Source organism: Oncorhynchus keta, chromosome 24, assembly GCF_023373465.1.
Source record: "Oncorhynchus keta strain PuntledgeMale-10-30-2019 chromosome 24, Oket_V2, whole genome shotgun sequence".
Classification (NCBI taxonomy): Eukaryota; Metazoa; Chordata; class Actinopteri; order Salmoniformes; family Salmonidae; genus Oncorhynchus; species Oncorhynchus keta.
In genome coordinates this window covers 69,939-315,000 of record NC_068444.1, presented here as the reverse complement: position 1 = coordinate 315,000, position 245,062 = coordinate 69,939, and the positions used below count along the sequence as shown (strand labels likewise).

Genomic DNA, 245,062 nt, shown 5'->3' with positions numbered 1-245,062 from the left:
TAAGACTGTGCTCCTAATCTCAGCTCGTTGCCTGTATAAAACACACCTGGGAGCCAGAAATCTTTCTGATTGAGAGGGTGTCAAATACTTATTCCCCTCATTAAAATGCAAATCAATTTATAACATTTTTGACATGCGTTTTTCTGGATTTTTAAAATGTTATTCTGTCTCTCGCTGTTCAAATAAACCTACCATTTAAACTATAGACTGATTATTTCTTTGTCAGTGGGCAAATGTACAAAATCAACATCAATCAAATACTTTTTTTCCCTCACTGTATATCAACATTTTGGACATATTCAAGGGTTTTTCTTTATTTTTACTATTCTCTACATTGTAGAATAATAGTGAATACATCAAAACTATAAAATAATACATATGGAATCATGTAGTAACCAAAAAAGTGTTAAGCAAATAAAAATATATTTTAGATTTTAGATTAAAAAAACATTAAACATGACTTTTCATCCAGAACGCCGCAGCCCGTCTGGTGTTCAACCTTCCCAAGTTCTCTCACGTCACCCCGCTCCTCCGCTCTCTCCACTGGCTTCCAGTTGAAGCTCGCATCCGCTACAAGACCATGGTGCTTGCCTACGGAGCTGTGAGGGGAACGGCACCTCAGTACCTCCAGGCTCTGATCAGGCCCTACACCCAAACAAGGGCACTGCGTTCATCCACCTCTGGCCTGCTCGCCTCCCTACCACTGAGGAAGTACAGTTCCCGCTCAGCCCAGTCAAAACTGTTTGCTGCTCTGGCCCCCCAATGGTGGAACAAACTCCCTCACGACGCCAGGACAGCGGAGTCAATCACCACCTTCCGGAGACACCTGAAACCCCACCTCTTTAAGGAATACCTAGGATAGGATAAGTAATCCTTCTCACCCCCCCCCCCCTTTAAGATTTAGATGCACTATTGTAAAGTGGCTGTTCCACTGGATGTCATAAGGTGAATGCACCAATTTGTAAGTCGCTCTGGATAAGAGCGTCTGCTAAATGACTTAAATGTAAATGTAAATGTAATGTAAATGTTGCCAAGGTAGCCGGTCGAGGGCGGACGCCTCGGTGGAAATGGAGTCACTAGAGAAAGAAAGATCAAGATGGTGGAAAAAGGAGGAGTTGGTTTGTTAATGAATGAGTCATTGTCTGTTCTTTTGAGTTTTGAAGTTGAGTCTTTACTTGACAAAGAGCAGTATAATATATAAGTTATCCTGTACGAGCGTATGTGCCGAATACATTACGGTGTTACAGGTGTCACGATTATGGGCATGTGGCAGCAGTGTGTAAGAGGGAGGGTGCAAGGTGTGAGAAGTGTGCAGAAGGGCATGAGACAAAGGAATGTGTAGTACTGGGGAAAGTAGTGGAATGTGTGAATTGTAGGGATGCCCATGGAGCTGGTGGATCAGACACGTCCCGTGCGAGAGAGGGTCAGAGTAGACCAGAAGTTGTCATATGCTTAGGCAGTGAAGAAAGTAGAGGAAGATGGGTTATAAGGGAGGAGTGGTGAGAGTAGTAGAGATATACCAGTACAATATATAATAATAAATGCCATTTAGCAGACGCTTTTATCCAAAGCGACTTACAGTCATGTGTGCATACATTCTACGTATGGGTGGTCCTGGGAATTGAACCCACTACCCTGGTGTTACAAGCGCCATGCTCTACCAACTGAGCTACAGAAGGACCACCAGTACAGAGGGATAGGACAAAAAAATGATATAAGTTTCAGTAAAGATTGGATTTTTAGCATTTATAGCAATGGTTTTCAACTGTTATCGACTGAGGTTGTGGTGGCAGCTGCAGAGAGGTGTTTGGGTGTGTGAGACTTGACAGCAGAACACAGGGTGTGTTAAGTGGTGATGTCTCATCCTTTCAGGGTGATGGCATGAGGTAGGAATAAATACTTTTCATTAGTGGAGTAGGGGGGGGTTCATTTGATTTTGTATAATTTTGAAGAGGGTGAGTATAGTATTAGATGGTAGGCTATTTATTTAGGACATCTTTTTTTGTTCTTCAAGTAAAGTATTTAGGGAGTTGTACTCCAGTCTTGTAGGGGGCGGTAATGCAACACATTGGATGCCAAGCACCGTTAAACCTCAGAAGAAGGGCTGAGAGGAGAGTGGATCCAGAGTCCAAGGTAACGTCGGTTAACAAACATACATGTTAGCGCTGATACGCTGAGTTACAGCTGTGATTAATACACACATATAAATATATATATCTGGCTCACCCGTGGAAGTTGGTGATCTCAGTGGTTGAATAGATCTCCCGTTTGGTCGTTAGCTTAGCCACCGTGTGGGTTGCTGTCTATTTAGCCACAAATAAGCTACTTTACAGTTGGACAAAGTTGTATATGCGTTTCCTCTCTAACTAGTTTTTAGTCGCGTTCAATGTTGTCTAAAGTTAGTTATATCCGAACTAAGGGTAATGTTGGCGAACTAGCTGGTTTACGAAGCTTTCTGGCTTCTATTGATACAGAATGAGGTGTTTGCTAAGAGACAACTAGATGTAGGTGAGTTAACTAGAAGTTGTTAGTTAACCAGGAACATTTGCTCAGTTGACTGTTTATTCGTACTGGAGTTACTAAAAGTCGTCAAAATAAGCTGCGTGGACTTTATAAAGATGTGTGAACATTTATTATTCAGATGTGTTTTAAATGTATTATTCCCAATGTGTGGACATTTTTAATCAGTAAAATCAACCTAGTTGGCTGGTTTGCTACTCTAACCAGGTAACGTTAGTTAACATGACCTACTAATGGGCAGGAGGCAGCAGTGTGGGAGGGTCAGGCAGGGTCAGGGAGGGTCAGGCAGGGTCAGGGAGGGTCAGGCAGGGTCAGGGAGGGTCAGGGAGGGTCAAGCAGGGTCAGGCAGGGTCAGGGAGGGTCAGGCAGGGTCAAGCAGGGTCAGGGAGGGTCAGGCAGGGTCAAGCAGGGTCAGGGAGGGTCAAGCAGGGTCAGGCAGGGTCAGGGGGAGGGTCAGGCAGGGTCAGGGAGGGTCAGGCAGGGTCAAGCAGGGTCAGGCAGGGTCAGGGAGGGTCAGGCAGGGTCAGCTAGCAGCACTGGTACAGGATCAATTAGTTAACCAGGTCACTTTCATAGCTAAACAACCATCAATAACCATGGATTTTCTGATTTGAATTAAGAGAAACTTATGTATTTGTTTAAGTCAATTAGACTATGCCAATTGATTGCACAGTTAATTTAAAGGTTAAATAAAAATGTCAGAATATTTAGGCAAGTTAGGTGTCTAACTCATTGATGCTGCTTTGACACAGACTTTTAGCCAGCTAGATTTTGAAACTCAGATCTTAGCTAGCAGCTATCTGGCGAGATCGTATATTTCTCGCTATCATGCTCGCTAGATAGCTGAGGAACCATGTTATTTCCTGAAATCAGTCGGTAGTCGTGCTTTAGCAGGTGACCTGTGGTAGTGGTGTTTCTCCATGAGGTCATCTGGAAATAGAAGGGGGTATGAATCCTCAGAGGGTTTATTTATGAGCGCTGTTTAAGGTTAGAGGTGGTTGGAACAGCAGAGAAACTGGTTGAGAGAGGATCAGAGCTACAGATATGATTCTCCACTACCCTTACAGGATAGGTTCATTTTCAACCGACTTTAACTTAGCAACGCTATCTTCCTTCTAAAATGTCTGTGTCCAGTTTCAGGTTGCTTCTTTGGAATTTAGAAAATATTATTGTTTTTTGCTCCATGAATTAATTCAGAAATGTGTATGCTGCCGCCTTGTCTATATTACATCTTCTCTCAAGACTTTCTATAATAGTGACAAGATACTCGAATGACCATGACGTTTTTTAAAACCAAAAATCGTACAATTCCACATCTATTCACAATGCAGAATAATGATTATGTGATGTATGTTTGACCTCTAGGGTTGGACAATGAAATTACTACCTCAAGCCTTCAGACAGAACGCAGTCACATGTCAATAGTGACATATGACAACTTTCCAGACAATTAAAAACAGTGCTGCATCAGGTCTTTTTCAGACAATTAAAAACAGTGCTGCATCAGGTCTTTTTCAGACAGTATTATGCTCTTCTTATCGTATGATAGCTAGATGTGTTTTATTTCTACTAAATGTCTTGGTAAGTCACAGTATTTAACAAACTTTGAAGTACTTTTTTTAGGAGAGTGGTCTGCGTGTAGTCAAGCAGGCTGCATGCAGCAGCTCAATATTATTTGATTGACAGTTCTGGCTGCCTAGTGATGGACTTTACTTGATGTCAAATGTCAGTTAAATCACTAGAGAATGTTTTTTTTTTTGTCTGCATTTAAAAAACGTAGTGTAGCCAACACTAAGAGACAGACATGCCGTAGCCGAGGCGCTTTCAAGGGGCCACATTCCATTATTATGTCTGAAAAGCGTGAGAGGAAACGTAGGGTATGCTACTCTGGCCTGACGACATCAGTGCCATAAATAGGCTAGGATATTCTACACTCAACAGACCAGACTGAACAGACACGGGCACCATTAGTGAAGAGCACGAGGCCAGTGCGAGGGAGAGGACGGCAGAAGCCTGCTCATGTTTTGGTAATCTGCATCTCGCAATGTTTTGCATGCCTTGCAAATTCACTAAGTAGCCTAAAGTTGGCTTCTTCTTCCTCTCTGGTTTTATTTGAGTTATACAACTTCCCCTAGGCCTTTATACCCTGTCGGCTGTAACTTCCCCTAGGCCTTTATACCCTGTCGGCTGTAACTTCCCCTAGGCCTTTATGCCCTGTCGGCTGTAACTTCCCCTAGGCCTTTATACCCTGTCGGCTGTAACTTCCCCTAGGCCTTTATACCCTGTCGGCTGTAACTTCCCCTAGGCCTTTATACCCTGTCGGCTGTAACTTCCCCTAGGCCTTTATACCCTGTCGGCTGTAACTTCCCCATGGCCTTTATACCCTGTCGGCTGTAATTTCCCCATGGCCTTTATACCCTGTCGGCTGTAACTTCCCCATGGCCTTTATACCCTGTCGGCTGTAACTTCCCCTAGGCCTTTATACCCTGTCGGCTGTAACTTCCCCTAGGCCTTTATACCCTGTCGGCTGTAACTTCCCCATGGCCTTTATACCCTGTCGGCTGTAACTTCCCCTAGGCCTTTATACCCTGTCGGCTGTAACTTCCCATGGCCTTTATACCCTGTCGGCTGTAACTTCCCCTAGGCCTTTATACCCTGTCGGCTGTAACTTCCCCTAGGCCTTTATACCCTGTCGGCTGTAACTTCCCCTAGGCCTTTATACCCTGTCGGCTGTAACTTCCCCTAGGCCTTTAAACCCTGTCGGCTGTAACATCCCCTAGGCCTTTATACCCTGTCGGCTGTAACTTCCCCTAGGCCTTTATACCCTGTCGGCTGTAACTTCCCCTAGGCCTTTATACCCTGTCGGCTGTAACTTCCCCATGGCCTTTATGCCCTGTCGGCTGTAACTTCCCCATGGCCTTTATACCCTGTCGGCTGTAACTTCCCCATGGCCTTTATACCCTGTCGGCTGTAACTTCCCCATGGCCTTTATACCCTGTCGGCTGTAACTTCCCCATGGCCTTTATACCCTGTCGGCTGTAACTTCCCCATGGCCTTTATACCCTGTCGGCTGTAACTTCCCCATGGCCTTTATACTAGAGGTCGACCGATTATGATTTTTCCAACCAAAAAAGCCGATAACGACCAAAAAAGCCGATAACGATTAATCGGTCGATCTCTACTTTATACCCTGTCGGCTATAACTTCCCCTAGGCCTTTATAGACTGTCGGCTAGAACGCTGAAATTATGTTTTGTGATAACTGCCTGAAAAAACGGTTAGGGATTTTTCTTAACGTTAAGGATCCCAACTGCGTTTAAACATTTTAACATTAAAACGTTCACACCCCTAGTAGAAGTCCTCAATGTCCATGTTAAAATGGGTTAAATCCATGATGAGTCCTCTCTCTATAACAGGCACAACATTGATATCAAGTCGGGTTTTTTTTCAGAGTTTTGCTGAAATGCTACCTATCAGTGCCTATTCGTAACAACCTAACAACTTCTATTAGATCAAATAATCCAGCAAGGAGCATATTAGAAATTAAATTATTTTGTTGCCACACTCTCATTGACCTCCATACACAAATTATTCATTTTGTAGGCTTATTTTTCATGGGCAGAGTAAAACCTCTCGCTTTGCGTCTTCCTCTGACTTCTTTCATTGATTGAGACAGGTGATGTCTATCATGACGTGGCACTTTGGGGTGGACCAACCTGTCTCAGATCAAAGATTTGAAATCGACCAAACCGCGTTACTTCATGGAGGGTTTTCAGAGCATTTTCTAAATTCAAACAAACCACCTGCAACTGGACACAGACATTATATATACCCATCGCCTTGGTCTTGAGATGTCTTGAGACATGCAATTGAGACGTCTCAAGATGTCTAACGTCTTAAACATTTTGAAGACATGTCAATGCAATGTCCGGAGACATTTTCTGTGCTTCTTCAAGACATGTCAAATAGTGCTACGTCTTGAGACATTTTAGGAATGTTGGACTTTTTGAAATTCATGGAACTCAGTTGATGCATTAAATGACAATCTGTCAAACCTGGAGGATTTACAAACAGTTTTTTTCTACTTCAGGTAAGCAAGCAAAGCATTTTAATTCTGGTCTTTTCTGTGCAGTTTTATTAAATAGACGTAACATAAAAATAAAAAATAAAATATATACAGTTGCAGTCGGAAGTTTACATACACTTAGGTTGGAGTCATTAAATCTCGTTTTTCAACCAATCCACAAATGTCTTGTTAACAAACTATAATTTTGGCAAGTTGGTTAGGACATCTACTTTGTGCATGACACAAGTAATGTTTCCAACAATTGGTTACAGACAGATTATTTCTCTTATAATTCACTGTATCACAATTCCAGTGGGTCAGAAGTTTACATGCACTAAGTTGACTGTGTCTTTAAACAGCTTGGCAAATTCCAGAAAATGATGTCATGGCTTTAGAAGCTTCTGATAGGCTAATTGACATCATTTGAGTTAATTGGAGGTGAACCTGTGAATGGATTTCAAGGCCTACCTTCAAACTCGGCGCCTCTTTGCTTGACATCATGGGAAAATCAGAAGAAATCAGCCAAGACCTCAGAAAAAAAATTGTCGACCTTCACAAGTCTGGACCAATTTCCAAATGCCTGAAGGTACCACTTTCATCTGTGCAAACAATAGTACCCAAGTATAAACACCATGGGACCACGCAGCCGTCATACCGCTCAGGAAGGAGACGCGTTCTGTCTCCTCGAGATACTTCGATACCTCAAAGTACTTTGGTGCAAATTAATCCCAGAACAGCGGACCTTAATCCCAGAACAGCAGCAACGGACCTTGTGAAGATGCTGTAGGAAACGGGTACAAAAGTCCTTAAAAAGAGTCCTTTTTCGACAACCTGAAAGGCCGCTCAGCAAGGAAGAAGCCACTGTACCAAAACCGACCATTAAAAAAAAGCCAGACCGCGGTTTGCAACTGCACATGGGGACAAAGATTGTACTTTTTGGAGAAATGTCCTTTTGTCTGATGAAATAAAAATAGAACTGTTTGGCCATGATGACCATTGTTATGTGTGGAGGAAAAAGGTGGAGGCTTGCAAGCTGAAGAACACCATCCCAACCGTGAAGCATGGGGGTGGCAGCATCATGTTGTGGGGTTGCTTTGCTGCTGGAGGGACTGGTGCACTTCACGAAATAGATGGCTTCATGAGGGAGGAAAAGTATGTGGATATATTGAAGCAACATCTCAAGACAGTCAGGAAGTTAAAGCTTGGTCACAAATGGGTCTTCCAAATGGACAATTACCCCAAGCATACTTCCAAATTTGTGGCAAAATGGCTTAAGGACAACAAAGTCAAGGTATTGAAGTGGCCATCACAAAGCCCTACCTCAATCCTATAGAAAATTTGTGGGCAGAACTGAAAAAGTGTGTGCAGACATCAGTTCTGTCAGGAGGAATGGGCATAAATTCACCCAACTTATTGTGGGAAGCCCGTCTGTGGAAGGCTACCCGAAACGTTTGACTCAAGTTAAACAATTTAAGGGCAATGCTACCAAATACTAATGAAGTGTATGTAGACTTCTGACCCACTGGAATTGTTATACAGTGTAATTATAAGTGAAATATTCTGTCTAAACAATTAATGGAAAAATTACTTGTCATGCACAAAGTAGATATCCTAACAGACTTGCCAAAACTATAGTTTAACAAGAAATTTGTGGAGTGGTTGAAAAAACTGTGCGTGTGTGTGATTATACAGACAGACCCAGTCAAAAAATGTACATCATTCAAGGGTTTTTGTTTACTTTTCGATTTTCAACATTGTAGAATAATTGTGAAGATATCAGAATTACGAAATTACACACATGGAATCATGTAGTAACCAAAAAAGTGTTTAAACTAAATGTTTGATTCTTCAAAGGAGCTACCCTTTGCCTTGACAGCTTTACACACTCATGGCACTCTCTCAACCAGCTTCACCTGGAATGCTTTTCCAACAGTCTTGAAGGAGTTCCCACATGCTGAGCACTTGTTGGCTGCTTTTCCTTCACTCTGCTGTCCAACTCATCCTGAACCATATCAATTGGGTTGAGGTCGGGGGATTTTGGAGGCCAGGTCATCTGATGCAGCATTCCATCACTCTCCTTCTTGGTCAAATGGCAAATACACAGCCTGGAGGTGTGTTGGGTCATTGTCCTGCTGAAAAACAAATAATAGTCCTACTAAGCACAAACCAGATGGGATGGCGTATCGCTGCAGAATGCTGTGGTAGCCATGCTGGTTAAGTGTGCCTTGTCACCAACAGATCATCGGTTCACCTACTCTGCATCACATAAAGACAGTGGTTGGAACCAAATATCTCTAATTTGGATTCATCAGACCAAAGCACAGATTTACACTGGTCTAATGCCCAGTGCTCGTGTTTCTTCTCTCTTCTTATTGGTGACCGTTAGTAGTGGTTTCTTTGCAGCAATTTGACCACGAAGGCCTGATTCATGCAGTCTCCTCTGTGTACCCTTTTTAGCTTACATGATTCCATGTGTGTTATTTAATAGTTTACAATGTAGGAAATAGTAAGAATAAAGAAAAACCCTGCAATGAGTAGGTGTCAACTTTTGACTTGTAGTGTGTGTGTGTGTGTGTGTGTGTGTGCGCGCGCACCTAAAATAAATTTGATAAATATATTGGTCAGGATGCCAACCTTGTGCTGCAGACTGGACTTATGACTGCTGAACTCCAAACATGGATAGTCTGATGCAAGACTGGATGCTTATCTGCTTCTTCCTTTTACATGTGCTTTGATAGTTATTGTGTAATGAACGTGTCCTATTTGACTTTTGACAGAATACGAGGATGGAAGACATCAGCTGTCACCCAGCAAATACAAGTGAGAGCACATCATTGCAAAAATAAACAAGACCCATACAATGTTCCTTTCTTCCCATGAGGACAGAACAGATTCATGTCAAACAGGACGCCTCGGTCAACAAGGCTTTCTGCTTCAGCTATTCAGAATTAAGGTAAAATAAAATGTCAGGTTAGAGGTGGAATTGTTATTGCTGTGTTTGATACGTACTGACATTGTATTTTCCTGCAGGTTAAGAGCAGCTCTGAGATCGCCCAACAAGATATGACTATCTGTCTCTAAAGACTTGAAGATAGGAGTTGTTTGGTGCTCTGTTCCACCTTCACCAAAAGCTATATTGTTGCATCTGTTATTTTGGTCAATAAATCTTGATTACTTTGATTTGGTGTACAATACAATTTGTGGTATGGATTTGCGTGACTGTTCTCGTGTGATTTTGATTCGTATTTATAACTAATAAAACATGAAAATAGCTTCTTGTCATAATGAAACACACCTCTACTTGGCATTTTCTGTATTGACTGACCTTCATGTCTTGATGGACTGTCGTTTCTCTTTGCTAATTTGAGCTGTTCGTTCCATAATATGGACTTGGTGTTTTACCAAATAGGGCGATGTTCTGTCAAATAGGGCGATGTTCTGTATACCACCTCTACCTTGTCACAACACAACTGATTGGCTCCAAACACTTTAGGAAGAATGTAAAATACATTCCACTAATGAACTTTTAACAAGGCACAGCTGTTAATTGAAATGCATTCCAGGTGACTACCTCATGAAGCTGGTTGAGAAAATGCCAAGACTGTGCAAAGCTGTAATCAAGGCAAAAGGTGGCTACTTTGAAGAATCTCAAATATAAAAATGATGTTGATTTAACACTTTGGTTACTACATGATTCCATATATGTTATTTCATGGTTTTAATATCTTCACTTTTTCTACAATGTAGAGAATATTAAAAATAACCCTGGATTGAGTAGGTGTGTCTATACTTTTGACTGGTACTGTATCTCAGTACCACAGTGCATTTGGAATGTATTCAAACCCCTTCCACATTTTGTTATATTACATTGAAGAAATACGTTCTAAAATGAATTAAATAAATTTACACACGGTACCCCATAATGCATGTGCAGACCAGCTGGCTGGAGTGTTTACGGACATCTTCAATCGTTCCCTATCCCCATCTGCTCTCCCCAGATGCAAGATGACCACCATTGTTCCTGTACCTAAGAAGGCAAAGATCACTGAACTAAATGACTACCGCCTCGTAGCACTCAATTCTGTCGTCATGAAGTTAAGGATCATATCAACTCCACCTTACCGGCAACCCTAGACCCATTTCAGTTTGCATACTGTCCCAACAGGTCCACAGATGATGCCATCACACTGTCCTTTCCCATCTGGACAAGAGGAATACCTATGTAAGAATGCTGTTCATTGACTTTTGCTCAGCATTCAACACCATAGTATTCTCCAAGCTCATCAATTTGGAGGCTCTGGGTCTCAACCCCGCCTTGTGCAATTGGGTTCTGGACTTCCAGACGGGCCCCCCCCAGCTGGTGAAGGTACAAAAACCACTTCTCTGATCCTCAACACAGGTGCCCCACAAGGGTGTGTGCTCAGCCCCCTTTCTGTACTCCCTGTTCACCAACGACTACGTGGCCATGCACACCTCCAACTTAATTAAGTTTGCAAACGACACAACAGTAGTGGGCTTGATTACCAACAATGACGAGACAGCCTGAAGGGAGGAGGTGAGGGCCCTCGGAGTGTGATGTCAGGAAAACAACCTCTCACTCAACGTCAACGAAACACAGGAGACGATCGTGGACTTCAGGAAACAGCAGATATGTGTTTTAAAAAATATACTTGTGTATTGATTTTAAGAAAGGCATTAGTGTTTATGGTGCAACGAATGTGCTTTTTTTGCAAATGCACTTTGGTTAAATCGTCACCCGTTTGGCAAAGTTGAAGTAGGCTGTGATTCAATGATAAATGATCAAGCACCACAACTAGGACAAGCTAGTTAACCTAGTAATATCATCAACCATGTGTAGTTAACTAGTGATTATGTGACGATTGATTGTTTTTTTATAAGAAGTTGCTAGCTAGCATTAAACCTAGCTTGGCTCCTTGCAGCCACAAGGTCCTTTTGACACTGCACTCACGTAACAGGTGGTTCAGCCTGCCACGCAGTTTCCTCATGGATTGCAATGTATCCAAAAAAGCAGATTACTGATTGTTATAATTTGAAATCGGCCATGCAGATTAATTGGTCGACCTCTAGTCTATATAATGTCCAACAGTTGACAGTGCATGTCAGAGCAAAATCCAAGCCATGAGGTCAAAGGAAATGTCCGTAGAGCTCCCAGTCTAGATTCTGTCGAGGCACAGATCTGGGGAAGGGTACCAAAACATTTCTGCAGCATTGAAGGTCCCCAAGAACACAGTGGCCTCCATCATTGGTAAATGGAAAAAGTTTGGAACCACCAAGACTCTTCCTAGATCTGATCTGTCTTCCGGGCCAACCTGAGCAATCGGCGCAGAAGGGACTTGGTTAGGGAGGTGACAAAGAACCCGATGGTGCCTCTGACAGAGCTCCAGAGTTCCTCTGTATTTACAACGACGGCCTAGGAACAGTGAGTTAACTGCCTTGTTCAGCTCGGGGATTCAATCTAGCAACCTTTCGGTTATTGGCCTAACCCTCTAACCTGACTACCTGCCGCCCCGAGAAATACAGGTCTTCCAAGCTTGTAGCGTCATACCCAAGAAGACTCAAGGCTGTAATCTCTGCCTAAGGGTCTTGAATACTCTTGGAAATGTGATATTTCATTATTGTGTGTAGTTTGATGAGGGGGACAAAAACAATTTAATACATTTTAGAATAAGGCTGTAACCTAACAAAATGTGGAAAAGGTCAAGGGGTCTGAATGCACTATAATATATATATTTAATCAGATGGGGGCTCCCTTGTCTCGCGGGGGGTGATTGCTCCGTCACTGCTTATTACTAACTATATGTTAACTATCTAAGATTTGTCAAATAAATTATATTCAGCTCAGGGCTCCAACTATGTATTAGGTTTGCTAACTTGCTCGCTAAGCAGCAAGATGTCAGGGTCAAGCTTCTTGGTTACAGCAGAGACTATCAATCCCCTCTTGGATCGAGATCCATGCTGCCTAAATTGTTTTGTGTGAACCCCCCCCCCCAAATACCGGCCCTTTGTGCACTTCCGTTAATACCGAACACCCCTGTATGGTAGAGAAACGGTATGACTGTATGAAAATATAGATACCGCCCAACCCTAATGACCACCTCCTAAAATACCCTCCAAGTAGGTCCTGAGGAGCTGTCAACATCCGAGTTCCCCTCTGTCTGCATGCTGCCTCCTCCTCAGTGTCCTTTTCTGTTAGAGCCGTTTCCTTACATATCTGATCTCCTATACATCTAATCTCTCCTTCTACTCTGACCTCTCCTTCTACTCTGACCTCTCCTTCTACTCTGACCTCTCCTACTCCTCTGACCTCTCCTACTACTCTGACCTCTCTGATCTCTCCTACTCCTCTGACCTCTCCTACTACTCTGACCTCTCTGATCTCTCCTACTACTCTGACCTCTCTGATCTCTCCTACTCTGACCTCTCTGATCTCTCCTACTCTGACCTCTCTGATCTCTCCTACTCTGACATCTGATCTCTCCTACTCTGACCTCTCTGATCTCTCCTACTCTGACCTCTCCTACTCTGACCTCTCTGATCTCTCCTACTCTGACCTCTCCTACTACTCTGACCTCTCTGATCTCTCCTACTCTGATCTCTCTGACCTCTCCTACTACTCTGACCTCTCTGATCTCTCCTACTACTCTGACCTCTCTGATCTCTCCTACTACTCTGACCTCTCTGATCTCTCCTACTCTGACCTCTCTGATCTCTCCTACTACTCTGACCTCTGTCTGATCTGGCCTACTCCTCTGACCTCTCCTACTACTCTGACCTTTCTCTGATCTCTCCTACTACTCCTCTGATCTCTCCTACTACTCTGACATCTCTCTGATCTCTCCTACTCCTCTGATCTCTCCTACTACTCTGACATCTCTCTGATCTCTCCTACTCCTCTGATCTCTCATACTACTCTGACCTTTCTCTGATCTCTCATACTACTCTGACCTCTCATACTACTCTGACCTTTCTCTGATCTCTCCTACTACTCTGACATCTCTCTGATCTCTCCTACTACTCTGACATCTCTCTGATCTCTCCTACTCCTCTGATCTCTCCTACTACTCTGACCTTTCTCTGATCTCTCCTACTACTCTGACATCTCTCTGATCTCTCCTACTACTCTGACCTTTCTCTGATCTCTCCTACTACTCTGACCTTTCTCTGATCTCTCCTACTCCTCTGATCTCTCCTACTACTCTGACCTTTCTCTGATCTCTCCTACTACTCTGACATCTCTCTGATCTCTCCTACTACTCTGACCTTTCTCTGATCTCTCTTAGTACTCTGACATCTCTCTGATCTCTCCTACTACTCTGACATCTCTCTGATCTCTCCTACTACTCTGACATCTCTCTGATCTCTCCTACTCCTCTGATCTCTCCTACTACTCTGACATCTCTCTGATCTCTCCTACTACTCTGACATCTCTCTGATATCTCTCTGATCTCTCCTACTACTCTGACATCTCTCTGATCTCTCCTACTACTCTGACATCTCTTTGATCTCTCCTACTACTCTGACATCTCTCTGATCTCTCCTACTACTCTGACCTTTCTCTGATCTCTCTTAGTACTCTGACATCTCTCTGATCTCTCCTACTACTCTGACATCTCTCTGATCTCTCCTACTACTCTGACATCTCTCTGATCTCTACTACTACTCTGACATCTCTCTGATCTCTCTTAGTACTCTGACATCTCTCTGATCTCTCCTACTACTCTGACATCTCTCTGATCTCTCCTACTACTCTGACATCTCTCTGATCTCTCCTACTACTCTGACATCTCTCTGATCTCTCCTACTACTCTGACCTTTCTCTGATCTCTCCTACTACTCTGACCTTTCTCTGATCTCTCCTACTACTCTGACATCTCTCTGATCTCTCCTACTACTCTGACCTCTGTCTTTGTGTTTCTTTCTTTCTTTCCCCAGGTCTGTTTGAGGGTGAATGGGGTGACAGCAGAAGAGAGGGTAATGGACTAGTACAGGGTGACAGGCTGCCAGGGAGCCGAGAGGAGGACAGGTGAGGAGTGGTGCTATTGGAGCTTTAGCTGCTAGCGGAACGCTATTAGTGTGGGATGTTACGCTGGACAACCCACCTGGAAGGAGGGCCGCGGAGGGTGAACCATGCTGCTGTCTCCGTGGGACACAAGGTGTTCTCCTTCGGAGGGTACTGCTCTGGAGAGGACTACGAGACGCTGAGACAGATAGATGTACACATCTTTAACACAGGTAGGTTACTGTTGTAGACTTTCTAAAGAACTGGTATGACTGTCTAGGGCTACATCAGTGCAACTGTGGATAATGTGTGCATGGGGACTGAGGAGGACTAGGATACACTGACACAGATAGATGTAAATGTCTTCAACACAGGTAGGTTGACGGAAATGGTACTGTGAAGGAAGTAGTTCAGGAAACAATATTGAAACCAGTTAATCTTCATGTATGATTTCAGACATTTACTGTCTTCTCTTGGTCTAAATCACTAACACACGTTATCCTGAGGTTTTCCTTTACCTGTTGATATGTCTCCTAAATCACTACCACTCTGGTCAGCTTAACGTGTGTATGTGCTATACCTGTTGATATGTCTCCTACCACTCTGGTCAGCTTAACGTGTGTATGTCCTATACCTGTTGATATGTCTCCTACCACTCTGGTCAGTTTAACGTGTGTATGTGCTATACCTGTTGATATGTCTCCTACCACTCTGGTCAGTTTAACGTGTGTATGTCTTATACCTGTTGATATGTCTCCTACCACTCTGGTCAGCTTAACGTGTGTATGTCCTATACCTGTTGATATGTCTCCTACCACTCTGGTCAGCTTAACGTGTGTATGTCCTATACCTGTTGATATGTCTCCTAAATCACTACCACTCTGGTCAGCTTAACGTGTGTATGTCCTATACCTGTTGATATGTCTCCTACCACTCTGGTCAGCTTAACGTGTGTATGTCTTATACCTGTTGATATGTCTCCTACCACTCTGGTCAGTTTAACGTGTGTATGTCCTATATACCTGTTGATATGTCTCCTACCACTCTGGTCAGCTTAACGTGTGTATGTCCTATACCTGTTGATATGTCTCCTACCACTCTGGTCAGCTTAACGTGTGTATGTCCTTTACCTGTTGATATGTCTCCTAAATCACTACCACTCTGGTCAGTTTAATGTGTGTATGTCCTATACCTGTTGATATGTCTCCTAAATCACTACCACTCTGGTCAGCTTAACGTGTGTATGTCCTATACCTGTTGATATGTCTCCTACCACTCTGGTCAGCTTAACGTGTGTATGTCCTATACCTGTTGATATGTCTCCTAAATCACTACCACTCTGGTCAGCTTAACGTGTGTATGTCCTATACCTGTTGATATGTCTCCTAAATCACTACCACTCTGGTCAGCTTAACGTGTGTATGTCTTATACCTGTTGATATGTCTCCTAAATCACTACCACTCTGGTCAGCTTAACGTGTGTATGTGCTATACCTGTTGATATGTCTCCTACCACTCTGGTCAGCTTAACGTGTGTATGTCCTATACCTGTTGATATGTCTCCTACCACTCTGGTCAGTTTAACGTGTGTATGTCTTATACCTGTTGATATGTCTCCTACCACTCTGGTCAGCTTAACGTGTGTATGTCCTATACCTGTTGATATGTCTCCTACCACTCTGGTCAGCTTAACGTGTGTATGTCCTATACCTGTTGATATGTCTCCTAAATCACTACCACTCTGGTCAGCTTAACGTGTGTATGTCCTATACCTGTTGATATGTCTCCTACCACTCTGGTCAGCTTAACGTGTGTATGTCTTATACCTGTTGATATGTCTCCTACCACTCTGGTCAGCTTAACGTGTGTATGTCCTATACCTGTTGATATGTCTCCTACCACTCTGGTCAGCTTAACGTGTGTATGTCCTATACCTGTTGATATGTCTCCTACCACTCTGGTCAGCTTAACGTGTGTATGTCCTTTACCTGTTGATATGTCTCCTAAATCACTACCACTCTGGTCAGTTTAACGTGTGTATGTCCTATACCTGTTGATATGTCTCCTAAATCACTACCACTCTGGTCAGCTTAACGTGTGTATGTCCTATACCTGTTGATATGTCTCCTACCACTCTGGTCAGCTTAACGTGTGTATGTCCTATACCTGTTGATATGTCTCCTAAATCACTACCACTCTGGTCAGCTTAACGTGTGTATGTCCTATACCTGTTGATATGTCTCCTAAATCACTACCACTCTGGTCAGTTTAACGTGTGTATGTCCTATACCTGTTGATATGTCTCCTAAATCACTACCACTCTGGTCAGCTTAACGTGTGTATGTCCTATACCTGTTGATATGTCTCCTACCACTCTGGTCAGTTTAACGTGTGTATGTGCTATACCTGTTGATATGTCTCCTACCACTCTGGTCAGTTTAACGTGTGTATGTCCTATACCTGTTGATATGTCTCCTACCACTGGTCAGCTTAACGTGTGTATGTCCTATACCTGTTGATATGTCTCCTACCACTCTGGTCAGCTTAACGTGTGTATGTCCTATACCTGTTGATATGTCTCCTACCACTCTGGTCAGCTTAACGTGTGTATGTCCTATACCTGTTGATATGTCTCCTAAATCACTACCACTCTGGTCAGCTTAACGTGTGTATGTCCTATACCTGTTGATATGTCTCCTACCACTCTGGTCAGCTTAACGTGTGTATGTCCTATACCTGTTGATATGTCTCCTACCACTCTGGTCAGCTTAACGTGTGTATGTGCTATACCTGTTGATATGTCTCCTACCACTCTGGTCAGCTTAACGTGTGTATGTCCTATACCTGTTGATATGTCTCCTACCACTCTGGTCAGTTTAACGTGTGTATGTGCTATACCTGTTGATATGTCTCCTACCACTCTGGTCAGCTTAACGTGTGTATGTCCTATACCTGTTGATATGTCTCCTACCACTCTGGTCAGCTTAATGTGTGTATGTGCTATACCTGTTGATATGTCTCCTACCACTCTGGTCAGCTTAACGTGTGTATGTCTTATACCTGTTGATATGTCTCCTACCACTCTGGTCAGTTTAACGTGTGTATGTGCTATACCTGTTGATATGTCTCCTAAATCACTACCACTCTGGTCAGCTTAACGTGTGTATGTCCTATACCTGTTGATATGTCTCCTACCACTCTGGTCAGCTTAACGTGTGTATGTTTTATACCTGTTGATATGTCTCTTACCACTCTGGTCAGTTTAACGTGTGTATGTCCTATACCTGTTGATATGTCTCCTAAATCACTACCACTCTGGTCAGCTTAACGTGTGTATGTGCTATACCTGTTGATATGTCTCCTAAATCACTACCACTCTGGTCAGCTTAACGTGTGTATGTGCTATACCTGTTGATATGTCTCCTACCACTCTGGTCAGTTTAACGTGTGTATGTCCTATACCTGTTGATATGTCTCCTAAATCACTACCACTCTGGTCAGCTTAACGTGTGTATGTCCTATACCTGTTGATATGTCTCCTACCACTCTGGTCAGCTTAACGTGTGTATGTCCTATACCTGTTGATATGTCTCCTAAATCACTACCACTCTGGTCAGCTTAACGTGTGTATGTCCTATACCTGTTGATATGTCTCCTAAATCACTACCACTCTGGTCAGCTTAACGTGTGTATGTCCTATACCTGTTGATATGTCTCCTACCACTCTGGTCAGCTTAACGTGTGTATGTCCTATACCTGTTGATATGTCTCCTAAATCACTACCACTCTGGTCAGCTTAACGTGTGTATGTCCTATACCTGTTGATATGTCTCCTACCACTCTGGTCAGTTTAACGTGTGTATGTCCTATACCTGTTGATATGTCTCCTACCACTCTGGTCAGCTTAACGTGTGTATGTCCTATACCTGTTGATATGTCTCCTAAATCACTACCACTCTGGTCAGCTTAACGTGTGTATGTCCTATACCTGTTGATATGTCTCCTAAATCACTACCACTCTGGTCAGCTTAACTTGTGTATGTCCTATACCTGTTGATATGTCTCCTACCACTCTGGTCAGCTTAACGTGTGTATGTCCTATACCTGTTGATATGTCTCCTACCACTCTGGTCAGCTTAACGTGTGTATGTCTTATACCTGTTGATATGTCTCCTACCACTGGTCAGCTTAACGTGTGTATGTCCTATACCTGTTGATATGTCTCCTACCACTCTGGTCAGCTTAACGTGTGTATGTCCTATACCTGTTGATATGTCTCCTACCACTCTGGTCAGCTTAACGTGTGTATGTCCTATACCTGTTGATATGTCTCCTAAATCACTACCACTCTGGTCAGCTTAACGTGTGTATGTCCTATACCTGTTGATATGTCTCCTACCACTCTGGTCAGCTTAACGTGTGTATGTCCTATACCTGTTGATATGTCTCCTACCACTCTGGTCAGCTTAACGTGTGTATGTGCTATACCTGTTGATATGTCTCCTACCACTCTGGTCAGCTTAACGTGTGTATGTCCTATACCTGTTGATATGTCTCCTACCACTCTGGTCAGTTTAACGTGTGTATGTGCTATACCTGTTGATATGTCTCCTACCACTCTGGTCAGCTTAACGTGTGTATGTCTTATACCTGTTGATATGTCTCCTACCACTCTGGTCAGTTTAACGTGTGTATGTGCTATACCTGTTGATATGTCTCCTAAATCACTACCACTCTGGTCAGCTTAACGTGTGTATGTCCTATACCTGTTGATATGTCTCCTACCACTCTGGTCAGCTTAACGTGTGTATGTTTTATACCTGTTGATATGTCTCCTACCACTCTGGTCAGTTTAACGTGTGTATGTGCTATACCTGTTGATATGTCTCCTACCACTCTGGTCAGCTTAACGTGTGTATGTCTTATACCTGTTGATATGTCTCCTACCACTCTGGTCAGTTTAACGTGTGTATGTGCTATACCTGTTGATATGTCTCCTAAATCACTACCACTCTGGTCAGCTTAACGTGTGTATGTGCTATACCTGTTGATATGTCTCCTACCACTCTGGTCAGCTTAACGTGTGTATGTCCTATACCTGTTGATATGTCTCCTAAATCACTACCACTCTGGTCAGCTTAACGTGTGTATGTGCTATACCTGTTGATATGTCTCCTACCACTCTGGTCAGCTTAACGTGTGTATGTCCTATACCTGTTGATATGTCTCCTAAATCACTACCACTCTGGTCAGCTTAACGTGTGTATGTGCTATACCTGTTGATATGTCTCCTAAATCACTACCACTCTGGTCAGCTTAACGTGTGTATGTCCTATACCTGTTGATATGTCTCCTAAATCACTACCACTCTGGTCAGCTTAACGTGTGTATGTCCTATACCTGTTGATATGTCTCCTAAATCACTACCACTCTGGTCAGCTTAACTTGTGTATGTCCTATACCTGTTGATATGTCTCCTACCACTCTGGTCAGCTTAACGTGTGTATGTGCTATACCTGTTGATATGTCTCCTAAATCACTACCACTCTGGTCAGCTTAACGTGTGTATGTCCCCTACCTGTTGATATGTCTCCTACCACTCTGGTCAGCTTAACGTGTGTATGTCCTATACCTGTTGATATGTCTCCTACCACTCTGGTCAGCTTAACGTGTGTATGTGCTATACCTGTTGATATGTCTCCTACCACTCTGGTCAGCTTAACGTGTGTATGTGCTATACCTGTTGATATGTCTCCTACCACTCTGGTCAGCTTAACGTGTGTATGTGCTATACCTGTTGATATGTCTCCTACCACTCTGGTCAGCTTAACGTGTGTATGTGCTATACCTGTTGATATGTCTCCTACCACTCTGGTCAGCTTAACGTGTGTATGTCCTATACCTGTTGATATGTCTCCTACCACTCTGGTCAGCTTAACGTGTGTATGTCCTATACCTGTTGATATGTGTCCTACCACTCTGGTCAGCTTAACGTGTGTATGTCCTATACCTGTTGATATGTCTCCTACCACTCTGGTCAGCTTAACGTGTGTATGTGCTATACCTGTTGATATGTCTCCTACCACTCTGGTCAGTTTAACGTGTGTATGTCCTATACCTGTTGATATGTCTCCTACCACTCTGGTCAGCTTAACGTGTGTATGTCCTATACCTGTTGATATGTCTCCTACCACTCTGGTCAGCTTAACGTGTGTATGTGCTATACCTGTTGATATGTCTCCTAAATCACTACCACTCTGGTCAGCTTAACGTGTGTATGTCCTATACCTGTTGATATGTCTCCTAAATCACTACCACTCTGGTCAGTTTAACGTGTGTATGTCCTATACCTGTTGATATGTCTCCTAAATCACTACCACTCTGGTCAGCTTAACGTGTGTATGTCCTATACCTGTTGATATGTCTCCTACCACTCTGGTCAGCTTAACGTGTGTATGTGCTATACCTGTTGATATGTCTCCTAAATCACTACCACTCTGGTCAGCTTAACGTGTGTATGTCCTATACCTGTTGATATGTCTCCTACCACTCTGGTCAGTTTAACGTGTGTATGTGCTATACCTGTTGATATGTCTCCTAAATCACTACCACTCTGGTCAGCTTAACGTGTGTATGTCCTATACCTGTTGATATGTCTCCTACCACTCTGGTCAGTTTAACGTGTGTATGTGCTATACCTGTTGATATGTCTCCTAAATCACTACCACTCTGGTCAGCTTAACGTGTGTATGTCCTATACCTGTTGATATGTCTCCTAAATCACTACCACTCTGGTCAGCTTAACGTGTGTATGTGCTATACCTGTTGATATGTCTCCTAAATCACTACCACTCTGGTCAGTTTAACGTGTGTATGTCCTATACCTGTTGATATGTCTCCTACCACTCTGGTCAGCTTAACGTGTGTATGTCCTATACCTGTTGATATGTCTCCTACCACTCTGGTCAGCTTAACGTGTGTATGTGCTATACCTGTTGATATGTCTCCTACCACTCTGGTCAGCTTAACGTGTGTATGTGCTATACCTGTTGATATGTCTCCTACCACTCTGGTCAGCTTAACGTGTGTATGTCCTATACCTGTTGATATGTCTCCTACCACTCTGGTCAGCTTAACGTGTGTATGTCCTATACCTGTTGATATGTCTCCTACCACTCTGGTCAGCTTAACGTGTGTATGTGCTATACCTGTTGATATGTCTCCTACCACTCTGGTCAGTTTAATGTGTGTATGTCCTATACCTGTTGATATGTCTCCTAAATCACTACCACTCTGGTCAGCTTAACGTGTGTATGTCCTATACCTGTTGATATGTCTCTAAATCACTACCACTCTGGTCAGCTTAACGTGTGTATGTGCTATACCTGTTGATATGTCTCCTACCACTCTGGTCAGCTTAACGTGTGTATGTCCTATACCTGTTGATATGTCTCCTAAATCACTACCACTCTGGTCAGTTTAACGTGTGTATGTCCTATACCTGTTGATATGTCTCCTAAATCACTACCACTCTGGTCAGCTTAACGTGTGTATGTCCTATACCTGTTGATATGTCTCCTACCACTCTGGTCAGCTTAACGTGTGTATGTCCTATACCTGTTGATATGTCTCCTACCACTCTGGTCAGCTTAACGTGTGTATGTCTTATACCTGTTGATATGTCTCCTACCACTCTGGTCAGCTTAACGTGTGTATGTCTTATACCTGTTGATATGTCTCCTACCACTCTGGTCAGCTTAACGTGTGTATGTCCTATACCTGTTGATATGTCTCCTACCACTCTGGTCAGTTTAACGTGTGTATGTCCTATACCTGTTGATATGTCTCCTACCACTCTGGTCAGCTTAACGTGTGTATGTCCTATACCTGTTGATATGTCTCCTACCACTCTGGTCAGTTTAACGTGTGTATGTCCTATACCTGTTGATATGTCTCCTACCACTCTGGTCAGCTTAACGTGTGTATGTCCTATACCTGTTGATATGTCTCCTACCACTCTGGTCAGCTTAACGTGTGTATGTCCTATACCTGTTGATATGTCTCCTAAATCACTACCACTCTGGTCAGTTTAACGTGTGTATGTGCTATACCTGTTGATATGTCTCCTACCACTCTGGTCAGCTTAACGTGTGTATGTGCTATACCTGTTGATATGTCTCCTACCACTCTGGTCAGCTTAACGTGTGTATGTCTTATACCTGTTGATATGTCTCCTACCACTCTGGTCAGTTTAACGTGTGTATGTGCTATACCTGTTGATATGTCTCCTAAATCACTACCACTCTGGTCAGCTTAACGTGTGTATGTCTTATACCTGTTGATATGTCTCTTACCACTCTGGTCAGTTTAACGTGTGTATGTCCTATACCTGTTGATATGTCTCCTAAATCACTACCACTCTGGTCAGCTTAACGTGTGTATGTGCTATACCTGTTGATATGTCTCCTAAATCACTACCACTCTGGTCAGCTTAACGTGTGTATGTCCTATACCTGTTGATATGTCTCCTACCACTCTGGTCAGCTTAACGTGTGTATGTCCTATACCTGTTGATATGTCTCCTAAATCACTACCACTCTGGTCAGCTTAACGTGTGTATGTGCTATACCTGTTGATATGTCTAAATCACTACCACTCTGGTCAGCTTAACGTGTGTATGTGCTATACCTGTTGATATGTCTCCTACCACTCTGGTCAGCTTAACGTGTGTATGTCCTATACCTGTTGATATGTCTCCTACCACTCTGGTCAGCTTAACGTGTGTATGTCCTATACCTGTTGATATGTCTCCTACCACTCTGGTCAGCTTAACGTGTGTATGTCCTATACCTGTTGATATGTCTCCTACCACTCTGGTCAGCTTAACGTGTGTATGTCCTATACCTGTTGATATGTCTCCTACCACTCTGGTCAGCTTAACGTGTGTATGTGCTATACCTGTTGATATGTCTCCTACCACTCTGGTCAGCTTAACGTGTGTATGTGCTATACCTGTTGATATGTCTCCTACCACTCTGGTCAGCTTAACGTGTGTATGTGCTATACCTGTTGATATGTCTCCTACCACTCTGGTCAGCTTAACGTGTGTATGTGCTATACCTGTTGATATGTCTCCTACCACTCTGGTCAGCTTAACGTGTGTATGTGCTATACCTGTTGATATGTCTCCTAAATCACTACCACTCTGGTCAGCTTAACGTGTGTATGTCCTATACCTGTTGATATGTCTCCTAAATCACTACCACTCTGGTCAGTTTAACGTGTGTATGTCCTATACCTGTTGATATGTCTCCTAAATCACTACCACTCTGGTCAGCTTAACGTGTGTATGTCCTATACCTGTTGATATGTCTCCTACCACTCTGGTCAGCTTAACGTGTGTATGTGCTATACCTGTTGATATGTCTCCTAAATCACTACCACTCTGGTCAGCTTAACGTGTGTATGTCCTATACCTGTTGATATGTCTCCTAAATCACTACCACTCTGGTCAGCTTAACGTGTGTATGTCCTATACCTGTTGATATGTCTCCTACCACTCTGGTCAGCTTAACGTGTGTATGTGCTATACCTGTTGATATGTCTCCTACCACTCTGGTCAGCTTAACGTGTGTATGTCCTATACCTGTTGATATGTCTCCTACCACTCTGGTCAGCTTAACGTGTGTATGTCCTATACCTGTTGATATGTCTCCTACCACTCTGGTCAGCTTAACGTGTGTATGTGCTATACCTGTTGATATGTCTCCTACCACTCTGGTCAGCTTAACGTGTGTATGTGCTATACCTGTTGATATGTCTCCTAAATCACTACCACTCTGGTCAGCTTAACGTGTGTATGTGCTATACCTGTTGATATGTCTCCTACCACTCTGGTCAGCTTAACGTGTGTATGTCCTATACCTGTTGATATGTCTCCTACCACTCTGGTCAGCTTAACGTGTGTATGTCCTATACCTGTTGATATGTCTCCTACCACTCTGGTCAGTTTAACGTGTGTATGTGCTATACCTGTTGATATGTCTCCTAAATCACTACCACTCTGGTCAGCTTAACGTGTGTATGTCCTATACCTGTTGATATGTCTCCTAAATCACTACCACTCTGGTCAGTTTAACGTGTGTATGTCCTATACCTGTTGATATGTCTCCTAAATCACTACCACTCTGGTCAGCTTAACGTGTGTATGTCCTACTATACCTGTTGATATGTCTCCTACCACTCTGGTCAGCTTAACGTGTGTATGTGCTATACCTGTTGATATGTCTCCTAAATCACTACCACTCTGGTCAGCTTAACGTGTGTATGTCCTATACCTGTTGATATGTCTCCTAAATCACTACCACTCTGGTCAGCTTAACGTGTGTATGTCCTATACCTGTTGATATGTCTCCTACCACTCTGGTCAGTTTAACGTGTGTATGTGCTATACCTGTTGATATGTCTCCTACCACTCTGGTCAGCTTAACGTGTGTATGTGCTATACCTGTTGATATGTCTCCTACCACTCTGGTCAGTTTAACGTGTGTATGTCCTATACCTGTTGATATGTCTCCTACCACTCTGGTCAGTTTAACGTGTGTATGTCCTATACCTGTTGATATGTCTCCTAAATCACTACCACTCTGGTCAGCTTAACGTGTGTATGTCCTATACCTGTTGATATGTCTCCTAAATCACTACCACTCTGGTCAGCTTAACGTGTGTATGTGCTATACCTGTTGATATGTCTCCTACCACTCTGGTCAGCTTAACGTGTGTATGTCCTATACCTGTTGATATGTCTCCTAAATCACTACCACTCTGGTCAGCTTAACGTGTGTATGTCCTATACCTGTTGATATGTCTCCTAAATCACTACCACTCTGGTCAGCTTAACGTGTGTATGTCTTATACCTGTTGATATGTCTCCTAAATCACTACCACTCTGGTCAGCTTAACGTGTGTATGTGCTATACCTGTTGATATGTCTCCTACCACTCTGGTCAGTTTAACGTGTGTATGTCCTATACCTGTTGATATGTCTCCTACCACTCTGGTCAGCTTAACGTGTGTATGTCCTATACCTGTTGATATGTCTCCTACCACTCTGGTCAGCTTAACGTGTGTATGTCCTATACCTGTTGATATGTCTCCTACCACTCTGGTCAGCTTAACGTGTGTATGTCCTATACCTGTTGATATGTCTCCTACCACTCTGGTCAGCTTAACGTGTGTATGTCCTATACCTGTTGATATGTCTCCTAAATCACTACCACTCTGGTCAGCTTAACGTGTGTATGTCCTATACCTGTTGATATGTCTCCTACCACTCTGGTCAGTTTAACGTGTGTATGTCCTATACCTGTTGATATGTCTAAATCCTACCACTCTGGTCAGCTTAACGTGTGTATGTCCTATACCTGTTGATATGTCTCCTACCACTCTGGTCAGCTTAACGTGTGTATGTCCTATACCTGTTGATATGTCTCCTACCACTCTGGTCAGCTTAACGTGTGTATGTCCTATACCTGTTGATATGTCTCCTACCACTCTGGTCAGCTTAACGTGTGTATGTCTTATACCTGTTGATATGTCTCCTACCACTCTGGTCAGCTTAACGTGTGTATGTCCTATACCTGTTGATATGTCTCCTACCACTCTGGTCAGCTTAACGTGTGTATGTCCTATACCTGTTGATATGTCTCCTACCACTCTGGTCAGTTTAACGTGTGTATGTCCTATACCTGTTGATATGTCTCCTACCACTCTGGTCAGCTTAACGTGTGTATGTCCTATACCTGTTGATATGTCTCCTAAATCCTACCACTCTGGTCAGTTTAACGTGTGTATGTCCTATACCTGTTGATATGTCTCCTACCACTCTGGTCAGCTTAACGTGTGTATGTCCTATACCTGTTGATATGTCTCCTACCACTCTGGTCAGCTTAACGTGTGTATGTCCTATACCTGTTGATATGTCTCCTAAATCACTACCACTCTGGTCAGTTTAACGTGTGTATGTGCTATACCTGTTGATATGTCTCCTACCACTCTGGTCAGCTTAACGTGTGTATGTCCTATACCTGTTGATATGTCTCCTACCACTCTGGTCAGCTTAACGTGTGTATGTCTTATACCTGTTGATATGTCTCCTACCACTCTGGTCAGCTTAACGTGTGTATGTGCTATACCTGTTGATATGTCTCCTAAATCACTACCACTCTGGTCAGCTTAACGTGTGTATGTCCTATACCTGTTGATATGTCTCCTACCACTCTGGTCAGTTTAACGTGTGTATGTCCTATACCTGTTGATATGTCTCCTAAATCACTACCACTCTGGTCAGCTTAACGTGTGTATGTGCTATACCTGTTGATATGTCTCTAAATCACTACCACTCTGGTCAGCTTAACGTGTGTATGTCCTATACCTGTTGATATGTCTCCTACCACTCTGGTCAGCTTAACGTGTGTATGTCCTATACCTGTTGATATGTCTCCTAAATCACTACCACTCTGGTCAGCTTAACGTGTGTATGTGCTATACCTGTTGATATGTCTCCTAAATCACTACCACTCTGGTCAGCTTAACGTGTGTATGTGCTATACCTGTTGATATGTCTCCTACCACTCTGGTCAGCTTAACGTGTGTATGTCCTATACCTGTTGATATGTCTCCTACCACTCTGGTCAGCTTAACGTGTGTATGTGCTATACCTGTTGATATGTCTCTAAATCACTACCACTCTGGTCAGCTTAACGTGTGTATGTCTTATACCTGTTGATATGTCTCCTAAATCACTACCACTCTGGTCAGTTTAACGTGTGTATGTCCTATACCTGTTGATATGTCTCCTAAATCACTACCACTCTGGTCAGCTTAACGTGTGTATGTCCTATACCTGTTGATATGTCTCCTAAATCACTACCACTCTGGTCAGCTTAACGTGTGTATGTCCTATACCTGTTGATATGTCTCCTACCACTCTGGTCAGCTTAACGTGTGTATGTCCTATACCTGTTGATATGTCTCCTAAATCACTACCACTCTGGTCAGCTTAACGTGTGTATGTGCTATACCTGTTGATATGTCTCCTACCACTCTGGTCAGCTTAACGTGTGTATGTCCTATACCTGTTGATATGTCTCCTACCACTCTGGTCAGCTTAACGTGTGTATGTCCTATACCTGTTGATATGTCTCCTACCACTCTGGTCAGCTTAACGTGTGTATGTCCTATACCTGTTGATATGTCTCCTACCACTCTGGTCAGCTTAACGTGTGTATGTGCTATACCTGTTGATATGTCTCCTACCACTCTGGTCAGTTTAACGTGTGTATGTCCTATACCTGTTGATATGTCTCTAAATCACTACCACTCTGGTCAGCTTAACGTGTGTATGTCCTATACCTGTTGATATGTCTCTAAATCACTACCATTCTGGTCAGCTTAACGTGTGTATGTGCTATACCTGTTGATATGTCTCCTACCACTCTGGTCAGCTTAACGTGTGTATGTCCTATACCTGTTGATATGTCTCTAAATCACTACCACTCTGGTCAGCTTAACGTGTGTATGTCCTATACCTGTTGATATGTCTCTAAATCACTACCACTCTGGTCAGCTTAACGTGTGTATGTGCTATACCTGTTGATATGTCTCCTACCACTCTGGTCAGCTTAACGTGTGTATGTCCTATACCTGTTGATATGTCTCCTAAATCACTACCACTCTGGTCAGTTTAACGTGTGTATGTCCTATACCTGTTGATATGTCTCTAAATCACTACCACTCTGGTCAGTTTAACGTGTGTATGTCCTATACCTGTTGATATGTCTCCTACCACTCTGGTCAGCTTAACGTGTGTATGTCCTATACCTGTTGATATGTCTCCTACCACTCTGGTCAGCTTAACGTGTGTATGTCTTATACCTGTTGATATGTCTCCTACCACCACTCTGGTCAGCTTAACGTCAGCTTGTATGTCCTATACCTGTTGATATGTCTCCTACCACTCTGGTCAGTTTAACGTGTGTATGTCCTATACCTGTTGATATGTCTCCTACCACTCTGGTCAGTTTAACGTGTGTATGTCCTATACCTGTTGATATGTCTCCTACCACTACCACTCTGGTCAGCTTAACGTGTGTATGTCCTATACCTGTTGATATGTCTATCTAAATCACTACCACTCTGGTCAGTTTAACGTGTGTATGTGCTATACCTGTTGATATGTCTCCTACCACTCTGGTCAGCTTAACGTGTGTATGTGCTATACCTGTTGATATGTCTCCTACCACTCTGGTCAGCTTAACGTGTGTATGTCTTATACCTGTTGATATGTCTCCTACCACTCTGGTCAGTTTAACGTGTGTATGTGCTATACCTGTTGATATGTGCTCACTACCACTCTGGTTGCTTAACGTGTGTATGTCTTATACCTGTTGATATGTCTCTTACCACTCTGGTCAGTTTAACGTGTGTATGTCCTATACCTGTTGATATGTCTCCTAAATCACTACCACTCTGGTCAGCTTAACGTGTGTATGTGCTATACCTGTTGATATGTCTCCTAAATCACTACCACTCTGGTCAGCTTAACGTGTGTATGTCCTATACCTGTTGATATGTCTCCTACCACTCTGGTCAGCTTAACGTGTGTATGTCCTATACCTGTTGATATGTCTCCTAAATCACTACCACTCTGGTCAGCTTAACGTGTGTATGTGCTATACCTGTTGATATGTCTCCTAAATCACTACCACTCTGGTCAGCTTAACGTGTGTATGTCCTATACCTGTTGATATGTCTCCTACCACTCTGGTCAGCTTAACGTGTGTATGTGCTATACCTGTTGATATGTCTCCTACCACTCTGGTCAGTTTAACGTGTGTATGTCCTATACCTGTTGATATGTCTCCTACCACTCTGGTCAGCTTAACGTGTGTATGTCCTATACCTGTTGATATGTCTCCTACCACTCTGGTCAGCTTAACGTGTGTATGTCCTATACCTGTTGACCTATGTCTTTATCCCCTACCACTCTGGTCAGCTTAACGTGTGTATGTGCTATACCTGTTGATATGTCTCCTACCACTCTGGTCAGCTTAACGTGTGTATGTGCTATACCTGTTGATATGTCTCCTACCACTCTGGTCAGCTTAACGTGTGTATGTGCTATACCTGTTGATATGTCTCCTACCACTCTGGTCAGCTTAACGTGTGTATGTGCTATACCTGTTGATATGTCTCCTACCACTCTGGTCAGCTTAACGTGTGTATGTGCTATACCTGTTGATATGTCTCCTAAATCACTACCACTCTGGTCAGTTTAACGTGTGTATGTGCTATACCTGTTGATATGTCTCCTACCACTCTGGTCAGCTTAACGTGTGTATGTCCTATACCTGTTGATATGTCTCCTACCACTCTGGTCAGCTTAACGTGTGTATGTCCTATACCTGTTGATATGTCTCCTAAATCACTACCACTCTGGTCAGCTTAACGTGTGTATGTCCTATACCTGTTGATATGTCTCCTACCACTCTGGTCAGTTTAACGTGTGTATGTCCTATACCTGTTGATATGTCTCCTACCACTCTGGTCAGCTTAACGTGTGTATGTCCTATACCTGTTGATATGTCTCCTAAATCACTACCATCTGGTCAGCTTAACGTGTGTATGTCCTATACCTGTTGATATGTCTCTAAATCACTACCACTCTGGTCAGCTTAACGTGTATGTCCTATACCTGTTGATATGTCTCCTACCACTCTGGTCAGCTTAACGTGTGTATGTCCTATACCTGTTGATATGTCTCCTACCACTCTGGTCAGCTTAACGTGTGTATGTCTATACCTGTTGATATGTCTCCTACCACTGGTCAGCTTAACGTGTGTATGTCCTATACCTGTTGATATGTCTCCTACCACTCTGGTCAGCTTAACGTGTGTATGTCCTATACCTGTTGATATGTCTCCTACCACTCTGGTCAGCTTAACGTGTGTATGTCCTATACCTGTTGATATGTCTCTAAATCACTACCACTCTGGTCAGCTTAACGTGTGTATGTCCTATACCTGTTGATATGTCTCCTACCACTCTGGTCAGCTTAACGTGTATGTCCTATACCTGTTGATATGTCTCCTACCACTCTGGTCAGCTTAACGTGTATGTGCTATACCTGTTGATATGTCTCCTACCACTCTGGTCAGCTTAACGTGTGTATGTCCTATACCTGTTGATATGTCTCCTACCACTCTGGTCAGTTTAACGTGTGTATGTGCTATACCTGTTGATATGTCTCCTACCACTCTGGTCAGCTTAACGTGTGTATGTCTTATACCTGTTGATATGTCTCCTACCACTCTGGTCAGTTTAACGTGTGTATGTGCTATACCTGTTGATATGTCTCTAAATCACTACCACTCTGGTCAGCTTAACGTGTGTATGTCCTATACCTGTTGATATGTCTCCTACCACTCTGGTCAGCTTAACGTGTGTATGTTTTATACCTGTTGATATGTCTCCTACCACTCTGGTCAGTTTAACGTGTGTATGTGCTATACCTGTTGATATGTCTCCTACCACTCTGGTCAGCTTAACGTGTGTATGTCTTATACCTGTTGATATGTCTCCTACCACTCTGGTCAGTTTAACGTGTGTATGTGCTATACCTGTTGATATGTCTCCTAAATCACTACCACTCTGGTCAGCTTAACGTGTGTATGTGCTATACCTGTTGATATGTCTCCTACCACTCTGGTCAGTTTAACGTGTGTATGTCCTATACCTGTTGATATATCTCCTAAATCACTACCACTCTGGTCAGCTTAACGTGTGTATGTGCTATACCTGTTGATATGTCTCCTACCACTCTGGTCAGCTTAACGTGTGTATGTGCTATACCTGTTGATATGTCTCCTAAATCACTACCACTCTGGTCAGTTTAACGTGTGTATGTCCTATACCTGTTGATATGTCTCCTACCACTCTGGTCAGCTTAACGTGTGTATGTCCCCTACCTGTTGATATGTCTCCTACCACTCTGGTCAGCTTAACGTGTGTATGTCCTATACCTGTTGATATGTCTCCTACCACTCTGGTCAGCTTAACGTGTGTATGTGCTATACCTGTTGATATGACTCCTACCACTCTGGTCAGCTTAACGTGTGTATGTGCTATACCTGTTGATATGTCTCCTACCACTCTGGTCAGCTTAACGTGTGTATGTGCTATACCTGTTGATATGTCTCCTACCACTCTGGTCAGCTTAACGTGTGTATGTGCTATACCTGTTGATATGTCTAAATCCTACCACTCTGGTCAGCTTAACGTGTGTATGTCCTATACCTGTTGATATGTCTCCTACCACTCTGGTCAGCTTAACGTGTGTATGTCCTATACCTGTTGATATGTGTCCTACCACTCTTGTCAGCTTAACGTGTGTATGTCTTATACCTGTTGATATGTCTCCTACCACTCTGGTCAGCTTAACGTGTGTATGTGCTATACCTGTTGATATGTCTCCTACCACTCTGGTCAGCTTAACGTGTGTATGTCCTATACCTGTTGATATGTCTCCTACCACTCTGGTCAGCTTAACGTGTGTATGTCCTATACCTGTTGATATGTCTCCTACCACTCTGGTCAGCTTAACGTGTGTATGTGCTATACCTGTTGATATGTCTCTAAATCACTACCACTCTGGTCAGCTTAACGTGTGTATGTCCTATACCTGTTGATATGTCTCCTAAATCACTACCACTCTGGTCAGTTTAACGTGTGTATGTCCTATACCTGTTGATATGTCTCTAAATCACTACCACTCTGGTCAGCTTAACGTGTGTATGTCCTATACCTGTTGATATGTCTCCTACCACTCTGGTCAGCTTAACGTGTGTATGTGCTATACCTGTTGATATGTCTCCTAAATCACTACCACTCTGGTCAGCTTAACGTGTGTATGTCCTATACCTGTTGATATGTCTCCTACCACTCTGGTCAGTTTAACGTGTGTATGTGCTATACCTGTTGATATGTCTCCTAAATCACTACCACTCTGGTCAGCTTAACGTGTGTATGTCCTATACCTGTTGATATGTCTCCTACCACTCTGGTCAGTTTAACGTGTGTATGTGCTATACCTGTTGATATGTCTCCTAAATCACTACCACTCTGGTCAGCTTAACGTGTGTATGTCCTATACCTGTTGATATGTCTCTAAATCACTACCACTCTGGTCAGCTTAACGTGTGTATGTGCTATACCTGTTGATATGTCTCTAAATCACTACCACTCTGGTCAGTTTAACGTGTGTATGTCCTATACCTGTTGATATGTCTCCTACCACTCTGGTCAGCTTAACGTGTGTATGTCCTATACCTGTTGATATGTCTCCTACCACTCTGGTCAGCTTAACGTGTGTATGTGCTATACCTGTTGATATGTCTCCTACCACTCTGGTCAGCTTAACGTGTGTATGTGCTATACCTGTTGATATGTCTCCTACCACTCTGGTCAGCTTAACGTGTGTATGTCCTATACCTGTTGATATGTCTCCTACCACTCTGGTCAGCTTAACGTGTGTATGTCCTATACCTGTTGATATGTCTCCTACCACTCTGGTCAGCTTAACGTGTGTATGTGCTATACCTGTTGATATGTCTCCTACCACTCTGGTCAGTTTAACGTGTGTATGTCCTATACCTGTTGATATGTCTCCTAAATCACTACCACTCTGGTCAGCTTAACGTGTGTATGTCCTATACCTGTTGATATGTCTCCTAAATCACTACCACTCTGGTCAGCTTAACGTGTGTATGTCCTATACCTGTTGATATGTCTCCTACCACTCTGGTCAGCTTAACGTGTGTATGTCCTATACCTGTTGATATGTCTCCTAAATCACTACCACTCTGGTCAGCTTAACGTGTGTATGTCTTATACCTGTTGATATGTCTCCTAAATCACTACCACTCTGGTCAGCTTAACGTGTGTATGTGCTATACCTGTTGATATGTCTCCTACCACTCTGGTCAGCTTAACGTGTGTATGTCCTATACCTGTTGATATGTCTCCTAAATCACTACCACTCTGGTCAGTTTAACGTGTGTATGTCCTATACCTGTTGATATGTCTCCTAAATCACTACCACTCTGGTCAGCTTAACGTGTGTATGTCCTATACCTGTTGATATGTCTCCTACCACTCTGGTCAGCTTAACGTGTGTATGTCCTATACCTGTTGATATGTCTCCTACCACTCTGGTCAGCTTAACGTGTGTATGTCTTATACCTGTTGATATGTCTCCTACCACTCTGGTCAGCTTAACGTGTGTATGTCTTATACCTGTTGATATGTCTCCTACCACTCTGGTCAGCTTAACGTGTGTATGTCCTATACCTGTTGATATGTCTCCTACCACTCTGGTCAGTTTAACGTGTGTATGTCCTATACCTGTTGATATGTCTCCTACCACTCTGGTCAGTTTAACGTGTGTATGTCCTATACCTGTTGATATGTCTCCTACCACTCTGGTCAGCTTAACGTGTGTATGTCCTATACCTGTTGATATGTCTCCTACCACTCTGGTCAGCTTAACGTGTGTATGTCCTATACCTGTTGATATGTCTCCTAAATCACTACCACTCTGGTCAGTTTAACGTGTGTATGTGCTATACCTGTTGATATGTCTCCTACCACTCTGGTCAGCTTAACGTGTGTATGTGCTATACCTGTTGATATGTCTCCTACCACTCTGGTCAGCTTAACGTGTGTATGTGCTATACCTGTTGATATGTCTCCTACCACTCTGGTCAGTTTAACGTGTGTATGTGCTATACCTGTTGATATGTCTCCTAAATCACTACCACTCTGGTCAGCTTAACGTGTGTATGTCTTATACCTGTTGATATGTCTCTTACCACTCTGGTCAGTTTAACGTGTGTATGTCCTATACCTGTTGATATGTCTCCTAAATCACTACCACTCTGGTCAGCTTAACGTGTGTATGTGCTATACCTGTTGATATGTCTCCTAAATCACTACCACTCTGGTCAGCTTAACGTGTGTATGTCCTATACCTGTTGATATGTCTCCTACCACTCTGGTCAGCTTAACGTGTGTATGTCCTATACCTGTTGATATGTCTCCTAAATCACTACCACTCTGGTCAGCTTAACGTGTGTATGTGCTATACCTGTTGATATGTCTCCTAAATCACTACCACTCTGGTCAGCTTAACGTGTGTATGTGCTATACCTGTTGATATGTCTCCTACCACTCTGGTCAGCTTAACGTGTGTATGTCCTATACCTGTTGATATGTCTCCTACCACTCTGGTCAGCTTAACGTGTGTATGTCCTATACCTGTTGATATGTCTCCTACCACTCTGGTCAGCTTAACGTGTGTATGTCCTATACCTGTTGATATGTCTCCTACCACTCTGGTCAGCTTAACGTGTGTATGTCCTATACCTGTTGATATGTCTCCTACCACTCTGGTCAGCTTAACGTGTGTATGTGCTATACCTGTTGATATGTCTCCTACCACTCTGGTCAGCTTAACGTGTGTATGTGCTATACCTGTTGATATGTCTCCTACCACTCTGGTCAGCTTAACGTGTGTATGTGCTATACCTGTTGATATGTCTCCTACCACTCTGGTCAGCTTAACGTGTGTATGTGCTATACCTGTTGATATGTCTCCTACCACTCTGGTCAGCTTAACGTGTGTATGTGCTATACCTGTTGATATGTCTCCTAAATCACTACCACTCTGGTCAGCTTAACGTGTGTATGTGCTATACCTGTTGATATGTCTCCTACCACTCTGGTCAGCTTAACGTGTGTATGTCCTATACCTGTTGATATGTCTCCTACCACTCTGGTCAGCTTAACGTGTGTATGTCCTATACCTGTTGATATGTCTCCTACCACTCTGGTCAGTTTAACGTGTGTATGTCCTATACCTGTTGATATGTCTCCTACCACTCTGGTCAGCTTAACGTGTGTATGTCCTATACCTGTTGATATGTCTCCTACCACTCTGGTCAGTTTAACGTGTGTATGTCCTATACCTGTTGATATGTCTCCTAAATCACTACCACTCTGGTCAGCTTAACGTGTGTATGTCCTACTATACCTGTTGATATGTCTCCTACCACTCTGGTCAGCTTAACGTGTGTATGTGCTATACCTGTTGATATGTCTCCTAAATCACTACCACTCTGGTCAGCTTAACGTGTGTATGTCCTATACCTGTTGATATGTCTCCTAAATCACTACCACTCTGGTCAGCTTAACGTGTGTATGTCCTATACCTGTTGATATGTCTCCTACCACTCTGGTCAGTTTAACGTGTGTATGTGCTATACCTGTTGATATGTCTCCTACCACTCTGGTCAGCTTAACGTGTGTATGTGCTATACCTGTTGATATGTCTCCTACCACTCTGGTCAGTTTAACGTGTGTATGTCCTATACCTGTTGATATGTCTCCTACCACTCTGGTCAGTTTAACGTGTGTATGTCCTATACCTGTTGATATGTCTCCTAAATCACTACCACTCTGGTCAGCTTAACGTGTGTATGTCCTATACCTGTTGATATGTCTCCTAAATCACTACCACTCTGGTCAGCTTAACGTGTGTATGTCCTATACCTGTTGATATGTCTCCTACCACTCTGGTCAGCTTAACGTGTGTATGTCCTATACCTGTTGATATGTCTCCTAAATCACTACCACTCTGGTCAGCTTAACGTGTGTATGTCTTATACCTGTTGATATGTCTCCTAAATCACTACCACTCTGGTCAGCTTAACGTGTGTATGTGCTATACCTGTTGATATGTCTCCTACCACTCTGGTCAGTTTAACGTGTGTATGTCCTATACCTGTTGATATGTCTCCTACCACTCTGGTCAGCTTAACGTGTGTATGTCCTATACCTGTTGATATGTCTCCTACCACTCTGGTCAGCTTAACGTGTGTATGTCCTATACCTGTTGATATGTCTCCTACCACTCTGGTCAGCTTAACGTGTGTATGTCCTATACCTGTTGATATGTCTCCTACCACTCTGGTCAGCTTAACGTGTGTATGTCCTATACCTGTTGATATGTCTCCTAAATCACTACCACTCTGGTCAGCTTAACGTGTGTATGTCCTATACCTGTTGATATGTCTCCTACCACTCTGGTCAGCTTAACGTGTGTATGTCCTATACCTGTTGATATGTCTCCTACCACTCTGGTCAGTTTAACGTGTGTATGTCCTATACCTGTTGATATGTCTCCTACCACTCTGGTCAGCTTAACGTGTGTATGTCCTATACCTGTTGATATGTCTCCTACCACTCTGGTCAGCTTAACGTGTGTATGTCTTATACCTGTTGATATGTCTCCTAAATCACTACCACTCTGGTCAGCTTAACGTGTGTATGTCCTATACCTGTTGACATGTCTCCTACCACTCTGGTCAGCTTAACGTGTGTATGTCCTATACCTGTTGATATGTCTCCTAAATCACTACCACTCTGGTCAGCTTAACGTGTGTATGTCCTATACCTGTTGATATGTCTCCTACCACTCTGGTCAGCTTAACGTGTGTATGTCTTATACCTGTTGATATGTCTCCTAAATCACTACCACTCTGGTCAGTTTAACGTGTGTATGTGCTATACCTGTTGATATGTCTCCTACCACTCTGGTCAGCTTAACGTGTGTATGTGCTATACCTGTTGATATGTCTCCTACCACTCTGGTCAGCTTAACGTGTGTATGTCTTATACCTGTTGATATGTCTCCTACCACTCTGGTCAGTTTAACGTGTGTATGTGCTATACCTGTTGATATGTCTCCTAAATCACTACCACTCTGGTCAGCTTAACGTGTGTATGTCTTATACCTGTTGATATGTCTCTTACCACTCTGGTCAGTTTAACGTGTGTATGTCCTATACCTGTTGATATGTCTCCTAAATCACTACCACTCTGGTCAGCTTAACGTGTGTATGTGCTATACCTGTTGATATGTCTCCTAAATCACTACCACTCTGGTCAGCTTAACGTGTGTATGTCCTATACCTGTTGATATGTCTCCTACCACTCTGGTCAGCTTAACGTGTGTATGTCCTATACCTGTTGATATGTCTCCTAAATCACTACCACTCTGGTCAGCTTAACGTGTGTATGTCCTATACCTGTTGATATGTCTCCTACCACTCTGGTCAGCTTAACGTGTGTATGTCCTATACCTGTTGATATGTCTCCTACCACTCTGGTCAGCTTAACGTGTGTATGTCCTATACCTGTTGATATGTCTCCTACCACTCTGGTCAGCTTAACGTGTGTATGTCCTATACCTGTTGATATGTCTCCTACCACTCTGGTCAGCTTAACGTGTGTATGTGCTATACCTGTTGATATGTCTCCTACCACTCTGGTCAGCTTAACGTGTGTATGTGCTATACCTGTTGATATGTCTCCTACCACTCTGGTCAGCTTAACGTGTGTATGTGCTATACCTGTTGATATGTCTCCTACCACTCTGGTCAGCTTAACGTGTGTATGTGCTATACCTGTTGATATGTCTCCTACCACTCTGGTCAGCTTAACGTGTGTATGTGCTATACCTGTTGATATGTCTCGTACCACTCTGGTCAGCTTAACGTGTGTATGTGCTATACCTGTTGATATGTGTCCTAAATCACTACCACTCTTGTCAGCTTAACGTGTGTATGTCTTATACCTGTTGATATGTCTCCTACCACTCTGGTCAGCTTAACGTGTGTATGTGCTATACCTGTTGATATGTCTCCTACCACTCTGGTCAGCTTAACGTGTGTATGTCCTATACCTGTTGATATGTCTCCTACCACTCTGGTCAGCTTAACGTGTGTATGTCCTATACCTGTTGATATGTCTCCTAAATCACTACCACTCTGGTCAGCTTAACGTGTGTATGTCCTATACCTGTTGATATGTCTCCTAAATCACTACCACTCTGGTCAGCTTAACGTGTGTATGTCCTATACCTGTTGATATGTCTCTAAATCACTACCACTCTGGTCAGCTTAACGTGTGTATGTCCTATACCTGTTGATATGTCTCCTACCACTCTGGTCAGCTTAACGTGTGTATGTGCTATACCTGTTGATATGTCTCCTAAATCCACCTCTGGTCAGCTTAACGTGTGTATGTCCTATACCTGTTGATATGTCTCCTAAATCACTACCACTCTGGTCAGCTTAACGTGTGTATGTCCTATACCTGTTGATATGTCTCCTACCACTCTGGTCAGTTTAACGTGTGTATGTGCTATACCTGTTGATATGTCTCCTACCACTCTGGTCAGCTTAACGTGTGTATGTGCTATACCTGTTGATATGTCTCCTACCACTCTGGTCAGTTTAACGTGTGTATGTCCTATTCCTGTTGATATGTCTCCTACCACTCTGGTCAGCTTAACGTGTGTATGTCCTATACCTGTTGATATGTCTCCTAAATCACTACCACTCTGGTCAGCTTAACGTGTGTATGTCCTATACCTGTTGATATGTCTCCTAAATCACTACCACTCTGGTCAGCTTAACGTGTGTATGTGCTATACCTGTTGATATGTCTCCTACCACTCTGGTCAGTTTAACGTGTGTATGTCTTATACCTGTTGATATGTCTCCTACCACTCTGGTCAGCTTAACGTGTGTATGTCCTATACCTGTTGATATGTCTCTAAATCACTACCACTCTGGTCAGCTTAACGTGTGTATGTCCTATACCTGTTGATATGTCTCCTACCACTCTGGTCAGCTTAACGTGTGTATGTCCTATACCTGTTGATATGTCTAAATCACTACCACTCTGGTCAGCTTAACGTGTGTATGTGCTATACCTGTTGATATGTCTCCTACCACTCTGGTCAGCTTAACGTGTGTATGTCCTATACCTGTTGATATGTCTAAATCACTACCACTCTGGTCAGCTTAACGTGTGTATGTCCTATACCTGTTGATATGTCTCTAAATCACTACCACTCTGGTCAGCTTAACGTGTGTATGTCCTATACCTGTTGATATGTCTCCTAAATCACTACCACTCTGGTCAGCTTAACGTGTGTATGTGCTATACCTGTTGATATGTCTCCTACCACTCTGGTCAGCTTAACGTGTGTATGTCCTATACCTGTTGATATGTCTCCTACCACTCTGGTCAGCTTAACGTGTGTATGTCCTATACCTGTTGATATGTCTCCTACCACTCTGGTCAGCTTAACGTGTGTATGTCTTATACCTGTTGATATGTCTCCTACCACTCTGGTCAGCTTAACGTGTGTATGTCCTATACCTGTTGATATGTCTCCTACCACTCTGGTCAGTTTAACGTGTGTATGTCCTATACCTGTTGATATGTCTCCTACCACTCTGGTCAGCTTAACGTGTGTATGTCCTATACCTGTTGATATGTCTCCTACCACTCTGGTCAGTTTAACGTGTGTATGTCCTATACCTGTTGATATGTCTCCTACCACTCTGGTCAGCTTAACGTGTGTATGTCCTATACCTGTTGATATGTCTCCTACCACTCTGGTCAGCTTAACGTGTGTATGTCTTATACCTCCTGATATGTCTCTAAATCACTACCACTCTGGTCAGCTTAACGTGTGTATGTCCTATACCTGTTGATATGTCTCCTACCACTCTGGTCAGCTTAACGTGTGTATGTCCTATACCTGTTGATATGTCTCCTAAATCACTACCACTCTGGTCAGCTTAACGTGTGTATGTCCTATACCTGTTGATATGTCTCCTACCACTCTGGTCAGCTTAACGTGTGTATGTCCTATACCTGTTGATATGTCTCCTAAATCACTACCACTCTGGTCAGCTTAACGTGTGTATGTCCTATACCTGTTGATATGTCTCCTACCACTCTGGTCAGCTTAACGTGTGTATGTCTTATACCTGTTGATATGTCTCCTAAATCACTACCACTCTGGTCAGTTTAACGTGTGTATGTCCTATACCTGTTGATATGTCTCCTAAATCACTACCACTCTGGTCAGCTTAACGTGTGTATGTCCTATACCTGTTGATATGTCTCCTACCACTCTGGTCAGCTTAACGTGTGTATGTGCTATACCTGTTGATATGTCTCCTACCACTCTGGTCAGCTTAACGTGTGTATGTCCTATACCTGTTGATATGTCTCCTAAATCACTACCACTCTGGTCAGCTTAACGTGTGTATGTCCTATACCTGTTGATATGTCTCCTAAATCACTACCACTCTGGTCAGCTTAACGTGTGTATGTCCTATACCTGTTTGATTTTGTTTAATAGATTAAATTGTGAAGCCTAGGTCAATATATTAAATACAGTAGCCTAGTTCAATATATTAAATACAGTAGCCTCGTTCAATATATTAAATACAGTAGCCTAGTTCAATATATTAAATACAGTAGCCTCGTTCGATATATTAAATACAGTAGCCTAGTTCAATAGATTAAATATAGTAGCCTAGTTCAATAGATTAAATACAGTAGCCTAGTTCAATAGATTGACTACAGTAGCCTAGTTCAATAGATTGACTACAGTAGCCTAGTTCAATAGATTGACTACAGTAGCCTAGTTCAATAGATTGACTACAGTAGCCTAGTTCAATAGATTGACTACAGTAGCCTAGTTCAATAGATTGTATAGCGTTGCTGTACTCTGTAGTAATACTAGTCTCTCTGTAGTAATACTTGTGTCTCTCTGTAGTAATACTCGTGTCTCTCTGTAGTAATACTCGTGTCTCTGTAGTAATACGTGTTTGATCTGTAGTAATAGATTGTCTCTGTAGTAATACTAGTGTCTATTAAATACTGTAGTAATACTAGTTCAATAGTGTCTCTTGTAATACTAGTGTCTCAGTAATACCTGTTCAATATATTGTGTCTCTCAGTAATACCTAGTTCAACAGATTGAATACAGTAGCCTAGTTCAACAGATAATACTGTAGCTCTCTGTTAATACTTGTGTCTCTCTGTAGTAATACTAGTGTCTCTGTAGTAATACTCTTGTCTCTGTAGTAATACAGTTGTCTCTAGTAGTAATACTAGTGTCTCTGTAGTAATACTAGTGTCTCTGTAGTAATACTAGTGTCTCTCTGTATTAATATAGTGTCTCTCTGTAGTAATACTAGTGTCTGTCAATAGTAATACTACAGTAGCCTAGTTCAATAGTAATAATACTGTCTCCTAGCCTAGTTTCTCTGCGGTTGATACAGTAGCCTCCAGTTCAACAGGTTGAACATGCCTTGTTCAATCTCTTAAATAGTAATACTCTGTCTCCTCTCTCTAGTTTCTCTGCGGTGGATGAAGTTGCCTCCAGTGAGAACAGGTGGTAGGGAACATGCCTTGTGTCTCTCTGTAGTAATACTCTGTCTCCTCTCTCTAGTTTCTCTGCGGTGGATGAAGTTGCCTCCAGTGAGAACAGGTGGTAGGGAACACGCCAGGGATGTCCCCTACATGCGTTACGGTCACACAGCCGTGCTGCTGGACGATACCATCTACATCTGGGGGGGTCGTAACGACACAGAGGGGGCCTGCAACGTCCTCTATGCCTTTGACATCAGTAAGTACACTTCAACGATTGCTTCGTCTATCAGCCTTCGTTGATGGTGACAACATCGGGATGTCACAAATTATGGTTTGGCGTATTTGAACTTGACTGCACCGCTGGTGTCTGGCAGCACACAGCAGGGCGACATGCCAAGTGGCCTATTCCCTGTTTGCCATAGCAAAAATGTTAAATACATGTGGTAACTAGACTGACAGTGCATTCAGAAACTATTCAAACCCCTTGACTTTTTTCCACATTTTGTTAAGTTACAGCTTTATTCGAAAATGATACAAAAAAATAGAAATCCTCAGCAATCTTCACACAATACCCCATAATGACAAAGTGAAAACAGGTTTTTCAAAATATTAGCTAATTTATACAAAAAAAACAACATACCTTATTTACTTAAGTATTTAGACCGTTTGCTATGAGACTCGAAATGGAGCTCAGGTGCATCCTGTTTCCATTGATCATCCTTTACGATGTTTCTACAACTTGATTGGACTCCACCTGTGGTAAATTCAATTGATTGGACATAATTTGGAAAGACACACACCTGTCTATATTATGATTTTTCGTCGATACCAATACCGATTATTGGAGGACCAAGAATAGCCGATACGATTAATCGGCCGATTTTGCGTGTGTATGTATATATATATATATATATATATATATATATATATATATATATACACTGCTCAAAAAAATAAAGGGAACACTTAAACAACACAATGTAACTCCAAGTCAATCACACTTCTGTGAAATCAAACTGTCCACTTAGGAAGCAACACTGATTGACAATAAATTTCACATGCTGTTGTGCAAATGGAATAGACAACAGGTGGAAATTATAGGCAATTAGCAAGACACCCCCAATAAAGGAGTGGTTCTGCAGGTGGGGACCACAGACAACTTCTCAGTTCCTATGCTTCCTGGCTGATGTTTTGGTCACTTTTGAATGCTGGCGGTGCTTTCACTCTAGTGGTAGCATGAGACGGAGTCTACAACCCACACAAGTGGCTCAGGTAGTGCAGCTCATCCAGGATGACACATCAATGCGAGCTGTGGCAAGAAGGTTTGCTGTGCCTGTCAGCGTAGTGACCAGAGCATGGAGGCGCTACCAGGAAACAGGCCAGTACATCAGGAGACGTGAAGGAGGCCGTAGGAGGGCAACAACCCAGCAGCAGGACCGCTACCTCCGCCTTTGTGCAAGGAGGAGCAGGAGGAGCACTGCCAGAGCCCTGCAAAATGACCTCCAGCAGGCCACAAATGTGCATGTGTCTGCTCAAACGGTCAGAAACAGACTCCATGAGGGTGGTATGAGGGCCCGACGTCCACAGGTGGGGGTTGTGCTTACAGCCCAACACCGTGCAGGACGTTTGGCATTTGCCAGAGAACACCAAGATTGGCAAATTCGCCACTGGCGCGCTGTGCTCTTCACAGATGAAAGCAGGTTCACACTGAGCACGTGACAGAGTCTGGAGACGCCGTGGAGAACGTTCTGCTGCCTGCAACATCCTCCAGCATGACAGGTTTGGCGGTGGGTCAGTCATGGTGTGGGGTGGCATTTCTTTGGGGGGCCGCACAGCCCTCCATGTGCTCGCCAGAGGTAGCCTGACTGCCATTAGGTACCGAGATGAGATCCCCGGTCCGTTGTGAGACCATATGCTGGTGTGGTTGGCCCTGGGTTCCTCCTAATGCAAGACAATGCTAGACCTCATGTGGCTGGAGTGTGTCAGCAGTTCCTGCAAGGTGAAGGCATTGATGCTATGGACTGGCCCGCCCGTTCCCCAGACCTGAATCAATTGAGCACATCTGGGACATCATGTCTCGCTCCATCCACCAACGGCACGTTGCACCACAGACTGTCCAGGCGTTGGCGGATGCTTTAGTCCAGGTCTGGGAGGAGATCCCTCAGGAGACCATCCGCCACCTTATCAGGAGCATGCCCAGGCGTTGTAGGGAGGTCATACAGGCACGTGGAGGCCACACACACCACTGAGCCTCATTTTGACTAGTTTTAAGGACATTACATCAAAGTTGGATCAGCCTGTAGTGTGGTTTTCCACTTTAATTTTGAGTGTGACTCCAAATCCAGACCTCCATGGGTTGATACATTTGAAACTTGTATGGCATCTGTAAGTATGAATACAATTGTTAAATTACAAGTCTAGTTAGTTTAGTGGTCCTTCTGTAGCTCAGTTGGTAGAGCATGGCGCTTGTAACGCCAGGGTAGTGGGTTCGATTCCCGGGACCACCCATACGTAGAATGTATGCACACATGACTGTAAGTCGCTTTGGATAAAAGCGTCTGCTAAATGGCATATATTATTATTATTATATATTATTTAGCCACGGAAAAAGAAATGAATCTTCACGCTAGCCAATCATGGGCTGGACATGCCTCGAGATACGTTTGGATTGGTCTGTCATGTAGCAAGGTTCTGTCTATAACATGAGCTGCTCAGTGTGTGTAGGTAGTTCTGATTGGTCTGTCATGTAGCAAGGTTCTGTCTATAACATGAGCTGCTCAGGGTGTGTAGGTAGTTCTGATTGGTCTGTCATGTAGCAAGGTTCTGTCTATAACATGAGCTGCTCAGGGTGTGTAGGTAGTTCTGATTGGAAGATGCGTGTCATGGAGAACTGTAATAGTGCTCTCAACATCGCTGCCCTGAATTGAACATGTGGACAAAGGTCAGCGGGTTAAAGTCTTTATTGACTGACTCCTTTCTGGAGGACGATCGTGCCTCTTGGACTCTGAAAATGAATCAGATGATGAAATCCAGGATTTAGGTAAAAACATTTTCATTGAACCAGACATTGTAGAGTCTTCTGGTGACCGGGAAAGAGACGGCGATCAACAGTGTTGTTGTCAAGGAAGAAATTGACCGATTTGTTGTTGTTGAAATCAATGGAATGACCGGTGGGAGCAGAGTATGACTTTGGAGCCAGAAAGAGAACATAGAAGGATCATGTATAAAACATTTGTCTCTGCATCTTTAAACGAATGGCATCCATAACAGATAGGGAGAAGCGTTCATCCATTTGTATGGGTAAGTGTCTAGCTACATTTTGAGATGTAATACGTTTCTAATGTTGTCAGAAAGGTGTTTTCATTGTGCGTTAAAGCGTATTGTTAGCTAGCTAGATAACTTTAGCTGGCTTGCTCACTAGCTAATGTTACGTGTGTCACTAGCTAATGTCACTAGCTAATGATCTGTGTAGTAATATTATTTGTTTTCCAGAAATCTGTTTGCATTGCTAGTTGTAGCCTAATGTTAGCTAGCTGGCTAACATTGAACCTAGTTGGCTAACATTGAACCTAGTTGGTTAGCGTAAGCTACCTGCAGATTCATGCCTGGTGGCTAGCTATGACAATCTGTTTGCATTACTAGTTGTAGACAAAGAGCTCTCCAGTAGGTGTACCAAAATATTCAAGGGCCATTTCTCCAAAGTGGGGTTACAAGTTTATTAACTTTCAAAGCAGAATTACTTTCCCAATGCTCCTCAACTGCATGATATACAGTGCATTTGCAAATTATTCAGACCCCTTTACTTTTTACACATGTTGTCACGTTACAGGCTTATTCTAAAATGGATTAAAAAAAATGTTTACCCCTCATCAATCTACGCCCCCATAATTTGTTTATTTTTTATTTTACCTTTATTTAACTAGGCAAGTCAGTTAAGAACAAATTCTTATTTTCAATAACGGCCTAGGAACAGTGGGTTAACTGCCTGTTCAGGGGCAGAACGACAGATTTGTACCTTGTCAGCTTGGGGATTTGAACATGCAACCTACCGGTTACTAGACCAACGTTCTAAACACTAGGCTACCCTGCCGCTCCCACCCTGCCGCCCCATCACAATACCCCATAATGACATCACAATACCCCATAATGACATCACAATACCCCATAATGACATCACAATACCCCATAATGACAAAGGAAAAAGAGTTTTGAATGTTTTTTTCCCAAATGGATAAAAAATAAAAACCTTATCACATTTACATAAGTATTCAGACCCTTTACTCAGTACCGCGGGTGGGGAGCGTTGCTGCACAGCTATTTTCAGGTCTCTCCAGAGATGTTCGATTGGGTTCAAGTCCAGGCCAATCTGGGTTTCATCAGACCAGAGAATGTCTGAGAGTCCTTTAGGTGCCTTTTGGCAAACCGCAAGGGGGCGGTCATGTGCCTTTTTGTTGAGGAGTGGCATCCGTCTGGCATAGGCCTGATTGGTGGAGTGATGCAGAGATGGTTGTCAACTTCTGGAAGGTTCTCCCATCTCCAGAGGAACTCTGTCAAAGTGACCATTGGGTTCTTGGTCACCTCCCTGACCAAGGCCCTTCTCCCCCTGATTGCTTCTGACTTCTTCAATTTAAGAATGATGGAGGCCACTATATTCTTGGGGACCTTGAATGCTGCAGAATCTTTTTGGTTCTCTTCCCCAGATCTGTGCCTCAACACAATCCCGCCTTGGAGCTCTACGTACAATTCCTTTGACTTCATAGCTTGGGTTTTGCTCTGACATGCACTGTCAACATTTACATTTGAGTCATTTAGCAGATGCTTTTATCCAGAGTGACTTGCAGTAGTGAGTGCATACATTTGAATACTTTTTTCGTACTGGTCCCCTGTGGGAATCGAACCCACAACCTTGGTGCTGCAAGCGCCATGCTCTACACCGGATTGTGGGACCTTATATAGACAGGTGTGTGCCTTTCCAAATCATGTCCAATCAATTGAATTTACCACAGGTGGACTCCAATCAAGTTGTAGAAACATCTCAAGGATGATCAATGGAAACAGGATTCACCTGAGCTCCATGTCGAGACTCCTAGCAAAGGGTCTGAATTCTTATGTAAATACGGTATTTCTGTTTTCATTTTTAATAACACTGTAAAACTTGGCTATTGTGTGTAGCTTGAGAAAAACAAATAATTGAATCCATTTTAGAATAATGCTGTTATGTAACAATGTTTAAAACGGTATCTGAATGCTTTCTGAATGCACCATTTTATAGCTCTGAATCTACGGTTTCTGAATGCACCAGTTTATAGCTCTGAATCTACGGTATCTGAATGCTTTCTGAATGCACCAGTTTATAGCTCTGAATCTACGGTATCTGAATGCTTTCTGAATGCACCATTTTATAGCTCTGAATCTACGGTTTCTGAATGCACCAGTTTATAGCTCTGAATCTACGGTATCTGAATGCTTTCTGAATGCACCAGTTTATAGCTCTGAATCTACGGTATCTGAATGCTTTCTGAATGCACCAGTTTATAGCTCTGAATCTACGGTATCTGAATGCTTTCTGAATGCACCAGTTTATAGCTCTGAATCTACGGTATCTGAATGCTTTCTGAATGCACCATTTTATAGCTCTGAATCTACGGTTTCTGAATGCACCAGTTTATAGCTCTGAATCTACGGTATCTGAATGCTTTCTGAATGCACCATTTTATAGCTCTGAATCTACGGTTTCTGAATGCACCAGTTTATAGCTCTGAATCTACGGTATCTGAATGCTTTCTGAATGCAGCATTTTATAGCTCTGAATCTACTTTTCTCCAATGTAAAAAAACACAATTTCCAATGTTGGCCGAATCGAGGTGGTGGTCACATATAAAGTCTATTATGGCCGAGTATACTTTTCACCTACACCACTGATGTTACTACAGTAGGTAGCAGTATAGGCCTCTACCTACACCACTGATGTTACTACAGTAGGTAGCAGTATAGGCCTCTACCTACACCACTGATGTTACTACAGTAGGTAGCAGTATAGACCTCTACCTACACCACTGCTGTTACTACAGTAGGTAGCAGTATAGACCTCTACCTACACCACTGCTGTTACTACAGTAGGTAGCAGTATAGACCTCTACCTACACCACTGCTGTTACTACAGTAGGTAGCAGTATAGACCTCTACCTACACCACTGATGTTACTACAGTAGGTAGCAGTATAGACCTCTACCTACACCACTGCTGTTACTACAGTAGGTAGCAGTATAGACCTCTACCTATACCACTGATGTTACTACAGTAGGTAGCAGTATAGGCCTCTACCTACACCACTGCTGTTACTACAGTAGGTAGCAGTATAGGCCTCTACCTACACCACTGCTGTTACTACAGTAGGTAGCAGTATAGACCTCTACCACTGCTGTTACTACAGTAGGTAGCAGTATAGACCTCTACCTACACCACTGCTGTTACTACAGTAGGTAGCAGTATAGACCTCTACCTACACCACTGCTGTTACTACAGTAGGTAGCAGTATAGGCCTCTACCTACACCACTGATGTTACTACAGTAGGTAGCAGTATAGACCTCTACCTACACCACTGCTGTTACTACAGTAGGTAGCAGTATAGACCTCTACCTATACCACTGCTGTTACTACAGTAGGTAGCAGTATAGACCTCTACCTACACCACTGCTGTTACTACAGTAGGTAGCAGTATAGACCTCTACCTATACCACTGATGTTACTACAGTAGGTAGCAGTATAGACCTCTACCTACACCACTGATGTTACTACAGTAGGTAGCAGTATAGACCTCTACCTACACCACTGCTGTTACTACAGTAGGTAGCAGTATAGACCTCTACCTACACCACTGCTGTTACTACAGTAGGTAGCAGTATAGGCCTCTACCTATACCACTGCTGTTACTACAGTAGGTAGCAGTATAGACCTCTACCTATACCACTGATGTTACTACAGTAGGTAGCAGTATAGGCCTCTACCTACACCACTGATGTTACTACAGTAGGTAGCAGTATAGACCTCTACCTACACCACTGCTGTTACTACAGTAGGTAGCAGTATAGACCTCTACCTACACCACTGCTGTTACTACAGTAGGTAGCAGTATAGACCTCTACCTATACCACTGCTGTTACTACAGTAGGTAGCAGTATAGACCTCTACCTACACCACTGCTGTTACTACAGTAGGTAGCTGTATAGACCTCTACCTACACCACTGATGTTACTACAGTAGGTAGCAGTATAGACCTCTACCTACACCACTGCTGTTACTACAGTAGGTAGCTGTATAGACCTCTACCTACACCACTGATGTTACTACAGTAGGTAGCAGTATAGACCTCTACCTACACCACTGCTGTTACTACAGTAGGTAGCAGTATAGACCTCTACCACTGCTGTTACTACAGTAGGTGGCAGTATAGACCTCTACCTACACCACTGCTGTTACTACAGTAGGTGGCAGTATAGGCCTCTACCTACACCACTGCTGTTACTACAGTAGGTAGCAGTATAGACCTCTACCTACACCACTGCTGTTACTACAGTAGGTAGCAGTATAGACCTCTACCACTGCTGTTACTACAGTAGGTAGCAGTATAGACCTCTACCTACACCACTGCTGTTACTACAGTAGGTAGCAGTATAGACCTCTACCTACACCACTGCTGTTACTACAGTAGGTAGCAGTATAGACCTCTACCTACACCACTGCTGTTACTACAGTAGGTAGCAGTATAGACCTCTACCTATACCACTGCTGTTACTACAGTAGGTAGCAGTATAGACCTCTACCACTGCTGTTACTACAGTAGGTAGCAGTATAGACCTCTACCTACACCACTGCTGTTACTACAGTAGGTAGCAGTATAGACCTCTACCTATACCACTGATGTTACTACAGTAGGTAGCAGTATAGACCTCTACCTACACCACTGCTGTTACTACAGTAGGTAGCAGTATAGACCTCTACCTACACCACTGCTGTTACTACAGTAGGTAGCAGTATAGACCTCTACCTACACCACTGCTGTTACTACAGTAGGTAGCAGTATAGACCTCTACCTACACCACTGCTGTTACTACAGTAGGTAGCAGTATAGACCTCTACCTATACCACTGCTGTTACTACAGTAGGTAGCAGTATAGACCTCTACCTACACCACTGCTGTTACTACAGTAGGTAGCAGTATAGACCTCTACCTATACCACTGCTGTTACTACAGTAGGTAGCAGTATAGACCTCTACCTACACCACTGCTGTTACTACAGTAGGTAGCAGTATAGGCCTCTCCAACCCAGCTCCTCTTTAAATGTTACATGTATCCTTTTTTAAATGTAACTCAGGAAAACCACATCTACTGACAATTCTTCGAAAACCATATGCTTAACCCTAACCCCTAACCCCTAACCCCTAACCCATATGCTTTTTTACCAACATGAAGCCTGTGAACATTCCATGTATTTTGTTGGTCTTTACTTATAAAGTCAGTTAACCTTGTCTCTCCCGTCTATCATCGAAAAACCAGATAACCCTAACCCTACTTGTATAAAGTCAGTTAACCTTGTCTATCATCGAAAAACCAGATAACCCTAACCCTACTTGTATAAAGTCAGTTAACCTTGTCTCTCCCGTCTATCATCGAAAAACCAGATAACATTTTAGCAGAGTGTGGTGGCCATTCCATGGAAAGGGAGAGTCATGGTATGAATACGTAGTTATTGTATTCATCAGATCAAAATGTATTAGTGCCGAATACTTTACAATGAAATGCTTATTTACGTGCCCCTAACCAACAATGCAGTTCAAAAAAAATATGAGTAAGAATAAGAAATAAGAAATAAAATGTAACAAGTAAATAATGAGCAGCAGTAAAATACCAATAGTATATACCGGTACAGAGTCAATGTGGAGGCTATATACAGGGTGGTACCGGTACAGAGTCAATGTGGAGGCTATATACAGGGTGGTACCGGTACAGAGTCAATGTGGAGGCTATATACAGGGGGTACCGGTACAGAGTCAATGTGGAGGCTATATACAGGGGGTACCGGTACAGAGTCAATGTGGAGGCTATATACAGGGGGTACCGGTACAGAGTCAATGTGGAGGCTATATACAGGGGGTACCGGTACAGAGTCAATGTGGAGGCTATATACAGGGGGTACCGGTACAGAGTCAATGTGGAGGCTATATACAGGGGTACCGGTACAGAGTCCATGTGGAGGCTATATACAGGGGGTACCGGTACAGAGTCAATGTGGAGGCTATATACAGGGGGTACCAGTACAGAGTCAATGTGGAGGCTATATACAGGGGGTACCGGTACAGAGTCAATGTGGAGGCTATATACAGGGGGTACCGGTACAGAGTCAATGTGGAGGCTATATACAGGGGGTACTGGTACAGAGTCAATGGGTAGTTGAGGTAATATGTAGGTAGAGTTATTAAAGTGACTATAACAACAGAGAGTAGCAGCAGTATAAAACAGAGGGGGGGCAATGCTAATAGTCTGGGTATATGGTACATGAATAGTCTGGGTATATGGTACATGATTAGTCTGGGTATATGGTACATGATTAGTCTGGGTATATGGTACATGATTAGTCTGGGTATATGGTACATGACTAGTCTGGGTATATGGTACATGATTAGTCTGAGTATATGGTACATGATTAGATGTTCAGGAGTCTTATGGGGGTAGAAGTTGTTTAGAAGCCTCTTGGACCTTGACATGACGCTCCAGTACCTCTTGCGGTAGCAGAGAGAACAGTCTATGACTAGGGTGGCTGAAATGTGACAATTTTTAGGGCCTTCCTCTGACATTGCCTGGTGTAGAGGACCTGGATGGCAGGAAGCATAGCCCCGGTGATGTACTGGACCGTGCGCCTCTGTAGTGCCTTGCCGCCGGAGGCCGAGCAGTTGCCATACAGTGATGCAACCAGTCAGGATGCTCTCGATGGTGCAGCTATAGAACCTTTTGAGGATCTGAGGACACATGCCAAATCTTTTCAGTCTCCTGAGGGGGAATAGGTTATGTCGTGCCCTCTTCACAACTCTCTTGGTGTGTTTGGACCGTTCTAGTTTGTTGGTGATGTGGACGCCAAGGAACTTGAAGCTCTCCACCTCTTCCACTATAGCCTAGTCGATGAGAATGGGGACATGCTCGGTCCTCCTTTTCCTGTAGTCCACAATCATCTCCTTTGTCTTGATCACGTTGAGGGAGAGGTTCTTGTCCTGGCACCACACGGCCAGGTCTCTGACCTCCTCCCTATAGGCTGTCTCATTGTTGTCGATTGTTGTTGTGTCATCGGCAAACTTAATGATGGGGTTAAAGTCGTGCCTGGCCATGCAGTCATGAGTGAACAGGAGGTGCAGGAAAGGATTGAGCATGAACCCTGAGGGACACCCGTGTTGAGGATCAGCGTGGCGGATGTGTTTTTACCAACCCTTACCACCTGGGGGCAGACCGTCAGGAAGTCCAGGATCCAGTTTCAGAGGGAGGTGTTTAGTCCCAGGGTCCTTAGCTTATTGATGTGCTTTGAGGGCACTATGGTGTTGAATGCTGAGCTGTAGTCAATGAACAGCATTCTCACATAGGTGTCCCTTTTGTCAAGGTGGGATAGGAAAGTTTGGAGTGCAGTAGAGATTACATCATCTGTGGATCTGTTGGGGCGGTATGCAAATTGGAGTGGGTCTTGGGTTTCTGGGATAATGGTGTTGATGTGAGCCATGACATGCCGTTCAAAGCACTTTATGGCTACAGACGTGAGTGCTACGGGTCGGTAGACATTTAGGTACGCTACCTTAGTGTTCTTGGGCACAGGGACTATGGTTGTCTGCTTAAAACATGTTGGTATTGCAGACTCGGACATGGAGTGGTTTAAAATGTCAGTGAAGACATTTGCCAGTTGGTCAGCACATATTCTGAGTAGACGTCCTGGTAATCCGTCTGGCCCTGCGGCCTTGTGAATGTTGACCTGTTTAAAGGTCTTACTCACATCGGCTGCAGAGAGAGTGATCACACAGTCTTCCGGAACAGCTGGTGCTCTCATGCATTAGTCTCGAAGCGAGCATAGAAGCCAATGACTGATGTGGTGTACTCCTCAATTCCATCTGTAGAATCCTGGAACCTGTGGCTTAGCATCTGCTTCATCTGACCACTTTTTTATTGATCCAGTCACTAGTGCTCCGTGCTTTAATTTTTGCCGCTGTTGATACAGTGTACCGGCCAGCTGTATGTTGGTAATGTCGTTGTTCAGCCATGACTCCATGAAGTTTAGTAGTTTAATCTTCCGCGTAGGTCATCATTTTATTTTACAAAGATTGCAATTTTTCTCGCGGAATGGAAGGAAGTGGGGGTTTATTCGATCGCCTACGAGTTCTCAGAAGGCAGCCCGCCCTCTGGCCCCTTTTTCTCCACCTCTTCACGCAATTGACGGGGATCTGGGCCTGTTCCTGGGAAGCAGTATATCATTCACATCGGACTCGTTTAAAGCAAAAAAAGGATTCTGCCATTCCGTGGTGGGTAATCGCAGTCTGATGCCCAGAAGTTATTTTCGGTCATAAGAGACAGTAGCAGCAACATTATGTACAAAAAAGTAAAAAAAATATGTTACAAACAATGCAGAGAAACGAACAAAGAACTGTGGTCAGTTTGTATTATTTGTAAATGAAATGTAAGTGTTGTGGATGGTGAGGTTCTACTTGGGGAGAGTGAGTCCACCTAGAGACCGAAGTGAGATGAGTTGAGGCACCACAAGTGTTTATTAATGTCCTTTAATTGTGAAATGAGCGATCAGGCATAAGGTCCTGCAGCAGCACTTTCAATAAGCAGGAACAAAAAATATAATTATAAATGAAGAGTCGATGTCACACAAACAACTTCATTTTGAATAGCTTACGTATTGTGGATTTATAGAAGTCAACAACATTCAGATGAAACAGTGTTATTTAGCGTATAACATTTTATAACACTTGAATGAACATTGACTTAGTCTTAAAACGAATAGGCCTTTTATCCTTAAGCTATGCTTTATCGCTGTCGAACTGTCAGAATCCTAAATGTACAATCAGATAAAACAAATGATTATTTATAACATTCTTTATAACAAGGAATATAACCCCCGGAGTAGTGAACTCAGCAGGATGACAGACCCTATTAACCTTTTTGACCTTTTAACCCTATTAATCTTTTTGACCTTTTAACCCTATTAACCTTTTTGCGGTCGGTATCATTGTTCTAAGAGACTACACCAGATGTACCAAACAGGCTTTATCATTGTTCTAGGAGACTACACCAGATGTACTAAACAGGCTTTATCATTGTTCTAGGAGACTACACCAGATGTACTAAACAGGCTTTATCATTGTTCTAAGAGACTACACCAGATGTATCAAACAGGCCTTATCATTGTTCTAGGAGGCTACACCAGATGTACTAAACAGGCTTTATCATTGTTCTAGGAGGCTACACCAGATGTACTAAACAGGCCTTATCATTGTTCTAGGAGACTACACCAGATGTACTAAACAGGCTTTATCATTGTTCTAGGAGGCTACACTAGATGTACTAAACAGGCTTTATCATTGTTCTAGGAGGCTACACCAGATGTATCAAACAGGCTTTATCATTGTTCTGACTGACTGACTGACGGACTGACGGACTGACGGACGGACGGACGGACGGACGGACGGACGGACGGACGGACGGACGGACGGACGGACGTGTTTCTCTGTGTGAGGTTAACGTGTCTGTTTTGAACTTCAGACAACCACCGGTGGTTCACCCCTAAGATTTCTGGGACGGTTCCGGGGGCGAGAGATGGCCACTCTGCCTGCATCCTGGGGAAGGCCATGTACATCTTTGGAGGATACGAGCAGCTGGTGAGTCCTGACCTCTAACCCTGACCCCTTTGTCCTGCTGAAGGCCATGTACTTCTTTGGAGGGTACGAGCAGCTGGTATTAGTGCTGAGCAATTAACCAACATTTTGGTTATTGTTCCTTTTTTAAACAACTAATTGATCCATGTCAGTTCAATTATTTTAATTCCATTTCATAGAGTTTTTTTCTGTGAGCTTTATGCTGTAGCGATAAATCAGATCAAATCAAATCAAAATCAAATCAAATGTATTTATATAGCCCTTCGTACATCAGCTGATATCTCAAAGTGCTGTACAGAAACCCAGCCTAAAACCCCAAACAGCAAACAATGCAGGTGTAAAAGCACGGTGGCTAGGAAAAACTCCCTAGAAAGGCCAAAACCTAGGAAGAAACCTAGAGAGGAACCGGGCTATGTGGGGTGGCCAGTCCTCTTCTGGCTGTGCCGGGTAGAGATTATAACAGAACATGACCAAGATGTTCAAATGTTCATAAATGACCAGCATGGTCGAATAATAATAAGGCAGAACAGTTGAAACTGGAGCAGCAGCACAGTCAGGTGGACTGGGGACAGCAAGGAGCCTTCATGTCAGGTAGTCCTGGGGCACGGTCCTAGGGCTCAGGTCAGTTGAAACTGGAGCAGGAGCATGGCCAGGTGGACTGGGGACAGCAAGGAGTCCTCATGTCAGGTAGTCCTGGGACATGGTCCTAGGGCTCAGGTCCTCCGAGAGAGAGAAAGAAAGAGAGAAGGAGAGAATTAGAGAACGCACACTTAGATTCACACAGGACACCGAATAGGACAGGAGAAGTACTCCAGATATAACAAACTGACCCTAGCCCCCCGACACATAAACTACTGCAGCATAAATACTGGAGGCTGAGACAGGAGGGGTCAGGAGACACTGTGGCCCCATCCGAGGACACCCCCGGACAGGGCCAAACAGGAAGGATATAACCCCACCCACTTTGCCAAAGCACATCCCCCACACCACTAGAGGGATATCTTCAACCACCAACTTACCATCCTGAGACAAGGCCGAGTATAGCCCACAAAGATCTCCGCCACGGTACAACCCAAGGGGGGCAACCCAGACAGGCCGACCACAACAGTGAATCAACCCACCCAGGTGACGCACCCCCAGGGACGGCACGAGAGAGCCCCAGCAAGCCAGTGACTCAGCCCCCGTAACAGGGTTAGAGGCAGAGAATCCCAGTGGAAAGAGGGGAACCGGCCAGGCAGAGACAGCAAGGGCGGTTCGTTGCTCCAGAGCCTTTCCGTTCACCTTCCCACTCCTGGGCCAGACTACACTCAATCATATGACCCACTGAAGAGATGAGTCTTCAGTAAAGACTTAAAGGTTGAGACCGAGTTTGCGTCTCTGACATGGGTAGGCAGACCGTTCCATAAAAATGGAGCTCTATAGGAGAAAGCCCTGCCTCCAGCTGTTTGCTTAGAAATTCTAGGAACAATTAGGAGGCCTGCGTCTTGTGACCGTAGCGTACGTGTAGGTATGTACGGCAGGACCAAATCAGAGAGGTAGGTAGGAGCAAGCCCATGTAATGCTTTGTAGGTTAGCAGTAAAACCTTGAAATCAGCCCTTGCTTTGACAGGAAGCCAGTGTAGAGAGGCTAGCACTGGAGTAATATGATCAAATTTTTTGGTTCTAGTCAGGATTCTAGCAGCCGTATTTAGCACTAACTGAAGTTTATTTAGTGCTTTATCCGGGTAGCCGGAAAATAGAGCATTGCAGTAGTCTAACCTAGAAGTGACAAAAGCATGGATTAATTTTTCTGCATCATTTTTGGACAGAAAGTTTCTGATTTTTGCAATGTTACGTAGATGGAAAAAAGCTGTCCTCGAAATGGTCTTGATATGTTCTTCAAAAGAGAGATCAGGGTCCAGAGTAACGCCGAGGTCCTTCACAGTTTTATTTGAGACGACTGTACAACCATTAAGATTAATTGTCAGATTCAACAGAAGATCTCTTTGTTTCTTGGGACCTAGAACAAGCATCTCTGTTTTGTCTGAGTTTAATAGTAGAAAGTTTGCAGCCATCCACTTCCTTATGTCTGAAACACATGCTTCTAGCGAGGGCAATTTTGGGGCTTCACCATGTTTCATTGAAATGTACAGCTGTGTGTCATCCGCATAGCAGTGAAAGTTTACATTATGTTTTCGAATAACATCCCCAAGAGGTAAAATATATAGTGAAAACAATAGTGGTCCTAAAACAGAACCTTGAGGAACACCGAAATGTACAGTTGATTTGTCAGAGGACAAACCATTCACAGAGACAAACTGATATCTTTCCGACAGATAAGACCTAAACCAGGCCAGAACATGTCCGTGTAGACCAATTTGGGTTTCCAATCTCTCCAAAAGAATGTGGTGATCGATGGTATCAAAAGCAGCACTAAGGTCTAGGAGCACGAGGACAGATGCAGAGCCTCGGTCCGATGCCATTAAAATGTCATTTACCACCTTCACAAGTGCCGTCTCAGTGCTATGATGGGGTCTAAAACCAGACTGAAGCATGTCGTATACATTGTTTGTCTTCAGGAAGGCAGTTAGTTGCTGCGCAACAGCCTTCTCTAAAATCTTTGAGAGGAATGGAAGATTCGATATAGGCCGATAGTTTTTTATATTTTCTGGGTCAAGGTTTGGCTTTTTCAAGAGAGGCTTTATTACTGCCACTTTTAGTGAGTTTGGTACACATCCAGTGGATAGAGAGCCGTTTATTATGTTCAACATAGGAGGGCCAAGCACAGGAAGCAGCTCTTTCAGTAGTTTAGTTGGAATAGGGTCCAGTATACAGCTTGAAGGTTTAGAGGCCATGATTATTTTCATCATTGTGTCAAGAGATATAGTACTAAAACACTTGAGCGTCTCTCTTGATCCTAGGTCCTGGCAGAGTTGTGCAGACTCAGGACAACTGAGGTTTGGAGGAATACGCAGGTTTAAAGAGGAGTCCGTAATTTGCTTTCTAATAATCATAATCTTTTCCTCAAAGAAGTTCATGAATTTATCACTGCTAAAGTGAAAGTCATCCTCTCTTGGGGAATGCTGCTTTTTAGTTAGCTTTGCCACAGTATCAAAAAGGAATTTCGGATTGTTCTTATTTTCCTCAATTAAGTTAGAAAAGCCTGAACTGTGCGATGTTGTAGTTTTATATAATATTCTACAAACTGTAGTTTAGCGCAGAAAATGTGGGAATGAACTACAATGACCATGATCCATTGTGCGGCCGCTAACTTCTTTCGGATCTTTGGGACGCTAGCGTCCCACCACGACAACATCCGGTGAAATTGCAGAGCGCAAAATTCAAAAAACGAAAGTAGTAATATTAAACATTCATACACCATTCTTTAGCTTAAAATCTTGGTAATCGAACCGCTTTGTCCGATTTACAATAGGCTTTTACGGCGAAAGCATAGCATTTGATTGTCTGAGGACAGCGCCTCACCCACTTCCCACATTAACATGAATTCATAACCTGCACAGGTGTCACAAAACTCAAAAATAGCGAAAATAAATCGCTTACCTTTGAAGATCTTCATCTTTTTGCAATCCAAAGGGTCCCAGTTACACAATGAATGGTCGTTTTATTCGTTCCTAATCAATCCTCAGGTACCCTAATTTGTAAATAAACAATACAATTTAAGATGGAAAATAGTTATGTTCATTCCCGGAGATTAACTTGTTGACGCTACCCATCCCGGTAGTGGGATAATTGTCATCAGCAACGCTGAATAGCATAGCATCACAGTCAAATAATATTACTACAAATGTTAATATTCATGAAATCACAAGTGCAATATAGGAAAACACAGCTTAGCCTTTTGTTAATCCAGCTGTCGTCTCAGATTTTGAAATTATGCTTTACAGCGAAAGCAATCCAAGCGTTTGTGTAAATTTATCGATGGCACAGCATAACATTATGTACACTAAGCATTAAGTAGCTAGGTCACGAAAATCAGAAAAGCAATCAAAACAATAGGTTACCTTTGATCTTCGGAGGTTTTCACTCAGGAGACTCCCAGTTACACAACAAATGTTCCTTTTGTTCCATAAAGATTATTTTTATACCCAAAATACCTCAGTTTGTTTGTCGCGTTATGTTCATAAATCCACAGGAAAGAGTGGTCACGACAACGCAGACATATATTCCAAATAATATCCATAATGTCCACAAACATTTTTTATAATCAATACTCAGGTTGTTTTTAAAATATATATTCGATAATATATCAACCGAGTGTGTAGCTTTTTCAATAGTACCGGGAGGAACAATGGCCGCTTTACTCTATAGCGCAAAACTCACTCTGAGAGCCCCCACCTGTCCACTTACACAATGTGATCTTTCACGCTCATTTTTCAAAATAAAAGCCTGAAACTATGTCTAAAGACTGTTGACACCATAGGGAAGCCATAGAGAAAGGAATCTGGTTGATATCCCTTTAAATGGAGGATAGGCATGCAGAGAGGTTTCAAAATAAGAGGCACTTCCTGATTGGATTTTCCTCAGGCTTTCGCCTGTAATATCAGTTCTGTTATACTCACAGACAATATTTTTACAGTTTTGGAAACTCTAGAGTGTTTTCTATCCTAATCTGACAATTATATGCATATTCTAGTTGCTGGGGCTGAGAAATAGGCAGTTTCAAATGGGTATGTTTTTTTAGCCAAAAATGAAAATACTGCCCCCTACACACAAAAGGTTAATAACCAACCACAAACATTTTCCAATCAAGCAGAGGCATAACGAATGTCAGAAATAGCTGTAAAATGCCTCGCGGGTGGCGCAGTGGTGAAGGGGCGCTGTACTGCAGCGCCAGCTGTGCCATCAGAGACTCTGGGTTCGCGCCCAGGCTGTGTTGTAACCAGGCACGAGGGCTTGGACGGTAGGGATGTCCTTGTCTCATCGCGCACCAGCGACTCCTGTGGCAGTGCGCGCTAACCAAGGTTGCCAGTTGCACGGTGTTTCCTCAGACACATTGGTGCGGCTGGCTTCTGGGTTGGATGCGCGCTGTGTTAAGAAGCAGTGCGGCTTGGTTGGGTTGTGTATCGGAGGACGCATGACTTTCAACCTTCGTCTCTCCTCAGTCCGTACAGGAGTTGTAGCGATGAGACAAGATAGTAGCTACTAAAACAATTGGACACCACGAAATTGGGTAGAAAAAGGGGTAAAATTCAATAAAAAATAAAATAAAATACATTACCTTTGACGATATTCATCTTTGTGCAATTTAATGGGTCCCAGTTAAACAATGAATGGTCGTTTTGTTCGATAAAGTCCTTCTTTATATCCCATAAATGTCAGTTTATTTGGTGCGTTTGATTCAGAAATCAACCTGTTCCAACTCGCCTACAAAGGAATCTAAAAAGTTACCTGTAAACTTCGTCCAAACAATTCAAACAACGTTTCTAATCCAACCTCAGGTACCCTAATATGTAAATAATTGATACAATTTAAGACTAAATAAACTGTGTTCAATAGCGGAGAAAAATAACGAGGAGCACGAGGAACTCATTCACACACACCAAAAGACTAGAGTCCTTGTGAGGGATACTTTGCAAGAATACGAATACTTCTTAATTTCTCAAAAATCAAGCATAAAACAATTTCTAAAGACTCTTGACATCTACTGGGCATAATTCTTGCTCCGCAGACTGGACATGTTTAAGCGGGAGGCAATGGATCATGGTCATTGTAGTTAATTACCACGTTTTCTGCGCTAAACTACAGGATGTAGAATATTGGTATTTTGGAAACTACAACTCCCTACTACATCGCACAGTTCAGGCTTGAGCTGATTTTCCTCTCCAGAAACTGCACATCGAGCTCACAGAAAAAATACAACGAAATGGAATTCAAATAATTGAACTGATGTCGGTCAGTAAGTTATTTTAAAACCGAAAAATAACCAACATTTCGGTTAATCGCTCAGCACTAATACATCACGATGTAGACGGGGTATGAGAGAAGTGCGAACGCGCGATTGCGAAAGATAGAAAGCAGTTGATCTTGATACTTTATGACTGCTGAATACAAACTACCTCTTATTTACGTTGAAGAACTACTAAAATAGTGATTTTGTCAGACAGCAGCAGCTGACTTGGAAGGAAATAATAAAGTCATCAAATAAAACAAATATTTGATTAAAGTGATGTGAATAACTGATGGTTAATGAGTGATCAGCAGTCACTACCATCATGGGACTTGTATTAGTAGTTTTATTCTGCATTACAGCATTCAACCCACAGTGCATTTAATGTCCATTTAAAAAACATTGAAACAGAAAACCTTCATAATTTTTCAATAATTGAACCGACCTCACCAGTAGCTAGTAAGTGTACTAACTGAACCATAGATGCATTTCTCTATTCTCTCTGCACAACATGGCAGTGAATGAGTTACCAACAGAAGCTCTCTGTTTCCTCTGTATGATATTACCATGACATTCTCCTGTCCTCTCGTCTCCTTTTCTCTCTTCTGTTCCAGGCTGACTGCTTCTCCAATGACATCCACAAGCTGGACACCACAACCATGGCCTGGTCACTAATCAATACAAGGGTGAGTTACCTTACATTTGAGTCGTTTAGTAGTAGACGCTCTTATCCAGAACGACTTACAGTGGGGACTGCATACATTAATGTACTTCTTCGTACTCGTCCCCCGTGGGAATTGAACTCAAATCAAATCAAATTTATTTATATAGCCCTTCGTACATCAGCTGATATCTCAAAGTGCTGTACAGAAACCCAGCCTAAAAAAAAACTGCCCTAAAAAACCCACAGCCTTGGCTTTTCAAGCGCCATGCTCTACCAACAGATTTCAATTTTTGGGCATTTCTAGTCCAGTGGTCTTATTGAGCAGCCTTTCACCATCCGTTGGGAGACTAGAAGCACTAAAAGCCTGGGAGAGAAGATTATACACATCTTTAGGAACACCTTTAGCCAATAGAACAGCCTCAATGTGTCGGGGCATGGACTCAAGATGTCGAAAGCGTTCCACAGGGATGCTTAGTTTTTTAGGAAGGAGGTCAGAGATCTGGCAGTGTGATGCCAGGACAGAAACCTCTCTCTCAACGTGAGCAAGACAAAGGAGCTGATAGTGGACTACAGGAAAAGGAGGGACGAACACGCCCACATTCAGATCGATGGGGCTGTAGTGGAGCGGGTTGAGAGCTTCAAGTTCGTTGATGTCCACATCACCAACAAATCATCATGGCCTAACCACACCAAGAAAGTCGTGAAGAGGGCACGACAACACCTTTTCCCCCTCAGGAGACTCAAAAGATTTGGCACCATCGAGAGCAACCTGACCGGTTGCATGTAAGTCGCTCTGGATAAGAGCGTCTGCTAAATGACTTAAATGTAAATGATCACCGCCTGGTATGGCAACTGCTCAGCATCCGACCGTAAGGCGTTAGAGGGTAGTGCGTATGGCCCATTGAATCTCTGGGGCGAAGCTTACTGCCAACCAGGACCTATATACTAGGCGGTGTCCATCTCTCTACCTGGTCAGAGCCCTCCATCTCTCTACCTGGGCAGAGCCCTCCATCTCTCTACCTGGACAGAGCCCTCCATCTCTCTACCTGGTCAGAGCCCTCCATCTCTCTACCTGGGCAGAGCCCTCCATCTCTCTACCTGGGCAGAGCCCTCCATCTCTCTACCTGGGCAGAGCCCTCCATCTCTCTACCTGGGCAGAGCCCTCCATCTCTCTACCTGGTCAGAGCCCTCCATCTCTCTACCTGGGCAGAGCCCTCCATCTCTCCACCTGTTCAGAGCCCTCCATCTCTCTACCTGGGCAGAGCCCTCCATCTCTCTACCTGGGCAGAGCCCTCCATCTCTCTACCTGGGCAGAGCCCTCCATCTCTCTACCTGGACAGAGCCCTCCATCTCTCTACCTGGACAGAGCCCTCCATCTCTCTGCATGGGCAGAGCCCTCCATCTCTCTACCTGGGCAGAGCCCTCCATCTTTCTACCTGGGCAGAGCCCTCCATCTCTCTACCTGGGCAGAGCCCTCCATCTCTCTACCTGGGCAGAGCCCTCCATCTCTCTACCTGGGCAGAGCCCTCCATCTCTCTACCTGGACAGAGCCCTCCATCTCTCTACCTGGGCAGAGCCCTCCATCTCTCTACCTGGGCAGAGCCCTCCATCTCTCTACCTGGTCAGAGCCCTCCATCTCTCTACCTGGGCAGAGCCCTCCATCTCTCTACCTGGACAGAGCCCTCCATCTCTCTACCTGGTCAGAGCCCTCCATCTCTCTGCCTGGGAAGAGCCCTCCATCTCTCTACCTGGGCAGAGCCCTCCATCTCTCTACCTGGGCAGAGCCCTCCATCTCTCTACCTGGACAGAGCCCTCCATCTCTCTACCTGGGCAGAGCCCTCCATCTCTCTACCTGGGCAGAGCCCTCCATCTCTACCTGGTCAGAGCCCTCCATCTCTCTACCTGGGCAGAGCCCTCCATCTCTACCTGGACAGAGCCCTCCATCTCTACCTGGGCAGAGCCCTCCATCTCTACCTGGACAGAGCCCTCCATCTCTCTACCTGGTCAGAGCCAGAGCCCTCCATCTCTCTACCTGGTCAGAGCCCTCCATCTCTCTACCTGGGCAGAGCCCTCCATCTCTCTACCTGGGCAGAGCCCTCCATCTCTCTACCTGGTCAGAGCCCTCCATCTCTCTACCTGGTCAGAGCCCTCCATCTCTCTACCTGGTCAGAGCCCTCCATCTCTCTACCTGGGCAGAGCCCTCCATCTCTCTACCTGGGCAGAGCCCTCCATCTCTTTACCTGGGCAGAGCCCTCCATCTCTCTACCTGGGCAGAGCCCTCCATCTCTCTACCTGGGCAGAGCCCTCCATCTCTCTGCCTGGGAAGAGCCCTCCATCTCTCTACCTGGGCAGAGCCCTCCATCTCTCTACCTGGGCAGAGCCCTCCATCTCTCTACCTGGACAGAGCCCTCCATCTCTCTACCTGGGCAGAGCCCTCCATCTCTCTACCTGGGCAGAGCCCTCCATCTCTCTACCTGGTCAGAGCCCTCCATCTCTCTACCTGGGCAGAGCCCTCCATCTCTCTACCTGGACAGAGCCCTCCATCTCTCTACCTGGGCAGAGCCCTCCATCTCTCTACCTGGACAGAGCCCTCCATCTCTCTACCTGGTCAGAGCCCTCCATCTCTCTACCTGGACAGAGCCCTCCATCTCTCTACCTGGTCAGAGCCCTCCATCTCTCTACCTGGGCAGAGCCCTCCATCTCTCTACCTGGGCAGAGCCCTCCATCTCTCTACCTGGTCAGAGCCCTCCATCTCTCTACCTGGTCAGAGCCCTCCATCTCTCTACCTGGTCAGAGCCCTCCATCTCTCTACCTGGGCAGAGCCCTCCATCTCTCTACCTGGGCAGAGCCCTCCATCTCTCTACCTGGGCAGAGCCCTCCATCTCTCTACCTGGGCAGAGCCCTCCATCTCTCTACCTGGGCAGAGCCCTCCATCTCTCTACCTGGGCAGAGCCCTCCATCTCTCTACCTGGGCAGAGCCCTCCATCTCTCTACCTGGGCAGAGCCCTCCATCTCTCTACCTGGGCAGAGCCCTCCATCTCTACCTGGGCAGAGCCCTCCATCTCTCTACCTGGGCAGAGCCCTCCATCTCTCTACCTGGGCAGAGCCCTCCATCTCTCCACCTGTTCAGAGCCCTCCATCTCTCTACCTGGGCAGAGCCCTCCATCTCTCTACCTGGGCAGAGCCCTCCATCTCTCTACCTGGGCAGAGCCCTCCATCTCTCTACCTGGGCAGAGCCCTCCATCTCTCCACCTGGTCAGAGCCCTCCATCTCTACCTGGACAGAGCCCCCCATCTCTCTACCTGGGCAGAGCCCTCCATCTCTCTACCTGGGCAGAGCCCTCCATCTCTCTACCTGGGCAGAGCCCTCCATCTCTCTACCTGGGCAGAGCCCTCCATCTCTACCTGGGCAGAGCCCTCCATCTCTCTACCTGGGCAGAGCCCTCCATCTCTACCTGGTCAGAGCCCTCCATCTCTACCTGGGCAGAGCCCTCCATCTCTCTACCTGGGCAGAGCCCTCCATCTCTCTACCTGGTCAGAGCCCTCCATCTCTCTACCTGGGCAGAGCCCTCCATCTCTCCACCTGTTCAGAGCCCTCCATCTCTCTACCTGGGCAGAGCCCTCCATCTCTCTACCTGGGCAGAGCCCTCCATCTCTCCACCTGGTCAGAGCCCTCCATCTCTCTACCTGGGCAGAGCCCTCCATCTCTCTACCTGGGCAGAGCCCTCCATCTCTCTACCTGGGCAGAGCCCTCCATCTCTCTACCTGGTCAGAGCCCTCCATCTCTCTACCTGGGCAGAGCCCTCCTTCTCTCTACCTGGGCAGAGCCCTCCATCTCTCTACCTGGGCAGAGCCCTCCATCTCTCCACCTGGTCAGAGCCCTCCATCTCTACCTGGACAGAGCCCTCCATCTCTACCTGGACAGAGCCCTCCATCTCTCTACCTGGGCAGAACCCTCCATCTCTCCACCTGGTCAGAGCCCTCCATCTCTACCTGGACAGAGCCCTCCATCTCTCTACCTGGGCAGAGCCCTCCATCTCTCTACCTGGGCAGAGCCCTCCATCTCTCTACCTGGGCAGAGCCCTCCATCTCTCTTCCTGGGCAGAGCCCTCCATCTCTCTTCCTGGGCAGAGCCCTCCATCTCTACCTGGGCAGAGCCCTCCATCTCTCTACCTGGGCAGAGCCCTCCATCTCTCTACCTGGTCAGAGCCCTCCATCTCTCTACCTGGGCAGAGCCCTCCATCTCTCCACCTGTTCAGAGCCCTCCATCTCTCTACCTGGGCAGAGCCCTCCATCTCTCTACCTGGTCAGAGCCCTCCATCTCTCTACCTGGTCAGAGCCCTCCATCTCTCTACCTGGTCAGAGCCCTCCATCTCTCTACCTGGTCAGAGCCCTCCATCTCTCTACCTGGTCAGAGCCCTCCATCTCTCTACCTGGGCAGAGCCCTCCATCTCTCTACCTGGGCAGAGCCCTCCATCTCTCTACCTGGGCAGAGCCCTCCATCTCTCTACCTGAGCAGAGCCCTCCACCTCTACCTGGTTAGAGCCCTCCATCTCTCTACCTCCAACTCCTCTCCCCAGGGTACTCCTGTCACTATCATCACCAACCCTCTCCCAAGGGTTCTCCTGCCATTGTCATCACCTACCCTCTCCCAACACCTCTCCCCAGGGTACTTCCTGCCACTATCATCACCATCCCTCTCCCAACTCCTCTCCCCAGGGTACTCTTGCCACTATCATCACCATCCGTCTCCCAACTCTTCTCCCCAGGGTTCTCCTGCCACTATCATCACCATCCCTCTCCCAACTCCTCTCCCCAGGGTACTCCTGCCACACTATCATCACCATCCCTCTCCCAACTCCTCTCCCCAGAGTACTCTTGCCACTATCATCACCATCCCTCTCCCAACTCCTCTCTCCAGGGTACTCCTGCCACTATCATCACCATCCCTCTCCCAACTCCTCTCCGAAGGGTACTCCTGCCATTGTCATCACCAACTCCTCTCTCCAGGGTACTCCTGCCACTATCATCACCATCCCTCTCCCAACTCCTCTCTCCAGGGTACTCCTGCCACTATCATCACCATCCCTCTCCCAACTCCTCTCCGAAGGGTACTCCTGCCATTGTCATCACCAACTCCTCTCTCCAGGGTACTCCTGCCACTATCATCACCATCCCTCTCCCAACTCCTCTCCCCAGGGTTCTCCTGCGATCGTCATCACCAACCCTCTCCCAACTCCTCTCCCCAGGGTACTCCTGCCATTGTCATCACCTACCCTCTCCCAACACCTCTCCCCAGGGTACTTCCTGCCACTATCATCACCATCCCTCTCCCAACTCCTCTCCCCAGGGTACTCCTGCCACTCGGCTACCTTCTCCTCTCTGCTTTCCGCTCCCCTCTTCATCTCTCCTCTCCCCTTTTCTCTCTCTCCTCTTTAGGCTCATTAGAGAGACTTCCACTCTGCCCCAATTATTACCACTAAGTCTCTCCTCCCCTCTCTCCTCTTCTTTCTGTTCTCTCTAGGGTACTCCATCACAACTAAGTCTCTCCTCTTCTCTCTGTTCTCTCTAGGGTACTCCATCACAACTAAGTCTCTCCTCTTCTCTCTGTTCTCTCTAGGGTACTCCATCACAACTAAGTCTCTCCTCTTCTCTCTGTTCTCTCTAGGGTACTCCATCACAACTAAGTCTCTCCTCTTCTCTCTGTTCTCTCTAGGGTACTCCATCACAACTAAGTCTCTCCTCTTCTCTCTGTTCTCTCTAGGGTACTCCATCACAACTAAGTCTCTCCTCTTCTTTCTGTTCTCTCTAGGGTACTCCATCACAACTAAGTCTCTCCTCTTCTCTCTGTTCTCTCTAGGGTACTCCATCACCACTAAGTCTCTCCTCTTCTTTCTGTTCTCTCTAGGGTACTCCATCACAACTAAGTCTCTCCTCTTCTTTCTGTTCTCTCTAGGGTACTCCATCACAACTAAGTCTCTCCTCTTCTCTCTGTTCTCTCTAGGGTACTCCATCACAACTAAGTCTCTCCTCTTCTTTCTGTTCTCTCTAGGGTACTCCATCACAACTAAGTCTCTCCTCTCTCTCTGTTCTCTCTAGGGTACTCCATCACAACTAAGTCTCTCCTCTTCTTCTGTTCTCTCTAGGGTACTCCATCACAACTAAGTCTCTCCTCTTCTCTCTGTTCTCTCTAGGGTACTCCATCACAACTAAGTCTCTCCTCTTCTCTCTGTTCTCTCTAGGGTACTCCATCACAACTAAGTCTCTCCTCTTCTCTCTGTTCTCTCTAGGGTACTCCATCACAACTAAGTCTCTCCTCTTCTCTCTGTTCTCTCTAGGGTACTCCATCACAACTAAGTCTCTCCTCTTCTCTCTGTTCTCTCTAGGGTACTCCATCACAACTAAGTCTCTCCTCTTCTCTCTGTTCTCTCTAGGGTACTCCATCACAACTAAGTCTCTCCTTTTCTATCTCTTCTCGCTAGGGTACTCCATCACCACTAAGTCTCTCCTCCCCTCTCTCCTCTTCTCTCTGTTCTCTCTAGGGTACTCCATCACCACTAAGTCTCTCCTCCCCTCTCTCCTCTTCTCTCTGTTCTCTCTACGGTACTCCATCACCACTAAGTCTCTCCTCTTCTCTCTGTTCTCTCTAGGGTACTCCATCACCACTAAGTCTCTCCTCCCCTCTCTCATCTTTTCTCTGTTCTCTCTAGGGTACTCCATCACCACTAAGTCTCTCCTCCCCTCTCTCATCTTTTCTCTGTTCTCTCTAGGGTACTCCATCACCACTAAGTCTCTCCTCCCCTCTCTCCTCTTCTCTCTGTTCTCTCTAGGGTACTCCATCACCACTAAGTCTCTCCTCCCCTCTCTCCTCTTCTCTCTGTTCTCTCTACGGTACTCCATCACCACTAAGTCTCTCCTCCCCTCTCTCATCTTCTCTCTGTTCTCTCTAGGGTACTCCATCACCACTAAGTCTCTCCTCCCCTCTCTCATCTTCTCTCTGTTCTCTCTAGGGTACTCCATCACCACTAAGTCTCTCCTCTTCTCTCTGTTCTCTCAGGGTACTCCATCACCACTAAGTCTCTCCTCTTCTCTCTGTTCTCTCTAGGGTACTCCATCACCACTAAGTCTCTCCTCCCCTCTCTCCTCTTCTCTCTGTTCTCTCTATAGTACTCCATCACCACTAAGTCTCTCCTCCCCTCTCTCCTCTTCTCTCTGTTCTCTCTAGGGTACTCCATCACCACTAAGTCTCTCCTCTTCTCTCTGTTCTCTCAGGGTACTCCATCACCACTAAGTCTCTCCTCTTCTCTCTGTTCTCTCTAGGGTACTCCATCACCACTAAGTCTCTCCTCCCCTCTCTCCTCTTCTCTCTGTTCTCTCTAGGGTACTCCATCACCACTAAGTCTCTCCTCTTCTCTCTGTTCTCTCAGGGTACTCCATCACCACTAAGTCTCTCCTCTTCTCTCTGTTCTCTCTAGGGTACTCCATCACCACTAAGTCTCTCCTCTTCTCTCTGTTCTCTCTAGGGTACTCCATCACCACTAAGTCTCTCCTCTTCTCTCTGTTCTCTCTGTTCTCTCTAGGGTACTCCATCACCACTAAGTCTCTCCTCCCCTCTCTCATCTTCTCTCTGTTCTCTCTAGGGTACTCCATCACCACTAAGTCTCTCCTCTTCTCTCTGTTCTCTCAGGGTACTCCATCACCACTAAGTCTCTCCTCCCCTCTCTCATATTTTCTCTGTTCTCTCTAGGGTACTCCATCACCACTAAGTCTCTCCTCCCCTCTCTCCTCTTCTCTCTGTTCTCTCTTGGGTACTCCATCACCACTAAGTCTCTCCTCTTCTCTCTGTTCTCTCAGGGTACTCCATCACCACTAAGTCTCTCCTCCCCTCTCTCCTCTTCTCTCTGTTCTCTCTACGGTACTCCATCACCACTAAGTCTCTCCTCTTCTCTCTGTTCTCTCTACGGTACTCCATCACCACTAAGTCTCTCCTCCCCTCTCTCCTCTTCTCTCTGTTCTCTCTAGGGTACTCCATCACCACTAAGTCTCTCCTCCCCTCTCTCCTCTTCTCTCTGTTCTCTCTAGGGTACTCCATCACCACTAAGTCTCTCCTCTTCTCTCTGTTCTCTCTAGGGTACTCCATCACCACTAAGTCTCTCCTCCCCTCTCTCATCTTCTCTCTGTTCTCTCTAGGGTACTCCATCACCACTAAGTCTCTCATCTTCTCTCTGTTCTCTCTAGGGTACTCCATCACCACTAAGTCTCTCCTCTTCTCTCTGTTCTCTCAGGGTACTCCATCACCACTAAGTCTCTCATCTTCTCTCTATTCTCTCTAGGGTACTCCATCACCACTAAGTCTCTCATCTTCTCTCTGTTCTCTCTAGGGTACTCCATCACCACTAAGTCTCTCCTCCCCTCTCTCCTCTTCTCTCTGTTCTCTCTAGAGTACTCCATCACCACTAAGTCTCTCCTCCCCTCTCTCCTCTTCTCCCTGTTCTCTCTAGAGTACTCCATCACCACTAAGTCTCTCCTCTTCTCTCTGTTCTCTCTGTTCTCTCTACGGTACTCCATCACCACTAAGTCTCTCCTCTTCTCTCTGTTCTCTCTAGGGTACTCCATCACCACTAAGTCTCTCCTCTTCTCTCTGTTCTCTCTGTTCTCTCTACGGTACTCCATCACCACTAAGTCTCTCCTCTTCTCTCTGTTCTCTCTAGGGTACTCCATCACCACTAAGTCTCTCCTCTTCTCCCTGTTCTCTCAGGGTACTCCATCACCACTAAGTCTCTCCTCTTCTCTCTGTTCTCTCTAGGGTACTCCATCACCACTAAGTCTCTCCTCCCCTCTCTCATCTTCTCTCTGTTCTCTCTAGGGTACTCCATCACCACTAAGTCTCTCCTCTTCTCTCTGTTCTCTCTAGGGTACTCCATCACCACTCAGTCTCTCCTCCCCTCTCTCATCTTCTCTCTGTTCTCTCTAGGGTACTCCATCACCACTAAGTCTCTCATCTTCTCTCTCTCCATCACCACTAAGTCTCTCCTCTTCTCTCTGTTCTCTCAGGGTACTCCATCACCACTAAGTCTCTACTCCCTCTCTCTGTCTCTCTGTTCTTGGGGTACTCCATCACCACTAAGTCTCTACTCCCTCTCCTCTTCTCTGTTCTCTCTACGGTACTCCATCACCACTAAGTCTCTCCTCCCCTATCTCTCTGTTCTCTCTAGGGTACTCCATCACCACTAAGTCTCTCCTCCTCTCTCTGTTCTCTCTAGGGTACTCCATCACCACTAAGTCTCTCCTCCTCTCTCTGTTCTCTTTAGGGTACTCCATCACCACGAAGTCTCTCCTCTCTCTCCTTTCCTGTCATCGCTCTCTTCTCTCAGGGTACTCCATCACCACTAAGTCTCTCCTCTTCTCTCTCCTCTTCTCCTCTATCCCCCCTCCCCTCTCTCTCTTCCCCCCTCCTCTCTCTTCTCTCAGGGTACTCCAGCTCGTTGGAGGGACTTCCACTCTGCCACCATCATTGGCACTAAGATGTTTGTGTTTGGAGGCAGAGCAGATCGCTTCGGTCCGTTCCACTCTAATAATGAGATCTACTGCAACAAGATAAAGGTGTTTGATACAGAGACCAACAGCTGGCTGAACACTGCTACTGCTCAGCTCCCACCAGAGGGACGACGTAGCCACTCAGCCTGTAAGAGACAGACAGACACAGCGTAATGGCACACACAAACACCCGTTGCATTGTAGTTTAATGGCAGTGTTGAATAAAAGGCTCATGTCAATGCATTCATTATAGGAAACGTGTCTGAATTCAAATGTTCCATCTTTCTTTTCTGTAATTATGTTCTGTTGACTGCGGTTCTCTCCTCTGTGACCTTTCAGTCTCCCTGTCACATGGGGGATGTCTTTAGGACCCCCCTGTTCCTGTTGGGGTGTCTTTAGGACCCCACTGTTCCTGTTGGGGTGTCTTTAGGACCCCACTGTTCCTGTTGGGGTGTCTTTAGGACCCCCTGTTCCTGTTGGGGTGTCTTTAGGACCCCCTGTTCCTATTGGGATGTCTTTAGGACCCCCCTGTTCCTGTTGGGGTGTCTTTAGGACCCCCCTGTTCCTGTTGGGGTGTCTTTAGGACCCCCCTGTTCCTGTTGGGGTGTCTTTAGGACCCCCCTGTTCCTATTGGGGTGTCTTTAGGACCCCCCTGTTCCTGTTGGGGTGTCTTTAGGACCCCCTGTTCCTGTTGGGGTGTCTTTAGCACTGTTCCTGTTGGGGTGTCTTTAGGACCCCCTGTTCCTGTTGGGGTGTCTTTAGGACCCCCCTATTCCTGTTGGGGTGTCTTTAGGACCCCCCTGTTCCTGTTGGGGTGTCTTTAGGACCCCCCTGTTCCTGTTGGGGTGTCTTTAGGACCCCCCTGTTCCTGTTGGGGTGTCTTTAGGACCCCACTGTTCCTGTTGGGGTGTCTTTAGCACTGTTCCTGTTGGGGTGTCTTTAGGGCCCCCTGTTCCTGTTGGGGTGTCTTTAGGGCCCCCCTGTTCCTGTTGGGGTGTCTTTAGGACCCCCCTGTTCCTGTTGGGGTGTCTTTAGGACCCCCCTGTTCCTGTTGGGGTGTCTTTAGGACCCCCCTGTTCCTGTTGGGGTGTCTTTAGGACCCCCCTGTTCCTGTTGGGGTGTCTATAGGACCCCCCTGTTCCTGTTGGGGTGTCTTTAGGGCCCCCCTGTTCCTGTTGGGGTGTCTTTAGGACCCCCCTGTTCCTGTTGGGGTGTCTTTAGGGCCCCCTGTTCCTGTTGGGGTGTCTTTAGGGCCCCCTGTTCCTGTTGGGGTGTCTTTAGGGCCCCCCTGTTCCTGTTGGGGTGTCTTTAGGACCCCCCTGTTCCTGTTGGGGTGTCTTTAGGGCCCCCCTGTTCCTGTTGGGGTGTCTTTAGGGCCCCCCTGTTCCTGTTGGGGTGTCTTTAGCACTGTTCCTGTTGGGGTGTCTTTAGGACCCCACTGTTCCTATTGGGGTGTCTTTAGGGCCCCCCTATTCCTGTTGGGGTGTCTTTAGGACCCCACTGTTCCTGTTGGGGTGTCTTTAGGGCCCCCCTGTTCCTGTTGGGGTGTCTTTAGGACCCCCTGTTCCTGTTGGGGTGTCTTTAGCACTGTTCCTATTGGGGTGTCTTTAGGACCCCCCTGTTCCAGTTGGGTTGTCTTTAGGGCCCCACTGTTCCTGTTGGGGTGTCTTTAGGGCCCCACTGTTCCTATTTGGGTGTCTTTAGGACCCCCCTGTTCCAGTTGGGGTGTCTTTAGGGCCCCACTGTTCCTATTGGGGTGTCTTTAGGACCCCCCTGTTCCTATTGGGGTGTCTTTAGGACCCCCCTGTTCCTGTTGGGGTGTCTTTAGGGCCCCCCTATTCCTGTTGGGGTGTCTTTAGGACCCCCTGTTCCTGTTGGGGTGTCTTTAGGGCCCCCCTATTCCTGTTGGGGTGTCTTTAGGGCCCCCCTATTCCTGTTGGGGTGTCTTTAGGGCCCCACTGTTCCTGTTGGGGTGTCTTTAGGGCCCCACTGTTCCTATTTGGGTGTCTTTAGGACCCCCCTGTTCCAGTTGGGGTGTCTTTAGGGCCCCACTGTTCCTATTGGGGTGTCTTTAGGACCCCCTGTTCCTATTGGGGTGTCTTTAGGACCCCACTGTTCCTGTTGGGGTGTCTTTAAGACCCCCCTGTTCCTGTTGGGGTGTCTTTAGGGCCCCCCTATTCATGTTGGGGTGTCTTTAGGACCCCCCTGTTCCTGTTGGGGTGTCTTTAGGACCCCACTGTTCCTATTGGGGTGTCTTTAGGGCCCCACTGTTCCTATTGGGGTGTCTTTAGGGCCCCACTGTTCCTGTTGGGGTGTCTTTAGGGCCCCCCTATTCCTGTTGGGGTGTCTTTAGGGCCCCCTGTTCCTGTTGGGGTGTCTATAGGACCCCCCTGTTCCTGTTGGGGTGTCTATAGGACCCCCCTGTTCCTGTTGGGGTGTCTATAGGACCCCCCTGTTCCTGTTGGGGTGTCTTTAGGACCCCCTGTTCCTGTTGGGGTGTCTTTAGGACCCCCCTGTTCCTGTTGGGGTGTCTTTAGGACCCCCTGTTCCTGTTGGGGTGTCTTTAGGACCCCCCTGTTCCTGTTGGGGTGTCTTTAGGACCCCCCTGTTCCTGTTGGGGTGTCTATATGCTTCTTCCTTTGTTACTCATCATATGATTTATTAGAGACCGATCTCCGAAATGGTCTATTCATTTTCCTTTCTCTCCTCCAGTTTCCTGTAACGGGGAGCTGTATATATTCGGGGGCTACAACGCTCGTCTGGACCGACACTTCAACGACCTTTGGAAGTTCAACCCAGGTGATAAACCGTAAAAATAAAAAATAAAAATATATAGATCCATTTTAAATTGTGAGGTTTGGTAGGACAGACGGGGAGCTAGTGTTGGGTTGGTAGGACAGACAGGGAGCTAGTTTTGGGTTGGTAGGACAGACAGGGAGCTAGTGTTGGGTTGGTAGGACAGACAGGGAGCTAGTGTTGGGTTGGTAGGACAGACAGGGAGCTAGTGTTGGGTTTGACAGGACAGACAGGGAGCTAGTGTTGGGTTGGTAGGACAGACAGACAGGAGCTGTGTTGTGTTGGTAGGACAGACAGGAGCTAGTGTTGGGTTGGTAGGACAGACAGGAGCTAGTGTTGGGTTGGTAGGACAGGGGGAGCTAGTGTTGGGTTGGTAGGACAGACAGGAGCTCGTGTTGGGTTGGTAGGACAGACAGGGAGCTAGTGTTGGGTTGGTAGGACAGACAGGGAGCTCGTGTTGGGTTGACAGGACAGACAGGGGGAGCTAGTGTTGGGTTGGTAGGACAGACAGGGAGCTAGTGTTGGTTTGGTAGGACAGACAGGGAGCTAGTGTTGGGTTGGTAGGGCAGACAGGGATGGAGCTAGTGTTGGGTTGGTAGGACAGACAGACAGGGAGCTGTGTTGTGTTGGTAGGACAGACAGGGAGCTGGAGCTGTGTTGGGTTGGTAGGACAGACAGGAGCTAGTGCTGGGTTGGTAGGACAGACAGGGAGCAAGTTTTGGGTTGGTAGGACAGACAGGGAGCTAGTGTTGGGTTGGTAGGACATACAGGGAGCTAGTGTTGGGTTGGTAGGACAGACAGGGAGCTAGTGTTGGGTTGGTAGGACAGACAGGGAGCTAGTGTTGGGTTGGTAGGACAGACAGGGAGCTAGTGCTGGTTTGACATGACAGGACAGGGATGGAGCTGGTGTTGGTTTGACATGACATGGATGGAGCTGGTGTTAGTTTGACAGGACAGGGATGGAGCTGGTGTTGGTTTGACAGGACAGGACAGGGATGGAGCTGGTGTTGGTTTGACATGACATGGATGGAGCTGGTGTTAGTTTGACAGGACAGGACAGGGATGGAGCTGGTGTTGGTTTGACAGGACAGGACAGGGATGGAGCTGGTGTTGGTTTGACAGGACAGGGATGGAGCTGGTGTTGGTTTGACAGGACAGGGATGGAGCTGGTGTTGGTTTGACAGGACAGGGATGGAGCTGGTGTTGGTTTGACAGGACAGGAATGGAGCTGGTGTTGGTTTGACAGGACAGGGATGGAGCTGGTGTTGGTTTGACAGGACAGGGATGGAGCTGGTGTTAGTTTGACAGGACAGGGATGGAGCTGGTGTTGGTTTGACAGGACAGGAATGGAGCTGGTGTTGGTTTGACAGGACAGGGACGGAGCTTGTTTTGGTTTGACAGGACAGTGATGGAGCTGGTGTTGGTTTGACAGGACAGGACAGGGATGGAGCTGGTGTTGGTTTGACAGGACAGGGATGGAGCTGGTGTTAGTTTGACAGGACAGGGATGGAGCTGGTGTTGGTTTGACAGGACAGGGATGGAGCTGGTGTTGGTTTGACAGGACAGGGATGGAGCTGGTGTTGGTTTGACAGGACAGGACAGGGATGGAGCTGGTGTTAGTTTGACAGGACAGGGATGGAGCTGGTGTTAGTTTCACAGGACAGGGATGGAGCTGGTGTTGGTTTGACAGGACAGGACAGGGATGGAGCTGGTGTTGGTTTGACAGGACAGGGATGGAGCTGGTGTTGCTTTGACAGGACAGGGATGGAGCTGGTGTTGGTTTGACAGGACAGGAATGGAGCTGGTGTTGGTTTGACAGGACAGGGATGGAGCTGGTGTTGGTTTGACAGGACAGGGATGGAGCTGGTGTTGGTTTGACAGGACAGGGATGGAGCTGGTGTTGGTTTGACAGGACAGGACAGGGATGGAGCTGGTGTTGGTTTGACAGGACAGGGATGGAGCTGGTGTTGGTTTGACAGGACAGGGATGGAGCTGGTGTTGGTTTGACAGGACAGGGATGGAGCTGGTGTTGGTTTGACAGGACAGGGATGGAGCTGGTGTTGGTTTGACAGGACAGGGATGGAGCTGGTGTTGGTTTGACAGGACAGGGATGGAGCTGGTGTTGGTTTGACAGGACAGGAATGGAGCTGGTGTTAGTTTGACAGGACAGGGATGGAGCTGGTGTTGGTTTGACAGGACAGGGATGGAGCTGGTGTTGGTTTGACAGGACAGGGATGGAGCTGGTGTTAGTTTGACAGGACAGGGATGGAGCTGGTGTTGGTTTGACAGGACAGGGATGGAGCTGGTGTTGGTTTTGACAGGACAGGGATGGAGCTGGTGTTGGTTTGACAGGACAGGGATGGAGCTGGTGTTAGTTTGACAGGACAGGGATGGAGCTGGTGTTGGTTTGACAGGACAGGGATGGAGCTGGTGTTGGTTTGACAGGACAGGACAGGGATGGAGCTGGTGTTAGTTTGACAGGACAGGGATGGAGCTGGTGTTTGTTTGACAGGACAGGGATGGAGCTGGTGTTGGTTTGACTGGACAGGGACGGAGCTGGTGTTAGTTTGACAGGACAGGGATGGAGCTGGTGTTGGTTTGACAGGACAGGACAGGGATGGAGCTGGTGTTGGTTTGACAGGACAGGGATGGAACTGGTGTTGGTTTGACAGGACAGGACAGGGATGGAGCTGGTGTTGGTTTGACAGGACAGGGATGGAGCTGGTGTTGGTTTGACAGGACAGGGATGGAGCTGGTGTTGGTTTGACAGGACAGGGATGGAGCTGGTGTTGGTTTGACAGGACAGGGATGGAGCTGGTGTTGGTTTGACAGGACAGGGATGGAGCTGGTGTTGGTTTGACAGGACAGGGATGGAGCTGGTGTTGGTTTGACAGGACAGGGATGGAGCTGGTGTTGGTTTGACAGGACAGGGATGGAGCTGGTGTTGGTTTGACAGGACAGGGATGGAGCTGGTGTTGGTTTGACAGGACAGGGATGGAGCTGGTGTTAGTTTGACAGGACAGGGATGGAGCTGGTGTTAGTTTGACAGGACAGGGATGGAGCTGGTGTTGGTTTGACAGGACAGGGATGGAGCTGGTGTTGGTTTGACAGGACAGGGATGGAGCTGGTGTTAGTTTGACAGGACAGGGATGGAGCTGGTGTTGGTTTGACAGGACAGGGATGGAGCTGGTGTTGGTTTGACAGGACAGGGATGGAGCTGGTGTTAGTTTGACAGGACAGGGATGGAGCTGTTGGGTTGGTAGGACAGACAGGGAGGTAGTGTTGGGTTGGTAGGACAGGCAGGGAGCTAGTGTTGGGTTGGTAGGACAGACAGGGAGGTAGTGTTGGTTTGACAGGACAGGGATGGAGCTAGTGTTAGTTTGACAGGGATGGAGCCAGTGTTGGTTTGACAGGACAGACTGGGAGTTTGACAGGGATGGAGCTGGTGTTAGGACAGACAGGAGCAGTGTTGGTTTGACAGGACAGACATGGAGCCAGTGTTGGTTTGACAGGACAGGGATGGAGCCAGTGTTGTTTGACAGGACAGACATGGAGCCAGTGTTGGTTTGACAGGACAGGGATGGAGCTAGTGTTGGTTGGCAGGACAGACAGGGAGGAGTGTTGGGTTGGTAGGACAGACAGGGAGGTAGTGTTGGGTTGGTAGGACAGACAGGAGGTAGTGTTGGGTTGGTAGGACAGACAGGAGCTAGTGTTGGGTTGGTAGGACAGACAGGAGGTAGTGTTGGGTTGGTAGGACAGGCAGGAGCTAGTGTTGGGTTGGTAGGACAGACAGGAGCTAGTGTTGGGTTGGTAGGACAGACAGGAGCTAGTGTTGGGTTGGTAGGACAGACAGGAGCTAGTGTTGGGTTGGTAGGACAGACAGGAGCTAGTGTTGGGTTGGTAGGACAGACAGGGAGCCAGTGTTGGGTTGGTAGGACAGACAGGAGCTAGTGTTGGGTTGGTAGGACAGACAGGGAGCTAGTGTTGGGTTGGTAGGACAGACAGGAGCTAGTGTTGGGTTGGTAGGACAGACAGGAGCTAGTGTTGGGTTGGTAGGACAGACAGGGAGCTAGTGTTGGGTTGGTAGGACAGACAGGGAGCTAGTGTTGGGTTGGTAGGACAGGCAGGAGCTAGTGTTGGGTTGGTAGGACAGACAGGGAGCTAGTGTTGGGTTGGTAGGACAGACAGGGAGCTAGTGTTGGGTTGGTAGGACAGACAGGGAGCTAGTGTTGGGTTGGTAGGACAGACAGGGAGCTAGTGTTGGGTTGGTAGGACAGACAGGGAGCTAGTGTTGGGTTGGTAGGACAGACAGGAGCTAGTGTTGGGTTGGTAGGACAGACAGGAGCTAGTGTTGGGTTGGTAGGACAGACAGGAGCTAGTGTTGGGTTGGTAGGACAGACAGGGAGCTAGTGTTGGGTTGGTAGGACAGACAGGAGCTAGTGTTGGGTTGGTAGGACAGACAGGAGCTAGTGTTGGGTTGGTAGGACAGACAGGGAGCTAGTGTTGGGTTGGTAGGACATACAGGAGAGTGTTGGGTTGGTAGGACAGACAGGAGCTAGTGTTGGGTTGGTAGGACAGACAGGAGCTAGTGTTGGGTTGGTAGGACAGACAGGGAGCTAGTGTTGGGTTGGTAGGACAGACAGGAGCTAGTGTTGGGTTGGTAGGACAGACAGGGAGCTAGTGTTGGGTTGGTAGGACAGGCAGGAGCCAGTGTTGGCAGGACAGACAGGAGGTAGTGCTGGGTTGGTAGGACAGACAGGAGCCACTTGGGTTGGCAGGACAGAGAGGAGCAGTGTTGGGTGGTAGGACAGACAGGGAGCTAGTGCTGGGTTGGTAGGACAGACAGGAGCTAGTGTTGGGTTGGCAGGACAGACAGGAGCCAGTGTTGGGTTGGTAGGACAGACAGGGAGCAGTGCTGGGTTGGTAGGACAGACAGGAGCCAGTGTTGGGTTGGTAGGACAGACAGGGAGCTAGTGTTGGGTTGGTAGGACAGACAGGAGCAGTGTTGGGTTGGTAGGACAGACAGGAGCCAGTGTTGGGTTGGTAGGACAGACAGGAGCTAGTGTTGGGTTGGTAGGACAGACAGGAGCTAGTGTTGGGTTGGTAGGACAGACAGGGAGCTAGTGTTGGGTTGGTAGGACAGACAGGAGCTAGTGTTGGGTTGGTAGGACAGACAGGGAGCTAGTGTTGGGTTGGTAGGACAGACAGGAGCTAGTGTTGGGTTGGTAGGACAGACAGGGAGCTAGTGTTGGGTTGGTAGGACAGACAGGAGCCAGTGTTGGGTTGGTAGGACAGACAGGAGCTAGTGTTGGGTTGGTAGGACAGACAGGAGCCAGTGCTGGGTTGGTAGGACAGACAGGAGCCAGTGTTGGGGTAGGACAGACAGGAGCCAGTGCTGGGCTGGAGGACAGACAGGAGCCAGTGTTGGGTTGGTAGGACAGACAGGAGCCAGTGTTGGGTTGGTAGGACAGGCAGGAGCTAGTGTTGGGTTGGTAGGACAGACAGGAGGTAGTGTTGGGTTGGTAGGACAGGCAGGGAGCCAGTGTTGGGTTGGTAGGACAGACAGGGAGCTAGTGCTGGGTTGGTAGGACAGAGAGGAGCCAGTGTTGGGTTGGTAGGACAGACAGGAGCCAGTGTTGGGTTGGTAGGACAGACAGGAGCCAGTGCTGGGCTGGCAGGACAGACAGGAGCAGTGCTGGGTTGGTAGGACAGACAGGAGCCAGTGTTGGGTTGGTAGGACAGACAGGAGCCAGTGTTGGGTTGGTAGGACAGACAGGAGCCAGTGTTGGGTTGGTAGGACAGACAGGGAGCTAGTGTTGGGCTGGTAGGACAGGCAGGAGCTAGTGCTGGGTTGGTAGGACAGACAGGGAGTAGTGTTGGGTAGGACAGGCAGGGGAGTGTTGGGTTGGTAGGACAGGAGCCAGTGTTGGGTTTAGGACAGAGAGGAGCCAGTGTTGGGTTGGTAGGACAGACAGGGAGCTAGTGTTGGGTTGGTAGGACAGACAGGAGCTAGTGTTGGGTTGGTAGGACAGACAGGAGCTAGTGTTGGGTTGGTAGGACAGACAGGAGCTAGTGTTGGGTTGGTAGGACAGACAGGAGCCAGTGTTGGGTTGGTAGGACAGACAGGAGCCAGTGTTGGGTTGGTAGGACAGACAGAGGTAGTGTTGGGCTGGTAGGACAGGCAGGGAGCTAGTGTTGGGTTGGTAGGACAGACAGGAGCTAGTGTTGGGTTGGTAGGACAGAGAGGGAGCTAGTGTTGGGTTGGTAGGACAGACAGGGAGCTAGTGTTGGGTTGGTAGGACAGACAGGAGCTAGTGTTGGGTTGGTAGGACAGACAGGAGCAGTGTTGGGTTGGTAGGACAGACAGGAGCTAGTGTTGGGTTGGTAGGACAGACAGGAGCCAGTGTTGGGTTGGTAGGACAGACAGGAGCTAGTGTTGGGTTGGTAGGACAGACAGGGAGCCAGTGTTGGGTTGGTAGGACAGGCAGGAGCTAGTGTTGGGTTGGTAGGACAGACAGGGAGCAGTGTTGGGTTGGTAGGACAGGACAGGGGAGCAGTGCTGGGTTGGTAGGACAGACAGGGAGCTAGTGTTGGGTTGGTAGGACAGAGAGGGAGCTAGTGCTGGGTTGGTAGGACAGACAGGAGCCAGTGCTGGGTTGGTAGGACAGACAGGAGCTAGTGTTGGGTTGGTAGGACAGACAGGGAGCCAGTGTTGGGTTGGTAGGACAGACAGGAGCTAGTGTTGGGTTGGTAGGACAGACAGGAGCCAGTGCTGGGTTGGTAGGACAGGCAGGAGCCAGTGTTGGGTTGGTAGGACAGACAGGAGCCAGTGTTGGGTTGGTAGGACAGGCAGGAGCTAGTGTTGGGTTGGCAGGACAGACAGGGAGGTAGTGTTGGGTTGGTAGGACAGGCAGGAGCTAGTGTGGGTTGGTAGGACAGACAGGGAGCTAGTGTTGGGTTGGTAGGACAGACAGGAGCTAGTGTTGGGTTGGTAGGACAGACAGGGAGCTAGTGTTGGGTTGGTAGGACAGACAGGGAGCTAGTGTTGGGTTGGTAGGACAGACAGGAGCTAGTGTTGGGTTGGTAGGACAGACAGGAGCTAGTGTTGGGTTGGTAGGACAGACAGGAGCTAGTGTTGGGTTGGCAGGACAGGCAGGGAGCTAGTGTTGGGTTGGTAGGACAGACAGGGAGTGCAGTGTTGGGTTGGTAGGACAGGCAGGAGCTAGTGTTGGGTTGGTAGGACAGACAGGGAGCTAGTGTTGGGTTGGTAGGACAGAGAGGGAGCTAGTGTTGGGTTGGTAGGACAGACAGGAGCTAGTGTTGGGTTGGTAGGACAGACAGGAGCCAGTGTTGGGTTGGTAGGACAGACAGGAGCTAGTGTTGGGTTGGTAGGACAGACAGGAGCTAGTGTTGGGTTGGTAGGACAGACAGGGAGCTAGTGTTGGGTTGGTAGGACAGAGAGGGAGCTAGTGTTGGGTTGGTAGGACAGACAGGAGAGTGTTGGGCTGGTAGGACAGGCAGGAGCCAGTGTTGGGTTGGTAGGACAGACAGGAGCCAGTGTTGGGTTGGTAGGACAGGCAGGGAGCTAGTGTTGGGTTGGTAGGACAGACAGGGAGCTAGTGTTGGGCTGGTAGGACAGACAGGGAGCCAGTGTTGGGTTGGTAGGACAGACAGGGAGCCAGTGTTGGGTTGGTAGGACAGACAGGAGCTAGTGTTGGGTTGGTAGGACAGACAGGAGCTAGTGTTTGGGTTGGCAGGACAGACAGGGAGCCAGGTGGCAGGACAGTGTTGGCAGAGACAGACAGGAGGCAGTGCTGGGTTGGTAGGACAGGCAGGGAGCCAGTGTGGGGTTGGCAGGACAGACAGGAGGTAGTGTTGGGTTGGTAGGACAGGCAGGAGCCAGTGTTGGGTTGGTAGGACAGACAGGACAGTGACTGGGTTGGTAGGACAGACAGGAGCTAGTGTTGGGTTGGTAGGACAGACAGGAGCCAGTGTTGGGTTGGTAGGACAGACAGGGAGCCAGTGTTGGGTTGGCAGGACAGACAGGGAGCTAGTGTTGGGTTGGTAGGACAGACAGGAGCCAGTGTTGGGTTGGTAGGACAGACAGGAGCTAGTGTTGGGTTGGTAGGACAGACAGGGAGCCAGTGTTGGGTTGGTAGGACAGACAGGGAGCTAGTGTTGGGTTGGTAGGACAGACAGGAGCTAGTGTTGGGCTGGTAGGACAGACAGGGAGCCAGTGTTGGGTTGGTAGGACAGACAGGGGCCAGTGTTGGGACAGGACAGACAGGAGCCAGTGTTGGGTTGGTAGGACAGACAGGAGCCAGTGCTGGGCTGGTAGGACAGGCAGGAGCCAGTGTTGGGTTGGTAGGACAGACAGGGAGTAGTGTTGGGTTGGTAGGACAGACAGGAGCCAGTGTTGGGTTGGCAGGACAGTAGGAGGACAGAGACAGGACAGACAGGAGCTAGTGTTGGGTTGGCAGGACAGACAGACAGACAGAGAGCAGTGCTGGGCTGGCAGGACAGACAGGGAGGTAGTGTTGGGTTGGTAGGACAGACAGGAGCCAGTGTTGGGTTGGTAGGACAGACAGGGAGCCAGTGTTGGGTTGACAGGACAGACAGGGAGCAGGGTTGGCAGGACAGACAGGAGCTAGTGTTGGGTTGGTAGGACAGACAGGGAGCTAGTGTTGGGTTGGTAGGACAGACAGGAGCCAGTGCTGGGTTGGTAGGACAGACAGGAGCCAGTGTTGGGTTGGTAGGACAGACAGGAGCCAGTGTTGGGTTGGTAGGACAGACAGGAGCCAGTGTTGGGTTGGTAGGACAGACAGGAGCCAGTGTTGGGTTGGCAGGACAGACAGGGAGCCAGTGCTGGGCTGGTAGGACAGACAGGAGCCAGTGCTGGGCTGGTAGGACAGACAGGAGCCAGTGCTGGGCTGGTAGGACAGACAGGGAGCTAGTGTTGGGCTGGTAGGACAGACAGGAGCCAGTGCTGGGTTGGCAGGACAGACAGGAGCTAGTGTTGGGTTGGTAGGACAGACAGGAGCCAGTGTTGGGTTGGTAGGACAGACAGGAGCCAGTGTTGGGCTGGTAGGACAGACAGGAGCTAGTGTTGGGTTGGTAGGACAGACAGGAGCCAGTGTTGGGTTGGCAGGACAGACAGGAGCCAGTGTTGGGTTGGCAGGACAGACAGGAGCCAGTGTTGGGTTGGCAGGACAGACAGGAGCCAGGTCAGGACAGGCAGGAGCTAGTGTTGGGTTGGTAGGACAGACAGGGAGGTAGTGTTGGGTTGGTAGGACAGGCAGGGAGCTAGTGTTGGGTTGGTAGGACAGACAGGAGCCAGTGTGGGTTGGTAGGACAGAGAGGAGCTAGTGTTGGGTTGGCAGGACAGACAGGAGCCAGTGTTGGGTTGGTAGGACAGACAGGAGCCAGTGTTGGGCTGTAGGGACAGACAGGGAGCCAGTGTTGGGTTGGTAGGACAGACAGGAGCTAGTGTTGGGTTGGCAGGACAGACAGGAGCCAGTGTTGGGTTGGTAGGACAGGCAGGGAGCCAGTGTTGGGTTGGTAGGACAGACAGGGAGCTAGTGTTGGGTTGGTAGGACAGGCAGGAGCCAGTGTTGGGTTGGTAGGACAGACAGGAGCTAGTGTTGGGTTGGTAGGACAGAGCAGGAGCCAGTGTTGGGTTGGTAGGACAGACAGGAGCCAGTGTTGGGTTGGTAGGACAGACAGGGAGCTAGTGTTGGGTTGGTAGGACAGACAGGAGCAGTGTTGGGTTGGTAGGACAGACAGGAGCCAGTGTGGGTGGTAGGACAGACAGGAGCCAGTGTTGGGTTGGTAGGACAGGCAGGAGCTAGTGTTGGGTTGGTAGGAGGACAGACAGGGAGCCAGTGTTGGGTTGGCAGGACAGGCAGGAGCCAGTGCTGGGTTGGTAGGACAGACAGGAGGTAGTGTTGGGTTGGAGCTAGGACAGACAGGGAGCTAGTGTTGGGTTGGTAGGACAGACAGGGAGCTAGTGTTGGGTTGGTAGGACAGACAGGGAGGCAGTGTTGGGTTGGTAGGACAGACAGGGAGCCAGTGTTGGGTTGGTAGGACAGACAGGAGCTAGTGTTGGGTTGGTAGGACAGACAGGAGCCAGTGCTGGGTTGGCAGGACAGACAGGAGCCAGTGCTGGGTTGGCAGGACAGACAGGGAGCCAGTGTTGGGCTGGCAGGACAGACAGGGAGCCAGTGTTGGGTTGGTAGGACAGGCAGGAGCCAGTGTTGGGTTGGTAGGACAGACAGGGAGGCAGTGTTGGGTTGGTAGGACAGGCAGAGGGAGCTAGTGTTGGGTTGGTAGGACAGACAGGGAGCCACAGTAGGACAGAGAGGGAGCTAGTGTTGGTAGGGGTTGGTTGGTAGGACAGACAGGGAGCTAGTGTTGGGTTGGTAGGACAGACAGGAGCTAGTGTTGGGTTGGTAGGACAGACAGGAGCCAGTGTTGGGTTGGTAGGACAGACAGGAGCCAGTGTTGGGCTGGTAGGACAGGCAGGAGCTAGTGTTGGGTTGGTAGGACAGACAGGGAGCTAGTGCTGGGTTGGTAGGACAGGCAGGAGCTAGTGTTGGGTTGGTAGGACAGACAGGAGCTAGTGTTGGGTTGGTAGGACAGAGAGGGAGCAGTGTTGGGTTGGTAGGACAGACAGGAGCTAGTGTTGGGTTGGTAGGACAGACAGGAGCTAGTGTTGGGTTGGTAGGACAGACAGGAGCTAGTGTTGGGTTGGTAGGACAGACAGGAGCTAGTGTTGGGTTGGTAGGACAGACAGGAGCTAGTGTTGGGTTGGTAGGACAGGCAGGAGCTAGTGTTGGGTTGGTAGGACAGACAGGAGCTAGTGTTGGGTTGGTAGGACAGGCAGGGAGCTAGTGTTGGGTTGGTAGGACAGACAGGAGCTAGTGTTGGGTTGGTAGGACAGACAGGGAGCTAGTGTTGGGTTGGTAGGACAGACAGGGGAGCCAGTGTTGGGTTGGTAGGACAGACAGGAGCCAGTGCTGGGTTGGTAGGACAGACAGGAGCTAGTGTTGGGTTGGTAGGACAGACAGGGAGCTAGTGTTGGGTTGGTAGGACAGACAGGGAGCTAGTGTTGGGTTGGTAGGACAGACAGGAGCCAGTGTTGGGTTGGTAGGACAGACAGGGAGCCAGTGTTGGGTTGGCAGGACAGGCAGGAGCCAGTGCTGGGTTGGTAGGACAGACAGGGAGCTAGTGTTGGGTTGGTAGGACAGGCAGGAGCTAGTGTTGGGTGGTAGGACAGACAGGGAGCTAGTGTTGGGTTGGCAGGACAGAGAGGGAGCTAGTGTTGGGTTGGTAGGACAGACAGGAGCTAGTGTTGGGTTGGTAGGACAGACAGGGAGCTAGTGTTGGGTTGGTAGGACAGACAGGAGCTAGTGTTGGGTTGGTAGGACAGACAGGGAGCTAGTGTTGGGTTAGGACAGACAGGACAGTGTTGGGTTGGTAGGGCAGGAGCTAGTGTTGGGTTGGTAGGACAGACAGGAGCCAGTGTTGGGTTGGTAGGACAGGCAGGGAGCTAGTGTTGGGTTGGTAGGACAGACAGGAGCTAGTGTTGGGTTGGTAGGACAGACAGGAGCTAGTGTTGGGTTGGTAGGACAGACAGGAGCCAGTGTTGGGTTGGTAGGACAGACAGGGAGCTAGTGTTGGGTTGGCAGGACAGACAGGAGCTAGTGTTGGGTTGGCAGGACAGACAGGAGCTAGTGTTGGGTTGGTAGGACAGACAGGAGCTAGTGTTGGGTTGGTAGGACAGACAGGGGAGAGTGTTGGGGTTGGTAGGACAGACAGGGAGCTAGTGTTGGGTTGGTAGGACAGACAGGGAGGTAGTGTTGGGTTGGCAGGACAGACAGGAGCTAGTGTTGGGTTGGTAGGACAGACAGGAGCTAGTGTTGGGTTGGTAGGACAGACAGGAGCTAGTGTTGGGTTGGTAGGACAGACAGGGAGCTAGTGTTGGGTTGGTAGGACAGACAGGAGCTAGTGTTGGGTTGGTAGGACAGACAGGAGCCAGTGTTGGGTTGGTAGGACAGACAGGAGCTAGTGTTGGGTTGGTAGGACAGACAGGAGCTAGTGAGCTAGTGTTGGGTTGGTAGGACAGACAGGGAGCTAGTGTTGGGTTGGTAGGACAGACAGGAGCTAGTGTTGGGTTGGTAGGACAGACAGGGAGCTAGTGTTGGGTTGGTAGGACAGCAGGGAGCTAGTGTTGGGTTGGCAGGACAGACAGGGAGCTAGTGTTGGGTTGGTAGGACAGACAGGAGGCAGTGTTGGGTTGGTAGGACAGACAGGAGCTAGTGTTGGGTTGGTAGGACAGACAGGGAGCCAGTGTTGGGTTGGTAGGACAGACAGGAGCTAGTGTTGGGTTGGTAGACAGACAGAGCAGTGTTGGGCTGGTAGGAGGAGCTAGTGTTGGGTTGGTAGGACAGACAGGAGCTAGTGTTGGGTTGGAGGACAGACAGGAGCTAGTGTTGGGTTGGTAGGACAGACAGGGAGCTAGTGTTGGGTTGGTAGGACAGACAGGGAGCTAGTGTTGGGTTGGTAGGACAGACAGGGAGCTAGTGTTGGGTTGGTAGGACAGACAGGGAGCTAGTGTTGGGTTGGCAGGACAGACAGGAGCCAGTGTTGGGTTGGTAGGACAGACAGGAGCTAGTGTTGGGTTGGTAGGACAGACAGGAGCTAGTGTTGGGTTGGTAGGACAGACAGGGAGCCAGTGGTTGGTAGGACAGACAGGGAGCTAGTGTTGGGTTGGTAGGACAGACAGGAGCTAGTGTTGGGTTGGTAGGACAGACAGGGAGCCAGTGTTGGGTTGGTAGGACAGACAGGGAGCTAGTGTTGGGTTGGTAGGACAGACAGGAGCCAGTGTTGGGTTGGTAGGACAGACAGGAGCTAGTGTTGGGTTGGTAGGACAGGCAGGGAGCTAGTGTTGGGTTGGTAGGACAGACAGGGAGCTAGTGTTGGGTTGGTAGGACAGACAGGAGCTAGTGTTGGGTTGGTAGGACAGACAGGAGCTAGTGTTGGGTTGGTAGGACAGACAGGGAGCTAGTGTTGGGTTGGTAGGACAGACAGGAGCTAGTGTTGGGTTGGTAGGACAGACAGGAGCTAGTGTTGGGTTGGTAGGACAGAGGGAGCTAGTGTTGGGTTGGCAGGACAGACAGGAGCTAGTGTTGGGTTGGTAGGACAGACAGGAGCTAGTGTTGGGTTGGTAGGACAGACAGGGAGCTAGTGTTGGGTTGGTAGGACAGACAGGGAGCTAGTGTTGGGTTGGTAGGACAGACAGGAGCTAGTGTTGGGTTGGTAGGACAGACAGGGAGCTAGTGTTGGGTTGGTAGGACAGACAGGGAGCTAGTGTTGGGTTTAGGACAGACAGGAGCCAGTGTTGGGTTGGTAGGACAGACAGGAGCTAGTGTTGGGTTGGTAGGACAGACAGGGAGCTAGTGTTGGGTTGGTAGGACAGACAGGGAGCTAGTGTTGGGTTGGTAGGACAGACAGGAGCTAGTGTTGGGTTGGTAGGACAGACAGGAGCTAGTGTTGGGTTGGTAGGACAGACAGGGAGCTAGTGTTGGGTTGGTAGGACAGACAGGGAGCTAGTGTTGGGTTGGTAGGACAGACAGGAGCTAGTGTTGGGTTGGTAGGACAGACAGGGAGCTAGTGTTGGGTTGGTAGGACAGACAGGAGCTAGTGTTGGGTTGGTAGGACAGACAGGGAGCTAGTGTTGGGTTGGTAGGACAGACAGGAGCCAGTGTTGGGTTGGTAGGACAGACAGGAGCAGTGTTGGGTTTAGGACAGACAGGAGCCAGTGTTGGGTTGGTAGGACAGACAGGAGCCAGTGTTGGGTTGGTAGGACAGACAGGGAGCTAGTGTTGGGTTGGTAGGACAGACAGGAGCTAGTGTTGGGTTGGTAGGACAGACAGGAGCTAGTGTTGGGTTGGTAGGACAGACAGGAGCTAGTGTTGGGTTGGTAGGACAGACAGGGAGCTAGTGTTGGGTTGGTAGGACAGACAGGGAGCTAGTGTTGGGTTGGTAGGACAGACAGGGAGCTAGTGTTGGGTTGGTAGGACAGACAGGAGGTAGTGTTGGGTTGGTAGGACAGACAGGAGCCAGTGTTGGGTTGGTAGGACAGACAGGAGTAGTGACAGGACAGACAGGAGCTAGTGTTGGGTTGGTAGGACAGACAGGGAGCTAGTGTTGGGTTGGTAGGACAGACAGGGAGCTAGTGTTGGGCTGGCAGGACAGACAGGAGCCAGTGTTGGGTTGGTAGGACAGACAGGAGCCACAGGACAGACAGGAGCCAGTGCTGGGTTGGCAGGACAGACAGGAGCTAGTGTTGGGTTGGTAGGACAGACAGGGAGCTAGTGTTGGGTTGGTAGGACAGACAGGAGCTAGTGTTGGGTTGGTAGGACAGACAGGAGGTAGTGTTGGGTTGGTAGGACAGACAGGAGCTAGTGTTGGGTTGGTAGGACAGACAGGGAGCCAGTGTTGGGTTGGTAGGACAGACAGGAGCCAGTGCTGGGACAGGACAGGCAGGAGCTAGTGTAGGACAGACAGGAGGTAGGTTGGTAGGACAGACAGGAGCCAGTGTTGGGTTGGTAGGACAGACAGGAGCTAGTGTTGGGTTGGTAGGACAGACAGGAGCTAGTGTTGGGTTGGTAGGACAGACAGGAGCTAGTGTTGGGTTGGTAGGACAGACAGGAGCTAGTGTTGGGTTGGTAGGACAGACAGGAGCTAGTGTTGGGCTAGTGTTGGTAGGACAGACAGGAGCTAGTGTTGGGTTGGTAGGACAGACAGGAGCTAGTGTTGGGTTGGTAGGACAGACAGGAGCTAGTGTTGGGTTGGTAGGACAGACAGGGAGCTAGTGTTGGGTTGGTAGGACAGACAGGAGCTAGTGTTGGGGTTGGTAGGACAGACAGGGAGCCAGTGTTGGGTTGGTAGGACAGACAGGGAGCTAGTGTTGGGTTGGTAGGACAGACAGGGAGCTAGTGTTGGGTTGGTAGGACAGAGAGGAGCTAGTGTTGGGTTGGTAGGACAGACAGGAGCTAGTGTTGGGTTGGTAGGACAGACAGGAGCTAGTGTTGGGTTGGTAGGACAGACAGGAGCTAGTGTTGGGTTGGTAGGACAGGCAGGGGAGCTAGTGTTGGGTTGGTAGGACAGACAGGAGGTAGTGTTGGGTTGGTAGGACAGACAGGGAGGTAGTGTTGGGTTGGTAGGACAGGCAGGAGCTAGTGTTGGGTTGGCAGGACAGACAGGAGCCAGTGTTGGGTTGGTAGGACAGAGAGGAGCTAGTGTGGGCTGGTAGGACAGACAGGAGCCAGTGTTGGGCTGGTAGGACAGACAGGAGCTAGTGCTGGGTTGGTAGGACAGACAGGAGCCAGTGTGGGTTGGTAGGACAGACAGGAGCTAGTGTTGGGTTGGTAGGACAGACAGGAGCCAGTGTTGGGTTGGCAGGACAGACAGGAGCCAGTGTTGGGTTGGTAGGACAGACAGGAGCCAGTGTTGGGTTGGTAGGACAGGCAGGAGCTAGTGTTGGGATGGTAGGACAGACAGGAGCCAGTGTTGGGTTGGTAGGACAGACAGGAGCCAGTGTTGGGTTGGTAGGACAGGCAGGAGCCAGTGTTGGGTTGGTAGGACAGACAGGACAGTGCTGGGCTGGTAGGGACAGGAGCAGTGTTGGGGTTGGTAGGACAGACAGGAGCCAGTGTTGGGTTGGTAGGACAGACAGGAGCAGTGTTGGGCTGGTAGGACAGACAGGGAGCTAGTGTTGGGTTGGTAGGACAGACAGGGAGCTAGTGCTGGGTTGGTAGGACAGAGAGGGAGCTAGTGTTGGGCTGGTAGGACAGACAGGAGCCAGTGTTGGGTTGGTAGGACAGACAGGAGCTAGTGTTGGGTTGGTAGGACAGACAGGAGCTAGTGTTGGGTTGGTAGGACAGACAGGAGCTAGTGTTGGGTTGGTAGGACAGGCAGGAGCTAGTGTTGGGATGGTAGGACAGACAGGAGCCAGTGCTGGTAGGACAGACAGGAGCCAGTGTTGGGTTGGTAGGACAGGCAGGGAGCTAGTGTTGGGTTGGTAGGACAGACAGGAGGTAGTGTTGGGTTGGTAGGACAGACAGGAGCTAGTGTTGGGGTTGGTAGGACAGACAGGAGCTAGTGTTGGGTTGGTAGGACAGACAGGAGCTAGTGTTGGGTTGGTAGGACAGACAGGAGCCAGTGTGGTTGGTAGGACAGACAGGAGCCTAGTGTTGGGTTGGCAGGACAGACAGGAGCCAGTGTTGGGTTGGTAGGACAGACAGGGAGCTAGTGTTGGGTTGGTAGGACAGACAGGAGCTAGTGTTGGGTTGGTAGGACAGACAGGAGCTAGTGTGGGTTGGTAGGACAGACAGGAGCCAGTGTTGGGTTGGCAGGACAGACAGGAGCCAGTGTTGGGTTTAGGACAGACAGGAGCTAGTGCTGGGTTGACAGGACAGACAGGAGCCAGTGTTGGGTTAGGACAGACAGGAGCTAGTGACAGGACAGACAGGAGCCAGTGTTGGGTTGGTAGGACAGAGAGGAGCTAGTGTTGGGTTGGTAGGACAGACAGGGAGCTAGTGTTGGGTTGGTAGGACAGGCAGGAGCCAGTGTTGGGTGGCAGGACAGACAGGAGCCAGTGTTGGGTTGGTAGGACAGAGAGGGAGCTAGTGTTGGGATGGTAGGACAGACAGGAGCCAGTGTTGGGTTGGCAGGACAGACAGGAGCCAGTGTTGGGTTGGTAGGACAGGCAGGAGCCAGTGTTGGGTTGGTAGGACAGACAGGAGGTAGTGTTGGGTTGGTAGGACAGACAGGGAGCTAGTGTTGGGTTGGTAGGACAGACAGGAGCTAGTGTTGGGTTGGTAGGACAGACAGGAGCTAGTGTTGGGTTGGTAGGACAGACAGGGAGCTAGTGTTGGGTTGGTAGGACAGACAGGAGCCAGTGCTGGGTTGGTAGGACAGACAGGAGCCAGTGTTGGGTTGGTAGGACAGACAGGAGCTAGTGTTGGGTTGGTAGGACAGACAGGAGCTAGTGTGGGTTGGCAGGACAGACAGGAGCTAGTGTTGGGTTGGTAGGACAGACAGGGAGCCAGTGTTGGGTTGGCAGGACAGACAGGAGCCAGTGTTGGGTTGGTAGGACAGACAGGAGCCAGTGTTGGGTTGGTAGGACAGACAGGAGCTAGTGTTGGGTTGGTAGGACAGACAGGAGCCAGTGCTGGGTTGGTAGGACAGACAGGAGCCAGTGTTGGGTTGGTAGGACAGACAGGGAGCTAGTGTTGGGTTGGTAGGACAGACAGGGAGCTAGTGTTGGGTTGGTAGGACAGACAGGGAGCTAGTGGTTTGACAGGACAGGTGTTTCACTGCACTGACCCTTTTTGCACTTACTCTTTTGACTCATCATATACACTGCTGCTACTGTTTATTATCTATCCTGATTTCCTACGAACTTTATTCTTACCTATATGTCCACATTGTATTGCCTTGTTCCCCTGCAAATCGACTTGGCAGTAGTACCCTGTGTCCTATTTATTGTTACTCATTGTGTATTTATCTCCTTGTGTTATTATCTCTGCATTATTGGGAATGGCCCGTAAGAGAGCAATTCACTGTTAGTCTACACCTGTTGTTTACGAAGCATGTGACAATTTTTGGGGAGGATTGATAATGACAAAGCCATCTGCAGTTCTAAATCTGTCCACTAGACAGCAGTATAACCTGTTCCATCCACGTTCCGTTGTCTGTCTGTCTATGTAATGCACTACATGGCCTGAGCTCCATGTTGCCGTAGTCTAATTGGATGTCCATGGTGCTGTCTTATTAGGGCTGATTGAACACATGGACAGCAGTCACTCTCCTGGCAGCCTCTCTAACCTTCTCCCTGTCTCTCTCTCTCCCTCCATGTCTCTCTGCCTCTCTCTGTCTTTCTTTCTCTCTGTCTTTCTTTCTGTCTCTCTTTCTCTCTGACCTCTTTCTGTCTCTCCCTGTCTCTCTGTCAATTCAATTTCAATTTAAGGGGCTGCATGGGAAACATATGTTTACATTGCCAAAACAAGTGTCTGTCTCTCTCTCTCTCTCTCTCTCTCTCTCTCTCTCTCTCTCTCTCTCTACCTGACTTTATCCAGAGTAGCATTGTAGCTACAGTGGGGCAAAAAAGTATTTAGTCAGCCACCACTTGTGCAAGTTCTCCCTCTTAAAAAGACGAGAGAGGCCTGTAATTTTAATACCTATGATGAAAATTACATCTCTCATCTTTTTAAGTGGGAGAACTTGCACAATTGGTGGCTGACTAAATACTTCTTTGCCCCACTGTATTTATACATTTACATAGAATATAGCTGTTTCATTCAGACCTACCTCCCACTGAAATGGCATGGTGTAGTGGATATACAAGGTTTTACTATACATGCCTACACGTGATTGTGTATGTTTGTCTGAGTGTTTCAATGTATTTGTTTGTGTGTGCGTGTTTTGTGTGTGCGTGTTTTGTGTGTGCGTGTTTTGTGTGTGCGTGTTTTGTGTGTGCGTGTTTTGTGTGTGCCTGTGCGTGAACACATGTCCTCCAGAGACGTTTTCGTGGAAGAAGGTAGAGCCGCAGGGTAAAGGTCCGTGCCCCAGGAGGAGACAGTGCTGTTGCATGGTGGGAGATCGGATCATCCTGTTTGGAGGAACCAGGTAAGAGGGTGTAGTGTTGAGTACACATTGTAGTAGTTGGTAGTAGTAGTTAGTAGTAGTGTTTAGGACACGTAGTAGTAGTGTTTAGGACACATAGTAGCAGTGTTTAGGACACACAGCAGCAGTGTTTAGGACACATAGTAGTAGTGTTTAGGACACGTAGTAGTAGTGTTTAGGACACGTAGCAGCAGTGTTTAGGACATGTAGTAGTAGTGTTTAGGACACGTAGTAGTGTTTAGGACACGATTAGTAGTGTTTACGACATGTAGTATTTAGTACACCTTAGTAGTAGAAGTAGTAGTAGTGTTTAGGACACGTAGTAGAAGTTAGGACACATAGTAGTAGTGTTTAGGACACATAGTAGTAGTGTTTAGGACACATAGTATTAGTGTTTAGGACACATAGTATTAGTGTTTAGGACACGTAGTAGTAGTGTTTAGGACACGTAGTAGTGTTTAGCACACGTAGTAGTAGTAGTGTTTAGGACACATAGTAGTAGTAGTGTTTAGGACACATAGTAGTAGTAGTGTTGTTTAGGACACGTAGTAGTAGTGTTTAGGACACGTAGTAGTAGTGTTTAGGACACGTAGTAGTAGTGTTTAGGACACGTAGTGTTTAGTACACTTAGTAGTAGAAGTAGTAGTAGTGTTTAGTACACTTAGTAGTAGTGTTTAGGACACGTAGTGTTTAGTACACTTAGTAGTAGAAGTAGTAGTAGTGTTTAGTACACATTGTATTAGTGTTTAGGACATGTAGTGTTTAGGACATGTAGTGTTTAGGACATGTTGTAGTCAAATCAAATCAAATCAAATCAAATTTATTTATATAGCCCTTCGTACATCAGCTGATATCTCAAAGTGCTGTACAGAAACCCAGCCTAAAACCCCAAACAGCAAACAATGCAGGTGTAAAAGCACGGTGGCTAGGAAAAACTCCCTAGAAAGGCCAAAACCTAGGAAGAAACCTAGAGAGGAACCGGGCTATGTGGGGTGGCCAGTCCTCTTCTGGCTGTGCCGGGTAGAGATTATAACAGAACATGACCAAGATGTTCAAATGTTCATAAATGACCAGCATGGTCGAATAATAATAAGGCAGAACAGTTGAAACTGGAGCAGCAGCACAGTCAGGTGGACTGGGGACAGCAAGGAGCCTTCATGTCAGGTAGTCCTGGGGCACGGTCCTAGGGCTCAGGTCAGTTGAAACTGGAGCAGGAGCATGGCCAGGTGGACTGGGGACAGCAAGGAGTCCTCATGTCAGGTAGTCCTGGGACATGGTCCTAGGGCTCAGGTCCTCCGAGAGAGAGAAAGAAAGAGAGAAGGAGAGAATTAGAGAACGCACACTTAGATTCACACAGGACACCGAATAGGACAGGAGAAGTACTCCAGATATAACAAACTGACCCTAGCCCCCTGACACATAAACTACTGCAGCATAAATACTGGAGGCTGAGACAGGAGGGGTCAGGAGACACTGTGGCCCCATCCGAGGACACCCCGGACAGGGCCAAACAGGAAGGATATAACCCCACCCACTTTGCCAAAGCACATCCCCCACACCACTAGAGGGATATCTTCAACCACCAACTTACCATCCTGAGACAAGGCCGAGTATAGCCCACAAAGATCTCCGCCACGGTACAACCCAGGGGGCAACCCAGACAGGCCGACCACAACAGTGAATCAACCCACCCAGGTGACGCACCCCCCAGGGACGGCACGAGAGAGCCCCAGCAAGCCAGTGACTCAGCCCCGTAACAGGGTTAGAGGCAGAGAATCCCAGTGGAAAGAGGGGAACCGGCCAGGCAGAGACAGCAAGGGCGGTTCGTTGCTCCAGAGCCTTTCCGTTCACCTTCCCACTCCTGGGCCAGACTACACTCAATCATATGACCCACTGAAGAGATGAGTCTTCAGTAAAGACTTAAAGGTTGAGACCGAGTTTGCGTCTCTGACATGGGTAGGCAGACCGTTCCATAAAAATGGAGCTCTATAGGAGAAAGCCCTGCCTCCAGCTGTTTGCTTAGAAATTCTAGGGACAATTAGAGGCCTGCGTCTTGTGACCGTAGCGTACGTGTAGGTATGTACGGCAGGACCAAATCAGAGAGGTAGGTAGGAGCAAGCCCATGTAATGCTTTGTAGGTTAGCAGTAAAACCTTGAAATCAGCCCTTGCTTTGACAGGAAGCCAGTGTAGAGAGGCTAGCACTGGAGTAATATGATCAAATTTTTTGGTTCTAGTCAGGATTCTAGCAGCCGTATTTAGCACTAACTGAAGTTTATTTAGTGCTTTATCCGGGTAGCTGGAAAATAGAGCATTGCAGTAGTCTAACCTAGAAGTGACAAAAGCATGGATTAATTTTTCTGCATATTTTTGGACAGAAAGTTTCTGATTTTTGCAATGTTACGTAGATGGAAAAAAGCTGTCCTCGAAATGGTCTTGATATGTTCTTCAAAAGAGAGATCAGGGTCCAGAGTAACGCCGAGGTCCTTCACAGTTTTATTTGAGACGACTGTACAACCATTAAGATTAATTGTCAGATTCAACAGAAGATCTCTTTGTTTCTTGGGACCTAGAACAAGCATCTCTGTTTTGTCCGAGTTTAATAGTAGAAAGTTTGCAGCCATCCACTTCCTTATGTCTGAAACACATGCTTCTAGCGAGGGCAATTTTGGGGCTTCACCATGTTTCATTGAAATGTACAGCTGTGTGTCATCCGCATAGCAGTGAAAGTTTACATTATGTTTTCGAATAACATCCCCAAGAGGTAAAATATATAGTGAAAACAATAGTGGTCCTAAAACAGAACCTTGAGGAACACCGAAATGTACAGTTGATTTGTCAGAGGACAAACCATTCACAGAGACAAACTGATATCTTTCCGACAGATAAGATCTAAACCAGGCCAGAACTTGTCCGTGTAGACCAATTTGGGTTTCCAATCTCTCCAAAAGAATGTGGTGATCGATGGTATCAAAAGCAGCACTAAGGTCTAGGAGCACGAGGACAGATGCAGAGCCTCGGTCCGATGCCATTAAAATGTCATTTACCACCTTCACAAGTGCCGTCTCAGTGCTATGATGGGGTCTAAAACCAGACTGAAGCATTTCATATACATTGTTTGTCTTCAGGAAGGCAGTGAGTTGCTGCGCAACAGCCTTCTCTAAAATCTTTGAGAGGAATGGAAGATTCGATATAGGCCGATAGTTTTTATATTTTCTGGGTCAAGGTTTGGCTTTTTCAAGAGAGGCTTTATTACTGCCACTTTTAGTGAGTTTGGTACACATCCAGTGGATAGAGAGCCGTTTATTATGTTCAACATAGGAGGGCCAAGCACAGGAAGCAGCTCTTTCAGTAGTTTAGTTGGAATAGGGTCCAGTATACAGCTTGAAGGTTTAGAGGCCATGATTATTTTCATCATTGTGTCAAGAGATATAGTACTAAAACACTTGAGCGTCTCTCTTGATCCTAGGTCCTGGCAGAGTTGTGCAGACTCAGGACAACTGAGGTTTGGAGGAATACGCAGGTTTAAAGAGGAGTCCGTAATTTGCTTTCTAATAATCATAATCTTTTCCTCAAAGAAGTTCATGAATTTATCACTGCTAAAGTGAAAGTCATCCTCTCTTGGGGAATGCTGCTTTTTAGTTAGCTTTGCCACAGTATCAAAAAGGAATTTCGGATTGTTCTTATTTTCCTCAATTAAGTTAGAAAAATAGGACGATCGAGCAGCAGTAAGGGCTCTTCGGTACTGCACGGTACCGTCCTTCCAAGCTAGTTGGAAGACTTCCAGTTTGGTGTGGCGCCATTTCCGTTCCAATTTTCTGGAAGCTTGCTTCAGAGCTCGGGTATTTTCTGTGTACCAGGGAGCTAGTTTCTTATGAGACATTTTTTAGTTTTTAGGGGTGCAACTGCATCTAGGGTATTGCGCAAGGTTAAATTGAGATCCTCAGTTAGGTGGTTAACGGATTTTTGTCCTCTGGCGTCCTTGGGTAGGCAGAGGGAGTCTGGAAGGGCATCAAGGAATCTTTGTGTTGTCTGTGAATTTATAGCACGACTTTTGATGTTCCTTGGTTGGGGTCTGAGCAGATTATTTGTTGCAATTGCAAACGTAATAAAATGGTGGTCCGATAGTCCAGGATTATGAGGAAAAACATTAAGATCCACAACATTTATTCCATGGGACAAAACTAGGTCCAGCGTATGACTGTGACAGTGAGTGGGTCCAGAGACATGTTGGACAAAACCCACTGAGTCGATGATGGCTCCAAAAGCCTTTTGGAGTGGGTCTGTGGACTTTTCCATGTGAATATTAAAGTCACCAAAGATTAGAATATTATCTGCAATGACTACAAGGTCTGATAGGAATTCAGGGAACTCAGTGAGAAACGCTGTATATGGCCCAGGAGGCCTGTAAACAGTAGCTATAAAAGTGATTGAGTAGGCTGCATAGATTTCATGACTAGAAGCTCAAAAGACGAAAACGTCATTTTTTTTTTTGTAAATTGAAATTTGCTATCGTAAATGTTAGCAACACCTCCGCCTTTGCGGGATGCACGGGGATATGGTCACTAGTGTAGCCAGGAGGTGAGGCCTCATTTAACACAGTAAATTCATCAGGCTTAAGCCATGTTTCAGTCAGGCCAATCACATCAAGATTATGATCAGTGATTAGTTCATTGACTATAATTGCCTTTGAAGTAAGGGATCTAACATTAAGTAGCCCTATTTTGAGATGTGAGGTATCATGATCTCTTTCAGTAATGACAGGAATGGAGGTGGTCTTTATCCTAGTGAGATTGCTAAGGCGAACACCGCCATGTTTAGTTTTGCCCAACCTAGGTCGAGGCACAGACACGGTCTCAATGGTGATAGCTGAGCTGACTACACTGACTATGCTAGTGGCAGACTCCACTATGCTGGCAGGCTGGCTAATAGCCTGCTGCCTGGCCTGCACCCTATTTCATTGTGGAGCTAGAGGAGTTAGAGCCCTAGTCGTGTTTAGGACATGTAGTAGTCGTGTCTAGGACACATAGTAGTAGTGTTTAGGACACGTCGTATTAGTGTTTAGGACATGTAGTGTTTAGGACATGTAGTAGTAGTAGTGTTTAGGACATGTAGTAGTAGTAGTGTTCAGGACACGTCGTATTAGTGTTTAGGACATGTAGTGTTTAGGACACATAGTATTAGTGTTTAGTACATGTAGTTTTTCGGACATGTAGTAGTAGTGTTTAGGACATGTAGTAGTAGTGTTTAGGACATGTAGTAGTAGTGTTTAGGACATGTAGTAGTCGTGTTTAGGACACGTCATATTAGTGTTTAGGACATGTAGTGTTTAGGACATGTAGTAGTAGTGTTTAGGACATGTAGTAGTCGTGTTTAGGACACGTAGTAGTAGTGTTTAGGGCACGAAGTAGTAGTGTTTAGGACATGTAGTAGTCGTGTTTAGGACACGTCGTATTAGTGTTTAGGACATGTAGTGTTTAGGACATGTAGTAGTAGTGTTTGGGACACGTAGTAGTAGTGTTTAGGGTACGTAGTAGTAGTGTTTAGGACACATAGTAGTAGTGTTTAGGGCATGTAGTGTTTAGTACACGTAGTAGTAGAAATAGTAGTAGTGTTTAGGACACGTAGTAGTAGTGTTTAGGACACATAGTGTTTAGTACACTTAGTAGTAGAAGTAGTAGTAGTGTTTAGGATACGTAGTAGTAGTGTTTAGGACACGTATTAGTAGTGTTTAGGACACGTAGTAGTAGTGTTTAGGACACGTAGTGTTTAGGACATGTAGTAGTAGTGTTTAGGACACATAGTATTAGTGTTTAGGACACGTAGTAGTGGTGTTTAGGACACGTAGTAGTGGTGTTTAGGACATGTAGTAGTAGTGTTTAGGACTTGTAGTGTTTAGTGCACTTCGTACTAGAAGTAGTAGTGTTTAGGACACTTAGTAGTAGTAGTAGTGTTTAGTACACTTGGTAGTAGTAGTGTTTAGTACACTTAGTAGTAGAAGTAGTATTAGTGTTTAGTACATGTAGTGTTTAGTACACATAGTAGTGTTTATTACACGTGGGAGTAGTGTGTAGTAGTAGTGTTTAGTACACTTAGTAGTAGTGTTTAGTACACATAGTAGTGTTTATTACACATGGGAGTAGTGTGTAGTAGTAGTGTTTAGTCCACTTAGTAGTAGTAGTGTTTAGTACACTTGGTAGTAGTAGTGTTTAGTACACTTAGTAGTAGTAGTAGTGTTTAGTACACTTCGTACTAGAAGTAGTAGTAGTGTTTAGTACACTTCGTACTAGAAGTAGTAGTAGTGTTTAGTACACTTAGTAGTATTAGTAGTAGTAGTAGTGTTTAGTACACTTAGTAGAAGTAGTAGTAGTAGTGTTTAGTACACTTAGTAGTAGTTGTAGTAGTGTTTAGTACACATAGTATTAGTAGTAGTGTTTATTACGCATATTATTATTAGTAGTAGAAGTAGTAGTAGTTTTTAGTACACATGGTAGTTGTGTTTAGTACACTTAGTATTAGTAGTAGTGTTTAGTACACTTAGTGTTAGTAGTAGTAGTAGTAGTAGTGTTTAGTACACTTAGTAGTAGTAGTGTTTAGTACACTTAGTGGTAGAAGTAGTAGTAGTGTTTAGTACACTTAGTAGTAGTAGTAGTGTTTAGTACACTTAGTGGTAGAAGTAGTAGTAGTGTTTAGTAGTAGTGTTTAGTACACTTAGTAGTAGTTGTAGTAGTGTTTAGTACACATAGTATTAGTAGTAGTGTTTATTACGCATATTATTATTAGTAGTAGAAGTAGTAGTAGTTTTTAGTACACATGGTAGTTGTGTTTAGTACACTTAGTATTAGTAGTAGTGTTTAGTACACTTAGTGTTAGTAGTAGTAGTAGTAGTAGTGTTTAGTACACTTAGTAGTAGTAGTGTTTAGTACACTTAGTGGTAGAAGTAGTAGTAGTGTTTAGTACACTTAGTAGTAGTAGTAGTGTTTAGTACACTTAGTGGTAGAAGTAGTAGTAGTGTTTAGTAGTAGTGTTTATTACACTTAGTAGTAGTGTTTAGTACACTTATTAGTAGTAGTAGTGTTTAGTACACTTGGTGGTAGTAGTGTTTAGTACACTTGGTGGTAGTAGTGTTTAGTACACATAGTATTAGGAGTAGTGTTTAGTACACTTGGTGGTAGTAGTGTTTAGTACACATAGTATTAGGAGTAGTGTTTAGTACACATAGTATTAGTAGTAGTGTTTGGTACACTTAGTAGTAGTAGTGTTTAGTAAACTTGGTAGTAGTAGTGTTTAGTATGATAGTCATTTAGTTCAGTTATCTTTGTTGGCCATCTTGAAGCATATGGGGACAGCAGACTGGGATAGGGAGAGATTGAATATGTCCGTAAACACATCAGACAGCTGGTCTGAGCATACTCTGATGGCGCGGCTAGAGATGCCGTCTGGGCCAGCAGCCTCGCGATGTACCCGTTTAAATGTCTTACTCACGTCGGCCACGGAGATGGAGAGCCCATGGTCCTTGGTAGTGGGCTGCGTCGGTGGCACTGCCTTAAAGCGGACAGAGAAGGTGTTTAGTTTGTCTGGACGTCGGCTGATTTTCTTTTTGTAGTCTTTGATTGTCTGTAGACTCCGCCACATCTCGTGTCTAAGCCGTTGAATTGTGACTCCACTTTGACCCTATACTGACATGTCGCTTGTTTGATTGCCTTGCGGAGGGAATAACTACACTGTTTGTATTCGCCCATATTCTCGGTCATCTATCCACGGTTAAATGAGGCGGTTCGCGCTTTCAGCTTTGCACGAATGCCGCCATCTATCCACAGTTTTTGGTTCGGTTTAATAGTAAAACTAGGTACAGCATCTCCTATGCACTTCCTTATAAACTCACTCACAGAATCAGCGTATAAATCTATTTTATTCTCTGAGGCTGCCCGGAACATGTCCCAGTCCGCGTTATCAAAATAATCTTGAAGTGTGGATTCCAATTGGTCTGACCAGCGTTGAGTGGTCCTTGTCACGGGTACATCCTTTTTGAGTTTCTGCCTATAGGAGGGGAGAAGCAAAATGGAGTTGTGGTCAGATTTGCCGAACAGAGGGCGGGGTAGGGTCTTGTATGCATCAAGGAAGTTCAAGAAGTTCAATGCATCAAGGAAGAGTAAATGTCCTTAAGGCCCCAGCCTCAAGGGCTCCATGTCTGGGGCAGCAGTGTGAGAGCCAGCCCATGTCCAGAACAGCAGGGCAGGGTAACTAACATGTTGTCTCCCTCTACAGCCCATGTCCAGAACAGCAGGGTAACTAACATGTTGTCTCCTCTCTACAGCCCATGTCCAGAACAGCAGGGTAACTAACATGTTGTCTCCTCTCTACAGCCCATGTCCAGAACAGCAGGGTAACTAACATGTTGTCTCCTCTCTACAGCCCATGTCCAGAACAGCAGGGTAACTACCATGTTGTCTCTCTCTACAGCCCATGTCCAGAACAGCAGGGTAACTAACATGTTGTCTCCTCTCTACAGCCCATGTCCAGAACAGCAGGGTAACTAACATGTTGTCTCCTCTCTACAGCCCATGTCCAGAACAGCAGGGTAACTAACATGTTGTCTCCTCTCTACAGCCCATGTCCAGAACAGCAGGGTAACTAACATGTTGTCTCCTCTCTACAGCCCATGTCCAGAACAGCAGGGTAACTAACATGTTGTCTCCTCTCTACAGCCCATGTCCAGAACAGCAGGGTAACTAACATGTTGTCTCCTCTCTACAGCCCATGTCCAGAACAGCAGGGTAACTAACATGTTGTCTCCTCTCTACAGCCCATGTCCAGAACAGCAGGGTAACTAACATGTTGTCTCCTCTCTACAGCCCATGTCCAGAACAGCAGGGTAACTAACATGTTGTCTCCTCTCTACAGCCCATGTCCAGAGCAGCAGGGTAACTAACATGTTGTCTCCTCTCTACAGCCCATGTCCAGAACAGCAGGGTAACTAACATGTTGTCTCCTCTCTACAGCCCATGTCCAGAACAGCAGGGTAACTAACATGTTGTCTCCTCTCTACAGCCCATGTCCAGAACAGCAGGGTAACTAACATGTTGTCTCCTCTCTACAGCCCATGTCCAGAACAGCAGGGTAACTAACATGTTGTCTCCTCTCTACAGCCCATGTCCAGAACAGCAGGGTAACTAACATGTTGTCTCCTCTCTACAGCCCATGTCCAGAACAGCAGGGTAACTAACATGTTGTCTCCTCTCTACAGCCCATGTCCAGAACAGCAGGGTAACTAACATGTTGTCTCCTCTCTACAGCCCATGTCCAGAACAGCAGGGTAACTAACATGTTGTCTCCTCTCTACAGCCCATGTCCAGAACAGCAGGGTAACTAACATGTTGTCTCCTCTCTACAGCCCATGTCCAGAACAGCAGGGTAACTAACATGTTGTCTCCTCTCTACAGCCCATGTCCAGAACAGCAGGGTAACTAACATGTTGTCTCCTCTCTACAGCCCATGTCCAGAACAGCAGGGTAACTAACATGTTGTCTCCTCTCTACAGCCCATGTCCAGAACAGCAGGGTAACTAACATGTTGTCTCCTCTCTACAGCCCATGTCCAGAACAGCAGGGTAACTAACATGTTGTCTCCTCTCTACAGCCCATGTCCAGAACAGCAGGGTAACTAACATGTTGTCTCCTCTCTACAGCCCATGTCCAGAACAGCAGGGTAACTAACATGTTGTCTCCTCTCTACAGCCCATGTCCAGAACAGCAGGGTAACTAACATGTTGTCTCCTCTCTACAGCCCATGTCCAGAACAGCAGGGTAACTAACATGTTGTCTCCTCTCTACAGCCCATGTCCAGAACAGCAGGGTAACTAACATGTTGTCTCCTCTCTACAGCCCATGTCCAGAACAGCAGGGTAACTACCATGTTGTCTCCTCTCTACAGCCCATGTCCAGAACAGCAGGGTAACTAACATGTTGTCTCCTCTCTACAGCCCATGTCCAGAACAGCAGGGTAACTAACACGTTGTCTCCTCTCTACAGCCCATGTCCAGAACAGCAGGGTAACTAACACGTTGTCTCCTCTCTACAGCCCATGTCCAGAACAGCAGGGTAACTAACACGTTGTCTCCTCTCTACAGCCCATGTCCAGAACAGCAGGGTAACTAACATGTTGTCTCCTCTCTACAGCCCATGTCCAGAACAGCAGGGTAACTAACATGTTGTCTCCTCTCTACAGCCCATGTCCAGAACAGCAGGGTAACTAACATGTTGTCTCCTCTCTACAGCCCATGTCCAGAACAGCAGGGTAACTAACATGTTGTCTCCTCTCTACAGCCCATGTCCAGAACAGCAGGGTAACTAACATGTTGTCTCCTCTCTACAGCCCATGTCCAGAACAGCAGGGTAACTAACATGTTGTCTCCTCTCTACAGCCCATGTCCAGAACAGCAGGGTAACTAACATGTTGTCTCCTCTCTACAGCCCATGTCCAGAACAGCAGGGTAACTAACATGTTGTCTCCTCTCTACAGCCCATGTCCAGAACAGCAGGGTAACTAACATGTTGTCTCCTCTCTACAGCCCATGTCCAGAACAGCAGGGTAACTAACATGTTGTCTCCTCTCTACAGCCCATGTCCAGAACAGCAGGGTAACTAACACGTTGTCTCCTCTCTACAGCCCATGTCCAGAACAGCAGGGTAACTAACATGTTGTCTCCTCTCTACAGCCCATGTCCAGAACAGCAGGGTAACTAACACGTTGTCTCCTCTCTACAGCCCATGTCCAGAACAGCAGGGTAACTAACATGTTGTCTCCTCTCTACAGCCCATGTCCAGAACAGCAGGGTAACTAACATGTTGTCTCCTCTCTACAGCCCATGTCCAGAACAGCAGGGTAACTAACATGTTGTCTCCTCTCTACAGCCCATGTCCAGAACAGCAGGGTAACTACCATGTTGTCTCCTCTCTACAGCCCATGTCCAGAACAGCAGGGTAACTAACACGTTGTCTCCTCTCTACAGCCCATGTCCAGAACAGCAGGGTAACTAACACGTTGTCTCCTCTCTACAGCCCATGTCCAGAACAGCAGGGTAACTAACACGTTGTCTCCTCTCTACAGCCCATGTCCAGAACAGCAGGGTAACTAACATGTTGTCTCCTCTCTACAGCCCATGTCCAGAACAGCAGGGTAACTAACATGTTGTCTCCTCTCTACAGCCCATGTCCAGAACAGCAGGGTAACTAACATGTTGTCTCCTCTCTACAGCCCATGTCCAGAACAGCAGGGTAACTAACATGTTGTCTCTCTCTACAGCCCATGTCCAGAACAGCAGGGTAACTAACATGTTGTCTCCTCTCTACAGCCCATGTCCAGAACAGGGGATGGGAGATGAGTTTAACCTCATGGATCATTCTGACCTCTACATACTAGACTTCAGTAAGTATCCCCTCTCGTTCTCACACTCATTCACTCTGTCTTTCAATTCAAAGGTCTTTATTGGCATGATGAACATGTGTTTACATTGCCAAACAAAGTGAAATAGATAACAAACAAATGTCAAATAAACAATGAATGAATGAGAGTGAATGACCTGGTCATAGTAAACACCTACAGTCAGAAAGTGTTGATAGACTTATTTTTTTCTCACCCATCTACACGCAATAACGAATAATAATAATAATAATAACTAATAATAATAATAATAATAATAATAACTAATAATAATAATTTATAATTATTGAAGCTCTGTCAAATTGGTTGTTGATCAGACATTTCCAAGTCTTGCAATAGATTTTCAAGACGATTTAAATCAAAACTGTAACTAGGCCGCTCAGGAACATTCAATGTCGTCTTGGTAAGCAACTCCAGTGTATATTTGGCCGTGTTTTGGGTTATTGTCTTGCTGAAAGGTGAATTTGTCTCCCAGTGTCTGGTGGAAAGCAGACTGAACCAGGTTATTGTCTTGCTGAAAGGTGAATTCATCTCCCAGTGTCTGGTGGAAAGCAGACTGAACCAGGTTATTGTCTTGCTGAAAGGTGAATTCATCTCCCAGTGTCTGGTGGAAAGCAGACTGAACCAGGTTATTGTCCTGCTGAAAGGTGAATTCATGTCCCAGTGTCTGGTGGATAGCAGACTGAACCAGGTTATTGTCTTGCTGAAAGGTGAATTCATCTCCCAGTGTCTGGTGGAAAGCAGACTGAACCAGGTTATTGTCCTGCTGAAAGGTGAATTCATGTCCCAGTGTCTGGTGGATAGCAGACTGAACCAGGTTATTGTCTTGCTGAAAGGTGAATTCATCTCCCAGTGTCTGGTGGAAAGCAGACTGAACCAGGTTATTGTCCTGCTGAAAGGTGAATTCATCTCCCAGTGTCTGGTGGAAAGCAGACTGAGCCAGGTTATTGTCTTGCTGAAAGGTGAATTCATCTCCCAGTGTCTGGTGGAAAGCAGACTGAACCAGGTTATTGTCCTGCTGAAAGGTGAATTCATCTCCCAGTGTCTGGTGGAAAGCAGACTGAACCAGGTTATTGTCCTGCTGAAAGGTGAATTCATCTCCCAGTGTCTGGTGGAAAGCAGACTGAACCAGGTTATTGTCCTGTTGAAAGGTGAATTCATCTCCCAGTGTCTGGTGGAAAGCAGACTGAACCAGGTTATTGTCCTGCTGAAAGGTGAATTCATCTCCCAGTGTCTGGTGGAAAGCAGACTGAACCAGGTTATTGTCCTGCTGAAAGGTGAATTCATCTCCCAGTGTCTGGTGGAAAGCAGACTGAACCAGGTTATTGTCCTGCTGAAAGGTGAATTCGTCTCCCAGTGTCTGGTGGAAAGCAGACTGAACCAGGTTATTGTCCTGCTGAAAGGTGAATTTGTCTCCCTGTGTCTGGTGGAAAGCAGACTGAACCAGGTTATTGTCTTGCTGAAAGGTGAATTCATCTCCCAGTGTCTGGTGGGAAGCAGACTGAACCAGGTTATTGTCTTGCTGAAAGGTGAATTCATCTCCCAGTGTCTGGTGGAAAGCAGACTGAACCAGGTTATTGTCCTGCTGAAAGGTGAATTTGTCTCCCTGTGTCTGGTGGAAAGCAGACTGAACCAGGTTATTGTCTTGCTGAAAGGTGAATTTGTCTCCCAGTGTCTGGTGGGAAGCAGACTGAACCAGGTTATTGTCTTGCTGAAAGGTGAATTCATCTCCCAGTGTCTGGTGGAAAGCAGACTGAGCCAGGTTATTGTCTTGCTGAAAGGTGAATTTGTCTCCCAGTGTCTGGTGCAAAGCAGACTGAACCAGGTTATTGTCTTGCTGAAAGGTGAATTTGTCTCCCAGTGTCTGGTGCAAAGCAGACTGAACCAGGTTATTGTCTTGCTGAAAGGTGAATTTGTCTCCCTGTGTCTGCTGGAAAGCAGACTGAACCAGGTTATTGTCCTGCTGAAAGGTGAATTCATCTCCCAGTGTCTGCTGGAAAGCAGACTGAAACAGGTTTTTCTCTCTAATTTGTCCTGTGCCTCGCTCTATTACGTTTATTTTCATCCTAAAAAAATCTCTTAGTCCTTGCAAATTTATTTGATTTTATTTTTAACATAACCTTTATTTAACTAAGTCAGTTAAGAACAATGATGGCCTACCAAAAGGCCTCCTGTGGGGTTGGGGGCTGGGATAAAAATATAGGACAAAACACATCACGACAAGAAAATGAATGAAAAGCATACCCATAACATGATTCAGCCATGCTTGAAAATATGAAGTGGTACTCAGTGGTGCCTTTCAAATCCAATTTTATTTGTTACATACGCAGAATACAACAGGTGTAGACCTTACAGTGAAATGCTTACTTCAAAGACCTTAACCAACAATGCAGTATTAAGAAAATAAGAATAACAAATAATTAAAGAGCAGCAGTAAATAACAATAGCGGGGCTATATACAGGGGGTACTGGTACAGAGTCAATGTGGAGGCTATATACAGGGGGTACTGGTACAGAGTCAATGTGGAGGCTATATACAGGGGGTACTGGTACAGAGTCAATGTGGAGGCTATATACAGGGGGTACTGGTACAGAGTCAATATGGAGGCTATATACAGGGGGTACTGGTACAGAGTCAATATGGAGACTATATACAGGGGTACTGGTACAGAGTCAATGTGGAGGCTATATACAGGGGTACTGGTACAGAGTCAATGTGGAGGCTATATACAGGGGTACTGGTACAGAGTCAATGTGGAGGCTATATACAGGGGGTACCGGTACAGAGTCAATGTGGAGGCTATATACAGGGGTACCGGTACAGAGTCAATGTGGAGGCTATATACAGGGGTACCGGTACAGAGTCAATGTGGAGGCTATATACAGGGAGTACTGGTACAGAGTCAATGTGGAGGCTATATACAGGGGTACTGGTACAGAGTCAATGTGGAGACTATATACAGGGGTACCGGTACAGAGTCAATGTGGAGGCTATATACAGGGGGTACCGGTACAGAGTCAATGTGGAGGCTATATACAGGGGTACCGGTACAGAGTCAATGTGGAGGCTATATACAGGGGTACTGGTACAGAGTCAATGTGGAGGCTATATACAGGGGTACTGGTACAGAGTCAATGTGGAGGCTATATACAGGGGTACTGGTACAGAGTCAATGTGGAGGCTATATACAGGGGGTACTGGTACAGAGTCAATGTGGAGGCTATATACAGGGGTACTGGTACAGAGTCAATGTGGAGGCTATATACAGGGGTACTGGTACAGAGTCAATGTGGAGGCTATATACAGGGGTACTGGTACAGAGTCAATGTGGAGGCTATATACAGGGGGTACCGGTACAGAGTCAATGTGGAGGCTATATACAGGGGTACTGGTACAGAGTCAATGTGGAGGCTATATACAGGGGGTACTGGTACAGAGTCAATGTGGAGGCTATATACAGAGGGTACCGGTACAGAGTCAATGTGGAGGCTATATACAGAGGGTACCGGTACAGAGTCAATATGGAGGCTATATACAGGGGTACTGGTACAGAGTCAATGTGGAGGCTATATACAGGGGGTACCGGTACAGTGTCAATGTGGAGGCTATATACAGGGGGTACTGGTACAGAGTCAATATGGAGGCTATATACAGGGGTACCGGTACAGAGTCAATGTGGAGGCTATATACAGGGGTACCGGTACAGAGTCAATGTGGAGGCTATATACAGGGGGTACTGGTACAGAGTCAATGTGGAGACGATATACAGGGGTACCGGTACAGAGTCCATGTGGAGACTATATACAGGGGTACCGGTACAGAGTCAATGTGGAGACGATATACAGGGGGTACCGGTACAGTGTCAATGTGGAGGCTATATACAGGGGTACTGGTACAGAGTCAATATGGAGGCTATATACAGGGGTACCGGTACAGAGTCAATGTGGAGGCTATATACAGGGGTACCGGTACAGAGTCAATGTGGAGGCTATATACAGGGGTACCGGTACAGGCTATATATGTGGAGGCTACAGTACAGAGTCAATGTGGAGACGATATACAGGGGGTACCGGTACAGAGTCCATGTGGAGGCTATATACAGGGGGTACCGGTACAGAGTCAATGTGGAGACGATATACAGGGGGTACCGGTACAGAGTCAATGTGGAGGCTATATACAGGGGGTACCGGTACAGAGTCAATGTGGAGGCTATCTTCAGGGGGTACCGGTACAGAGTCAATGTGGAGACTATATACATGGGGTACCGGTACAGAGTCAATGTGGAGGCTATATACAGGGGGTACCGGTACAGAGTCAATGTGGAGGCTATATACAGGAGGTACCGGTACAGAGTCAATGTGGAGGCTATATACAGGGGGTACCGGTACAGAGTCAATGTGGAGGCTATATACAGGGGGTACCGGTACAGAGTCAATGTGGAGGCTATATACAAGGAGTACCGGTACAGAGTCAATGTGGAGGGTATATACAGGGGGTACTGGTACAGAGTCAATGTGCGGGGGCACCATTATCGGGGTAATTGAGGTAATATCTACATTTAGGGTTAGGGTTAGAGTTATTAAGGTGACAATGCATTGATAATAACAGAGAGTAGCAGCAGCATGGGGGGGTGCAAATAGTCTGGGAAGCCATTTCATTAGCTGTTCAGGAGTCTTATACAGTGGGGCAAAAAAGTATTTAGTCAGCCACCGATTGGGCAAGTTCCCCTACGTAGAAAGATGAGAGAGGCCTGTAATTTTCATCATAGGTACACTTCCACTATGGGGCTGCAGCGTAGCCTAGTGGTTAGAGCGTTGGACTAGTAACCGGAAGGTTGCGAGTTCAAACCCCCGAGCTGACAAGGTACAAATCTGTCGTTCTGCCCCTGAACAGGCAGTTAACCCACTGTTCCTAGGCCTCATTGAAAATAAGGGGGTACCGGTCAGTTAAGAACAAATTCTTATTTTGCGGCTACCCTGCCGCCCTTATTGATGGCACTTGCTAAATCCACTACAATGAGTGTAGATGAAGGTGGAGGAGACAGGTTAAATAAGGATTTATTAGCCTTGAGACATGGATTGTGTATGTGTGTCATTCAGAGGGTGAATGGGCAAGACAAAATATTTAAGTGCTTTTGGTAGTAGTTGCCAGCTGCACCGGTTTGAGTCAAGAACGGCAACCCTGCTCGGTTTTTCACGCTCAACAGTTCCCCGGATGTATCAAGGATAGTCCACCACCCAAAGGACATCTAGCCACCTTGACACAACTGTGGGAAGCATTGGAGTCAACATGGGCCAGAATCCCTGTGTGAACTATTTCGACAACTTTTGGAGTCCATGTCCCAACGAATTAAGGCTGTTCTTATGGTAACTCAATATTTGTGTTAATGTTTGGAACACTCAGTTTATATCTGCAGTTATAGTGGAACACAGTATTACTTACCTGCCCGTGTTGTAATTGTCTGTGATATTGGCCTATTGATTTCTCCCACCGGAGCGGGAGAACAGTTCTTGACTGTTTGTCGTTGTAAATCTATTGTTTTTTTTCTTATTTTTTGTTTATATTTCAATCTCTTTTTCCATTTATGAATTAAATTAACCTTCCGTCAACCCGCCTCACCCTATGTGATACGGATCTGCTATCTTTTAGACCTTATAGAACCTACATCAGAAGCTAACCAGCTAATTATTTAATGAGTCATTGTTAGCCACTGCTAGCGGCCTTTACCTTTTGCTCAGTCTGCACAGCGCGATATCAACCCTGAGCATATCGGACTGCTTTTCTCCACTCGGCTACACGGCTGATGCCTCCCGGACTCTTCACTAACACGACTAGAAGCCACTACATCACCGGATTCCTGCTGTAGCTCTGGACCTTTGCATCGGATCATCGCAGCTGCTACCGAGTGGCTATAGTGGCTAACTCCCTTGTCTCCCTTGTCTCGAAGCTAGCATCAGTTAGCCTCGAGCCAGGCGCATCGCCTGACTAGCAAACAAATGACTCCAGCTACAACACCTATTTTGCCTATTGGCCTGGACCCTTTGTCGACACGGATCACGGCTGGTCTGTCGGCGTAATTCCATCCGATGTGCCCTCAACCGGCACCTGCCGGACGTCGGTGAAGACGCTTCTGCTATCCCCGGCCTGCTAACTTTACGGACGCCGTGTTTCCCGCTTGCTAGCGTAGTAATAAGTACCTAACGGCTTCCCTGTTTCATCTATTGCTGTTCACTGGACCCTATGATCACTTGTCTACATAGCTGATGCCTGCTGGACTGTTCATTAATCACGGTACTCCATTTTGTTTATCTGTTGTTCCCAGCCCCAAACTCAGGCCCTGTGTGTAGTTCACTGACCCTCTCTGCCCATTCATCACCATTTTACCTGTTGTTGTTGTCTTAAGCTGATTAGTTGTTGTTGTCTTAAGCTGATTAGCTGTTGTTGTCTTAGCTATCTCTCCCACTCAACACCTGTGATTGCTTTATGCCTTGCTTTATGTCTCTCTCTAATGTCAATATGCCGCCAACTTTATGGTTTTTACTTTCTAATTCCGTTTATATTTTTAGTTTTCCCTCGCTCAACTTTTTTCATTCAACTTTTTCAATAGCAGAATATTACAGCCAATCACAACACTGGCGGTTAAGTAATACTGTCAAACACCATCATTCCATTATTACTGACGATATATTATGGACATTTTCAGGAAATACAATGCAAAAATACGACAAAAATCCTATTGGTTCCACCTTTAACAAGCTAACTTTCTACTGAATCAGTCTGAACTCTACCCCCGACCTTCTACGGAATCAGTCTGAACTCTACCCCCCCGACCTTCTACGGAATCAGTCTGAACTCTACCCCCTCTGACATTCTACTGTATCAGTCTGAACTCTACCCCCGACCTTCTACGGAATCAGTCTGAACTCTACCCCCCCGACCTTCGACTGTATCAGTCTGAACTCTACCCCCCCGACCTTCTACGGAATCAGTCTGAACTCTACCCCCCCGACCTTCGACTGTATCAGTCTGAACTCTACCCCCCCGACCTTCTACTGAATCAGTCTGAACTCTACCCCCCCGACCTTCTACTGTATCAGTCTGAACTCTACCCCCCCTCTGACATTCTACTGAATCAGTCTGAACTCTACCCCCCCCGACCTTCTACGGAATCAGTCTGAACTCTAGCCCCCCGACCTTCTACTGTATCAGTCTGAACTCTACCCCCCCTCTGACATTCTACTGAATCAGTCTGAACTCTACCCCCCGACCTTCTACTGAATCAGTCTGAACTCTACCCCCGACCTTCTACTGAATCAGTCTGAACTCTACCCCCCGACCTTCTACTGAATCAGTCTGAACTCTACCCCCCTCTGACATTCTACTGAATCAGTCTGAACTCTAACCCCGACCTTCTACTGAGTCAGTCTGAACTCTACCCCCGACCTTCTACTGAATCAGTCTGAACTCTACCCCCGACCTTCTACTGAGTCAGTCTGAACTCTACCCCCGACCTTCTACTGAATCAGTCTGAACTCTACCCCCCCGACCTTCGACTGTATCAGTCTGAACTCTACCCCCCTCTGACAATCTACTGAATCAGTCTGAACTCTACCCCCCGACCTTCTACGGAATCAGTCGAACTCTACCCCCCCGACCTTCTACTGTATCAGTCTGAACTCTACCCCCCTCTGACATTCTACTGAATCAGTCTGAACTCTACCCCCGACCTTCTACTGAATCAGTCTGAACTCTACCCCCCCGACCTTCTACTGAATCAGTCTGAACTCTACCCCCCGACCTTCTACTGAATCAGTCTGAACTCTACCCCCTCTAACATTCTACGGAATCAGTCTGAACTCTACCCCCCTCTGACATTCTACTGAATCAGTCTGAACTCTACCCCCCGACCTTCTACTGAATCAGTCTGAACTCTACCCCCGACCTTCTACTGAATCAGTCTGAACTCTACCCCCCTCTGACATTCTACTGAATCAGTCTGAACTCTACCCCCCTCTGACATTCTACTGAATCAGTCTGAACTCTACCCCCCGACCTTCTACTGAATCAGTCTGAACTCTACCCCCCCTCTGACATTCTACTGAATCAGTCTGAACTCTACCCCCCCGACCTTCTACTGAATCAGTCTGAACTCTACCCCCCTCTGACATTCTACTGAATCAGTCTGAACTCTACCCCCGACCTTCTACTGAATCAGTCTGAACTCTACCCCCCTCTGACATTCTACTGAATCAGTCTGAACTCTACCCCCCGACCTTCTACTGAATCAGTCTGAACTCTACCCCCGACCTTCTACTGAATCAGTCTGAACTCTACCCCCCGACCTTCTACTGAATCAGTCTGAACTCTACCCCCTCTGACATTCTACAGAATCAGTCTGAACTCTACCCCCCTGACATTCTACTGAATCAGTCTGAACTCTACCCCCGACCTTCTACTGAATCAGTCTGAACTCTACCCCCCCGACCTTCTACTGAATCAGTCTGAACTCTACCCCCGACCTTCTACTGAATCAGTCTGAACTCTACCCCCCGACCTTCTACTGAATCAGTCTGAACTCTACCCCCCTCTGACATTCTACTGAATCAGTCTGAACTCTCCACCCCCGACCTTCTACTGAATCAGTCTGAACTCTACCCCCCCGACCTTCTACTGAATCAGTCTGAACTCTACCCCCCTCTGACATTCTACTGAATCAGTCTGAACTCTACCCCCCCGACCTTCTACTGAATCAGTCTGAACTCTACCCCCCCGACCTTCTACTGAATCAGTCTGAACTCTACCCCCCCGACCTTCTACTGAATCAGTCTGAACTCTACCCCCTGACCTTCTCTACTGAGTCAGTCTGAACTCTACCCCCGACCTTCTACTGAATCAGTCTTAACTCTACCCCCCTCTAACATTCTACGGAATCAGTCTGAACTCTACCCCCCTCTGACATTCTACGGAATCAGTCTGAACTCTACCCCCCTCTGACATTCTACTGAATCAGTCTGAACTCTACCCCCGACCTTCTACTGAATCAGTCTGAACTCTACCCCCGACCTTCTACTGAATCAGTCTGAACTCTACCCCCCTCTGACATTCTACTGAATCAGTCTGAACTCTACCCCCTCTGACATTCTACTGAATCAGTCTGAACTCTACCCCCCCGACCTTCTACTGAATCAGTCTGAACTCTACCCCCTCTGACATTCTACTGAATCAGTCTGAACTCTACCCCCCGACCTTCTACTGAATCAGTCTGAACTCTACCCCCGACCTTCTACTGAATCAGTCTGAACTCTACCCCCCCGACCTTCTACTGAATCAGTCTGAACTCTACCCCCCCGACCTTCGACTGAATCAGTCTGAACTCTACTTTGTTGCTTTTATGAATTTTGTCTTGCTGCTTTCTGTTCTATGTTGCTCTGTCTGTATGCTATGTCTTGCTTGTTCTATGGTGCTATTGTCTATATTGTAATTGTTTTTAATAACCTGCCCAGGGACTGCGGTTGAAAATTAGCCGGCTGGCTAAAACCGGCACTTTTACTGAAACGTTGATTAATGTGCACTGTCCCTGTAAAAATAAAATAACTAAACTAAACTACCCCCTCTAAACTTCTACTGAGTCTGTCTGAACTCTACCCCCCTCTAAACTTCTACTGAATCAGTCTGAACTCTACCCCCTCTAAACTTCTACTGAATCAGTCTGAACTCTACCCCCCCGACCTTCTACTGAATCTGTCTGAACTGTACCCCCCCCTCTGATCTTCTACTGAATCTGTCTGAACTGTACCCCCCTCTGATCTTCTACTGAATCTGTCTGAACTCCCCCTTTGATCTTCTACTGAATCAGTCTGAACTGTAACCCCACCCTGATCTTCTACTGAATCTGTCCGAACTGTCCCCCCCAACCTTCTACTGAGTCAGTCTGAACTCTACCCCCCGGCCTTCTACTGAGTCAGTCTGAACTCTACCCCGCCGGCCTTCTGAATCAGTCTGAACTCTACCCCCCTCTGACCTTCTACTGAAGATGTTTAATGGCTCAAATAAATTGACTCTCTTTGTGTGAATGATTAGAGCTATGAGCCTCCTGTGACTCATCATGTTAAAGGTGTTTTTGTCTCCTGCTGTACCAGGTCCTAATCTGAAGACATTATGCAAGCTAGCTGTTATTAACTACAGTCTTGACCAGGATGGTCTACCACACGACATCAGGTAATTCTTCATTTTCTTTCTTACTCTTCTTCCTTTTGTCCTTCTCTCTCCTTCCCTTCCTTTTATCCTCCTTTTCACTCTTCCTCTTTTCTCTTCTTCCTCTTCCTCATCTTCCTCTCGTCCTCTTATGCTTTTATCCTCCTTTTCACTCTTCCTCTTTTTCTCTTCTTCCTCTTCCTCTTCCATTCTTCATGAAACCAGACATATTGTCTATTCTCTCCTTCTCCCCATATCTCCTCTTCTTCTCTCATCTGTTCTTCTCCTCTCATATCTCTTCTCTCTTCCACTTCTTCCCCCAACCAGTACTCATATGGGTTATTTTATCACCCCTTTATTTTCTAGTTACTATTGCACAGCCTTGCCAGTGTCTCGTCCGATTATATGGTCATCGTTTTATATTCCACGCTTGACAACTAATGTTCTGATAATGTTCTGCGTGTCAGCTGCTACCACTACAACAAATGTTCTGATAATGTTCTGCGTGTCAGCTGCTACCACTACAACAAATGTTCTGATAATGTTCTGCGTGTCAGCTGCTACCACTACTACTAATGTTCTGCATGTCAGCTGCTACCACTACTACTAATGTTCTGCATGTCAGCTGCTACCACTACTACTAATGTTCTGCATGTCAGCTGCTACCACTACTACTAATGTTCTGCATGTCAGCTGCTACCACTACTACTAATGTTCCGATAATGTTCTGCATGTCAGCTGCTACCACTACTACTAATGTTCTGCATGTCAGCTGCTACCACTACAACTAATGTTCTGAAAATGTTCTGCATGTCAGCTGCTACCACTACTACTAATGTTCTGTGTGTCAGCTGCTACCACTACTACTAATGTTCTGATAATGTTCTACATTTCAGCTGCTACCACTACTACTAATGTTCTGCATGTCAGCTGCTACCAGTACTACTAATGTTCTGATAATGTTCTACATTTCAGCTGCTACCACTACTACTAATGTTCTGTTAATGTTCTGCATGTCAGCTGCTACCACTACTACTAATGTTCTGTTAATGTTCTGCATGTCAGCTGCTACCACTACTACTAATGTTCTGATAATGTTCTGCGTGTCAGCTGCTACCACTACAACTAATGTTCTGATAATGTTCTGCATGTCAGCTGCTACCACAACTGCTAATGTTCTGATAATGTTCTACATTTCAGCTGCTACCACTACTACTAATGTTCTGATAATGTTCTGCATGTCAGCTGCTACCACTACTACTAATGTTCTGTGTGTCAGCTGCTACCACTACTACTAATGTTCTGATAATGTTCTACATTTCAGCTGCTACCACTACTACTAATGTTCTGCATGTCATCTGCTACCACTACTACTAATGTTCTGATAATGTTCTGCGTGTCAGCTGCTACCACTACTACTAATGTTCTGATAATGTTCTGCATGTCAGCTGCTACCAGAACTACTAATGTTCTGATAATGTTCTGCTTGTCATCTGCTACCACTACTACTAATGTTCTGCGTGTCAGCTGCTACCACTACTACTAATGTTCTGAATGTCAGCTGCTACCACTACTACTAATGTTCTGATAATGTTCAACATGTCAGCTGCTACCACTACTACTAATGTTCTGATAATGTTCTGTATGTCAGCTGCTACCACTACTATTAATGTTCTGATAATGTTCTCCGTGTCAGCTGTTCCCACTACAACTAATGTTCTGATAATGTTCTGCATGTCAGCTGCTACCACAACTGCTAATGTTCTGATAATGTTCTGCGTGTCAGCTGCTTCCACTACTACTCATGTTCTGATAATGTTCTGCCTGTCAGCTGCTACCACTACTACTAATGTTCTGATAATGTTCTACATGTCAGCTGCTACCACTACTACTAATGTTCTGCATGTCAGCTGCTACCACTACTACTAATGTTCTGCATGTCAGCTGCTACCACTACTACTAATGTTCTGCATATCAGCTGCTACCACTACAACTAATGTTCAACATGTCAACTGCTACCACTACAACTAATGTTCTGATAATGTTCTGCATGTCAGCTGCTACCACTACTACTAATGTTCTGCATGTCAACTGCTACCACTACAAATAATGTTCTGATAATGTTCTGCATGTCAGCTGCTACCACTACTACTAATGTTCTGCATGTCAGCTGCTACCACTACAACTAATGTTCAACATGTCAACTGCTACCACTACTACTAATGTTCTGCATGTCAACTGCTACCACTACAAATAATGTTCTGATAATGTTCTGCATGTCAGCTGCTACCACTACAACTAATGTTCTGATAATGTTCTGCATGTCAGCTGCTACCACTGCTACTAATGTTCTGCATGTCAGCTGCTACCACTACAACTAATGTTCAACATGTCAACTTCTACTACTAATGTTCTGCATGTCAACTGCTACCACTACAACTAATGTTCTGATAATGTTCTGCATGTCAGCTGCTACCACTACTACTAATGTTCTGATAATGTTCTGTGTGTCAGCTACTACCACTACTACTATTGTTCTGCATGTCATCTGCTACCACTACAACTAATGTTCTGATAATGTTCTGCATGTCATCTGCTACCACTACTACTAATGTTCTGCTTGTCAGCTGCTACCACTACTACTAATGTTCTGATAATGTTCTGTGTGTCAGCTGCTCCCACAACAACTAATGTTCTGATAATGTTCTGCATGTCAGCTGCTACCACTACTACTAATGCTCTACATGTCAGCTTCTACCACTACTACTAATGCTCTACATGTCAGCTGCTACCACTACTACTAATGCTCTACATGTCAGCTGCTACCACTACTACTAATGTTCTGATAATGTTCTGCATGTCAGCTTCTACCACTACTACTAATGCTCTACATGTCAGCTGCTACCACTACTACTAATGTTCTGATAATGTTCTTCATGTCAGCTTCTACCACGACTACTAATGTTCTGATAATGTTCTGCATGTCAGCTTCTACCACTACAACTAATGTTCCTATAATGTTCTGCGTGTCAGCTGCTACCACTCAACACATGTTCTGATAATGTTCTGCATGTCAGCTGCTACCGCTACTACTAATGTTCTGATAATGTTCTTCATGTCAGCTGCTACCACTACTACTAATGTTCTGATAATGTTCTGCATGTCAGCTGCTACCACTACTACTAATGTTCTGATAATGTTCTTCATGCCAGCTGCTACCACTACTACTAATGTTCTGATAATGTTCTGCATGTCAGCTGCCACAACGACTACTAATGTTTGATAATGTTCTGCATGTCAGCTGCTACCACTACTACTAATGTTCTGATAATATTCTGTGTGTCAGCTGCTACCACTACAACTAATGTTCTGATAATGTTCTGCATGTCAGCTGCTACCACTACTACTAATGTTCTGATAATGTTCTACATTTCAGCTGCTACCACTACTACTAATGTTCTGCATGTCAGCTGCTACCACTACTACTAATGTTCTGATAATGTTCTGTGTGTCAGCTGCTACCACTACTACTAATGTTCTGCATGTCAGCTGCTACCACTGCTACTATTGTTCTGCATGTCAGCTGCTACCACTACAACTAATGTTCTGATAATGTTCTGCATATCATCTGCTACCACTACTACTAATGTTCAACATGTCAACTGCTACCACTACAACTAATGTTCTGATAATGTTCTGCATGTCAGCTGCTACCACTACAACTAATGTTCAACATGTCAACTGCTACCACTACAACTAATGTTCAACATGTCAACTGCTACCACTACAACTAATGTTCAACATGTCAGCTGCTACCACTACTCCTAATGTTCTGATAATGTTCTGCATGTCAGCTGCTACCACTACTACTAATGTTCTGATAATGTTCTGCATGTCAGCTGCTACCACTACTACTAATGTTCTGCATGTCAGCTGCTACCGCTACTACTAATATTCTGATAATGTTCTTCATGCCAGCTGCTACCACTACTACTAATGTTCTGATAATGTTCTGCATGTCAGCTGCCACAACGACTACTAATGTTTGATAATGTTCTGCATGTCAGCTGCTACCACTACTACTAATGTTCTGATAATGTTCTGCATGTCAGCTGCTACCACTACTACTAATGTTCTGATAATGTTCTACATTTCACCTGCTACCACTACTACTAATGTTCTGCATGTCAGCTGCTACCACTACTACTAATGTTCTGATAATGTTCTGTGTGTCAGCTGCTACCACTACTACTAATGTTCTGCATGTCAGCTGCTACCACTACTACTATTGTTCTGCATGTCAGCTGCTACCACTACAACTAATGTTCTGATAATGTTCTGCATATCAGCTGCTACCACTACTACTAATGTTCAACATGTCAACTGCTACCACTACAACTAATGTTCTGATAATGTTCTGCATGTCAGCTGCTACCACTACAACTAATGTTCAACATGTCAACTGCTACCACTACTCCTAATGTTCTGATAATGTTCTGCATGTCAGCTGCTACCACTACTACTAATGTTCTGATAATGTTCTGCATGTCAGCTGCTACCACTACTACTAATGTTCTGATAATGTTCTGCATGTCAGCTGCTACCACTACTACTAATGTTCAACATGTCAACTGCTACCACTACAACTAATGTTCAACATGTCAACTGCTACCACTACTCCTAATGTTCTGATAATGTTCTGCATGTCAGCTGCTACCACTACTACTAATGTTCTGATAATGTTCTGCATGTCAGCTGCTACCACTACAACTAATGTTCAACATGTCAACTGCTACCACTACAAATAATGTTCTGATAATGTTCTGCATGTCAGCTGCTACCACTACTACTAATGTTCTGCATGTCAGCTGCTACCACTACAACTAATGTTCTGCATGTCATCTGCTACCACTACTACTAATGTTCTGATAATGTTCTGTGTGTCAGCTACTACCACTACTACTAATGTTCTGCATGTCAGCTGCTACCACTACAACTAATGTTCTGATAATGTTCTGCATGTCATCTGCTACCACTACAACTAATGTTCTGCATTTCAGCTGCTACCACTACTACTAATGTTCTGCATGTCAGCTGCTACCACTACTACTAATGTTCTGATAATGTTCTGTGTGTCAGCTGCTCCCACAACAACTAATGTTCTGATAATGTTCTGCATGTCAGCTGCTACCACAACTCCTAATATTCTGATAATGTTCTGCATGTCAGCTTCTACCACTACACCTAATGTTCCTATAATGTTCTGCGTGTCAGCTGCTACCACTACTACTAATGTTCTGCATGTCAGCTGCTACCGCTACTACTAATATTCTGATAATGTTCTTCATGCCAGCTGCTACCACTACTACTAATGTTCTGATAATGTTCTGCATGTCAGCTGCCACAACGACTACTAATGTTTGATAATGTTCTGCATGTCAGCTGCTACCACTACTACTAATGTTCTGATAATATTCTGTGTGTCAGCTGCTACCACTACAACTAATGTTCTGATAATGTTCTGCATGTCAGCTGCTACCACTACTACTAATGTTCTGATAATGTTCTACATTTCAGCTGCTACCACTACTACTAATGTTCTGCATGTCAGCTGCTACCACTACTACTAATGTTCTGATAATGTTCTGTGTGTCAGCTGCTACCACTACTACTAATGTTCTGCATGTCAGCTGCTACCACAACTCCTAATGTTCTGATAATGTTCTTCATGTCAGATTCTACCACTACTACTAATGTTCTGATAATGTTCTGCATGTCAGCTGTTTCCACTACTACTAATGTTCTGATAATGTTCTGCATGTCAGCTGCTACCACTACTACTAATGTTCTGATAATGTTCTGCATGTCAGCTGTTTCCACGACTACTAATGTTCTGCGTGTCATCTGCTACCACTACTACTAATGTTCTGCATGTCATCTGCTACCACTACTACTAATGTTCTGATAATGTTCTGCATGTCAGCTGCTACCATGACTACTAATGTTTTGGTAATGTTCTGCTTGTCATCTGCCACCACTACTACTGATGTTCTGCATGTCAGCTGCTACCAGTACTACTAATGTTCTGATAATGTTCTACATTTCAGCTGCTACCACTACTACTAATGTTCTGATAATGTTCTGCATGTCTGCTGCTACCACTACTACTAATGTTCTGATAATATTCTGCATGTCATCTGCTACCACTACTACTAATGTTCTGATAATGTTCTACATGTCAGCTGCTACCACAACTACTAATGTTCTGCATGTCAGCTGCTACCACTACAACTAATGTTCAACATGTCAGCTGCTACCACTACTACTAATGTTCTGATAATGTTCTGCATGTCAGCTGCTACCACTACAACTAATGTTCTGATAATGTTCTGCATGTCAGCTTCTACCACTACACCTAATGTTCCGATAATGTTCTGCGTGTCAGCTGCTACCACTCAACTCATGTTCTGATAATGTTCTGCATGTCAGCTGCTACCGCTACTACTAATATTCTGATAATGTTCTTCATGCCAGCTGCTACCACTACTACTAATATTCTGATAATGTTCTTCATGCCAGCTGCTACCACTACTACTAATGTTTTGATAATGTTCTGCATGTCAGCTGCTACCACTACTACTAATGTTCTGCATGTCAGCTGCTACCACTACAACTAATGTTCTGATAATGTTCTGCATGTCAGCTGCTACCACTACTACTAATGTTCTGATAATATTATGCATGTCATCTGCTACCACTACTACTCTTGTTCTGCATGTCAGCTGCTACCACTACTACTAATGTTCTGCATGTCAGCTGCTACCACTACAACTAATGTTCTGATAATGTTCTGCATGTCAGCTGCTACCACTACTACTAATGTTCTGATAATGTTCTGCATGTCAGCTGCTACCACTACTACTAATGTTCTGATAATGTTCTGCATGTCAGCTGCTACCACTACTACTAATGTTCTGATAATGTTCTGCATGTCAGCTGCTACCACTACTACTAATGTTCTGCATGTCATCTGCTACCACTACTACTAATGTTCTGATAATGTTCTGCATGTCAGCTGCTACCACTACTACTAATGTTCTGATAATGTTCTGCATGTCAGCTGCTACCACTACTACTAATGTTCTGATAATGTTCTGCATGTCATCTGCTACCACTACTACTAATGTTCTGCATGTAGCTGCTACCACTACTACTAATGCGTGTCATCTGCTACCACTACAACTAATGTTCTGATAATGTTCTGCCTGTCAGCTGCTACCACTACTACTAATGTTCTGATAATGTTCTACATGTCAGCTGCTACCACAACTGCTAATGTTCTGCGTGTCAGCTGCTACCACTACTACTAATTTTCTGATAATGTTCTGCCTGTCAGCTGCTACCACTACTACTAATGTTCTGATAATGTTCTACATGTCAGCTGCTACCACTACTACTAATGTTCTGCATGTCAGCGGCTACCACTACTACTAATGTTCTGCATGTCAGCTGCTACCACTACAACTAATGTTCTGATAATGTTCTGCATGTCAGCTGCTACCACTACAACTAATGTTCAACATGTCAACTGCTACCACTACTACTAATGTTCAACATGTCAACTGCTACCACTACAACTAATGTTCAACATGTCAACTGCTACCACTACTACTAATGTTCAACATGTGGTGGCCACTAGCTACTAATGTTCAGGGTAGTGGGTTCGATTGCATGTCAGAATGTATGCACACATGACTACTAATGTTCTAAATGGCATATATTATTATTATTATTACATGTCAGCTGCTACCACTACAACTAATGTTCTGATAGTGTTCTGCATGTCAGCTGCTACCACTGCTACTAATGTTCTGATAATGTTCTGCATGTCATCTGCTACCACTACTACTAATGTTCTGATAATGTTCTGCATGTCAGCTGCTACCACTACTACTAATGTTCTGATAATGTTCTGCGTGTCAGCTGCTACCACTACTACTAATGTTCTGATAATGTTCTGCGTGTCAGCTGCTACCACTACTACTAATGTTCTGATAATGTTCTGCATGTCAGCTGCTACCACTACTACTAATGTTCTGCATGTCAGCTGCTACCACTACAACTAATGTTCTGATAATGTTCTGCATGTCAGCTGCTACCACTACTACTAATGTTCTGATAATGTTCTGCATGTCAGCTGCTACCACTCTAATATTCTGATAATGTTCTGCGTGTCCACTACTACTACTAATGTTCTGATAATGTTCTGCATGTCAGCTGCTACCACTACTACTGATGTTCTGCATGTCAGCTGCTACCACTACTACTAATGTTCTGATAATGTTCTGCATTTCAGCTGCTACCACTACCACTAATGTTCTGATAATGTTCTGCATGTCATCTGCTACCACTACTACTAATGTTCTGCATGTCAGCTGCTACCAGTACTGCTAATGTTCTGATAATGTTCTACATTTCAGCTGCTACCACTACTACTAATGTTCTGATAATGTTCTGCATGTCAGCTGCTACCACTACTACTAATGTTCTGATAATGTTCTACATTTCAGCTGATACCACTACTACTAATGTTCTGCATGTCATATGCTACCACTACTACTAATGTTCTGATAATGTTCTGCGTGTCAGCTGCTACCACTACTACTAATGTTCTGCATGTCAGCTGCTACCACTACTCCTAATGTTCTGATAATGTTCTTCATGTCAGCTTCTACCACTACTACTAATGTTCTGCATGTCAGCTGCTACCACTACTACTAATGTTCTGATAATGTTCTTCATGTCAGGTTCTACCACGACTACTAATTTTCTGATAATGTTCTGCGTGTCAGCTGCTACCTCTACTACTAATGCTCTGCATGTCAGCTGCTACCACTACTACTAATGTTCTGATAATGTTCTGCGTGTCAGCTGCTACCACTACTACTAATGTTCTGATAATGTTCTACATATCAGCTGCTACCACTACTACTGATGTTCTGATAATGTTCTACATATCAGCTGCTACCACTACTACTAATGTTCTGATAATGTTCTACATTTCAGCTGCTACCACTACTACTAATGTTCTGATAATGTTCTGCATGTCATCTGCTACCACTACTACTCTTGTTCTGCATGTCAGCTGCTACCACTACTACTAATGTTCTGATAATGTTCTGCGTGTCAGCTGCTACCACTACTACTAATGTTCTGATAATGTTCTGCATGTCAGCTGCTACCACTACTACTAATGTTCTGATAATGTTCTGCATGTCAGCTGCTACCACTACTACTAATGTTCTGATAATGTTCTGCATGTCATCTGCTACCACTACTACTAATGTTCTGCATGTCAGCTGCTACCACTACTACTAATGTTCTGATAATGTTCTGCCTGTTAGCTGCTACCACACTACTACTAATGTTCTGCATGTCAGCTGCTACCACTACTACTAATGTTCTGATAATGTTCTGCCTGTCAGCTGCTACCACTACTACTAATGTTCTGCATGTCAGCTGCTACCACTACTACTAATGTTCAACATGTCAGCTGCTACCACTACTACTAATGTTCTGATAATGTTCTGCATGTCAGCTGCTACCACTACTACTAATGTTCTGATAATGTTCTGCATGTCAGCTGCTACCACTACTACTAATGTTCTGATAATGTTCTGCATGTCAACTGCTACCACTACTACTAATGCTCTACATGTTAGCTGCTACCACTACTACTAATGTTCAACATGTCAGCTGCTACCACTACTACTAATGTTCTGATAATATTCTGCATGTCATCTGCTACCACTACTACTAATGTTCTGCTTGTCAGCTGCTACCACTACTACTAATGTTCTGATAATGTTCTGCATGTCAGCTGCTACCACTACTACTAATGTTCTGATAATGTTCTGCATGTCAGCTGCTACCACTACTACTAATGTTCTGATAATGTTCTGCGTGTCAGCTGCTACCACTACTACTAATGTTCTGATGTCATATGCTACCCTCTACTAATGTTCATGCTGCTATGTCAGCACTACCACTACTACTAATGTTCTGCATGTCAGCTGCTACCACTACTCCTAATGTCTGATAATGTTCTGCATGTCACTACTACCACTACTACTAATGTTCTGCATGTCAGCTGCTACCACTACTACTAATGTTCTGATAATGTTCTGCATGTCAGCTTCTACCACTACTACTAATGTTCTGATAATGTTCTCGTGTCAGCTGTCTAGCTAATGCTACATGTCACTACTACCACTACTACTAATGTTCTGATAATGTTCTGCGTGTCAGCTGCTACCACTACTACTAATGTTCTGATAATGTTCTACATGTCAGCTGCTACCACTACTACTAATGTTCTGATAATGTTCTACATATCAGCTGCTACCACTACTACTAATGTTCTGATAATGTTCTACATTTCAGCTGCTACCACTACTACTAATGTTCTGATAATGTTCTGCATGTCATCTGCTACCACTACTACTCTTGTTCTGCATGTCAGCTGCTACCAGTACTACTAATGTTCTGATAATGTTCTGCATGTCATCTGCTACCACTACTACTCTTGTTCTGCATGTCAGCTGCTACCACTACTACTAATGTTCTGATAATGTTCTGCGTGTCAGCTGCTACCACTACTACTAATGTTCTGATAATGTTCTGCATGTCTGCTGCTACCACTACTACTAATGTTCTGATAATATTCTGCATGTCATCTGCTACCACTACTACTAATGTTCTGATAATGTTCTGCATGTCATCTGCTACCACTACTACTATTGTTCTGCATGTCAGCTGCTACCACTACAACTAATGTTCTGATAATGTTCTACATGTCAGCTGCTACCACTACTAGTAATGTTTTACATGTCAGCTGCTACCACTACTACTAATGTTCAACATGTCAGCTGCTACCACTACTACTATTGTTCTGCATGTCAGCTGCTACCACTACAACTAATGTTCTGATAATGTTCTACATGTCAGCTGCTACCACTACTAGTAATGTTTTACATGTCAGCTGCTACCACTACTACTAATGTTCAACATGTCAGCTGCTACCACTACTACTATTGTTCTGCATGTCAGCTGCTACCACTACTACTAATGTTCTGATAATGTTCTGCATGTCATCTGCTACCACTACTACTCTTGTTCTGCATGTCAGCTGCTACCACTACTACTAATGTTCTGATAATGTTCTGCATGTCTGCTGCTACCACTACTACTAATGTTCTGATAATATTCTGCATGTCATCTGCTACCACTACTACTAATGTTCTGATAATGTTCTGCATGTCAGCTGCTACCACTACAACTAATGTTCTGATAATGTTCTACATGTCAGCTGCTACCACTACTAGTAATGTTTTACATGTCAGCTGCTACCACTACTACTAATGTTCAACATGTCAGCTGCTACCACTACTACTATTGTTCTGCATGTCAGCTGCTACCACTACAACTAATGTTCTGATAATGTTCTACATGTCAGCTGCTACCACTACTACTAATGTTCTGCATGTCAGCTGCTACCACTACAACTAATGTTCAACATGTCAACTGCTACCACTACTACTAATGTTCTGATAATGTTCTGCATGTCAGCTGCTACCACTACTACTAATGTTCTGATAATGTTCTGCATGTCATCTGCTACCACTACTACTAATGTTCTGCATGTCAGCTGCTACCACTACTACTAATGTTCTGATAATGTTCTGCATGTCATCTGCTACCACTACTACTAATGTTCTGCATGTCAGCTGCTACCACTACTACTAATGTTCTGCATGTCATCTGCTACCACTACTACTAATGTTCTGATAATGTTCTGCATGTCAGCTGCTACCACTACTACTAATGTTCTGATAATGTTCTGCATGTCAGCTGCTACCACTACAACTAATGTTCTGATAATGTTCTACATGTCAGCTGCTACCACTACTACTAATGTTCTGCATGTCAGCTGCTACCACTACAACTAATGTTCTGATAATGTTCTGCATGTCAGCTGCTACCACTGCTACTAATGTTCTGATAAGTTCTGCCTGTCAGCTGCTACCACTACTACTAATGTTCTGATAATGTTCTACATGTCAGCTGCTACCACTACTACTAATGTTCTGCTTGTCATCTGCTACCACTACTACTGATGTTCTGCATGTCAGCTGCTACCAGTACTACTAATGTTCTGATAATGTTCTACATTTCAGCTGCTACCACTACTACTAATGTTCTGATAATGTTCTGCATGCCAGCTGCTACCACTACTACTAATGTTCTGATAATGTTTTGCCTGTCAGCTGCTACCACTACTACTAATGTTCTGATAATGTTCTACATGTCAGCTGCTACCACTACTACTAATGTTCTGCATGTCAGCTGCTACCACTACTACTAATGTTCTGCATGTCATCTGCTACCAGTACTACTAATGTCCTGATAATGTTCTGCATGTCAGCTGCTACCACTACTACTAATGTTCTGATAATGTTCTGCATGTCAGCTGCTACCACTACTACTAATGTTCTGCATGTCAGCTGCTACCACTACTACTAATGTTCTGATAATGTTCTGCCTGTCAGCTGCTACCACTACTACTAATGTTCTGATAATGTTCTGCATGCCAGCTGCTACCACTACTACTAATGTTCTGATAATGTTCTGCATGTCAGCTGCTACCACTACTACTAATGTTCTGATAATGTTCTGCATGTCAGCTGCTACCACTACTACTAATGTTCTGATAATGTTCTGCATGTCAACTGCTACCACTACTACTAATGTTCTGATAATGCTCTACATGTTAGCTGCTACCACTACTACTAATGTTCTGATCATGTTCTGCATGTCAGCTGCTACCACTACTACTAATGTTCTGATAATGTTCTGCATGTCAGCTGCTACCACGACTACTAATGTTCTGATAATGTTCTGCATGTCAGCTGCTACCACGACTACTAATGTTCTGATAATGTTCTGCATGTCAGCTGCTACCACTACTACTAATGTTCAAAATGTCAGCTACTACCACTACTACTAATGTTCTGATAATGCTCTACATGTCAGCTGCTACCACTACTACTAATGTTCTGATAATGTTCTGCATGTCAGCTGCTACCACTACTACTAATGTTCTGATAATGTTCTGCGTGTCAGCTGCTACCACTACTACTAATGTTCTGCATGTCAGCTGCTACCAGTACTACTAATGTTCTGATAATGTTCTACATTTCAGCTGCTTCCACTAATGTTCTTATAATGTTCTGCATGTCATCTGCTACCAGTACTACTAATGTTCTGATAATGTTCTGCGTGTCAGCTGCTACCACTACTACTAATGTTCTGATAATGTTCTGCGTGTCAGCTGCTACCACTACTACTAATGTTCTGATAATGTTCTGCATGTCAGCTGCTACCACTACTACTAATGTTCTGATAATGTTCTGCATGTCAGCTGCTACCACTACTACTAATGTTCTGCATGTCAGCTGCTACCACTACTACTAATGTTCTGATAATGTTCTGCATGTCAGCTGCTACCACTACTACTAATGTTCTGATAATGTTCTGCATGTCAGCTGCTACCACTACTACTAATGTTCTGATAATGTTCTGCATGTCAGCTGCTACCACTACTACTAATGTTCTGATAATGCTACCACTACTACTAATGTTCTGATAATGTTCTGCCAGCTGCTACCACTACTACTAATGTTCTGATAATGTTCTGCATGTCAGCTGCTACCACTACTACTAATGTTCTGATAATGTGCTGCATGTCAGCTGCTACCACTACTACTAATGTTCTGATAATGTTCTGCATGTCTGCTACCACTACTACTAATGTTCTTATAATGTCTACATGTTATCTGCTACCACTACTACTAATGTTCTGATAATGTTCTGCATGTCAGCTGCTACCACTACTACTAATGTTCTGATAATGTTCTGCATGTCAGTTGCTACCACTACTACTAATGTTCTGATAATGTTCTGCATGTCAGCTGCTACCACTACTACTAATGTTCTGATAATGTTCTACATGTTAGCTGCTACCACTACTACTAATGTTCTGATCATGTTCTGCATGTCAGCTGCTACCACTACTACTAATGTTCTGATAATGTTCTGCATGTCAGCTGCTACCACGACTACTAATGTTCTGATAATGTTCTGCGTGTCAGCTGCTACCACTACTACTAATGTTCAACATGTCAGCTGCTACCACTACTACTAATGTTCTGATAATGTTCTACATGTTAGCTGCTACCACTACTACTAATGTTCTGATAATGTTCTGCATGTCAGCTGCTACCACTACTACTAATGTTCAACATGTCAGCTGCTACCACTACTACTAATGTTCTGATAATGTTCTGCATGTCAGCTGCTACCACTACTACTAATGTTCTGATAATGTTCATCTGCTACCACTACTACTCTTGTTCTGCATGTCAGCTGCTACCACTACTACTAATGTTCTGATAATGTTCTGCGTGTCAGCTGCTACCACTACTACTAATGTTCTGATAATGTTCTGCATGTCAGCTGCTACCACTACTACTAATGTTCTGATAATATTCTGCATGTCATCTGCTACCACTACTACTAATGTTCTGATAATGTTCTGCATGTCAGCTGCTACCACTACTGTCAGCTGCTACCACTACAACTAATGTTCTGATAATGTTCTGCATGTCAGCTGCTACCACTACTAGTAATGTTTTCTGTCAGCTGCTACCACTACTACTAATGTTCAACATGTCAGCTGCTACCACTACTACTATTGTTCTGCATGTCAGCTGCTACCACTACAACTAATGTTCTGATAATGTTCTGCATGTCAGCTGCTACCACTACTACTAATGTTCAACATGTCAGCTGCTACCACTACTACTATTGTTCTGCATGTCAGCTGCTACCACTACTACTAATGTTCTGATAATGTTCTGCATGTCATCTGCTACCACTACTACTCTTGTTCTGCATGTCAGCTGCTACCACTACTACTAATGTTCTGATAATGTTCTGCATGTCAGCTGCTACCACTACTACTAATGTTCTGATAATGTTCTGCATGTCATCTGCTACCACTACTACTAATGTTCTGATAATGTTCTGCATGTCAGCTGCTACCACTACTACTAATGTTCTGATAATGTTCTACATGTCAGCTGCTACCACTACTACTAATGTTTTACATGTCAGCTGCTACCACTACTACTAATGTTCAACATGTCAGCTGCTACCACTACTACTATTGTTCTGCATGTCAGCTGCTACCACTACTACTAATGTTCTGATAATGTTCTGCATGTCAGCTGCTACCACTACTACTAATGTTCTGCTACCACTACAATAATGTTCAACATGTCAGCTGCTACCACTACTACTAATGTTCTGATAATGTTCTGCATGTCAGCTGCTACCACTACTACTAATGTTCTGATAATGTTCTGCATGTCAGCTGCTACCACTACTACTAATGTTCTGCATGTCAGCTGCTACCACTACTACTAATGTTCTGATAATGTTCTGCATGTCATCTGCTACCACTACTACTAATGTTCTGATAATGTTCTGCCTGTCATCTGCTACCACTACTACTAATGTTCTGATAATGTTCTGCATGTCAGCTGCTACCACTACTACTAATGTTCTGATAATGTTCTGCATGTCAGCTGCTACCACTACTACTAATGTTCTGATAATGTTCTGCATGTCAGCTGCTACCACTACTACTAATGTTCTGCGTGTCAGCTGCTACCACTACTACTAATGTTCTGATAATGTTCTGCATGTCAGCTGCTACCACTACTACTAATGTTCTGATAATGTTCTGCCTGTCAGCTGCTACCACTACTACTAATGTTCTGATAATGTTCTACATGTCAGCTGCTACCACTACTACTAATGTTCTGATAATGTTGATGTTCTGCATGTCAGCTGCTACCACTACTACTAATGTTCTGCATGTCAGCTGCTACCACTACTACTAATGTTCTGATAATGTTCTGCATGCCAGCTGCTACCACTACTACTAATGTTCCGATAATGTTTTGCCTGTCAGCTGCTACCACTACTACTAATGTTCTGATAATGTTCTACATGTCAGCTGCTACCACTACTACTAATGTTCTGCATGTCAGCTGCTACCACTACTACTAATGTTCTGCATGTCATCTGCTACCAGTACTACTAATGTCCTGATAATGTTCTGCATGTCAGCTGCTACCACTACTACTAATGTTCTGATAATGTTCTACATATCAGCTGCTAACACTACTACTAATGTTCTGCATGTCAGCTGCTACCACTACTACTAATGTTCTGATAATGTTCTGCCTGTCAGCTGCTACCACTACTACTAATGTTCTGATAATGTTCTGCATGCCAGCTGCTACCACTACTACTAATGTTCTGATAATGCTCTACATGTTAGCTGCTACCACTACTACTAATGTTCTGATAAGCTGCATACCACTGCTACCACTACTACTAATGTTCTGATAATGTTCTGCATGTCAGCTGCTACCACTACTACTAATGTTCTGATAATGTTCTGCATGTCAGCTGCTACCACTACTACTAATGTTCTGATAATGTTCTGCATGTCAGCTGCTACCACTACTACTAATGTTCTGATAATGTTCTGCATGTCAGCTGCTACCACTACTACTAATGTTCTGATAATGTTCTGCATGTCAGCTGCTACCACTACTACTAATGTTCTGATAATGTTCTGCATGTCAGCTGCTACCACTACTACTAATGTTCTGATAATGTTCTGCATGTCAGCTGCTACCACTACTACTAATGTTCTGATAATGTTCTGCATGTCAGCTGCTACCACTACTACTAATGTTCTGATAATGTTCTGCGTGTCAGCTGCTACCACTACTACTAATGTTCTGATCAACTGTACTACTAATGTTCTGTCAGCTGCTACCACTACTACTAATGTTCTGATAATGTTCTGCATGTCAGCTGCTACCACTACTACTAATGTTCTGCATGTCAGCTGCTACCAGTACTACTATGTTCTGACAATGTTCTACATTTCAGCTGCGTCCACTAATGTTCTTATAATGTTCTGCATGTCAGCTGCTACCACTACTACTAATGTTCTGATAATGTTCTGCATGTCAGCTGCTACCACTACTACTAATGTTCTGATAATGTTCTGCATGTCAGCTGCTACCACTACTACTAATGTTCTATGTTCTAATGCTACCACTCTATAATGTTCTGCATGTCAGCTGCTACCACTACTACTAATGTTCTGATAATGTTCTGCATGTCAGCTGCTACCACTACTACTAATGTTCTGATAATGTTCTGCATGTCAGCTGCTACCACTACTACTAATGTTCTGATAATGTTCTGCATGTCAGCTGCTACCACTACTACTAATGTTCTGATAATGTTCTATGTCAGCTGTACTAATGTTCTGCATGTCAGCTGCTACCACTACTACTAATGTTCTGATAATGTTCTGCATGTCAGCTGCTACCACTACTACATGTTAGCTGCTACCACTACTACTAATGTTCTGCTACCACTACTAATGTTCTGCATGTCAGCTGCTACCACTACTAATGTTCTGATAATGTTCTGCATGTCAGCTGCTACCACTACTAATGTTCTGATAATGTTCTGCATGTCAGCTGCTACCACTACTACTAATGTTCTGATGTCAGCTGCTACCACTACTACTAATGTTAATGTTCTGCATGTCAGCTGCTACCACTACTACTAATGTTCTGATAATGTTCTGCATGTCAGCTGCTACCACTACTACTAATGTTCTGATAATGTTCTGCATGTCAGCTGCTACCACTACTACTAATGTTCTGATAATGTTCTGCATGTCAGCTGCTACCACTACTACTAATGTTCTGATAATGTTCTGCATGTCAGCTGCTACCACTACTACTAATGTTCTGATAATGTTCTGCATGTCAGCTGCTACCACTACTACTAATGTTCTGATGTCAGCTGCTACCACTACTACTAATGTTCTGTCAGCTGTACCACTACTACTAATGTTCTGCATGTCAGCTGCTACCACTACTACTAATGTTCTGATAATGTTCTGCTACCACTACTACATGTCAGCTGCTACCACTACTACTAATGTTCTGCTACCACTACTACTAATGTTCTGATAATGTTCTGCATGTCAGCTGCTACCACTACTACTAATGTTCTGATAATGTTCTGCATGTCAGCTGCTACCACTACTACTAATGTTCTGCATGTCAGCTGCTACCACTACTACTAATGTTCTGATAATGTTCTGCATGTCAGCTGCTACCACTACTACTAATGTTCTGCATGTCAGCTGCTACCACTACTACTAATGTTCTGCATGTCAGCTGCTACCACTACTACTAATGTTCTGATAATGTTCTGCATGTCAGCTGCTACCACTACTACTAATGTTCTGATAATGTTCTGCATGTCAGCTGCTACCACTACTACTAATGTTCTGATAATGTTCTGCATGTCAGCTGCTACCACTACTACTAATGTTCTGCATGTCAGCTGCTACCACTACTACTAATGTTCTGATAATGTTCTGCATGTCAGCTGCTACCACTACTACTAATGTTCTGATAATGTTCTGCATGTCAGCTGCTACCACTACTACTAATGTTCTGATAATGTTCTGCATGTCAGCTGCTACCACTACTACTAATGTTCTGATAATGTTCTGCATGTCAGCTGCTACCACTACTACTAATGTTCTGATAATGTTCTGCATGTCAGCTGCTACCACTACTACTATGTTCTGATAATGTTCTGCATGTCAGCTGCTACCACTACTACTAATGTTCTGATAATGTTCTGCATGTCAGCTGCTACCACTACTACTAATGTTCTGATAATGTTCTGCATGTCAGCTGCTACCACTACTACTAATGTTCTGATAATGTTCTGCATGTCAGCTGCTACCACTACTACTAATGTTCTGATAATGTTCTGCATGTCAGCTGCTACCACTACTACTAATGTTCTGATAATGTTCTGCATGTCAGCTGCTACCACTACTACTAATGTTCTGCATGTCAGCTGCTACCACTACTACTAATGTTCAACATGTCAGCTGCTACCACTACTACTAATGTTCTGCATGTCAGCTGCTACCACTACTACTAATGTTCTGATAATGTTCTGCATGTCAGCTGCTACCACTACTACTAATGTTCTGATAATGTTCTGCATGTCAGCTGCTACCACTACTACTAATGTTCTGATAATGTTCTGCATGTCAGCTGCTACCACTACTACTAATGTTCTGATAATGTTCTACATGTCAGCTGCTACCACTACTACTAATGTTCTGATAATGTTCTGCATGTCAGCTGCTACCACTACTACTAATGTTCTGATAATGTTCTGCATGTCAGCTGCTACCACTACTACTAATGTTCTGATAATGTTCTGCATGTCAGCTGCTACCACTACTACTAATGTTCTGATAATGTTCTGCATGTCAGCTGCTACCACTACTACTAATGTTCTGATAATGTTCTGCATGTCAGCTGCTACCACTACTACTAATGTTCTGATAATGTTCTGCATGTCAGCTGCTACCACTACTACTAATGTTCTGCATGTCAGCTGCTACCACTACTACTAATGTTCTGATAATGTTCTGCATGTCAGCTGCTACCACTACTACTAATGTTCTGATAATGTTCTGCATGTCAGCTGCTACCACTACTACTAATGTTCTGATAATGTTCTGCATGTCAGCTGCTACCACTACTACTAATGTTCTGATAATGTTCTGCATGTCAGCTGCTACCACTACTACTAATGTTCTGATAATGTTCTGCATGTCAGCTGCTACCACTACTACTAATGTTCTGATAATGTTCTGCATGTCAGCTGCTACCACTACTACTAATGTTCTGCGTGTCAGCTGCTACCACTACTACTAATGTTCTGATAATGTTCTGCATGTCAGCTGCTACCACTACTACTAATGTTCTGATAATGTTCTGCATGTCAGCTGCTACCACTACTACTAATGTTCTGATAATGTTCTGCATGTCAGCTGCTACCACTACTACTAATGTTCTGATAATGTTCTGCATGTCAGCTGCTACCACTACTACTAATGTTCTGCATGTCAGCTGCTACCACTACTACTAATGTTCTGATAATGTTCTGCCTGTTAGCTGCTACCACTACTACTAATGTCCTGATAATGTTCTGCCTGTTAGCTGCTACCACTACTACTAATGTTCTGATAATGTTCTGCATGTCAGCTGCTACCACTACTACTAATGTTCTGATAATGTTCTGCATGTCAGCTGCTACCACTACTACTAATGTTCTGATAATGTTCTGCATGTCAGCTGCTACCACTACTACTAATGTTCTGATAATGTTCTGCATGTCAGCTGCTACCACTACTACTAATGTTCTGATAATGTTCTGCATGTCAGCTGCTACCACTACTACTAATGTTCTGATAATGTTCTGCATGTCAGCTGCTACCACTACTACTAATGTTCTGCATGTCAGCTGCTACCACTACTACTAATGTTCTGATAATGTTCTGCATGTCAGCTGCTACCACTACTACTAATGTTCTGATAATGTTCTGCATGTCAGCTGCTACCACTACTACTAATGTTCTGCGTGTCAGCTGCTACCACTACTACTAATGTTCTGATAATGTTCTGCATGTCAGCTGCTACCACTACTACTAATGTTCTGATAATGTTCTGCATGTCAGCTGCTACCACTACTACTAATGTTCTGATAATGTTCTGCATGTCAGCTGCTACCACTACTACTAATGTTCTGATAATGTTCTGCATGTCAGCTGCTACCACTACTACTAATGTTCTGATAATGTTCTGCATGTCAGCTGCTACCACTACTACTAATGTTCTGATAATGTTCTGCATGTCAGCTGCTACCACTACTACTAATGTTCTGATAATGTTCTGCATGTCAGCTGCTACCACTACTACTAATGTTCTGATGTCAGCTGCTACCACTACTACTAATGTTCTGATAATGTTCTGCATGTCAGCTGCTACCACTACTACTAATGTTCTGATAATGTTCTGCATGTCAGCTGCTACCACTACTACTAATGTTCTGCTACCATACTATGTTCTAATGTTCTGCATGTCAGCTGCTACCACTACTACTAATGTTCTGATAATGTTCTGCATGTCAGCTGCTACCACTACTACTAATGTTCTGATAATGTTCTGCATGTCAGCTGCTACCACTACTACTAATGTTCTGATAATGTTCTGCATGTCAGCTGCTACCACTACTACTAATGTTCTGATAATGTTCTGCGTGTCAGCTGCTACCACTACTACTAATGTTCTGATAATGTTCTGCATGTCAGCTGCTACCACTACTACTAATGTTCTGATAATGTTCTGCATGTCAGCTGCTACCACTACTACTAATGTTCTGATAATGTTCTGCATGTCAGCTGCTACCACTACTACTAATGTTCTGATAATGTTCTGCATGTCAGCTGCTACCACTACTACTAATGTTCTGCATGTCAGCTGCTACCACTACTACTAATGTTCTGATAATGTTCTGCATGTCAGCTGCTACCACTACTACTAATGTTCTGATAATGTTCTGCATGTCAGCTGCTACCACTACTACTAATGTTCTGATAATGTTCTGCATGTCAGCTGCTACCACTACTACTAATGTTCTGATAATGTTCTGCATGTCAGCTGCTACCACTACTACTAATGTTCTGATAATGTTCTGCATGTCAGCTGCTACCACTACTACTAATGTTCTGATGTAATGCTACCACTACTACTAATGTTCTGATAATGTCAGCTGCTACCACTACTACTAATGTTCTGATAATGTTCTGCATGTCAGCTGCTACCACTACTACTAATGTTCTGATAATGTTCTGCATGTCAGCTGCTACCACTACTACTAATGTTCTGATAATGTTCTGCATGTCAGCTGCTACCACTACTACTAATGTTCTGATAATGTTCTGCATGTCAGCTGCTACCACTACTACTAATGTTCTGATAATGTTCTGCATGTCAGCTGCTACCACTACTACTAATGTTCTGCATGTCAGCTGCTACCACTACTACTAATGTTCTGATAATGTTCTGCCTGTCAGCTGCTACCACTACTACTAATGTTCTGATAATGTTCTGCCTGTTAGCTGCTACCACTACTACTAATGTTCTGATAATGTTCTGCATGTCAGCTGCTACCACTACTACTAATGTTCTGATAATGTTCTGCATGTCAGCTGCTAACATGTCACTACTACTAATGTTCTGATAATGTTCTGCATGTCAGCTGCTACCACTACTACTAATGTTCTGATAATGTTCTGCATGTCAGCTGCTACCACTACTACTAATGTTCTACTAATGTTCTTGTCAGCTGCTACCACTACTACTAATGTTCTGCATGTCAGCTGCTACCACTACTACTAATGTTCTGATAATGTTCTGCATGTCAGCTGCTACCACTACTACTAATGTTCTGATAATGTTCTGCATGTCAGCTGCTACCACTACTACTAATGTTCTGATAATGTGTGTCAGCTGCTACCACTACTACTAATGTTCTGATAATGTTCTGCATGTCAGCTGCTACCACTACTACTAATGTTCTGATAATGTTCTGCATGTCAGCTGCTACCACTACTACTAATGTTCTGATAATGTTCTGCATGTCAGCTGCTACCACTACTACTAATGTTCTGATAATGTTCTGCATGTCAGCTGCTACCACTACTACTAATGTTCTGATAATGTTCTGCATGTCAGCTGCTACCACTACTACTAATGTTCTGCGTGTCAGCTGCTACCACTACTACTAATGTTCTGATAATGTTCTGCATGTCAGCTGCTACCACTACTACTAATGTTCTGATAATGTTCTGCACTACTACTAATGTTCTGATAATGTTCTGCCTGTCAGCTGCTACCACTACTACTAATGTTCTGATAATGTTCTGCATGTCAGCTGCTACCACTACTACTAATGTTCTGATAATGTTCTGCATGTCAGCTGCTACCACTACTACTAATGTTCTGATAATGTTCTGCATGTCAGCTGCTACCACTACTACTAATGTTCTGCATGTCAGCTGCTACCACTACTACTAATGTTCTGATAATGTTCTGCATGTCAGCTGCTACCACTACTACTAATGTTCTGATAATGTTCTGCATGTCAGCTGCTACCACTACTACTAATGTTCTGATAATGTTCTGCGTGTCAGCTGCTACCACTACTACTAATGTTCTGCATGTCAGCTGCTACCACTACTACTAATGTTCTGATAATGTTCTGCATGTCAGCTGCTACCACTACTACTAATGTTCTGCATGTCAGCTGCTACCACTACTACTAATGTTCTGATAATGTTCTGCATGTCAGCTGCTACCACTACTACTAATGTTCTGATAATGTTCTGCATGTCAGCTGCTACCACTACTACTAATGTTCTGATAATGTTCTGCATGTCAGCTGCTACCACTACTACTAATGTTCTGATAATGTTCTGCATGTCAGCTGCTACCACTACTAATGTTCTGCATGTCAGCTGCTACCACTACTACTAATGTTCTGATAATGTTCTGCATGTCAGCTGCTACCACTACTACTAATGTTCTGATAATGTTCTGCATGTCAGCTGCTACCACTACTACTAATGTTCTGATAATGTTCTGCATGTCAGCTGCTACCACTACTACTAATGTTCTGATAATGTTCTACATGTCAGCTGCTACCACTACTACTAATGTTCTGCATGTCAGCTGCTACCACTACTACTAATGTTCTGATAATGTTCTGCATGTCAGCTGCTACCACTACTACTAATGTTCTGATAATGTTCTGCATGTCAGCTGCTACCACTACTACTATGTTCTACTAATGTTCTGATAATGTTCTGCATGTCAGCTGCTACCACTACTACTAATGTTCTGATAATGTTCTGCATGTCAGCTGCTACCACTACTACTAATGTTCTGCATGTCAGCTGCTACCACTACTACTAATGTTCTGATAATGTTCTGCATGTCAGCTGCTACCACTACTACTAATGTTCTGATAATGTTCTGCATGTCAGCTGCTACCACTACTACTAATGTTCTGATAATGTTCTGCATGTCAGCTGCTACCACTACTACTAATGTTCTGATAATGTTCTGCATGTCAGCTGCTACCACTACTACTAATGTTCTGATAATGTTCTGCGTGTCAGCTGCTACCACTACTACTAATGTTCTGATAATGTTCTGCATGTCAGCTGCTACCACTACTACTAATGTTCTGATAATGTTCTACTAATGTTCTGCATGTCAGCTGCTACCACTACTACTAATGTTCTGCATGTCAGCTGCTACCACTACTACTAATGTTCTGATAATGTTCTGCATGTCAGCTGCTACCACTACTACTAATGTTCTGATAATGTTCTGCCTGTTAGCTGCTACCACTACTACTAATGTCCTGATAATGTTCTGCCTGTTAGCTGCTACCACTACTACTAATGTTCTGATAATGTTCTGCCTGTTAGCTGCTACCACTACTACTAATGTCCTGATAATGTTCTGCATGTCAGCTGCTACCACTACTACTAATGTTCTGCATGTCAGCTGCTACCACTATTACTAATGTTCTGATAATGTTCTGCCTGTCAGCTGCTACCACTACTACTAATGTTCTGATAATGTTCTGCATGTCAGCTGCTACCACTACTACTAATGTTCTGATAATGTTCTGCGTGTCAGCTGCTACCACTACTACTAACATGTCAGCTGCTACCACAACTACTAATGTTCTGATAATGTTATGCGTGTCAGCTGCTACCACTACTACTAGCTGCTACCACTACTACTATTGTTCTGATAATGTTCTGCATGTCAGCTGCTACCACTACTACTATTGTTCTGATAATGTTCTGCATGTCATCTGCTACCACTACTACTAATATTCTGATAATGTTATGCATGTTAGCTGCTACCACTACTACTAATGTTCTGATAATGTTCTGCATGTCAGCTGCTACCACTTCTACTAATGTTCTGATAATGTTCTGCATGTCAGCTGCTACCACTACTACTAATGTTCTGATAATGTTCTGCATGTCAGCTGCTACCACTACTACTAATGTTCTGATAATGTTCTGCATGTCAGCTACTACCACTTCTACTAATGTTCTGCATGTCAGCTGCTACCACTACTACTACTGTTCTGATAAATGTTGCTACCACTACTACTAATGTTCTGATAATGTTCTGCATGTCAGCTACTACCACTACTACTAATGTTCTGATAATGTTCTGCATGTCAGCTGCTACCACTACTACTAATGTTACTAATGTTCTAATGTTCTGCATGTCAGCTGCTACCACTACTACTAATGTTCTGATAATGTTCTGCCTGTCAGCTGCTACCACTACTACTAATGTCCTGATAATGTTCTGCCTGTCAGCTGCTACCACTACTACTAATGTTCTGATAATGTTCTCAGCTGCTACCACTACTACTAATGTCCTGATAATGTTCTGCATGTCAGCTGCTACCACTACTACTAATGTTCTGATAATGTTCTGCCTGTTAGCTGCTACCACTACTACTAATGTCCTGATAATGTTCTGCCTGTTAGCTGCTACCACTACTACTAATGTTCTGATAATGTTCTGCCTGTTAGCTGCTACCACTACTACTAATGTTCTGATAATGTTCTGCATGTCAGCTGCTACCACTACTACTAATGTTCTGATAATGTTCTACATATCAGCTGCTACCACTACTACTAATGTTCTGCATGTCAGCTGCTACCACTACTACTAATGTTCTGATAATGTTCTGCCTGTCAGCTGCTACCACTACTACTAATGTTCTGATAATGTTCTGCATGTCAGCTGCTACCACTACTACTAATGTTCTGATAATGTTCTGCATGTCAGCTGCTACCACTACTACTAATGTTCTGATAATGTTCTGCATGTCAGCTGCTACCACTACTACTAATGTTCTGATAATGTTCTGCATGTCAGCTGCTACCACTACTACTAATGTTCTGATAATGTTCTGCATGTCAGCTGCTACCACTACTACTAATGTTCTGATAATGTTCTGCATGTCAACTGCTACCACTACAACTAATGTTCTGATAATGTTCTGCATGTCAGCTGCTACCACTACTACTAATGTTCTGATAATGTTCTGTGTGTCAGCTACTACCACTACTACTATTGTTCTGCATGTCAGCTGCTACCACTACTACTAATGTTCTGATAATGTTCTGCTACCACTACTACTAATGTTCTGCATGTCAGCTGCTACCACTACTACTAATGTTCTGATAATGTTCTGTGTGTCAGCTGCTACCACTACTACTAATGTTCTGATAATGTTCTGCATGTCAGCTGCTACCACTACTACTAATGTTCTGATAATGTTCTGCATGTCAGCTGCTACCACTACTACTAATGTTCTGATAATGTTCTGCATGTCAGCTGCTACCACTACTACTAATGTTCTGATAATGTTCTGCATGTCAGCTGCTACCACTACTACTAATGTTCTGATAATGTTCTGCATGTCAGCTGCTACCACTACTACTAATGTTCTGATAATGTTCTGCATGTCAGCTACTACCACTTCTACTAATGTTCTGCATGTCAGCTGCTACCACTACTACTAATGTTCTGATAATGTTCTGCATGTCAGCTGCTACCACTACTACTAATGTTCTGATAATGTTCTGCATGTCAGCTGCTACCACTACTACTAATGTTCTGATAATGTTCTGCATGTCAGCTGCTACCACTACTACTAATGTTCTGATAATGTTCTGCATGTCAGCTGCTACCACTACTACTAATGTTCTGATAATGTTCTGCATGTCAGCTGCTACCACTACCACTTCTGATAATGTTCTGCATGTCAGCTGCTACCACTACTACTAATGTTCTGCATGTCAGCTGCTACCACTACTACTAATGTTCTGATAATGTCAGCTGCTACCACTACTACTAATGTTCTGATAATGTTCTGCATGTCAGCTGCTACCACTACTACTAATGTTCTGATAATGTTCTGCATGTCAGCTGCTACCACTACTACTAATGTTCTGATGTCATGTTCTAATGTTCTGATAATGTTCTGCTGTCAGCTGCTACCACTACTACTAATGTTCTACCACTACTAATGTTCTGCATGTCAGCTGCTACCACTACTACTAATGTTCTGATAATGTTCTGCATGTCAGCTGCTACCACTACTACTAATGTTCTGATAATGTTCTGCATGTCAGCTGCTACCACTACTACTAATGTTCTGATAATGTTCTGCATGTCAGCTGCTACCACTACTACTAATGTTCTGCATGTCAGCTGCTACCACTACTACTAATGTTCTGATAATGTTCTGCATGTCAGCTGCTACCACTACTACTAATGTTCTGATAATGTTCTGCCTGTCAGCTGCTACCACTACTACTAATGTTCTGATAATGTTCTGCATGTCAGCTGCTACCACTACTACTAATGTTCTGATAATGTTCTACATATCAGCTGCTACCACTACTACTAACATGTCAGCTGCTACCACTATTACTAATGTTCTGATAATGTTCTGATGTCAGCTGCTACCACTACTACTAATGTTCTGATAATGTTCTGCATGTCAGCTGCTACCACTACTACTAATGTTCTGATAATGTTCTGCATGTCAGCTGCTACCACTACTACTAATGTTCTGCATGTCAGCTGCTACCACTACTACTAATGTTCTGATAATGTTCTGCGTGTCAGCTGCTACCACTACTACTAATGTTCTGCATGTCAGCTGCTACCACTACTACTATTGTTCTGATAATGTTCTGCATGTCATCTGCTACCACTACTACTAATGTTCTGATAATGTTCTGCATGTCAGCTGCTACCACTACTACTAATGTTCTGATAATGTTCTGCATGTCAGCTGCTACCACTACTACTAATGTTCTGATAATGTTCTGCATGTCAGCTGCTACCACTTCTACTAATGTTCTGATAATGTTCTGCATGTCAGCTGCTACCACTACTACTAATGTTCTGATAATGTTCTGCATGTCAGCTGCTACCACTACTACTAATGTTCTGATAATGTTCTGCATGTCAGCTACTACCACTTCTACTAATGTTCTGCATGTCAGCTGCTACCACTACTACTACTGTTCTGATAATGTTCTGCATGTCAGCTACTACCACTTCTACTAATGTTCTGATAATGTTCTGCATGTCAGCTGCTACCACTACTACTAATGTTCTGATAATGTTCTGCCTGTTAGCTGCTACCACTACTACTAATGTCCTGATAATGTTCTGCCTGTTAGCTGCTACCACTACTACTAATGTTCTGATAATGTTCTGCCTGTTAGCTGCTACCACTACTACTAATGTTCTGATAATGTTCTGCATGTCAGCTGCTACCACTACTACTAATGTTCTGCATGTCAGCTGCTACCACTACTACTAATGTTCTGATAATGTTCTGCCTGTCAGCTGCTACCACTACTACTAATGTTCTGATAATGTTCTGCATGTCAGCTGCTACCACTACTACTAATGTTCTGATAATGTTCTGCGTGTCAGCTGCTACCACTACTACTAATGTTCTGCATGTCAGCTGCTACCACTACTACTAATGTTCTGATAATGTTCTGCATGTCAGCTGCTACCACTACTACTAATGTTCTGCATGTCAGCTGCTACCACTACTACTATGTTCTGATAATGTTCTGCATGTCATCTGCTACCACTACTACTAATGTTTTGATAATGTTCATGTCATCTGCTACCACTACTACTAATGTTCTGATAATGTTAATGTTCAGCTGCTACCACTACTACTAATGTTCTGATAATGTTCTGCATGTCAGCTGCTACCACTACTACTAATGTTCTGATAATGTTCTGCATGTCAGCTGCTACCACTACTACTAATGTTCTGATAATGTTCTGCATGTCAGCTGCTACCACTACTACTAATGTTCTGATAATGTTCTGCATGTGTCAGCTGCTACCACTACTACTAATGTTCTGATGTCAGCTGCTACCACTACTACTAATGTTCTGATAATGTTCTGCATGTCAGCTGCTACCACTACTACTAATGTTCTGATAATGTTCTGCATGTCAGCTGCTACCACCACTAATGTTCTACTAATGTTCTGCATGTCAGCTGCTACCACTACTACTAATGTTCTGCATGTCAGCTGCTACCACTACTACTACTGATAATGTTCTGCATGTCAGCTGCTACCACTACTACTAATGTTCTGATAATGTTCTGCATGTCAGCTGCTACCACTACTACTAATGTTCTGATAATGTTCTGCATGTCAGCTGCTACCACTACTACTAATGTTCTGATAATGTTCTGCATGTCAGCTGCTACCACTACTACTAATGTTCTGATAATGTTCTGCATGTCAGCTGCTACCACTACTACTAATGTTCTGATAATGTTCTGCCTGTCAGCTGCTACCACTACTACTAATGTTCTGATAATGTTCTGCCTGTTAGCTGCTACCACTACTACTAATGTTCTGATAATGTTCTGCATGTCAGCTGCTACCACTACTACTAATGTTCTGATAATGTTCTGCATGTCAGCTGCTACCACTACTACTAATGTTCTGATAATGTTCTACATGTCAGCTGCTACCACTACTACTAATGTTCTGCATGTCAGCTGCTACCACTACTACTAATGTTCTGATAATGTTCTGCATGTCAGCTGCTACCACTACTACTAATGTTCTGATAATGTTCTGCATGTCAGCTGCTACCACTACTACTAATGTTCTGCATGTCAGCTGCTACCACTACTACTAATGTTCTGATAATGTTCTGCATGTCAGCTGCTACCACTACTACTAATGTTCTGCATGTCAGCTGCTACCACTACTACTAATGTTCTGATAATGTTCTGCATGTCAGCTGCTACCACTACTACTAATGTTCTGATAATGTTCTGCATGTCAGCTGCTACCACTACTAATGTTCTGATAATGTTCTGCATGTCAGCTGCTACCACTACTACTAATGTTCTGATAATGTTCTGCATGTCAGCTGCTACCACTACTACTAATGTTCTGATAATGTTCTGCATGTCAGCTACTACCACGTCTACTAATGTTCTGCATGTCAGCTGCTACCACTACTACTAATGTTCTGATAATGTTCTGCATGTCAGCCGCTACCACTACTACTAATGTTCTGATAATGTTCTGCATGTCAGCTACTACCACTTCTACTAATGTTCTGCATGTCAGCTGCTACCACTTCTGATAATGTTCTGCATGTCAGCTGCTACCACTACTACTAATGTTCTGCATGTCAGCTGCTACCACTACTACTAATGTTCTGATAATGTTCTGCCTGTTAGCTGCTACCACTACTACTAATGTCCTGATAATGTTCTGCCTGTTAGCTGCTACCACTACTACTAATGTTCTGATAATGTTCTGCCTGTTAGCTGCTACCACTACTACTAATGTCCTGATAATGTTCTGCATGTCAGCTGCTACCACTACTACTAATGTTCTGATAATGTTCTGCCTGTTAGCTGCTACCACTACTACTAATGTCCTGATAATGTTCTGCCTGTTAGCTGCTACCACTACTACTAATGTCCTGATAATGTTCTGCCTGTTAGCTGCTACCACTACTACTAATGTTCTGATAATGTTCTGCCTGTTAGCTGCTACCCACTACTAATACTGATAATGTTTCTATCAGCTGCTACCACTACTACTAATGTTCTGCATGTCAGCTGCTACCACTATTACTAATGTTCTGATAATGTTCTGCCTGTCAGCTGCTACCACTACTACTAATGTTCTGATAATGTTCTGCATGTCAGCTGCTACCACTACTACTAATGTTCTGATAATGTTCTGCGTGTCAGCTGCTACCACTACTACTAATGTTCTGCATGTCAGCTGCTACCACAACTACTAATGTTCTGATAATGTTATGCGTGTCAGCTGCTACCACTACTACTAATGTTCTGCATGTCAGCTGCTACCACTACTACTATTGTTCTGATAATGTTCTGCATGTCATCTGCTACCACTACTACTAATGTTTTGATAATGTTCGACGTGTCATCTGCTACCACTACTACTAATGTTCTGATAATGTTATGCATGTTAGCTGCTACCACTACTACTAATGTTCTGATAATGTTCTGCATGTCAGCTGCTACCACTTCTACTAATGTTCTGATAATGTTCTGCATGTCAGCTGCTACCACTACTACTAATGTTCTGATAATGTTCTGCATGTCAGCTGCTACCACTACTACTAATGTTCTGATAATGTTCTGCATGTCAGCTACTACCACTTCTACTAATGTTCTGCATGTCAGCTGCTACCACTACTACTAATGTTCTGATAATGTTCTGCATGTCAGCTGCTACCACTACTACTAATGTTCTGATAATGTTCTGCATGTCAGCTACTACCACTACTACTAATGTTCTACTAATGTTCTGCATGTCAGCTGCTACCACTTCTGCTAATGTTCTGCATGTCAGCTACTACCACTTCTACTAATGTTCTGCATGTCAGCTGCTACCACTACTACTACTGTTCTGATAATGTTCTGCATGTCAGCTACTACCACTTCTACTAATGTTCTGCATGTCAGCTGCTACCACTTCTACTAATGTTCTGCATGTCAGCTGCTACCACTACTACTAATGTTCTGATAATGTTCTGCATGTCAGCTGCTACCACTACTACTAATGTTCTGCATGTCAGCTGCTACCACTACTACTAATGTTCTGATAATGTTCTGCCTGTTAGCTGCTACCACTACTACTAATGTCCTGATAATGTTCTGCATGTCAGCTGCTACCACTACTACTAATGTTCTGATAATGTTCTACATATCAGCTGCTACCACTACTACTAATGTTCTGCATGTCAGCTGCTACCACTACTACTAATGTTCTGATAATGTTCTGCATGTCAGCTGCTACCACTACTACTAATGTTCTGATAATGTTCTGCATGTCAGCTGCTACCACTACTACTAATGTTCTGATAATGTTCTGCATGTCAGCTGCTACCACTACTACTAATGTTCTGATAATGTTCTGCATGTCAGCTGCTACCACTACTACTAATGTTCTGATAATGTTCTGCGTGTCAGCTGCTACCACTACTACTAATGTTCTGCATGTCAGCTGCTACCACTACTACTAATGTTCTGATAATGTTATGCGTGTCAGCTGCTACCACTACTACTAATGTTCTGCATGTCAGCTGCTACCACTACTACTATTGTTCTGATAATGTTCTGCATGTCATCTGCTACCACTACTACTAATGTTTTGATAATGTTATGCGTGTCAGCTGCTACCACTACTACTAATGTTCTGATAATGTTCTGCATGTCAGCTGCTACCACTACTACTAATGTTCTGATAATGTTCTGCATGTCAGCTACTACCACTTCTACTAATGTTCTGCATGTCAGCTGCTACCACTACTACTACTGTTCTGATAATGTTCTGCATGTCAGCTACTACCACTTCTACTAATGTTCTGCATGTCAGCTGCTACCACTACTACTAATGCTCTACATGTCAGCTGCTACCACTACTACTACTGTTCAACATGTCAGCTGCTACCACTACTACTAATGTTCTGATAATGTTCTGCATGTCAGCTGCTACCACTACTACTAATGTTCTGATAATGTTCTGCATGTCAGCTGCTACCACTACTACTAATGTTCTGCATGTCAGCTGCTACCACTACTACTAATGTTCTGCTTGTCAGCTGCTACCAGTACTACTAATGTTCTGATAATGTTCTGCATGTTAGCTGCTACCACTACTACTAATGTTCTGATAATGTTCTGCGGGTCAGCTGCTACCACGACTACTAATGTTCCGATAATGTTCTGCGGGTCAGCTGCTACCACGACTACTAATGTTCCGATAATGTTCTGTGTGTCAGCTGCTACCACTACTACTAATGCTCTGATAATGTTCTTCGTGTCAGCTGCTACCACTACTACTAATGTTCTGATAATGTTCTGCATGTCAGCTGCTACCACTACTACTAATGTTCCGATAATATTCTGCATGTCACCTGCTACCACTACTACTAATGTTCTGATAATGATCTGTGTGTCAGCTGCGACCACTACTACTAATGCTCTACATGTCAGCTGCTACCACTACTACTAATGTTCTGATAATGTTCTGCATGTCAGCTGCGACCACTACTACTAATGCTCTACATGTCAGCTGCTACCACTACTACTAATGTTCTGATAATGTTCTGCATGTCAGCTGCTACCACTACTACTAATGTTCTGATAATGATCTGTGTGTCAGCTGCGACCACTACTACTAATGCTCTACATGTCAGCTGCTACCACTACTACTAATGTTCTGATAATGTTCTGCATGTTAGCTGCTACCACTACTACTAATGTTCTGATAATGTTCTGCATGTCATCTGCTACCACTACTACTAATGTTCTGATAATGTTCTGCATGTCAGCTACGACCACGACTACTAATGTTCTGATAATGTTCTGCAGGTCAGCTGCTACCACTACTACTAATGTTCTGATAATGTTCTGCATGTCAGCTGCTACCACTACTACTAATGTTCTGATAATGTTCTGCATGTCAGCTGCTACCACTACTACTAATGTTCTGCATGTCAGCTGCTACCACTACTACTACTGTTCAACATGTCAGCTGCTACCACTACTACTAATGTTCTGATAATGTTCTGCCTGTCAGCTGCTACCACTACTACTAATGTGCTGATAATGTTATGCGTGTCAGCTGCTACCACTACTACTAATGTTCTGCATGTCAGCTGCTACCACTACTACTAATGTTCTAATAATGTTCTGCATGTCAGCTTCTACCATGACTACTAATGTTCTGATAATGTTCTGCGTGTCAGCTGCTACCACTACTACTAATGTTCTGCATGTCAGCTGCTACCACTACTACTAATGTTCTGATAATGTTCTGCATGTCAGCTGCTACCACTACTACTAATGTTCTGATAATGTTCTGCATGTCAGCTGCTACCAGTACTACTAATGTTCTGATAATGTTCTACATTTCAGCTGCTACCACTACTACTAATGTTCTGATAATGTTCTGCATGTCATCTGCTACCACTACTACTAATGTTCTGCATGTCAGCTGCTACCAGTACTGCTAATGTTCTGATAATGTTCTGCATGTTAACTGCTACCACTACTACTAAAGTTCTGATAATGTTCTGCGGGTCAGCTGCTACCGCTACTACTAATGTTCTGATAATGTTCTGCGGGTCAGCAGCTACCACAACTACTAATGTTCTGATAATGTTCTGCATGTCAGCTGCTACCAGTACTACGAATGTTCTGATAATGTTCTGCGTGTCAGCTGCTACCACTACTACTAATGTTCTGCATGTCAGCTGCTACCACTACTACTAATGTTCTGATAATGTTCTGCATGTCAGCTGCTACCACTACTACTAATGTGCTGATAATGTTCTGCATGTCAGCTGCTACCACTACTACTAATGTTCTGATAATGTTCTGCATGTCAGATGCTACCACTACTACTAATGTTCTGATAATGTTCTGCATGTCAGCTGCTACCACGACTACTAATGTTCTGATAATGTTCTGCATGTCAGCTGCTACCACTACTACTAATGTTCTGATAATGTTCTGCATGTCAGTTGCTACCACTACTACTAATGTTCTGCATGTCAGCTGCTACCACTACTACTAATGTTCTAATAATGTTCTGCATGTCAGCTTCTACCATGACTACTAATGTTCTGATAATGTTCTGCGTGTCAGCTGCTACCACTACTACTAATGTTCTGCATGTCAGCTGCTACCACTACTACTAATGTTCTGATAATGTTCTGCATGTCAGCTGCTACCACTACTACTAATGTTCTGATAATGTTCTGCATGTCAGCTGCTACCACTACTACTAATGTTCTGATAATGTTCTGCATGTCAGCTGCTACCAGTACTACTAATGTTCTGATAATGTTCTACATTTCAGCTGCTACCACTACTACTAATGTTCTGATAATGTTCTGCATGTCATCTGCTACCACTACTACTAATGTTCTGCATGTCATCTGCTACCACTACTACTAATGTTCTCATAATGTTCTGCATGTCAGCTGCTACCACTACTACTAATGCTCTACATGTCAGCTGCTACCACTACTACTACTGTTCAACATGTCAGCTGCTACCACTACTACTAATGTTCTGATAATGTTCTGCATGTCAGCTGCTACCACTACTACTAATGTTCTGATAATGTTCTGCATGTCAGCTGCTACCACTACTACTAATGTTCTGATAATGTTCTGCATGTCAGCTGCTACCACTACTACTAATGTTCTGATAATGTTCTGCATGTCAGCTGCTACCACTACTACTAATGTTCTGCATGTCAGCTGCTACCACTACTACTAATGTTCTGATAATATTCTGCATGTCATCTGCTACCACTACTACTAATGTTCTGCTTGTCAGCTGCTACCACTACTACTAATGTTCTGATAATGTTCTGCATGTCAGCTGCTACCACTACTACTAATGTTCTGATAATGTTCTGCATGTCAGCTGCTACCACTACTACTAATGTTCTGATAATGTTCTGCGTGTCAGCTGCTACCACGACTACTCATGTTCCGATAATGTTCTGCGGGTCAGCTGCTACCACGACTACTAATGCTCTGATAATGTTCTGTGTGTCAGCTGCTACCACTACTACTAATGCTCTGATAATGTCAGCTGCTACCACTACTACTAATGTTCTGATAATGTTCTGCATGTCAGCTGCTACCACTACTACTAATGTTCTGCTTGTCAGCTGCTACCAGTACTACTAATGTTCTGATAATGTTCTGCATGTTAGCTGCTACCACTACTACTAATGTTCTGATAATGTTCTGCATGTCATCTGCTACCACTACTACTAATGTTCTGATAATGTTCTGCATGTCAGCTACTACCACGACTACTAATGTTCTGATAATGTTCTGCGGGTCAGCTGCTACCACTACTACTAATGTTCTGATAATGTTCTGCGGGTCAGCTGCTACCACTACTACTAATGTTCTGATAATGTTCTGCATGTCAGCTGCTACCACTGCTACTAATGTTCTGATAATGTTCTGCATGTCAGCTGCTACCAGTACTACGAATGTTCTGATAATGTTCTGCGTGTCAGCTGCTACCACTACTACTAATGTTCTGCATGTCAGCTGCTACCACTACTACTAATGTTCTGATAATGTTCTGCATGTCAGCTGCTACCACTACTACTAATGTTCTGATAATGTTCTGCATGTCAGCTGCTACCACTACTACTAATGTTCTGATAATGTTCTACATGTCAGCTGCTACCACTACTACTAATGTTCTGATAATGTTCTGCATGTCAGCTGCTACCACTACTACTAATGTTCTGATAATGTTCTGCATGTCAGCTGCTACCACGACTACTAATGTTCTGATAATGTTCTGCATGTCAGCTGCTACCACTACTACTAATGTTCTGATAATGTTCTGCATGTCAGCTGCTACCACTACTACTAATGTTCTGCATGTCAGCTGCTACCACTACTACTAATGTTCTGATAATGTTCTGCATGTCAGCTGCTACCACTACTAATGTTCTGATAATGTACCACTCTGTTCTGCATGTCAGCTGCTACCACTACTACTAATGTTCTGATAATGTTCTGCATGTCAGCTGCTACCACTACTACTAATGTTCTGATAATGTTCTGCATGTCAGCTGCTACCACTACTACTAATGTTCTGATAATGTTCTGCATGTCAGCTGCTACCACTACTACTAATGTTCTGATAATGTTCTACATTTCAGCTGCTACCACTACTACTAATGTTCTGATAATGTTCTGCATGTCATCTGCTACCACACTACTAATGTTCTAATGTTCTGCATGTCAGCTGCTACCACTACTACTAATGTTCTCATAATGTTCTGCATGTCAGCTGCTACCACTACTACTAATGTTCTGATAATGTTCTACTGTTCAACATGTCAGCTGCTACCACTACTACTAATGTTCTCATAATGTTCTGCATGTCAGCTGCTACCACGACTACTAATGTTCTGATAATGTTCTGCATGTCAGCTGCTACCACTACTACTAATGTTCTGATAATGTTCTGCATGTCAGTTGCTACCACTACTACTAATGTTCTGATAATGTTCTGCGTGTCAGCTGCTACCACTACTACTAATGTTCTGCATGTCATCTGCTACCACTACTACTAATGTTCTGATAATTATCTGCATGTCATCTGCTACCACTACTACTAATGTTCTGCTTGTCAGCTGCTACCAGTACTACTAATGTTCTGATAATGTTCTGCATATTAGCTGCTACCACTACTACTAATGTTCTGATAATGTTCTGCATGTCATCTGCTACCACTACTACTAATGTTCTGATAATGTTCTGCGGGTCAGCTGCTACCACGACTACTCATGTTCCGATAATGTTCTGCGGGTCAGCTGCTACCACGACTACTAATGCTCCGATAATGTTCTGTGTGTCAGCTGCTACCACTACTACTAATGCTCTGATAATGTTCTTCGTGTCAGCTGCTACCACTACTACTAATGTTCTGATAATGTTCTGCATGTCAGCTGCTACCACTACTACTAATGTTCTGCTTGTCAGCTGCTACCAGTACTACTAATGTTCTGATAATGTTCTGCATGTTAGCTGCTACCACTACTACTAATGTTCTGATAATGTTCTGCATGTCATCTGCTACCACTACTACTAATGTTCTGATAATGTTCTGCATGTCAGCTGCTACCACGACTACTAATGTTCTGATAATGTTCTGCGGGTCAGCTGCTACCACTACTACTAATGTTCTGATAATGTTCTGCGGGTCAGCTGCTACCACTACTACTAATGTTCTGATAATGTTCTGCATGTCAGCTGCTACCACTACTACTAATGTTCTGATAATGTTCTGCATGTCAGCTGCTACCACTACTACTAATGTTCTAATGTTCTGCATGTCATCTGCTACCACTACTACTAATGTTCTGATAATGTTCTGCATGTCAGCTGCTACCACTACTACTAATGTTCTGATAATGTTCTGCATGTCAGCTGCTACCTAATGTTCTATGTCAGCTGCTACCACTACTACTAATGTTCTGATAATGTTCTGCATGTCAGCTGCTACCACTACTACTAATGTTCTGATAATGTTCTGCATGTCAGCTGCTACCACTACTACTAATGTTCTGATAATGTTCTGCATGTCAGCTGCTACCAGTACTACTAATGTTCTGATAATGTTCTACATGTCAGCTGCTACCACTACTACTAATGTCATCTTACCACTACTACTAATGTTCTGTACTGCTAATGTTCTGATAATGTTCTGCATGTCAGCTGCTACCACTACTACTAATGTTCTGATAATGTTCTGCATGTCAGCTGCTACCACTACTACTAATGTTCTGATAATGTTCTGCATGTCAGCTGCTACCACTACTACTAATGTTCTGATAATGTTCTGCGGGTCAGCTGCTACCACTACTACTAATGTTCTGATAATGTTCTGCATGTCAGCTGCTACCACTACTACTAATGTTCTGATAATGTTCTGCATGTCAGCTGCTACCACTACTACTAATGTTCTGATAATGTTCTGCGTGTCAGCTGCTACCACTACTACTAATGTTCTGCATGTCAGCTGCTACCACTACTACTAATGTTCTGATAATGTTCTGCGTGTCAGCTGCTACCACTACTACTAATGTTCTGATAATGTTCTGCCTGTCAGCTGCTACCACTACTACTAATGTTCTGATAATGTTCTGCATGTCAGCTGCTACCACTACTACTAATGTTCTGATAATGTTCTGCATGTCAGCTGCTACCACTACTACTAATGTTCTGATAATGTTCTGCATGTCAGCTGCTACCACTACTACTAATGTTCTGATAATGTTCTGCATGTCAGCTGCTACCACTACTACTAATGTTCTGATAATGTTCTGCGTGTCAGCTGCTACCACTACTACTAATGTTCTGCATGTCATCTGCTACCACTACTACTAATATTCTGATAATGTTCTGCATGTCAGCTGCTACCACTACTACTAACTGCGTGTCAGCTGCTACCACTACTACTAATGTTCTGCTTGTCAGCTGCTACCCAGTACTACTAATGTTCTGATAATGTTCTGCATGTCAGCTGCTACCACTACTACTAATGTTCTGATAATGTTCTGCATGTCATCTGCTACCACTACTACTAATGTTCTGATAATGTTCTGCATGTCAGCTGCTACCACTACTGCTACCACTACTATGTTCTGATAATGTTCTGCATGTCAGCTGCTACCACTACTACTAATGTTCTGATAATGTTCTGCATGTCAGCTGCTACCACTACTACTAATGTTCTGATAATGTTCTGCATGTCAGCTGCTACCACTACTACTAATGTTCTGCATGTCAGCTGCTACCACTACTACTAATGTTCTGCATGTCAGCTGCTACCACTTATATTAATGTTCTGCATGTCAGCTGCTACCACTACTACTAATGTTCTGATAATGTTCTGCATGTCAGCTGCTACCACTACTACTAATGTTCTGATAATGTTCTGCATGTCAGCTGCTACCACTACTACTAATGTTCTGATAATGTTCTGCCTGTCAGCTGCTACCACTACTACTAATGTTCTGATAATAATGTTACTACTAATGTTCTGCATGTCAGCTGCTACCACTACTACTAATGTTCTGATAATGTTCATGTCTGCTACCACTACTACTAATGTTCTGATAATGTTCTGTCATGTCACTACTACTAATGTTCCACTACTACTAATGTTCTGATAATGTTCTGCATGTCAGCTGCTACCACTACTACTAATGTTCTGATAAATGTCAGCTGCTACCACTACTACTAATGTGCTGATAATGTTCTGCATGTCAGCTGCTACCACTACTACTAATGTTCTGATAATGTTCTACATGTCAGCTGCTACCACTACTACTAATGTTCTGATAATGTTCTGCATGTCATCTGCTACCACTACTACTAATGTTCTGCATGTCAGCTGCTACCACTACTACTAACTGATAAATGTCATCTGCTACCACTACTATAATGTTCTGCATGTCAGCTGCTACCACTACTACTAATGTTCTGATAATGTTCTGCATGTCAACTGCTACCACTACTACTAAAGTTCTGATAATGTTCTGCATGTCAGCTGCTACCACTACTACTAATGTTCTGATAATGTTCTGCATGTCAGCTGCTACCACTACTACTAATGTTCTGATAATGTTCTGCATGTCAGCTGCTACCACTACTACTAATGTTCTGATAATGTTCTGCATGTCAGCTGCTACCACTACTACTAATGTTCTGATAATGTTCTGCATGTCAGCTGCTACCACTACTACTAATGTTCTGATAATGTTCTGCATGTCAGCTGCTACCACTACTAATGTTCTATGTCATCTGCTACCACTACTACTAATGTTCTGATAATGTTCTGCCTGTCAGCTGCTACCACTACTACTAATGTTCTGATAATGTTCTGCATGTCAGCTGCTACCACTACTACTAATGTTCTGATAATGTTCTGCTACCACTACTACTAATGCTCTACATGTCAGCTACTACTGTTCAACTACCACTACTACTAATGTTCTGATAATGTTCTGCATGTCAGCTGCTACCACTACTACTAATGTTCTGATAATGTTCTGCATGTCAGCTGCTACCACTACTACTAATGTTCTGATAATGTTCTGCATGTCAGCTGCTACCACTACTACTAATGTTCTGCATGTCATCTGCTACCACTACTACTAATGTTCTGATAATGTTCTGCATGTCAGCTGCTACCACTACTACTAATGTTCTGATAATGTTCTGCATGTCAGCTGCTACCACAACTACTAATGTTCTGATAATGTTCTGCATGTCAGCTGCTACCACACTACTAATGTTCTGATAATGTTCTGCATGTCAGCTGCTACCACTACTACTAATGTTCTGATAATGTTCTGCATGTCAGCTGCTACCACTACTACTAATGTTCTGATAATGTTCTGCGTGTCAGCTGCTACCACTACTACTACATGTCATCTGCTACCACTACTACTAATGTTCTGATAATGTTCTGCATGTCAGCTGCTACCACTACTACTAATGTGTCAGCTGCTACCACTACTACTAATGTTCTGATAATGTTCTGCATGTCAGCTGCTACCACTACTACTAATGTTCTGATAATGTTCTGTTCAACATGTCAGCTGCTACCACTACTACTAATGTTCTGATAATGTTCTGCATGTCAGCTGCTACCACTACTACTAATGTTCTGATAATGTTCTGCATGTCAGCTGCTACCACTACTACTAATGTTCTGATAATGTTCTGCATGTCAGCTGCTACCACTACTACTAATGTTCTGCGTGTCAGCTGCTACCACTACTACTAATGTTCTGATAATGTTCTGCGTGTCAGCTGCTACCACTACTACTAATGTTCTGATAATGTTCTGCCTGTCAGCTGCTACCACTACTACTAATGTTCTGATAATGTTCTGCATGTCAGCTGCTACCACTACTACTAATGTTCTGATAATGTTCTGCATGTCATCTGCTACCACTACTACTAATGTTCTGATAATGTTCTGCATGTCAGCTGCTACCACTACAACTAATGTTCTGATAATGTTCTGCATGTCAGCTGCTACCACTACTACTAATGTTCTGATAATGTTCTGCATGTCAGCTGCTACCACTACTACTAATGTTCTGATAATGTTCTGTGTGTCAGCTGCTACCACTACTACTAATGTTCTGATAATGTTCTGCATGTCAGCTGCTACCACTACTACTAATGTTCTGATAATGTTCTGCATGTCACCTGCTACCACTACTACTAATGTTCTGCATGTCAGCTGCTACCTATATTAATGTTCTGCATGTCAGCTGCTACCACTACTACGAATGTTCTGATAATGTTCTGCGTGTCAGCTGCTACCACTACTACTAATGTTCTGCATGTCAGCTGCTACCACTACTACTAATGTTCTGATAATGTTCTGCCTGTCAGCTGCTACCACTACTACTAATGTTCTGATAATGTTATGCGTGTCAGCTGCTACCACTACTACTAATGTTCTGCATGTCAGCTGCTACCACTACTACTAATGTTCTGATAATGTTCTGCATGTCAGCTTCTACCATGACTACTAATGTTCTGATAATGTTCTGCGTGTCAGCTGCTACCACTACTACTAATGTTCTGCATGTCAGCTGCTACCACTACTACTAATGTTCTGATAATGTTCTGCATGTCAGCTGCTACCACTACTACTAATGTTCTGATAATGTTCTGCATGTCAGCTGCTACCACTACTACTAATGTGCTGATAATGTTCTGCATGTCAGCTGCTACCAGTACTACTAATGTTCTGATAATGTTCTACATTTCAGCTGCTACCACTACTACTAATGTTCTGATAAATGTGCTACCACTACAACTAATGTTCAACATGTCAGCTGCTACCACTACTACTAATGTTCTGCATGTCAGCTGCTACCAGTACTGCTAATGTTCTGATAATGTTCTGCATGTTAACTGCTACCACTACTACTAAAGTTCTGATAATGTTCTGCGGGTCAGCTGCTACCGCTACTACTAATGTTCTGATAATGTTCTGCGGGTCAGCAGCTACCACAACTACTAATGTTCTGATAATGTTCTGCGGGTCAGCTGCTACCACGACTACTAATGTTCCGATAATGTTCTGCATGTCAGCTGCTACCACTACTACTAATGTTCTGATAATGTTCTGCATGTCAGCTGCTACCACTACTACGAATGTTCTGATAATGTTCTGCGTGTCAGCTGCTACCACTACTACTAATGTTCTGCATGTCATCTGCTACCACTACTACTAATGTTCTGATAATGTTCTGCCTGTCAGCTGCTACCACTACTACTAATGTTCTGATAATGTTCTGCGTGTCAGCTGCTACCACTACTACTAATGTTCTGATAATGTTCTGCATGTCAGCTGCTACCACTACTACTAATGCTCTACATGTCAGCTGCTACCACTACTACTACTGTTCAACATGTCAGCTGCTACCACTACTACTAATGTTCTGATAATGTTCTGCATGTCAGCTGCTACCACTACTACTAATGTTCTGATAATGTTCTGCATGCCAGCTGCTACCACGACTACTAATGTTCTGATAATGTTCTGCGTGTCAGCTGCTACCACTACTACTAATGTTCTGCATGTCATCTGCTACCACTACTACTAATATTCTGATAATGTTCTGCGTTTCAGCTGCTACCACTACTACTAATGTTCTGCGTGTCAGCTGCTACCACTACTACTAATGTTCTGCTTGTCAGCTGCTACCAGTACTACTAATGTTCTGATAATGATCTGTGTGTCAGCTGCGACCACTACTACTAATGTTCTGATAATGTTCTGCGGGTCAGCTGCTACCACGACTACTAATGTTCTGATAATGTTCTGCATGTCAGCTGCTACCACTACCACTACTACTAATGTTCTGATAATGTTCTGCGTGTCAGCTGCTACCACTACTACTAATGTTCTGATAATGTTCTGCATGTCATCTGCTACCACGACTACTAATGTTCTGATAATGTTCTGCGGGTCAGCTGCTACCACTACTACTAATGTTCTGATAATGTTCTGCATGTCAGCTGCTACCACTACTACTAATGTTCTGATAATGTTCTGCATGTCATCTGCTACCACGACTACTAATGTTCTGATAATGTTCTGCGGGTCAGCTGCTACCACTACTACTAATGTTCTGATAATGTTCTGCATGTTCTGCTACCACGACTACTAATGTTCTGATAATGTTCTCATGTCAGCTGCTACCACTACTACTAATGTTCTGATAATGTTCATGTCATCTGCTACCACTACTACTAATGTTCTGATAATGTTCTGCGGGTCAGCTGCTACCACTACTACTAATGTTCTGATAATGTTCTGCGGGTCAGCTGCTACCACGACTACTAATGTTCGATAATGTTCTGCGGGTCAGCTGCTACCACGACTACTAATGTTCCGATAATGTTCTGTGTGTCAGCTGCTACCACTACTACTAATGCTCTGATAAGGTTCTTCGTTCTGCTACCACTACTACTAATGTTCTGATAATGTTCTGCGTGTCAGCTGCTACCACTACTACTAATGTTCTAATGCTACCACTACTACTAATGTTCTGCATGTCAGCTGCTACCACTACTACTAATGTTCTGATAATGTTCTCGTGTCAGCTGCTACCACTACTACTAATGTCAGCTGCTACCACTACTACTAATGTTCTGATAATGTGCGTGTCAGCTGCTACCACTACTACTAATGTTCTGATAATATTCTGCATGTCACCTGCTACCACTACTACTAATGTTCTGCATCTCAGCTGCTACCACTACTACTAATGTTCTGATAATGTTCTGCATGTCAGCTGCTACCACTACTACTAATGTTCTGATAATGTTCTGCATGTCAGCTGCTACCACTACTACTAATGTTCTGATAATGTTCTGTCAGCTGTCACTGCTACCACCACGACTACTAATGTTCTGATAATGTTCTGTGTGTCAGCTGCTACCACTACTACTAATGCTCTGATAAGGTTCTCGCATGTCAGCTGCTACCACTACTACTAATGTTCTGATAATGTTCTGCGTGTCAGCTGCTACCACTACTACTAATGTTCTGATAATGTTTCTGCTACCACTACTACTAATGTTCTCATGTCAGCTGCTACCACTACTACTAATGTTCTGATAAATCAGCTGCTACCACTACTACTAATGTTCTTGTCAGCTGCTACCACTACTACTAATGTTCTGATAATGTTCTGCGTGTCAGCTGTTACCACTACTACTAATGTTCTGATAATATTCTGCATGTCACCTGCTACCACTACTACTAATGTTCTGCATCTCAGCTGCTACCACTTCTATTAATGTTCTGATAATGTTCTGCATGTCAGCGGCTACCACTACTACTAATGTTCTGATAATGTCAGCTGCTGCCACTACTACTAATGTTCTGCATGTCAGCTGCTACCACTACTACTAATGTTCTGATAATGTTCTGCGTGTCAGCTGTTACCACTACTACTAATGTTCTGATAATGTTCTGCATGTCAGCTGCTACCACTACTACTAATGTTCTGATAATGTTCTGCATGTCAGCTGCTACCACTACTACTAATGTTCTGATAATGTTCTGCATGTCAGCTCACCGCTACAACTAATGTTCTGATAATGTTCTGCATGTCAGCTGCTACTACAACTAATGTTCTGATAATGTTCTGCATGTCAGCTGCTACCACTACTACTAATGTTCTGATAATGTTCTGCATGTCATCTGCTACCACTACTACCACTACTACTAATGTTCTGATAATGTTCTGCATGTCAGCTGCTACCACTACTACTAATGTTCTGATAATGTTCGACGTGTCATCTGCTACCACTACTACTAATGTTCTGATAATGTTATGCATGTTATCTGCTACCACTACTACTAATGTTCTGATAATGTTCTGCATGTCAGCTGCTCCCACTTCTACTAATGTTCTGATAATGTTCTGCATGTCAGCTGCTACCACTACTACTAATGTTCTGATAATGTTCTGCATGTCAGCTGCTACCACTACTACTAATGTTCTGATAATGTTTCTGTCAGCTACTGTTCTAATGTTCTGCATGTCAGCTGCTACCACTACTAATGTTCTGATAATGTTCTGCATGTCAGCTACTACCACTTCTACTAATGTTCTGCATGTCAGCTGCTACCACTACTACTAATGTTCTGATAATATTCTGTTCTGCTACCACTACTACTAATGTTCTGATAATGTTCTGCATGTCAGCTACTACCACTTCTACTAAATGTCAGCTGCTACCACTTCTACTAATGTTCTGCATGTCAGCTGCTACCACTACTACTAATGTTCTGATAATGTTCTGCATGTCAGCTGCTACCACTACTACTAATGTTCTGATAATGTTCTGCATGTCAGCTGCTACCACTACTACTAATGTTCTGCATGTCAGCTGCTACCACTACTACTAATGTTCTGATAATGTTCTGCATGTCAGCTGCTACCACTACTACTAATGTTCTGCTCAGCCACCAGTACTACTAATGTTCTGATAATATTCTGCATGTCATCTGCTACCACGACTACTAATGTTCTGATAATGATCTGTGTGTCAGCTACCACTACTACTAATGTTCTGATAATGTTCTGCGGGTCAGCTGCTACCACGACTACTAATGTTCTGATAATGTTCTGCGGGTCAGCTGCTACCACGACTACTAATGTTCTGATAATGTTCTGCGGGTCAGCTGCTACCACTACTACTAATGTTCTGATAATGTTCTGCGGGTCAGCTGCTACCACTACTACTAATGTTCTGATAATGTTCTGCGGGTCAGCTGCTACCACGACTACTAATGTTCCGATAATGTTCTGTGTGTCAGCTGCTGACTACCAATGTTCCAATAATGTTCTGTGTGTCAGCTCCTACCACGACTTCTAATGTTCTGATAATGATCTGTGTGTCAGCTGCGACCACTACTACTAATGTTCTGATAATGTTCTGCGGGTCAGCTGCTACCACTACTACTAATGTTCTGATAATGTTCTGTGTGTCAGCTCCTACCACGACTACTAATGTTCAGATAATGTTCTGCGGGTCAGCTGCTACCACGACTACTAATGTTCCGATAATGTTCTGTGTGTCAGCTGCTACCACTACTACTAATGTTCTGATAATGTTCTGCATGTCAGCTGCTACCACTACTACTAATGTTCTGATAATGTTCTGCATGTCAGCTGCTACCACTACTACTAATGTTCTGCATGTCAGCTGCTACCACTACTACTAATGTTCTGATAATGTTCTGCATGTCACCTGCTACCACTACTACTAATGTTCTGATAATGTTCTGCATGTCAGCTGCTACCACTACTACTAATGTTCTGATAATGTTCTGCGGGTCAGCTGCTACCACTACTACTATGTTCTGCGGGTCAGCTGCTACCACGACTACTGATAATGTTCTGTGTGTCAGCTGCTACCACTACTACTAATGCTCTGATGTTCTTCGTGTCAGCTGCTACCACTACTACTAATGTTCTGATAATGTTCTGCATGTCAGCTGCTACCACTACTACTAATGTTCTGATGTTATGCGTGTCAGCTGCTACCACTACTACTAATGTTCTGCATGTCAGCTGCTACCACTACTACTAATGTTCTGATAATGTTCTGCGTGTCAGCTGCTACCACTACTACTAATGTTCTGCGTGTCAGCTGCTACCACTACTACTAATGTTCTGATAATGTTCTGCGTGTCAGCTGTTACCACTACTACTAATGTTCTGATAATATTCTGCATGTCACCTGCTACCACTACTACTACTGTTCTGCATCTCAGCTGCTACCACTTCTATTAATGTTCTGATAATGTTCTGCATGTCAGCTGCTACCACTACTACTAATGTTCTGATAATGTTATGCGTGTCAGCTGCTGCCACTACTACTAATGTTCTGCGTGTCAGCTGCTACCACTACTACTAATGTTCTGATAATGTTCTGCGTGTCAGCTGTTACCACTACTACTAATGTTCTGATAATGTTCTGCATGTCAGCTGCTACCACTACTACTAATGTTCTGATAATGTTCTGCATGTCAGCTGCTACCACTACTACTAATGTTCTGATAATGTTCTGCATGTCAGCTGCTACCGCTACAACTAATGTTCTGATAATGTTCTGCATGTCAGCTGCTACCGCTACAACTAATGTTCTGATAATGTTCTGCATGTCAGCTGCTACCACTACTACTATTGTTCTGATAATGTTCTGCATGTCATCTGCTACCACTACTACTAATGTTTTGATAATGTTATGCGTGTCAGCTGCTACCACTTCTACTAATGTTCTGATAATGTTCTGCATGTCAGCTGCTACCACTACTACTAATGTTCTGATAATGTTCGACGTGTCATCTGCTACCACTACTACTAATGTTCTGATAATGTTATGCATGTTAGCTGCTACCACTACTACTAATGTTCTGATAATGTTCTGCATGTCAGCTGCTACCACTTCTACTAATGTTCTGATAATGTTCTGCATGTCAGCTGCTACCACTACTACTAATGTTCTGATAATGTTCTGCATGTCAGCTACTACCACTTCTACTAATGTTCTGCATGTCAGCTGCTACCACTACTACTACTGTTCTGATAATGTTCTGCATGTCAGCTACTACCACTTCTACTAATGTTCTGCATGTCAGCTGCTACCACTACTACTAATGTTCTGATAATGTTCTGCATGTCAGCTGCTACCACTACTACTAATGTTCTGATAATGTTCTGCATGTCAGCTACTACCACTTCTACTAATGTTCTGCATGTCAGCTGCTACCACTTCTACTAATGTTCTGCATGTCAGCTGCTACCACTACTACTAATGTTCTGATAATGTTCTGCATGTCAGCTGCTACCACTACTACTAATGTTCTGCATGTCAGCTGCTACCACTACTACTAATGTTCTGCATGTCAGCTGCTACCACTACTACTAATGTTCTGATAATGTTCTGCATGTCAGCTGCTACCACTACTACTAATGTTCTGCATGTCAGCTGCTACCACTACTACTAATGTTCTGCTTGTCAGCTGCTACCAGTACTACTAATGTTCTGATAATGATCTGTGTGTCAGCTGCGACCACTACTACTAATGTTCTGATAATGTTCTGCGGGTCAGCTGCTACCACGACTACTAATGTTCTGATAATGTTCTGCGGGTCAGCTGCTACCACGACTACTAATGTTCTGATAATGTTCTGCGGGTCAGCTGCTACCACTACTACTAATGTTCTGATAATGTTCTGCGGGTCAGCTGCTACCACTACTACTAATGTTCTGATAATGTTCTGCGGGTCAGCTGCTACCACGACTACTAATGTTCCGATAAGGTTCTGTGTGTCAGCTGCTACCGCGACTACCAATGTTCCAATAATGTTCTGTGTGTCAGCTCCTACCACGACTTCTAATGTTCTGATAATGATCTGTGTGTCAGCTGCGACCACTACTACTAATGTTCTGATAATGTTCTGCGGGTCAGCTGCTACCACTACTACTAATGTTCTGATAATGTTCTGTGTGTCAGCTCCTACCACGACTACTAATGTTCAGATAATGTTCTGCGGGTCAGCTGCTACCACGACTACTAATGTTCCGATAATGTTCTGTGTGTCAGCTGCTACCACTACTACTAATGTTCTGATAATGTTCTGCATGTCAGCTGCTACCACTACTACTAATGTTCTGATAATGTTCTGCATGTCAGCTGCTACCACTACTACTAATGTTCTGCATGTCAGCTGCTACCACTACTACTAATGTTCTGATAATGTTCTGCATGTCACCTGCTACCACTACTACTAATGTTCTGATAATGTTCTGCATGTCAGCTGCTACCACTACTACTAATGTTCTGATAATGTTCTACATGTCAGCTGCTACCACTACTACTAATGTTCTAATCATCAGTCTCCCCCTTTGACCCTCAGTCCCTCTAGTCTCCATCAGTCTCCCTCTCTATCCCTCAGCCCCTCTAGTCTCCATCATTCTCCCTCTGTGACCCTCAACCCTTCTAGTCTCTATCAATCACCCTCCCTGGCCCTTAGCCCCCTTTAGCGTCCCTCACTGTTCCTCAGCCCCTCTAGCCCCCTTTAGCATCGCTCCCTGGCCCTCAGCCCCTCTAGCCCCCTTGATGGCCAGGGAGGGACACTATGTCTCCATCAGCGTCCCTCCCTGGCCCTCAGCCCCTCTAGTATCGTAATCGTCATCAGCCTGCTCTCTGCTTCTCATGTTTCAACCTCCTTCCTTGGTCCTAACCCTCAGCCTAATGCTCTCCCACCCTGGTCCTTACCATCAGACATACAGCAGGACCATAAGCCTAAAACACTCCCTTTCTTGTCCTAACCCTCAGCCCATAGAACTCCCTCCCTGGTCCTAACCCTCAGCCTATTAACTCCCTCCCTGGTCCTAACCCTCAGCCTGTTAACTCCCTCCCTGGTCCTAACCCTCAGCCTATTGAACTCCCTCCCTGGTCCTAACCCTCAGCCTATTAACTCCCTCCCTGGTCCTAACCCTCAGCCTATAGAACTCCCTCCCTGGTCCTAACCCTCAGCCTATTAACTCCCTCCCTGGTCCTAACCCTCAGCCTATTGAACTCCCTCCCTGGTCCTAACCCTCAGCCTATTAACTCCCTCCCTGGTCCTAACCCTCAGCCCATAGAACTCCCTCCCTGGTCCTAACCCTCAGCCTATTAACTCCCTCCCTGGTCCTAACCCTCAGCCTATTAACTCCCTCCCTGGTCCTAACCCTCAGCCTATTAACTCCCTCCCTGGTCCTAACCCTCAGCCTATTAACTCCCTCCCTGGTCCTAACCCTCAGCCTATTGAACTCCCTCCCTGGTCCTAACCCTCAGCCTATTGAACTCCCTCCCTGGTCCTAACCCTCAGCCTATTAACTCCCTCCCTGGTCCTAACCCTCAGCCCATAGAACTCCCTCCCTGGTCCTAACCCTCAGCCTATTGAACTCCCTCCCTGGTCCTAACCCTCAGCCTATATAACTCCCTCCCTGGTCCTAACCCTCAGCCTATTAACTCCCTCCCTGGTCCTAACCCTCAGCCTATAGAACTCCCTCCCTGGTCCTAACCCTCAGCCTATTAACTCCCTCCCTGGTCCTAACCCTCAGCCCATAGAACTCCCTCCCTGGTCCTAACCCTCAGCCCATAGAACTCCCTCCCTGGTCCTAACCCTCAGCCTATTGAACTCCCTCCCTGGTCCTAACCCTCAGCCTATTAACTCCCTCCCTGGTCCTAACCCTCAGCCCATAGAACTCCCTCCCTGGTCCTAACCCTCAGCCTATTAACTCCCTCCCTGGTCCTAACCCTCAGCCTATTGAACTCCCTCCCTGGTCCTAACCCTCAGCCTATAGAACTCCCTCCCTGGTCCTAACCCTCAGCCCATAGAACTCCCTCCCTGGTCTTAACCCTCAGCCTATTAACTCCCTTCCTGGTCCTAACCCTCAGCCTATATAACTCCCTCCCTGGTCCTAACCCTCAGCCCATAAAACTCCCTCCCTGGTCCTAACCCTCAGCCCATAGAACTCCCTCCCTGGTCCTAACCCTCAGCCCATAGAACTCCCTCCCTGGTCCTGACCCTCAGCCTATAGAACTCCCTCCTGGTCCTAACCCTCAGCCCATAGAACTCCCTCCCTGGTCCTAACCCTCAGGCCATAGAACTCCCTCCCTGGTCCTAACCCTCAGCCTATAGAACTCCCTCCCTGGTCCTAACCCTCAGCCCATAGAACTCACTCCCTGGTCCTAACCCTCAGCCCATAGAACTCACTCCCTGGTCCTAACCCTCAGCCCATAGAACTCCCTCCCTGGTCCTAACCCTCAGCCCATAGAACTACCTCGCTGGTCCTAACCCTCAGCCTATAGAACTCCCTCCCTGGTCCTAACCCTCAGCCTGTAGAACTCCCTCCCTGGTCCTAACCCTCAGCCCATAGAACTCCCTCCCTGGTCCTAACCCTCAGCCCATAGAACTCCCTCCCTGGTCCTAACCCTCAGCCCATAGAACTCCCTCCCTGGTCCTAACCCTCAGCCTATAGAACTCCCTCTCTGGTCCTAACCCTCAGCCCATAGAACTCCCTCTCTGGTCCTAACCCTCAGCCCATAGAACTCACTCCCTGGTCCTAACCCTCAGCCCATAGAACTCACTCCCTGGTCCTAACCCTCAGCCCATAGAACTCCCTCTCTGGTCCTAACCCTCAGCCTATAGAACTCCCTCCCTGGTCCTAACCCTCAGCCTATAGAACTCCCTCCCTGGTCCTAACCCTCAGCCCATAGAACTCCCTCTCTGGTCCTAACCCTCAGCCTATAGAACTCCCTCTCTGGTCCTAACCCTCAGTCCCACAGCAGGACACTCAGCCTGTGTCTCTAACGGTCACTGTCTCTTTTTTAGGTGGGAGCTGAACGCCATGACCACCAACAGTAACATCAGCAGACCTATCTTCTCCTCTCATGGCTAAACTGACCCAGAACACCAGGGCTGAACTGACCTCAAAACTACCACAATACCAGAACACCAGGGCTGAACTGACCCAAAGCTACCACAATACCAGAACACCAGGGCTGAACTGACCCAGAGCTACCACAGTACCAGAACACCAGGGCTGAACTGACCCAGAGCTAGCTGGCTGTCATAGTACCAGAAGATTATCCACCGTCTGAGCTGGCCTTTGACACTACTAGAACCTGGCAGAGAACCCTACGGTCTGGCCTTAACCAAGTGCACTTAGCTCCAGCAGTATCAGGGCTGACTCCACCAGAACCTTAACGCTCTGAAGTCCTGTCAGTAAAACCATGTTTCTGGTTGTCCTAGGTCTGGTTCTCTACCTGCCAGGGCTGTTTGAATCTACTGGACCTGAAGACCAGGAGGCTGTCTGCCTGTCTGTTTTTACAGTAACATTTTGATCTGGTCTGAATTGGAGTTTTCTTCTTCCTTGGATTGTCTATCTATCGCTCTCTCTCTCTCTCGCTTCTCTTGTTGTCCTCCCTGGACACTATCAGGAGGGGGTGAATGGTGCATTAGTATCTGGGTTTGTGTTGCTCTCTTTCTCAATGTGAATCACCTTGATCGTTTTACCAGTATTACGACAAGCAGAACATATTCTTCACTCAACACTGATTTCTCTTTCTTGAAAGAGTTGCAGAAGTGAATGCTGACATTTTGACATTTAGTTTTCTCTGCTCCGTACTCTCTCCTGACTGATCAAATGTCTGTGATGATTACCATATATTTAAAGGGGCACCCCTCCATCATTGGTTTTGTTTAACAGCTCATCAGGGAAGGAACAGAAGTTCTGAACTCCAAATATTCTGAGTGGATAACTAACCTCTCTTCTCTCTGTGGAGGTGAAATACGTGTCATCCCACTGTACCAGCTGAGAGAATGCCTCTAGAATGCATCCGTCACAGCCAACCACCGTAGAACCCCATACGGCTGTGCTGCTCACTGCTTACAGCTGACTCTAGAAGTTAGAATAAGCTTAACAAAGTTAAAAGTTCCATTCATCTCCTGGTTAGTCTTTAACTGTCACTCGTGCAACAGGTGAAGATTTTGGACCCACCACATGGAGCCTGCCTGTTGAACAAACCTAGAATACAACATTGGGTGTAGAGGGCAGTACTATAGTACTATTCTATATTACTACTAGGGTACTACAGCACTATACTGCTACTAGGGTACTATACTACTGGGTACTATAGTAATATACTACTGCTATACTACTAGGGTACTGTAGTATTAGGCTACTATAGTACTTTACTACTACTACTACACTGCTAGGGTACTATAGTACTATACTACTAGGGTGCTATAGTACTATACTACTAGGGTACTATAATACTACTGTGGTATACTGTTACACTACTGGGGTACTATAGTAATATACTACTGCTATACTACTAGGGTACTGTAGTATTAGGCTACTATAGTACTTTACTACTACTACTACACTGCTAGGGTACTATAGTACTATACTACTACTATACTACTAGGGTGCTATAGTACTATACTACTAGGGTACTATAATACTACTGTGGTATACTGTTACACTACTGGGGTACTATAGTATTATACTACTGGAGTACCCTAGTAGTACAGTAGTAGTGTAGTACTACAGTATCCTAGTAGTAGTATAGAATGATAGTACCCTAGTAGTACAGGGTACTGTAGTAATATACTACTGTACTACTAGGGTACTGTACTACTAGTAATACTATACTACTTCAATGCTAGGGTACTATCGTACTATACCATAAACACCTGTCCTACACCTTCCTGGCATTAGCCATCTATTTTAGCCCAGGCAGAAGAACAGCTATTTAATTAACCCCTAGGTGCTTCCCTGCTGATCAACATGCATACCTTCAGCCCCTGCTGATCAACATGCATACCTTCAGCCCCTGCTGATCAACATGCATACCTTCAGCCCCTGCTGATCAACATGCATACCTTCAGCCCCTGCTGATCAACATGCATACCTTCAGCCCCTGCTGATCAACATGCATACCTTCAGCCCCTGCTGATCAACATGCATACCTTCAGCCCCTGCTGATCAACATGCATACCTTCAGCCCCTGCTGATCAACATGCATACCTTCAGCCCCTGCTGATCAACATGCATACCCTCAGCCCTACTGATCAACATGCATACCTTCAGCCCTACTGATCAACATGCATACCTTCAGCCCCTACTGATCAACATGCATACCTTCAGCCCCTGCTGATCAACATGCATACCTTCAGCCCTACTGATCAACATGCATACCTTCAGCCCTGCTGATCAACATGCATACCTTCAGCCCCTGCTGATCAACATGCATACCTTCAGCCCCTGCTGATCAACATGCATACCTTCAGCCCTACTGATCAACATGCATACCTTCAGCCCTACTGATCAACATGCATACCTTCAGCCCCTACTGATCAACATGCATACCTTCAGCCCCTGCTGATCAACATGCATACCTTCAGCCCTACTGATCAACATGCATACCTTCAGCCCTACTGATCAACATGCATACCTTCAGCCCTGCTGATCAACATGCATACCTTCAGCCCCTGCTGATCAACATGCATACTTTCAGCCCTACTGATCAATATATGCCATTTAGCAGACGCTTTTATCCAAAGCGACTTAGTCATGTGTGCATACATTCTACGTATGGGTGGTCCCGGGGATCGAACCCACTACCCTGGCGTTACAAGCGCCATGCTCTACCAACTGAGCTACAGAAGGACCACCATGCATACCTTCAGCCCTACTGATCAACATGCATACCTTCAGCCCCTGCTGATCAACATGCATACCTTCAGCCCCTACTGATCAACATGAATACCTTCAGCCCCTACTGATCAACATGCATACCTTCAGCCCCTACTGATCAACATGCATACCTTCAGCCCTACTGATCAACATGCATACCTTCAGCCCCTACTGATCAACATGCATACCTTCAGCCCCTACTGATCAACATGAATACCTTCAGCCCCTACTGATCAACATGAATACCTTCAGCCCCTACTGATCAACATGAATACCTTCAGCCCCTACTGATCAACATGCATATCTTCAGCCCTACTGATCAACATGCATAACTTCAGCCCCTGCTGATCAACAATGGATGAGGACTAAAGCTAGAGTAGAAATGTACTGCAGATATACAAAAACAGTGTTGAGCTGGGGCAGGTCATCCTCCACCCTACCTGACCACCCTCCAACCTACCTGATCAACACACCTCCACCCTACCTGACCAACCTCCATACCTTCAGCCCTCCACCCAACATGACATACCTTCACCCTACCTGACCACCATCCACCCTACCTGACCTCCTCCATCTACCATGCACCCTCCACCTTACCTGACCACCCTCCACCCTACCTGACCACCTCTCCACCCTACCTGACCACCCTCCACCCTACCTGACCACCCTCCACCCTACCTGACCACCCTCCACCCTACCTGACCACCTTATACCCTACCTGACCACCTTATACCCTACCTGACCACCCTCCACCCTACCTGACCACCCTCCACCCTACCTGACCACCCTCCACCCTACCTGACCACCCTCCACCCTACCTGACCACCCTCCACCCTACCTGACCACCCTCCACCCTACCTGACCACCCTCCACCCTACCTGACCACCCTCCACCCTACCTGACCACCTTCCACCCTACCTGACCACCCTCCACCCTACCTGACCACCCTCCACCCTACCTGACCACCTTATACCCTACCTGACCACCCTCCACCCTACCTGACCACCCTCCACCCTACCTGACCACCCTCCACCCTACCTGACCACCTTATACCCTACCTGACCACCCTCCACCCTACCTGACCACCCTCCACCCTACCTGACCACCCTCCACCCTACCTGACCACCCTCCACCCTACCTGACCACCTTATACCCTACCTGACCACCCTCCACCCTACCTGACCACCCTCCACCCTACCTGACCACCCTCCACCCTACCTGACCACCCTCCACCCTACCTGACCACCCTCCACCCTACCTGACCACCCTCCACCCTACCTGACCACCTCCACCCTACCTGACCACCCTCCACCCTACCTGACCACCCTCCACCCTACCTGACCACCCTCCACCCTACCTGACCACCCTCCACCCTACCTGACCACCCTCCACCTTACCTGACCACCCTCCACGACCACCCTCCACCCTACCTAACCACCCTCCACCCTACCTGACCACCCTCCACCCTACCTAACCACCCTCCACCTTACCTAACCACCCTCCACCCTACCTGACCACCTTATACCCTACCTGACCACCCTGACCACCCTCCAACCTACCTGACCACCCTCCACCCTACCTGACCACCCTCCACCCTACCTGACCACCCTCCACCCTACCTGACCACCCTCCACCCTACCTAACCACCCTCCACCCTACCTGACCACCCTCCACCCTACCTGACCACCCTCCACCCTACCTGACCACCCTCCACCCTACCTGACCACCCTCCACCCTACCTGACCACCCTCCACCCTACCTGACCACCCTCCACCCTACCAGACCACCTTATACCCTACCTGACCACCCTCCACCCTACCTGACCACCCTCCACCCTACCTGACCACCCTCCACCCTACCTGACCACCCTCCACCCTACCTGACCACCCTCCACCTTACCTGACCACCCTCCACCCTACCTGACCACCCTCCACCCTACCTGACCACCCTCCACCCTACCCGACCACCTTATACCCTACCTGACCACCTTATACCCTACCTGACCACCCTCCACCCTACCTAACCACCCTCCACCCTACCTAACCACCCTCCACCCTACCTAACCACCCTCCACCCTACCTGACCACCCTCCACCCTACCTGACCACCTTATACCCTACCTGACCACCCTCCACCCTACCTGACCACCCTCCACCCTACCTGACCACCCTCCACCCTACCTGACCACCCTCCACCCTACCTGACCACCCTCCACCTTACCTGACCACCCTCCACCCTACCTGACCACCCTCCACCCTACCTGACCACCCTACCAGACCACCTTATACCCTACCTGACTCCCCTCCACCCTACCTGACCACCCTCCACGCTACTTGACCACCCTCCACCCTACCTGACCACCCTCCACCCTACCTGACCACCCTCCACCCTACCTGACCACCCTCCACCCTACCCGACCACCCTCCACCCTACCTGACCACCCTCCACCCTACCCGACCACCTTCCACCCTACCTGACCACCTTATACCCTACCTGACCACCCTCCACCCTACCTAACCACCCTCCACCCTACCTGACCACCCTCCACCCTACCTGACCACCCTCCACCCTACCTAACCACCCTCCACCCTACCTGACCACCCTCCACCTTACCTGACTACCCTCCACCCTACCTAACCACCCTCCACCCTACCTAACCACCCTCCACCCTACCTGACCACCCTCCACCCTACCTGACCACCTTATACCCTACCTGACCACCCTCCACCCTACCTGACCACCCTCCACCCTACCTGACCACCCTCCACCCTACCTGACCACCCTCCAACCCTACCTGACCACCCTCCACCTACCTGACCCCTCCACCCTACCTGACCACCCTCCACCCTACCTGACCACCCTCCACCCTACCTGACCACCCTCCACCCCTACCTGACCACCTTATACCCTACCTGACCACCCTGACCACCCTCCAACCTACCTGACCACCCTCCACCCTACCTGACCACCCTCCACCCTACCTGACCACCCTCCACCCTACCTGACCACCCTCCACCCTACCTAACCACCCTCCACCCTACCTGACCACCTTCTACCCTACCTGACCACCCTCCACCCTACCTGACCACCCCCCAACCTACCTGACCCCTCCACCCTATCTGACCACCCTCCATGCTATCTGACCACCTTATACCCTACCTGACCACCCTCCACCCTACCTGACCACCCTCCAACCTACCTGACCCCCTCCACCCTATCTGACCACCCTCCATGCTATCTAACCACCCTCCACCCTACCTAACCACCCTACCAGACCACTTTATACCCTAGCTGACCACCCTCCACCCTACCTGACCACCCTCCACCCTACCCGACCACCTTTTACCCTACCTGACCACCCTCCACCCTACCTGACCACCCTCCACCCTACCTGACCACCCTCCACCCTACCTGACCACCCTCCACCCTACCTGACCACCCTCCACCCTACCTGACCACCTTATACCCTACCTGACCACCCTCCACCCTACCTGACCACCCTCCACCCTACCTGACCACCCTCCACCCTACCTGACCACCCTCCACCCTACCTGACCACCCTATACCCTACCTGACCACCCTCCACCCTACCTGACCACCCTCCACGCTATTTGACCACCCTCCACCCTACCTGACCACCCTCCACCCTACCTGACCACCCTCCACCTTACCTGACCACCCTCCACCCTACCCGACCACCCTCCACCCTACCTGACCACCCTCCACCCTACCCGACCACCTTATACCCTACCTGACCACCTTATACCCTACCTGACCACCCTCCACCCTACCTGACCACCCTCCACCCTACCTGACCACCCTCCACCCTACCTGACCACCCTCCACCCTACCTAACCACCCTCCACCCTACCTGACCACCCTCCACCCTACCTGACCACCCTCCACCCTACCTGACCACCCTCCACCCTACCTGACCACCCTCCACCCTACCTGACCACCCTCCAACCTACCTAACCACCCTTCACCCTACCTGACCACCTTATACCCTACCTGACCACCCTCCACCCTACCTGACCACCCTCCACCCTACCTGACCACCCTCCAACCTACCTGACCACCCTCCAACCTACCTGACCCCCTCCACCCTACCTGACCACCCTCCACCTCTGACTGACCCCCTGACCCTACACCCTCCACCCTACCTGACCACCCTCCACCCTACCTGACCACCCTCCACCCTACCTGACCACCCTCCACCCTACCTGACCACCCTCCACCCTACCTGACCACCCTCCACCCTACCTGACCACCCTCCACCCTACCTGACCACCTTATACCCTACCTGACCACCCTCCACCCTACCTGACCACCCTCCACCCTACCTGACCACCCTCCACCCTACCTGACCACCCTCCACCCTACCTGACCACCTCCACCCTACCTGACCACCTCCACCCTACCTGACCACCCTCCACCCTACCTGACCACCTCCACCCTACCTGACCACCCTCCACCCTACCTGACCACCCTCCACCCTACCTGACCACACCTACCCTACCTGACCACCTTATACCCTACCTGACCACCCTCCACCCTACCTGACCACCCTCCACCCTACCTGACCACCCTCCACCCTACCTGACCACCCTCCACCCTACCTGACCACCTTATACCCTACCTGACCACCCTCCACCCTACCTGACCACCCTCCACCCTACCTGACCACCCTCCACCCTACCTGACCACCCTCCACCCTACCTGACCACCCTATACCCTACCTGACCACCTTATACCCTACCTGACCACCCTCCACCCTACCTGACCACCCTCCACCCTACCTGACCACCTTATACCCTACCTGACCACCTTATACCCTACCTGACCACCCTATACCCTACCTGACCACCTTATACCCTACCTGACCACCCTATACCCTACCTGACCACCTTATACCCTACTTATTTTGGTTTCATTTTTTTATACCAAAGAAAAGAAGTGACAGGCAACAATACAGATCAAATCAATAATAAATGTTGTGCAGGTTGGAAGGGATGATTTAAAAACAACACCTCCAAAAACAATATACAATACAGATGTAGACAAAGGTTTGTTTAAACAGATAACAAAACCTACTAATTATGAATGTATAAATTAATCAGTAATCATTAAACAAATAAATACATATTTTTGTTTTGTTTAAATGTGAGAGTTGGGCTATATGGAAGGGGTTACTGAGTAGTTTGGTTCATCAAGCTGAACTCCAGTCTTCACTTGAAGTTATTGAGGGATGATGATGTTTTGGCAATGTGAAGATAAAAATTCCAGAGTACCTCTGTACCTGATAGAGAATTGATTAAATGAGGTGTGACAGTGGGGAGGGTGAACGTTATATAGATTAATTTTATAATGAACCTGGAAGAATCCATTGAAGGGTTTAGGTCAACTGTCTTGGAGGTTTGAGTATATGTAGATGAAAGTGCATAATTGGTGTACATTAATGTTGTAAATAGACAAGATATTGTGTTTCTTAAACAAAGCTGCAGATGGAGCCAGGTAATTAGAGTAGGTGTCTAGTCATGCACATTTCTTTTGTATGATGAGTAATTTGTGTAGGTAGAAGGCATATCTACTGGCCCAGACAATATTACAGTAAATGAGATCTGGGTAACTGAAGCTCCAGTATAGAGATCTGGGTAACTGAAGCTCCAGTATAGAGATCTGGGTAACTGAAGCTCCAGTATAGAGATCTGGGTAACTGAAGCTCCAGTATAGAGATCTGGGTAACTGAAGCTCCAGTATGGAGTTAGGAAGCCTGATGAACCAAACCACTCATCTATCTGATATCAACACATTTCATCACTTTAATGCAGACTGAATGGGATCTTTCCAGGGTAACTTGTCATCTATTAAAACTCCCTGGAATCTAGTGGATGTGACTTGTTCCGTTTCATTCACACCAGTTGAGATTCTGGCTCTTTAACAATATTTCTTATTCTTACTATTGAATACAATAACATAGGATTTTTTTATATTTAAAGATGAATTGTGTATTTGGAACCATTCAGAAAATGTGGCAATGCCTGTGTTAGCTTAATTAATTAGTGAATCAAAATGATTGTGTTATAAAATCTAATTGGTGTCATCAGCAAAGGGAATGAGAAGTACAGTAGAAGACATAGCAGTAAGGTTATTGATATAGTTTAGTATGTTATGGTAGAAGACACAGTAACAAGGTTATTGATATAGATTAGTATGGATTGTTAGACGACACAGTAACAAGGTTATTGATATAGATTAGTATGGAATGGTAGAAGACACAGCAACAAGGTTATTGATATAGATTAGTATGGATTGGTAGACGACACAGCAACAAGGTTATTGATATAGATTAGTATGGATTGGTAGACGACACAGCAACAAGGTTATTGATATAGATTAGTATGGATTGGTAGAAGACACAGCAACAAGGTTATTGATATAGATTAGTATGGATTGGTAGAAGACAGCAACAAGGATATAGATTAGTATGGAATGGTAGAAGACACAGTAACAAGGTATTGATATAGATTTGTATGTTAAGGTAGAAGACACAGCAACAAGGTTATTGTTATAGATTAGTATGGTAGAAGACTCAGCAGTAAGGTTATTGTTATAGATTAGTATGGTGGAAGACTCAGCAGTAAGGTTATTGATATAGATTAGTGTGGTAGAAGACCCAGCAGTAAGGTCATTGAAATAGATTAGTATGGTAGAAGACCCAGCAGTAAGGTCATTGATATAGATTAGTATGGTAGAAGACCCAGCAGTCAGGTTATTGATATAGATTAGTATGGTAGAAGACCCAGCAGTCAGGTTATTGATATAGCTTAGTATGGTGGAAGACCCAGCAGCAAGGTTATTGATATAGAGTTGAAGTCTGAAGTTTACATACACTTAGGTTGGAGTCATTAAAACTCATTTCTCAACCACTCCACACATTTCTTGTTAACAAACTATGGTTTTGGCAAGTCGGTTAGATCTACTTTGTGCGTGACACAGGTCATTTTTCCAACAATTGATTACAGACAGATTATTTCACTTCTAATTCACTATATCACAATTCCAGTGGGTCAGAAGTTTACATGCACTAAGTTGACTGTGTGTAAAATTCCAGAAAATGATGTCATGGCTTTAGAAGCTTCTGATAGGCTAATTGACATCATTTGAGTCAATTGGAGGTGTACCTGTGGATATATTTCAAGGCCTACCTTCAAACTCAGTGCCTCTTTGCTTGACATTGGAAAATCAACAGAAATCAGACAAGACCTCAGAAAAATATTTGAGACCTTCAAAAGCCTGGTTCATCCTTGGGAGAAATTTCCAAACGCCTGAAGGTACCACGTTCATCTGTACAAACAATAGTACGCAAGTATAAACACCATGGGACCACGCTCCAAAACCGCCGTAAAATAGCCAGATTACGGTTTGCAACTGCACATGGGGGCAAAGATGGTTCTTTTTGGAGAAATGTCCTCTGGTCTGATAATACAAAAATAGAACTGTTTGGCCATAATGACCATCGTTATGTTTGGAGGAAAAAGGGGGAGGCTTGCAAGCCAAAGAACACCATCCCAACCGTGAAGCACGGGGGTGGTAGCATCATGTTTGCTGCAGGAGGGTCTGGTGCACTTCACAAAATAGATGGCATCATGACGGAGTAAAATGATGTGGACATATTGAAGCAACATCTTAAGACATCAGTCAGGAAGTTAAAGCTTGGTCGCAAATGGGTCTTCCAAATGGACAATGACCCCAAGCATACTTCAGAAGTTGTGGCAAAATGGCTTAAGGACAACAAAGTCATTGGAGTGGCCATCACAAAGCCCTGACCTCAACCCTATAGAAAGGTTTTGGGCAGAACTGAGAAAGTGTGTGTGAGCAAGGAGGCCTACAAACCTCACTCAATACACCAGGTCTGTCAGGAGGAATGGGCCAGAATTCACCCAACTTATTGTGGGAAGCTTGTGGAAGGCTACCCGAAACGTTTGACCCACATTAAACCATTTAAAGGCAACGCTACTAAATACTAATTGAGTGTATGTAAACTTCTGACCCACTGGGAATGTGATGAAAGAAATAAAAGCTGAAATAAATATTTCTGTCTTCGATTATTCTGACATTTCACATTCTTACAATAAAGTGTTGATCCTAACTGACCTAAGAATCTTTCATTGTTGTTGAATGTTTCACTCAAACACAAATAAAGGTGCATTCTTTGGAGGCGGGACTGAGACAGGTAATGGCGGACTGAACAAAGATAAAAACGTAATATTCAATATCGGCAAGTTAGACTAAAATATTAGCACTACACAATCTGGTGGGTGATGACCTTCAATCTGGATAACAACACAAAACAAATCTTAAGACTAGAGACATTTATCGACAAATATTAGGAAGACAAGCAGCACCGAAACATGACGTAGGGTAAGACAGGGGAACCGATTTCAAAACGAAAACGTGACTCTTCTACAGAGACAGACAATTCAATATTTTCACCCCGTCACATTCGTCGTAACGAGGAGACCAAGGCGCAGCGTGATTGGAATACATTCTTCTTTTATTAAAACGAAGAACACTTAAACAAACGAACAAAATGAACATGAAGCTATAAACAACTAGTGCTGACATTTAACTACACATAGATAATAACCCACAAAATACCCAAGGAATATGGCTACCGAAATATGGTCCCCAATCAGTGACCACAATAAACAGCTGCCTCTGATTGGGAACAAATCTATGTAACCATAGACATATGAACACCTAGATATACAAAAAAAACTTGACAATACAAAAACTACACATTCCACCCTCGTCACACCCTGACCCCCGGACTGGGGACCGTTGCTAGAGACCCTGGTCTGGGGACCGACGCTGGAGGTTCCGGACTGTGGCCGTCGTTGGAGGTTCCGGACTGTGGCCCGTCGTTGGAGGTTCCGGACTGTGGCCCGTCGTTGGAGGTTCCGGACTGTGGCCCGTCGTTGGAGGTTCCGGACGGTGGCCCGTCGTTGGAGGTTCCGGACTGTGGCCCGTCGTTGGAGGTTCCGGACTGTGGCCCGTCGTTGGAGGTTTCTGTCTGTGAACTGTCGCCGAAAGCTCTGGACTGGGTACTGTCGCCCGACGCTCTGGACTAGGTACTGTTGCCGGACGCTCTGGACTGCCGACGCGCACAGTAGGCCTGGTGCGTGGTGCCGGCACTGGTGGTACCGGGCTGGTGACACGCACCTCAGGGCGAGTATGGGGAGGAGGAACAGGGCGTACTGGACTGCCGAGGCACACTTTTGGCCTGGTGCGTGGTGCCGACACTGGTGGTACCGGGCTGGTGACACGCACCTCAGGGTGAGTATGAGGAGGAGGAACAGGGCGTACTGGACCCTGGAGGCGCGCTGGTGACACGCACCTCAGGGCGAGTGTGGGGAGGAGGCACAGGATACACTGGACCGTGGAGACGCATTGGAGATCCAGAACATAGAGCTGGCTCAATACATCCTGGCTGGATGCCCATTCCAGCCCGGTAATTGCGAGGAGCTGGAATAGAGCGCACCGGGCTAGAATAGCGCACTGGAGACGCCGTGTGCATCTCTGCATAACACGGTGCCTGACCAGTTACACGCTCCCCACTGTAAGCGCGAGGAGTTGGCTCAGGTCTCCTACCTGACTCAGCCAATCTCCTCGTGTGCCTCCCCCTCACCCCAAAAACAAAATCTTGGGGCTGCCTCTCGGGCTTCCGTGCTAGCCATGTACCTTCATATCTTCGCTGTTCCTCTATTCTCCTGTATTTCTCCTCGTAGTATCGCCGTTCCGCTTTCGGTGCCTCTAACTCCTCCTTAGGACGGCGATACTCCCCCGGCTGTGTCCAGGGTCCTGCTCCATCTAATATCTCCTCCCAGGTGAGCAGGGTTGGAGAGAGCTTTCAATATTGTTCAGATAATGGATATAATTGTTAGAATGAATTATACATTTCATTTATTTATTGTCCTATCATGGGGAAATACATTTTTTAAATAAATGATATCTTATTTATTTATGATCCTATATTAATGGTACAGTCCACAACCCTTTACCCTAGACACCCACCTGAATGACCCAGACACTAAGGAGAATTCCCTAACTGTTTTATGGGCCTTTATGGGCCTGTAAGCGGTCTGTATGCAGCCAAAATGAGGTCAGAGACCTAGAGCAGCACGGCCCCCTCAAGATTCTGAGCCCCCTAAAGGGAGAGCATATTATACAAGGAAATTCTCAAAGCTGCTAATGAGAACCTTGATGACCTTGTCCCTAGCCGGTGGGAATTCCGGTGGGGTGCCCCCACCCAGGCAATGGCAGTGCTGGCAACACTAGCTGCAGTAAGACATGGGGAGGGGGTCACACTTGGACATTCAGAGAGGGGGTATATTATTGTGACCCTGGTGGCACAAAATCAAAAGTCTGATTGCATGGAGATGCTTGGGAATATGGTCGATATGGGGGACCGTGTTGTGGGTGTTTCAGGGAAAGGTGTACATTTGACCTCCATCATCTAGGACGTGACAATGGTTAATAAAATAAAATCTCTCCATTTCTGCCCATCTTTTCTGCACGGTCTTGCAGACCTTCTCAAACAGCTGCAACTGTATATGCATTTGTAAATCAGGACCTTTCTTGAGTTTGGCTCTGGGATGGTGCAACCGTTGAGAATGTGAGCCTATTTTTTTAATTTTTTTATTTCACCTTTATTTAACCAGGTAGGCTAGTTGAGAACAAGTTCTCATTTGCAACTGCGACCTGGCCAAGATAAAGCATAGCATCGTGAACAGACAACACAGAGTTACACATGGAGTAAACAATTAGCAAGTCAATAACACAGTAGAAAAAATGGGCAGTCTATATACAATGTGTGCAAAAGGCATGAGGAGGTAGGCGAATAATACAATTTTGCAGATTAACACTGGAGTGATAAATGATCAGATGGTCATGTACAGGTAGAGATATTGGTGTGCAGAAAAGTAAATAAATAAAAACAGTATAAAAACAGTATGGGAATGAGGTAGGTGAAAATGGGTGAGCTATTTACCTATAGACTATGTACAGCTGCAGCGATCGGTTAGCTGCTCGGATAGCTGATGTTTGAAGTTGGTGAGGGAGATAAAAGTCTCCAACTTCAGCGATTTTTGCAATTCGTTCCAGTCACAGGCAGCAGAGTACTGGAACGAAAGGCGGCCAAATGAGGTGTTGGCTTTAGGGATGATCAGTGAGATACACCTGCTGGAGCGCGTGCTACGGATGGGTGTTGCCATCGTGACCAGTGAACTGAGATAAGGCGGAGCTTTACCTAGCATGGACTTGTAGATGACCTGGAGCCAGTGGGTCTGGCGACGGATATGTAGTGAGGGCCAGCCGACTAGAGCATACAAGTCGCAGTGGTGGGTGGTATAAGGTGCTTTAGTGACAAAACGGATGGCACTGTGATAGACTGCATCCAGTTTGCTGAGTAGAGTGTTGGAAGCAATTTTGTAGATGACATCGCCGAAGTCGAGGATCGGTAGGATAGTCAGTTTTACTAGGGTAAGCTTGGCAGCGTGAGTGAAGGAGGCTTTGTTGCGGAATAGAAAGCCGACTCTTGATTTGATTTTTGATTGGAGATGTTTGATGTGAGTCTGGAAGGAGAGTTTGCAGTCTAGCCAGACACCTAGGTACTTATAGATGTCCACATATTCAAGGTCGGAACCATCCAGGGTGGTGATGCTAGTCGGGCATGCAGGTGCAGGCAGCGATCGGTTGAAAAGCATGCATTTGGTTTTACTCGCGTTTAAGAGCAGTTGGAGGCCACGGAGTGCTGTATGGCATTGAAGCTCGTTTGGAGGTTTGATAGCACAGTGTCCAATGACGGGCCGAAAGTATATAGAATGGTGTCGTCTGCGTAGAGGTGGATCAGGGAATCGCCCGCAGCAAGAGCAACATCATTGATATATACAGCGAAAAGAGTCGGCCCGAGAATTGAACCCTGTGGCACCCCCATAGAGACTGCCAGAGGACCGGACAGCATGCCCTCCGATTTGACACACTGAACTCTGTCTGCAAAGTAATTGGTGAACCAGGCAAGGCAGTCATCCGAAAAACCGAGGCTGTTGAGTCTGCCGATAAGAATATGGTGATTGACAGAGTCGAAAGCCTTGGCGAGGTCGATGAAGACGGCTGCACAGTACTGTCTTTTATCGATGGCGGTTATGATATCGTTTAGTACCTTGAGTGTGGCTGAGGTGCACCCGTGACCGGCTCGGAAACCAGATTGCACAGCGGAGAAGGTACGGTGGGATTCGAGATGGTCAGTGACCTGTTTGTTGACTTGGCTTTCGAAGACCTTAGATAGGCAGGGCAGGATGGATATAGGTCTATAGCAGTTTGGGTCCAGGGTGTCTCCCCCTTTGAAGAGGGGGATGACTGCGGCAGCTTTCAATCCTTGGGGATCTCAGACGATATGAAAGAGAGGTTGAACAGGCTGGTAATAGGGGTTGCGACAATGGCGGCAGATAGTTTCAGAAATAGCGGGTCCAGATTGTCAAGCCCAGCTGATTTGTACGGGTCCAGGTTTTGCAGCTCTTTCAGAACATCTGCTATCTGGATTTGGGTAAAGGAGAACCTGGAGAGGCTTGGGTGAGGAACTACGGGGGGGGCGGAGCTGTTGGCCGAGGTTGGAGTAGCCAGGCGGAAGGCATGGCCAGCCTTTGAGAAGTGCTTATTGAAGTTTTCGATAATCATGGATTTATCGGTGGAGACCGTGTTTCCTAGCCTCAGTGCAGTGGGCAGCTGGGAGGAGGTGCTCTTGTTCTCCATGGACTTCACAGTGTCCCAGAACTTTTTGGAGTTGGAGCTACAGGATGCAAACTTCTGCCTGAAGAAGCTGGCCTTAGCTTTCCTGACTGACTGCGTGTATTGGTTCCTGACTTACCTGAACAGTTGCATATCACGGGGGCTATTCGATGCTATTGCAGTCCGCCACAGGATGTTTTTGTGCTGGTCGAGGGCAGTCAGGTCTGGAGTGAACCAAGGGCTGTATCTGTTCTTGGTTCTGCATTTTTGAACGGAGCATGCTTATCTAAAATGGTGAGGAAGTTACTTTTAAAGAATGACCATGCATCCTCAACTGACGGGATGAGGTCAATGTCCTTCCAGGATACCCGGCCAGGTCGATTAGAAAGGCCTGCTCACAGAAGTGTTTTAGGGAGCGTTTGACAGTGATGAGGGGTGGTCGTTTGACTGCGGCTCCGTGGCGGATACAGGCGATGAGGCAGTGATCGCTGAGATCCTGGTTGAAGACAGCGGAGGTATATTTGGAGGGCCAGTTGGTCAGGATGACGTCTATGAGGGTGCCCTTGTTTACAGAGTTAGGGTTATACCTGGTGGGTTCCTTGATTATTTGAGTGAGATTGAGGGCATCTAGCTTAGATTGTAGGACTGCCGGGGTGTTAAGCATATCCCAGTTTAGGTCACCTAACAGAACAAACTCTGAAGCTAGATGGGGGGCGATCAATTCACAAATGGTGTCCAGGGCACAGCTGGGAGCTGACGGGGGTCGGTAGCAGGCGGCAACAGTGAGAGACTTGTTTCTGGAGAGAGTCATTTTCAAAATTAGTAGTTCAAACTGTTTGGGTATGGACCTGGAAAGTATGACATTACTTTGCAGGCTATCTCTGCAGTAGACTGCGACTCCGCCCCCTTTGGCAATTCTATCTTGACCTATGGTTGTGTGGGGGGAAAGGGTTGAGTGTGTATGAGTGTGTGGGTGTATGTGCGTTACGAAGGAGTAAAAGATGTTCGGGACAATAGAGGATGATTCACAGCTAGATACAGTGGGGCAAAAAAGTATTTAGTCAGCTACCAATTGTGCAAGTTCTCCCACTTAAAAAGATTGAGAGGCGTGTAATTTTCATCATAGGTACACTTCAACTATGACAGACAAAATGAGAAAGAAAATCCAGAAAATCACATTGTAGGATTTTTAATACATTTATTTGCAAATTATGGTGGAAAATAAGTATTTGGTCACCTACAAACAAGCAAGATTTCTGGCTCTCACAGACCTGTAACTTCTTCTTTAAGAGGCTCCTCTGTCCTCCACTCGTTACCTGTATTAATGGCACCTGTTTGAACTTGTTATCAGTATAAAAGACACCTGTCCACAACCTCAAACAGTCACACTCCAAGCTCCACTATGGCCAAGACCAAAGAGCTGTCAAAGGACACCAGAAACAAAATTGTAGACCTGCACCAGGCTGGGAAGACGAAATCTGCAATAAGTAAGTAGCTTGGTTTGAAGAAATCAACTGTGGGAGCAATTATTAATTATTAATGGAAGACATACAAGACCACTGATAATCTCCCTTGATTTGGGGCTTTCATGAAAGATCTCACCCCGTGGGGTCAAAATTATCACAACGGTGAGCAAAAATCCCAGAACCAAAAGTGGGGACCTAGTGAATGACCTGCAGAGAGCTGGGACCAAAGTAACAAAGCCAACCATCAGTAACACACTACGCCGCCAGGGACTCAAATCCTGCAGTGCCAGACGTGTCCCCCTGGTGCAAGGAGTTCCCCTCAGGGAACTCCACGACCCCCCGTTCAGCTGAAAAGGTGGTGCAGGGAATTCAAAAATATTCTTTCGAAATATTTAACTTCCACACATTAACAAGTCCAATACCTCAAATGAAAGATAAACACCTTGTTCATCTACCCATAATGTCAGATTATTTAAATGTTTTACAGCGAAAACACAACATATATTTATGTTAGACCACCAAACCAAAGAAAAAACACAGCCAAAGATAAATTCACAAAAGCAGGATTAGAAATAAAATGAATCACTAACCTCTTGAAAATCTTCATCAGATGACAGTCATATGACCTGTTACACAGTACATTTATGTTTTGTTCGATAATATGCATTTTTATATCCACAAATCTCGGTTTACATTGACGCCATGTTCAGAAATTCCTCCAAAATATCCGGAGGAATTATAGAAAGCTACGCCAGATAACAGAAAAACTCATCATAAACTTTGACTAAAGATACATGTTCTACATTTAATTAAAGTTACACTGGTTCTTAATGCAACCGCTGTGATTTTTTTTAAACGTTACGGAAAAAGCCTAACATTGCAATAATCTGAGACGTAACGCTGACGTAACAATATTTCTCCGCCATGTTGGAGTCGACAGAAATACGAAATTACAACATAAATATTCCCTTACCTTTGATGATCTTTCATCAGAATGTAGTGCAAGGAGTCCTAGTTCCACAATAAATATTTTTTTTGTTCCATAATGTCCAATACTAGTGTCCAAGTAGCTGCATTTGCTATCACTTTCAGCTCACGTGCCCAAAAACTGACTGCTGGTCCAAGATAACTCGCACGAAAACTTCCAAAAATACATATTCCAGGTCGAATAAACTGGTAAAACTAAGGAGAGAATCAATCTTCAGGATGTTATTGTCATATATATCCAATAACGTTCCAACCGGATCATATTTCATCTGGGGCCGAATGGAACAGCCGTAGCAGCCACAGAGAAATGCGCCACAGCAAAACGGCATTCTGTTGCGACACTTGACTATTTTCCCTCCCATTAGGTCAAAGTTCACAGCAAATGCTCCATTACACGTTCTACTGAATGAGGACATCTAGTGGAAGGCGTAGGAAGTGCTTCCAGATCCATATATTGTTGGGACAGGAGGGGCGATGACGTCAAAGTTGCCCCACATTCAGAAGTTCACTCCTTGTTTGGAAGATTGCCTGCCCTATGAGTTCTGTTATACTCAGACATAATTCAAACAGTTTTAGAAACTTCAGAGTGTTTTCTATCCAATAGTAATAATAATATGCATATATTAGCAATCTAGGACAGAGTTTGATGCAGTTCACTAGGGGCACGCAATTCATCCAAAGTGAAAATACTGCCCCCTATCCTCATGAAGTTTTAAGCCAGTGACTGCCCTACAGCTTACCTGACCACTCTAGAACCTACCTGACTACCCTCCACCCTACCTGACCATCTTACTTGGTCAACCAACACCCTACCTGACCGCCCTCCACCCTACCTGACCACACTGTTTGAAAAAACTACACCCTACCTGGTCACCCTCCACCCTACCTGACCACTCTCCACCCTACCTAACCACCCTCCACCCTACCTGACCACACTGTTTGAAAAAACTACAAAACTACAGCCTACCTGACCACCCTCCACCCTACCTGACCACTCTCCACCTTACCTGACCACCCTAGAACCTACCTGACCACCTGTTACCCTACCTGACCACCCTACAACTTACCTGACCACACTGCCTGACCAATCTACAGCCTACCTGATCACACTATACCCTTCCTGACCCCCTTTACCTTAACTGACCACCCTACAGCCTAGCTGACCACCCTACAGCCTACCAGACCAACCTCCCTCAGCATACTACACTCTAACTAACCACCATACACCCCAGCTGGTCCCAACCTACCTGGTCACTCTCCACCCTACCTGACCACCCCACAGTCTACTTGACCACCATACGGCCTACCTGACCACCCTACAGCCTACCAGACCAACCTCCCTCAGCATACTACACTCTAACTAACCACCATACACCCCAGCTGGTCCCAACCTACCTGGTCACCCTCCACCCTACCTGACCACCCCACAGTCTACTTGACCACCATACGGCCTACCTGACCACCCACAGTCTACCTGACCACCCTACATTCTACCTGATGACTCTAGACCTTAACTGACCACCCTACCTGACCACCCTTCCTGACCACCCTACATGATCACCTTACGGCCTACCTGACCACCCTACAGCCTACCTGACCACCCTACTGGTTACCTGATCACCCTAAACCCTACCTGACCACCCTACAGCCTACCTGACCACCCTACCTGACCACCCTACAGCCGACCTGACCATCTAACTCTCCACACTACCTAACCATCCTAAACTCTACCGGACCATCCTACAGCCTACCTGACCACCCTACACTCTACTTGACCATCCTACAGCCTACCTATTCACCCTAATGCCTACTTGACCACCCTACATTCTACCTGGTCACCCTACATCCTACCTGGTCACCCTACATACTTCCATCCTCCCTATCTGACCTGACCACTCTACCTGACCACCCTCCACCCTACCTGACCACCCTCCACCGTACCTGACTGCCCTACACCCTACTTGACTGCCCTACACCCTACCTGACTGCCCTACACCCTACCTGACTGCCCTACACCCTACCTGACTGCCCTACACCCTACCTGCCCGCCCTACAGTCTACCTGCCCGCCCTACAGCCTACCTGCCCGCCCTACACCCTACCTGACTGCCCTACACCCTACCTGACTGCCCTACACCACCTACCTGACCGCCCTACACCCTACTTGCCCGCCCTACAGCCTACCTGCCCGCCCTACACCCTACCTGACTGCCCTACACCCTACCTGACTGCCCTACACCACCTACCTGACCGCCCTACACCCTACCTGACTGCCCTACAACCTACATGGCCGCCCTACTGGCTACCTGATCACCCTAAACCCTACCTGACTACCCTCCACGCTACCTCACTACCCTCCACCCGACCCGACCATCTACCCTCTCCACACTACCTGACCACCCTCCCACTACCTAACCATCCTAAACTCTACCGGACCATCCTACAGCCTACCGGACCACCCCACACTCTACTTGACCATCCTACAGCCTACCTAAACACCCTACTTCACCATACTACACCCTACCTGACCACCATACGGCCTACCTGTCAACCTACAGCCTACCTGACCACCCTAATGCCACCCTAACCACCCTACAGCCTACCTGGTAACCCTACATCCTACCTGGTCACACTACATACTGCCCTCCACCCTATCTGACCCCCTTCTACCTGACCTGACCACTCTACCTGACCACCCTCCACCCAACCTGACCACCCTCCACCCTACCTGACCGCTATACACCCAACCTGACCACCCTACAACCTACATGGCCGCCCTTCAGCCTACCTGACTGCCATACAGCCTACCTGACCACCCTACATGCTACCTGGCCGCCCTCCCCCTTACCTGACTGCCCTACATTCTACCTGAAGACCCTCCACCCTACCTGACTGCCCTACACCCTACCTGACTGCCCTACACCCTACCTGACTGCCATTTACCCTACCTGACTGCCATACAGCCTACCTGCCCACCCTACATCCTACCTGGCTGCCCTCCACCCTACCTGACTGCCCTACATTCTACCTTACGACCCTACACCCTACCTGACTGCCCTACACCCTACCTGACCGCCCTACACCCTACCTGACCGCCCTACACCCTACCTGACTTCCCTACGCCCTACCTGACTGCCCTACACCCTACCTGACTGCCCTACCCCCTATCTGACCACACTACCTGACTGCCCTACACCCTACCTACACCCTACCTGACTGCCCTACACCCTACCTGACTGCCATACACCCTACCTGACTGCCATACAGCCTACCTGCCCACCCTACATCCTACCTAGCCGCCCTCCACCCTACCTGACTGCCCTACACCCTACCTGACGACCCTACACCCTACCTGACTGCCCTACACCCTACCTGACTGCCCTACACCCTACCTGACTGCCCTACACCCTACCTGACCGCCCTACACCCTACCTGACTGCCCTACACCCTATCTGACCACCCTACTACCTGACTGCCCTACACCCTACCTGACTGCCCTACACCCTACCTACACCCTACCTGACTGCCCTACACCCTACCTGACCACCCTACACCCTACCTGACTGCCCTAAACCCTACCTGACCGCCCTACACCCTACCTGACTGCCCTACACCCTACCTACACCCTACCTGACTGCCCTACACCCTACCTACACCCTACCTGACTGCCCTACACCCTACCTGACTGCCCTACCCCTACCTGACCGCCCTACAGCCTACCTGACCGCCCTATAGCCTACCTGACCGCCCTACACCCTACCTGACTGCCCTACAGCCTACCTGACTGCCCTACACCCTACCTGACCACCCTACAGCCTACCTGACCACCCTACCTGACCACCCTACAGCCGACCTGACCATCTAACTCTCTCCACACACTACCTAACCATCCTAAACTCTACCGGACCATCCTACAGCCTACCTGACCACCCTACACTCTACTTGACCATCCTACAGCCTACCTATTCACCCCCTAATGCCTACTTGACCACCCTACATTCTACCTGGTCACCCTACATCCTACCTGGTCACCCTACACTTCCATCCTCCCTATCTGACCTGACCACTCTACCTGACTGCCCTCCACCCTACCTGACCACCCTCCACCGTACCTGACTGCCCTACACCCTACCTGACTGCCCTACACCCTACCTGACTGCCCTACACCCTACCTGACTGCCCTACACCCTACCTGACTGCCCTACACCCTACCTGCCCGCCCTACAGTCTACCTGCCCGCCCTACAGCCTACCTGCCCGCCCTACACCCTACCTGACTGCCCTACACCCTACCTGACTGCCCTACACCACCTACCTGACTGCCCTACACCCTACCTGACTGCCCTACAGCCTACCTGCCCGCCCTACACCCTACCTGACTGCCCTACACCCTACCTGACTGCCCTACACCACCTACCTGACCGCCCTACACCCTACCTGACTGCCCTACAACCTACATGGCCGCCCTACTGGCTACCTGATCACCCTAAACCCTACCTGACTACCCTCCACGCTACCTCACTACCCTCCACCCGACCCGACCATCTACCTCTCCACACTACCTGACCACCCTCCACACTACCTAACCATCCTAAACTCTACCGGACCATCCTACAGCCTACCGGACCACCCCACACTCTACTTGACCATCCTACAGCCTACCTAAACACCCTACTTCACCATACTACACCCTACCTGACCACCATACGGCCTACCTGTCAACCTACAGCCTACCTGACCACCCTAATGCCTACTTAACCACCCTACAGCCTACCTGGTAACCCTACATCCTACCTGGTCACACTACATACTGCCCTCCACCCTATCTGACCCCCTTCTACCTGACCTGACCACTCTACCTGACCACCCTCCACCCAACCTGACCACCCTCCACCCTACCTGACCGCTATACACCCAACCTGACCACCCTACAACCTACATGGCCGCCCTTCAGCCTACCTGACTGCCATACAGCCTACCTGACCACCCTACATGCTACCTGGCCGCCCTCCCCCTTACCTGACTGCCCTACATTCTACCTGAAGACCCTCCACCCTACCTGACTGCCCTACACCCTACCTGACTGCCCTACACCCTACCTGACTGCCCTACACCCTACCTGACTGCCATTTACCCTACCTGACTGCCATACAGCCTACCTGCCCACCCTACATCCTACCTGGCTGCCCTCCACCCTACCTGACTGCCCTACACCCTACCTTACTGCCCTACACCCTACCTGACTGCCCTACACCCTACCTGTTTGCCCTACACCCTACCTGACTGCCCTACACCCTACCTGACTTCCCTGCCCTACCTGACTGCCCTACACCCTACCTGACTGCCCTACCCCCTACCTGACCACACTACCTGACTGCCCTCCACCCTACACCCTACCTACACCCTACCTGACTGCCCTACACCCTACCTGACTGCCATACACCCTACCTGACTGCCATACAGCCCTACCTGCCTGCCCTACATCCTACCTGAGCCGCCCTCCACCCTACCTGACTGCCCTACACCCTACCTGACGCCCTACACCCTACCTGACTGCCCTACACCCTACCTGACTGCCCTACACCCTACCTGACTGCCCTACACCCTACCTGACCGCCCTACACCCTACCTGACTGCCCTACACCCTATCTGACCACCCTACCTGACTGCCCTACACCCTACCTGACTGCCCTACACCCTACCTACACCCTACCTGACTGCCCTACACCCTACCTGACCACCCTACACCCTACCTGACTGCCCTAAACCCTACCTGACCGCCCTACACCCTACCTGACTGCCCTACACACCCTACCTACACCCTACCTGACTGCCCTACACCCTACCTACACCCTACCTGACTGCCCTACACCCTACCTGACTGCCCTACCCCTACCTGACCGCCCTACAGCCTACCTGACCGCCCTATAGCCTACCTGACCGCCCTACACCCTACCTGACTGCCCTACAGCCTACCTGACTGCCCTACACCCTACCTGACCACCCTACAGCCTACCTGACCGCCCTACACCCTACCTGACTGCCCTACACCCCACCTACACCCTACCTGACTGCCCTACACCCCACCTACACCCTACCTGACTGCCCTACACCCTACCTGACCACCCTACACCCTACCTGACTGCCCTACACCCTACCTGACTGACCTACACCCTATCTGACCACCCTACCTGACCGCCCTACACCCTACCTGACTGCCCTAAACCCTACCTGACCGCCCTACACCCTACCTGACTGCCCTACACCCTACCTACACCCTACCTGACTGCCCTACACCCTACCTACACTCTACCTGACTGCCCTACACCCTACCTGACTGCCCTACAGCCTACCTGACTGCCCTACACCCTACCTGACCACCCTACAGCCTACCTGACCGCCCTACACCCTACCTGACTGCCCTACACCCCACCTACACCCTACCTGACTGCCCTACACCCTACCTGACTGCCCTACACCCTACCTGACCGCCTTACACCCTACCTGACTGCCCTACACCCTACCTACACCCTACCTGACTGCCCTACACCCTACCTGACTGCCCTACTCCCTACCCGACGGCCTTACCTGACCACCCTTCCTGACTGCCCTACAACCTACCTGACTGATTGAGAGTGATCTTGTGAACCCGACTAATGTAATACCATAGCAGCTGGCCAGAGTTGGGGTCTAGATCACATGCCAGCAGAGTTGCTGTGCTCATCTAAATAGTGGATTTACATATAGTTGTGGGAACACAGTGAAACGCTGGTCTGGCTAATCATGACTCGCACAGTGTTTGTCTATTCTATTCTACACTATAGACCTGTTCGGGCCTTAATGAGGAGATCAATGCTGTTTTATTTCTTACAGTATCACTCAAGCTGCTCAATAAAAGTCTGAGGATGTTTGTTTAAAGGTTTATTTCCAGAGTAGCCAATCAGTCCCACTACTTCACAGAGACATGGACATGACATCATGATCAACCTCACCACTTAAAACCTGTACTGCCATGAAGTAAGTATACAACATTACTCACTCTGTATTGTTTTTAGACCAGGAGGTCTAACACAAATTCAATTGTTGTATACACATTCAGTGGGTTGTATTCAGGAGAGGTTTCAGTGGGTTGGTTGTATTCAGGAGAGGTTTCAGTGGGTTGGTTGTATTCAGGAAAGGTCCAGAGGTCTCAGTGGGTTGGTTGTATTCAGGAGAGGTCTCAGTGGGGTTGGTTGTATTCAGGAGAGGTCTCAGTGGGTTGGTTGTATTCAGGAGAGGTCTCAGTGGGTTGGTTGTATTCAGGAGAGGTCTCAGTGGGTTGGTTGTATTCAGGAGAGGTCTCAGTGGGTTGGTTGTATTCAGGAGAGGTCTCAGTGGGTTGGTTGTATTCAGGAGAGGTCTCAGTGGGTTGGTTGTATTCAGGGAGAGGTCTCAGTGGGTTGGTTGTATTCAGGAGAGGTCTCAGTGGGTTGGTTGTATTCAGGAGAGGTCTCAGTGGGTTGGTTGTATTCAGGAGAGGTCTCAGTGGGTTGGTTGTATTCAGGAAAGGTCCAGAGGTCTCAGTGGGTTGGTTGTATTCAGGAGAGGTCTCAGTGAGTTGGTTGTATTCAGGAGAGGTCTCAGTGGGGTTGGTTGTATTCAGGAGGTCTCAGTGAGAGGTTGGTTGTATTCAGGAGAGGTCTCAGTGGGTTGGTTGTATTCAGGAGAGGTCTCAGTGGGTTGGTGGTATTCAGGAGAGGTCTCAGTGGGGTTGGTTGTATTCAGGAGAGGTCTCAGTGGGTTGGTTGTATTCAGGAGAGGTCTCAGTGAGTTGGTTGTATTCAGGAGAGGTCTCAGTGGGTTGGTTGTATTCAGGAGAGGTCTCAGTGGGTTGGTTGTATTCAGGAGAGGTCTCAGTGGGTTGTTGTATTCAGGTAGGTCTCAGTGGGTTGGTTGTATTCCAGAGGTCTCAGTGGGTTGGTTGTATTCAGGAGAGGTCTCAGTGGGTTGGTTGTATTCAGGAGAGGTCTCAGTGGGTTGGTTGTATTCAGGAGAGGTCTCAGTGAGTTGGTTGTATTCAGGAGAGGTCTCAGTGGGTTGGTTGTATTCAGGAGAGGTCTCAGTGGGTTGGTTGTATTCAGGAGAGGTCTCAGTGAGTTGGTTGTATTCAGGAGAGGTCTCAGTGGGTTGGTTGTATTCAGGAGAGGTCTCAGTGGGTTGGTTGTATTCAGGAGAGGTCTCAGTGGGTTGGTTGTATTCAGGAGAGGTCTCAGTGAGTTGGTTGTATTCAGGAGAGGTCTCAGTGGGTTGGTTGTATTCAGGAGAGGTCTCAGTGGGTTGGTTGTATTCAGGAGAGGTCTCAGTGAGTTGGTTGTATTCAGGAGAGGTCTCAGTGAGTTGGTTGTATTCAGGAGAGGTCTCAGTGGGTTGGTTGTATTCAGTGGGTCAGTGGGTTGGTTGTATTCAGGAGAGGTCTCAGTGGGTTGGTTGTATTCAGGAGAGGTCTCAGTGTTGGTTGGGAGAGGTCTCAGTGGGTTGGTTGTATTCAGGAGAGGTCTCAGTGAGTTGGTTGTATTCAGGAGAGGTCTCAGTGGGTTGGTTGTATTCAGGAGAGGTCTGGGTTGGTTGTCAGGAGAGGTTGGGGTTGGTTGTATTCAGGAGAGGTCTCAGTTTCAGGAGAGGTCTCAGTGGGGTTGGTTGTATTCAGGAGAGGTCTCAGTGGGTTGGTTGTATTCAGGAGAGGTCTCAGTGGGTTGGTTGTATTCGGGAGAGGTCTCAGTGGGTTGGTTGTATTTAGGTCCCAGTCCTGAAGTTGTATTTTTTCATTTATTTAATGTTGGGGGGTTAGGGTTATCAATACCCACTGATGTTGGGGGAGAGGTATATCTATTGTATATTTAATATTGGGGGGTTAGGGTTAGGGTTAGGGGAAGCATCTATCTGGCAAGGGGTCATGAAGGTTCCCTGTGCAATATGCTCTATAACTGTATACAGAATCAAATGGATGAGAGTATTTTTCCTGTCAGCTGTCACCATTCTATTGTGTTGGATTTCTGTATCTGGCTGTACAAAGAGTCCATGCTCGACCAGAATATCATTCTAGTTCTATGGTTCTAGCAACTCACATTTTCTGTTCCTGTTCCTCTTGTAAAATATTGTGTCATTACGTGGCCCTTTCTGGGTATAGATCATGGCTTCTCTCTCTCTCTCAGACATAGAGACTGTCAGAATGCTCCACATGACTTCTACTACAGGATGTTGGTGGCACCTAAATTGGGGGATAAGGGCTCATAGTAATGACTGTTATCTAGTTCTGTTATCTCAGGTCGTAAATTCCTGTTGGAGACTCTCTCCCCCTGATCATGCAGAAAGAGAGAGTACAGAGACAGAACAAGGGATTTCACATGGCAAACTCCTAAATCCCAAAATGGGAATATGAAACAAAATGTCCACTTGGGTCCGTGGACACTTAAGGGATGGATATGATGAGTGTGTTTCATTTGGTGACCTCAGAGAGGACAGGAAACACATAATTATATCTCTGAATGTACATTTCTCAATTATGGGGTTTGCATCTAATTATTGTATAAAATGAATGAGCAAAGATGAAGCTATTTGTGATGTAATGTGATGTTAAACCTTTAATGTGAGATAATTGTATTCCCTTTTCAAGTTTAACTAAGTCACTGGCCCGCCCTCGTGAACACAGACATGATCAGGCATCATAGAATCGCCTTTTCTACTGTTACGAATAAAAAACCACGTCATATCGGCTTAGCCCACTAGGGAATCTTCCCTGTCGTTTGTTTATGCATTTGTGTTATTATTTAATTAGTTAGTAAATAAATTATTAAGACAGTTGGTGTATGAATGATTCATAGTAAAGGCTGGGTTCGTGCAGATAACCAACGATTTACGACGTTTGGAATGAGACTGACGTGAGGTAAAGAATAATTCATTAATAAGAAGATTAATTGATCAGATAATAAATCAAATATCTAAAAAGTTATATGAGGAAATTATAACTTGTATACCTTTCCGACAGATAAAACCAGGCCAGAACGTGTCCGTAGGGCTGCCCAACCCTCGTCCTGGAGATCTACTGTCCTGTGGGTTTTCAGTCCACCCCTAATTTAACACATGATTCTATTAACTAGCTGCTCAACAAGACCTTTACTAGGTTAGAATATGACTCAGCGCTAAAGCCGACCTGATCCTGAAAAGAGTATATAAGGAGATGCCTTCCTTAAGAGGGCATGATAGTGCTACTTGACTTATCACCGACAGACAGCTTGTGATACTTCAACTATCATCAACCTAAAAGGTAATATCTGACTTTCATACTCTGGAACAATTGTATCTCTTGACTTCTGATTTCTGAATGAGACATACTGAGACAACTTCCCTCCACACTCCTCGTGCTGAATAAATCCACCTCCTAAACGAGGTGGTTGAATAGCAACAGTGGTGTTATAAGGGGGTTTTGTCTCGAACCGTTCTCTTCACTAATCAGTAAATCATAGTACAAACTTCTAGCAGGAGAAACAGATACTAAGTGATTGGATAAGCCTCTGGAGAAATTGTGAGTGGAAGAACATACTCTTTGGGGACCAACCAGGTCAACCTGCGCTAAGGTAATTAACCGCTTGTTGTAATACATATATAAGGCATTAATAATAGTAAGTGTTTTGATGATTGTTGATGTTATAGATTAAGGACAAAGAGGAAACTGTAATAACGTGTCCAACTGTGTGTCTTGCAAACATTGAATAAAAGTAGAAACTAGCCCCAAAACCCTAGGGGAGAGAGTGCCTCTGACACTCCCGTTCTAGGGGAACAAGTCTAGTTTCTACACAAAATAAAATTTAAAGGATTGGACAGCCAACTCATTTATATTGTAAAAAGCAAAGTTACTCTGTATTAATATTCAAGCAGTATTAACCGACGGGTTTAGGCATTACATCGTAAATCATTTGTCTAGATACTAGAGTGATTGGGAACCCTATAAGAGCAACGGCGAGGTGAAGAGTCTACTCTTTGAGAACACTATAAGAGCAACGGCGAGGTGAAGAGTCTACTCTTTGAGAACCCTATAAGAGCAACGGCGAGGTGAAGAGTCTACTCTTTGAGAACCCTATAAGAGCAACGGCGAGGTGAAGAGTCTACTCTTTGGGAACCCTATAAGAGCAACGGCGAGGTGAAGAGTCTACTCTTTGAGAACCCTATAAGAGCAACGGCGAGGTGAAGAGTCTACTCTTTGAGAACCCTATAAGAGCAACGGCGAGGTGAAGAGTCTACTCTTTGGGAACCCTATAAGAGCAACGGCGAGGTGAAGAGTCTACTCTTTGAGAACCCTATAAGAGCAACGGCGAGGTGAAGAGTCTACTCTTTGAGAACCCTATAAGAGCAACGGCGAGGTGAAGAGTCTACTCTTTGAGAACCCTATAAGAGCAACGGCGAGGTGAAGAGTCTACTCTTTGAGAACCCTATAAGAGCAACGGCGAGGTGAAGAGTCTACTCTTTGAGAACCCTATAAGAGCAACGGTGAGGTGAAGAGTCTACTCTTTGGGAACCCTATAAGAGCAACGGCAGGTGAAGAGTCTACTCTTTGAGAACCCTATAAGAGCAACGGCGAGGTGAAGAGTCTACTCTTTGAGAACCCTATAAGAGCAACGGAGAGGTGAAGAGTCTACTCTTTGAGAACCCTATAAGAGCAACGGCGAGGTGAAGAGTCTACTCTTTGAGAACCCTATAAGAGCAACGAGAACCCTATAAGAGCAACGGAGGTGAAGAGTCTACTCTTTGAGAACCCTATAAGAGCAACGGCGAGGTGAAGAGTCTACTCTTTGAGAACCCTATAAGAGCAACGGCGAGGTGAAGAGTCTACTCTTTGAGAACCCTATAAGAGCAACGGAGAGGTGAAGAGTCTACTCTTTGAGAACCCTATAAGAGCAACGGAGAGGTGGAGACTCTTTGGTGAAGAGTCTACTCTTTGAGAACCCTATAAGAGCAACGGCGAGGTGAAGAACCCTATAAGTCTGAAGAGTCTACTTTGAGAACCCTATAAGAGCAACGGAGAGGTGAAGAGTCTACTCTTTGAGAACCCTATAAGAGCAACGGCGAGGTGAAGAGTCTACTCTTTGAGAACCCTATAAGAGCAACGGCGAGGTGAAGAGTCTACTCTTTGAGGTGAAGAGTCCTTTGGGAACCCTATAAGAGCAACGGCGAGGTGAAGAGTCTACTTTGAGAACCCTTTGGGAACTATAAGAGCAACTATAAGAGCAAGAGGTGAAGAGTCTACTCTTTGAGAACCCTATAAGAGCAACGGAGAGGTGAAGAGTCTACTCTTTGAGAACCCTATAAGAGCAACGGCGAGGTGAAGAGTCTACTCTTTGAGAACCCTATAAGAGCAACGGCGAGGTGAAGAGTCTACTCTTTGGGAACCCTATAAGAGCAACGGCGAGGTGAAGAGTCTACTCTTTGAGAACCCTATAAGAGCAACGGTGAGGTGAAGAGTCTACTCTTTGGGAATCCTATAAGAGCAACAGTGAGGTGAAGAGTCTACTCTTTGAGAACCCTATAAGAGCAACGGTGAGGTGAAGAGTCTACTCTTGGGAACCCTTTGGGAACCCTATAAGAGCTTTGAGAACCCTATAAGAGCGAGGTGAAGAGTCTAGTCTCTTTGGGAACCCTATAAGAGCAACAGTGAGGTGAAGAGTCTACTCTTTGAGAACCCTATAAGAGCAACGGTGAGGTGAAGAGTCTACTCTTTGAGAATCCTATAAGAGCAACGGTGAGGTGAAGAGTCTAGTCTACTCTTTGAGAATCCTATAAGAGCAACGGTGAGGTGAAGAGTCTACTCTTTGAGAACCAGTGAGGTGAAGAGTCTCTTTGAGAACCCTTAAGAGCAACGGTGAGGTGAAGAGTCTACTCTTTGGGAATATAAGAGCAACAGTGAGGTGAAGAGTCTACTCTTTGGGAATCCTATAAGAGCAACAGTGAGGTGAAGAGTCTACTCTTTGAGAATCCTATAAGAGCAACGGTGAGGTGAAGAGTCTACTCTTTGAGAACCCTATAAGAGCAACGGCGAGGTGAAGAGTCTACTCTTTGAGAACCCTATAAGAGCAACGGTGAGGTGAAGAGTCTACTCTTTGGGAACTAAAGATGCCTGGTAAAGGTACTCTAAGTCTGATTGATATTATCTAAGATCCCGAAACACGCCTGACGGCACCACAAAGGCTAATCTCTGAATAAAAGGGCAGGATACATAACCGGGCCTGTGAGTCACCTGTTAGCCGGGTGACATAAGAACTTGAGTGAGACGACTTGTATCACTCTTGACGGGGGTCCCTTAATGGTCTTATAGCCAAATCCCCTACCGCGACAACGGTACTGTCTTTCCAAGCTAGTTGGAAGACATCCAGTTTGGTGTGCCGCCAATTCCGTTCCAATTTTCAGGAATGTTGCTTCAGAGCTCGGGTATTTTCTGTATACCAGGGAGCTAGTTTCTTATGACAAATGTGTTTTGCTTTTAGGGGTGTGACTGCATCTAGGGTATTACACAAGGTTCAATTGAGTTCCTCAGTTCGGTTGTTAACTGATTTTTGTACTCTGATGTCCTTGGGTATGTGTAGGGAGTTTGGAAGGGCATCTAGGAATCTTTGGGTTGTTATCCGAGAATTTATTGCACAGCTTTTGATGATCCTTGGTTTGGGCCTGAGCAGATTATTTGTTGCGATTGCAAAAGTAATAAAATGGTGGTCCGATAGTCCATGATTATGAGGAAAAACGTTAAGATGCACAATATTTATTCCACAGGACAAAACTAGGTCCAGAGTATGACTGGCATTGAATAGGTCCGGAGACATGTTGGACAAAACCCACTTACTCGATGATGATCCGAAAGCCTGTTTGAGTGGGTCTGTGAAAAATTCCATGTGAATATTAAAGTCACCAAAAATTTGAATATTGTTATATGACATCAAGGTCCGATGGGAATTCAGGGAACTCAGTGAGGAGTGCTGTATACGTCCCAGGAGGCCTGTAAACAGTAGCTATAAAAAGTGATTCAGTAGGCTGCATAGATTTCATGACTGAAGCTCAAAAGACAAAAATGCAGTCATTTTTTTTGTAAATTGAAATTTGCTATTGTAAATATTAGCAACACCTCCACCTTTGTGGGATGCACGGGGGATATGTTCACTAGTGTAACCAGGATGAGAGGCCTCATTTAACACAGTAAATTCATCAGGCTTAAGCCATGTTTCAGTCAGGCCAATCACATCAAGATTATGATCAGTGATTAGTTCATTGACTATAACTGCCTTGGAAGTGAGGGATCGAACATTAAGTAGCCCTATTTTGAAATGTGAGGTATCATGATCTCTTTCAATAATGACAGGAATGGAGGAGGTATTTATTTCAGTGAGATTGCTAAGGCGAACACTGCCATGTTTAGTTTTGCCAAACCTAGATCGAGGTACAGACACGGTCTCAATGGGGCTGAATACACTGGACTGTGCTAGTGGCAGACTCCACTAAGCTGGCAGGCTGGCTAACAGCCTGCACCCTATCTCATTGTGGACTTAAAGCCCTTTTTATGTTCATAGATAAGATGAGAGCACCCCTCCTGCTAGGATGGAGACCGTCACTCCTCAGCAAGCCAGGCTTGGTCCTGTTTGTGGGTGAGTCCCAGAAAGAGGGCCAATTATCTACCAATTCTATCTTTTGGCAGGGGCAGAAAACAGTTTTCATCCAGCGATTGAGTTGTGAGACTGCTCATCATTCCCCCTAACTGGGAGGGGGCCAGAGACAATTACTCGATGCTGACACAGCTTTCTAGCTGATTTACACGCTGAAGCTATGTTACGCTTGGTGACCTCCTGACTGTTCCATCCTAACATCGTTGGTGCCAACGTGGATAACAATATCCCTATACTCTCTACACTCGTCAGTTTTAGCCTTAGCCAGCACCATCTTCAGATTAGTCTTTATGTTGGTAGCCCTGCCCTGGTAAACAGTGTATGATTGCTGGATGATTCATTTCAAGTCTAATACTGCGGGTTTTCAATTTGTCAGAGCTAATGGTGGGAGCTAATGGTGGGAGGCTTCGGCATCTCAGACCCTGTAACGGGTGGAGGAGATACCAGAGAAGGCTCGGCCTCTGACTACGACTAGTTGCTTAATGGGGAGAACCAGTTGAATGTTTCTGTCGGCTGAATGAGCGACACCGGTTGAGCATTCCTACAGCATTTCCTTCCAGAAGCCATGATAAAATTGTCTGGCTGCGGGGACCGTGCGAGGGGATTTATACTACTATCTGTACTTATTGGTGCATCTAAAGCCGGGCTTGCAGCACGACTATCCTCACCATAAGGCGATCGTTCTTCTGTATGAGTACAGCAACTGCAATTAGAAGGCATAATGTTAATGTTACGACTCACTGGTGGAGGTCCTGTAGAACCATGTCCAGAGAAAGTGTCGGGGATGAAAAAGTTGTAAAAAAAGTTTTATTTTAATTTCACCTTTATTTAACCAGGTGGCTAGTTGAGAACACCTTTATTTAACCAGGTGGCTAGTTGAGAACACCTTTATTTAACCAGGTGGCTAGTTGAGAATAAGTTCTCATTTACAACTGTGACCTGGCCAAGATAAAGCAAAGCAGTGCGACACAAACAACAACACCGAGTTACACATAAACAAACGTACAGTCAATGACACAATATAAAAATCTATGTACAGAATGTGCAAATGTAGTAAGATTAGGGAGGTAAGGCAATAAATAGGCCATAGTGGCGAAATAATTACAATTTCGCATTAACTCTGGAGTGAAGATGAGAAGATGATGATGAAAAAAGTTGAGCGAGAGGAAAAAATGGAAATATAAAACGGTAATTAAATTAAAAAACGGAAAGTTGGCAGGTAGCAAAGTAAAATTAGCAACGAACCGCACAGCAGCAGGTAAACGAGTCCACAAGTTTTGACCGGAAACGACATTGTGTTTTTTTCCCTTAGCACTCAATAAGTTTTACCTCATTTCTACCAGCATGTTAAATGTGCAACCAGAGGGGGAAAAACTCAACTACATTTACTCTAAAAACAGACAAACAGGGACACGTACAAAGGTCTCCCTCGCCCTCCATTTGGCAAATCTGACAATAACTATATCCTCCTGATTCCTGCTTACAAGCTAAAATTAAAGCAGGAAGCACCAGTGACTCGGTCAATAAAAAAAATGGTCAGATGAAGCAGATGCTAAACTACAGGACTGTTTTGCAAGCACAGACTGGAATACACTAACAGTCAAAAGTTTTAGAACACTGACTCATTCAGCGTTTCTTCTTTATCTTTACTATTTCTACAATGTAGAAACTATGGACACAAATGTAATCATGTAAAGAAGTGTTAACCTTTTTGGGATAGGGGGCAGCATTTTAACTTTTGAATGAATAGCGTGTCCAGAGTAAACTGCCTCCTACTCTCTCCCAGATGCTAATATATGCATATTATTATTTATATTGGATAGAGAACACTCTGAAGTTTCTAAAACTGTTTGAATGATGTCTGTGAGTATAACAAAACTCATAAGGCAGGTGAAAACCTGAAATCGAAACATGAAGTGAGAAATCTGAGGCTGGTATGTACTCATCACAGTTTCATTTGTATCAATTATTTACATATTAGTGTACCTGAGGTTGGATTAGAAACGTTGTTTGAATTGTTTGTATGAAGTTTACAGGTAACTTTTTAGATTCCTTTGTAGGCGAGTTGGAACAGGTTGATTTCTGAATCAAACGCACCAAATAAACTGACATTTATGGGATATAAAGAAGGACTTTATCGAACAAAACGACCATTCATTGTTTAACTGGGACCCATTAAATTGCACAAAGATGAAGATCGTCAAAGGTAATGTATTTTATTTTATTTTTTTATTGAATTTTACCCCTTTTTCTCCCCAATTTCGTGGTGTCCAATCGTTTTAGTAGCTACTGTCTTGTCTCATCGCTACAACTCCCGTACGGGCTCGGGAGAGACGAAGGTTGAAAGTAATGCGTCCTCCGATACACAACCCAACCAAGCCGCACTGCTTCTTAACACAGCGCGCATCCAACCCAGAAGCCAGCCACACCAATGTGTCTGAGGAAACACCGTGCACCTGGCAACCTTGGTTAGCGCGCACTGCCACAGGAGTCGCTGGTGCGCAATGAGACAAGGACATCCCTAATGTCCAAGCCCTCGCGCCTGGTTACAACACAGCCTGGGCGCGAACCCAGAGTCTCTGATGGCACAGCTGGCGCTGCAGTACAGCGCCCCTTAACCACTGCGCCACCCGCGAGGCATTTTACAGCTATTTCTGACATTCGTTATGCCTCTGATTGGTTGGAAAATGTCTGTGGTTGGTTATTAACCTTTTGTGTGTAGGGGGCAGTATTTTCATTTTTGGCAAAAAAAAACGTACCCATTTGAAACTGCCTATTTCTCAGCCCCGGAAACTAGAATATGCATATAATTGTCAGATTAGGATAGAAAACACTCTAGAGTTTCCAAAACTGTAAAAATATTGTCTGTGAGTATAACAGTACTGATATTACAGGCGAAAGCCTGAGGAAAATCCAATCAGGAAGTGCCTCTTATTTTGAAACCTCTCTGTTCCTCTGCATGCCTAACCTCCATTTAAAGGGATATCAACCAGATTCCTTTTTCTATGGCTTCCCTAAGGTGTCAACAGTATTTAGACATAGTTTTAGGCTTTTATTTTGCAAAATGAGCGTGAAAGATCACATTGCGTAAGTGGACAGGTGGGGGCTCTCAGAGTGAGTTTTTCGCTATAGAGTAAAGCGGCCATTGTTCCTCCCGGTCCTTTTGAAAAACCTACACACTCGGTTGATATATTATCGAATATATATTTTAAAAACAACCTGAGTATTGATTATTAAAAAAAATTCTGTGGACATTATGGATATTATTTGGAATATACGTCTGCGTTGTGGTGACCGCTCTTTCCTGTGGATTTCTGAACATAACGCGACAAACAAACTGAGGTATTTTGGGTATAAAAATAATATAGTTAATTTCCCCCCACATTCTGACATTCCCAGAATCTCTATGTTAACCAAGGGTTTTGCAAATGTAACATCAGTAGGGTAGAGAGAGGAAAAAGGGGGGAAGAGGTATTTATGACTGTCATAAACCAACCCCCCAGGCCAACGTCATGACAACACTGAGCTAAAGGTTAGAGCTGCAGATTTATAGGAGCAGGACTCTAACCCGGAAGCTTATAATAAATCTCGCTATACCCTCCAACCAACCACCAAATCGGAAAAGCGTCAATAAGATCAAATCGTACAACATTGGCTCCAACGCAGGGCTTGCAAACTATTAGACTACAGAGAGAAGCACAGCTGAGAGCTGCCCAGTGACACAAGCCTACCAGACGAGCTGAATTACTTCTATGCTCGCTTCGAGGCAAATAACACTGAAACATGCATGAGAGCATCAGCTGTTTTGGACAACTGTGTGACCATGCTCTGAACAGACGATGTGAGTAAGACCTTTAAACTGGTCAACATTCACAAGGCCTGACGGATTACCAGGATCTGTACTCTGAGCATGCGCTGACCAACTGGCAAGTGTCTTCACTGACATTTTCAACCTCTCCCTGACTGAGTCTGTAATACCAACATGTTTCAAGCAGACCACCATAGTGCCTGTGCCCAAGAACACTAAGATAACCTGCCTAAATGACTATCGACCCGTAGCACTCATATCTGTAGTCATTAAGTGCTTTGAAAGTCTGGTCATGGCTCACATCAACACCATTATCCCAGAAACCCTAGACCCACTCCAATTTGCAAACCGCCCTAACAGATCCACAGATGATGCAATCTCTATTGCACTCCACACTGCCCTTTCCCACCTGGACAAAAGGAACACCTATGTGAGAATGCTATTCATTAACTACAGCTCAGCGTACAACACCATAGTGCCCTCAAAGCTCATCACTAAGCTAATGACCCTGGGACTAAACACCTCCCTCTGCTACTGCATCCTGGACTTTCTGACAGGCCGCCCCCAGGTGGTAAGGGTAGGTAACAACACATCCTCCATGCTGATCCTCAACACGGGGGTCCCCATCCTGTACTCCCTGTTCACTCAAGACTGCACCGCCAGGCACGACTTCAACACCATCATTAAGTTTGCCGATGACAACAGTGGAAGGCCTGATCACCGACAATGACGAGACAACCTATAAGGAGGAGGTCAGAGACCTGGCTGTGTGGTGCCAGGACAACAACCTCTGCCTCAACGTGATCAGGACAAAGGCAATGATTGTGGACTACAGGAAAAGGAGGACCAAGCACACCCCCATTCTCATAAACGTGGCTGTAGTGGAGCAGGTTGAGAGCTTCAAGTTCCTTGGTTTCCACATCACCAACAAACTAGAATGGTCCAAACACACCAAGAGAGTTGTGAAGAGGGCACGACATAACCTATTCCCCCTCAGGAGACTGAAAAGATTTGGCATGTGTCCTCAGATCCTCAAAAGGTTCTAGAGCTGCACCATCGAGAACATCCTTACTGGTTGCATCACTGCCTCGTATGGCAACTGCTCGGCCTCCGACCGCAAGGCACTACAGAAGGTAGTGCGTCTGGCCCAGTTCATCACTGGGGCCAAGCTGCCTGTCATCCAGGACCTCTATACCAGGTGGTGTTAGAGGAATGCCTTAAAAATGGTCAGACTCCAGCCACACTAGTCATAGACTGTTCTCTCTGCTACCGCACGGCAAGCGGTACCGGAGCGCCAAGTCTACATCCAAGAGGTTTCTAAACAGCTTCTACCCCCAAGCCATAAGACTCCTGAACATCTAATCAAATGGCTACCCAGACTATTTGCATTGCCCCCCCTTTTATGCTGCTGCTACTCTGTTGTCTATGCATAGTCACTTTAATAACTCTACCTTCATGTACATATTACCTCAATTACCTTGACTAAGAGGTGCCCCTGCACATTGTCTCTGTACCGGTACCCCCTGTATATAGCCTCACTATTAAGAGCGTCTGCTAAATGACTTAAATGTAAATGTAAATGTTATTTTGCTGCTGCTCTTTAATTATTTGTTACTTTTAATTTTAATTTAATTTGATTTTTTAACCTGCATTGTTGGTTAGGGCTTATACGTAAGAATTTCACTGTAAGGGATTGTATTCGGCGCATGTGAAAAATACATTTTGATTTGCTATAATGTGGATAAAGAGTTACTTGTGTAACAGAACACAGAGGGTATTCTTTAATAGAAGCCTCTCAAACATAATCCAGGTAAAATCAGGAATTCCCCAGGGTAGCTGTTTAGGACGCTCGCTTTTTTCAATCTTTTCTAACGACATGCCAATGGTTTTGAGTAAGGCCAGTGTGTCTATGTATGCTGATCACTATACACGTCAGCTACTACAGCAACTGAAATGACTGCAACACTTAACCTTTTGCGTGTAGGGGGCAGTATTTTCGTTTTTGGCTAAAAAACGTACCCATTTGAAACAGCCTATTTCTCAGCCCCAGAAACTAGAATATGCATATAATTGTCAGATTAGGATAGAAAACACTCTAGAGTTTCCAGAACTGTAAAAATATTGTCTGTGAGTATAACAGAACTGATATTGCAGGCGAAAGCCTGAGGAAAATCCAATCAGGAAGTGCCTCTTATTTTGAAACCTCTCTGTTCCTCTGCATGCCTATCCTCCATTTAAAGGGATATCAACCAGATTCCTTTTTCTATGGCTTCCCTAAGGTGTCAACAGTATTTAGACATAGTTTTAGGCTTTTATTTTGCAAAATGAGCGTGAAAGATCACATTGCGTAAGTGGATAGGTGGGGGCTCTCAGAGTGAGTTTTTCGCTATAGAGTAAAGCGGCCATTGTTCCTCCCGGTACTATTGAAAAACCTACACACTCGGTTGATATATTATCGAATATATATTTTAAAAACAACCTGAGTATTGATTATAAAAAATGTTTCTGTGGACATTATGGATATTATTTGGAATATACGTCTGCGTTGTGGTGACCGCTCTTTCCTGTGGATTATTGAAAACATCGCGACAAACAAACGTCGGTATTTTGGATATAAAAATAATCTTTATGGAACAAAAGGAACATTTGTTGTGTAACTGGGAGTCTCGTGAGTGAAAACATCCGAAGATCATCAAAGGTATAAAAAAAAATTGATTGCTTTTCTGATTTTCGTGCCCTAGCTACTTAACAAAGAGCTGCAGTTAGTTTTGGAATGGGTAGCAAGGAATAAGTTAGTCCTACATTTTTTCAGATCTAAAAGCATTGTATTTGTGACAAATCATTCACTAAACCCTAAACCTCAACTACATCTCATAATGAATAATGTGGAAATTAGGCAAGAAATTACTCAAGATGAGGTGACCAAACTGCTTGGAGTATCCTGGGTTAAACTGTCATGGTCAAAACATATTGGCACAACTGTAGCTAAGAATGGAAGAAGACTGTCCATAATAAAGCGCTGCTCTGCCTTCTTAACAACACTATCATCAAGGCAGGTCCGACAGGCCCTGGGTTTTTTTGGTAACACAAAGAAGGACTTGGGAAAATTGCAGTTGGCTCAGAACAGGGCAGCACGTCTGGCCCTTAAATGTACATGGAGAGCCAACATTAATGACATGCATGTCAGTCTCTCCTGGCTCAAAGTGGAAGAGAGATTGACTTCATCACTACTTGTATTTATGAGAGGTATTGACAAGCTGAAGGTACCGAGCTGTCTGTTTAAAATACTAGCACACAGCTCAGACACCCATGCATACCCCACCCACAAGATATGCCACCAGAGGTCTCTTCACAGTCCCCAAGTCCAGAACAGACTATGGGAGGTGCACAGTACTACATAGAATAGTTACTACATGGACCTCTATTCCACATCAGGCAACTGATGCAGGCATTAGAATCAGATTTAAAAAGCAGGTAAAAACACACCTTATGGAACATTGGGAACTCTGAACATGATAACATACACACGTACACATGGATTTTGCGTTGTAGATATGTGGAAGTGGAGTGTGGGAACACAATTAGTGTGTTGTGAATTCTGTGGTAAATGTGTTGTAATGTTTTTTAAATTGTATAACTGCCTTAATTTTGCCGGACCCCAGGAAGAGTAGCTGCTGAGATCCATAATAAATACAAATATAAATCACTGTTCGTAATGGCAGTAGCTGTAATCTCCAATATATCACTGTTCGTAATGGCAGTAGCTGTAATCTCCAATACATCACTGTTCGTAATGGCAGTATCTGTAATCTCCAATACATCACTGTTCATAATGGCAGTAGCTGTAATCTCCAATACATCACTGTTCGTAATGGCAGTAGCTGTAATCTCCAATACAACACTGTTTGTAATGGCAGTAGCTGTAATCTCCAATGCATCACTGTTCGTAATGGCAGTAGCTGTAATCTCCAATACAACACTGTTTGTAATGGCAGTAGCTGTAATCTCCAATACATCACTGTTCGTAATGGCAGTAGCTGTAATCTCCAATACATCACTGTTCGTAATGGCAGTAGCTGTAATCTCCAATACATCACTGTTCGTAATGGCAGTAGCTGTAATCTCCAATACATCACTGTTCGTAATGGCAGTAGCTGTAATCTCCAATACATCACTGTTCGTAATGGCAGTAGCTGTAATCTCCAATACATCACTGTTCGTAATGGCAGTAGCTGTAATCTCCAATACATCACTGTTCGTAATGGCAGTAGCTGTAATCTCCAATACATCACTGTTCGTAATGGCAGTAGCTGTAATCTCCAATACATCACTGTTCGTAATGGCAGTAGCTGTAATCTCCAATACATCACTGTTCGTAATGGCAGTAGCTGTAATCTCCAATACATCACTGTTCTGTAATGGCAGTAGCTGTAATCTCCAATACATCACTGTTCGTAATGGCAGTAGCTGTAATCTCCAATACATCACTGTTCGTAATGGCAGTAGCTGTAATCTCCAATACATCACTGTTCGTAATGGCAGTAGCTGTAATCTCCAATACATCACTGTTCGTAATGGCAGTAGCTGTAATCTCCAATACATCACTGTTCGTAATGGCAGTAGCTGTAATCTCAATACATCACTGTTCGTAATGGCAGTAGCTGTAATCTCCAATACATCACAGTTCGTAATGGCAGTAGCTGTAATCTCCAATACATCACTGTTCGTAATGGCAGTAGCTGTAATCTCCAATACATCACTGTTCGTAATGGCAGTAGCTGTAATCCCCAATACATCACTGTTACATCGTAATGGCAGTAGCTGTAATCCCCAATACAATCACTGTTCGTAATGGCAGTAGCTGTAATCTCAATACATCACTGTTCGTAATGGCAGTAGCTGTAATCTCCAATACATCACTGTTCGTAATGGCAGTAGCTGTAATCTCCAATACATCACTGTTCGTAATGGCAGTAGCTGTAATCTCCAATACATCACTGTTCGTAATGGCAGTAGCTGTAATCTCCAATACATCACTGTTCGTAATGGCAGTAGCTGTAATCTCCAATACATCACTGTTCGTAATGGCAGTAGCTGTAATCTCAATACATCACTGTTCGTAATGGCAGTAGCTGTAATCTCCAAGCTGTACAACACTGTTCGTAATGGCAGTAGCTGTAATCTCCAATACATCACTGTTCGTAATGGCAGTAGCTGTAATCTCCAATACAACACTGTTCGTAATGGCAGTAGCTGTAATCTCCAATACATCACTGTTCGTAATGGCAGTAGCTGTAATCTCCAATACATCACTGTTCGTAATGGCAGTAGCTGTAATCTCCAATACAACACTGTTCGTAATGGCAGTAGCTGTAATCTCCAATACAACACTGTTCGTAATGGCAGTAGCTGTAATCTCCAGTACATCACTGTTCGTAATGGCAGTAGCTGTAATCTCCAATACATCACTGTTCGTAATGGCAGTAGCTGTAATCTCCAATACATCACTGTTCGTAATGGCAGTAGCTGTAATCTCCAATACATCACTGTTCGTAATGGCAGTAGCTGTAATCTCCAATACATCACTGTTCGTAATGGCAGTAGCTGTAATCTCCAATACATCACTGTTCGTAATGGCAGTAGCTGTAATCTCCAATACAACACTGTTCGTAATGGCAGTAGCTGTAATCTCCAGTACATCACTGTTCGTAATGGCAGTAGCTGTAATCTCCAATACATCACTGTTCGTAATGGCAGTAGCTGTAATCTCCAATACAACACTGTTCGTAATGGCAGTAGCTGTAATCTCCAATACATCACTGTTCGTAATGGCAGTAGCTGTAATCTCCAATACATCACTGTTCGTAATGGCAGTAGCTGTAATCTCCAATACATCACTGTTCGTAATGGCAGTAGCTGTAATCTCTCTTTACCTCTAATTTCCATGTTTCCTTTTCTTCTCATCACTCATTCATTATAGTCAGTACTAACCAGGCAGGAGATTGTTACAACAGTGTTAAGGTTATCAGTTGTAGGTGAATGGTGTTATGGATGTGATTCATTACCATTATACACCCCCCCTAATATCAGATTACAACATAGGATAATCGTAGGCTATTTCCTTTGTAATTCTTCTTAATTAAAAAGATTCCACTGAATTCTAATTATAAAATTAAATCAACTCAATAACCAGTAAATTACTACATAAGCATTGAACAGCCCCTGTACTGAAACCCACAGGAGAGCAGTAAACCACAGCAGATCAGGGGTCTTGTATATACATAAACTAGATCAAATAATGACATAGAAAACCACTTTCATTTAATGCCAAATGTAAATCATTTTATTTCTCTGTGTGGTATTCCTGAATGACTACATTGCGGACCATGCCAGATCTTACAAGCCTGGATAGGTTTAACATATCAGCATTCCATATCGTATGATAAAGTAAGCTGATGCTCACAACCATTAGTTAATGAAATGTTTGCAATGCAGTCAGCTTGGAACGTGCCCATCAGCTCCCAACTCTGTAGTGTCAATGACTCCAACATTCAACTGATTAAAACTGAATTGTCCACTACAGCACAGGAACAACCATTTACATTTACATTTAAGTCATTTAGCAGACGCTCTTATCCAGAGCGACTTACACATAAGTGCCGTACAATTTGGCCAGAACCCTATACAGGGAATAGGGTGCCATGTTGGACTCAACTTCAGTCCCCCGGTGTTCCCCCAGTCAGGTCTGACCCTTCACTAAGACCTGGGGGGGCTGTTCTGTTCCAGTGGCTATATCAGCCACTGAGATATACATATATAGGTGTGAGTTAGTCTCTCCGTGATGACAAATAAGATTTGGTTCACGGTGACAAGATTATATTTATGTAGAGAGAAAGGAGGTGGGGGTTCCGATTTTGAAATGTGTATGTGCCGTTTGTAATGCAAGTATTTATCTTAACCTGTATTTTACTTCTTGTTTTTTGTTTAATTATAAAACATTCATTATTCATTAAATCTGCAGGGAAAGGAAGCCTTTAACAGAGTTTAGAGATCCTGTTCTTTACACCAGAATGTGTTGTCTTTAACAGAGTCTAGAGATCCTGTTCTTTATACCAGAATGTGTTGTCTTTAACAGAGTCTAGAGATCCTTATCTTTACACCAGAATGTGTTGTCTCTAACAGAGTCTAGAGATCCTGTTCTTTACACCAGAATGTGTTGTCTCTAACAGAGTCTAGAGATCCTGTTCTTTACACCAGAATGTGTTGTCTTTAACAGAGTCTAGAGATCCTGTTCTTTATACCAGAATGTGTTGTCTTTAACAGAGTCTAGAGATCCTTATCTTTACACCAGAATGTGTTGTCTCTAACAGAGTCTAGAGATCCTGTTCTTTACACCAGAATGTGTTGTCTTTAACAGAGTCTAGAGATCCTGTTCTTTATACCAGAATGTGTTGTCTTTAACAGAGTTTAGAGATCCTGTTCTTTATACCAGAATGTGTTGTCTCTAACAGAGTCTAGAGATCCTGTTCTTTACACCAGAATGTGTTGTCTTTAACAGAGTCTAGAGATCCTTATCTTTACACCAGAATGTGTTGTCTTTAACAGAGTCTAGAGATCCTGTTCTTTACACCAGAATGTGTTGTCTTTAACAGAGTTTAGAGATCCTGTTCTTTACACCAGAATGTGTTGTCTTTAACAGAGTCTAGAGATCCTGTTCTTTACACCAGAATGTGTTGTCTTTAACAGAGTCTAGAGATCCTTATCTTTACACCAGAATGTGTTGTCTCTCACAGAGTCTAGAGATCCTGTTCTTTACACCAGAATGTGTTGTCTTTAACAGAGTCTAGAGATCCTGTTCTTTACACCAGAATGTGTTGTCTTTAACAGAGTCTAGAGATCCTGTTCTTTACACCAGAATGTGTTGTCTTTAACAGAGTCTAGAGATCCTGTTCTTTACACCAGAATGTGTTGTCTTTAACAGAGTCTAGAGATCCTGTTCTTTATACCAGAATGTGTTGTCTTTAACAGAGTCTAGAGATCCTGTTCTTTACACCAGAATGTGTTGTCTCTAACAGAGTCTAGAGATACTGTTATTTTAATCCACAGAGGAAAGTCTTTAATTTGCAGAGTCTGGAGATACTGTTCTCTGAATCCACAGGGCAAATAGAGATACTGTTATTTACACTAGAAGGTGTTGTCCATGTCACCATATTATCCTTAAGGAGAGTTTCCACTGTGTTCCAATGATAATATACATTCAGATTGGTATTATAATCTTCTTTGTATCAAGGTTCTTCATAAACATTCTCCATGTCTCTGCGCTATACTCCATAAGGATCCTGCGTCCCTTTGATCAGTGACAATATCCATATACTGCTTTATGTTTTATTAAAAGTGTAAAGTGTCCCTCTGATCAGTGATAATATCCATACAAGGTTTTTCACATGATGTTGACCATTGCCCTGTAGAGTCCTGATGGTCATACATGATATTGGTACATCCATGTAGATTTTGGTCAGAGTCAGATGTTCCTGTGTGTCCCATGTATAATATCCTGAGGGTCATACATACATGGTATGATCCTGGTCTCAGTCATTTATGTTGACATGTAGTTGTGACCTCTGGCAGAGGGAGGGGCAGGGCTGTCTGGTCCGGGAGGAACACCTGCGGGTGAGCGGTCATCACTATAGAAACAGGGCGTCCAAGACCCTGGTTACCATGGTGATGTGGTACAGAGTTCCTCTGTCGTTCCAACCCGAAAGCAGGAGGAGTGTTCGGTAACTGCTTCCTGTACTGGACAAAGCTACAGGTCTTTAGTATGATAGCTAACACATTCTTCCCTATCAGGATCCCACTGACCCGGGCATCCCTATACAGCAGCATGTTACAACCTCTGATCAATAAGGTTAAAATATTAATGGTGACCAGGCTGAGGATAGGATATAGCATCATCTTGTGTGGGACTATATTGATGCCCTGCATGGAGATCTCACTAAGGGAGACACAGGGAAGGACTAGCAACAGGATGTAACAATAGAAGAACATCAGTCCTTCAGCCCACAGAGGGAGACCTTTCTTCAGGGGTTCCCAGAGATTAGCCTGAATATCCAGGATATCTAGCAGGTCCACCACCACCCAGAACAACCTGAAGACCAGAGAGGAACAAGATCATATAACAATCTAATATATGCCATTTAGCAGACGCTTTTATCCAAAGCGACTTACAGTCATGTGTGCATACATTCTACGTATGGGTGGTCCCGGGAATCGAACCCACTACCCTGGCATTACAAGTGCCATGCTCTACCAACTGAGCTACAGAACCACTATTATTGTCCACACACACCCAGGGGAAATGGGTCAGGTCAGTTCTACCTGTTAGAATGGGTCAGGGCAGTTCTACCTGTTAGAATGGGTCAGGGCAGTTCTACCTGTTAGAATGGGTCAGGTCAGTACTACCTGTTAGAATGGGTCAGGGCAGTTCTACCTGTTAGAATGGGTCAGGTCAGTACTACCTGTTAGAATGGGTCAGGGCAGTTCTACCTGTTAGAATGGGTCAGGTCAGTTCTACCTGTTAGAATGGGTCAGGTCAGTACTACCTGTTAGAATGGGTCAGGTCAGTTCTACCTGTTAGAATGGGTCAGGGCAGTTCTACCTGTTAGAATGGGTCAGGTCAGTTCTACCTGTTAGAATGGGTCAGGGCAGTTCTACCTGTTAGAATGGGTCAGGTCAGTACTACCTGTTAGAATGGGTCAGGTCAGTACTACCTGTTAGAATGGGTCAGGTCAGTACTACCTGTTAGAATGGGTCAGGGCAGTACTACCTGTTAGAATGGGTCAGGTCAGTACTACCTGTTAGAATGGGTCAGGTCAGTACTACCTGTTAGAATGGGTCAGGGCAGTACTACCTGTTAGAATGGGTCAGGTCAGTTCTACCTGTTAGAATGGGTCAGGTCAGTACTACCTGTTAGAATGGGTCAGGTCAGTACTACCTGTTAGAATGGGTCAGGTCAGTACTACCTGTTAGAATGGCAGTACCAGAATGGGTCAGTTCTACCTGTTAGAATGGGTCAGGTCAGTACTACCTGTTAGAATGGGTCAGGTCAGTACTACCTGTTAGAATGGGTCAGGCAGTTCTACCTGTTAGAATGGGTCAGGGCAGTTCTACCTGTTAGAATGGGTCAGGTCAGTTCTACCTGTTAGAATGGGTCAGGGCAGTTCTACCTGTTAGAATGGGTCAGGGCAGTTCTACCTGTTAGAATGGGTCAGGGCAGTTCTACCTGTTAGAATGGGTCAGGTCAGTTCTACCTGTTAGAATGGGTCAGGTCAGTTCTACCTGTTAGAATGGGTCAGGGCAGTTCTACCTGTTAGAATGGGTCTGTACTAGAATGGGTGGCAGTTCTACCTGTTAGAATGGGTCAGGTACCTGTTAGAATGGGTCAGGGCAGTTCTACCTGTTAGAATGGGTGGTCAGTACTACCTGTTAGAATGGGTCAGGTCAGTTCTACCTGTTAGAATGGGTTCTACCAGGGCAGTTCTACCTGTTAGAATGGGTTCTACCAGGTCAGGGCAGTTCTACCTGTTAGAATGGGTCAGGTCAGTTCTACCTGTTAGAATGGGTCAGGGCAGTTCTACCTGTTAGAATGGGTCAGGGCAGTTCTACCTGTTAGAATGGGTCAGGTCAGTTCTACCTGTTAGAATGGGTCAGGTCAGTTCTACCTGTTAGAATGGGTCAGGGCAGTTCTACCTGTTAGAATGGGTCAGGTCAGTTCTACCTGTTAGAATGGGTCAGGGCAGTTCTACCTGTTAGAATGGGTCAGGTCAGTTCTACCTGTTAGAATGGGTCAGGTCAGTTCTACCTGTTAGAATGGGTCAGGTCAGTTCTACCTGTTAGAATGGGTCAGGGCAGTTCTACCTGTTAGAATGGGTCAGGTCAGTTCTACCTGTTAGAATGGGTCAGGTCAGTTCTACCTGTTAGAATGGGTCAGGTCAGTACTACCTGTTAGAATGGGTCAGGGCAGTTCTACCTGTTAGAATGGGTCAGGGCAGTTCTACCTGTTAGAATGGGTCAGGTCAGTACTACCTGTTAGAATGGGTCAGGTCAGTTCTACCTGTTAGAATGGGTCAGGGCAGTTCTACCTGTTAGAATGGGTCAGGTCAGTACTACCTGTTAGAATGGGTCAGGTCAGTACTACCTGTTAGAATGGGTCAGGTCAGTACTACCTGTTAGAATGGGTCAGGGCAGTTCTACCTGTTAGAATGGGTCAGGTCAGTACTACCTGTTAGAATGGGTCAGGTCAGTTCTACCTGTTAGAATGGGTCAGGTCAGTACTACCTGTTAGAATGGGTCTACCTGTTAGAATGGGTCAGTTCTACCTGTTAGAATGGGTCAGGTCAGTTCTACCTGTTAGAATGGGTCAGTTCTACCTGTTAGAATGGGTCAGGTCAGTTCTACCTGTTAGAATGGGTCAGGCAGTACTACCTGTTAGAATGGGTCAGGTCAGTACTACCTGTTAGAATGGGTCAGGTCAGTACTACCTGTTAGAACCTGTTAGAATGGGTCAGGTCAGTTCTACCTGTTAGAATGGGTCAGGTCAGTTCTACCTGTTAGAATGGGTCAGGTCAGTACTACCTGTTAGAATGGGTCAGGTCAGTTCTACCTGTTAGAATGGGTCAGGTCAGTACTACCTGTTAGAATGGGTCAGGTCAGTACTACCTGTTAGAATGGGTGGTCAGTACTACCTGTTAGAATGGGTCAGGTCAGTACTACCTGTTAGAATGGGTCAGGTCAGTTCTACCTGTTAGAATGGGTCAGGTCAGTTCTACCTGTTAGAATGGGTCAGGTCAGTTCTACCTGTTAGAATGGGTCAGGTCAGTACTACCTGTTAGAATGGGTCAGGTCAGTACTACCTATTAGAATGGGTCAGGTCAGTTCTACCTGTTAGAATGGGTCAGGTCAGTTCTACCTGTTAGAATGGGTCAGGTCAGTACTACCTGTTACGCAGCTCCTCTTTCTTCTTGAACGGCTGTACGTACTCCATATGGTCTATTGCCACGAGACCAACAAACAGCACCGGGACACAGACTGAGAGGAGTAGGGTCAGGGCCTTACGGGCCAGAGCATCCAGAGACTTCCTGTCAGCCTTGTAGTTCTGGTACACAAAGTACACCTGGGAAAAAAAACTAAATCAATAAAACGTATTTTATACAGCCCTTTTCACATCAGCAGTTGTCACAAAGTGCTTTATAGATGTATTTTTATTTTTTACCTATATTTAACCAGGCAAGTCAGTTAAGAACAAATTCTTATTTTCAATGAGGGCCTAGGAACAGTGGTTTAACTGCCTGTTCAGGGGCAGAACGACAGAGTTAATATGCCATTTAGCAGACGCTTTTATCCAAAGCGACTTACAGTCATGTGTGCATACATTCTACGTATGGGTGGTCCCGGGAATCGAACCCACTACCCTGGCGTTACAAGCGCCATGCTCTACCAACTGAGCTACAGAAGGACCACAGTTGTACCTTGTCAGCTCTGTGATTTGAACTTGCAACCTTATGGTTACTAGTACAACGCTCTAACCACTAGGCTACCCTGCCACCCCAGCTACACAGTATCACGCCTACTTCTGCTCCCTCCCTCCTGCGCTCAACGTGGTCTGTCTCCTAACCACCGGTCCTGGCAACCCACATTGTGCACACCTGGCAACTATCATTGCTCACACTTGCTCCCCATCGTTACACATACCTGGACTTCATCAACACCCTGACTACTCTCCCTTCATATAGCCCTCAGTAGCTTCTGTCATCAGGCAATATTGGTTTTGGTTACGTTCAGTAAACTCAACTTCTGCTTCCTGATTCGCTGTGTATACGTTACAGAAAACTGCCTCTCAAAAACAAAGAAGCAGCAGAAGTTAAGGATATCTCCCATATAGTCGACGAACTGGAACACCTACTGCGTCAACACCATGATCAGCTGGGTTCGGGTAATGGATGAGGTCCTTCACATTCTCCACCACCTCGACAACACCTGAGAAGATTGATCTCCAACTAGTGGAGGACCATGATTCGTCCCAGTGAGCCAGTACGCCAGCCCATCCAGCGGTCCGCCCAGGTCAACGATGCCCTGTTGTCCCTCCCGGACAAATATGACGGGACTCCATCGAAATGCTGTGGCTTCCTACTCCAGTGCTCTCTTTATTTCACCCACCAGACAGGAGCCCCCACCACCGGGAGGTCCAAGGTTGCCATGGTCATTTACCTGCTGACTAGACGGGCTTTGGAGTGGGCTACGGCCATCTGGGAGAGAGGAGAGGAGGAGCCGAGTTCCTATGAGAGGTTCATGGCTCTGTTCAGGGAGGTCTTTGATCATTCCATCTGAGGGCAGAGAGGAAGGTGAGCGACTACTCTAACTCCAGCAGGGTACCCAGACCGCTGTGGAGTACACCCTCACCTTCCGGACTGTGGCAGCCTCCAGCAGATGGAATGAGCCGGCACTTTATTCTGAAGAGGAATATGCAAAGAGGTCCAGACGGAGTTGGCATGTCGGGAAGACAACCTTTCCTTGGACGTGCTCATAGCGATGACCATCAGTCTGGATAACCTTCTTCGAGAGCGCCAGCACCCTCCTCGTCTCTCACCTTCCTCCTTTTGTCATCCTGAAACAGAGCTTGAATCAATGGAGGTACGGGCCACACACCTCCCCGCGACAGAGCGGCGTCGCCGGAGACTGCTGTTCCTATTGTGGTCAGGAGGGGCACCAGCTTCAGCAGTGTCTGGTTCGTTCCAACCCGGGGTCCAAAGGGACCCGCGATCATCCATCTCCCAGGGTAGGCATCAGTATTCCATCATTATTGCTATCTGCAAAACGCTTCCTGGTTTGCATTTCACTGGCTGGCTGTCCCTCATGTGTTGTCCCTAAAGCTCTAGTGGACTCTGGTGCCGCAGGTAATTTCATCACATCGCAGGACCATTCAACATCACCGTGGGACCCCTGCACCAAGAAAGCCTTCTCTCGTCACTGAAGCACCTGTACATAGTCATCCTCTGCCTCCTGTGGCTCCAACGTCACGGCCCCATCCTCTCCTGGTCGAGGATGAAGATCACTGCTTTGGTACCCGGATGCCGGAAGACCTGCTTTCCCTTACCCTGTGGTTCCACGTCATTTGAGAGGCCTGTGGTTGCCCTCCAGCCCAACATCCCGCGACCTCTGTCTCCCTCCTCATCACTCCTGGGACTGTGCCATCGACCTGCTAGCAGACTCTGCGCCTCTGAGCAGCTGCGTCTAGCCCCTGTCGGTGGCTGAAACCAAGGTCATGGAGGAGTACATCCCAGGAGGCACTCCAACAGGCTTTCATCCATCTCCCCTGCATTGGCAGGTTTCTTCTTCGTGGCCAGGAAGGAGGGAGGTCTACAACCGTGCATCAACTACAAAGGTCTCAATTCCATCACCACCAAGTAACGCTACCCCAGTGAAAAATAAAAAAAATCCTATGAAATTGCAGAGCACGAAATTCGAATGACAGTACTATAAATATTTAACTTTCATAAAATCACAAATGTAACACATCAAAATAAAGCTTAACTTCTTGTTAATCCAGCCGCTGTGTCCCCCTTGCTTTTTAAATTCTTTACTAACGACATTTGAGTAAAGCCAGTCTGTCTATGTTTGCGGATGACTCAACACTCAACACTACACATGTCAGCTGCTGCAGTTAGTTCTACTAAGCTATATGGCATTGTTTAAAGACGCTCCAAGGATCATTTAGAATTTTAAGACCCCTTGAAGTATCCCCCAAAAATAATATATGCATTTTTTTGGGACATTGAATAACAGATTCACTACATGGAACGACAGATATTTTCTTGTGGACTATCTAAAGAAAGATCAGGAAACATTAGATTGCATTTATTTAACCCCTCATTTCGGTCACTACACACTTTCCATATACTGTATACTTCCATTCATAGGCCTGTGGGCATCTTAAAGCAAAACAACCGATATCTACAGTACCAGTCAAAAGTTTAGACTGACCTACTCAATCCAGGGTTTTTCTTTATTTTATGAATTAACACATATTGAATCATGTTTGTAAAAGTGTTCAACAAATCAACATATATTTTAGATTCTTCAAAGTAGGCACCCTTTGCCTTGCTGACAGCTTTGCACACTCTTGGCATTCTCACAACCAGCTTCATGATGAATGCTTTTCCAACAGTCTTGAAGGAGTTCCCACATATGCTGAGCACTTGTTGGCTGCTTTTCCTTCACTCTGCATTCGAACTTATCCCAAACCATCTCAATTTGGTTGAAGTCGGGTGATTGTGGAGGCCAGGTCATCTGATGCAGCACTCCATCACTATCCTTCTTGGTCAAATAGCACTTACACAGTTTGGAGATGTGTTTTGGGTCATTGTCCTATTGAAAAACAAGTGATAGTCCCACTAAGCGCAAACCAGTTGGGATGGCGTATCGCTGCAGACTGCTGTGGTGGCCACGCTGGTTAAGTGTGCCATTCTAAATAAATCACAGACAGTGTCACCAGCAAAGCACCGCCACACCATCACACCTCCTCCACCATGCCTCACGTTGGGAACCACAAATGCAGAGGTCATCCGTGCACCAACTCTGCGTCTCACAAAGACACAGTGTTTTGGACTCATCAGACCAAAGGACAAATTTCCACCGGTCTAATATCCATTGCTCATGTTTTCTTTGACCCAAGCAAGTCTTTTCTTCTTATTGGTGTCCTTTTGTAGTGGTTTCTTTACAGCAATTCGACCATGAAGGCCCTTGAATGAGTAGGTGTGTCCAAACTTTTGACTATGCGTGTTTTGTGAGAGTCACATTACATTTACATTTAAGTCACCATTGCACAGAGGGGTCATATTAGACAGAAGTTGGCAGATTGGCTGTACCGACTTCAGATGAGTTCCAAGACGCGTGTGGGAGAACACCATCGTATTCATGAGTCATCATGTGTTATGAAAATATAGTATTTTAAACCGTATGTCGAACTGTCTTAGGTTCCTGGACCCCAGGAAGAGTAGATTCTCCCTTGGCAGCAGCTAATGGGGATCCATAATAAATACAAATACAAAAATAGAGGGGTCTATTATTACTATGTAGGCCAAACCGGTGATTTTCGGGATGTCTCTTTTTTTTTGTTTTATTTCACCTTTATTTAACCAGGGAGGCCAGTTGAGAACAAGTTCTCATTTACAACTGCGACCTGGCCAAGAGAAAGCAAACACAGAGTTACACATGGAATAAACAAACAATATAAAAGTCTATAAACAATGTGTGCAAATGAGGTAGGCTAAGGGAAGTAAGGCAATAAATAGGCCATAGTGGTGTATAGCAATTAAACACTGGTGTGAAATATGTGCAGAAGATGAGTGTGCAAGTAGAGATACTGCCTGTGTATATTGGTTCCTAACTTCCCTGAAAAGTTGCATATCGCGGGTGCATTAGCATATTCGATGCTAATGCATTACGCCACAGGATGTTTTTGTGCTCTGGAGTGAACCAAGGGCTATATCTGTATTATATTATTATTATCTGTTCCTGGTGCTACATTTTTTGAATGGGGCATGCTTATTTAAGATGGTGAGGAAAGCACATGGTCTGACAAACACCACTATGGCCCTGTCACCTTTCACCGCAGATGTGGAAGTGTGACATAGGCGGATACGGTGGATAAAAAATAATCAAAATATTATATATATATATATACAGTGGGGCCAAAATACCAGCAACAGTGTGTGAAAACCTTGTGAAGACTTACAGAAAACGTTTGACCTCCTTGAGATAAACATTTGAGATAAACTTTTGTTATTGACCAAATACTTATTTTCCTCCATAATTTGCAAATAAATTAATTACAAATCCTACAATGTGATTTTCTGGATTTTTTTTCTAATTTTGTCTGTCATAGTTGAAGTGTACCTATGATGAAAGTTACAGGCCTCTCATCTTTTTAAGTGGGAGAACTTGCACAATTGGTGGCTGACTAAATACTTTTTTGCCCCACTGTATATATAGTTTAAACTGACAGATTTTGATTGGGATGTTTCTATTATGCTATTTACTTTTCTGCGGCAGCGCGGACATCGACCTTCATTTTTTTTTTATATTAAAGAACAACATTAAAGAAAGGATAATAATTTTTTATTTATTTAACCTTTATTTAAATAGGCAAGTCAGTTAAGAACAAATTCTTATTTACAATGACGGCCTACCCCGAACCCTAACCCGGACGATTCTGGGCCAATTGTGCGCCGCCCTATGGGACTCCCAAGCACGGCCAGTTGTGAAACAGCTTGCAATCGAACCAGGGTCTGTAGTGACACCTCTAGCACTGAGATGCTGCACCACTCGGGAGCCCAATTAAACAAAAAGGGAAACAACAAAAAGACTAAAAATGCCTTGTAAATACCTTGATCTCCAGGACAAAGATATAGAGGAACCAGAGTATCATGGCACAGCCTCGCTTGGCGGTCCGTACCTCGGCCCCGACCCAAACCGCCACGTACCGCAACACGATGAGGAAGCAGAGGTCCCCTACCATCACCATGATACAGATACCTGTTCCCCAGAAAAATGTATTATTATTTATAATAATAATGGTACAGGTAGTACAAGTTGGTTTAGAATTGTGTTTTTGTCTCATGTTCCTGCACTATGGTTGTTAGAATTGTGTTTTTGTCATTCTCCTGCACTATGGTTGTTAGAATTGTGTTTTTGTCATTCTCCTGCACTATGGTTGTTAGAATTGTGTTTTTGTCATGCACTATGGTTGTTAGAATTGTGTTTTTGTCATTCTCATGCTCCTGAATTGTGTTAATAATTAATTATTATGTCCTATGAATTTTATGCTTCATTTGTAAACACGGCACCCTTGTAAAAGAGACATCGGACTCAATGGAACTTCCCTGACTGAGAATAGGTTTCATAATAATAATAATAATAATAATAATAATACCTATCTTCCTGGGCCCGTGGTTCTGTTCCACCAGATAGGCATCGATCAGGGCCATACTGCTCATGATCAGCAGGGTAGACAGACAGATATGGGGCTGGTTGGTGGGAGGGGGGGGCACCATCATGACTGGGGCAGGAGGAGGTCTGTTAGGGAGAGTGTAGGGTGGTCCTCTGCTAAATAAAGGCAGGTTAGACTGTTACAGTAGACGGTAATGCCTAGTTAAATAAATAAAACAAATGTTCCACTCCATGGCTGGGGTTTTCACGGGGGGAGGGAAGAGGGGTTCGGAGAAGATTTGTGGAGGAGGGAGGGTTTAGGAGATTTGTGGAGGAGGGAGGTGGAAGGAGGAGGTAGGAGGAGATTTGTGGAGGAGGGAGGGATTAGGAGATTTGTGGAGAAGGCGGAGGGAGGTAGAAGGAGATTTGTGGAGGAGGGGGAGGGAGGTGGAAGGAGATTTGTGGAGGAGGGAGGAGAAGGGAAGGAGGGAGGTTTGTGGAGGAGGGGTATAGAGGGTCTTCAGTAGACAGTAGTTTCTCTCTCAATGCCTGCTGGCTGGGCTGTTTGACAGTAATGCTGCATAGTTCTGCACTTGGTAAGGTTGTGGGGGAAGGAGTCACCAAAGATCCTTAGTCTCCCAGTATGGGGATAGTTTAGACAGTAGTGCTCCTCTACATGGCTTTTTAAAGAAAATATTGAACCTTTATTTTTACCAGGAAGGCCAGTTGAGAACAAGTTGTCATTTATAACTGCGACCTGGCCAAGATAAAGTAAAGCAGTGCGACAATAACAACAACACAGAGTTACACATAAACAAACATACAGTCAATAACACAATAGAAACATCTATGTGCAGTGTGTGCAAATTTAGTAAGATTAGGGGGGTAAGGCAATAAATAGGCCATAGTGGTGGAATAATTACAATGTAGCATTAACACTGGAGTGATAGATTTGTAGATTATGATGTGCAAGTAGAGATACTGGGGTGCAAAATAAATAATAATATGGGGATGAGGTAGTTGGGTGTGCTATTTACAGATGGGCTGTGTACAGGTACAGTGATTGGTAAACTGCTCTGACAGCTGATGCTCAAAGTTAGAGAGGGAGATATGAGTCTCCAGCTTCAGTGATTTTTGCAATCACTCCTCCTGGCTGTTACTGTTAGACCCTGTAGTATTCTGGCTATTAGAGAAAGGTGCTCCCTCCCCTGTGTTGGCTGTTACTGTTAGTGTTACTTCCTCCCCTGTGTTGGCTGTTACTGTTAGAGAGTGTTACTCCCTTCCCTGTTTTGGCTGTTACTGTTAGAGAGTGTTACTCCTTCCACTGTGTTGGCTGTTACAGTTAGAGCGTGGTGCTCCCCCTCTCTTGGTCAACAGCCAGGTTACTAATAGGATTTCCACAGATCAATCAATCCTGGGCGAGAGGCTGAAGCAGAGACATCTCTGAGCCAGAGACACCTACAGACAGACACGCAGTGACCCAGAGTTAGTAAATTGTGTTGCTTGGCAAGAGGTCTGGAAACAAACGGCATGCCTCACCACCGGCGATGTGATCAATCTGAGTTACTGTATTCTAATATCCTATAATATCCTCTACAGTTTGCCCCTTTTAATTATAATACCAAAGGCCTATTTTAATTAACATTGCAAATGTGCTGCAATGTTTTTGAGTTGTGTTTTCCTATCAGTGCACTGAGTGGCTGGAGAGAGAGGGCAGAGAGAGCAAAAGAGAGAGACTGAGAGAGAGAGAGAGAGAGAGAGCGCAACAGAGCGAAATAGAGACAGAGAGAGCAAAATAGAGAGACAGAGAGAGGTAGGCTACTTGTCTACTTACTTGTGTCTGTCTGTCTTGTGTCTGTCTGTCTTGTGTCTGTCTGTCTGTCTTGTGTCTGTCTGTCTTGTGTCTGTCTGTCTCGTGCTCATTTGTGCTGATAGCTTCCAGCCCAGTGGTTGTAGGTTCAGAGTCCTCCGAGCCCAGTGATGGGGTCCAGAGAAGAGGTTAGGAGCCCAGTGATGGGGTCCAGAGAAGAGGTTAGGAGCCCAGTGATGGGGTCCAGAGAAGAGGTTAGGAGCCCAGTGATGGGGTCCAGAGAAGAGGTTAGGAGCCCAGTGATGGGGTCCAGAGAAGAGGTTAGGAGCCCAGTGATGGGGTCCAGAGAAGAGGTTAGGAGCCCAGTGATGGGGTCCAGAGAAGAGGTTAGGAGCCCAGTGATGGGGTCCAGAGAAGAGGTTAGGAGCCCAGTGATGAGGTCCAGAGAAGAGGTTAGGAGCCCAGTGATGAGGTCCAGAGAAGAGGTTAGGAGCCCAGTGATGAGGTCCAGAGAAGAGGTTAGGAGCCCAGTGATGGGGTCCAGAGAAGAGGTTAGGAGCCCAGTGATGGGGTCCAGAGAAGAGGTTAGGAGTCCAGTGATGGGGTCCAGAGAAGAGGTTAGGAGCCCAGTGATGAGGTCCAGAGAAGAGGTTAGGAGCCCAGTGATGGGGTCCAGAGAAGAGGTTAGGAGCCCAGTGATGAGGTCCAGAGAAGAGGTTAGGAGCCCAGTGATGAGGTCCAGAGAAGAGGTTAGGAGCCCAGTGATGGGGTCCAGAGAAGAGGTTAGGAGCCCAGTGATGGGGTCCAGAGAAGAGGTTAGGAGCCCAGTGATGGGGTCCAGAGAAGAGGTTAGGAGCCCAGTGATGGGGTCCAGAGAAGAGGTTAGGAGCCCAGTGATGGGGTCCAGAGAAGAGGTTAGGAGTCCAGTGGTTGTAGGTTCAGAGTCCTCCGAGCCCAGTGATGGGGTCCAGAGAAGAGGTTAGGAGCCCAGTGATGGGGTCCAGAGAAGAGGTTAGGAGCCCAGTGATGAGGTCCAGAGAAGAGGTTAGGAGCCCAGTGATGAGGAGGTTCAGGGCCCAGTGATGGGGTCCAGAGAAGAGGTTAGGAGCCCAGTGATGGGGTCCAGAGAAGAGGTTAGGAGCCCAGTGATGGGGTCCAGAGAAGAGGTTAGGAGCCCAGTGATGAGGTCCAGAGAAGAGGTTAGGAGCCCAGTGATGAGGTCCAGAGAAGAGGTTAGGAGCCCAGTGATGGGGTCCAGAGAAGAGGTTAGGAGCCCAGTGATGGGGTCCAGAGAAGAGGTTAGGAGCCCAGTGATGGGGTCCAGAGAAGAGGTTAGGAGCCCAGTGATGAGGTCCAGAGAAGAGGTTAGAGCCCAGTGATGAGGTCCAGAGTTAAGCCCAGTGATGGGTCCAGAGAAGAGGGAGCCCAGTGATGAGGTCCAGAGAAGAGGTTAGGAGCCCAGTGATGGGGTCCAGAGAAGAGGTTAGGAGCCCAGTGATGGGGTCCAGAGAAGAGGTTAGGAGCCCAGTGATGGGGTCCAGAGAAGAGGTTAGGAGCCCAGTGATGAGGTCCAGAGAAGAGGTTAGGCGTACAGTGGTTGTAGGTGCAGAGTCCTCGGAGCCCAGTGATGGGGTCCAGAGAAGAGGTTAGGAGCCCAGTGATGAGGTCCAGAGAAGAGGTTAGGAGCCCAGTGATGAGGTCCAGAGAAGAGGTTAGGAGCCCAGTGATGGGGTCCAGAGAAGAGGTTAGGAGCCCAGTGATGAGGTCCAGAGAAGAGGTTAGGAGCCCAGTGATGAGGTCCAGAGAAGCCCAGGTTAGGGCCCAGTGAGTGATGAGGTCCAGAGAAGAGGTTAGGAGCCCAGGATGGGGTCCAGAGAAGAGGTTAGGAGCCCAGTGTGGGGTGGGGTCCAGAGAAGAGGTTAGGAGCCCAGTGATGGGGTCCAGAGAAGAGGTTAGGAGCCCAGTGATGAGGTCCAGAGAAGAGGTTAGGAGCCCAGTGATGGGGTCCAGAGAAGAGGTTAGGAGCCCAGTGATGGGGTCCAGAGAAGAGGTTAGGAGCCCCCAGGTTGATGGGGTCCAGAGAAGAGGTTAGAGCCCAGTGAGGTTAGGAGCCCAGTGATGGGGTCCAGAGAAGAGGTTAGGAGCCCAGTGATGAGGTCCAGAGAAGAGGTTAGGAGCCCAGTGATGGGGTCCAGAGAAGAGGTTAGGAGCCCCAGTGTTAGGAGCCCAGTGATGGGGTCCAGAGAAGAGGAGGTGGGGTCCAGAGAAGAGGGAGCCCAGTGATGAGGTCCAGAGAAGAGGTTAGGAGCCCAGTGATGGGGTCCAGAGAAGAGGTTAGGAGCCCAGTGATGGGGTCCAGAGAAGAGGTTAGGAGCCCAGTGATGAGGTCCAGAGAAGAGGTTAGGAGCCCAGTGATGAGGTCCAGAGAAGAGGTTAGGAGCCCAGTGATGGGGTCCAGAGAAGAGGTTAGGAGCCCAGTGATGGGGTGATGGGGTCCAGAGAAGAGGTTAGGAGCCCAGTGATGGGGTCCAGAGAAGAGGTTAGGAGCCCAGTGATGAGGTCCAGAGAAGAGGTTAGGAGCCCAGTGATGAGGTCCAGAGAAGAGGTTAGGAGTCCAGTGATGGGGTCCAGAGAAGAGGTTAGGAGCCCAGTGATGAGGTCCAGAGAAGAGGTTAGGAGCCCAGTGATGAGGTCCAGAGAAGAGGTTAGGAGTCCAGTGGTTATAGGTTCAGAGTCCAGTGGTTGTAGGTTCAGAGTCCTGTGTTGAGGTCAAGAGAAGCGTTTAGGAGCCCAGTGGTTATAGGTTCAGAGTCCTCCGAGCCCAGTGATGAGGTCCAGAGAAGAGGTTAGGAGCCCAGTGGTTGTAGGTTCAGAGTCCTGTGTTGGGGTCCAGAGAAGAGTTTAGGAGCCCAGTGGTTATAGGTTCAGAGTCCTCCGAGCCCAGTGATGAGGTCCAGAGAAGAGGTTAGGAGCCCAGTGGTTGTAGGTTCAGAGTCCTGTGTTGGGGTCCAGAGAAGAGTTTAGGAGCCCAGTGGTTATACCATTTGTAAGTCGCTCTGGATAAGAGCGTCTGGTAAATGACTTAAATGTAAATGTTATAGGTTCAGAGTCCAGTGATTATAGGTTCAGAGTCCTCAGAGTCCAGTGGTTGTAGGTTCAGAGTCCTGTGTTGAGGTCAAGAGAAGAGTTTAGGAGCCCAGTGGTTATAGGTTCAGAGTCCAGTGGTTATAGGTTCAGAGTCCTCAGAGTCCAGTGGTTGTAGGTTCAGAGTCCTGTGTTGAGGTCAAGAGAAGAGTTTAGGAGCCCAGTGGTTATAGGTTCAGAGTCCTGTGTTGGGGTCCAAAGAAGAGGTTAGGAGCCCAGTGGTTATAGGTTCAGAGTCCAGTGGTTATAGGTTCAGAGTCCAGTGGTTATAGGTTCAGAGTCCTGTGTTGAGGTCAAGAGAAGAGGTTAGGAGCCCAGTGGTTATAGGTTCAGAGTCCAGTGGTTATAGGTTCAGAGTCCAGTGGTTATAGGGTCAGAGTCCTCGGAGTCCAGTGGTTATAGGGTCAGAGTCCTCGGAGTCCAGTGGTTATAGGTTCAGAGCCCCTAGAGCCCAGTGGTTAGAGGTTCAGAGCCCTTGGAGCCCAGTGGTTAGAGGTTCAGAGCCCTTAGAGTCCACTGGTTATAGGTTCAGAGCCCTTAGAGCCCAGCTATAATCCATCAGAAACCCGAGAGCTGCTTCTCTCTCATGTTAATAATCCAACAGTCGTGGATATGTCTTTAAGCTGGTGAGAAATACCAAAATATCCTAGTGATGATCCACATAGCAGTCAGACTGAATCAGAGATGTTATCTTAATGGTCAAAGACCCTTTCAGTTTATACATACGCCATATTATCCTTGTTTGAAGCTCCACTCACGACCACATCAAAAGAAAAGCTATTCCTGTTGAAGAACAAGTCCCAACGGATTGTTGTCATCCTCTAAAAAATATAGTTCTCCCCGAAAAGCCAATCATATTGTCTGTCTGTCTGTCTGTCTGTCTGTCTGTCTGTCTGTCTGTCTGTCTGTCTGTCTGTCTGTCTGTCTGTCTGTCTGTCTGTCTGTCTGGAATCCTTTGAATGCAGTGAGTGTCCTCCTCAGATCCGCGGGCCGGTGTGTTTGTAATAGAAAAAGGGTGTGTGTGTGTTCTGGGTGGGTGTGTTCTGTGTATGTGTGTGTTCTCTGTGTGTGTGTCTCTCAGCTGTCTAGGTGGCTGTCTCTCACTGAGTCTCTGACTCCAGGTAGTTTCATGGTCACGGTGCCTCTCTCTCTCTCCTCCTGCCAGGATGTTACAACAGGAGCAACAGGACCGGTAGCTCCTCTGTCTTCTCAGTCCTCAGCATAGTCTGGTCCGTCTGCCACATCTCTGCTAGAATTGGTACTGCCTCTCCTCTCTATCTGCTCTGACTGACTCCTTTGGTTGTTTGTCCTTCTCTTCCTTCTCTTCCTCCTGCTGCTGCTCCTATAAAGTCACAAACTGAGTGACGCTGACAGCCGGTAGACCACAGCTGCAGAGAGAGAGGGAAGGAGGGAGGAGAGAGAGACTCGTTTCCAGGAGTGGAGGGAAAAGCAGGGAAGAAGAACCAGCATTGTGCAGCTTCAATGAATGGTGCTCTCTCTCTTTCTCAAATAAAATGGAATAAAATGGTATTTGTCACATCCACCAACTACAACAGGTGTAGACTTTACCGTGAAAATGCTTGCTTACAAGCGCTTACCAAAGATGCAGAGTTAAAAAATAACAATAAAAAGACAAATAGTATAACATGAGGAATAAAATACACAATAATGGAGCTATTTACAGGAAGTACCAGAGCACTATGGAGATATACAGGAAGTACCAGATCACAATGGAGCTACTGCATATACAGGAAGTACCAGATCAATGTGGAGCTATATAAAGGAAGTACCAGAGCACTATGGAGATATACAGGAAGTACCAGATCACAATGGAGCTATTGTATATACAGGAAGTACCAGATCAATGTGGAGCTATATACAGGAAGTACCAGATCAATGTGGAGCTATATACAGGAAGTACCAGATCAATATGGAGCTTTATACAAGAAGTACCAGATCAATGTGGAGCTATTTACAGGAAGTACCAGATCAATGTGGAGCTATATACAGGAAGTACCAGATCAATGTGGAGCTATATACAGAAAGTACCATATCAATGTGGAGCTATATACAGGAAGTACCAGTACCAGATCAATGTGGAGCTATATACAGGAATTACCAGATCAATGTGGAGCTATATACAGGAAGTACCAGTACCAGATCAATGTGGAGCTATATACAGGAAATACCAGTACCATATCAATGTGGAGCTATATACAGGAAGTACTAGTACCAGATCAATGTGGAGTTATATACAGGAAGTACCAGTACCAGATCAATGTGGAGCTATATACAGGAAGTACCAGATCAATGTGGAGCTATATACAGGAAGTATCAGATCAATGTGGAGCTATATACAGGAAGTACCAGTACCATATCAATGTGGATCTATCGACAGTACAGGAAGTACCAGATCAATGTAGAGCTATCTACAGTACAGGAAGTACTATATCAATGTGGAGCTAGCTACAGTAAAGTAAATACCTGATCAATGAGAAGCTACAGTGTATACTGTATACAGGAAGTAACACATCAACGTGGAACTATATACAGGAATTACCAGGTCAATATGGAACAACATACAGACAGTATCAGATCAATGTGGCACTATTTACAGGAAGAACCAGTACCAGATCAACGTGGATGTGTAGTTGAAGTCGGAAGCTTACAAACACTTAGGTTGGAGTCATTAAAAATTGTTTTTTAACCACTACACAAATGTCTTGTTAACCTGTTGCGACGAGCCATCCCGGATCCGGGATCGTGAATACAGCCTCAAGCTCATTACCATAACGCAACGTTAACTATTCATGAAAATCGCAAATGAAATGAAATCAATATGCTAGCTCTCAAGCTTAGCCTTTTGTTAACAACACTGTCATCTCAGATTTTCAAAATATGCTTTTCAACCATTGCAAAACAAGCATTTGTGTAACACTATTGATAGCTAGCGTAGCATTTAGCGTAGCATTTAGCGTTAGCATTCAGCAGGCAACATTTTCACAAAAACCAGAAAAACATTCAAATAAAATCATTTACCTTTGAAGAACAGATGTTTTCAATGAGGTGACTCTCAGTTAGATAGCAAATGTTCAGTTTTTACAAAAATATTATTTGTTTAGGACAAATCGCTCCGTTTTCTGCGTCACGTTTAGCTACGAAAGAAACCTGTATCCAGGATTGTGTAAATCTATCCGCAAGCTCATTAGCATAACACAACGTTAACTATTCATGAAAATCGCAAATGAAATTAAATTAATCTATTTGCTCTCAAGCTTAGCCTTTTGTTAACAACACTGTCGTCTCAGATTTTCAAAAATATGCTTCTCAACCATTTCAAAACAAGCATTTATGTAACACTATTGATAGCCTAGCATAGTATTATGTCTGACATTCAGCAAGCAACATTTTCACAAAAAACAGAAAAACATTCAAATAAAATAATTTACCTTTGAAGAACTTTGAAGAACTTCAGATGTTTTCAATGAGGAGACTCTCAGTTAGATAGCAAATGTTCAGTTTTTACAAAAAGATTATTTGTGTTGACAAATCGCTTCGTTTTCTTCATCACGTTTGGGTAAGAAAAAAAAATATATATATTAAGTCATTAAAACGCAAACTTTTTTCCAAATTAACTCCATAATATCGACAGAAACATGGCAAACGATGTTTAGAATCAATCCTCAAGGTGTTTTTCACATATCTATCGATGATAAATCCTTCGTGGCAGGTGACTTTCTCTTCTGAAGAAATGGAACGCACATGGACCTAGAGATTACGCAATAATTTCGACACAGGACACCGGGCGGACCCCTGGTAAATGTAGTCTCTTATGGTCAATCTTCCAATGATATGCCTACAAATACGTCACAATGCTGCAGACATCTTGGACGAACGGCAGAGAGCATAAGCTCGTTCACGGCACATTCACAGCCATATAAGGAGATGATAGAAAAACAGAGCTTCAAAAATTCTGCTCATTTCCTGTTTGAGTTTCGCCTGTAGCATGAGTTCCGTGGCACTCACAGATAATATCTTTGCAGTTTTGAAAACGTCAGAGTGTTTTCTTTCCAAAGCTGCCAATTATATGCAGAGTCGAGCATCTTTTCGTGACAAAATATTGCGCTTAAAACGGGCACGTCTTTTTATCCAATAATGACATAGCGCACCCATAGGTTGAAGAGGTTAACAAACTATAGTTTTGGCTAGTCGGTTAGGACATCTACTTTGTGCATGACACAAGTACTTTTTCCAACAATTGTTTACAAACAGATTATTTCACTTATAATTCACTGTATCACAATTCCAGTGGGTCAGAAGCTTACATACACTAAGTTGACTGGGCACTTAAAACTACTTGGAAAATTCTAGAAAATTATGTCTTGGCTTTAGAAGCTTCTGATAGGCTAATTTACAAAATTGGAGTCAATTGGAGGTGTACCTGTGGATTTATTACAAGGCCTACCTTCAAACTCAGTGCCTCTTTGCTTGACATCATGGTAAAATCAGCCAAGACCTCAGACAAAAATTGTAGACCTCCAAAAGTCTAGTTCATCCTTGGGAGCAATTTCCAAACGCCTTAAGGTACCACGTTCATCTGTACAAACAATAGTACGGAAATATAAACACTATGGGACCACGCAGCCGTCATACCGCTCAGGAAGGAGACACATTCTGTCTCCTAGAGATGAACGTACTTTAGTGCGAAAAGTGCAAATCAATCCAAGAACAACAGCAAAGGACCTTGTGAAGAAGCTGGAGGAAACAGGATAATAAAGTATCTATATCCACAGTTAAATGGGTTCTGTATCGACATAGTGACAAAGATCGTACATTTAGGAGAAATGTCCTCTGGTCTGATGACACAAAAATAGAACTGTTTGGCCATAATGACCATCGTTATGTTTGGAGGAAAAAGGTGGAGGCTTGCAAGCCGAAGAACACCATCCCAACCTTGATGCAACATGATTCTGGGGGTGGCAGAATCATGTTGCATCTATATTATCCGGCGGCGTCGTTCAGGCAAAACCGGTGAAACATAAGATTTTACAGTTTTTAATGTCCCGTTGGTAAGATAGTCGTAATCACGCTGACAATACCATTCTGTATTCTTCTGGCCCTTCTTTGGACACTGTGTTAACTAACCTCCAGACGAGCTTCAATGCCATACAACTCTCCTTCCGTGGCCTCCAACTGCTCTTAAATGCAAGTAAAACTAAACGCATGCTCTTCAACCAATCGCTGCCCGCACCTGCCCGCCTGTCCATCATCACTACTCTGGACAGTTCATACTTAGAATATGTGGACAACTACAAATACCTAGGTGTCTGGTTAGACTGTAAACTCTCCTTCCAGACTCACATTAACCTCTCTAGGGTAGGGGGCAGCATTCGGAATTTTGGATGAAAAGCACTCCCAAATTTAACGGCCTGCTACTCGGGCCCAGAAGATATGATATTCATATAACTGGTAGATTTTAACAAAACTGTTAAAATAGTGTCTGTGAGTATAACAGAACTGATTTAGCAGGCAAAAACCTGAGAAAAATCCATTCAGGAAGTAGTTTTTGTTTTTGTTTTGTTGTTTTCTATTCAATGCCATTACAGTATCCATTGACTTAGGACTCCTATGCCTTCCACTAGATTTCAACAGTCTTTAGAAATCGTTTCAGGCTTGTATTCTTATAAATGAGGGACTAAGACCAGTCTGAACGAGTGGATCCTAACGCGTCGCAGAGTTTTTTCAGGCGCATGTGCATTTCTTGTTGACCTTTTATATTGAAGACGTTATTGTCCGGTTGAAATATTATCGATTATTTAGGCTAAAAAACAACCAGAGGATTGAATATAAACATTGTTTGACATGTTTCTATGAACTTTACGGATACAATTAGGATTTTTTTGTCTGATTGTTTTGACTGAGTTTGGGCCTGTGGATTACTGAAGAAAACACGCTAACAAAACAGCGGTTTTTGGATATAAAGAGACTTCATCGAACAAAATAAACATTTATTGAGTAAATGAATGTCTTCTGGTTGCCACCATATGAAGATCATCAAAGGTAAGGTATTAATTTTATCTCTATTTCTGAGTTTTGTAACGCTTCTGCTTGGCTGGTTACTGTTTGTAATAATTTGTAAACTGGGCTATGTTCTGGGCTAGGTATGTTCTGGGCTAGATATGCTTTAGCCGAAAAGCATTTTATAAATATGACACTGTGGTTGGTTTATTAAACAAGAAGTTGATCTTTAAACTAACTGTAAATGTTTTGTTTTATGAATTTTTATAATGAGCACTTCGGTAATTGAATTTGGCGCTCTGCAACCTCACTGGATGTTGGCCAGATGGGACGCTTGCGTCCCACATACCCTAGAGAGGTTAAGGGGGTAATACGTTTTTGATTTTTTTTCTTCACATTTTTGACTTTTGACTTCCTATGAAATCATATTGCAAATGGACAAAACAAGCTTCAATGCCATACAACTCTCCTTCCGTGGCCTCCAACTGCTCTTAACCTCTTCAACCTATGGGGGCGCTATGTCATTATTGGATTAAAAAACGTGCCCGTTTTAAGTGCAATATTTTGTCACGAAAAGATGCTCGACTATGCATATAATTGCCAGCTTTGGAAAGAATCTGTGGGTGCCCCAGAACTGATCTTACAGGCGAAACCAGGATGAAACTTCAAACAGGAAATGAGCAGGATTTTTGACGCTCTGTTTTACTATCGTCTCCTTATATGGCTGTGAATGTGCTGTGAACGAGCTTATGCTCTCTGCCGTTCGTCCAAGATGTCTGCAGCATTGTGACGTATTTGTAGGCATATCATTGGAAGATTGACCATAAGAGACTACATTTACCTGGTGTCCCGCCCGGTGTCCTGTGTCGAAATTATTGCGTAATCTGTAGGTCCATGCGCGTTCCATTTCTTCAGAAGAGAAAGGATTTATCGTCGATAGATATGTGAAAAACACCTTGAGGATTGATTCTAAACATCGGTTTGCCATGTTTCTGTCGATATTATGGAGTTAATTTGGAAAAAAGTTCGCGTTTTAATGACTTAATTTTTATTTATTTTCGTTTTTCTTTTTTTTCTTACCCAAACGTGATGAACAAAACGGAGCGATTCGTCAACACAAATAATATTTTTTGTAAAAACAGAACATTTGCTATCTAACTGAGAGTCTCCTCATTGAAAACATCTGAAGTTCTTCAAAGGTAAATGATTTTATTTTAATCCTTTTCTGGGTTTTGTGAAATACTGTTACACAAATGCTTGTTTAGCTATGGTTCAAAAGCATATTTTGAAAATCTGAGATGACAGTGTTGTTAACAAAAGGCTAAGCTTGAGAGCAAATAGATTAATTTAATTTCATTTGCGATTTTCATTAATAGTTAACGTTGTGTTATGCTAATGAGCTTGCGGATAGATTTACACAATCCTGGATACAGGTTTTTTTTGTAGCTAAACGTGACGCAGAAAACGGAGCGATTTGTCCAAAACAAATAATCTTTCAGGAAAAACTGAACATTTGCTATCTGAGAGTCTCCTCATTGAAAACATCCGAAGTTCTTCAAAGGTAAATGATTTTATTTGAATGCTTTTCTGTTTTTTGTGAAAACGTTGCCTGCTGAATGCTAATGCTAAATGCTACGCTAAATGCTATGCTAGCTATCAATACTGTTACACAGATGCTTGTTTTGCAATGGTTGAGAAGCATAATTTGAAAATCTGAGATGACAGTGTTGTTAACAAAAGGCTAAGCTTGAGAGCAAATAGATTCATTTAATTTCATTTCATTTGCGATTTTTATGAATAGTTAACGTTGCGTTATGGTAATGAGCTTGAGGCTGTATTCACGATACCGGATCCGGGATGGCTCGACGCAAGAAGTTAAACGCAGGTAAAAGTAAATGCATGCTATTCAATTGAACACTGCCCGCACCTGCTCGCCCGTCCAGCATCACTACTCTGGATGGCTCTGACTTAGAATACATGGGCAACTACAAATACCCTGGTGTCTGGTTAGATAGACTGTAAACTCTCCTTCCAGACTCACATTAAGCATCTCCAATCCAAAATTACATCTAGAATCGGATTCCTATTTCGCAACAAAGCATCCTTCACTCATGCTGCCAAACATATCCTTGAAACCTGACCATCCTACCGATCCTCGAAATTCGGCGATGTCATTTATAAAATAGCCACCAACACTCTACTCAACAAATTGAATGCAGTCTATCACAGTGCCATCTGTTTTGTCACCAAATCCCCATATACTTCCCACCACTGCGACCTGTATGCTCTCGTTGGCTGGCCCCCGCTTCATACTCATTGCCAAACCCACTGGCTCCAGGTAATCTACAAGTCTTTGCTAGGTAAAGCCCCGCCTTATCTCCGCTTACTGGTCATCATAGCAGCACCCAACCGTAGCACTCTCTCCAGCAGGTATATCTCACTGGTCACTGGTCACCCCCAAAGCCAACACCTCCTTTGGCCGCCTTGCCTTCCAGTTCTCTGCTGCCAATGACTGGAAGGAACTGCAAAAATCACTGAAGCTGGAGACACATATCTCCCTCCCTAGCTTTAAGCACCAGCTGTCAGAGCAGCTCACAGATCACTGCACCTGTATATAGCCCATCTGTAAATGGCCCATCCAACTACCTCATCCCCATACTGTATTTGTTTATTTTTCTTGCTCCTTTGCACCCAGTATCTCTACTTGCGCATTCATCTTCTGCACATCTATCACTCCAATGTGTAATTGCTATATTGTAAATACTTCACAACCATGGCCTATTTATTTCCTTACCTCCCTTATCTTACCTCATTTGCACACAAAGTATACAGACTTTTTTTTCTTACTATATTATTGACTGTATGTTCGTTTTATTACATGTGTAACTGTGTTGTTGTATATGTTGAACTGCTTTGCTTTATCTTGGCCAGGTTGCAGTTGTAAATGAGAACTTGTTCTCAACTAGTCTACCTGGTGAAATAAAATAAAAAATAAAAAATCATAGATGTCCTGTATGTTTTCCAATGTTGGCCAATAATACGGAGGAAAGTGATGGTTTACTTACTTGTCTGCAAATTCGTACAAGCCACCCCACTCTCCTCCCCCTTTTCTTCCATCTTTTCTTCACGCTGATGACAGGGATTTGGGCCTTGACTTGACCTTTGACTCATTATAGAAAAAGTTTTTGTCCAATTCGAGGTGTGTAATCGCTGTTTTGAAGCTATTTTTGGTCATAAGAGACGGTAGCAGCAACATTGTGTACAAAATGAGTTACAAACAATGTGAAAAAAGTAACAAAATACCTCAGTTGGTTTGGAGCCCGTTAATCGGCAACAATTCCCTCCAGAGTCATTATACACTAATATGTTGGATATTTGTTAAAAACTCATGTGTTGGATCTTTGTCTACAACGATATTAGCATCTTGTTGTGCCCCTCCGTCCACGTTTTAAGTGAGAATAGGTATTGATCTGAAGCTGTAAAATAAAGGAAATTCACATGAGCACCACAATGCCTACTTCACCCATGGGAGGAGGGTTTCAAATCAAATCAAAGTTTATTTGTCATGTGCGCCGAATAGAACAGGTGTAGACCTTACAGTGAAATGCTTTCTTACAGGCTCTAATCAATAGTGCAAAAAAGGTGTTAGGTGAACAATAGGTAAGTAAAGAAATAAAACAACAGTAAAAAAGACAGGCTATATACAGTAGAGAGGCTAAAAAGTAGCGAGGCTACATACAGACACCGGTTAGTCAGGCTGATTGAGGTAGTATGTACATGTAGATATGGTTAAAGTGACTATGCAAATATGACGAACAGAGGGTAGCAGTAGCGTAAAAGAGGGGTTGGCTGGTGGTGAGTGGCAGGACACAATGCAGATAGCCCGGTTAGCCTATGTGTGGGAAAACTGGTTGGTCGGCCCAATTGAGGTAGTATGTACATAAATGTATAGTTAAAGTGACTATGCATATATGATAAACAGAGAGTAGCAGCAGTGTAAAAGAGGGGGGCACACAATGTAAATAGTCCAGGTAGCCATTTGATTACCTGTTCAGGAGTCTTATGGCTTGTGGGTAAATACCGTTCAGAAGCGTTTTTGTCCTAGACTTGGCACTACAGTACCGCTTGCCATGCGGTAGTAGAAAGAACAGTCTATGACTGGGGTGGCTGGGGTCTTTGACAATTTTTAGGGCCTTCCTCTGACACCGCCTGGTGTAGAGGTCCTGGATGGCAGGCAACTTAGCCCCAGTGATGTACTAGAGCATACGCACTACCCTCTGTAGTGCCTTGTGGTCAGAGGCCGAGCAATTGCCGTACCAGGCAGTGATGCAACCATGCTCTCGATGTTGAAGCTGAAGAACCTTTTGAGGATCTCAGGACCCAAGCCAAATCGTTTTAGTTTCCTGAGGGGGAATAGGCTTTGTCGTGCCCTCTTTACGACAGTCTTGGTGTGTTTGGACCATTGTAGTTGGCTGTTGATGTGGACACCAAGGAACTTGAAGCTCTCAACCTGCTCCACTACAGCCCGTCGATGAGAATGGGGCATGTTCCATGCGCAGACCAGCTGGCCGGTGTGTTTACGGACATATTCAATCAATCCCTATACCAGTCTGCTGTTCCCACATGCTTCAAGAGGGCCACCATTGTTCCTGTTCCCAAGAAAGCTAAGGTAACTGAGCTAAACGACTACCGCCCCGTAGCACTCACTTCCGTCATCATGAAGTGCTTTGAGAGACTAGTCAAGGACCATATCACCTCCAGCCTACCTGACACCCTAGACCCACTCCAATTTGCTTACCGCCCAAATAGGTCCACAGACGATGCAATCTCAACCACACTGCACACTGCCCTAACCCACCTGGACAAGAGGAATACCTATGTGAGAATGCTGTTCATCGACTACAGCTCGGCATTCAACACCATAGTACCCTCCAAGCTCGTCATCAAGCTCGAGACCCTGGGTCTCGACCCCGCCCTGTGCAACTGGGTACTGGACTTCCTGACGGGCCGCCCCCAGGTGGTGAGGGTAGGCAACAACATCTCCTCCCCGCTGATCCTCAACACGGGGCCCCACAAGGGTGCGTTCTGAGCCCGCTCCTGTACTCCCTGTTCACCCACGACTGCGTGGCCACGCACGCTCCAACTCAATCATCAAGTTTGCGGACGACACAACAGTGGTAGGCTTGATTACCAACAACGACGAGACGGCCTACAGGGAGGAGGTGAGGGCCCCGGAGTGTGGTGTCAGGAAAATAACCTCACACTCAATGTCAACAACACTAAGGAGATGATTGTGGACTTCAGGAAACACAGAACACCCCCTATCCACATGATGGAACAGTAGTGGAAAGGGTAGTTTTAAGTTCCTCGACATACACATCACAGACAAACTGATTGGGAAGAACAGTGCCTCTTCAACCTCAGGAGGCTGAAGAAATTCGGCTTGTCACCAAAAGCACTCACAAACTTCTACAGTCGAGAGCAACGACGAGACGGCCTACAGGGAGGAGGTGCACAAGGGCATCCTCGGAGTACCTGCCCTCCAGGTATGTTCATCATTCAACCACCGAACCACTGTTCATGTTTTGCACACTGTCTATCAAAGCTGTCTCAAGGCCCAGACTGTTAAACAGCCACCACTAACATTGAGTGGCTGCTGGACCCAACTCCAGCCACTTTAATAATGGGAAATGGGAAATTATGTAAATATATCTTCGTCAACTAGCCACTTTAACTATGCCACTTTGTTTAACACTAAGGAGAGTTCATCGGAACTGTGGACAAATAAAATTTGATTTGATTTGCTCGGTCCTCCTTTTCCTGTAGTCTCCTTAGTCTTGGTTACGTTGAGGACAGAATGTTATTCTAGCACCACAATGCCTACTCCACCCATGCTCTACTAAGGTTTTCCAGAACACAGCTTTGACCTACAACAGTGGCTACTGTCATTAAATCAAATCAAATTGTATTGGTCACATACACATGGTTAGCAGATGTTACTGCTAGTGTAGCTATTGCTTGTATTGCTGTATGTTGGTATTGTACTTCAAACTATGTGTAGGCAGGTTTCTTAGGATTCAAACCTTCTGTGACTAGGCATCAGGATAGATAACAATAAGTGTAAATTATCGTTGTCTCTGATTGGGAACCGTACTTAGGTAGCTTTTCTCACACAGGATTGTTGTGGGTAGTTCATTTCTGTTTAGTGTTTTGCACCTTTCAGGACTGTTTCGGTTATTCCCTTTGTTATTTTGTTATTAGTGTTCAGTTTTAATAAAGTAAGCATGAACACTTACCACGCTGGGCTTTGGTCCGATGATTCCTCATCTTCCGACGACGAAAACCGTTACAGTAGCAAAGTACATGTGACTATTAAACACTCTCAATCTCTGAATGTGTGAGGGATTTGTGTGGGAGTGACAGCGTAGTGTGTGTATGATTGTGTATATGGTATGTATATAAAGTGAGTGTGAGTAGGGTCAGTGCAGATAGTTTGGGTATCATTAATTGTCTATTTAGCAGTCTGGCTATTTAGCAGTCTTATTGCTGTCTCAGAACCTGCTGCCTCAGAGCCTCCAGTACTGTTTCTCCCCACCCTGCCACTGGTCTGCTTCTCCCTTTCTCTCCCTTCTTCCACCTGTGTTTCGTCACCCCCTTCCCCTGCATCTCTCTGCCTCCACCCTTTCTCCTTTTCCTCCCCCTCTAAAAAAATGTCAACAACGAACAGTGAGCCATTGTATTCATGCATTAAAAAAAATAACTGAAAGAAAAAAAAAATATATATATATATATATATGCATCAACAACCACAGCTAATGAAGTCACTGAAACCCTTAACAAAGAGTTAGAGTCTGTTTTAGAATGGGTAGCCAGTAAAAAACAGGTCCTGAACATCTCTAAAACTGAACTTGTATTTGGCAGAAATCATTCTGTAAGTTCTAGACCTCAGGTGAATCTGGTAATGAATGGTTTGGCTGTTGAACAAGTTGAGGAGACTAAATTACTTGGCGTTACCTTAGATTGTAAACTGTCATGGTCAAAACATATAGATTCAGTGGTTGTGAAGATGGGGAGAGGTCTGTACATAATAAAGTGATACTCTGCTTTTTTGACACCACACTCCAAAAAGCAATTCCTGCAGGCTCTAGTTTTGTCTTATCTGTCCAGTCGTGTCCAGTTGTGTGATCCAGTGCTGCAAGAAAATACTTAGTTAATCTGCAGTTGTCCCAGAACAGCACGTCTTGCTCTTCATTGGAATTGGCTTGTCTCTCTTGGCTTAGAGTTGAGGAGAGACTGACTGTATCACTTCTTCTTTGTTCGCATAGTCAACTTACACACACCTCTGACACGAACACCTACCCTACCAGACATGCCAGCAGGGTTCTTTTCATGGTCCCCAAATCCAGAACAAATTCAAGAAAGTGTACAGTATTATATAGAGCCATTATTGCATGGGACTCCGTTCCATCTCATATTGTTAAAAGGAACAGCAAACCTGGTTTTAAAAAAAACAGAATGCAACACCTCACTGCATAACGCCTCTGCCTTATTTTATGTCACCTTTATTTAACTAGGCAAGAAGTTAAGAATTCTTATTTGCAATGACGTCCTACCCCGGCCAAACCCTAACAATGCTGAGCCAAATGTGCTGCGCCCTATGGGACTCCCAATCACGGCCAGGGTTTGTCATGAACCAGGGTGTGTAGTGACGCCTCTAGCACTGAGATGCAGTGCCTTAGACCGCTGTGCCACTATTTGACCTAGATAGTTTGTGTGTATTGTAGCAGGCTCAAGGGTGTGGGGTTTCCACATCACCAAGTTGAAAAATCAAACGCACACAGGGAGCGCAACAAGAATGCAAATGGGGAATTTATTAGGCCGTGGGAAAGGGGGGGATCCAGCAACCAGTTCACAAGGGGTAATGTACAGATAATTCTCCCGCTCCATAACACACGTTTTCTTCTCGGTCCCCCTTTGTGCAGCCCGCTTCCTCTTTTAATCTTCAAAAAGACACTCCAGACCCAAACTGCTGCAGACCTATATTTACATTTACATTTACATTTAAGTCATTTAGCAGACGCTCTTATCCAGAGCGACTTACAAATTGGTGCATACACCTTAAGACATCCAGTGGAACAGCCACTTTACAAGAGTGCATCTAAATCTTTTTAGGGGGGGGGGGGTGAGAAGGATTACTTACCCTATCCTAGGTATTCCTTGAAGAGGTGGGGTTTCAGGTGTCTCCGGAAGGTGGTGATTGACTCCGCTGTCCTGGCGTCGTGAGGGCGTTTGTTCCACCATTGGGGGCCAGAGCAGCGAACAGTTTTGACTGGGCTGAGCGGGAACTGTACTTCCTCAGTGGTAGGGAGGCGAGCAGGCCAGAGGTGGATGAACGCAGTGCCCTTGTTTGGGTGTAGGGCCTGATCAGAGCCTGGAGGTACTGAGGTGCCGTTCCCCTCACAGCTCCGTAGGCAAGCACCATGGTCTTGTAGCGGATGTGAGCTTCAACTGGAAGCCAGTGGAGAGAGCGGAGGAGCGGGGTGACGTGAGAGAACTTGGGAAGGTTGAACACCAGACGGGCTGCGGCGTTCTGGATGAGTTGTAGGGGTTTAATATATCTATTCTACCCTGCCTGTCTGTCTAAGGTCTTCGAAAGCCAAGTAAACAAACAGATCACCGACCATTTTGAATCCCTCCGTACCTTCTTCGCTATGCAATCTGGTTTCCGAGCTGGTCATGGGTGCACCTCAGCCATGCTCAAGGTCCTAAACGATATCATAACCACCAACGACAAGAGACAATACTATTCAGCTGTATTCATCGACCTGGCCAAGGCTTTTGACTCTGTCAATCACCACATTCATTCTAACAGTATAACTCTGGTTTATCGGCTCATGTTTACTGCTTACAATATCTGTAGGATAAACAGATGTATTCAGTGTAATTAGGGTACATAAATTAAATTACTGACAGGAGGAACCACTGTAGCCTAGTGGTTAGAGCTTTGGGCGAGTAACTGAAAGGTTGCTGGATTGAATCCCCGAGCTGACAAGATAAAGATCTGTTGTTCTGCCCCTGAACAAGGCAGTTAACCCACTGTTCCCCGGTAGGCCGTCATTGTCAATAAGAATTTGTTCTTAACTGACTTGACTAGTTAAATAAAGGTAAAAAAATATATTAAAAAAATACATTTTTTTAAGTGACCACCTCAGCAATTTATAACTATTTTTTACCAGAAATGTAAAATATTGTAACTTTGAACAAGCAGTATTTCTAAGCAGTATTTGTATCTTCCATGATGGTAAGGTTTATTGATACACCATCCAAGTGTAATTAATAACTTCACCATGCTCAAAGGGATAGTCCATGTCCGCCTTTTTTTTGTCTCTACCAATAGGTGCCCTTCTTTGAGAGGCATTGGAAAACCTCCCTGGTCTTTGTGGTTGGAAAACCTCCCTGGTCTTTGTGGTTGGAAACCTCCCTGGTCTTTGTGGTTGGAAAGCTCCCTGGTCTTTGTGGTTGGAAACCTCCCTGGTCTTTGTGGTTGGTAAGCTCCCTGGTCTTTGTGGTTGAAAACCTCCCTGGTCTTTGTGGTTGGAAACCTCCCTGGTCTTTGTGGTTGGAAAGCTACGTGGTCTTTGTGGTTGGAAAGCTCCCTGGTCTTTGTGGTTGGAAAGCTCCCTGGTCTTTGTGGCTGTAAACCTCCCTGGTCTTTGTGGTTGGAAAGCTACCTGGTCTTTGTGGTTGGAAAGCTCCCTGGTCTTTGTGGTTTGAAAGCTCCCTGGTCTTTGTGGCTGTAAACCTCTGGTCTTTGTGGTTGGAATCCTCTCTGGTCTTTGTGGTTGGAAAGCTCCCTGGTCTTTGTGGTTGGAAACCGCCACCGGGCTTCTCCATGCATCGCACCAACAGCGATAAACACCTCTCTGGGAAGAGGAAGGCGGGGGTGTATGCTTCATGATTAACGACTCATGGTGTAATCGTAACAACATACAGGAACTCAAGTCCTTCTGCTCACCCGACCAAGAATTCAAATTCACTGGCTCAGACACGAGACGTATGTGGCAGGGTCTACAGGAAATAATGGACTACAAAAAGAAAACCAGCCATGTCATGGACACCGGCATCACACTTCTAGACAAACGAAATACCTTCTTTGCCCGCTTTAAGGATAATACATTGCCACCGTCGCGGCCCACTAACAAGGACTCCGCCCCCCTCTCCTTCTCCTTGGCCGACGTGGGTAAAACATTTAAGAATGTTATCCCTCAAAAGGCTGCTGGCCCAGACGGCATCCCGAGTTGCGTCCTCAGAGCATTCGCAGACCAGCTGGCTGGTGTGTTTACGGACATCTTCAAATCGCTCCCAATCTCGGTCTGCTGTCCCCACATGCTTCAAGATGGCCACCATTGTTCCTGTGACCAAGAAGGCAAATATAACTGAACTAAATGACTACCGCCCTGTAGTACTCACTTCTGTCATCATGAAGTGCTTTGAGAGACTAGTCAAGGATTATATCACCTCCACCTTACCGGCCACCCTGTGCAATTGGGTCCTGGACTTTCTGACGGGCCGCCCCCGGTGGTGAAGGTAGGAAACAACATATCCACTTCGCTGAACCTCGACACTGGGGCCCCACAAGGGTACGTGCTCCGCCCCGACCTGTACTCCCTGTTCACCCATGACTGCGTGGCCATGCACGCCTCCAACTCAATCATCAAGTTTGCAGACAACACAACAGTAGTGGGCTTGATTACCAACAACAACGAGACAGCCTACAGAGAAGAGGTGAGGGCACTTGGAGTGTAGTGTCAGGAAAACAACCTCTCAGTCAACGTCAACAAAAATAGGAGATGATCGTGGACTTAATGAAACAGCAGAGGGAGCACCCCCCTATCCATATTGAAGGGACAGTAGTGGAGAAGGTGGAAAGTTTTAAGTTCCTCGGTTTACACATCACAGACAAACTGAAATGGTCCACGCACACAGACAGTGTGGTGAAGAAGGAGCAACAGCACCTCTTCAACCTCAGGAGGCTGAAGAAATTTGTCTTGTCACCCAAAACCCAGACAAACTTTTACAGATGCACAATCGATCGCATCCTGTCGGGCTGTATCACAGCCTGGTACGGCAACTGCACCGCCCTCAACCTCAACGCTCTCCAGAGGATGATACGGTCTGCACAACGCATCACTGGGGGCAATCTACCTGCCCTCCATGACACCTACAGTACCGATGTCACAGGAAGGCCAAAAAGATCATCAAGGACCACAACCACCCAAGCCACTGCCTGTTCACACCGCTACCATGCGAGAAGGCGAGGTCAATACAGGTGCATCAAATCTGGGACAGAGATACTGAAAAACAGCTTCTATCTCAAGGTCATCAGACTGCTAAACAGCAATCACTAACTCAGAGAGGCTGCTGCCTACACTGAGAACCAATCACTGGCCACTTTAATAAATTGATCACTAAACACTTTAAACAATGCCACTTTAATAATGTTTACATATCTTACATTACTCATATCAAGTGTACAGTTGAAGTCGGAAGCTTACACAAGACTTAGCCAAATACATTTAAACTCAGTATTTCACAATTCCTGACATTTAATACTAGTAAAAATTCCATGTCTTAGGTCAGTTAGGATCACCACTTTATTTTAAGAATGTGAAATGTCAGAATAATAGTAGAGAGAATGATTTATTTCAGCTTTTATTTCTTTCATAACATTCCCAGTGGGTCAGAAGTTTACATACACTCAATTAGTATTTGGTAGCATTGCCTTTCAATTGTTTATCTTGGGTCAAACATTTCGGGTAGCCTTCCACAAGCTTTCCACAATAAGTTGGGTGAATTTTGGCCCATCCTTCCTGACAGAGCTTGTGTAACTGAGTCAGGTTTGTAGGCCTCCTTGCTTGCACACGCTTTTTCAGTTCTGCTCACAAATTTTCTATAGGATTGAGGTCAGTGCTTTGTGATGGCCACTCCAATACCTTGACTTTATTGACTTTAAGCCATTTTGCCACAATTTTGGAATTATGATTGGGGTCATTGTCAATTTGGAAGACCCATTTGCGGCCAAGCTTTAACTTCCTGACTGATGTCTTGAAATGTTGCTTCAATATATCCACATCATTTTCCAACGTCATGATGCCATCTATTTTGTGACGTGCACCAGTCACTCCTGCGGCAAACCACCCCCACAACATGATTCTGCCACCCCCCTGCTAAACAAGTGGGATGTTGTTCTTCGGCTTGCAAGCCTCCACCTTTTTCCTCCAAACATAACGATGGTTATCATGGCCAAAGAGTTCTATTTCTGTGTCACCAGACCAGAGGACATTTCTCTGGTATGATCTTTGTCCCCATGTGCAGTTACAAACCGTAGTCTGGCTTTTTTATGGCGGTTTTGGAGCAGTGGCTTCTTCCTTGCTAAGCGGCCTTTCAGGTTATGTCGATATAGGACTTGTTTTACTGTGGATATAGATACTTTTGTACCTGTTTCCTCCAGCATCTTCCCAAGGTCCTTTGCTGTTGTTCTGGGACTGATTTGCACTTTTCGCACCAAAGTACTTTCATGTCTAGGAGACAGAACGCGTCTCCTTCCTGAGCGGTATGACGGCTATGTGGTCCCATGGTGTTTATACTTGTTATACTTGTTATACTTATACTCTTGTTTGTACAGATGAACTTGGTACCTTCAGGTGTTTGGAAATTGCTCCCAAGGATGAACCAGACTTGTGGAGGTCTACAATAATTTTTATGAGGTCTTGGCTGATTTATTTAGATTTTACCATGATGTCAAGTAAAAAGGCACTGAGCTTGAAGGTCGGCTTTGAAATACATCTCCAGGTACACCTCCAATTGACTCAAATTATGTCAATTAGCCTATCAGAAGCTTCTAAAGTCATGACGTAATTTTCTGGAACGTTCCGTAGTGATCACACGGTTACGGACCCAGGAACGGAAATGACTACGAGTAGGAACACAGCACATGAGACAACCATAACAGCAGCAGGACACACACTTCAGGCGTGCAGCTGTAGTTGGGAGAGAGTAACATCGGCAAGGGGGTTAAGGATCCATCAAGGCAGGAAAAGGTGCTTGGGAGAGCAGAGAGCATTGACCAGTACTTCTTACGAAGCAGCCAGTCAAATC

General features: G+C 45.3%; 2 protein-coding genes and 5 long non-coding RNA genes across 34 annotated transcripts; 5 read left to right on the top strand and 2 right to left on the bottom strand.

Annotated features, from left to right (window-relative positions):
• The first annotated feature begins 2,060 nt into the window (after positions 1-2,060).
• klhdc3 (kelch domain containing 3) lies at positions 2,061-168,278 on the top strand. Its single transcript, XM_052477433.1, has 11 exons — positions 2,061-2,133; positions 14,539-14,838; positions 42,045-42,221; positions 54,766-54,881; positions 61,380-61,451; positions 70,900-71,113; positions 73,678-73,764; positions 92,346-92,454; positions 103,803-103,876; positions 114,032-114,110; positions 166,354-168,278. The coding sequence occupies exons 2-11, from the start codon at positions 14,685-14,687 to the stop codon at positions 166,418-166,420; spliced, it is 1,149 nt and encodes a 382-aa protein (XP_052333393.1). The 5' UTR covers positions 2,061-2,133; positions 14,539-14,684; the 3' UTR covers positions 166,421-168,278.
• LOC127911272 (uncharacterized) lies at positions 104,746-105,402 on the top strand. The gene is made up of 3 exons (XR_008077680.1): positions 104,746-104,834; positions 104,898-105,231; positions 105,358-105,402. It is a non-coding gene; the product is annotated as an uncharacterized LOC127911272 (long non-coding RNA).
• Positions 168,279-168,435: 157 nt separating the features above from the next.
• LOC127911268 (uncharacterized) lies at positions 168,436-174,197 on the bottom strand. Of its 27 annotated transcripts, XR_008077652.1 has the most exons (14): positions 174,061-174,197; positions 173,816-173,980; positions 173,213-173,346; positions 172,973-173,112; positions 172,813-172,932; positions 172,673-172,732; positions 171,910-171,974; positions 171,755-171,829; positions 171,282-171,534; positions 171,102-171,141; positions 170,842-170,941; positions 169,440-169,682; positions 168,753-168,895; positions 168,436-168,553 (listed from the first exon to the last, which is right to left on the bottom strand). It is a non-coding gene; the product is annotated as an uncharacterized LOC127911268 (long non-coding RNA). The 27 variants fall into 27 exon arrangements; XR_008077669.1 differs by lacking the exons at positions 171,282-171,534; positions 172,813-172,932 and adding an exon at positions 172,773-172,812 and having other exon boundaries at positions 171,102-171,281; positions 171,815-171,954; positions 173,013-173,052; XR_008077661.1 differs by lacking the exons at positions 171,282-171,534; positions 172,813-172,932 and having other exon boundaries at positions 171,102-171,281; positions 171,815-171,954; positions 172,673-172,792; positions 172,953-173,112.
• On the top strand, positions 173,784-177,377 carry LOC127911269 (uncharacterized). 2 transcript variants are annotated; one of them, XR_008077675.1, is made up of 2 exons: positions 173,784-175,509; positions 175,604-177,377. It is a non-coding gene; the product is annotated as an uncharacterized LOC127911269 (long non-coding RNA). The 2 variants fall into 2 exon arrangements; XR_008077676.1 differs by having other exon boundaries at positions 173,784-175,556.
• A 14,556-nt stretch (positions 177,378-191,933) lies between these two features.
• Positions 191,934-192,537, top strand: LOC127911481 (uncharacterized). Its single transcript, XR_008078694.1, has 3 exons — positions 191,934-192,106; positions 192,259-192,290; positions 192,497-192,537. It is a non-coding gene; the product is annotated as an uncharacterized LOC127911481 (long non-coding RNA).
• A 16,738-nt stretch (positions 192,538-209,275) lies between these two features.
• LOC118402690 (transmembrane protein 121) lies at positions 209,276-221,392 on the bottom strand. Its single transcript, XM_035800858.2, has 4 exons — positions 220,937-221,392; positions 220,391-220,539; positions 214,944-215,119; positions 209,276-212,095 (listed from the first exon to the last, which is right to left on the bottom strand). Exons 1-4 carry the CDS (start codon positions 221,058-221,060, stop codon positions 211,543-211,545), a joined length of 1,002 nt encoding a protein of 333 aa, XP_035656751.1. The 5' UTR covers positions 221,061-221,392; the 3' UTR covers positions 209,276-211,542.
• A 1,488-nt stretch (positions 221,393-222,880) lies between these two features.
• Positions 222,881-227,559, top strand: LOC127911480 (uncharacterized). Its single transcript, XR_008078693.1, has 6 exons — positions 222,881-222,930; positions 223,327-223,359; positions 223,657-223,753; positions 225,076-225,108; positions 225,588-225,664; positions 226,005-227,559. It is a non-coding gene; the product is annotated as an uncharacterized LOC127911480 (long non-coding RNA).
• Positions 227,560-245,062: the final 17,503 nt, after the last annotated feature.

Excerpts from the sequence above, each read along its gene's own strand:
- klhdc3 (XM_052477433.1), top strand. The coding sequence starts at position 14,685 with ATGTTACGCTGGACAACCCACCTGGAAGGAGGGCCGCGGAGGGTGAAC. Across the intron at positions 54,882-61,379 it reads TTGGAGGATACGAGCAGCTG|GCTGACTGCTTCTCCAATGA; the intron begins GTGAGTCCTGAC and ends CTTCTGTTCCAG. Across the intron at positions 61,452-70,899 it reads GGTCACTAATCAATACAAGG|GGTACTCCAGCTCGTTGGAG; the intron begins GTGAGTTACCTT and ends CTCTTCTCTCAG.
- LOC118402690 (XM_035800858.2), bottom strand. The coding sequence starts at position 221,060 with ATGATGGTGCCCCCCCCTCCCACCAACCAGCCCCATATCTGTCTGTCT. Across the intron at positions 220,540-220,936 it reads CCACGGGCCCAGGAAGATAG|GTATCTGTATCATGGTGATG; the intron begins GTATTATTATTA and ends TCTGGGGAACAG. Across the intron at positions 212,096-214,943 it reads AAAGAGGAGCTGCGTAACAG|GTTGTTCTGGGTGGTGGTGG; the intron begins GTAGTACTGACC and ends TCTGGTCTTCAG.